The sequence below is a fragment of the Brachyistius frenatus genome, unplaced genomic scaffold (genome assembly GCF_029030835.1).
Source record: "Brachyistius frenatus isolate BFR_SWC_R1_liver_20210118 unplaced genomic scaffold, ASM2903083v1 Contig_56, whole genome shotgun sequence".
In the NCBI taxonomy this organism is placed as follows: Eukaryota; Metazoa; Chordata; class Actinopteri; family Embiotocidae; genus Brachyistius; species Brachyistius frenatus.
In genome coordinates, this window is record NW_027210655.1 from 2209309 (window position 1) to 2497666 (window position 288358).

General features: G+C 41.0%; 2 protein-coding genes across 2 annotated transcripts; one reads left to right on the forward strand and one right to left on the reverse strand.

The window, feature by feature from the left end:
- Window positions 1-393: 393 nt before the first annotated feature.
- Window positions 394-20370, reverse strand: lingo1b (leucine rich repeat and Ig domain containing 1b). The gene is made up of 2 exons (XM_069705443.1): window positions 20084-20370; window positions 394-4693 (listed from the first exon to the last, which is right to left on the reverse strand). Exons 1-2 carry the CDS (start codon window positions 20093-20095, stop codon window positions 2834-2836), a joined length of 1872 nt encoding a protein of 623 aa, XP_069561544.1. The 5' UTR covers window positions 20096-20370; the 3' UTR covers window positions 394-2833.
- A 25059-nt stretch (window positions 20371-45429) lies between these two features.
- On the forward strand, window positions 45430-190266 carry luzp2 (leucine zipper protein 2). Its single transcript, XM_069705453.1, has 12 exons — window positions 45430-45763; window positions 117192-117309; window positions 121578-121648; window positions 124842-124923; window positions 129592-129654; window positions 152537-152599; window positions 162953-163015; window positions 167584-167658; window positions 168400-168567; window positions 178656-178760; window positions 182657-182731; window positions 189373-190266. Exons 1-12 carry the CDS (start codon window positions 45702-45704, stop codon window positions 189478-189480), a joined length of 1053 nt encoding a protein of 350 aa, XP_069561554.1. The 5' UTR covers window positions 45430-45701; the 3' UTR covers window positions 189481-190266.
- Window positions 190267-288358: the final 98092 nt, after the last annotated feature.

Here is a 288358-nt window from a genome sequence, read left to right on the forward strand (position 1 = left end):
ACTCTAGTTTCAGGCTTTTAGTTCAAATGACAGCTTGACGAGTGAAATACGCAGTTTGCAATGGTGACAATAATTGGACACCGTGGTCGTATCAACATAACCTGACTTTGGCCTGCTGTCCTGGTTCACGGTGAACGAATACTGTTTACAGACAGTACGTCGCTGGTAATTGGACAAGTACATCATGCAACATTACCACCAGGTCTGAATGCACTGCGATTTTATGGCCTTACTGACCGTATTTAAAAGGTATTCTAAAAGTGCGCTTCGCTACGTGCCTCCTTAGTAAAGCAATTAGCTCTGTAAAGACGACTTGCTTGCGCAGGAGATCATTCATTCACGTTAATTTGTATAGTAGATTAACATAAAATAAACACCCCATAGTATAAAATGTTCTTTATTTTTATAGAATTTCCATCTGCCCGTCCCTTTCTAAACAAGTATTTTAAGAGTTAATGAACACATTATCTTCAGAGCAGACCTTGACTGTGAAATTAATTAGACAACATAAAATCCTTACGAGGCATAAAACTCCATTTTTACACAAACATTGGGTATTGCTCAGCTGAAAGCTGAAAAAGGGGTACTTAAGGCAACAAATTAATAATGTCACCAGTTTTGAGATGTACGGTGACGGTATAACCTCGGGACTTGGACAGAGTGCTTACGCTTATTGAGCTGCCAAACAGGTAAACAAAATTGCTTTGTGACATTTGACGATTAATTGTTAATCTGATGATTTTTAAGGGTGCTGTCATGCACTCTGAAAAGCTCGTTCGCTTTAGTAACATCAAAAACAATGTTTACTGGATATTTAATCTGCTCTTTAGATTGGAATATGTTCACAACCCACAGCCATCAAAAGCATCACCATTGTGCCATCGCGTAATGTACAAGGAAGAATAAAATACAGGAAAAAATATGTATAGCGCAACATGTCAATACATTTAATGACAAACTTCCTTTCGTTGGCTGAAGGGAGCACAAACTGTGGCTTGTTTTTCTTATTCAGTGTGTTAACATGCACACTTTTAATTGGACCGTCACCATGTTCAGAAAACACTCCTGGTATTATAACTGATGGACACAGTAAAGTTGAAAGTCGGTCGACAAGTCGGCTGGACTTGCCTGTGACTACTAATGGAGACGCAGGCTACCATGTGGAGTTCATACACGTGGTTTCTTCAGGACAGCTTGCACCCACGAATCCGGATAAAAGCTTCAATACACAATTTAATGTTGTTGGAAAATAGTTAAAAGGCCACTGCTCACTGACGAACGCCGGGCGGTGAGGTACTGTACACTTAGGGCTCTATTTTAAAGTGCAGGGAGAAAGTGCATTTAGAAATCCACTTTTTCAAATTTAGTGGCGGACAATCTGAGCACAAAGTAAGATTCAAGGATCCAAGGGGCCGTTCTCTTAATTACGCATAGGTTTACTTATTGTGTAACGACGTGTCATTTCCCTTTAAGAGCAGGTTTGCCAAGTAGTAGGAAGGAACATTTCTCTGCAGAAGGAAACACATCTGCTTATGAGCAGATTGATGTGCACAGTAATATTCTCCCACGTTGTACCCTTTCGATGCAGTTTTGTGACCAGCTTCATGTCCTTGTGGGTAGCAAGCAGATTGTACGTGCATTGTGCAATTGCCTATGTGGGTGGGTATTACTCTCTTAATAAGGCACCCTTAAAATAACGACAAAGTAGTACGCCACGTACTTCACATCGGGTTTTTGTTGGCCAATCACTTTCCGCTTCCTCAAGGTAGCAATGCACCAACAATGCACCGAAGCGAGGGTCCTCATTTTTTTTTTTTTTTTTTTAGAGACCAACCTATCTAATGGGTGCTCAGATGGGCGCAAGCACATCTGCTGCTTAAACATTGTGGGCGCTGGACGGGAAAATGGCAACTGCAGCAGTCCGAAACTTGCAAAGACACTTTCGTTGTGCTTGGCACCACTTTGCACTGGGTGTAAGACGGAGCGCTCACTCTTCTGTCTCTAACCCATCTAATAATTGGTAATACTGTTTAAATTACGGAGACATGAGATCCAAAAATGTTTCATTTTTTCTGATAATACTACAGCACTCTGAACATTACAACTTCTTTCTTTCTAATGTGTCTCAAAATTGAGTCTTGTAATATTGTGATTTAAACATTTATTTGTAATTGTATGACTTGTTTCTTAGTAAAATCCGTGGCTTTGTTTTTTCTATTTATCTAAAAGTAAAAACACTTAGGTCATACATTGCTTGTGATGGGATAAAGGAAAACGGCTTTCAGCTTAGCATTTCAGGTAACTGAACTTGGGCTCTGACAGTGGATTTTTGTGCTTTGTACATCCATCAAAGCAAAAAATAGCAAACGGAAACAAAAGCCTAACAACAACAATAACAACCACAACAACAATACCGTTCTCTGCTGATAGAAAGATTATACCTGCACATTAATATCCAAATCCTTCCCGACTGTAACCCACCCACCCTTCATGTAAACTGTAATGCATGTGCTTTATTCAAACTATTACCTTAATTTGGTTTTACACACTAATCAGGTTGTTGAGTGCATGTTAACATACTGATTCAGTATTGCCGATACAAATTTACAGAAATTTGAATATTTGAAATTCAACATTTGCTTCGAAAGATTCAGTCCCTGAAGTAAAAAAAAAAAAAAGAAAAAAGAAAAGGTCTAGGGTATAGTGGTGTAGTGTCAAGATGCGTTTGCTGCTGTGCAATTTCTATCGCTCATAAACTGAGTACATATTTGAAGCAGGGATAGTATGCATCCCGACCGCAGTTTTGTAAGCTTACATGACCTCCTTTTGTGGTTCACATGATTTTCATGTTGAATTGGACGGGTGCCTCAGCTGGACTGGCCTCCTCTGTTTCCTCTTTACGTGGCACATATTCAACCTCTATACTTGTCTTGGTGCTGTCCTTCCCTCTGCTCCAGAGGAATAAAATTACGAGACAGAAGAGGACCACTCCGAGGAAAGAGATAAATCCCATGGTGGTTGCAATGATAAGTGTCTTTACATCAAAGGGAAATGGAACTGTAGCCCGGGTCACATTAGCGCCTTCGTCGCTAGGCTGGTTGGAAATGAAGGCAAATGTCTTGTTTGGCTGGTGGGGCCAGTTCGGGGAGTAGCTATGCACAAAAAGGTGAGCAGCTTTGGTGTCGTTGCCAGCGGCGTTACTTGCAACGCACCAGTAAGTGCCATTGTCCTGGATTTGAGCGTAACGCACCTCCAGCGTACCCTCATTAGACACCGAAAGTCTCGACCCCGCAGTTTTGGTCGTGATGTAATCCTTCTTGGGGGATTGCCACATTATCACGGGAACTGGATCACCCTCGGCCTGGCAGGCAAAATGAACAGTAGTTCCTTCGTCGACGTGGCTCTCTTGAACCTTATAATCCGCGATCTTTGATTTCTGGCAGATGAAATAGTGCGGCGGGAGTGTGTCTGGGAAATCCTTGAACTCTTTTCCTCCCACAACCTCGGGTGAAGCACACATGGGCTGCTGTCTGTTGAAGTTGAGCCTCCAGCGCCGACGAAAGACCCAGAGCAAGCGACAGTCGCAGGCCAACGGGTTGTCATACAAAGCCAGCGTCTCCAGGTTTCCCACCGAGTGGAAAACGGACTCCTCCAGGGTGTTCAAACTATTGTGGGATACGTTGAGTACACGCAGGTGGTTGAGTCCTCGGAAAGAGTAGGGTTCAATGGCGGCTAATTTCCCACCAGCCAAGTGAAAAGCCTGGAGCTTCTGGAGGTTGAACAGTTGGTTCCCTTCCACCGTATGAATGGGATTGAAAGACAGATTGAGAAACCGGAGATATCTGAGGTGACTGATGGCTTGGTAGGGGATGACGGTGAGGTTACAGTTTGTGATGGACAACGATGTGAGGTTGAGCCCAAACAAGCATTTCGTGGTCATGGTGTCCAGAGCAGTCATATGGGAAATCTCCAGCACTCTGAGCCGATACAGCCTCTTAAAGGAGTAATCCCTTATGACAGTGACGTTGAGATAGCGTAATCGAAGTGACAACAGGTTATGCAGATGGCTAAGGGCGTCAGTGGGCACTGAGGCCAGATTGCATCCCTCAATGTTGAGGCTTTCGAGGTTGCTGAGACCATGAAATGATCGGGGTGAGATGAAAACCAGGTCATTGTCACCCACCTCCAAAGCCCTCAGGTTGTACAGCTCCTGGAACATATAGTCGAGCAGAATGACAATTTTGTTCTCACTTATATCCAGCTGGGTGAGGTTAGTCAGGCCTGTGAACACCCCGAGCTGAATGAGCTTCAGCTGGTTGTTGCGTAAACCGAGGGTCCGAAGGTTCATTAGGTTGCTAAACGCCCCGGGCTCGATGGACGAAATGGTGTTTTCGTTAAGCTGCAGCTCCTCGAGCTGAGGGTAATTAATGAACTCCTCGGGCCCCAGAGTTTTCAGACGGTTCTTGCTGAGGTCGAGCTGCCTCGTTTCAGTGGGGATGCCCTCAGGGAGAGTCGCCAGTCTCCGCCGGTGGCACACGACCGAGCGCTCCTGGCCGTTGCAGTCGCATCGGGAGGGGCAACCGGTGGTGGAGCCAGAGAGGACGGTGCCTAGCATCAGGATCAGGATGGGCTGCCAGCACGCCACCAAGTAGCTGTGCCCTCCTGCCTCCCCAGACACCATCCTACTGCTTACCTGTAGAGACATGGAAAAGGATCATGTTTTCATTTGAAAGGATTTTAGGAAGAAAGAGCTGTGTCCATTTACTTATGAGGTCTCTATATGTAGTCGGACATGGCTACATACAGTATGGTTAGTCAAATGTGGGCTGTAAAAATAACAAAGAATGCATCCTACATTTCATTAAAAGATAAGTAGAATTATTGAAATATTTTCCTGTAAAAAAAAAAAAAAAAAAGAAAGCATTTCTCAAAGTAGCAAACATACAGCCCGCCGAACCATTGTTTAGCAATTCACGAGGAAAATGCCACTGAAATGAAACATCCGTTACTAATGAGTCTTCCTATAGGCACATTGGCTCTTACCTCAATATAATAGTCTGTCAGGTCTCACATCATAAAACCTGCAAAAATCTATTTCCATCCCTTCTGCAAAGTCAGTGGAAATAACATTTCTGCTCATGAGATTTTATCTGCACACTTTCACAGAGATAGAAGCTGCCGTCCCCGTTTCCTTGCATACAATTTCATTATGGTGACTTTCCTCACAAGTAATGGAATCAGCCAATCAATAAAAGGACTTGGTCACCCGATGTAACCCCCAACCCCCCCCCCCATCTCCCCCCCCCCCCACTGTGCTTCTGACTTGTGAGTGTGCTGGAAACAATTACAGCCAATAACAGTCACAGGCCATTTTTTTTTTTTATTGCCGGCCAAAAATGCCATAGTACAACTTGAAATGGCTTCCCCAAAACATTTGCAAGCTTTAACACATCCCATGCCACTGCGAAGCTGTTGACCTTGGGCAGATATAAACCAGAGATTGCTGTCAAGTGGTGATAGATGGAGAACGGGAGATTGTCAGAGGACCTTAAACCCTTATTTGATTTGGACTCTGGGGCACTTTAACTTGGTAAAACATCCAAGCTCTACTTCTCACATCAATCATGCAATTTAAGCCGCAGCTAGATCCCTGTGATGAACTCCTAAAAGAGTCGCAGGCAGCGTGAACCAAAAAAAACGGGCCTCGCCGCTGCTTCGTTTACACGCGACATCCCGGACTGAAGGAGCAGCGCGGGCGATGTGGTGGCGTTTCGCGGTGAGGTTGCAGATTACAACTAAATGAATACCGTCTCTGTCTGCAGCCAGTGTTTGGTTTGTCCTTTCGGGGCTACTGTAGAAACACGACGACATAACAGGGGTGGCACCTGTGGAAAAAGGACATCCCTCCTTATGTAGATAGGTAATAAAAAAAACATTCAAGATTCTTCGGTTCAGAGACTGCAAGCAAATCAGATTCGGCCCTCAAATCAGATCTTCAGGATAGACAAGACAGCAGATCGGATTCGGCGTGTCCAGACATCGCCAGCCTGTCTCGATGGGTTGCTGTGGTAACCACGTACAAGCGCGCAGCTGCCGCCGGTGACGCGGCTTTCCGACGCGGAAGCTGCCGTCGCGGAAGTGGCAGCAGACGGTTTATGTCGGATTTGGAAAACTGGATTTGGATTGGCGGTCGAAACGTTGCCTTAGCATCAGGTGATATCGGGCAAAACATAATTCTGAACATTATATTCCATTTTGGGATATAAATCCCCTGAAAGCCTGCACGCTGAGCCTTCACTTGATGTTTTACCGAGACATTTACGTGTCAAAGTAAAGGGAAACACTTGCGTACGCGACGGTAAAATATCTATATTCTTTAAACGTACAAAATAAAAGTCCCCATTACCGTGAAATTATTTTAAAAAAATAACAGTGATGTAATGAAATGTACATTTCATCCCTCAAGAGTAAAATTCCATTATGAGAGGTTAATACAGTGTCTGTCCAAATAAACATCATCTTGTCATACGTGGGAGCTGAACTGGCACCGCAGATCCATCCAACCCCTAAAAAAAAAATACATTTGTTTTTAAGAGCGCTTCAAATTATAAGCGTAGTGCCTTTTAGAAGCTGTTCGGCTGTCCGTCTCGCGGTAACTATATTAGACTTAATAGTGACGATTAGAAGGATTCTGTTCTCGCTGCGGCAACACAAATGACACACTCTTAGTGAATTAAAGTCGCGCAAGAGGCCGAGGCGGCCCGGATCGTGGACTGAGTGGCTCCGATGGAACAGCAATTGCCGCTTTCCATTTTCACGTCGTCCAGAACTGTTCATTTTTATATATTTTTTTTGTCTTTGCCGGCATACGTCGAGACACTTTGCGCATCGGTCACAATAAGCAGAGGCTTCTGATTGGCTGCAGCTGCCTGAATTGGTGGATAAGGTGGTGGTTATGTGTGTGTGTGTGTGTGTGTGTGTGTGTGTGTGTGTGTGTGCGCGCGCGTGACATTGCGAAGGAAACCACACCGACGGAATGAAAGCTTAAATGTCTGTCGATCGCTCCTTTTTGTTGACTTCCCACTTCTGCCTCTCACTGATTACACACGTCAACGACAGCGTGAAGGATCGTCCGCCGGGGCGCCGCGATACGTTCTGAAAACGGACAAATCGCAGCTCGTATTAAAACACGCGAATCTCATCCGTACTACAAAGCGCGGAGCTGAACTTTGATCCGCCGTGACAGATCCGGAGCCTCCGATTGCGCTGAAATATTACCGAGATATTCAGAGCGGGGAAAAAAAAAAAAAAAACGGGTGACATGATTATCTGTTTGACACAGAATACGATTTTTATCTCGTCAAGTCGGGAATATGAATGAGGGTGAGGCACGCTGATGTCATCGCTAATCGAAAACAAGCAAACGTAGGGGTGATTTCTCTCTCTCTCTCTCTCTCTCTGTCTCTCTCTCTTTTTTTACTCTGATATCATGCATGATTTATGATTCAGTGTAGTAAGGGCAGGGGTACTATCGGTGTCCATTCACTGTGTCACCACTTTGTTTTTGACCTTGATCTCCACATTTTGAAAACAGTTGGAGAATAGCCTCTCGACTAAAATCCTTATATTTATATATATATATATATATATATATATATATATATATATATATATACACACACACACACACACGGTTTATCCTCTTTACAAGGTTTAAAGTGCCGCCTTCTTCTTAGAGCCTCGATTATATGGCTTCGCTCTTTGTCCCCAACCTGATTCTTCACATTGCTTTTTTTTTGTTTGTCTTGATAGTATTGTGTAAAAGGAAGAAGCCCCCCCCCCCCCCCCCCCAACTGCTGCCCATTTACACGACTGCTTGCGTTCTCTCTGCGGACCTCTCACTCTGTCACAGTCTACTCTCAAAAGCATGTCCGGGCTCGCCATTAGTCTCTTGTTGCCTTTGAGCCGCTTGCTTCTCTCCTCCTCCTCCGGTGCTGTGTGGTTTGATTCAGGGCGAACTGAGAGGAAGGTGTGCGCCGCTAATGGGTCACTGAATGTTCTGCAAGCAGCACGCAGACAAATGAGCTGTATGCGTCGGTGGACACGTGCCCTTCAGACGTTTTTAGTTTTTGTTAAGTACCTCTGGCGTGCACCATAATGTTTTGAAGGACTGTCATTTAGGATATTTACAGTCAAGCGGTAATTAAACCCGTCTGAAAAGCATCGTTGTTAAACCTTTTCTGCAGACAGGAGGCCGGCAAAATATTGTAAATAGTTTGTGACATAACTGTCAGGTGCCCAAATTCGCGTTGCACAATTAGGATTATTTATTAGTTTCCAATGATGGAATTATGATGCTAGTTTCTGCTGTCTTGAATCATCTATGCAGCTTGACTTCTTAGAGCATTTCTGTATTCAATCATTTCGCTTTTTGTTTTCATTGATCCACCTGCAGTATGTAGACGGACAAGTTGTCTATTTTTTTTTTCTTCTCCTTCACAGATGACAAGTGCTGCTTATTGATCCACCTTTGAAGCAACGTTTGTGATTGTGATGAAATTACATCAGAGTTAATGTCCTTTCGGCAAGAAGGCCACGTGCTATTTTCATCTTAACCCTGCACACGTGACCGTTAAAGGGATAGTTTTTGAAGTCAGGGCGTTTGAGGCGCTTCTCCATAGTCGGTGGATTATACGTCTCCAGTTCGGAGAAGCATGCTTACTATCTCTTTAAATCTTTGTGGAACCTCATTTAGTAAAAAGCCAGCGATGTTTTGGTTTAGTTTTTTTTTTATTTTACAGTTTGTATTACAAAAGTAATTTCCTTAAGTCAAACACAATCTACAGTTTCCCTTGTACACCTCACACGTTTTATTGACGTCTTTTCCTTTCGAGACCACATCGTACTCACTAGACTCTTTCCGGCTTTAGTTTTCTTCATTACTGCTGCGAACAGTGTGCTCATTAGCTCTCCCTCTTACACTTTTTTGCTCAGTGGCAAACATATCCCAAACAGTTTTGATTATTCCGCAACTGTTCAGAGAATAGCAAGGATGAAATGAAAAAAAAAAGGGAGCTGCAGCTGAAAAGTAAAAGAGTAAATATGGAGAGGATTTAAGAGATGAAAATTGCCTCCGCTGCCGTGTTTGTGTTCGAGCAACAAATATAAAGCAAACATTTAAAAGTCAAAAAGCAAACAAACAAGAAAATCTTTTGGGCTGCATTTGAAGTGCATGTGGCAGATAACGGTGGACAAGTCTGACAAGAATGGCTATACAGTTGTTGTTTTTTTTTTTTTATAGCTGACTCAACTACACCTGCAGGATATGACATTGTCTGTGCTCTCTGGTGTGTACTGTAATTATCAACACCGAAGCCTCCGTTCTCTGTCCGCTTATTTTCTAGGAGAATCAAAGCGAGGTTTTTACGTCGAGCCTACAGCAGATTGCGTCAAAATATTTCGACGGAAACCAAATCTCGAGCAGATATCATGTACAAATCTTAACATGCTCGGCATTCATACAGTAATGACGTGACAAATAATGGCCGGCAATAATGTCAGAAGACTGTATATGCTTGCTGAGCGAGCGCAGACGCTCGCAAAAGTGCACTGCAGCAACGGCAGCCGGCTATTCACCATCCTGATGAACGATGATGAGCCTTCAGACGTGAGAAATCCCATAAAAACAAATCTTCCATGGAAGTCAGAGTTAAAGGTAACAACCCCCGCAAACTTGAAAAGAAACTACATGGCCTGATGATCCACCATGCAAGGATCAAATGCTTAGGGAAAGAGAAACTGCTTCGCTGGATGGGAGCTGCCCCTGTTGAGATGCAGAAACACACCTGCACTAGGTCAGCAAACTCTCCATCTTTCCTCTTTTGACAGAAGTATCCTCTTGGCTCTCTGGCTCTCAGCCAGAAAGCCTTTTTGTCTCCGAAGACACCTCATGCTTCCAGTATTTTGGAAGGAGATCGTGTGAAGAGCAGTCTGGGATAATCGTTGTGGAGGACAAGCACATGAATGGAGGCTTCTTTTGGAAGCAACGGCTCAATGCAAAAATGAAGAGTGGTTAATTACCCGTGTCGGTTTCTATGTCTCCATAACGCACGGTAAATCCTCAAACTGCGGCTCTCCGATAGCCTACTTCAAAACAAAAGGGGCATGGCGGCGGTAGTTTAAAGAGTCAGAGGGACCAAAGTTACCCCAGATCTACTCACAACCCCATAATTCATCATTATAAATGATCGGAGCCCAAACAAATTGCTGAGTCCACAAGATCTTAACCTGTATTAGAACATTTTTTTCCAACTAAAATTAGCCCTCTGCAGTTTTAAAAAGGATTGTTTTTTTTAAAAAAAGCAGATCACAAAGCTTGCATGAAATGTGCATTGGCAAAACCATTTATCACTATAGAAACAATTATAGCAACACAATCTTAATATTGTACATAACATTATTTTGGCACAGAAGAAGGTATGGCCCAGGATTTAGACCAACTAGTATGCAAGCAAAAAACAAACAAACCCAACAGCAATAACAAACTTAGCCTTAGGGTGCTTCTGTAACAAATTCAGGCAGAGGACGCTTTAGCATTCACGCTGAATAGTTCTCAGATTGACAAGTGAGACTGTTGGTGAACGGCATCATGGATGGCAAGAGACACAAAATGATCATAGCAGCCTCATCTCTACCTGAACATCACCAGCAGCTGTGGTAAATGGAATAAGAAAAATAACAGCATTTATTTGGCTTTCCATTTAAATTGATCCATCTCGGTGCACAAATTACCTGCACTCTGACCAACACGGAATTGATCTATTAATCAGGACTCACGGCTGGTAGTGGTGGAGGGTTGTCAAGCAGGTGTTACATTTATTTAACCCCAAATCCCCAAATCTCCGTTGAACACAACCTGTTCAGTGTCCTCATTTTTAAAATTGCAGAAGTACATGCAACTAGAAACAAAAATGTTCTCTTCTATTTGTAGCACAACAAATCGATAATTAATGTGAGTTTTGAACAGGGAACACTGCAATCCATTTGTCTGCTCACCTTGCATGTGCTTTTATTTGTACAATGTTCAGGCTTTAATAGTGTTTGCCCCATCATACATACATACTGCATACTGTGTACACGCCTTCAAAGGACCGGCACATTCAAACGCACGCCAAGAGTGCTGACCAATAGCAATTCAGTAAGAATTGTATTGTCATATATTCCAACCCAGTATCACGGCAAAGCGTGAAATAGACACGCCGGTCCACTACAGCAAAATGTGAGATAGCCACGCTTTGGCCTTTTTAGGCGTGACAGTTTCACGTTCAGTAACAGTGAAATGTACACGCACGTAAAAGTAAGATAACGAAGGATCATGTGACCAAGTACAAAGGACATTCACGTTCTGCATATTCATCGTCTGTACTGCTGATCTAAAAATTGTCAGCTCAACATCAGAAGGCTTTTGTGTGACAAGCATCAGTTCACCATTCACATTTCCGTTGACATTTCTCGATGACAACCTCAAAATGATCCTTCAGGAATTGACCCTCTATCACAGAAGATATTTTGATATATCGCAGTCGAAAAAGCACGGAGGGATAACGACTCAAAGTCCAAATTCCATCTATTTCCATTTTAGAACTCGCAGTTTGGAGTTATGGGTTAGAGCCATGTGCAAAAAGACCAAAGGGAAATCCAAAGCACTCCGAGATCTGAGCTTACACCTACATGTCACGCCCTGAAGATGAATCTTGCTGAAACATGTGGGTGTCAGCTTGAATAAAAGCCTTTATTTTACTGCACACTAACTTTTACTGGCCTGGATTTCTCTTAACCCCCAGCTTTGAATAAACCTGTATGAAATGGCCCCAATGGCGCCAAGCTTATCCTTTTAAATAACACCGTTCGGCATCGCCCAAAAATGATCAAATCCGTCACACGAGGGCTTAAAATGGTTTGTTCCCAAAAATTGCACATACAACAAACATCACTCATAAATCCCCCAATTTGTTGACATTTACGTACACGCAAGCAAGGAACACGCCATCACCTGCTGTAATTACAGGACACACTCAAATTAGGGAGCCTGGGTGGTTACACCTGTGAGATCGGGATAGTTTTAATATCAAGACTCCTCATGGTCCCACTACGATCAAGATTTAGGGACAAAACTGAAAATAAAGTCTCTTGTCAACTTCGAACATTATATTCTTTGCCGCATTTTTGCAGAATTGTCAGTTTTGTGCGAAAAGTGAAGCAGCCAATACATTCAGACTGTAGGCCTGAAAACAAAGCCATCGCTTAAGAGCCTTCGAGTACTAGTGAGTAATGTAAACCAATAGAACGTGGCTCAAGGCTGACCCGAGGTTACTTACTCACTCGGTACACACATTTGGTTCAGAACTCTCTTCCGGACTCTTTGCCAGTTTGTGTGCGCAATTGTCCAGGAATTTGTTTGCTTTCAGAGCCGGTCTGTGTTTTTGTTTACTGTGTCTCTCTCTTCGGGTTCCTGTATGTTTGACTGTCTTCATCGGGCACTCGACTCGCCCAAAAGAAAGCGGCTCCTGCTCTGCTGTTTCACACTGGTCAGATAACGTGCGGTCGGTGTGTGGGAACGTCTGAGTTGAAAGCTTTTGAGCTGGGAGCTGCTGCCCACAGCTTTTTTTTTTTTTTTTATGGGGGGTCAGTGAGAACCAGAGGGACTCAACTAGACATGCTGGTGAACCAAAACAATTAACTGGAGGAGGCTGAAAGCTGCACTGAGCTGCAGACACGGCTATTCATTCTCCTATTACAGAGAGCTATTTGATTTGGTGCTGATATGGAAAATATTATTTAAGTAGGATTTAATTTGCTATCCGAAGATGTTTTTCTGAATGTTTTTATGTTATGTTGGATAAGTGAAATGCAATCTGTCTTCTCGACAAGTTTAATTGTTCATTCTCTTTTGGCCTTTACAACAGATTATCACACTGAGATCTAATTCAAGACGTGATACTGAGATAATTTCATCCTTTTGGACTTTCACTGTCTCAAAACCAACACGATTGGTCCGATCCAAGACTGGGGATGTTAAAACCTGCTCCAGTCCAGTGTACTTAACCTGTTATATAGTATTACCATGCGGATCTGTTTCTTGGTTCACCGACAGTCTAACAGTAATACTACAAAAGAGGGTCTTTGATTAACACCCATTCATCCTGAAAGTCAAGTAGGATAAGCTGGAAATTACACAAACCTTTATCCCCTGCTCACCATCAGGGAGTATAAGATGTTTTGAGCTGAAATAGAAAAGAAAAAGGGCTAAATGCCATTGTTACCTAGGCACTCCAGTAGAGGAGTCCTGCTCAGCCCGCACATTAAAGTGGAAAAGATTAGCCTGCTTTACTGAACACCAGAACAAGATTCTAATCAAACAGAGTATAGGCTGAGGCGAAGAAGATAAATCCAGCTACTGACTGTCATCTTCCCCTAGTCTATTGCTACAATTTCACTGGCCTGACCTCAGGATACCTCATGAAAACACTTTGGTTCCCGACAACTGCCTTCTAATTGTGACAGTTGTTATGATTGCTGGATATTATTCAAGCTGCGGATAAAGTTTTGCTGTTAAAGGGAAACGTTAAATTCAAAGTCCCGCATTGAAAAAAATGCGACCAATCCCTTCGTCTGTGGACCTGCGCTTGTCACGCGGTCTGTGCTTTTACATCACTGGGGAGATGCTACTAGTACTTTAAAGAAACTCTTATCTTAGGTACAATAAAGCTAAGAAATCTTTACGGTACAAAAATCTCAAAAATCATTGTTATCAGCTCTTGCAGATGTCATACAATGTCGAAAGCATCGTCAATTGCCCTTGAAGGCTCGCGGTTGAGGCCCTCCGGCCTGTCAGGGAGTCTTTGATTTTTCAGCCCGACTGAAGCCCTAAATTTTGTCTCTCCGGTGGTCGATTCTCTCCAAGAGTTTTTCCCCTCATTGAGACGCTTCGATTGTGGCGACACAGCGTTGTCGAGCAGTTGACGGACGCTCTGTTGCTTCTCTAAACCTCGAGCTTTTATATTGTTTTTTTTGGACTCTCCCTATATGCACATCCCACATTTGCGGTAACCATATGGAGGTGGAACTACGGATGGCGAGATTAGGGTCACGACTTGCATGGCCAAAACACTTCTCCGACTGCCGAACATTCCTCGGACATGTACCCAATTTTCAAGCCATTGCGACGACACACTCACGATCCTTCTGAATTGTTAATCTCGCACTTTATTTCAAATTCAGCTTCTTCCCATTTCTCCCAATCGGCCTCAACGCTCCACTTTGGTACTTTACATCGGAACTTCCTCATCTTCTCATTGCAGAGTCTCATAAGAATAAGATAACTACCATTCCAACAAACATGTAATCAATAACCGCTTTGGGAAATATTATATCTTTACTTGTGTTCTCTTTGCTCATTCTAATGTACACAAATACATTTTCATGGTTATATAATAAAATCGGTAGTTTCATATCTCTTACTTTTAGTTCCATTTTTCTGGTTAACCCCCAACTGTTGCACCCTCTGCGGTTTCCTTCCCCATTTGGCTTCGGATCTCTTTTTTGCAGTTGACAGGTGAGGTATTGGTGACACGCAGGCGGAATAGCGACAGCCACTTCTGGTTCTGTTTTATATTCAGGATTCTCGTGTCTGGGGCCTCCTCTCTCAGACTGTAATTACCCAGTTTCTCCATCTCGACGGGGCTTCGGCAAGGCTTTGTCCGTCCTACAGGTCTGTAAGGCCGCTGAAATCAATGTCCATTTTTCTGGTTGCTTTAACACGATATTAAAAGCAAAAGATTGAGAAGATTGACGAGATTTTCTGGTCTAATCACTTTGGCAGTAGTTAGTGGCTACAGTGAAAAATATGGAGTTAAAGGTGCCTTGGCATTTTTCACTGGTATGAAAAGAACTTAATCTATTCATCTCAGTAGTTCAAATTGCTTTCTCAAAGTTCTTCACCTCGTTTCTTTGGAGGAAAGTGTCACCCTCAGTTTTGAGTGAGAAATACGACGTAAAGATTCCAAAGACTTAATTGCTTATTGACCTGGTTCTTATAGTTTTAAGAATATAGAAACGTAGAGCAATAATTACTCCTGTCTTTTCACTCTAGTGTAGAAAGCAAACCACTGGGTTCATATATATTGTGAAAATCAGCCCCCCCCCCCCCCCCCCCAAAAAAAAAAGAGAGAGAACGGGACAGATGTATGGAAGGAGATGGTCTTAAGACTGTGATCAGTTTTATTTGATGTCATTGTGGGCCATGCTACGCCAGACCTTGAAGCTGCCCAGGAGCACAAACATGAGGCATCCTCGGTCCTCCATCCTCTTAGCCCCTGACTGTCTCGTATTTTGCATAAAGCTGTTGTTATCAAATTTAAATGAGGAAGGCTGCTGCAGAGCAGCAGGACTGTGACCTTCTGAATACATTTGTAGAACGCAAATTTGAGTATCCTGTGACAGATCTGCCTCCCTCTGTCACCTCTCCATCCACCAGACACCGTATAAACACAAAGCCTGGCAGGCTTCACCACTACCACTTTCACCATTTCCTTTTTTCACGGTAGCTGATGTTACCCCGTTATGTAGCAGCATCTTTATACAACACGGATCTTGTTTCAGAAAATGTTTCGATAGTAAACTCCCTGAATGTTTCCTGGCTCTTTGTTATATTTCTCCTTTCTGTTCCATCACAAATGAACATTTATGTGCTGTCATGCCCTGATTTTAGCTGTAAATAATATGCCTCATAATTAGAAGCCAATATCGAAGATGGGGAAAGATGAACCATTAGTGACCATGCAGAGGCTGCAAGGGAAAGTGACGTTTTTTTTTTTTTTTTAAGGGCAACCTTGTTACTCGTATACAGTGAACTCTAGAGTAAATGGAACTTCACAAAACGAGGCCACACGATTCTTTGATTTCAATGTACTTGTTTATGTCTTCTTTGAGTTTCCCCACAAATATTGCTGGTGGTAACTTCCTCCAACATTTGATTTGTCAGCTTCGCTCGTATTTCATTTTGAATGGGGAAAAAAAAACAACGTAAATCCTACTATAAGAAACATTCCCTTTGCTTTGATGATTCCATTTGATCACAGAATATTAAGCACATGACCGCATGGAACAAAGCACGGCGACTGAACATCGGCACTGCTTTGGCGTCTGGCTGTTTGTTTTGATTGAAATGGAATAGACTGGAGTATAGGTGCTGTAGCTTTGTATGCTATACCACAGAACCAAAGAAATGTGTTTTGAATTGCCTGATTCAAGAGCCTTTTTAAACTGCCTTCCTAACCTTCCCTCTCCTATAAATTATACAACTCATTTTGAAACAGCAAATATGTTTTGAAGAGAAAGAACGCTGACCAGATTAGGACTTTTATTGACGGTGGGGGAAATGTTTGTGTCTTTAGCACATTGTAAACAAAAGGGAATCACTATAATCTTCAAATGTTCTTCAAACTTGCCACGCAATATGTGCTCAGACATTGACAGCGGCGTTATTAAGCTTCTTAATACATAAAAGATGACTTAATCTGGTTTAATATGCAGGAGGTCAGCTGTGAATTGACTAAATCCACAATCTTTCCTGACTCTGATCAAAGTGCTCTTGTTGCTTAAACCTAATTCAAAATGTAACTGTGGACGCAAACCTTCGTCTCTACAGTCAAAGTGTTGCGCTCACCATCGACACTGACCAACTCCCCGTAAGTCCAGTATGGTGGATAAATGTAGTCCTTTGTTCACTCAGTGTAATATCGCCTCTTAAGATAATTCAGCCCCCTATTACTTTTGCCAATACAAAGTCAATTTGAAAAAGATTGAGTAATATAGAAGGATAAGGTCGAGGAGGCATTGTTGTTCTTTCCTGAAATGTCTCAGTGAAGCAAGTTCATACTCCATGTTTATTAATATGTCTTGTTTCAAGCATACTCCTTATAAAAGGCATAGTGACTGACTTTGCCGGTTTGAGGAGAAGAACCGTCTTCAGAATCCAACAGAACTCTCACAAAAACAAAAACAAAAAGATATCACAAAAACTCTCACCAAAAATATATATATTTTTAGCTTTAGTGTGTACGGATAATAATAAACATGTTAGCAGGGACGGTGGAGGGGGGGCATGGAGGCTGCTGCGTCTGAAATCAGCTCCCGATTTCCACTGGCTGACAATTGAAACACGCGTCGACTTGCTCATAGTTCAAAACGCAGACGCCGAGCTGTCACGTCCTCTCATTTTCCTGTTAACAAAGCTGTCATTGAGGCAATACTATCATGCGCACCGACTACGATCAACCAAATCTCACCCTAGGTAGACGCTCACTCAGTTAAGTGGTGGCTCGGTAGGTTCTCACTGGTCAATCGTCCACCTTAACTGGACGCAGTGCGTAAATGCTCAAAATGATTGGAAGTACGAAAAGCGTACGCCACACTACGCTCCTTCATGTAAAACATTAGTATTAGTAATTAGTATTTTTACTGTCAGCGTACGTTTCTGCCGGTCAGACGACGACAACTCGCGGTGAAAGGGTTGTTCGTGGTGAAGAACTCACCTGATCTCCCCTGCGTAGCCCTTTTAGGTTGTTTTTTTTTGGTTTGTTTCGGTTACGTCGCCTCAAAACTCATTTTCTTTCATTTGTTCTGCGTGCCTTTCACCGGTGGGATACACATGTGCAAGACCGGCAAAAAAAAGAAGAAAAGCCCCTGGAAAATGGCAGCGAGCGGGGCAGAGCCATCTCCACGAAGTACCCCTCGCTGGGTGGGACCAATTGTTTTCAGCGGCCTCGGTAAACGCAGGCTTTGCAACTGTGTAAAGGGTGTAGCGTAGCACGTCCTCTTGGATATAACATATTTCTTCCCTCCACCAGTACTTCTATCTTTTTATACCTGGAAAGTGAGGCTGCGGTTTTGGATGCTCAGCTTCCACATTGCTCCCATTCCTCTGCTTTCCCCGTTTTTTTTTTGTTTTTTTTTACTGCCGACACTTCTCCAAAAACAACGTTTTTTCATATCGCCGAAGTGATACGTCGGCCTTCCTTTGGTCCCATTATATTATAAAAAAAAAAAAGAAGAAGAAGAATTTGAATGGATCCTTAGTCTATAGCCTGACCCGGCACCCAACAACACATGGGAGGATTTAGCAGCTAAAGATCCACACGCACAGGTGTTAATGACCAAAACGGAGCTCAAACGGTCTACGTTAGATTTATGTTTATCAGGGGGGTAAAAATAAAACTACAATTAAAATCTAATTTTGCTTTCTATATGCTGAAGGCAAATAGGTGCCTGTTTGCTCACAAATGTGCCTTCAAATCTTCATAAAGTAATATACAAAAAAAAAAAAAAATGTAGGGATGCAGATTGAATTAACTACTTATTCAATTCTGGTCGTGGATAAATATTTAACATGAATTTGCATCTTATATCATCAAATAAATATAAAGCGTGATATAATAGCAGTCTGGCTATGAATCCAAAAATATAAGCATAAACATGTTGTGTAATTCGCAGCTTGCGCTGCATTCGCAATCACGCGCGCGCGCGCGCACGCTCGCAGATGAGCGAACCCGACAAAACAGAACAAACTCGTGCTGACAAGATGTAGATTGCTGAAACGATTGCGTCGTAGATTATTGAAAAATTACTGTTCGCTCAGTAACGATGATAGTTTCCGCCATTTAGTGGTTCACAAGCTGCGTTTAGAAATCCCAGTCATATAAACAGGCTTTGCTCATCTCACTTCAATGAATTTGTGTTGAGTACTTTGGAGCTGCAGACATGCACAGAGTGACATGCATATATAACTACCTAAATACCCACTCCAACACCCCCCCCCCAACCCCCCCCCCAACACCACCACCACCACCCCCCCCCCAAAAAGAAAAAAAGAGATTCCAATCAGCCATCGTAACCTGATTACAGGGGCTCAATTAAAAGCTTTGTTTAGCTCATGAAGCCTTGACTTGATGAGCAGAGACCCTTCACTCAGAGACCATCGGGGGGTGGTGGTGGTGGTGGTGGTGGTGGTGGTGGTGGTGGTGGTGATGATGGGATGGGGGGGGGTCTGTGGCTCGCAGAGGATCTTACTGCACTGTTTTAAAACAGGCACGAAGAGTCCCCTCAAAGCTGTCTGCCTGCTGGAGCGTCGCAGCCGTGATTATGAAAATGCAAATCTAACAGGCAGTAGAAATTAAACTATGACATGTCGTTCATTTGGCCTGCATAGATAATGAAACAGAGTCCTCGCTTCCCCCCCTCCCCCATTCCTCACCCCGCGCCCCCCTCTCCCCCCATCCTCACCCCACGCCCACCCTCTCCATCAACCCTACAGCCGTCCATCTGTCTAACCTGTGGCAAATCGAACACCTGCATAGGACCCCCTCCACGCCACTGGAAATTACCAACTGCTAAAAAAGGCTGCTGAGAATGTCTAAGTATCTAGATTAGTTTTTTTTGTTTGTTTGGTTTTTTTTTTTTTTTTTTTTTTGGGGGGGGGGGGCACCTGAATATTAATGAGCAGATTAGTAAGGAACAACAAGCCGCCCTGGCAAAACACACTTGGAGAGAAACACATAACACACACTCATGCTCAGCTTCACACCTTCTGCTGTGACATAAAAATGCAGGACATAGGAGGTGGTTTTTTTTTTTTTTTTTGCAAGGATGCATGCAAAAATCCACAGTATTTATACTGTGTACATAAATTTGACTGCACAGCATAGACAAAAAAAAAAAAAAAACTAACCACACTGGGTTCTCAGGTGTTACATGCACACATCCCATGAGACTGTTCCCTCACTTCAAACCCAGATTGCACAGCAGAAGAGCGAAATGAAACCCATCTGGATGACAATGCACAAATAAGATGTGGAGCTCTCCTCAGTGAGCAGTTCTCCTTCTCCACATCCCTTGCCATTGACACACAATTTTATTCCTGACATTAATTTGCTCCTTGGCGATCCCCCGGACCCACCACTGCACCATAATAAATCTGATCCAATGACTCAGTGCTCAAAGCCCACCATAGAGACAGAGTACTTACCAGGACTGTCATGCAGAGAATTCTAATTCAGGCAGCTCCATGTTGCCAAGGAAATTCAAAATGCCTCCGAAAGCATGGAGACGGGGGACGCAGGATTCAAGACGGGCTCGATTCAAATCGGGAAGAGGGATACGTGCAGAGATGAGAATCCCTTGTCTGAGGGGCATTTGAGAAATGCCTCCGTCCTCTCCAGATGCGCTAAATCCGGCGGCACTGATAGGCTGACATGTAAACACACGGGCGGCTCTGCTGGCTCACACACGCTCACATACATGCTGCACCTAGCAGAGACAGAGAGGACGAGGGAGGGGTAGCTGATGAGGGAGGTGGAAGGAGGAGCTGCAGTGCACTGGGAAAATGAGAGGCACAGAGCGCAGGCAAGTGAGGGGAGTTGAAAAGAGATGGAGAGGAATGTTCTCTGATTGCACTGGCAGCATATCCTTTTGATTTTTGTTTACTGTACTTTTTCCTATTTGTGGAGCGATAAGGGGGTGATCTGGTTAACTTGGGATACGGGCTGCGGCGTGGCGGTGGAGGGGAGGGTTCGGGGGGGGGGGGAGGTGAAAGGGGGGGGGGGGGTATCCGAGCGGTGGTGTCAGGAAAGGAGGTTAGAGAGGGAGAAGTGTGAAAATGTTTAAAAAAAAAAAAAAATAGAAAAGCAGAGGGATGAAAAATGAGCGGAAAGTGAGCTGGAGTTACGAAAGGGAGGAGCAGAACCTACAGGGATATAAAGCAATTGAAATTCAACCTCTGCAGCGTGCAGACCTTTTTTTTTTTTTTTTTTTTTGCTGTTAATGACTGGGCAACTTGAGGCTGTTGTGGATAGGGATGTATAAGTACACTTTGGGTTTTGCGAGATTCCTTACCAGAGTTAAGGATTATCGCCCCCCACGGTGCAAAGTGAGGCAATCATCAGACAAAGTCACCTTTGCTGTGAGGAGTGGGGATTGGTGGTGGTGGTGGTGGGCGGGGGAGGGGGGGGGGGCGTTGAGAAGCTGTGGCTTAACGGTGCTAATGGGTATATGGAGCTGGCACACACATGCTGGCAGTGCCAAGGAGGGCTCCACAGTCGGGGAGTGTTTACGGGAGATTAGAGGGCTGAGGATTTAGTGGAGTGGTGGTGGACATGAAGGGCTCCTGGCCACGGAGGGAACCGCGTGACAAACGCTGCAAGTGTCAGAAAAAGACATATATTTTGTTTTACAGTTTGATTTTTTTTTTTTTTTTATCGTATTTTTTTTGGGGGGGTATTGAAGACGTGTTTTCTTATTCTGTTTACTCTTATTTCGTTCTTTTTTTAAAAATTTTTTTGGGAGAATTCACAGCATATACCGCCTACAAGAAAGTCCACCCGACTTTTGCACTTAATCTTTTAGACAAACAGCAGAACACAGAGCCGAAGACAGCCAACGGTGGCACATCTCCGCCGTACAATAAAACATACAGAGGGGGGGAGAGAATTATTTAGACAGCTGGAAATGGCGACGCACTCTGCACCAATACAACATAAAATAAATTGATGGCTCATTTCACCAACTAGAAGCTAATCTAAAAGAAATGAGTTGTGCCCCGTGTAAGAAATAAAAACCAGATGAAACGTTGTGCTGAAGAAAATCGGGATGACGTCAAGGATAAGAAGCAGCCGACACGGTGGAGGGTAGAATTCATCTCAGTTTGTTTTTTTTTATTTTATTTTTATGTTTTGAACGGTGCTGCACCCACTACGGCCACTTAAAACAAGATCGGACAGCTGATTCATGACATCTGCATTTATATTCAATGGTGCTATGAATTGGCTCGCGGCCGATGATAAGTGTTTAGTTCCTGAGACAGTTAAAAAAAAGAAAGAACAAAAAAAAAAGTGTTTGCGCTCGTAGTACGTCGCCACAGAAATCAATTCCAACTGCCACAGACGGGATTTTAGAAGACCGACCACCTCCGTTAAGATACGAGCAATTTAGCCCTGCAATTAATGTCGTATGTAAGCAACAGCTTTCTAATTAGATGCGGTTTATTTATTTTGTATATCTAGCGGAGATATACGAGTTACTTTCTGGAGATGAGCCTGTCTGTTCGCAGCACATTCATTTCATTAGAAGAATTTTTATGACCAAAAAAAAAAAAAAAAAAAAAAGGTCTCTTGCTTTCCTTTGGCTGGCATGTGCATTAATGTCCATCTGCCCTACTTGGCAGACTGGTCCGTTCCCCAAGGAGGGCGGGGCTAAACCACTGGTCAGTTGGTTAAGCTCCGCCCTCCTTAGTTACTATTGCCATGGATGTCTTGCAGGCCTCCCATGCGGTTTACAGAGATAACGGCGGCAGATTTACCACTCGAAATTGCTTGTTTTTGTAAGAAACGCGTCCATTTGTTTTTCTTCAGATCGTCAGACAGGAGCAGGTTTCCAGCAAACCGTCTGAGCCAAATGTATGCGTTTGTTAAAAACAATTTCTCGAGCCGATTTGCTCCCGACTGTCTCCTTTTCGTATAAGGACACTGAAAATGTTCACTTCGACACGTGGAGAAGATACAAAGCGCGACAGGCCTGCTGTGCCTCTGGTTGCCGATTACACGGATGCCATTCAAAGGGAGAAGTTTACTGAACAGTCGGTCCAAACCGTAGTTTCTGAATGTGTGCGATGATCGGCAGTCAAGAGTGTCAGATGTTCAGTTCAGATATTGGCCACTATACAGAAAACTGCTGCACAACTCGGCTCTAGCTTTTTTTTTGGGGGGGGGGGCTTGTTGCCAAATGATGAGCTGTCGTTTTTTTTTTTTTTTTTAAACTCCGCATACTTAATTCACAAACTGTGTGAATGCGGCGTAGGAGCACAAAACTGCTGCGCTCGAAAGCTCGTCAACACCTGCGCTGGGCTTTTCAGCCGCTCGGGGAGGGGGGGAGGTGGGGGGTCAATATCTTGTAAGTAAGCAATACTAGTGGTAGTTGACTTAATGGTAAAAAATGTCACGGGAAGTAACAAAATGGTACGATGCATGAGGGAATCCACTGAAGAAATGATTGCATTCATACTTTCATGCAAATTCATTTCAGCCGTTCGCGTTGAAATAAAACGTAACCCTTTAAGCCTTTAAGGGTCAGGGAGAAGACTTAGCAAAACTATTATTAAAATATGGACATATATACCGATATTTCATCTGAACAAATCTCAGTGTTCCCTTTATTGTTAAAAATATATATATCTTTTGTTTAGAATTCTTTTATTGTGGTTGCAGAGATAAACTCTTTTTTTTTTTTTATTATGGGTATACAATTTTCGAGCAGAGGCCTAAAAAAAATAGGTGTGTTTTTAAAGGGTTAAACTTACCAATTAAACAACAGCGCATACAAAAATTCTGCCCTCAGAGAAACTCTTAAAAAAAAATTCCCAATATCATTTTGACGCACATTCATTTGAAAACATTCGTAACATGTGACTTTTGCTTGCCGATCCGGTCGTGGCGCCGCGCTACGTATGGACGCTCGTCCATCTACGGCGCTGCGAAGCTGCAGCCCGGAAGGCTCCTTCCACCTCTCAACCAAACACGACTCGGCCGCCTCCTTCCCGAGACAAAACAGTATATTTCCGGGGTCGCTGTTGACATTTCGAAAGGAATAGTTGAGTTTGGAAGCGTTGACATTTTGGCGTTGGTGACCGCTATTTGCTTACATACAGAGTTTTCTTTTCTTTTTTTTTTTTCCCAATCCTGCCCTGTGACTGCATATAGTTCACTATTTCATAGCAAACACTCCAAATAGGTCAGTGATTTAAATTAGCCTACATTTAGCCAGATATACATAGAAGAAGAAAAGGAAAAAAAGAAAAGAAAAACGTGACTCCACTTTTTAACTCCACAAAGCCTTAAAAAAAATAAAAATAAAAAGGATGTTATGGTCATGGACTGCTTGTTTGGTGTAGATTTTCCCATTAAGCCTGATCAGCGAGGATTTAAGGGCAAACTGTGTATTTTCAGACTCATATCTGGTGTTAAGTGTCTCTTAGGCTAAAGCCAACATGCGGCAGGTTTTTTTTTGTTTGTTTGTTGTTGTTGTTGTTGTTTTTTTACCCAAAATGCAAGCAGCGGCTTACCCTCCTGAGTCTTGTCCCCGCGGGGAAACTGCCACATCTCCAACGAAGCTTTCCCCCGTTCGCAGAGAGCACGAGTGGTCAGCCGTAAAGAGGCTTCTGCTGCTCGGCGCTACACGTGGAGGCTCGAATGCCTTTAAGAGTCATTTTGACTTGTTTGTGTCACGTTCAATCACGATGATGATGATGAGGAGGAGGAAGAAGAGGAGGAGGAGGAGGTAGCCCATGAGTTGAAGCCTTAGAGAACGAGAAGTTAAATGTAGGGCCTCAGAAAACAAGACTTTCTGTTTGTAGCTCTGAATCTGATTTGATTTTCTATCTGTAGGAATAGAGATAAAATTAATAAAAAAAAACACATTCATATGCAAAATGCATCCTAAAAAAATATATATATATATATATATATATATATATATAAATAAATAAAAATACACGCAGCATGAAGCCTATTGACATCTAATATTGACTTAAGGAACTGAGTCTCAAAACATCAAAGCCTTTTTCTCGAGCTTTAATGAGGGCAAGCTGGAGTTTGTCATATTTAGCCTCCGCCGGCTCCGTCGTCATGACCACTAAAAAGCCTTTTGCTCAAAAAACAGGAATATTCTTTGACCTTTTTTTTTTTTTTTTTTTTTTTTTTTACCTTTGATAAGCAAATTAACTCGGCAGGGTAGGTTAATTTTCACTCCTACCACCTGAGGACAACATCTAACATCTTTAACCCGAATTGAATGTTATGAGAGGGAGACTATCGAGTTTCCATTCACTCTAAATGAATGCTATTTCTGCTGCCGAGTGAAAACATTTCAGCCGCATTGTCATATCAACTTCATGAGGTTAAAAAAAAAAATGTCAACACTGCATCGACACCGGTTTGAAAGGCTTTCCTCGCTGCGAATACATGTAGTCTGGGAACTCGGTTTTGTGTCAGCGTTCGCTCAGCCGCTCTGGGGGACGGACCAATCAGCGGTGGCCGACCGCGTTTTCTCCCGCCCCCTCCTTCACTGTGATTGGACAGCTGGCGAAAGTGACGAACGCGGCGGTAATATTCGGGGGTGAAACTTCCACCTTCTGCCGACGGATCGCGTTCCGGTCCGGAGCGACAAGTCCGTCCGCTCGGACGGATGCGCTCGTCCCCCCGGTTGATCCGTCAAATTTAATATTTGATGAGAGTTGTCAGCGGCGTTGCCACAAAGTCCGGCGCGGTAAATTCTTTCATCACCCGGTGCCTTTGATCGGGGAAGTCGGTGACTGACGACTAAAAAAAAAAAAAATCAAATATATATTGTTCGGTGTGAATATGTTGGTACGCTGCTCCGTTTTAAAGCACTCAAACACACGGCTGTTGTGAATTTTCCCCGAGGAACCGCAGACCCATTATTCTCATGCTTCCGCTTTATCTTTATGGTTTATCGTCACAGTAAAATATACCGTTCCACGCTCGGGCATTTGCGCTGTATGTGAGGTACACCGCAGGCTAATATACAGTGGGTACGGAAAGTATTCAGACCCCTTTAAATTTTTCACTCTTTGTTTCATTGCAGCCATTTGCTAAAATCAAAAAAGTTCATTTTATTTCTCATTAATGTACACTCAGCAACCCATCTTGACAGAAAAAAACAGAAATGTAGAAATTTGTGCAAATTTATTAAAAAAGAAAAACTGAAATATCACATGGTCATAAGTATTCAGACCCTTTGCTGTGACACTCATATTTAACTCACATGCTGTCCATTTCTTCTGATCCTCCTTGAGATGGTTCTACTCCTTCATTGGAGTCCAGCTGTGTTTAATTAAACTGATTGGACTTGATTAGGAAAGGCACACACCTGTCTATATAAGACCTTACAGCTCACAGTGCATGTCAGAGCAAATGAGAGTCATGAGGTTGAAGGAACTGTCCAAGGAGCTCAGAGACAGAATTGTGGCAAGGCACAGATCTGGCCATGGTTACAAAATAATTTCTGCAGCACTCAAGGTTCCTCAGAGCACAGTGGCCTCCATAATCCTTAAATGGAAGAAGTTTGGGACGACCAGAACTCTTCCTAGACCTGGCCGTCCAGCCAAACTGAGCAATCGTGGGAGAAGAGCCTTGGTGAGAGCGGTAAAGAAGAACCCAAAGATCACTGTGGCTGAGCTCCAGAGATGCAGTAGGGAGATGGGAGAAAGTTCCACAAAGTCAACTATCACTGCAGCCCTCCACCAGTCGGGCCTTTATGGCAGAGTGGCCCGACGGAAGCCTCTCCTCAGTGCAAGACATATGAAAGCCTGCATAGAGTTTGCCAAAAAACACATGAAGGACTCCCAGACTATGAGAAATAAGATTCTCTGGTCTGATGAGACCAAGATTGAACTTTTTGGCATTAATTCTAAGCGGTATGTGTGGAGAAAACCAGGCACTGCTCATCACCTGCCCAATACAATCCCAACAGTGAAACATGGTGGTGGCAGCATCATGCTATGGGGGTGTTTTTCAGCTGCAGGGACAGGACGACTGGTTGCAATTGAAGGAAAGATGAATGCGGCCAAGTACAGAGATATCCTGGAAGAAAACCTCTTCCAGAGTGCTCTGGGCCGAAGGTTCACCTTCCAACAAGACAATGACCCTGAGCACACAGCTAAAATAACAAAGGAGTGGCTTCGGAACAACTCTGTGACCATTCTTGACCGGCCCAGCCAGAGCTCTGACCTAAACCCAATTGAGCATCTCTGGAGAGACCTGAAAATGGCTGTCCACCAACGTTCACCATCCAACCTGATGGAACTGGAGAGGATCTGCAAGGAAGAATGGCAGAGGATCCCCAAATCCAGGTGTGAAAAGCTTGTTGCATCATTCCCAAGAAGACTCATGGCTGTACTAGCTCAAAAGGGTGCTTCTACTCAATACTGAGCAAAGGGTCTGAATACTTATGACCATGTGATATTTCAGTTTTTCTTTTTTAATAAATTTGCACAAATTTCTACATTTCTGTTTTTTTCTGTCAAGATGGGGTGCTGAGTGTACATTAATGAGAAATAAAATGAACTTTTTTGATTTTAGCAAATGGCTGCAATGAAACAAAGAGTGAAACATTTTAAAGGGGTCTGAATACTTTCCGTACCCACTGTAGTTTTTATAGTCGTTCCCCTCATTGAGTTGGTGGTAATCAAGGAGCCATCTATATGAAGAAAGGAGTCAAATTACTTTTAATAAAAGGAAAAGCCCATGACGCAACATGTTTACTATATATATATATATATATTTATATATATATTTTTTTATCTGTGAAGAGTTTGTTTACACCTGTAATATTCATAAACACAAGAAGCCTTTTTTTTCAGTTATAGTCAGATTAGAAACCGTTTGTCTTTAAGTAAAAGCCTTATTGATACTAATTATGAATGTGAACATATCAATGATTTATGTCAAAGTTGGCTTGAGGTACAAAAAAAATACAATGTGTAGGGTCCATTTATTGAGAGAGGAAATAAGCTTTGACCAAACTTTATAGAAGAGCTCCACCCTGTGGATCAGAGCAGTAATGACAATTGTAGAACAGATCTTTTTTTTTTTGTATTTGTGGACTGTTGTGTTTTTTTGTTTTTTTTGTGCATATTATGATCTTTGCTTTTGTGACTACGTCAATTTACCGTATCTGCATCTGCCACAGAGCCGTCACATCTCAAGACAAATTTACCAGGACAGTGACAGGAGAAGAATCGCAAGATTTAATTTAAATGAGGTTTCTTTTTTTTATGACTTGTGTTGAAACAACCGTAGCAGCTGCACAGCCGGACACCTGAAAAAAATAAATAAATAAATAAATTAAAAAAAGCCACATCGCTGCCTATACGATCAGAGACGGAGACATTTTATTTCGCAGAGAATAACCCCTCAGAACAGCAAAAAAATAAAACCAGACCAATTCCTCTGGCGCGATGCTGACTACGCTGGGAGCGTGTCAAAGAACAGCCTATCCGTGCGCTACTCAAGCACGAGAGATCTGCTGATGACAGTTTTCTTTTCTTTTTTCTTTCTTTCTTTTTCGTTGTTGTTGTTGTTCTTCACTTTCTGCTGCGGTGAGGCAGCATGAAGAAGAAGAAGAACAAAGATTTTAAAGGATTTTTTTCCACAACGGGCAAATTGAAAAGTGTTCTTTTTGGTCAGAAAGTGCATCTTTTCCTTATTTGTAGGGAAGTTTGAGTAAGTTATGACAATTTTATATTGCGACCTTGTATTGTGTTACACTAACCGTGAGCACGTTTTCTGTTCTTGTAAATACAATTATATATATATATTTTTTTTTGTACATTATTCAATTTTCTTTTATATAAGAAATGACCAGATGACTCAAAAATAACAGATACAGTATATATATAAAAAAAAAAAAAAACACACTTTCCATCCACAAATAAAGGCAACACAGAAAAAAGGGCTGATATGAAGCAGAAAAATAATGGGTAAAGTATGAGCAGTGAAGAAAAAACAAATAAATAACACTTGTCAAGGAAAGCTTGAAAATCGATAGCTATAGGATTGCTGTGATATGACTTGGAACAGTTTACTGCTGTGTGTGTGAGCATTTTCTGCCTCAAGCGGCGGTTTTAGGCCCTAAAATTCTCCAAATTGATGACATTGAAATCATAGCGTTTTGTACTTTTTAAAGCTACCCCGTCTGCATATCAATAAATATTAAGAGCCTCCGGTGCAGCAGTGCTGCACTGAACTCTGCTTTACCCGGCTTCTCTCTGCTCCAAAACTTCCCACTGAGTTTCGTATCTTGGGATAGGAGAACAGCTTCCTAATGTTCTTACTTTGGCAGCTTTATTATCTATGAATATGGGAATATCACGAGGGAGCCGGCGAGGTGCTCGCGGGTTATGGAAAATGTGGCAGTTTTTAGACCGGTCTCCTTCCCTCGAAAGCTCCGGGAACGTGAGCGTAATCGTAAAATGTCCTGAAAGCCTCTGTGTCGTCCCTCAGAAGAAAAAAAAAATATATATATATCTTGCCATATATTCGTCTTTTCTTTTCGCTGCGAGCAAAAAATGTCAGAATTCTGCAACAGCTGACAGAAAAAATGACATTCAGGTAGCAGGTGAAGTTGGAATGACAGGGTGAGAGTGTCTGGCATGAAACGCTCTCGAGTGCCCCCCCCCAACCCAAGTCGGGGGCTTTTGAACGCACCCCTGGATCACGTCGGGCTGGTCAACACAAAATACTGATAGATCGTAACGCGAATGTTCAAATGGAGCCAGGAAACCCCCAAAAATGGAAACGAATTGATCCTTCGGATGGAAACATCAGTGCCTTTTAAACCTCTTTGCAAATGTAATGCTTCACTACTCGTTTTCACAATTAACATCGAGCTGACGTTAAGTTGGTCAGCGAGCTAAAATGATGTATTTAATTGTTACGATATGCTTGCGAGCTTGCTTTGCCTGCAGACGTTTCGGGTTTGTGATGTGAACGGTGTGTGTGTGTGTGTGTGTGTGTGTGCATTGTTATAGTAGTTAGTATTGTTATATAGTCAGTAAATGGGAGTGCAGACTGCCTATACATGTGCCAGTTTGTGCATCTTGTCCTTTAACTAAGGTGCGGTCCTCATGACGTTCATTGCGGGTGAACCTGTTAATCCGTAACGTGTGCAGTGATCAACAGGACTCATAATGCAGCATGTACAGTGTGTTTGTCTGCTGTTGCAGCTGAAAGCATCCGCGCCATTGCGGAAGTGAATTTGAAGGGAACTTCAGCATCATGTTTTTGACATTTGCATGTATGGAAATCAGAACGCATATAGTTGTTTTGTTTGTCAGTTAACTTCGTGCAAAGTGTCGTAAACAAACCAAAAAAGGCCTACGTTAAATTAATATTGGATGTGACGACTTTCTTTCATCAGTTTGACTGACAGGCCCGTGGTGCAGTCGGGTTACAGCGATCGGTGGGACACAGTATTGTAGGGTTTCCAATCAGGTCCACCGCTCGCTCCTCCCCCAGGTCGTCCAAATATGGTCACTTCCTGCTCCAAACCGCTCTCAACTGGCAAGATGGCGCCGGGGGGAAAAAAAATAAATCCGAACTCGAGGCTTCGTTACGTCCGTTCACAAACCAACGGGTGACGTCGCTGTTGGTTTCCGCTTGGTTGTTCGAAGCATCTTGGAGGAACATGCTCCAGTTTTTGCGTGTTTTTAGTCTTTCTCAGTGTCGTCTTTCTCCTCACGTAATCCCAGACTGACCGAGGACGCCTCTCCAACAGTAAAGCACGATGGATGAAGATCTGATCATCTGAAGTGGCTACATGCTTTGCAGAGTACTGCATGTTCTAAAGAGGACTTTCACATGGAGGGCACTTGGCAGTCTATGACATCATACCAACCTTATGTGACACAGAACGTCCTTGAAATCTATTACTCGCACAGATATTAATCCCAGAGCTGAGTTTGCGCCATACGGCGAGCGTGGCCCTTTTTAAATGTCTCTTCATTCTTTGGCTATTAGATGACCATTCAGAGTAATCAGTGAACCTAATGATTCCCATTAGTCTCCCTGACAGTGTGATCATAGTTTGAATGGGACATTATTACAGTTCTATCCCCTGGTGAGGGCTGCGGCAACCCACCAGGAATCACAAGTGAGCTGACAGCAAAATGTTTGTAAAAGTTTTAGAGGAAAAGAAAAGGTCCGCAGGAAACGGCAGAAACCGACAGATTCAAATATTAGAGAATATTGTTTGGTTTTCGACATAAATTAAACACGTTTCTTTCCATTTTTAGTGATATTGAAGCTTTTTTTTTTTTTTTTTTTTTTTTTGGACATAACATGTCATTATATTCTATTAAATTGAGGTAATTTGTCATTTATGGCCAGCTGCCACGTGCTATGCGGTCAGAATGTATAAGCGATTGTTGTGCGACACATCCTCAACCAAATAATTCAAGGACGCCAGAGGAAGTCTGGAGACTTCATCCTCCGTCACCAGGAGCACATTTACAGCATTTCTTCTGGTGATGCATTCTGTCGTTTGTTAGTTTTCGGCCCAAAGAACTCTGGGAAATTCTCTAGTACCCACCAACGACCTTGCAAAAAAAACAACAAAAACTGTGGACAGAAACCGCTGTTTTAAGAGCACACGGTAGTCATTTGCTGTAGCTTTTTTTTTTTTTTCCGGTTTACTGCTCCGTAGCAGGTAAAAGCAACTCACACACTTGGCAAAGCGGCGGCTGGCGATCCATGAGCAGAACGCAGATTTAACAAAGTTGAGCGTGTTGATGAAGTGGGCGAAGACTGCTGACTTCTTCTTTTCTGTCCATTTAGTTGGAACAAAATGTTTTTGTAATGCCTCGTCACTCTTTTGAAAAAGCATGGCTGAGCTAAAGCTCACAAACCACCATCAGTATTGCCAACTGAATTGTGTGACAACGGCTCTGGGTTACTTGACCCCCCCCCCCACACACACACACACACACACACCTTCTCTCTCTCTCTCACACACACACACACACACACACACACACACACACACACACACACACACACACACACACACACACACACACACACACACACACACACACACACACACACACACACATCAGAAAATGGGTCTGTGACTGCTCCAGAGAGGCATGGTAGGGACCTGCCTGCCTTCAGAACAGCTCAGGTATGCGGCACCCTGGAGGGCCGTGGCCAAATTGACTTGGACCTGTCACAACCGCACAGTGGTGGGTTGTCAGGACAGCCAGAGCCATGCCGGAGTGTCCTCCAACTTTCTTTAATAAGGAATTCGAGTTTCTTCCCTCTGGCACGACGTCCAGTCGAACAGTGTGAGGAAGTCGTTTTTCCCCCCCCCATTGCTCTGAATGTGCTTTACTCTGGTTATAAAATAATCAGGATTCTGTTGTCAAAATTGGTTATTTATAGCTTGTTGTACCGAGGCATGATGGTAGTTGTGGGTTATGCGTCACATGCTTGTTTTCTTCATGTTTCGCCTGAGCCTGCTCGCAAGAAATAACTCCTTCTTTTTCAGACGCGTTGAATGCAAATGATTGAATTGTGCTGCTGCAACACTTATTTGCATTTTTAAAATCAGCCTCATTCAGCTCACACACACACACACACACACACACAGCAGACATTGTCTAGTCACAACGGTATAAAGCATCCTGACAACACCTGAACGGCCTTTTAATTATACAGTATGTGGCGGTGCGTTTTGCTGTCAGTGGTGTCATTATTTGTTATCTTGGGGTGGAGTCCAAATGGCTCACGAAGGACCGGCTTAATCAGTTTCACATTTTTCACTTAGACTGCATTACAATGAGCTTTTGCTATAGATACTGTGGCTGGAATATAAAAGAAATCTGTAAATGTGAAGTGCCTTATTAAAGCAGTGGAAGAAGAAGTATGACTTTAATAAATAATTACTATAAGGTGCTATACGAGGAGAAATAAGAAGAAAATTACGATGGAATAAAAAAACAAGATTTAACAAGGAGAGAAAGTGAAATGAATTAATAAAACAGATAAAACGTTTTACAGATGTAAGAATAAAACTGAATCAGAATGATGAAAAGTCTTTTTAAATGAAATCTCCGGATCACCAGGCAGATAATTATAGTTTATTTAGACATTAATACCACCATATAAACATACTCCATTATATATCCATCCAGCTTTAGAATACATGGCTGGTTAGCTTAGCATGGCTGCAGAAAGCTGGAGCCCTGAGGCTGTCCTCGATGGGGTGGCCAGTCTATCACAGGGTTAACACAAAAAGACGCACACAAATTCATATCACTCAATTTTGAATAATTAACACGTCATTCAAAATTAAAGGCTAAAAAAAAAAAAAAAAATCTGCTTTAAATATCGGAAGTAAAAGTTCTCAGTATAATGAATGCTCTTTTTCACAGTGATAACGGTCCAGACGCCCGAGTCTAACGACTTAATATCATCATACTTTATGGGCTTCTCACGACACCGTTATAGTAACCGGTTCCGCTACCTCATCAGCTACAGTCAATAAACGGCCGTCTAAAGGACACGAGTTGCATAGAATTCAAAATTGTTGTAAAGCGGGAAGTACATACGGATAGTATTGGAACATTTGGACAAATATTTGTGGACAATGTTTCACAAATTACAGTGCATAATATCGTTCATTTTCAGAGCGTTAGAAGAGTAAGATTCAAACGCACGTGTAGCGATGGAGCCGCCACAGCGGCCGGCTGGTCATTTTGCACCCGCAGCCAAAGAGAATAGCATATTAGACCGGCAGCCACGTAAGAACGCAGCTTAGACTGTAGGAAAAGTTACTCCGAACGTCTCGGTCCCAGCGGCATTTGTTTCTTTCAGTTCGTCTTTGAAGAAATCTCCCAGTTGGCTCTGAAGCTTCTCTCTGCGCTGCCATCGACAGCAGAAATCTGACAAAGACGATCACCGGTTAAAATCGCTGCTGCGTATTAACTCGCCTCTGTTGCTTCTAACTGTTGGCTCCAGTCGGCGGAGTCTTTTATCTTCCCGACTGGCGGCGCAGCTGCACTTCGTCAGTCTTTCTCACTTTGTCAAGAGGTGCAGCTGGCCTAGGAGACGCGCAGACAGACCTGCGTGGGGACGTCCTCCTGCGGGTCTCGTCCTGTGGTCGACTGACTGGAGGCCTGCGTTTGTGTCGCAGCTACACCTGCAATTATTCGTGCGGCTCTCCTGGTAATTGGGACTTCAGCGGGTAACTGCTGCCGGGTTCCATTTTTTTTTGGATCCCTCTCACCCCATCCGGCCGCTCTACTGTTCGCTGCGTCAAAACTGCTGACAGCTGAAGTGAACAACATCGATTATCTCATTACGATGGCACCGTCGAAGGGGGTGGGATGTATGAGACAGCGAGTGAACAGTCGAGTTGATGAAGTTGATGTGATGGAAGCAGGGAAAAAAAATTGGCGAGTTAAAAGGATCTGAGTGACTTTGACTGGAGGCAAATTGTGATGGCGAGACAGCCGGGTCAGAGTAGCTCCTACGTGGGTGTGCGTGTGTGTGGGGAGAGGGGAGGGGGGGGGGATCGTGCGGGGCGTTTCTGGTGTGCAGGGGTTGGTGCTTTGCAAAAGTTGTCCAAGGTCGGACGACCGGTGATCAAGGTCATCGGCGCTCAAGGGTCACTGACGCACGCGGGGGAGTGAAGTTCTGGCCCGTGTGGTTCGATTTAACGTCCAATTTGCTAAAATTTGCTAAAAAATTTGCTAAAAAAACAAAAAAAAAAACCCGAATGCTGGCTGTGATAGAGAGGCGTCAGGCTAAACATGGTCAGGAACTATGTTTAGGAAGTTTGTTGCTGAGTCACAGACCGGTCGGAGCGGCCGTGTCGACCGCTGACCGGCACAACAACAAAAAAAACACCTACGATGAGCATGCGAGTATCAGAACCGGACCACGGAGCGGTGGAAGAAGGGTGGCCCGGTACAATGCATCACATTTCTTTCAAATCACGTGGACGGCTTGGCTGCGCGTCCGTCATTTACCTTTGGACGAGGTGGCAGCAGGACGCGCTGTAGGAGGAAGGCAAGCCAGCAAAGGCAGCACGACGCTCTGGGCAATGTTCTGCTTGGAAAACCTCCGGGTCCTGGCGTATACGCCGATTATCGGTTACCTACCAAGTACAACCTACCCAAACATCGCAGACTTCGTACGCTTTCTTCAGGGCAGAAGGTATTGATGGCGGTGGGCTCGATCGGCAGGATAATCACCCTGCCACACTGCAAAAAAAATATTCAGGAATAGTTTGAGGAGCGTGACAAAGATTTGAAGGTTAAATCTGATGGAGCCTCTTTTGGATGCGCTGGAAAAAAAAACACAAAAAAAACAAGCCTTATCCATTAAGAAATAACCTCACAACTTACAGGACTTAGAGGATCGACTGCTAACGTCTCGGTGCCTGATACCACAGGACACGTTTCGAGGTCTTGTCCATGTCTCGGCAGGTCAAAGCTTTCCCGAGTTTGTGCACAGAGGGAGGAAACGGGGGGGGGGGGAAAAAAATGCAATCTCCTTTAATATTGCGGCGTATTACATGTGATGTGATTCCACTGATATCTCAGTCCACTTCCTGACTTTGGATGTGCTACCCAATTTTGCATCAGTTTGCAGATAGATTTTTTTTTTTTAATAGGCAATAAGGATAATTAGAATTTTCCTGTTGTGGTTCTGAAGTGTCCTAATCTGCATTTAATGCTCGAATCATATGGTCGATTGATCTTAGAAGAATGTACCATGATATTTAAATAATGTTTTTTGAGGTTGAGGAGAAAGATTGTGTTTTCTAAAAAAAAAACTTTACTGGATAATTTTCCTAGATTTTACCACAAAGCTTGTACCCCTGGAGGTGAGTCTGATGTAACAGCAGCACTATGCGCTGAATACTGCTGTCTGCAGCTTTCTGTTTATCCAGGTCAAGCAGCAGCTGTGTAACAGAAGCATCTACGTGACGTCTTAAAGATGCCTACCTATTTGATAGGGTTCAGCATTTCCGCAAAAATATTAACAAAATACACACCACAATGCATTCTGGGAGCATTTTTTTTTTTGGGGGTGTGGAACAAAGGTTTTTTTTTTTTTTTTCTGTTAGGTTGTAGTTTTACTGCCTGTGGTTGTTGTATCCCACCATGGTGAAATACTGTTTTCTAAGGTTGTGGTCAGTGTCGACATTACTTGCAGTTTAGGTTACCGCCTGTAGGTGGCAGTAAAAATCCACCAGTGAGTTTAAAAAAAAAACAGCACGCCTCTGAAAACTGAGTATCGTTAATCCGCACGCCTCAGACAATTCAGTTTGTATTCCTGGAGCACTTCACTGTTTCCTCCCCTCTGGAGTAGCGTTTTAAGGACACTCACCCATGCGAGGGGCACAGCAGTGTGAAGATACTACAGCAATTACTTGGAAAGAATGATAAGTTCAGTTACTCCTTTTTTTTTTTCTTCTTTTTTTTCCAAGTTTTTAGGCACATACAATAGTTCTACCAAGAGGGGCGGCTCATTTCAGGGCAAAGAAGGTGTTTAAATCAATGTTATTCACAAATTCAATCTCACAAGTCTCCTTCTACGGAGTAATTACAATTTATATTTTGTGGTGACAGATGAGAATCACGGTGTCGGCCTGTTTTTTTTGTGTTTTTTTTTTTTGCACATTTTGAAATTGAAACTGCAAGTTGAGGTTATCGAACGCAAACAGAAAATCCGGTATCTGCGCAAGAACTGAACAAAAACAGGTTCATGTTTTGATGGATGTAAAGATTTAAATAAGTTTTCACGGTGAGCTTGTGCGATGATGATGATGATGATGATGATGACGATGGTGATGCTGCATAGTTCTTTTGCCAAAATGTTGCAAACAGTACTTACAACATACAACACAACTGCTTTAATGCTTTTGCAACCTTTTATGTTGGCTCTCGTAGGCATTTTGTCTTAATTGCAGAATGCGAACTACAAGCGTTTCAGATCAATGGTCTTCATGAAGAGTAATTCAATATCGCCCGGTGTTTGTACTGTGGGGTCTTCTGCAAAGGCCAGATCTATTTCCACCGAGAGCGAGAGCTGGTAAAATGGTGGAAATCAGTCCCAGAAATGGTAATCTAATGGTACGACACCAGTCGAACACGGAACACACAAATGGCTGATCATAAAAATAAAAAAAAACCTACGCAGGTGACGACAGGGCGAAGCTGCTGACATTACAGAACCCTGAAGTCTGTGTTTTATAGATCTGCAAATGAATAGATTTATTGCCTGGAGCCATGGTACATAAAGTACAGCTACAAATGAAGTTGCAAAAAGACTGTCTCTGTAGTCGTTTTGAGGCCAGAAGGCCTGACACATGGAATAAGTGAGCTCTGGAAAACTGCCAGTTTTTCTACCTCAGCAGAGCAATTCAGCCACACAAGCGTTTTTTTTTTTTTTTTTTAACCGTTCGCTCTTTGAGAACCGAAACATTCTCGTTGGTATTGACAATTTTAAAGTCTTTGTTGTTAACCTGTGACACTTTATTGCAAACCCATTTTGCGCATGTCTCACATCAGACGCATTTGACCTTCGACGTAGGTCGGTACACTGTTCTGTTTCAGGAAGTTGAATAAAAACAAGAGTGCTGCAACAGATCTATATTAGCCGCCAACCTCTCCTACGTTCCTCCTACGCCCGTAGAAACTCTCTCACCTGCAGGTTAAATATTCTGCTTGTTTATTTATTTATTTTTTCACTGCACTGCAAAATACCCTGACAGAGAAACCACATATCACATACATGTGCAAAACATCATATCATCAAATGTGACCACATGGCATATGATTGTGCGCGTGGAAATATGCGATCAAAATGTATTCATATTGTGGGGCAATTCGCTCTGAAAAAAAAAACCCCACCAAACGCAGCAACATGTGGTAAACGTGTGTCATACATGTGATTCACATGTTTCCCCGTGTGAAAAATGAAAGTCAGAATTTATGTCCACGTGACTGAGGTATAAAGTTGCACTGTTGGTCAACTTTCTGTGTCCATTTCAAATGAAAAGCTCTCGAGCATTTCATACAAGGTCGAGCCAGACACCAGACTCGAACCTAGTCTTGTCCATGTCCAGCCCTTCCTGGACAAAGTAAATCGTCCTTCACCACAGAAATATGAGTTGCCTGTTATCATTCCAGCCGCCCCGCTTCCACTCCTAAAAAATGAGATGCATGTAATGTTGCTGACGAAGGACTTCTTCTGCTGTAAGTTTCTTTACTATTGATAAAAAAAAGAAGAAAAAAAAAAAAGCTCTACAATCCAAAGTATAATCAGCACTAAATTATACTTAATTAACTTAATTAATAATAGTCTTCTTACAAAAAAAAAAAAAAATCACATGGGTGAATAAATTGGAGAAAATGCTGTATAGCAGTTTTTTTGCCTGCACTCAGAGGATGCAGGGTAAGTAGCTCATTGGCGGACAAAACCCACAGAATCACAATAAACTGAGCCACAATCCCCCGCAAATGCTTCTCTCCAGTGGCAGCATCACCACGGTTTAAGGCCAAGGCTCTGCTCCGGGGGTCTCGCTGGAACATTACAATGCACTGCAGTGAACAAAGCCGGACTACAACGACTGAGGTTTTCCTTATTGGTTTTGAATTGTGCAGCATTTCTATAAAAAAAAAAAAAAAAAAAATGTCCCCGTACTTCCCTCCTCTGCCTCTAAGCACGACTGTCCCTGTTGTGTTATTGCCTGAAGTGGGTGTCCTGGCATCTTGCTAGTTTCATGCGGATGTCCTGCCAGTTCACCAGCTTCAAATGTGTGTGGGTGTGTTGGCATCGTGCCTTTGATTGTGGGCGTCTTGCTACCAACTTTGGCTATTGTACGACTGTAGCCCTGCGGTCAGTTCGCTATGTTTACCAGTCCTGCAGTTATTAGCGCGGATGTGACGGGATGGGATGATTGTTTCCCAGTCAAAACTGAACAAATCTGCACTGATTTTAACTCCAGATTCAACGTGAAGATCACCATCGTTTGTATTTTTTTTTCTATGACTTTTAAAAATGAGATAATTCAACCTCGTGAACCCCGAATTTCTCCAGAAATACAGCTTCAGTACGGGTCCAAAGACAACACGTATTCCCTACAGTATGATTATCACATTATCGAAAGAGCAATCTGCAAAACTGGCCGTCTCGAGCTCTGCTACTTTCTCCTTGTTGAACAAAGAAAGTGTAGGATTTTAATGATTCAATTCAGCAGCCATTCTTTTTTTTTTTTACCACATGCTTTGTGTGCAGCACTGACTGATGACGACTGACTCTTTAACTTGTTTCATTGATTTGGGATATTTGGAATAATTTACGGACATAGTCTCCTATTTATGTTTTTCACCCTTTTATTGAATGTATTGTTATTATGCGCCTTTTAAACTGGTTTATTATTCAAATTGGGCTACTTTAGGATATTGAACGTACTTATGGACATTAGTTTTCATCCTTTACTGTTTCATTCTTTTGAAATGCTCTGCCGCCTCCTCCATGTTGCATTTTGCTTGTTCAACGGAGTACACTCCAGTTTTGTGCGTAGTGAACATTTGCATATGTCCCGGCATACTTCAGAGCGAAGCTTTGTGCAGTGCCTGTGGCCGACATCAGTTTTTCCTCAGAACAATAAAATAATCTTCATTTTTACCTGGATTAGCTATTTGTGCACTCAGGCAGCTGAAAATTGGGAAAGTTCCCATTTGGGAACGTCCCACTTCCGAGTTGAGAACGTTCTCGTGAGGACAACAAATAGGCAACACGGCGGGAAATGTGCTCTAATTCTGCTTTCAGAATACAGAAAAGCGACAAACAACCTCGTCGTTGTCTATATAAAATAGTACAGGGAGGAAATAGAGCTCAGGAAGTGAAGATCATTTGCCGCTCGTGAGATATTCAGTTCGATATTTGACAGGCGTTCAAGTGGATTCTCTCACTCAAAAGGTTGGAACCTTCCCACCTCCCACTCACTCACTGAATGCACCGTTAGCTCAGCTTACTTTCGCCTTATTTCAACACGTAACGGAATCTATATGAACCCTATATCGATGAAAGTATTGAAAGCAAAGATATACAACGCAGAGAGCACAGTCTGCATCAGCTGTGAAATGTGCGGAAGCGTGAACATCCTCGCTGGAATTCACCTCGACGTGTTTGGTATGTCAGCCTTGTCATCTTCAGCGGGTTTAAACGATACTCCAGACGTCTTTTCAGGAGGTTACAAAAGAGTTTTTGTGACATCACTGCAGGCTTACAGAGGTTAGTTCTCTCGGCTGTTTTGTTCACGTTTATTGCTTTCTTTTTTCCTGATTGAGTGTCTTTTCGTATTCCTTGTACGTGCAATTTCTCTTCTTCCTCTTCCCTCTTGCAATTCAATTCAACTTTATTTATATAGCGCCTCATCACAACATAGATTATTTCATGGCACTTAACACATTAAAGTCCTTACAGCAAGACTTTACAATATTACAATATTATACTTGCAGCAGCACGTAGAAATGAATTGCCATATTCCTTAAAGAGGCTAAAAGGATGTTGACATAATTAAATTGCTGTGACTGTTGCATTGAGTTACGTCGAGTTTTGCAAGCAGATTTTTTTTTTTAAATTTATTTTCGGCTTGTTGTTTAGAGGTTCCAATAAGGGGGCTGTAAATTGACATCAAGCTGTTGCTATGGTGACGAAATTGACTGATTCGCCCTGGACCTGGTTTTTGAGTTGGCTTGCGGAAGATGCTGCGGTCTTGGACTTTGAGGAGTCTCAGAGGAAATCCCAGAAGGTTTCCTGGAAAATAGAGACATTTTTACATGGCAATGTACCAACAACCATTTTGATTTCACCTTCTTTAAAAAAAAAAAGACAAGAGAAATACCTTTTTTTTTTATTATTTTCAAAAGGTTCTCCCTCTATCATGTAATATGTTCTATCATACCTAAAAACATACATTTACTTAAATTAAGAACTTGAGTGGAGAACTTCAAGCTCTGCTAATCTATGGTTCCATATTAAAGCCACCGTGAACGATTTAAAAGAAATTTGGGCACTAAAAGGTCAAAACGAGTTAAAAAGTCCTGTTCAATGTCACTTGGCAATATTCGATCTCCATGAGGTTTCCGCGTCGAAGAGTTGAACAGGAGCCCTTTTTGATCCGTGCTCTTGTTGGACGTGACTCACAGGAAGATTTTTTTTTTTTTTTTTAATCTCGTCTACTCTATTACCGCCTTCTAGTTCAGTGGCTAGTAGCTAACTACTAACCCACAATAGCTGAGCGGGGTCCCGTGTTTACCGAGATGAAGGCTGTTTTTCCGGCATCTCCGTTCTTTTGTTCTCAACATATGTTGACAAAGCAAACATTCCCGACACAATGTTCAGAGCTTATTTCAGCACGAGTTCTGTGAAAGCACATTTCCATACTCCTGCACCGAGAGAGCGAACTGACTGACAGTTAAGCTTCAGCTGTGCTGCCAGACTTTTTTTTGTTGTTGTTTTCTCCTTCCTTTCTCCACACAAAATGTTGAATGGCATTGTAGATGTCGAGAATGGAAATTTATGCAAGGGAACGGCAGATTTTGTTGTTGTTGTTGTTGTTGTTGTTTTTTGGTTTGTTTTAACTCTGTAAACGTACATAATAGACTACGGAGATTTCAGCACTTCCTAACTTATCTTCATGAGCTCGATATTCAAGTGGAGGAAACGCAGGGGAGGGGACGACGGGCCGCTCTTTCGGGAAAGCGGAGCAGTCGTCGGGAAAAGCGGCAACATTGCTGACAGGCCATTATTTTAGGCTGCTCGGAGTTCGGACATCTTAACTTACCCGGGCAACTGTCAGTCAATATTGTTGTCCTTGGATATGTTATTGCAAGACAAGTGGAAATGCTGCCTGCTGGCACTGTTGCAGGGCTGAAAATAAAGACTGGGGCTTGTGACCAGAAGGCAAAAAAAGACAAGACGTGTGGATAGGACACCGAATCATACCGTGCAATCCCTCAAGAGCCGATATCTACAGTAAGCACTCTTTTGTGAGGGATTTAACCCATTTTGCTCAGTGCAGCTACTTAGTGGAAAATAGTAGAGGTTTGATTTCTCACTTCCACTGGTGAATGTGCTTTTTAAACGTGAGGCATGGTTTTTCTAAACAGGAGAAGTCTGCTGCTGCTGCTGCAAAAAAAAACTTTTTCATGGATAGATAACGGGTTTACGAAAAAAACAAAACAAAGGATCGAGGCTCGCGTCCCTTTATGCTCGACGCAGTTAAAATATATATATATTTTCTAAGGCTCAAAGACTCCGCGGCCTTGCTTTCTATATTCTGACAGCTGCTGGGCAAGTGCTCGCCTTTTCTATAGTTTTATGAATTCTCACGAAGCCCTGCGAAAAAGACACACTTCTATTTCTGCTCTTGAAAGAACCCTTATATAATGTATTCTATATCCTCCCCAAACCAATGTTTAACTAAGAAAATTAGGCGTGGGATTGCTTTTTTTTTTTTTAATAAAGCACAATTCAAACTCGGTGTTTCGAGTACTTTTTTTGTGTGAAAACATTACACATTTAAATTAAACAATATTTCAATGCCTGACCTCACCGGTGACCCGAACCACCATCAGAACTGTAACTCTAATGTTGTGTTCTGACCGAACGCAAAGTGCATTTTTTTTTTGCATATGAATATGAATTTTTAGAGTTTCTCGCGCAATTAGGGCCGCTCAAGTTAAAAAAAAAAAAACTAAATAAATTCAACTCGCACGGATCCAAATTCACGTCCTTTCGCGTCGCCCGGTGCGAATTCGCGTCTTTGCGTCGACCTCGCGTGCAAATGGCTCTGCGGGAATCGATCGCCTCGCGTTGGGGTCTGAACGCACCACGGGAACAAATCCCTCCAAACCTTGTGCCCCAAACGCCCGTCGGACGAAGCGCGTGCCGGTTTCTTTCTGCAGAAATGTATGAAACTTTAAGTGGTCCTCAGAACGATAGAAGGACCAAGAGCATATCCACCAACCAAACACACGTACCGTCACGCTTCATACCAACCAATATTCAGCAATTCACATTTCAACGTGGCGTTTCGGGAAGCCGGTAATTCTGCAACTTTACATTTCTGTTCGATCATCTCGCACCTTAAGAATGATTGTGCTGCTTAAGTCCAATATTCATCATTTTTGCCACACTGACCACAGTGGGGAAGACAAAGCTGAGATATCTTCTTTTTTTTTTAATTTTCACTTAATAGCTCAAATTGTTAGAAAATTGGCCTGCATGAGATTCATATTGCATCACTCTACGGGTGTTTATGACTTTGACTTTGCTTATAGGCATAAAGAAATTATCGGCGGAAGTGCGACAAGAAAAATATCCACTTATAATATTTCTCGTGTGCCTCGCAGCGCTCCGCAGCAGCCTTTTACATTTTTTTTTTTTTCATTTAATACAACATACTCAGCTGGAATGATTCGAGGGAGCCCAGATCGTAGGAAAGCAGCTGAAACGGTTCGACGTCGGTCGTCATTTCGCGGTTTTTGGAAACGCAAGGAACCGACAGAAAGATGGGAAAACCTGCTTTAACGGCTGAAAACGTACAATGGACCGTTTCCTGATGTCATTGTGGCTGTATTCTACAAGCAAACTACGCGCTGACAAAAAAACAACAAAAAAAGTATTTAAGTCCGAGCAGAATTCATTAAAAAAACAAAAAAAAAAACATGAAACGGTGCTCGGCTCTGACTAAATCAAAGCGTCCCATTCAGGCGAAATTCAAAAATTCAAATGAAGCATTTGTAAACAAAATGGACAAATCAATTGATGTGACAATCAGGCTTAGCTATGGGGATTTATCCAAATGTAATCTTGCATAATATCAACAACTCGTGCTCATTTTATGCTTAATTATTCTCCATCGTGATAAGATGCTCAACAGGTCGGCCCAGAGCCGTGCGGCGACAAGTTTGGGTCCGGCGCGGTGCGTGATCGAGACGGGTCGCGGAGGTCCGCCGAGGACGCTCTCCCCCGGTAACCGGGGGCGAGCCCCGCGGCCCGGCGGGCTCGTTACGACCGGTCGCTACGGGTTTCCATGCGTGGGCTTCTAATTAGACCCAAACTAAATCGGCGGAAATCTTTCGGCGTGGAAAATGGGCTCCTGCCGGGAGGGGGAGGGGAGGGGAGGGGGAGGGGGGGGTTACAATGAACTCCAAACTCCATTAAACCTCTAATGGAAATCATTCATCATGCCCGCGGTGTGTGACCTCCACCTTTTGTACGGACTGCTTAATATTCCACTTGTATTACATCACGTCGGAGTCTTGACGTGGAACATCCTCTCGGCGCCGGGCATTTTTGTTCTCGAGCAGTTTTTTTTTTTTTTTTTTTTTTTTTTACTTTGCAAGGTGAACCTCGAATTTCAAAGCGGTTCGCCGGGCGAGCGGGGGGACGGGGGGGAGGAGGAGGAGGAGGAGGAGGAGGAGGCTTCGATTATTTCATCGCCACACATTTCTATTTTCCCATCGTCGTCCAGGGTTCGGTCGGTTTTGCAGAACCGATACGTTGCGACGCCGGGTTTCGCTCGCCACGAGGTCGTTTGGTAAGACCCGGCAGTAAAAATGGACTTTATTCTCACTTTGACGTTCGATAACGGTCGGTACCCCCCCCCGCCCCCCCGGTTATAAATAGCGCCGTAGCCAATAAACGACGAGCGCGCGTTGACAACGTTGTATTTTAGGATCGTTTCTGCATTCGCCAGCCGCAGCGATTCTTAATTTATCGGCTGTTCAATTCACCGAATTTAGACCAAAAGAAACATCGACGAGCCGGTTATTTTACCCATAAATAGTTCATAAATCCCATTACATTGCTGTACGAATTGAGCACGTGCTGAAACCCAGAACTCTTTCTACATGGCTCTTCTTTCCTTTTATCCCACGTGTCGAGATCGCAGCTGGAGTTTTCTTTTTTTTTTTTTTTTAAATAGGAAACTTGTCGGTCAGTTGTAATTCAGTTCAAAAAAAAGAAAAAAGAAGATGCACTCGTTCACTTCTACGTCGACGGACAATTATTTTCTATCGGACGCGGTGGAAAAATAGGTAAAGCCAATAAAAAAAACAATAATAATAATAATAAAAAAATTAAAAAAAAAAGCAGGGAGAGATCATTTTAAAAATGATCCTCGGCTTTGCGGTTTATTATTTCAATAAGTTCAGGATTTATTCCCCCCCTCCCCCCCCCCCACCGTGAAGGTAATTGGTTTTTTTTGGTTGGTTTTTTTCAAATTTCAGTGCTCCGCCATCTAAACACGACTTTTCTGTATTCGAGACCTTTATTAATACTCGAACTCTAAATCCGTCAAGACCCCCCCCCCCCCTCCCCAAAACTGTGTCGTCACCGACTATCCGGGTCTTCCCCCCTCCCCCCTCCCTCCTCTCCAACTTAAATGTTTCCGCTCAATCTCCGCCTATCAGGAGGAGGCCGGTAGTAAACAGGCAGAGCGAAAATGAATGGAGAGGTGTATTGTTGGAGGTACGGCCAGCTCCAAACAATGCACCCCCCCCCCCCACACACACACACACAAAAAAAAAAAAAAAAAAAATGCCTCTCACCAATAGCTGAAGCTGCACGGGCGCTGACATCATATCACTCCCCCCCCCCCCCCACCCACCCACCCCCGATCTCCCTCTCTTGATTTCAGCCCCACCCGCTCCTTTTCCATTACGGAGTCGGTCCGTGTCCCTGTGTTATTTAAAGCCAGAGATCCTCCCTCTCGCTGAGCCACTGTGTTGCATCTGTCTGCCTCGCTGCTCGTGTGTCTGGGCGCGCGCGTACGCGTGCGCGCGTGTGTGTGCGCGCGCGCGGCGCGGCGCGCGTGTATACGAGAGTGCGCTAAGAAAAACGCAGGCAGCCAGTGGGAGAGCTCGAGAGCGGTGGAGAGAGACGCGGGGGGGGAAAAAGGCACGAAAAAAAAAAAAAAAGAAAAGGAAAAAGGAAAAAGGAAAAAGCATCCGAGGAAGGGAGAAGGAACGGGAGTGTGAGACAGCTATGAAATTCATCCGAGCTATTTGCTTACTGCTTCTCTGTCCAGCTTTGAGCCTCAACACCAGGTAAGAGAAGGAATATCAAAGGACGGGGGGGGGGGGGGGGGGTTCCTCTTCTTTTATTTTTGTCAGTTTCACCCCGCCGGAGACTCTGAAACAAAACAAACAAACAAACAAACAAACCAAAAAAAAAATATATGTTTATTTTTGTTGTTGTTGTTGTTGTTGTTGAAAGCATTAGCGATTTTTTTTTTTTTTTAGATTACTAATCTGGAGGTCCGTTCAGTTCCTGCCAAGTGCTTGAAGCCTTTTAATTCGTCCCGGCAGTGGCTTTCTCTGCGTGCTTAAAAGCGTGTTGGGAGAGAGACTTAAAAAAAGAAAAAAAAAAAAAAGAGGAAGGGAAAAGGGGGGGGGGGGGGGCTTTATCTGTTGAACTGGGCTTATTATCTTTGTCGGTCCCGGGCAGGCTGAGAGACAGTTGTCCTTTTTGTGGTGCGAATTCATGTGAATTCTGCGTCCTCCTCCTCCTCCACCTCCTCCACCTCCTCCGATGCCTCCTCCGATGCCTCCTGAATAGCGGCGACGTTGCTCTTTTTTTGGGGGGGGGGGGGGGACTTTTTTTTTTTTTGCTGCCTGCTGGTGGGAGAAGGGAGCAAGTTGAAGTCAGGGGAACTGAGAGGGAGAAAGGACAAGGGACAAGGCTACTTGTGTTGCGGTGCCTTTTACCAAAAAAAAAAAAAAGGTGTGTGTGTGTGTGTGTGTGTGTGTGTGTGTGTGTGTGTGTGTGTGTGTGTGTGTGTGTGTGTGATCGCGTGTGCGTTTCTGTAAGATGTTACTTATCTGCAACGTAAAGCGGAAGCGGGAGTGACTGACGGGCGAGGAGAACGAAAACCTGGGGGTGGGGTGGGGGGGGCAGCAATGTGCAGAGAGGGACTTTTAATGATTAATTAAATCATTGATAAAAAAAAAAAAATCATCCTTCTTCTCTGTCGGAGCCTGATGACACCGCTGCCTTAATGAGGAGCCGTGAGAGGGAATTCAGGATGGTGGTGGTGGTGGTGGTGGTGGTGGGGGGGGGGGGGGGTGGCTTTGACTATACCGCCGGAGACATCACACGCAGGATACACATGCATTATAAAACTTGCCCCCCCTCCCCTCCCCCCCTCCCCACACACACACACACACACCCTCCCACAACCCCCCTCTCTCTCTCTCTCTCTCTTTTTGTTTTTGTTTTTGTTTCTCATCATTACCCCCCCCCCCAAAAAAAAAAAAAAAAAAAAACACAAACAAAACATTTCCAATACCGGTTCCATCTCCTGGCGGTGGGACGCAGCTGCTCCGGGGAGAGAGAACAATGGCTTTGAACTCTCGGTGCTTCTCGCTGTTGATTTTTTTTTTTTTTTTTAACCGAACAGACAAATGTTTTGGACGCCTACAATCTTGTCGGTGCGTTTTGCTAAACGCCAGAGAAAGGATACGGGGTAGGGGTGGTGGTGGTGGGGGTGGTGGTGGGGGGGAGAATAAAAATAAAGAAGAAGAAGAAGAAGAAGCGTATGTCGCCTCAGGAGTTGCAACAGTTCCGAGAGAATTGTGGAGTAAAAAGTCAAAGGTTACTGCCGACATCCAACACCGCGCCGAGGCGCGCCGACGGCGCGCGAGTCGTAGAACCTCGGGCACCCTCGGGCACCGACCTTCGAGAAGCGCCGTTTCGCCGCCCGGCCCTCGTGCCCCGGAGTTTGCGTACGGGACTCGCTCGTTTTAAGTTGCCATTTCATCGGACCCACGCCGCGCGGGGGCCGCCGTCCCGTCCCCGGGGACGCGCGCCGGGCGTCGTCCTCCGAGGCGACCTTTCGGGTTTCGCCGATTTGGAGGAGGGAGGCGTCGGACGGGCGGCGATCTGTAACCTGGCAGGTCAGCGCAGATTACAGATTACAGGAGGGGGTGGGGTGGGGGGTGGAGGGGGTGTTTCCAAGGCGGAGGTGACGCCTCGACTCTCACTTTCTGAACCTTTAAACAAAAACAAAAAACACCAAAAAAACAACAAAAAAAATAGGAAAACAGAACTCCCTCAGCAGATCTCGCTGCGCCAACGTCGCTGCGTTCGGGGAAGCGCGGGACACCAGCTGATCTTTGAAATTTGCTGTAATTGAAATAAATGACAAAAGGATTTCTGGGATTTTCAAAACGGCGATCGGCTCGGAGCTCCCCCCCCTCGACAGACGGAGCTTTGGCCCGGTCGCCGCCGTGTAACTTAAAAGTGAAGGACCGGCTCGTCGTTGGATTTATTTATTTATTTATTAATTTTATTTTTTTTGGTAGTTGTTGTCAAACAAGATGGAGAGTGAATTTTTGACACCGACGGAAGGACGCGTTCAGGGAAGTACGAGATGATCCTTTAAACGCCGTCATTGAAATAAATGACAACGATTTTGGGGGACTTTATAATCAACTCAAGTGTCCTCTTCTCGCCTTTTTTTTTTTTTTTTTTTGAACGGCGCTTCCTCCTCGGTAAATGGAGTTTTTTTTATTTTTATCATTGCAGACGCGGTCAGCCTTCATTAGAAGCAGATTTTAAGGGTTTTGAACCTTTTTTTTTTTTGGGGGGGGGGTGCGTTTGGCTTGTTTGTTTGTTGTTGTTTTGTTTTCCTCTCTCTCTCTCTCTCTCTCTCTCCTCTGTACAGATCAAACAGCTCCACCTTTTTTTTTTTTTTTACACTTTGAGATATTCTCTTTCAGCGCATTTCTTGAAACAGATTTGACACATTTTCTTGACACTTATCTTTTGATGTCTCTCACCTGAGCAAGACTTCTTCCTGGAAACGGCGATATCGGGCGGGATCTCCGCAAACATCAAATATTCGCCGGCGTTTTGGACGGCAATTAAAATGACTACAGAGAGCCTCGGATTGTACTTCTGCTATTTCGTTCGACCGGCGCTCCCCGAGCCTGAATTTTTCTCTCGCCTCGCTAGTTTAAAGCTGCGGAGTGCGCGCGGCACGCTGTTCGAGTTTGTTCGCGAGCGTCGCGGAATCGACCGGAGGTCGAGGGTGGAGCGGGCGCGGGCGCGGGCGCGGGGCGTCAGACCCTCGCCGTCGACCCGAGGGAGGACGGCCGTGTCGATCCGCGCGGTCCGACGGCGCCGCGAACGGTTCGCGGGCGGTGACGCGCGAGCCGGAAACGAGCCGGAAACGACCCGCCTCCGCTCCTCGGGCGTCGTTTACCGCTCGGGCGACGAAAAGAGCGACCGGGACGAGGCGGGGCGGTGTTCGCGCGACCCGCGGACGTCCTTCCGCGCCCGCCGATTAATTGAAATTCAAAGGACGCTGCGCGACGACCGCGCCGCGGCGACCGCATTCGGCCACATGACAGTAATGGAGTGGGCGGCGGTAAACAGGACCTCGGGTGGCTCCTACAAATGAGAAAGTAATTAAAAGGCCCGGGCTTGGGTGCGCGGGGAGGGGGGGGGGGGAGAGGGTGAAGAGCGGCCAGGCGTTTTATATTCAAGGCCAGCCTTTCAGGCTCCCTGTTCTCTGAAGACGTTTGTTTCTTCTTCAAACACTGAAAAGTGTGCGTCACGGATTACTTTTCATCACGACTCCTGGAACACAAACCTTTTTTTTTTTTTTTTTTCTTTTATCACGGACAACAGCGTCGTCCTCAATCGGCGGGCCGGTTCGAGAAGGCCGTCGGGCCGGAAACCTCCCGGGAGAGTTGAATAGAGTAAAAAAAAAAAAAAACGCAGGCCCGACTTGCAGTGAAACTACATCCGACCTGCTATTGAGTCCATCTTAAAAGGAATGATCATTCTCCTTGAGCAAACAAACGCGCCCGACGTGATTATCAGCCGGGGGAACGAGTGGCATCGCCGCGTTTAACTCCCGACAGATAAGCGCCCCTCAAACGAATAGCGGAAGCTAATTATCTGAAGCTGCGTGTTCATGGGAAGCGGGCGTGCCGCTGCTGTTTCGTCGGTGTTTTTCCTCAGTTAATGACGCGTTTTGTTCAAGTTTTCTGCCGCTGCAGTGTTATGTAACCATATTTCTGCTGGCAGGACATTTTCTGGAGCATTTTTTTTTTTTTTTTTTCCACACTGGATTACTGATACTGGAAAGTTTAATCTGTTAGTTTTTCAATTTGAATGCAAAGCGTTCTCTTTTACGGGTGATCAGAAGCACGATGTCGACGGAAGGAGGGATTTTCCAAAGAACCTGAACTCTGATACTCCTGATTTCATCTCGCAAAGCATCCTGCAAAACCTTTCTTCGAGACAAACCGCGGTCACGGACTGCTGGTACAACACTTTTCTGGTGTTGCATTATTTACTATCACCAAAAAAACAACAACAACAACAACAACTAAAACCAGCATTCGTTACTTGATTTCCAAAAGTAATGATTCCTATGTGAATGGATTTCACCCACCCCTCCATTATATCACAACTCCGTCAAGCGTTTGCATCCTGAGACTCTCGACTTTCGCTCTGTGTTACTGTTCAAACGTTTGTTTTTATATATTCATCGCTTCGCTGTCGACTCCGCGCACCTGTGATTTACCGCATTCGCCCCCTTTTGGCTCCGTGTTTGGTCTCTCCAAACTTCCCCTAAATGCTCCACTATCTTCAGCTGTTTGTTTCTGCGTCTGTCTGCCATTTGGTGCTGAGCAGGTAGTGGACTGTGGGTTTTAAAGTTTTTTTTTGTTTGTGTGTGTGTGTGTGCTGATAACAGCTGCCTACAGCACCCACAAAAAAAAACAAAAAAAAACAAACCCAAAAAAACAACTAAAAAGCCTCTGTTAAAGGGTGAAAGTGAACCAAAGGGAAATAGTTTTGGACTGAGCAGCGAAAAACAGCTTCAAAACTGGGGCTTCGCGCGATCGCACTCGGGTTCATCGCCACACGGGACCTCTTTTCACGTCGTTGTTTGATGCATTATCGTCGCAGAAACATCGACCGGATGTGAATCTTTACCGCTGCATCGTCCGGGCACTTGATTCCGTCAGCTGCAGGGGTATTAGTCGCTGTTGTAATTGGCGGCCACTTCGGCGCTCAGTCCCTGTAAACACGACGCTCGTGCACTCTCCGCGGCGACTCATTAGCGGGAGGGGCCCCGGCTTTTTGTTTTACAGCGAAGTGCAAGATGTATAACCGCAATAAACAAAAGCTGAGCACCGCCGTCCCTCGTCGCCACGGCGCCGCACGCGAAGCGCCGCCGCGTCGCTCCCAGAGGATCGTCGCCGACGAGCGAGCGAGCGGCCACGAGTCGAGGAAGAGGAGCGCGTGCGTGCGATCGTTTTGCTCCGGGGGACTCTCGTCTGATCTTTTAATGTAGATGTCAGTCATGCCGTTCGATTTAAGACGGTGTGTGTATATATATATATCTTATATCTTCTGCTCTTCACAAGACTTCATTCAGTTTCAATCTGACGTCTGTGTCAGTCCACTCAGACTCGCATAAGATTCCTGCTTTTTAGTTGTACTTTACCAGCTGTTCAGTTTTGGATTAAGGGCTGTAACTATAGTTATTATTGCCATTACTGATTAATGAATCAATTATTTACTCTAAAAAATGTCAGAAAATAGTGAGAGATCCTCTTCCATTTTTTCTTTTTCTTTTTCTAGAATCCTCAGTGACGCCTTGAAATGTTTTTACAATAATATCAAACTAAGAATAGCAGCAAATCTTCATATTAGAGTAGCTGCAATTTGAAAATATGTCATTTTATGCCAAAGAAATGATTAGTCAATTAAAACTTCAACCTTGGATGTTAATAAAGTAGCTGTTGATTAATTTTCTGTTGGCCAATCGGTCAATCACCGCAGCTCTAAGCTTGACAAGTGTTATTAGACGAAAATTGGAGTTTGGGAACTTCTATGTCGATTTAATTTTGACATCTTAACCTTCAATTTGCATACTCTTTCTTGTTTTTTGACCACATTCACACCCGTATTGTCGTAAATGAACACAAATAACCAAATGTAAAGTGTACAAGTAAGTTAAAGATACGAGTTGGGTATTTAAAAAGTGGGAAGTTTGATCACACATGGCCACTTAACAGTCCGGTTGCTTCGCCCTAAACAAAACCCCTCACAGCTTTACACCAACAACATGCTGTTGTTTTTCTGCCTCGAGCTGCGTTGCACCGTCTGCACTTGAATAACCCTGCACTTTTATTTACAAAGTTTTATTTACAGGTTCACCTCGCCCACCCTGATTTCCTGACTTCTTGTCTAATCATTAAGCTGACACCAGTAATCTCGCCCATCCCCTGATTTCAGTCTTCTCCAGTGTTTAATGGGCCATAATTGGTTCACTATGGAATGAACCAAAGCGCTCAGAGGCATTATTCACAGAAAATTAGAGAGATCAGAGAAAAAGTGGAGGTATTGGTTTTGGCGTGAACAAGAGAGGAAGATCATAAATTATACAGGTCGACACAAAAATGCTTACATCACATGAGAGGAACAGAGGGAGAGCTCTGTGGTTTGTCTTTTTTTTTAATTTATTTTTTATTAATATATTTATTGTGTTGCAGCGTTCGTCTCTGCTCTAGTTGTGCCGTTGCCTGTTGAGACTGCTCTGTTTTGTAAAAGCTGTCGTTCATTTCCATCAGACTGTGTCCTGGTTTATCCACGTTTAAAGGTCCCTTATTTGAAACTTTTCTTGATGTCAATAAGAGGATATTTTTTTTGTGGTTTGAAGTACCAGAAGCCATCTCTAAACATTTTTGAAATCCCCTCTCTAAAGATTTTTCTCTTCTGCTCTACCGAGAACAGGCTGTTTTGTGTCTTGTGTCTTAAAGGTGCATTTGTGTCAGCGTTCCTTCTCTTCTGATTGGCTGACTCTTTTCTTGGCGACGCACGCTCGGTCCAATCACAAGCTCTCCTTCGGTCTTGCGGCGTCGTAGCTCCGCAACAGAATCACCGCTCTGTGTTTTGTATAAAAGGTGAGACGGTGGCCGAAGTCCGACATATGACATCAGCGGGAATTTATGACATCATCATAAATCATAAAAACATCACGACAAAACTTACGCAAGTCCAAGGGACATATTTGCCGGATAGGGGGTGTGCGCATTTCTCCAAGGACTGAGCATTTTGACAGTTTTACAGTCGTTTATATAGCACGTGGACCCGCTTTAAAGTTCTGAATTATAAAGTATAAATCTGAATTTACACAAAATGGGACCTTTAAAAGACAACGTATTGAAATGTTTGTCATTCATTGAAGCCTCATTTTCATCTCTGAAACAAATCTTTTATACTTGTTTGGTAGATTTTGGCATACAATATAGTCCCCCCCCCCCCAAAAGAAATAACAACCCAAGGCTCCGAGATAAAGGGTATTGTAACTTTAATGTTCAACCACGGCTTCGAAATGAGCTGATTAGCCCCTTGATGGTTCACTTTGAGCAAACAACAACAACAACAAAAAATCTCAACAGTTACTAACAACAAAAGCTGCCCGGAGACTGGAAAACCTTATGAATAATTAGAAAATCTCAATTGGAATAAGTGGTAAATAAACAAAGGGAGACGGGGACAAGAAATCGGTTCCAGCCGAAGCGCCGGGGACACCTGTGCAAAAATGATGTAGTCCAGTCGAGCAGCTGCTGCGCTGCGAATTCAGGGTCACAGCCTTCAAAGAATTTCTCTTTTTTTTGGTATTTTTTTTTTACTTCTTAAGAACAGAAATACACCGACGCCCCGCAGAGACCACCGCAGTAAACCGTGCCCTAGGTCGGCTCATCCTAAGCGTGATGCAAAAATATATCTTCTGTATCCTGTAATATCCTGTTTCCCGCAGAGTTACGAAGCGCACGCTCCGCTCGGGCGCCACGGGGTGAAACGGGCGCGCCGTCTTCCTCGGCGTGGCTTCGGTCTTTATCTCTTCGCAGAACCGGAGGCTTAAGACAAAAAACAAAAAACAAAAAAAAGACTGCAGTCCGTGTTAAATTTATAGCGCACGCCCATTAAATGCAAACCTGTTGTGCAACTCTTCCCTGTGTGCCGCAGTTTTGTACTCAATACATGTTCACCTATGTTTCCCTATTCATCGTTCAGTCAAGTGAAATCACCAAAAATACAAAACACGAGAGACACCTTTATTTTATTTATTTTTGGAATCAAACTTTTTTTTTTTTTAAATCAAATTTGATCTTTAACGGCCAGTGCGTAAAGTTTGATAGTCTGATTTACAAAAACAGTATATCAGACATTGTAAACACATGATGCGGAGACTTAAGTACCACCAGCCGAAGGCAATAGACACGAGCATTAACAAATTACACCACAGAAGTATGTTATGATTGACAGCGTTGTAATGATTTACTTAGTTGGTATTTTATTCATCGGTTTTGAGCAAAAATGGGGAATAATAACTCATGAAATGTTCCTTAATTTTGTATTGTGACATCAAAATGTAAAAGTCAATTTTCCTGTACATTTGTGGATATCTGGTTTTGTTTGTTTGATCCAGTTAAATCAACAGCTGACACTTCAAGACGCTGAATGAAAAACGTTGTAAATCCAGAAATAGCCCAACATTTTTTTTTTTTTAGGTATAAACAATAATTATAACTTGTTATAAACAGATAGTAAAGTTTAGGCGGTCGACAGCTTCTCTTTTGTTTAATTGTAAACGACGTAATTCCACCCAGGTGACGTAAACACGCAGCCGTTGTCTTCAGCGTCGTGTGAACACGGCACGACATTTAGAGGCGGGGATTTTCTTTCTTGCATCTTTCGGTGTGTGTGGGGGGGAGGAAGAGGGGGGGCGGGGGATTCGTGTCTTCATCGCCCCTCCTCCTGTAGGAATCATTGCTGAGCAGGCTGTTTTCAAACAAACAACATCAGCTCTCAGATCCATCTCTGCCGGGTCCGTCCCGTTTGGTTTCCAAAGTGTTTGCGGGCCACTTCACATTCTTCTGGGATTCTTCTGCCCCTTAATAGGTTCCTGCAGTTTCGAGACTGAAACAAATGTGAAATTAATTTGCCGCGGTACGGGGGTGAGGGTGATGGGGGTGGTGGGGGGTGTAAGGCTTCTCGTAGGTACCACGTCGCTGAGTAATTGAGGTCTGATCAGCGTTGAACGTGGGGATTGGACGAGTGTCTTGAGCTGCCAGAATTTACTCCGCGGCTGTCAGCGGGTCTTGAGCGTAACGCTGCAAAACATCTTTGACGCGAGACTTGCCCACTTGATTACTAAGCCCTCTCCTCCGATGTACACAAAGCGGCCGCAGGATCTGCAAAGAGAATCGGCGCGCTCGCCGACGGAGACGCGAAACAAAACAAACTCATGTTCAAGAGTTGAAATTGATTTCCGAAGAGATCGCGTAAAGCTGCCAAACAGGCGCTGCGTTTTTTTTTTTTTTTTTTTCTTTCATTTCCTGTCTTTTATTAACTCCGCCATATTTGCTCCTTGCTCTCTGCTCGGTATACTGTACATCTCGGCCGCGCGCTCCCGCGTACCCATCTTTTCTTCTTTTTTTTTTTCCCAAGAAACATAATATCTGCTTCTTTTGGCGAAAGCTACATAAATCTGAATCCTTTATCAGCCGCCAGCACACCTCCTCCAAAGACGCCCGGGCGGACTCTGTTATTTATTTATTTTTTTATATCTAATCGCTTCCTGAGCATATTCTGGTGTCAGGATCCATCTCGGTTGACAAGTGCCGGTTCCATTCGAGTCCCCCCTACCGTGCTGTGTTTCCAGTGTTTTGCCACGACACCTTGAATGATAAGTGTGCCGCTCGGCGCGTACGTGGACGGGGTTGGACTTCAGCCCGTGGCGTTCGGCGCCGGGGAGCCGTTTCGGTGTCGCGCCCCGCGGCGGCGGCGGTTCATCTCCTGAATGTTTTTGTTTCACATTTCGTTGGAGGATTTTTATGCCCGCAGACCTCGGCGTTCGACGGCGCTTCGGAGACTCGTGCTTATTCAGTGTAAAAAGAAAAGAACAACAAAAAAAAAATGGCCTCTGGAAGCGGGAGGTCTCAGAGACGTCATTAATCCTCAGGCTTCTGGTCAAAGGAGCCACAGTTTGCGTTAATTTGCGGCCTCTGTGAAACCAAAGGCAGATTTTTAGATTAGAGCTGTGTATGTCTGCCTTTTGCTCTATTGTGCGTTTATGGCTTTGAATTAGCGGTTTGCCATTTTTAAATAAGATTGGAAATCGTCCAAACATTCTGAAAATGTTTTTCCCCTTTATGAGCCGGGCATTACGGGGAGAGCAGAACTGTAAACATCCTGCAGCACACATCCTGCAGCACACCTTCCTTGACCCCTGAAACAAGTGATCTTCACATGATCCTTCCAGGATTAAGGAGGTCTTGTCACTTGCCAATCAATTTCTTCTGCTCGGTTTATTATTTGGCCACAAATGGAAACCCGCTCATGCAATTCACTCCCCTGCTGATTGCATCTCTCTGATCAATGTGAGTCTGTCTCGCTTTTAACATTTTTTTTTTTTTTCATCATTCTTATATTTCTGACTGAGCCGACCGCAAACGGAGGAAGTCCGTATTCTAAAACGTGGACCTTTCTCCTTCCGCTCGTACGTGTGTGTGCATTGAACCTCGCCGCCGGGCAGCGAGAGGGCAGCGGGAAGGTGTTATGTTGCTGAAGTCCACCACTCCCATTTGCCTGTCTGTCAGATGTCTTGCTTGGCTGAGCTCCACACAGTGATGGCGTTGACAAAATGACAGGAGAGAGGAGAGGGAGGGAGGGTGGTGGGGGGGGGGTAGGGGTGGGGGCGTAGAGGAGGGCCGGGGGAGGGAGGGAGGGAGGGAGGGAGGGCACACTCCAGTGAATGTCAATTTGGCTGCAAAGCAAGCTTCCCCCAGGAGCACCAAAAGAAGCACTCGCGCACCAAAAACAGAAGGAGAGAGAGAGAGAGAGAAGAGCCCCAGAGAATATTTACAGGGAACAGACCGGGTCACGTACATTGCCGATCCCACGCTCGCACGTGAGGCGGGCACGACGCGGACGGACGGACCCGCGGGTCGGCGACGACGCCCCGGCAGCTGCGATTGGCCGGGCCCGCACGTCGACTCGCCCCGTCGTAGGTGCTGCCGGGACGCGACTGCCAGCTCGTCTGAAGCGCCCGAGTCGCCGTCGTCCCTTCACGTCCCGGGTCCTCCTCCCGGACTCGCTCGCTGTCCCGACTTGACTGGTGGGATTAAAAAAAAAAAATAAAAAAAAAAGCCTCCTGATGCGTTTTCTGATCTTCTAATCTGTCTAACAGGAGGCGCAGTAACACAGCCGCCCTGTAATGTGTAAACGGGGTGGTGGTGGTGGTGGTGAGGGGGGGAGGTGGGTTCGGAGGTTACCGGGGACGTTTTACGCAGATGTGAATCTGTAAACCGCACATTAGAATGCAAGAGTATTCCTGCTCGTGGCGCCGTTAACCGTCTGGAGCCGCTTTCGCGAAAACTCACCTCGGATGTGTAAATAAGTTATACCGAGCGAGCTCCCCTGCCGTGTTTTTGCAAATTAGCATTTGATGACAGGTGTTTGGATTAACACTGATTTAATGAGCTTTATGAAAGTCCCCGGAGGATGAATGCGGGGTTTTTGGGATTACCTACTTCCAGGATACCGTTAAGTACGGGCAAATGGAAAAAAAAAAAAAAAAAAAAAAAATCTCTTTTTCAAACCCATTAAAATGTGTCCACGTCCTTATCTGCACAAATTCCCAACCAGGAACACATCACGACATCACTCCGGCAACGCTTTCACCGACGCGCAGCTGGAAGCAGATGTCTTCATTGCGCAGATGCGAACCTCGCAGCGTGTGCAGCGAAACGTTTACCGTCCTTCGGATTGCAAATCGATTGCCGCGGTGTCGCTCTTTATGGTGACGGCACTCTCAAACTGGGAACGCGAATGGCCTCCCTCCCCTCCCCGAGGCGGCGGTCTCCGAGGCAGGTGCGACCTTTTGAATATTTTGGGAAGCTCGACGCCGGAGTGGATTCTCTCTTGCCGTCGTCTTGAAAAGGAAAGAAAACGCACTCGCGGAACTGCAGCTGCGTCCAGTAACTGCTCACTGAGCGTCGAGCCGACCGGTGCGTTTCCGTCGCGCGTCTTTGGGGGTAACAAAAACACAGCTTCAGGGGTTCGCAGTTTTTCCTGAAGGTCTCAACTTAACATACACCTTGAGTTCAGCCCACGCCGGCTACAACACCGGAGCGTCGAAAACAGCGCACCCGCGCGTGTCGTGACGTCACGTTTCCTTTGAGATGCGGCTCGTAAAAAAACGGTTTCTTTCCTTCAAGCAAAAAAAAAAAAAAAAAAAAAAAAAACGGCGGCACGGCTGTCGGTCGGCATCGCTTATTTTTATTTATTTACAAGTGACAGGTGGATTAAAAACGCGCCACGCGGGACCACGGGTCGTCACGTCGCCGCATTCAAACGTATCGGGATTAAATCTTAAACGTGCATTCGCCATTCAAAACAACTGGCTTTTTTGGGGGGGGGGGGGTTTGGTTTTGTTTATACGGCAGATGGAATAGGCAACGCTCGTAGACAATATTTGATCGGCAAAAAAACAAAACCTTGAAGCAGTTGATAAGCTTCCGCTGTCTACTTTAACTCCTCGTAGGTGAGGAGAATATTCTACCGTCTCTCCCGCAGAGCGTCGACCCGGAGCACGCTTCAGTAAACAAACGGAAGTTCCTACAGTATGTAGGGTGTTGCATTATCTTATGTTCAGGGAGTATTTCACCTGAAGACCCTAATGAGACTCATCAAACAGTCGTGTGTGTGTGTGTGTGTGTGTGTGTGTGTGTGTGTGTGTGTGTGGGGCTGCAGTTAGTGAGAATCTGCACTACAAAGCGCATTGTGTCTTCCCACCTGCAGGCGTTGTGAATAATTTTCTCTCTTGCTCTGAGGGTTTTAATGTGTTCATTCTCGTGAGCACATCATGCATACGAGTTGTGCGAATCCCAAACTGCCAGATGAGGTTGGAGTCTTGAATAAACAAAGGAATGCAGATTTTTTAATTTTAATTTTTTTTTTTTTTTATTGCGAAGCGTCCACTTTCGGGATTGGTTGATGAATAGATTTATTATTCGATCGGAGCCGGAAATTACCGGGCAAAAAAAAACAAAAAACAAAGTGCGGTTTTATCAGTGTGCTGTGGTGTTCTTACGGTAACTTCGACATGATTGGGTTTCGGGACTGTTGGTCTTCCCTTCCTCGCGGTTTTTCTTTCCTTTGACTCCCATTAGCAAAATCTAAAACTCACTCATCCCTTTGGACATTTGTCAACTTTACTTATTGACAAAAAAGGTGCCGCGAGCTGAAAAAAAACATACACATTTTGGTTTGAATTTATTTTGGTTTGTGTACCCTGTTTATTAAATGTTTAGTGTTTATGTCCTTTTTGTTGTTATCCAATGTTACACAACCAGTTGTTTCTCGGGGTGGGAGGGGAGGGGAGGGGGGCGAATGAAGTGATTGATTTGTCAGACCAAGCTAGATGTCTGCAGATGTCACCCTGAGTTCTTTGACACATGACAGCACTTATTAATATTTCTGATATCGCCGATGTATATTTGAAATGCTAGATGATGAATTGATAATTAGTGGCGGCGCAATGTCCGATTTTCCAAAACTACTGGAAACTAGTAAACAATTCTGCGGGGATTTCTTAAGTAATTAACACTTAATGATAAAACGCCATCGTCTAGCTTTTTTTTTTTTTTCTTTTTCTTTGTTGCTCCAATACTTTCGTACTCCGTCACACCAATAAAACCATTAGAAAAGAGAATCAGAGGCCCCCTGCAGGGTCTCGCGCACACTGCAGTGGCTGAGACGACGTCACACTACGGTATCAAGCCGGAAACCTGACAGCTTTAAAAAGACATGAGCAGCGGTCACCTGTGGGAGTTAAAAAAAAAAAAAAAATCCACCCTCCCCCTCTCCCCCCGTTGAACACGACCTTGTCAATCTTTTCCTTATCAGCCTGCATCCAGACAAAGGGTCCGTGGTGCCCACCTGCTGTGGGCATCGACCGCCGCTCGGTGGGAGCGACTCTCGCGAAGCGAGTCTGTCCTTGAATTTGTGAAGATATATCGAGGCCCGGTCCTTCGCACCCGCCCGCTGCGTCCAGACGCGCTTCATGGATATATACGTCGAAAAGTAGTCGCAAAAGCGTGAAAAGAACTTCGGTGCTCGGACGGCTGAAACTCTCACAGAACATTTTTAGTGTTTACTGTAAAAAAAAAAAAGGAAATGCTTGACGCCAGTAAAAGTAAACGGTTTGTTTTGAGTCCTCTGTCATCCACATCCCATACCGCCGACTGTTCGGAGTCCCTCCAATCGTGTGTAATAGGTTATACAATTTACATTAATCCAACAGCTCCCAACCTGTGTTAACAACAGGTTCCTCTGAATATAGTGCTCGGCTGCATAGCGAGCAGAATCCCATTACTTAAATGGATAGGACTAATAATAAAATATTACTTCCAACCTAACTGGATTAACAATGATCTTGTGCTCTTGGGAATTTGTCGAGCTGCCTTTTCTACATAAACACTTTTTTTTTATATACAAAGCTTTTAAGCAAGTTCATTTCACTTCTGCTGCTTTGTGTTCATGGATTGGAGGAGGGATAATAAATACGTGCCGGACAAACAAGCAGTGGAAGAAATAAAAAAAAATAAAAAAAGGCAGGGCTCCTTTTCAATAGTCTGTTTATGTGCTTACTGCTGCAGCGCACTGTATAGCTGAATTAATGCCAAGCGCACACAAGTTAGGTCGGCGGGGGAATGCGAGGCATCGGGAAAATACAGGCAGTTTGTAAGACTCCACGCCACAGAAAATGCAGATGAAAGGAAAGAGAAAGACACTCTGAATCAGCAACCGGGAGTCAATAGCGAGGCGCGATGCGCGAAGGACTCCGGTCTCCGTTACGCCGATCGGTATCTCTGGATCTTCTTCGACGTTCACGTCCTGTGGGTTTGAATCCTTTTATGATTTGATTTTTAGCTGCTGAGCACCGAATGAGTTGGCTTTGAAAAAAAAAAAAAGGTCAAATGAATCTACAAATTAGGTCATCGTTAAGCTCTGAAGCCGGATTCCACCGGAACGTCGGCGCTTTGTGTCCGATCCGTCAGTGAACGTCGTTCACCGACACGTGTACTCAACATGCGTATTATCAACTTGATGAAATCTTCACCGCGACTTGCGTTTCATGACTTTGCTTCCGTGCAGTCCCAGGTCCGACAGGGAGCTCGATCGCCGCCGGGCTCGACGGCGTGATTCAGTGACCGTCGGCACTGCGGCATCGTGATCGTGACCGGCTCGCTGAAAAGTACGCTCCCAGTTTATTTTTGACAGAAGCCGGGCGGAAGATGCGTAAAGCCGAACAGGGCGCGGATCGGCAAAGGCGGGAAGACGATCGGAGGGATTTCGGAGATTGCGGCCAATTTTCAAAATAAAACGAGCCTCCCGGTAGTGCGTCGCACCGCGTCGGCGTTCGTCCCTCCGGTGTCTCAAGTAGGACAAGAAATGTGTTCTCATGCTACAGGCGCTATACAATAGTTATGTGAAATCGTATGTGCAGTAGTTTATGAATTATGAAATGAAACCACAGCCAACTGTATTAACTTTGTCCGTAGGCTACAAAAAGAAAAGTAGGAAGTAACACAAAACAGACTACAAAAGAAACGACACAACCGCGTAGCCTACTTTCTGACGCCGGAAGCATAAAAAAATCAAGGAGAAATTAAGAATTCAACAAAATCCCGCAGACGAAACACTTTACTTCTGGAACGTTCCCTGCGGGGAATGAAGTCGTGCCGTCACCTTTTGAAATGGACCCGAGGCACGCTAGCGCTTGCAGTGCCCAGATAATCCACCAGGGGGCAGATAACAGGTTTTTCAGGAAAGCATTGATCCTTTGGATAATTTAGAAGTATCAAATACGATCCAAATGGCTTTAGTTTATTAGCTATACCTCCACCATAGAGTGTGTCTGCAGTTTGTACATAACACTGAAGTATGTTAATTTAAACCGGTGAAATAAAGGACGCAATTTGTGCTCTTGTCTAAAGTTACCAGCTGGATTCTGAAGTCGCCAATAAGTGGAACCACTAAATTGGACTCCCAAGGCAAACTAGATAAAACCTTAGATTTTGATCTCATAATTAGCAGATGAAATACGGCCGCAGTGACAGAATTACGGTCACATACTTGTATGAGAATAATTACATCGACACCACACGTTCACCGCGTAGTACAGACACGATAAGTGTGATTCGTGCCCGTATAGATATTAATGCGGGTAATTCAGGGATGTTGTAACTCTTCTTCTGGGGCAGATCCTGAGCCTAATTCAATAAAACCTCTAAGAGTCGACTACTTTATAATAATAATACCGACGCTCTCGTTCTCACCCGTCTTTACCCCCTGCACTCGAGCCGCATATCACATTTAATTTGCCTTTTACGCTCGGTTTCATGGCACACGTGAAGTTGCATCAGAACCTCTGTATTAATTACAGCATATAAGCCCACCGAGCTCTCGGTGGTTATATGTCGTGACGGGGCCGAGCGTGTTTTTTGACAGGCAAAAGGCGATTGTATTTGCACTGCAGATTCGTAGCTGGGGGTTCCTGCTGCAGAGATCCATATTTGGCATTCCAGTCACAGCCCTCCAGTTGGCCAACATTTGAGATGGAGCGATAAGCAAGAAGTGCAGTAAATGTGGCTGAAGAGTGACCTCCTCAACACGCATGTTTGAATTTTGCAGGTTATAACCAGTGTGTGTGTGCGTGAGGGGGACGACGACTCTATATAATGGTGCCCAATTGGAGGATCCGAATTTTCAGATAAACTGAAACGGTTGAACTGTTCCTCCACTGTAATTGTATATTGATTTTCATCACGAGTTAAGACAGTTAAAATGATATGGATATTATTAATCAACAGCAGTTTAGACTCCAGTCAGAGCTTCACACCATCAGCTGCCACTGTAGTGTGAGGGAAGGTAGTGATGGGAAAAGACGGCCGTGCTCAAGATGTGCGCCCGCTCATTACGAGGGATTTCAGCTGTCTTGATCAATAACGACTCGCAAAAAAAGTAGAGACAGAAATGACAGTTGCAAATTGTTTGCTAAAAACACAATTAATGATTTTCGCCGGCACTCTCTGTTCCTCTGTGTCGGAGTCGGATATATCGGAGCTGTTCGAGCCGTTTGACTTGCCAGTTGAACTTTTGACACGGGTGTTGACATACATGCCGCTTACAAGAGGAAAACTGGTAATTAAAGTAACTCCAATATGGCATGACCGTGTTGGCATTAACTTACTTGAAAAACAAAATATGCTGCGGTTCAGATTCACCGAGTTTAATTATTATTGGGAAATGATGAATTACATACAGTGATTTGAGAAGCTGAGCAGATTATGCAGCATAAAGTCTCTTTGCTCAGAGGTCAGTTCCTGCTTAGGTGAACCCAAAGCTCAAATACACAAAAGTAGTCAGAACTGATTAAAGCCAAATTCATGGTGTAGTTTTGAACACTGTAATCGAACCATTTGATTAATCTGCTGGAACTTTTTTATCATGCAAATATGATATTGTAATCAGCATTCACTACATGTAAACATTACAATAATGTAAATGAATAAATTGTTGATCAAATAAATCAGTGAAAAAAGTTTGAAAGTCACCAAAATCAATCAAAACAATAAAAGCATAAAGTGCCAAAATGGATACAGTATAAACGCATCGCACATAAAGAGACACACTTTCATTTCGAGATGTAAGTAAAGTCTTGAAATCACTATTACAACATACTACATAATGGATCATTTCAGAGCACTTTCCTTTATGAATATGTTATCGTTCTTGAGTGGAGTCTCCCGTTGGTGACTATATTTATCCGACACATTCACAGAATGTGTTTTTATTTGTTCATTTCATTTTGAGAATAATTCACTTTAATCAGTACTTGTGATCATTTCTCCAATTGCACCCCGTATTTAAAAAACCCACAACTGCCAACAGCCATCCACCCAAATGCATTTCTTTATCTCCGGGAATGTATATATCTGTTTCCAGTCATGTATCATGCGCTACTTATTATATTTCAGAAGAAGATCTCAGTTGAGGCTTTGAGTGACAGTATAGTAGCTTCGGTACAGAATCCTGAATCTTTAATATTAGGAAATATAGGCTAGAAGACGGTTTGAAACATCACTATCACCCATCTCGGCACACAATAAGTCACTCCGCCGCAGCCTATGTTTTCAGTGGTGACATTCTTCCGTGGATCCTTCCAAGTAACCGAAAGATCTAACCCACTATATTTAGGAATGACATTAATTTATGTACCGCAAACAATTATAGATGGCTGACAGTTGATAGCTCGGAAAGCCGTTCAAGGACAGAGAGACAGTTTGAGGGGAATGCAGATGACGAGATGCTGAGCCCCTGGACTATGAAACATATTTAAACAAGGAAGAGGAAAATAAATGAAAGGACGGGGTAAGTTTAAGTCTATCAAAGATTTATCCGGCAGAAAGCACAGGAATGTCTAAAGTAGCTGAAAGGAGAGAACTTAGTGGGAAGACAGGAAGAAAAAAAAAAAAAAAAAAGAGATTTTTTGGGCGAGCTTTGAAGATGGCGGAGACGGTGAAGGCAGCTCAGACAGACCCACCAGTAAGAGGTGCTGGAGCTGCAACAGGGACAAAGTACAACAACCATCAGACGCTACTTTGTGCCTGACGTGTCAATCAATAGTTTCAACAAAGCTGTAGAAAAACAGCCCTCTCCTGTAACTCTCTGAGGGTAGAACGCTTTACAGTGAGGCAAGTTTTCAAAAATAAACACTGAAATATACAACAACTGATGATATTCATGCTGCACATCCTTAAACTTCTGTAAAATGTCTCGGTCGAGTCCATGATTTAGTCTATTAGGCTCTTTAGTGAAACATAATGAAAATGGCAGATGGAATGAGTGGTTAACTTCAATCCTTTCAAAAACAAAAGGCAGATTTTTTCCCTCAGGCACCTGCAGCATTCTCCGTGTTGATGTCACTTTTTTTTTTTCCTCTGGCACATTTCCACTAATTGGGGTTCCCCATTATCGAGATGAGATGTCTGACAGCTCTGCTGTCCCCATGACACCAAGTACATGTTCAGCCACGTGCCTCCGAAGAGTTAACCTTTTCTGTGGGTTCATTTCTCTTTTTTTCCATTTCTATTTTAATAAAGGGACAGACGCTCAGAAGTGGCAGCGTAATATATTATAATATACGTAGTGGTACGAGAAATAATATAATCAGGTAATGCATCATGCTTCCCCTTCACATTAGCACTTTTGTTGTATATTGCGCTCGTACTTTATCAGTTTAAGAGACCAAAAGAATAACTGAGTTTAAAAGTTCATTAACATGCACATGGATATTCATGAAGGACACTTCATTAACCACTTGTGGAAGTTAATGGAGCATCATGTGAGGCAAATTGCTGCGAGCAAAATTATATTTTGTCTGGCAATAATGAAGAAACTCTTTTATAAATGTCTATATATGCATATTAATTCAATTTAGGGGGACATTTTTTTTTCATTTTTTTATTTTTTTTATTTAAACATGTTTTAAATGAAGGATTATCCTCAAAAATAAAATGCAATTGTGGCTAGGCTTGCAATTCTAGCAGTCTATAGACATAAATCGAATTTATTTTAATTCAAAAATATTCAAAACAAGAGAATTTCTAAAGCATTTACATGTACTGGCCTATGAAATTATTGTTATGGCATACACTACAGATTGTACACTACAGATACGCTACAGACACCACTGCTGTGCAAAAACTAGATTTAAGTTTCAATTTGTGTTGGTCATCGTAGATTGTTTGCAATGATTACCAAACTGTACATTCGCCCGGGTAATAGTTACTTTAAAATTGCTTTTAATATTGAAAAATCATAAAAAATAATGTCGGCAGCTCCATAAAATTCACTATAAAAATCATGGCCCCTTTGAACGACTGCTGTATTTTATCTCCGTCTACTGTTTCTTTATTGTTTAATTTACCAAACCAATAACAAGCATCTCTGGTGTTTTGCTTCGGTGCTCCGAGGTATTCCTGCCTGAAACAGGGCCGGCCGGCCGGCCGGCTGGCCGGGTGGGTGTGTGGGTGTGGGTGTGTGGGTGGGTTTGCCCTATAACAAACAAAAGCAGTGAAGCCTGCTGCATAGCGTTGCAATCCTCTGTGATTTCCGTTTTTTGCAAACGCGGTGTCCAGGAATAATATTTGACGCGACGGGACGGTTATAGCGGACGTCGTGAAATCCGGGACGGCGGCGCCGACTTTTTGATAACACAATAAAAAAAAAAAAAAAGTTATGAGTTATGGGACCTTTTGACTCGTAAGAAAACGCACACCGGCAGAAAGGAGCGGTTGGGTATCGGTCACGAAGGGCATGCGGCCGTAACGGCCCGCCGGTGGTCAAGCCGAAGGGTGTACACGCGTTGCATCAGCAGGCGGTTTTATCCCATCTCCGACCAGAGTACGGCGCTCCTCTCTGTACGGACCACAGTCAACCAAAGTCTGCTGTCCAACTGCTTTCATCACATCTTCCATCGGGGGCGTGAAAACTTCATTGACCGATCTGATGTACTATTTATGAGGCTGCGGGATGCCTTTCTAATTGCATTTTTACAGGGACCGTGTTGAACAGTATGCTCCGCAGCGCGCAAACAGAAGATGTCACGGTTCATGAATGTTTGCATGCCGGGATGTGATCTGCGTCTGCTGTGCAGCTTTTTTTTTTTTTTTTTTCGATCTACAAATCACGTCCAGATCCGTTAAACTGACAAAATATCCGATTCTACCAGATCTTCAAAAGACACGTATTGTCGCGAATTTTGACAGCGAGCCGACACAATCTAGCTATAAAGTGCATATATTGTTACACCCCGGAGAGATATGCGCGGGGCTTTGATATCGTAGACCATTTCATGTGCAATTGCATTGGAAACGGTGGGGACTTTAAGCTAACAATGAAATGTCCGCATAACCCGAAAAAAAACAAAAAAGAAGAAAAAAAAAAAAGAAAAAGGGGGAGACATATGTGCGCCTCCCAGGGATGCGGAAGGATTTCTTTTGAGCCAGTTTCCAGCTCACCGGGGCCCAAACTCTTCAGAGGATATAAAGGACTGCAGGACAGTGCCTGGCGCTGCCAGTAAATGATGGAATAATCTGGAAACACAGCAGCCAATACTCTGGTCTGATGAGTATTTACCTACAGGGGGTACGCTCATCCCTTCCGTTTTATCTCAGCTAGCACATATGGTGCCCTGTTGCAGGCGCCTCCAACAGGAACGTCTGTTTTCCAGAGGATGCCTGCAGTTTATTTATTATTATTTTTGTGCACTTGTTGTGTGGCTGTGTGGCGTCAAGACTAAAAAAGACCTCTTGTCAGAATAAAGGTGGTGGTGGTGGCGGTGGTGGTGGTGGAGGGGGGCGGGGAGGGGGAGGTGTGTGTTTCCTTCTTCTTGCTTATCCGGTCAAGGAGTGTCACGCTTGTGATATTTTGCAACGCGCACGTTCCGGCCACAGCGACACGAACAAGGTGTCCCCAATAAAAAAGAACGTTTTGGACGCGCTGCGCCGGCGGCAGCCGTCCCGCCCGTCCTCCCTCCTCTTTCAAGACAACCCCTGTTGAGCCGACGTGAGCCACTCCGCTCCATCCGCTCCATCCGCTCCATTCGCTCCGGCGTGCTTTTACCACCGGCGTCTAACGTGACAGCCGGTCCTCAAGAGGGGGGACATCGATTGCAGTGACCGCTGCGGGAGTAAGTAAGGGGGAGGAGGGGGGGATATTTACGTTGCAATGAGACAGGCGTGCTTCAGACGTAATGTAACGGAAGGCCACGGACAGCGGCGGCGAACGGCGGTCCCGCCAGAGGCTTTGAACCGCCCGCGTCACCGTCTCCAAAGGACATGCCGATTCGCTGCGAATTGGTTTCTCAGCACGACCTCGTCGTCCGCCGCCGCCGGTTTTCGAGCGCGCCCCCCCCCCAATCAATCATATTTGCATAATGAGATCTACAATGTCAGAGACAACTGTTCCAAAGTGCCTTCCCGGAGGCAACCGAGGTGAAGGGCGGACGCGTCAGATTTTCTGGAAAGAGTTCAGCACCTCGTAGAATCGTAACCGCATTAAAGATGACAAATAATACGCCGTGCCCTTTGCTTGTCTCTTTAGGGGACATATTTCAAGACAGCGCATTTGTTGCGAGGAGGTGGTGCCAGATAGATCGACGAGAGATGTTAAATGAATGGAAATCAAAAGAACACGTGTAGAAATTCAAGGTGTCGCCGTTCGATGGCACCCAACAGAAAAGCATTTTGGTCTCGAAACGTGCTTTTGCTGCAAAATGAAAGCGAGCGATGTAACCTCTTGCCAACCGCAGTTCATTTTGAAACAACGCCAAATAAGCTGACATTTTAGCAGATGGAAAGCAGACACGTGTTTTTTTTAATTTTTTTTATTTCAGCTGACCACAAAAAAAAAAAAAAAAAAAAACCTACATTTCCTCCGTATTGCTGTGGCATTTATAATGAATTGGCCTCTCCTCTTCACTATAAAATGCCTCGGGGCTAAAAAAAAAAAAAAAAGGTCACAAGTGAGCTGAGAAAATCACATATGTTTGAGAGCACGCTGAATCGTGCTCCTCACATTCACGCACACGTATTGAGAAGATTAAAACGCAAAATTTAAAAAAAAAAAATCAACTGGATCGTTCCAGATGCAAAAAAAAAATCGTTGCTCTAACGACTCCAGTTTGTCGTCTGCAGTCCCATATTTCTCTTAAGGAGTCAAGTGACGCGCTCCTTCCAGCTCTACTGTTGTTGCTGTTTTTGTTTTTTTTTTGGTCTCATTTCCAGAGTTTTCTTCTTTGTCGCTGCGCGCCGGACGTGCTTTAAAATCATTTCCCATAAAAGGGTCGCCGCTGCGCGGCGGAGCTCAGCAACCACTTAACCGCCGTCTTGTAGCAACGACGTGACGGGGGGGGGGGGGGGGGAGGCGTGCTGTTTGTCCCGGAGGATTTATTTTGAACCGTGCGAACGCGACTAAATTTGCCTCTGAAGTTGCAATTAATCACATGAAATTACTTGGAAGGAGTTGATACTGATAGCCAACACCCCCTTTCGTGATTTAAATATATTCATTTGTTGGTGAAGAGGATTTGTTGGGTAAAATATGGCTCTTTTTTTTTTTTAATGATCAACAGGGTCATTTTTTTCTATATTGTCGGTGACCGAGCGATGAACAAGAGCAGCTTGAGAGCCAAAACACTTGTCTGCAAAGCTTTCCGGTTTTTGTTGTCGTAGAGGTTTTAAAGTTTCTCCACGCTTCTCTAGTCATTGATCAGATCGGTAATAAAGCTGAAAGAAACGCTCACCGCTGACGTGCCAGCGCCAATCGGTGCTTGTTTTCAGTCTGGGTGACGTCACCTTTCAGCTGGCAGGAGGTTTCAAATGCACACGTGAATGGTTGTAAAACTGGATTATAAAATGGTGCCTCGTTTATTCAAATGCGCTTATTCAAATGAGGGGGAGGGGGGAGGGATGCTCTCAGGGGGAGGGGGGGAGGGCACCGCGCAGCACACGTTTTTATTACCGCGGCATGGACACTTAGCCAAAACTGCCCAACAGGTGCTGTTCCCGGGGACTTCGTTATCGCTGGCCCCCTGCGGTCCATGGAAATTGGACATTTTGAGTTGAGGCGACAATTATGACCCAGCAACCAAAATCTTTTCTTTCTTTTTTTTTTTTTTTTATTCTTTCAGTAAAACGACAAGTGCAATATGAAAGTAGAGTTCCCGGGAAAAGTTCCTACGATAGAAAAAGGGCCAAATACCGATCCCATTACAGATAGCAGCAAAACGTTGTATCGTATCCATTTAATTTCATTGGACCCACGACGCTACAGACGAACACCACAGCGCTGAACTACTGTCTCAGTCTGAAAGGAAAAACGGCTGAATTCATCAAGTTTATTATGTATTGATTTCAGGTTTTTTTTTCCCGCACGAGAGGTGAACAGATAAATATCTGCTATTTGGGAAAAAGAAAACTATATTTAGTTGAAATATTACCGATCTGAACGCGTGCCTCGGCTTTGTTGCGGTCCTTGAAAATAGAATGCGGAGGTCGTTTGTAACTGTAAAACTTACAGGAACTTTATTCATATTTTTTTCAGCACCATGCGGCATTTGTCAGCAACACTTATATTTTCCAGACATTTAACAGACTCAACAAGCGCTGAATACGTACCTATAAATACGTCTCTCTCTCTCTCTCTCTCTCTCTCTCCGTCTATTCTCCTCCTGTAATATTTCTCAGCTCTGATGTGTTTTCCGACGTCTGCAGCACAGCGATCAAGTGCTTTCAGAATTAGACTTTTCATTTTTTAATGATGGACGACGACGCCCTGTGAATGAGGTGGCGGATGATTTGCACTGTCAACTGAAAAAGTGGGACTTAGAGACACTGACAGGCTGTCAGCGAACACCAAAACCCTCCGGCTGATAGATTTTATTTATTTTTTATTTTTTTTACTGCCGTTCTCAGGCTCTCTGGCTGTCATGGAGCACCCTGCTATTCTCTGACCTTCTGCTTCTTGGTAGGACTCCACCAAAAAAAGATTTACTCGCTTCGTAGAAGGTCTGGTGGCGTACTGTAATCAAACATTAAATAATTATGCAGGTGGTAATGAATTCCATTTTTATTAGCTTCTACCATACTTGTTCCTTAACCTCTTTGTTCCCGATCAATTTAAAAATGATCGTGAAAAGACGTTTTTTTTCTTGTTTTCTTTCTTCTACTCAATGAGACAATTCTTTGAAGTACTCATCATAAAAACTCCAGTTTTTATTTTTTTTTTTTTTTATTTTTGCCCCAATTTGATCTACAATTTTCTTTGCTTGTTTTATTGATTTTATAAAATCAGGTTTTCTCCAGATTGGAAAAAAAAAATCCAACTATATCTGTAGTGTTGAGAGACTCTTTAACAGCTCTTAGTTAGCCTAACAGTTGTTGACTTGTAAGTGTATGTTGTCAAATTAATTTGTATTTATGACTCTCTTGAAGAGACTCTTGCCTTTAGCTTCTGTCACTGGATGTTTATATGATGATAAATAACCATAAATACATGAGTCAGTGTCGTAAAACGAAGCCAACAACAGCTCCAGGTAAATTCATAATTTAGGGCTTCAGCACTTTACCCAGATTTTGAGAGCACGTCTCTGTGTTGTTGTTATTGTCCTTGAAGCCACGTGCTTCACCACATTCAGTCTGGATATAATAGCAGACACAACATTGACGAGCTGAGCCCTGAAATGCGCTCGCAGTCTGGAGTGGATGTCTTTCATTTAGATTTTGTTTACGTACTGATTTGTTCATTTGTGTCCAGGCTTTATTTCACAGAATGCTTTTCAGATGTTAAACAGTTAAAATGGCAAATGTCCATTTTTCCATGCCAGGCTCATACTCACCGCCAGGAGATCAGTAATTGTGCAGAAACCAAGACCGCAGTGTGTAACGTGATTGGACCAGTATGAATCCTGTTCAGCATATTCTTTTGCTTTGAATTCGTCCTTGCACCACACGGGACTGGATTTGTTTGATATCTTGCTGAGGAGAAGAAAAGAGCTTCGGCAAAACTACGCCAAATGTTTTTATTCCCTCGGCGTGCGGTTTCCCTCTGGAAGCTTAGCAGCAGCTAACAAACAGACGTGACCACAGGTGAACCTTCTCGGGGAAATCATGACACCAGATAAAAGCTGATAGTGATGCGAAACTGCAATGGTAACGACAGGAAGCAAAGAAACTGGTTTAACAATGTTATTAGCGATGCTTCAAACAATTTCAACGTCCTGAAACTCAGATGGAAACCCCACCAGGGTTTTTACTCTGCTATAAAAACAGGAAATCTATTGTTGTTTGTTTGTTTATTTTTGTGCACACCACACCACTTTTATTGATTTTTTTTAAATACGTTTTCTCGTGGCTATTTTTTTTTTTTTAATCCATTACGCAGCCCCTCCAGGAAATTGCAATCACAATAATTCACACGAATTCGAGCAATCTCTGCAATAATTGCAAGAGCTTGCAATTCAGCAAATTCTGCATTTCCGTGAAAAATGTTGTCAACAAAGGTTTTGGTGAAAGGATTACGGTATAAAGAAGTCTTAATAATGTTTTTTTTGTTTTATTAACCAAAATAACTTTTTTTTTTTAATTTTCAACCATTATTGTTATTAAGTAAACAGCATCTGAAGCTCTTATTTTGACAGCAGATGCAGTTTTTGTATATTACACTCACAGACGTTCTGTTTTGTAAAGCTGCATCACTTCTATGACTTTTTTTTGTAACTTTGAGCACCGTGGTTTTCTTAGGTAAATGAATAAATAAAAAAAAGATTTGAACTAAAATATTTCTCTGATGATGAATATGAATATTATCAAAGGAAATTATTTATTCCTTTGTCGGGTAGTGTTTAAAAAAAAAGAAAAAAAGAAGAGATTTCCTTTCCCTCAGCTCCCAATTCACAGCTCGCAATTTTTGAGCCTCAAAATCAAACATTTGTGATCGCAATAAACACAACAAAACTCAGCCAAATCCTGGAGGGTTTTGTTATAGCAAAGTAAAAGCCATATACAATGAGTGATGCTGCCGGGTTACATTTAGTGGTCTACAGAGTTCACTTAGTTAAACTGATTGAAAACCCTCCATCCTCAGTAGGACAATACATTTCAGCAGGTTTTAAACTTACCGGAGAAAATGTATTTTCTGTCCATTTTGCGATCCCAACTGTAACTGAAATACATTATAAATATGTCAAACTTTAATTCTAACTAATTTGTCACATGTCTTGTATCCCAATGCAATGATAACATGCAGGAGAATTGATCATAACTGCACAAAAATGATAAATCGCTTACTGAAATAGGCGCACGCCATCAATCCCATATTGCGTTATTTGATTGTGTGTTTAGCATTAGCCTGTCTGCTTCCTCCTCATTATTTATCTGTCTGCCTGTCCCTGTCCTCCTCCCATACTGATGCTTGAGTATTTATCCGCTTCCTACTTGTATCCTCAGCGGATTGCTTTGTCCTAATTGGAAAGCTGAGTTAATTATCCCCTAGCCTGTACTTGGCACATCATCTAGACCTCCCCAGAGAGACTGTTAGGTTTGGCTCATAACCCTGAGAAGAAAAAAAGAAAAGAAAAGAAATGAAACTTGCACTGGGTGGAAGAAGGGAGCTCTCTGACCTGATTTACCCCCCTTGATTGATTGATATGGATTGAGAATGGAGAAATCAAGAGCGTCCATCATATGTTTCAGCTGTCAGTATTCACAGAGATTTCATACAGCTAATTGGAAAGGCCTGCATTGGATTGCAGTTTTTCCATTTTTCATTTTGCTTTCCTCAGGGCCCCCCCCCCCCCCCAAAAAAGCTCGTCTTCTGTTTATTTGGTGTTACTGAACGTCAGGTCGCAGAGTGCCACCGCATGAGAGGACGTGAACCTCAGTTATTATACTGCAGTAGTTATCTATATTGTGCCGTACATCTAACTCTTCAGGCGTAGATGCTCTTCCATAGGACGACGTTTGGGATGAAAAAAAAATGTCTTAATAACCTCAACATGTTGGGAGTTTTCAATGTTTAAGCAGACTGTAATTAGTGGCTGCATCTTTCTGCATAACCCCTGGGCGAGGAAACATTCGGCTGAGAAGGCTTACTTGGCTCTTCGCAGGCAATTTAGTGACGCTTTCATTTTAGTTCATCACAAAAAGTCAATACATAAAGAGCAAATTAGGTGGCATCCAAATGTCTAGTGACATAATTGCTACCTAATTAGAGCAAGTCAATGCTGACGGTGTTGAAAAACTGAGAAGGAAAAGCATAATGTTTGGTACGGTGCCCGGCTCACTGCTGCTTTGGAAGAAAGTCACAAGGCAACACACTGTATTCAGGCATAATGAACAAATCTACCTTTTTCTACCACTTAGTATTACATTTACTTTGTCTTAGCAAAGTGGTTTGAAGTTGGTTCAGTTCTTGAATGGCATTGAGGTGATTGCCACAACACACCCACTCGCCTTGTGGGCTTTGTAGTTCGGTGCATTTGTAGAACAAAATAACACTTTCAGTGACACGAAAACATGAAGAGCAGAGCATCATTGGATTGATCGTGGCACCGTCCCACATGGGACGAATTGTATTCAATTTTCCGAAAAGACCTGACGTTGTACATTTTATATTGTAGATGACAGATCCCGGGGCAACCCCCTGAAAGGCTCGTGTGAATTGACAAGACTGCATAAAGCATAGCTCGCAGATGCTTTTCTCTACCAAGTCCTCTGCAGTCTGTGTGCCATTAGTCGTCTTCGCTCCTAAATGAATGATATCTAAGAGTCATTCTAAAAAAATGAATGACATCTCAGACTTATTATAATTTAATAGCGTTTCGAGATCCTTTCCTCTTACGATTAAACACAAGTTGAATTCAATTTTTATTATCGCCGCACTCTGAATAAAATATCAAGAGCCAAAGAGGCCGTTTCAAATCTCTCGCTTGAAAGACTATCTTGTTTATAAGTGTCGGCAGCGTATTATTGCTGAAGCTGTTTGTCACAATATGGCCGACATTCTCAGCTAAAACAAATAGCAGCTAAATACCTCTTAGACTGATTTTATTTCATATAATCTATGCAGGAAGAGGTTTCAGTTAAACACAAAGTTGAGCCAAGTTCTACTGGCTCGGTATAAACACGAGGTATAATCATGTTTAACCTGCTGGTTTCTGGTGGCAGCGAAACGTATTGATATTTTAAGTACCTTTAAATGTCACCAAAGAAAAATGTATTGATTAGTAAATATCCCTCACGAAAGGAGACTTCTAATATTAGTCTGGGGCTGCAAATAACAATTAATATCATCATGGATTGATGTGAAACACTCAGTTCCCCAGGGCCCGCGGTGATGGCTGCACGTTGTTTATATTGGCAGACTATTGGTCTAAAATCCAAATCCAATGTTTATTCTTACAGGAGACTAAGGAAAACATATTTGGAAACTGAAATGGATATTTTTTGGGGGGTCATTTTTACTTAGAAATAAATCAATTAACAAAGAAATTAACATAAAAAAAAAATACTTGCAAATGAATTTTGTGCATTGATGACTCAATTTGTAGTTTTAGCTCTAACTTAATTAACATTCCCCGTGGTTAGAAATGTTTTGTGTTTGTCTATCTGGGGCTTCTGATTAAACTCACCAGACCAAACAATAACAACAAAATGAGATAGAAAGAAATACAACAAAGTACAAAATAGCAAAGTGCAAAACCTTTTTTGCCTTTCTAGCCGAAGAGGAAACTTTAACTCCAGTAAAAACACTGAGTTTGAAGAAAATATTGCTATAAAGGAAACATTAAAAAAAAAAAAAAAAAAAAAAAAAAAAAAAAAAAAGGTCGTTGAAGAAAAGATAGTAATTGGATATGTGAGAATGAAAATTAAAAAAAAAACAGTTGGGCAGCAAATACGTTTATTGCCCCTCTAGATTTAAAATCACAGCCTCCGTGGTTTCTTTTCAGGGAAACGCTTTCCCGGCAGTAAGTCGAGGTTTTGACGTTACACACTTCAGATAACTGTGATCAGATGCTCAGCGCCGTTCAAAATGCGTATCGACTATCTGATAGCGTGTTGACTATCTCCCGGGCTCCTATGAAATCACATGCTTCAGCCTAGTTAAGAAGCCTGGAGTGGCCATCTCCTAATAGAGGAGTTCAGTTCAAGGAGCCGCAGAGATGCAGCGGAGGAGATACTTGATAGAGTGTCCGTGTTGGAAAACTGATGAGAAAGACGAGATGCCTCGAATGTGATCAAAATACCAATACCGGCTCAAGTCTCCTGGTCATAGGCAGATTTGTGTGAAAATTGAAAAGCTTGTAAAGCCGCCCGGCCAAGTGAGTGAGGTCTTAAACGAGTGCTGCTTCACATCGGTGGCTCGTGCACACTCGTCACGTTATCATGCATGGCGATGCGGCTGGCTGTGAATACCAAGTCTGATCCACTATAAACCAAAACGCTCACCTAAGAACTGCATTACCGAGGTGAAATGTTCACTGTCCTGACCCAACCAATCCCTCAAATCAATCTGACACACGAGGCAAAGGATTTTCCACCTTGGGGGGGGGGGATGGAACCAACGCTGTGCTGCTTACCTGCCTTCTGTAGAGGACTGGAGTCTATTCGAATAGCTTCTTTACAGCTAAGATCATGTATTTATCAAACTGCCATTTTGCAGATACGTTTTAAAAAAAATTTTTTTTTAGATATTTCATATCTTTCAACCTTGGGTTTTTTTTAATTTATTTTTTTTAAGACAATTGTGATGCAGTAAGGGCTTGATTTCAATCTAAACTTATAAAACGTAACCTCTCTGTTTATGAGTCATCTCTTATGTAAAGTGCATTGTTCTCAACCTCTCAAAATATAATTAAGTCATTTAATATTGTTGTAAAAGCGCACCAATAAATGGTGAAGGTCCCGGTTTGTCAAGCAGTTTTTAAATGATACTGGAAAAGCGCCAAAAGCTGACGCTGCATTCTAATCATTCATTTTTGTACCATCCTATAATCAGCTCATAGAAACATGTCAGTGTCAAAGTTGAAAACTATCGCGACGCAGCGACTGATCATGCTTCCAACTTTTCTAATTTTAGCCCCCCCCAAATAACAATGAAATATATGTATAATGGAGTAAGTCTAGAAATGCAAAACTTTATAGCAGTATTACAATTTTCAAGGCACATTTACAGTTTACGGTTACTTAAAGGTAACCGATCAACTCTTGTATTAACACGTAAAGCCATTAAAAAAAAAAAAATGTTACAGCAGTTTATAAACATCAGATTCATCTCTGAGTTCATCCAGTTTGAGGTTGTATTTGGTTTGTTTTTGTTATATTGTTCCTAAAACATGAATTACTGCAAAATTAGTCACATCAAAAAAAAAAAAAATTCTGTTTAGTAAACTCCACATCCAGTATCTCAAGTTGTTTAAATTTTTACCCCCGGCTATCTTTCCTTGTATCCAGCCTTCACGCCCCGAGCCTCTTTGACAAATTGTGATTAAGTTACATGGATGTAACATAAATTCCAGCGCGGCAACATGACTGCAGTTTATGACAGGATGGACGTGATTGATGGTGCCGGTAGCCGGAGGGCATCTGTACACGGCAGTCGACCTGATTAATAAATACCGTGAGCTGCTTTAAACACGGGAATATTAGCGGAACCTATTTAATCCGTGCGTTTACACGTACCTCTATGAAATTTGCATTTAAAAGTAAGCATGGTGAGGATACTGCAAATGTGCTGGAAATGTTGTCCTCTCTTTTGTGTGAAAATACATTTTTCAAAGTGGCTTTTTGTAAGGTTAACTGCATGCATTACTTCGAGATTATTAGCAACCAAGAAGCTTCAGGAGGCCCCAAATGTTCCTATAATGTATAATGTGTAAGGCAAACATTGATAAACCAGACAATTAATGGAATTATACTTAACATTCTGCCCCAATTTAACAGGTTGGCCACAAATCCTGAGCGCCTTTCTTCCGACATAATTTGGTTTTGAACCCTGGCTAACATTCCTTGATTAGATTTCTTTGTTGATTCTGCTGGAGCCGTGAAGGTCAGACTATTACTTGACTCGCGGAGACTGACCTTCAGAGGAACTCTGGCACAGACAGTTGTCTCATTTGACTGGGAGCATTTTCAGGGATTGATATTTCAGGATAGTGGGCATGTGATTTTGTTAAAAAAAAACAACATTGTTTGGAAACATGTAAGCGCATATTAAATGGCCACTGCGACGTCTACCTCTTTTTAATCTGTGAAAATATTAGCTTAACGTGCTGTGTGGCTCCAAATGGAGCTCTACAGTGTGCTGGAAAACAACTTTGATAATCTTATTAAAGTTATTTCGAAATTGGGGTTGTGATTTTTTTCATTTTAAACTTTAATAGAAAAATGTTGTTATATAATAGAGGTGTGGAGGAAAGACACACAGTCCTCATAATGCAGCTCAATACCAAGTTGCATAATGAGGACTGTAGAATCCAGTGTTTTTGGAACTTTACACATACTGGGGACTAAAAACTCTGCTGCTTCAAGTTTAACTGTAATCAAATAGTCTCTCAACTTCATGAAAATGCCCTTTTAAAGCAAGACAATGTTAAATCAGGTGGAACAGCAGCTACTGTAGCCAACAAGTGGCCATTACAGAATAGTGGGACTGAGTTGTATGGTTCTTTTTTTGTTCCACTTTGGTAATGAAGCCGGTTGAATAGTTGCGACACGGTAGCGTAATAGTGGCACAACCGGAGAGGACTGAGCCAACTCGAGACTCAGGAATGTCTGAAACACAACTATAAAGTTCACATATGAGCCACCACGCCTGGTCGCAGCAGACTGACCATCTACCGAAGTGTGTTGGGGTGCGTTTATCACCGACGATCTGTTGCGCGAGTCGATTTTTAGGACTCAGTGAAGTGACCTGCGGCAGTCGCATAAAGAGAAGTAAAAAAATAAAATAATAATAATAATTCTTGTGAGGAAGAGGAGGGTTGGTTGAACGGTTCGATGGCAACGGCGGAGAAGATTCGCTCTTCGCTTCCCATTTCAAACCACGAGTCGAGACAAAACGCAGTTACTGTTGCCGTCACGGCAACGGTCGCGTACCTTTAACTACGCGTCACAGTTGCTGCTAAGAAAGTAACGTATCATCATCTGAACCCACGCCATTATCTTTCCCTGACCAAGTGGGTTTTATGCCTGAGCCTAACCGGGGGCCGCCAAATTAGGGAACACTCCTGTGGGTCGTATTTGAGGGGAAGCAACAAATTACATGCGGGTTGGAGAACTTGAGAAAGACCGTTACTTCTCAAAAGATTCACAGTTTTGCTTTAATGTTCAGCTCATAGGAGTTGTTCTGATGCAGGCAATTTGTATCCCCGTTTTAAACAAACTAAATTCATTTGGAATAATGATTCCAATCATTACAGCATCCATGATAACGAGTTGAAAGTGTCCTTTGAACTAATAATCAGATTCATGCATTTCTCATATCTAACATTTGTTCTCGCGTCCTGACAAATGTAGGACTCTGGGCCATACGTTTTCTCATCAAACAGCAAGCGTGAAAAATTGCTCCGAGCTTCCACTGTCATCCAAGGAAAGTCAGGCACCATTTCAAGGTTAATGACGAATCTCTTTGAGGGATTTTGGGCAACGGGGGTGGAATTTGTGCAATGTCACTCTAGCTGTTATATAAAAAAAATTAAAAAAATACTGCCCAGAGACAACAGACATTAAAAAAAAAAAGAAGAAGAAGAAGAAAAAAAAAAGCCCTTGGGTTCCAGAAACTACAATGAACACACACACGAGCTCAATCTGTTGGTCCACCAGAAGGTTTATTGACCTTCTATGAAAGACTATAGTCACCCTCGGATTTAATTTAGTGGAATGTGACAGGGCTGTGAGCCTTCAGCCTGTCAGTGACATAAAAACATCATTTGCACTTTGCGCTCAGAGTGCGAGCCTCATTTAGTTAATGAATATCTTGTCGGTTGAACCAAAGTGTGCATTTGTTGTATTAAAATAATGGAAATGTGGTCAAACACGAGCATCGTTGCGTCACTGCGATCGCATCACATCCCTTGTTCGGTCATTGAAGGAGTGCGTACCGTAACAAGCAGCAGTCTTATGTTATATAAATCGAAAAACACACGTCCCTCCTTTATTTCCAGACGTGACCATATGACAGCTGTTGAGTAAGGCTGTCAGAGCGTGAATACATGATATTCAGTGCAATGAGTGGGAGGAATCAGCAGTACAGACTCGGAAATGGAATCTTCGAGCGGATCAGGTTACAGGCAGGATTACAGTAGGGTGGCGGGTTGATAAAACACAGTAAGCACAACAGATAAGGAAAGAGATGGAAGCAAAGAGCAGGATGGAAAATAGAAAAGCAGGGACGCTATGACAGCTCAGACAGTCCGATAAAGGGAAAGGCAAAAACTGCCATACTGCACGACAAATGAGCTCACGCAAAGCAGCTCTGTAGACAGGCGGTGGATCACAGGAGGAGTCGGAAGAGAAACCGTCTGAGGGCATCTAATGGACAGGTGTGGCATGACATGGTGTAAAATAATCGGTATAAAACAACAAGCCGAGGCTGTGCGAGTGGCGCTTTAGTGCATTCCCACTGTCAAGTATGGACACATGCAGAATGAGCACTCGGATCGTGGAGTCCCACTGGTCCAGGATGGAACGCTCGACCCTTTTACCAAGCAATCGTAGCTACGCAGCTGTTGTGCGACGTCGCACGAGACTAGCCCGTCTTCGCCAGACTACCACTTACACCTTCAGTTTTCCTTTGCTGGTAAATCCGGAAAACCCATGTTCACATTGACATCCGCGGCACCGCTCTGAAAGGCGTACCCGTTCAGCGACCAGCGGGGTCGGCTGAGTGATGAAATTGATGGCAGGCCTCTTCCTTCAAAAAGTAGCTGCAGCGGTGGTAAAGTGTTGGTGCATTTGGCGGTCAATGCCGATTGGTTAAAGGCTTCTCCAACAGATTCAGAATGAACCCCTGCGGCCATTAGGGTGCAAGGACTCTAAATAATTCCCTATGGAGGCGTCCAGACGTATATATTGACACGGTAAATTTCGGTCTGGTTCCACCAGGCTTTGACTCTACTGCTATAGAATCTAATCCATCAGTACGTTTATTGTGTGCATGAAACAGAAAGCATGAAAACACAAAACAGAGCTGGCAGATATGTTGGTAGGTGATTCATTCATACGAAATTCATACGCGACACAATAAGTGTGCTAACATGTAAGTGTACCAACGGAAGTGTACGATTTGAGACAGAGCTTGAGGATACAATACACTGAAACAGACTCGGGAATCAGAGACCGAGGCAACACGTAAGTTATCAGTATCTAACCTCAACCTGCCATTTTAATGCATCAATAATTTTAATTAATATTTTCATTTCAGTTGAATTTTACTCATTTCATTCAATTTCACAGTCTAATCTGACTTTTCATGGTCATGTTGGCAGCCCTTCTGTCAAGCTTCATAATGTCATAGTACAGTGAATAACATCAAATTAAGCCTTCTACTAAACCGTAGTATATTAAATGGTTTGGATTTCATATTGCGCAGAACCCTCTAACCTGCCTGAGGCACAACTTTCAAAATGACTGCTACTGCTAATAAATGCATAAATGAATGAATAAACAGCTTAATGGTCAAAGCTGTGCTCTGTCGTCAGCTACAACAATGTTTAAACAGCATGATTACCACAGACTGAATATAAAACTGGACGAAACTTCTGGTGAAGCGCCTTAAGCTGCAATGCCGCTGAGTGCCACTCGAGGTTGGCTCCAAAAAGCCTCCGGCTCCATAGACTCACATTCAACTTCTCCATGAGATTCGAAGTCAATAAATTTTTTTCCACGAGTTATTTTGTGTTTTGCTCGCTAAAAGTCACTCCGTCTTCTTAGTTTTGTGGCAGTCCATCTGAAAATAAACCCGTCGTTAATTTGAAAATAAACGTTCAAAAGCCGTGTTTTTGGGGGCGTGTCTGTTTGATTGACAGGCTATCGGCGGGCGGGATGTAGTATCATCGGGTTTCCAATCAGATCGAGTCAGATCCGCCGCTTACTCCCCCTGAGCTCGTCCAAATATGGTCATTTCTGGCTCCAAACTGTGTCAAACTAGTAAGATGTCGGCGAGCCAACAGACAAACTCGTGGCTTCATGACGGCTGTTCACAAACTCAATGGATGATGTCACTGTTGGTTGCTGTTTGATGATTACAGAAAAAAAAAAAAAAATTACAAATGGACAAAACCTAATTTAGCTGACACACAACCCAACCAATGACGGTGCTCCGGTTACTCTGCAGATTGTCCATCCATCGCTGGTTTACCCTCTTTCGGCGTCCTCCTGGTCTCTCGTCAGCTATAGTGTGTTTTTAATTTAATTTTGAGTTGTTGATGGATGTACTTTAAGGCTGTTTTGGAAGAGGTCTGATTTTAGAGGAAGAAAAGCGCCGGTTTAGTCTGGGCAACGGGTTCAAGAAATGTAATGTAATGTGGACGTCTTATTTAGTTTTTACTTTGATAAATTAATATCTTTGAGATTTGTAGTGTTGGTGAACAAAACGTTTGAAGATATAAACTTCAGCATTGCTTTTGCAAAAATTGGCACATTTCATCCTTTTTACAGACGTGGCAGATTAATCAAAGTAATTGTTAGTTTAGTTGCTAAACAGGTGGCATTAAGTTGGTGGTGTTTCATTTGCTCTCTTGTACACTGTTAATAATAATTTAAAAAAATGGACCAATGATTGACAGCGGCACACTGACACCTGAAAAGATAGAAATAATGAGGCAATAGCCAGCTGAATTATCATTTAAAGGTAGAAGTTGGTCAATAGTGTGTGTGTGTGTGTGTGTGTGTGTGTATGTCCGCGCGTGTGTTTATGGGGGTAAAGCCAACAGTCTTATCTTATGAGTGTTTTTTGATGGAAGTGGACAGATACATAACTCAGTGCCTCTCTTCATGAGTTCCCCATGATGTCTCATCTCAGGGTGAAAGCCTCCGTTTTAAATCAGCTTTGTGAACAGGCGTGCGCTGCGTCTCTCCACCCCCCCCCCCCTCATGTAGCCATCTGCTCCCCGACGATACAGTAGACGGTCGGAAACCACCCAAAGGCCAGTGGCTCAAACGGAAAGCGAAGGGCATCAGCAGCGTGCACGCAGGCACAGAGCTGGAAAATCAATACACACTGCATCGCAGATATGCCGTGGAATCTTCTTTGCCACACCGCAGGTGATGCTTTCATGGATAACCCGCTGCTTTTCTGGAATAACTCCAGTGTCACGCAGAGTTATTGACCACTGAGGGCTGTCTGCAAATACTTCGTGTAATTCGTATTTCACCCCCAAACACTTTCCACGCACGCCGCGTATTTTTTTTTTTTAACGGTGTCACGGCTCGAGACAAAAAAAATCGGTCCGATGGCGAGTTCGCCTCTTTGGTCCGGCTCGCAATATTGGATAGGTAACATTTATGTTCCCCAGAGGTTGCATCCTAATGACTTGGCTGATTTACAGCCATTAGCAGGTCGGAATTTCACTTATCCTGCAAAATAACTCCACATCTCCATATTGGACATTAATGGTTTCCAGTCAATGGGCGCTATTGATTTTGCTGATTCCCTGACTTTTCATCCAGCGCTACGATGAGGTGTACATTTGTAACTTTTGCGTGATGTATCTTGACAACTACTGAAGGGATTTCTGTGACATTTGGTGCAGACACTCATTTCGCCCTCAGGAGGAATTGTAGTATCCCTCAACTTTTCATCAAGCGGCAAAAGGTCAAAATTGTATTTTTTCCAGCTAATGAAAAAAAAAAAAAAAATCCACAAAATCAGCAGTGCTTTGTTTGGTTCTATTTACCATGCTAGAATCCTGCATGGTAAAGATGATATCCACTAATTGCTACCTGCAAGTTGTGTTTACACTGTCATTACAATTGTTTGTGATGTGGAGTCCGCAGCTGTCCGTCTTCTTGTTGGCCTGTCAATCACCTGCGAAGCAATTTGAACTGCACTAACCTGTATAAAAGGTGCTGTATAGATAAAGTTTGATTGATTGATCAACGTGAGCATGTTAACACTGTCGCTGTGGCCATGTTGGTTTTCTGATGTTGTCGTTTACTTCGAATCATCGCTGTGCAGAGCAGCCCCACCGAGCTGTTAGCATGTTAGTCTTGTTTCAACATTTTGTTGTTCTGTTTTTTGTTTGTCTGTCTTCCAAATGACTTTGCAGTGTCAAACACAGCTTGAAATTTGGGCCTTTAACAACAACAACAAAAAAAAGCCAGATTTTTCATTTGGCCTGGTGATACGCTTTGGACAAATAAACACCTTCATGTGCAGCACAATGCAGTTTAACAGCTCCACAAACTGCAGCTTTCAAAATGACCATAAACATGATTCACTGCCTCTTCAAAGCAGTTGGCAAAACTATTTTACAACAGGGTCTATTAGTCCTTGCTCCATGGCTTTCAATCATATCACACAATCATCCTCAGTAAATTAGGTTTGTCCACTCATCATGGAACAGTAGATTTTTTTTTTTTAAATGTTCTGTGTGTTCATGGCCTTTTTTTCTCGTCAGTGTCGGCTCAGAAGTTGAGACTGAGGTCATGAACAAACTTTCAATGTGAACGCTTCACAACATTTTCCGTAAAACCGAACATTATAAGGTTCGAGACAGGAGGGAGGATCGATTGCAGGGCTGTTACAGTAGCCTTAGATGGATGTCCCTAATAAACTGGCAACTGAACTTATTTCTTCTCAGCCGCCATGTCTTTCTGTGGATGTCACTTATAAGCAGAGCGTCACTCAGGCGAACCGAGGGACTCCAAAATAAAGCCAATTAGGGCTTTATGTTTACTGCAGTAGATTATCTTACTTGGGCAACTTTAAAGTCTTGGAGGTTGTTTTTTCTATCTGAGAGAATGACTGACAGGAAACGGCTTCTTCTAAGAGGAGGAAAATGAGCCCTGATATCCAGCTACTCTGTGCAGAAGCGAGCAGGATTACAGAAGAGGGCACCAATTTCATTCTCCCAATTTTAAAAGAAGCAAACTGTATTATTCTTTTAACCCTGTCCTGTAATAAGAACGGTAATGAGACCAGTAAAAAAAAAAAAAAGGCTTCCTGTCTATCATGAGTGACTTCTTTTTTTTTTTTTGACCTGTCAGTATTATGCAGATTATAAACAGGAAATGCAACGCAGCAGGTGTGCGGTTCAAAGACGGCTGGTAATCAGCCAAAATAATAGCAGCATGCCCAATTTTTGGCAGGGCCCTCAGTAATTTAAGAAACCAGGCCAGCCTTCATTACCTGTGTCACAAGAACCTGTTCTGTTGATCTGTTGGTTTCCTGTCGGCCTCCTTTTTTTTTTTTTTTTTTTCATCTGTCACTTATTGTCTTTAATGCTTCATTAGTCCGCGAGTCAACCGACAATTTTCGATTTCTCAGCAAATGACACGACTTTTAGCTTTTCTTGTTTGGTGTGTTTTCAACTGCTCGTCTGCTGAACCAAGACATTTGGACAAGTTCACCTTGGACAACTTGGGAAATTGCGGTGGCCCTTTTCAACGCGTAGACCGGCGTGTCTATTTCAACGCAAAACGTGAAATAGCTACGCCTCGGCCTAGCTCGGCGTGACAGTAACACGTTTGCCTGCAGTGAATGCAAATCAAAACCGTGTGAAGCCATGGGATTTACAGGAAAATTAAATTTAGAGCTAAAGCATGTGGTTGGGGTTACTAAATAAGCAGAAAACAAAATATAACAACGCAACAAAAACCTCCTGGATTTGGACCTCATCGTTCCACATGGCGGTCTGTGACTAATGCCAGCAAGCCACCCCTCCAACCACGAAAATATCTTGTATTGCCTCTGTTGTGGGACCTTGGTCACATGACATTTATGTGTGTGTAACTTTGAAGCTGACAAAACGTGTAACTGTCACGCCAAGACAGGCCAGAGCATTGCTATTCCACATTTTGCTGTGGTGAACCGGCCTTTCTATTTTACGCCGTGATACTAGGTTCCCCCTTTTTCAGGATTTTTACACTCCCTGGACCCAATGCCTTATCGATTCAATTTAAATTCAATTTGTAGGTTAACTGATAATAATCATGAGTCACAATCCTATTGCATTACTTGTATTATTAGTGATAGACCGCATACTGTAAGCTGTTTTGTGATTAATAAGAAACAAATTCTCCAACCTGCATGACCTTTTGATTTTCCTAAATCAACGCCCCGCTTAGAAAACCTCTCGGTCAGGATCAGGGAAGGATAACGTTTGGGTTTTGAAATGACGATTCGAACTGCGTTGAACGTTAAAATGACCGCGCCCCTGAAGTTATGCTGCCTGTTGTCATCGTGGCAACGGTAAACCGCGTTTAAAAAAAAAGAAAAAAAAACAAAAGCGGTCCCGATTCATGTTTGGAAACAGGAAGTGAACGCCATCCTGCAGCAAAGTCCACCGTCACAATCGAACCACACGCTCCTCCTCCTCGCAAGCAATACTCGCGCCATACGGACGTCCTCTGAACAGCTTCACTTCTCCGGGACACCAGGGCCGCCGTTATTTATACCACCACCAGACGTAGCTTAACTTTAATTGATAGCTGCGGGTGGTAACGAGCTGCTTGCACAAAAGACCTATGGGGTCAGTTTTTGGGTGGAGGACAGCGTCATAAAACGAGTCTGCCACTCTTCTGGGTTTTTTTTTTGTTTTTTTTTTTGCCTGTTGACATTCAGGTGGAGTTTGCGGGCCTCTGTATTTACCGGTACGCTCTTGTCAGTCTTAATGTTTCCTTACTTGCCGCGATGCCACACATGTGAGCCAAGTCGGGGCAGGACTGTACCTGGGATCTCACTTGAGATAGCGTTCCCAGACTTACATGCTTCTCTGAGTGTCTCCCTGTCACCTGTAGTTTTCTTTATCCAGATGGATAAAAGCACACTCCCTCCGGCCACTTCTCGCCTTTGCCTCTCTTGCTTTTTACACCTCGCAGCAGCAGTCTCTTTCAGTAGGGGAATCGCTAACAGGATGCGTTAAGGTTGTAAAACTATAGCAATGAATTATTTTGTGGCTTGTGATAAGGTATATTTGCCTTTTTTTTTTTTCTTCTTCTCTCTCTCGTGTTATCCTGCATTGGAAATGAAGAGGGAGTCACCTTCGTGTATTTTCAGGTTGTTGTTTTTTTGGGGGCTAAATCTTTTCTGTTTTAAGCGGGAGCGGTATTTGTTGTGTGTTTGCTTCTCTGAATATTCTTGTTGTTCGCTATCTGTAAACATGAAGTCCATTGTTGGATGGCGTGTCAGTGTAGTAACAACAGGTTTTTGCCTATTTTTGGGTGGGGACATTAATGTCCTACCGCTGATGAGTCCTAACCTTTCAAAAATCGGAGTCACCCACGCTGAGCACCTTTCTACCCCAAATGTTTTGTCATCTCAATATCAAATCTTTTGAATCTAAAAAAAAGAAACATCTTTTCCCAAATTCAAGCACTGCGATGCACACAGCTGACAGTCATATAACTGGCAATAATCTAGGTCTCGCTTGTCTTTACTTTGAGGGCAGTTTACAGTTGGTCTGCTGCTGCTTGGCAGCCAGTTGAAGGACACAGTGGATGTTTATTTTATTGTCTTATTTAAATGAACTCCTAAGTAGCAGGAAAGGCCTAATCCTGGCCGTGAGCATGAGATTAAAACGGCAGGTTAACTAGTCGGCGTGAAACCAATAATTACACGGTGGGTATTTAACTCTATTTACAGTTTTTTAAATTCTTAAAAATATAAACATCTAAAGATAAACATTTGAAGTTGTGACCCTGGGAGAGGAGACAACTTTGACAAAATGTGGCTATTTTTTTTTTTTTTTAATTTTTTTCCCCCAAGGCTGCATTGCAGTCAGTCAATTGAATTTGCACGGTTGTCGTGGTGATGTCTCGGTCAATAAAAGGGGAACTTCGGTCACGTCCTGACGACTGAAATTTGACCATCTCCATGGCAACGGACCAAATTCGGTTTCTTACTTTGTCAATTTTTTTAATCCGAAATATGTTTGGATTAAGAGATATACCTCGATATTGCATTATTTAAACGTGGTGAACAGTTCTAGAACAATAGCTAAACACAAACACAGCTAGTTTACCAATCACTGATGAATACATATTTAAATAAACCATAGATAATTTTAAATAAAGTCAAGTATATCAAACATTTAGATGTTTGAAACATTTTAAAGGGATTATATTAATACCCCAAAAAATTGTTTTCATCATCTATTGAAGAATGCTTAAGTCACCATAAGCACTATTTACCAGAGGTGTTTGTGTGCGGAGGGCAATCAAGCAGTTCAGTTATTAATATTAATAGAAGATTAAAAATGACACAGACACACCTACTTAAACAGGATGAGATTTTCACCGGGAGGGGAGGGGAGGGGGGGGGGGCTGAGGCAAAATAATAAATAGATTAAATTAATCAACACAGATATCAAATAATGACTTTTTTTTTTAAAGTCTAATGACAAGTTGCTCGTGGTAATTACAAAAAAAAGGGCAGGGAGTGGTTCAACTTTTTCCACTACCATTTAAACCAAAAAAAAAAAAGAAAGAAAGAAGAATCAAGCACCAACCTCTTTAGCGAATGACAAATGATGTAGAAACGTGCAGACAACAGAGCCCCTCTACATGCGGTCGGTCAACAGCGGCGTGGCGGGGGTATCTGCTTGATTAATGTATACATACCGGCCCGTTCAACCTCTCACACGGAGGGACAACGTATTCAATCACGATCGGCATTTTCAACCGGTGCCCGTTTTAGTTATCAGCCGTTGCATTAAGAGTCAGGCCAGTCATTTCTGAGCAGGAATTGCAATATTAATACTTTTTGTGACGCGGAAAAGTTGCCCGACAACGCCGAAGGGCAGTGCATCGTAGCCGCGGCAACATTCGAGATTTATTTTCAGCATGAAAAGAAAAAGAGAAAAAGCCTGCCTTGGGTCTATATGCATACCCCCCTTTTCATCAGCTCCCTGGAGGTTACAAACGCGCAAGACTGCGTGGTGCAGACCTCATTGTAGGCCATTAATATAACAAATGAACACGGCTCCATGCGTGTTGTTTATCATGCGCGTTCCAGTTCGCACAAGAGGCTGCGATCCAGCTGAGCAAACCTTTCCAGCCTTCCCCGGTAGAGTCAAATTATCTTTTCGAGGAGTTTTTTTTTTTTTCTTCTTTTTTTTTTTTTCTTCTTCTTCTTTTTTTGTTTCCAGTAATAAAGAGTAAAGGGCGGCACTTCGCGTTTACAGTAACGCCGGGGCGCTGAGCGCGGCGTCGTGTTAAAGACCCCGTCGCCGGAATTAGCCGCGAAATCCGTCTCCTGACGTATTTAAATATGATTTCATGAAAAATTCAACAGCGGAGATCGCCAGCTGCATTTATCCTATACCAACCGGCCCTGATTAACGTCTTTTTTTTTTTTTTTTTTTTTCAATCGGATGTGGTTTCGGAGCGACGACGTGCAATCCGCCCTCCCCTCGCTCTCCGTGGGAAGATGCACGGCGCATTCTCACAAGTGATTACGACACTGGAAACGGATCGCTCGGTGAGGTGGATTTGCCTGAACGATTGCGACGGAGAAGGAAAATGGTCAAGCTGTGTGTGTGTGTGTGTGTGTGTGTGTGCGTGCGTGTGAAGGTCAAACACAAAGTTGCCCGTGTGAATTATGCATCTGACACACGCGTGGAAATAGTTAATCTGGCGAAGCCGCTGTCACGTACCGAAGGAGGCTCCTCTCAGACGGCCTCATGGGGCCCAATCACTCGGTTCGTGTCTGATTCGGGCGGGCTGCTGCATTGTTTGGATGTCTGGTATTTAATTAATAAAATGGATATGAACACCCGTGCGAGCATTCATTAGCGAAGGGCTCTGTAAAAAAAAAAAAAAAAAAAAAAAAAATCATCAGGTATCGAAAGCGGCAAATCACACCGTGCGACGAGCTGAATCGGCCGCCGAAGCGTGCGGCCGCCCGGCCGGGCGTCGAAAGAGCCGTTTGAGTTGGAGCCTATGTTTTTTTTTTTGGGGGGGGGGTCTGCTTTGCCCCCCCGTCCCCCCGTTCTCCCCCCTCCCGTATAACTTGGTGTCCTTGTGAATCAACAGACATTCGGGGATAGATTAGAAAAAAAAACAACAACATCACAAATAGCTACAAAGTAATATTTTGCCATCGTGACAGGAGGCTGTTGAAAAAGCTGGCGTCTTCCATTAAGTAAAGCTTTGCCTTTCAAAGAGAAGCCGTAGAGAAGAAGCTGAGAACAAGTATGAATCCTGTCCTCCACACGCTCACTTTTCCAAATAAGGTAATGGACGTAGTGCTGCGCAAAAACAACAGCTGATGGGCCGATTATTTTTGTTGTCTTGATCTCAGCCCCCCTCCCCCCGAACGTGTTTGATTGACAGCAGCCGGCAGGCCGCCGGGGTGCCGCTGTTGCGCGCCGGCGGCCGAGAGAGACAAAACAGACACGCTCGCGCCGGAACTGCGAGCCGCGGGCCGACAGCGTGCCATTAGCGGTTTTTTTTTTTTTTGGAGGACTAAGGGCCACACGGGCGACTGGCTGCGACCGAAGTGACATTCGCAGGTGTGTTTACACGCCGTTGAACGCGCCGCAGCCGAGCAGCTAATTAGTCATCGCCCGCCAACCGATGGCGGCGGTGCACTTTCCCGCGGCGGATGTTTTGTCTGGGCGCTCGTTCGACAGGCGCTGCCGTGGGACGGGGTGCGTGTTCGCGTCAATTAGATGCGGTGAAGACTTGAGCAGGAAAGCTAACGTGGCTCTTGTTCAAGCTGGCAGGATGCTGATTGGCTGAGGGTGACCTGCGGTACAATGCCGACGGCAGACTTTTGTTAAAGGCGCGATTCTGATTGGCTGCTGTGAAAGTAGTTTTCCATCTACAAAGCTCGGCAATACGTTGGATGTTATATATATATATATATATATATATACGAGACTAGGTTTTGGATACTGTGATATCATTATATCATATTGTGGCATGAGTGTTGTCTTTTCCTGGTTTTAAAGGCTCCATTTCATGAAAGTGATGATATTTTCTGTTCTGGCCGTTCTATTATATTCACAAAAATGATGATTATTTATCAAAAATCGAATTGTGTAGATATTTCTGTAAAAGCACCAGTCGTCATCCCTACAATATCAATATCCAGGTATTTGGTAAAAACTATTATGTTATTAGATTTAATCCATCTTGCCCCGCTCTATTCAGGGACCCCACTTGTCAGGGAATTTCAGGTAATATCAGGGAATTTAAAAATGATTTCCCAGTCAGGGACAGTCAGGGATTTTTATATTTTTTTTGGGGAGGGCTGTCATGGAATATCAAGAAATTTTGTTTGCATGTTTAAATTTTAGTTGTCATTTTTTGTCCAAATGTAATCTTTCCAAATGTATGCAGCTACAACGTTAGTTCATAATTTAACTCTTATGTTACAGATTTTTTTTGTCAAAAAAGCAAAAATGACACAAAAAAACACCCCACAATATGAACTTAATTTCACATTTTTGTGACTTTTCTCAATGACGTGAGATTATTCACGACTAAATGAGCAACACTACTCCAGAAGATTAAGACCCGTTGGCCGGCAGACTTATTTCTTGGCTGCCGTGGAGCTCGCTGTGGACTCTGTCGTGTGTGGCAACTCTTATCTCATCACAGTCATCTGATCGGTGTTGTTACATCCTTCCAGTGAGCCTGTCTCATGTCCCAAATCCTCCTGCCAATCACCCCTTTAACTTGGATTTACAGTGTGTCGGAGCACACGTTCTGCTACACTTACAGCATGCCGGGCTGGATTATCACAAGACCGCACGCGACGGCCGATTACGGACTTGGACACTTCCCACTCGAGCAACTCTTTTCCTCGTGTCGCTCGATGTTTTCCTCTTATATTCCTGGTAAACATTACCACCAGATGAACCCGACAATGTAATTTTAAATAAGGATTAATCGCGAATGTTGTTTTGTTCTCCGTCTCTCTATTTGCCGCCGTCCGCCGGGGCTCCTTTACAAATTGCAACGCCGGTGAGCCGGCGACGTACTGCTCTCGCTCTCGGGAGGGATGTCGATCGGCTGAGCACAAAAAAAACACAAAAAAGGAAATCGGTTTTTTTTGTTGTTTAGTCCTCTTGGAAAATGACTTCACTTCAAGTTTATTTGTGATGCTTTTAAAAGACACGGTGGAACGTTCCCTATGTAGTGTTCTTAAGATGTGTCCCCCTCCCCCTCCCCAATGCATCATCACTATGTCTATTTTCATTACCAGTGCTGGCAGTGGTTTTTCAAGCTCTTTGAGCAGAGAGCACAGAAAGACATATGCCTCAGTGGCTGTCATTTATTCATGTAGAATGCAGAGCTATTTCCAGCCATTTAAAACACTATTATCTGAGTCGTTTGATGTGAAAAATACGTACAGAATGCATTACGTTTTTTTTTCGCGTACGCGAGTGTTGGGTAAAGGAGTTATTGTTTACACGACATTATGAAAATAGTGTTTGATGACGTGAAATCTATCAAACGAGGAATAATTTTCCAACATTTATTTTTCATCAACGCTAACTTCAAGGAAAGGCCCTACAGAAAGTAAACCAAAACATTCCCCATGAAACAGAAAGAGAGAAATAAAAGCATCAACAATTAAAAGCAGCTTCATAAGAACAACAATAACAAATACCAATAAATCTTTGATGACAAAGGAAAGTAAACTAAAAGTATGAATTCAAGTTTTTTTTTTTAACTGTTACACCTGGTAATTTCAGTTTGAAATATTTACATATTGCTCATGTAGCATTTATTCACTGTGAGTGGCACTATCGCCATAATTCAGTGCAGTGACATCAAATCATATTTAGTATGCTGCTCAACTACGTGGAGGTTTTTCGGCTGGACGGGGGATTACTGTACACAAGCAAGCCTGTAGGCATAAGAGCGTCAAGTCTTGGCAGCGTAAAGACAGAGCGAGTGGGGAAACGCTTTTTTTTTTTAATTTATAAGTCTTACAAACTGGCCATGTGTCAATTAAATAGAGGACATTAATTGAGATGCCAAGCACAACGAATTAGATGAATAAAGGCATTCCAAAGTGTTGTCACGCAACCAACAATAGAAGTATTTAATTCGTGGCCTGTGTTTGTATTTTCAGCCTACTTTATAGGATGGATGTGAAACCTTTTATCGTAGCAAAATATCAAAACGCACAATTTAGAACAAAATATTTATATATATGTAAAATTGAGGGGGCGGATTGACAGAAATGTGCACGAGCTACTCTCACACTGAGCTGAAATGAACACGCAGGAGCAACTAACGCCCAAATAAAACGTAGTTACTGGACGTAACTGCAGTTCTATGAGTACGCTGGTACGAGTACGATCCTCCCAAGACGACGGTCGGTGAGCAGAATGTTAGAAAGTACTTTTTGGGCAGCCAACTTTCCCCTCAACAGAACGTCACTCTAAACTTTGACGTTTTGCCCGTGAAAGATTCAATTCTATTTATTGCAATACTTCAAAATAAACATAGCCATGCCTAAAGTTTTCCACAGTGCATGCAGCAGCCGAGGTGCATTTCGTATTGATGGATTCAACCTGATTTGTTTCTGACTGCAAAGAGAAACATTTGAAAGTCTCTGGAGTAAAAGTCAAATTGATTTTTCTCCACGTACGGTTGAATTTTGGCGTTCCAGCGGGGGTTACTTTTTATTAACGGGTGAATAATAGCTGGCCGTCGGTGTCGCTGGTTACACTGACGAGAGCTTTGTTGTTGTTTAATTGTGAAAAGCTGGTGGGAATGACACATTTATGCTTAATTACTCAACAAATCAACAACAACAACGAATCTGCTTTTGTCTTGCCAATGGGGAATATGCCATCCTGTATTTTTTTTTATCCGTCCATCACAGCCTTTCGCAAAAGCCAGCCCTTATTCTATTCTTCGCACCTATTTCCCAGGATTGAGTTATCAGCGCACAATGCTTCATTTGCACATCAGCCCACTTTGAAGCCCCTTGAAACAAAGATTCTAAATATTTAATCAAAAACCAACCAACAGAAAATGAGGAACCGGAGACTGGCAAAATGAAGCTAACACTTTGTGGCTTATCTTTAATCTTAAAGGTCATGAATGAACTGAGGACCCAAAGCAACCAGAATGAGAGATTTCTCTGACTTTGACGCTCACATAAAGAGACATAAGAGCCAAGAGGGAGGGTTGAGCCTCAGCCCGCTCCCCATGCTCTGCCTTTGTTGGGAAGTGGAGACGCTGCGAGGAGCTTACAGCGCCGAGTCGTGCTGAGAGAAGAATGCAAAATTGGGAGCGACAAACGGGGCATCCTGACCCCGGACGTGGTGCGAGCTTTAGCCATTATCTGTCTCGCTTTATCACGGGCATCGAGCTTGTGATCGTGTGCTCTTCAGTCCCTCAGCAGAATTTATCCAAATGTTAATGTGCTTGGCTGCGTGGCAGCAGCAAAAGAGCCTCAGTGTTGTCACTGGCTCAGCCAATATCTCAAGTGGAAGGCCGAGCCCCAGCTTTTAGTAGGGGAGACGGCTCCTCGGGGAAAGTAACACTATCTGTGCCCACGGTGGATAAAAAAAAAAAACCCGCTCGAGAGATATTTAAATAACACGCGCGTGTTACGCTGATCGGATGCAGCAACAGGCCATGCCCTTGGAATTTGAATCTTCATTTTGAGTCAGCATTAATATTGTATAATGAGCGTGTAGTAATTCAATATTTACAATTTAAAACATTTTGACTTTGTGGTGTCAAGTCAAGTCTGATTTATATTGTCGTCGCTGCGCGTGCAAGGCGCAAACAGAGGGCGACGAGACTGCATTTCACAAGGGACCACAGAGTAGATAACGGGCAAATAAATATATATTCTAAAGGGAAGAGTAAGTAGCTGGAGAAAATACGCAAAGTTCAACACATTATACAGCAAATTCGTCAACACTTAACTTTATGGTGAACGAATTGCCAAGGATCCCTCCGTGATTTCAGCATTACTTCCTGCTTTAATACCTCAGTAAAATCATCAGGAAGTAACACAAGTTCAAAGGTTTTCAATCATTATCTCAGGCATGAACTACATTTAAAGCATTCAATGATTATGAATTATTAAGTATTATCATGATGACTTCTTTGCAAAAAAAAATGTTGGACTACTGAACCAAACTCTGCAGCACCGAACACATCTGAAATCATCGCGAACTAAGTATTAGTCTGAGTTATTATATTTACGTCATCTTCACAATAACCTGAAGGTAAATAGACGGGACACAAAAATTGCCTCACATTTTTCTTCTTTTTTTTTTTTTTTTGTTGCAAAGAATTCATCACGATCGCGCTTCGTAATGAATCAATTAAATCACAATCATCGACGAGGCACTCGCCTTAGTTTAATGCGTTATCTAATGTGTTGTTCATGCATGAGATCATAACTCGTGCTGCTTCCTGATGATTCATGACGTATTAATGCATGAATTCACGATGATTCACACTGTGCGCATCAAACGTTGTACTCACAAACATAAACGAGCAAACTTGACCCTGTGTGTGAGCGCTGGTTCGAGCAGCACGACTTGTGCGACACTTCAGCAACAGCTAAGCAATCGTTGAGGTACTCGTGTGTGTCTGTGTGTGTGTGTGTGTGTGTGTGTGTGTGTGTGTGTGTGTGTGTGTGTGTGTGTGTGTGTGTGTGTGTGTGTGTGTGTGTCAATTGGATAAAAAGTAACAGTGCAGTTTATTGTGTAAAAAGAGGAAGGTCAAAGGTCACGCAGGAGTGGTGTGCTCCCGGCAGCTTCTGTTCGGTGTTTCTTCCACATGTAAACATACAGTTCGGCACATTCAGATACAGTCTAACACAGTTAATGAGAATATTTCGCGTGAACAGCGTTGTTAACATCATGAAATCTTTGTTTATTCAAGAATGCGATTGTTTATCTTTAATATTGATCAATTCTTGTTTTAATTGCTCTATTAGATAAATAAAGAGGCAAACACCTTCAGTCTTTTTATTAGGACTGTACCTTTTGGCCGGGACAAAATGTCGGGACAAGATGTCACAACCACTTCTTCCTCCAGGTGGTGGGACAGCAGTGATGGCTAGTCACTGCCCATCTTGTCCTGGCTTCCAGTTCGACTCCTCCCGCCCCGTTCTAGAGCCAACATGAGCCCCCCCAACCCCCCCCCTCCCCGCCTCCCACCCCCCTCCACCAACATCCCCCCAACCTGAGAGCAGCTGCCCTCCTCTCCCCTCCTGCCATTCCCAGGGCTGTGAGCGTCTTCCACACAGACTGCGCCAGGAAACCTCCATTGGAAACAACCAGGCCTGCCACCCTTTTGTCCCCGCATTGTTGGACCAGGTCCTGGGACATGGCGGCTTTCCTGTCCGAGGCCTCTTATGCCTCGGTCTTCCCACGGGACTGTCACTTCACTCAGGATTAGCCCCTTCACCTCCTCGGACCGTGTGACCGTGTCAGGCCTCGGGGACGTTTGGACGCCCTGTGGAAATATAGTTTCCTTCCCAGGTCCACTCTCATCTCCCACACAATGGTGCCGCCTCTCGGTCTCTTTGGAGGAGGCCTCTCCCCCTCCCTGATGAACTGGCTGGACGGAGCTGGTCTCACGTGGGTCTGATGCTTTTCCCAGCTCTCCTGCTCTAAGATGTCCGCCAGTGCTCTGAGGACAGGAAATCTGTATCTTCCCTGGCTAAGTGCACTCTTGAACTTCACCAGTCGGGTGCTTTGGTTGGTCCCACTTTGTCCAGGCTCCTTTTATTCAAACCCCCGTGGCCCTTGACCTCATCCAGGTGTCGGACCTTGACTTGGATCATGCCGTCTCTACCTCTGGTCTGCTGGAAGTGAGCGGTTCCTGAGTCCCTGTCTCCTCATGCACGGGTTCCTGATGATGTCCTTCAACTTCAGTCTGCTCTCTAATTGTGCCACTGATGCATCATCTCCCCGCTTGTGTCCTGATCTTGTAATGACACCTTCATCAAAGACCTTTTCATGGCCGGAGTCTCAGTACATCATCACAGCCATCTCTTTAACCACTGATTATGGGGGCAGCTATAACGGTCCATACCTAATATATAGCTCCACTGATGTAGTCTAACTGATATGTATTAACTATTTAGTGCACATAATGTATGACAATTGTACAAAGAATATGCCCAAAATAACATCGGAGCTTTTTTTTTTTTGTCTGATCAAAAGTCTAAAATATTAAAATATTCAATTTAAAATTAATATATACTGAGAAAAATAGCAAATCTTCATATTTAAGAAGCTTGAATATTTTATTTTATATTTTATTTATTCCTGATAAATGATATTACTAATCTATCGTCACGGTTATCTTCATGTACCTGTTATTTACTTGTATGATTACTGTTGTTAATTTCTAAACGGTAATAATGATTGTTTTAATAATTGTAATGATTCTAATTAGTGGTCTTATTAGAAAAGCTCTCGCTGCTACTGCCATCAAAACAAACAAATAAACACCTTCCTCTCCCTCCATAAGAAATACAACACAAACCAACTCCTTAGATAGTATTTATTTTGTTCAACAGAAAAATCAGCACTCATCAACATCACAATCAGTGTTTAATTATAACTCTGGTTTTGGTAAACATAGAAATGAGAGATTGGTAAAGAAGCCACGTAAGCTTTAGATACGTGATTGCCTCACTGCTATCCATTTAACGTGACTCATTTTCAACAAGGCCCGGCCACTGATCTATTTTTGGCCCCATTCAAATTGAAAAATGCAGATGAGGCATCATTAAATACTTGTCTGAGATGAAATTGTCTCTCATGCCCAGCGTTCACTTCTTCCTCCATTTGTCCAATTTGAGAGGAAAAATGGGGCTCATCAAGCACATGTCAAATTTAGTACTGTTCGCAGTAGAAGCACATTGTCCGGGTCTCCGAAGTAAGATGACAGTTCAAATCAATACCACAGTGGTAAAAGTCACGACCACTGATTCACAGGCTTCCTGTGTGACAACCGGTATGTGTGTTCATTGTACAGCACGGAGAGCAGGTTAAAGACATTTTTTTTTAAGCGAGAATTCGTTGAAGGCTCTTCTGGTGATGAACTGTTGAAACAAAACTTTCTTTAAATAGTACTAGATTGAGCACCGTGAAGAATAAATACAACTATGTTTGTGATTCAACTGGACCTTTAATAATGGCACTGACTGAAAACCTTTAAAGTGAAACCTTGAACCTTCCATTACTGTTTTGTTTTTTTAAATTTTCCACCTTGGATGCTGCTTACATCCACATTTTACACCCAGCTATTGTAGATAATGTAGAGCCACATTATTCTATATTCAGAATCATTTCTCCTGCCACCATGGTGATTGAAACTCCAACTCTTACGGTCTCTGCTAACCCCCAAAGGAAATACGTGTACGGCTCTTCAGCTGCTAAATGCTCCACTATAACCAACTATTTACTTTGATCTCATATTTGGTGCTAAGACGTACAGTTTGTTTTTTTTAGTTTTTTTTTACGCGCTTATTTGGATAACACTGTAATTTGTTGGAAGTTCATCACTGGCTGTGAACCCTCTTACATTGTTTTTACATTGTCGTTTGCACTTGTTATTATAACAAAATATCACGGGGTGAATAAAATGGGCAAAATTTGATTTAATCATCCACGGCTTCGTCAGAGTATGAGCGTTTGTCTCAAAGCCAGCGGTCTGTTTAACTGACTGTGGAACATGGAGTTCGAGGATGCCAGGAATCTTGCAAAATGTCATGTGCAATGGCGACATTACCATTCATGAATGTTAAACCGAGCTGAAATCACTCGTCTTTTGCATATGCAAACCTTATATCAGCCTTCACGACATGCTCGTGCAACATGCTAACCAAACAGAGGGGTTGTTTCAATGTCAAGATAAATGTTCTCCTGTCATATTGTTTCCTTACGAAGAGTAAAAATAAAAGAAAACCACATCTCTTGGGATTATCCATGAAAACAAGTGCTGCGAACCTGTTTACTAGACATTGTCTGTTGGCTGTTTGTTAAATGCACGGCGACCTCTTTTTTTCTTTTTTTTTTTATCAGAAAGTCTTTCATGTTCCTCTCCTTTTATTTTATTAACTTGTGTTCACAATGGAAGTACAATGGATTAGCTACTGCCAGTCCTTGCTCAGTTAATTCATGTCATTGAAGACGATGGATAAGCTCTGAACAAAGCAGTGACAGCACCGAGTGTGGAAACAGACTTGCTTCGTTCAAATTTGATGATACTTCTGGCTGTTTTTTTTTTTATAGATGAAGAAAAAAATATGTTGGAAGATCTTTTCTAGCGATTTGCAGAGGTTGTTTTATAATTTGGTGTGTGCTCGGTTGAATATGAGGCAAACGTGCATCGTGTGAGACGCTGCAGCCACGATCGTGGTCGCGGGCAGAGCAGCGCCGCACCTGCCGCACTGCTGATGGTATGAGGAAGTCCTGCTCTCACTGGGGGGGGCAAAGCTCGCAGGCTGGATGCTGACTGCCCTGCGGCATGAAGTGATATTCTTACCTGGAGCACCGAGGAGCTGAGAGTCCATTAAATGGCGGAGGGATGCGGTGAAGGTTCAAATTGGTTGCAAGCGCTGGAGGCAAAAACTCCGCGACCGATATTTGTTTCAGACGTTTTTATGTTATGTGCATATATTGTATATTTAGGGTTATTGAATGTTACCGTTTTTGGTGTTTTTAAGGCGAAGTTGAGGCGGAAATTCTCTTAAAACACAAAGAACCTGCTTTTAGGGGTATACGAGTGTTGAGTTGTAATCCGACTTAAAAGTCCTAGCGAATGCTAACTTGTGACTACAAGAACACTATCTGGAGTTACGGTACAAACAAATGGCGTAAACTAAATGGCAAATGCAAGAAAACTACACAATGTGTGAAGGAAACTCCATTTATTTAGCTAAATACTTGAGGAAATAAGCTTGTAACAGCAGTGTGTCATCAGCAAATCATTGATCAACTTCATAATTCTGCTAAACGGCAAAAAGTCTTGGGAAGGAGGTCAAGGTGGAACTTAAAAGTAATCCTAAAGAAACTTTAAAGGATAGGGTCAGAGTTTTTCAAGTGCACATGGATACTAAAATGTATTTTGCTCACTTCAGTTATTCTACTGTTAAAGTTGTATTACAATTTGGACAATTTGAGTGAACGTGAGGTAGAAAAACATCCAGTCTTTTGTTTTGTTCCAAAATGATTTCAAACATTTATCCAAAGCTAAAACACTCTGTCATCTGAGTTGTTCAAATGAAGTGGATATCTTCCAAAGTTCTGTCTTTTCAGTATAAAATGCACTTGTTCCGTTTCCCTGTACAGCGTTTCCCTGTTGAGCTGCAGCGGAGGAGTTATGCTAAAAAGGCTTCAGCTGTGACAGACATCAACTTGATGAAACTAATTTGGATGGCTGAAAAACTGCCTGCGTAATCCTCCTGATCATCTCCACAGGATCATATCAACAGGTTAAACCTCAGTACCCATTTCATTAATCACTGAGATATGTTCTTGAGAGACGTCGTAACATTAAAAAGAGATCTACGGTAGAAAAAGGCCACAGGATAAATCTCTAGAAAACTAAGCAGTGACATTATACCGTGTGTAGGGTGTTCATACTCTGTGCACTTTACTGCATTTGTAAGAGGTGAGCATTTGAGGGACAGCAGAAAGATTTCATCTTCTTAGTAAATTGAAAGGACATTTGCTTTCCTTGTTCGCCTACTAAGACAACGGTCACCTAACTGTTCACCGAATCCAGAGTCATAGAAGATGCTGCTGAAGGGTCACGTTTGTTGTTAAAAGTTTAGTACAATGTCGCACTTCACTTATTTCTTGAACATTTTTGATAGACACAACTCCTTTTAAACTCTACCTGCATGCCGTCTTTCAAGAAAAAAAAAAAAGAAAAGCAGAATGGCAAGAAAGGTTTCACTGGGGCAGATTCATGTCCGCAGACTCCCCTGGCATTTCTGGGAAAGTGCCCTTTTTAAAGACCATTTTTATGGCATTTCGGCTCTATTATACAGTTCACAGGGAACAGAGACAAAAAGATGGCGACAGCAGGGCGCAGTTCCTCGACAGGATTTAAATTGAAGATTTTATTACCGTTCACGGCCAGAACTGTGGGCAACTGATCTGCCAAGAACGTCAAGAAGGGACCTCTTAATCCAAATTTACCCCGTGCCCTGTTCACAGCTTGTGCACCACACTGCCAAATCCCATGTTTACTCAGACAGTTACATGAATTATTCATCTTGTCTATTATTTTGTAATCCTCTAATGATTTTGTGTTCATGCTATCAACAAACTAACTTTGCCTTAGTGTCAGTTTGAGGCTTTTAACATGGCAACAGTTTTAACCATTTTATTTGATTCTCAAACTTTCTGTTGTGACAGCCGAAACATCAACCTGTGATGTATCCCTTAAAGTACATCTACTGGAGTACTGTAGTCAAATAAAGCTTTGAGGTCACACAGCAGTTGGAGATATAGAGCTCTTTGCCTGGCTTTGTTTACAACCCTTGAATTAGAGTTTGTGTAAATGTGTACACATGGGATTATGGTATAACCTTTAATATACTTTATAAATACCACTGAGATTCTAGTAATACAGATTCAATTCCCCAACAGCATTTTTCTTTTTATAATAATGTCTTTCCTTACGAAAACAATACCAATACTAATAAAACATTTTCTTTTAAAAGTCCATCCAGAAAAAAAAACTAATATAATATAAAATAATAATAAAAGTCAATTTTAACATACGGAGGGAAGGCCATCCTCCGAAATGTAGAAATCACAATGAAGGGTCCAAAAGTTAGACCAACTTATAAATCTATGCAGCGATATACTGCGTCTAAAGTTGTCAAGACGCTGAGATGATTCTCGCATGGAACCAATGTCACCTTCACCAGTTCCAGGCTGAAAAGTGGCTGCATCCATCCTGGCATTTAAGGAAAAACAAGTTTTATTCTTACAATAAAAATTGAATCTCCACTACGGCATCAAAATGAGGCTTAAAAGAAAGACAGTCATCTATTGAAATGCCAAGATATTTAAAAGCGGAAACCAAATCCGTTTGTTCCCCAACGGGCGTCTGAATGTGGCTCCTATGTTGAACGTTTTTCTTATTCCCTGAAACAACATTCATTTGGTTTTTCCTGCGTTAAGAGACAGATGAACCACCCAGATGTGACTGGACTACGTCAAAAAAAAAAAAAAAAAAAAAAAAAACTGCCTGCAGCTGAGACAGAAACTCAGTCGCATTAAAGGACAAGGAGTTCAACACTGCCGCAAAAGTGTCACTGCCCACAACACAAAAAGAAACAGTGAACAGAACGCGGACCCAGTACGGAACCCTTAAGGTCCACTGCAAGAGACATGAGGGCATTTTGAAAGAAAACAATTTGCTTTTGTGATTGAAAAGAAGAATGATGATGAATTGCCGGGAATTGCAAAAACAATATGAGGCAGTTTGACTTGACCAGCTTCGACAATGAAATGCTGTGCACACCTAAACACACAAATAACTCTTTAGAATACGGATTTTCCACTTTAAAGTACCCCGCGGAGTCTTTAGACATTAGTAGGACCGTGGAGTGAGTCTTGTGTTTTGTTTGTATGCCCTGCACATGCGTGCAGGCAACGCGATGCGCATTCCCGGTCTAATGCCCCTTCACAGGCTGAACGGTTGGTTGCGGTTGGCCATCAAGACACGCAGCAATGAGAACTGACCGAGGAAAAGAAGATTAATAGGTCGCTAACACGGATTTAGATGCAGGATTGGAAAACCTTCGAAGAATCACTCCTGTAAATATTTTATGAGGAACACACACACGCTGCATTTAGCTTTGTTTACAAGGCAAAAACGGACTAGTGGTAGATGTTCAAGTGAACATTAGAACATCTCAAGTAATCATATACAATGTGTGGGTTTATACTGTTAAATCTAATCCAGCAAATAAGTGTGACCATAATCTTTCCATTTAGAAATAAATCTGTATAATCCCGTTTCATGCCCAATTAAAGACAGCAAATGATGCCCATATCTTACCTCAATGTTATGCAAATAGCACCAAAACTGTATTTTCATCAGCGCCTCGCTGCAAGATATGACAATTTTTTTTTTTTTTTTTTTTTATGCGATTAATATTCATGAACAACTATTGCAGGAGATTTGAAAAATGAATGATGAACCCATTTCAAAATGTCCCACGCCTGAGGGTAAAGTGGCTTCCCCCAGCCCCAAAAAAGAATCAAGTAGTAGTTTATTTTTCAGATAAGCCTTTTGAGAAAACGTCCACTGCAGTTTACGTCGGTGGAAAAAAAAAAAAGAGACTGAGCCAGCAGAGTATAAACACATAGAGGTGGCTGCTTGTTCAATGCAGAAATGTGCTTTTGAGACAGGGTCAAGATGAAGGAGGATGTAGGACATTAAGCATGTGAACAGATGGCAAAGCTTGAGAGGCCAGGTAGCAGGGAGCATAGCAGCACCGCTTGATTGACGGTTTCACTTAAGCAGCACAATAAATAGGAGCTGAATTGTGCCCATACAACTGGCAAGCTGAAATGCGCCCCGCGTGACCGGCGGATTTGTATTTCAAAGTATACTTCAATTTTTGTTGTTGTTGTTGTTCCTGCTCTACACACAGATTTCTTTCAGTACTATTTCATCAAATGTTGGGGAGTCTCATCCAGGAAGAAAAATTAAAAAAAATTAAAAAAAATCCTACAATATGGATAGTGTAACGGAGAAGGATTCACATAAACAAAAAAACACAACCCTGGGTTTTCATTTAGTCTGAAACAATGTTGTTTGATCCAAATGGCTAATTTTTGATGACATTTAGGTCCGATAAATTGTCTATATTTCATTCTGGATGCCACATAAAAATGCTATTACGTACCTCTGTGATATGCTGCTTGAAGTATGTCCTCAAATGATTTTTGTTTAAAACCGGACTGTTAAAGGATGATCAGCCATGTGTTCTTATTCCTCTGCTCATAAAATAATCGATTTAGAGAAGCCTAATTTTCTTCTGAGCTCGTGTTTTCTGTAAATAGCCCTGCTCCAGTACGCGGCTATTAGCGCCGAGCTCGCAGCACCAGCAGCTATTAGACAAGGCAATGACGGCACCGTCTCATGAAGGAACGTATCAAATATGGTAACCGGATAATTATCTAAGTAGGGCCGGAATGAAATGGCATACTTTTAAAATGGTCTTCCTGACACTCTTGAGCAAGGCCACATCGACCCACATTCATCCTTATCAACCGAGGGTGAAGACCTCCATTAACCTTGGTTCCTTTCAGCCCTTTTTCTGATTGGTGGTGTTTGTGGGCACGATAGATAATTCCCCTTTCAATGCAGCGTAACGTGGCCGCAGTTCATGAAAGGCAATGCAAATGGGCCGCAGATTAGGGTTGAATTTTGCACTTAATATGCTAATTAGCGTAATTATAAAATTTGATATGAAACCCGGGCAGATCAAAGAGAGAATCGTCGCCCCTTCCACGCGACACGTCGACGCTTTCAACGCGTCTTGTTTCGCTGCGAGCTCGTCACTTTCGACGGAATTCCTTTTGCCGTGACGCTCGCGGCAGCGTTCGTTCACAGCCAACGGGGATTCGTATTCAGAGTGACACCGCGTCGCCCGCCGCGACTTCACAGGTTGAGGACGGCTAAAAGCTTGTCGGACCGGTGCGACTGAATCAATGCACTAATGAAACAAAATGTCCCCCCTTGTTAACAACGACGCTTTGATAATGCGGCCCTTTGGCGTTAATATGTTTGAACGCAGCACTCCCTTTTGAGTCCGTAATGTAAAAAGGACATACGGGCGGCTGTGCGTTAAAGGCACTTTAAACGCCCGGGCAGTCTGTCATCACTCTTCCCACCACCTGAAATCTGCTCGATCGCACGACTGGAATGATTAGTAGGAGAGATAGTTCAGCTGGAAGGTTACTTACACTTTGGATATCGGTTTCTCTGTAGCATTTTTCACACCGTGGCCGATTGCAACCAAAATGTGTTTTTTGCCACGTGGAAAACCTGGTAGGAAATTGTGTAATTTTTATTTTTTTCCAGTAGGCAAATATCTGATCGACACTTTCAATGTACTAATCTTGTCGCAGTTCTACTTGTAGCCTTGTTTTAATTGCTTCTTTACACATTTTCCATTCATTATTCATTGAAGCAGTAGTATAATAAAAGCGTTGGAATGCAAATCGTGATCAGTATTATTCCTAATTGGGTATATTAATATCATAAACTGCTAGCTGTTTATTTCAGATGGCTTGTAAATATACCGTATACAGTATTACCTGAAAACGGGTGGTTTCTTACTGCCTGGTTAAATGTGCCTGACTAACTTGCCCAGTTCAAAGATTTGATTGGTTTGTAAGAAACCAACAAGTGTCCTCAGTGAAGCGTCAATACATTCTGCTTCAGCGGTTAATTGAGTGGTCTGTGTCAAATCTGCTGCCGAGGTCGTACAAAAACAACAAAAAAAAGAAGCTGTTTGCAGCTTGTAACCGTGCAGAAAAATCACAGTCCTGCAACTCTTGTGTGGGTTGGTTCTTTGCCTGAGGATGATATGTGGAAAACTAGCAACAACATCAGAGACAAAATACCCAAACAAATAACCACCAGAGACAGTGGTGCTTTCCTGAGCTTATACACTGCACTTTTAATAAGATTTGCAGAAGAGGAGAAATGAAAATGCACAACTTGCATTGGCAGGTAGATTTCTTTGGGGGGGAAGTGGGAGGCATGAGGTTCAAACATCACACAATTATTATCATTATTATTATTATTATTTTAATATAATAGTGAGCTCCAAACCCATCCAGGGTTGTATGCATGTGGGTGTTTCAGACTGTGGCTCAGTCCCAACTCAGTAAAGTGCAATATGTTTGGTGGAACTGGCAGATATGTACTTGTTGTGTGTTTTAAGTCTCCTGACAGTAAATGGGTATCTAAACAGTATATAGAAATACATTTTTCAAAAATATCTCCACAAAGTGAGTTCTCTGGCAAAAAGAGGCATAATGTTGTTTTTAGCCTTGGTCTGTGTCTCAAATGTACGATATAACGCACTACATTTATTGCCTTGTTCTTTGGTTCTTAGAATTTCCACTGTAAAACTAATATATCATATAGTGCCGTTTGCCATTAATGCAAATTTATGGAAATTGTAATTAGAACCACTTTAGCTAACAATTCGGCAGTACAGTGAACTACAAATATTATGGGTGCAGAAATGTAACGAAGGTGTGTTTTTCAAATATATGTAGAAATATGAAATTAGTTTCAGGCTAAGTAGCTGTTTAAATTTAGACACTATTGAGACCTTCTATCCAGCTAATTTCCTAAACGTAGCACTTGGCTTCAGATGAGAGGTGCTCCAATGAAAAAGTATCTCATGGCGTCAAATCTGATTTATTACAACAACAACAACAACAAAAATCCTCTTATCTTTATATGTCCAGCCTACAATTGGTGGGTAACCTCGTCGTGTCAAGCAGTGAAAGTATAGATATTTTTGTTACTTTTTCACACATACATGAATTTGGAGTTATTCTCCCTCCGTACTACAACGTTTTATTGTTTAAAATATATGCTCTTTAATAATCTCTCTTTGATTCTACTCTTTAAACTTAAAAAAAAATAATCCTTGATACGTATATTGCTGCAGCTATACCAGAAAACACACGTCAGTTTCTACCTTCCACGCTGCTCGCGGTTCACAGGATACACCAAACCAAAACGGAGCCGGGGTCTCGTTAGCATTCGGCGTGCAAGTTTGTGAATTTCAAGCTGATCAAAATCTCTTTGTGTGTCGTTCTCATTCTTTTCTACGATGCTCTTAAGTTGTGGGACTGTATTGTGAGACGAGACTCCCTTCTCTCTGCTGTGTGAGACTTGACTTTGCATTTCATCACGTTTTGTCGCCATCAGGTTAGTGCGAGAACCTGGAGCGTTGTGTCAGGCGCAGGTGCTCCAATACACCGAGCCTAACACGAATGAATTTGACGAAAAAGCTTGATAGGGGAATTTTATTAAAGAGGCCGGTGAGCGGTTGCAAATCTCCGAGGCAAGTCGAATCCGGGGAGCCAACTTCTGGGTTCAGTCAAAGGCAGTAAGTGTCGGTACGCCCCGGAGTGAAACAATAGATTCAAATAGAGTCTCCAAAGTGATAGTCCAGCCGCCAGCGGTTTCTCATCCAGATCGGAGTGCTGCACCAGCAGGGTAGTTAACCAGTAATCAAGTCACATCCGTCATCCAATTCCAAATTCTCCACCTCACACTCCCCCCTCTCTACCCCCGCCCCCCCCCCACACCTTTCCCCACCTCCCTCCCTCCCCCTCTGCCCGGCTTAACTCGTCCTCCTGTGTTTTCGCTGAGTGACACTTGGAAGTTGGGAAGAGGCTTCACTGATTGCCCTTGATGTGAATCAGATGCATATGCCTGCTTGTTGCCAGCTCCCAGCTCCTCAGCCATTGGTCAGACGAAAAGAAAGGAGACACAGAGCAGCAACACTAGAAAGAGAGAGAGAGAGAGAGAGAGAGAGAGCTATTCTTTTCGATAAGTGCCAATTTTCTGTTACAAATGTTTACGTTGTGTAGATTATACCCGTGTTACAAAGTCTATAAGTGAAAACATCCTGCTGTGTATTTTTAGACCAAACAAACAGTATATTTGTCAAGAAAAACTTGCGAAGGTGCTACATCACACAACAAATATCACTTACTCAGAACGCGAGTTAACTGTTAAATCTACTTGCTGCACTGTAAACAAAACAAGACGCAGTTTTGAAGTGATAATTGGGAAAAGTAGAAACGAACACAGCTCAGTCAGTCACAGTCTGGTGGGGGATGTTTGAGCTACACGACGTTACTTTTGATCACCGTCTGCTTTGGTGCATGTTTTACCCGACAGGATGTGTGCATCATGTTGAATCGTGTTCTAAAGAGGTGCTTTGAGGTCGTCCTGTGGCTGAAATCCTCCATTAAGCACTTACCATCGCTCTTTTATTTGCTGAAAGTGTTTTAACTTGTCAAATCTTCCCCCCTGAAATGCATATAAATGTGGTTAGATGGGGGGGGTTTGTGGATTTTGGCGTTGTGTCGCTCCCCCTGACAAATGAAGTCAGGAGCATTCAGGATTTTTTTTTTTTTTTTTTTGAGTTAATGTCCCGAGGATGTTGCCTCTGGTGTAAATCAACTTGTCTCTTGTAGCATTCTCACAAATAAACACAGGAAACAAAGCTGGATTAGAGGTTGTCATAAAATGTCTCTGAGGGAAAAGGTGATGCTCTCCCACACACAGAGGGAGCGCTTTAGCGTTCGCAATAGCAGCAAGCATTGATGTCTGGCGGAGTGTGCCTTTCAGAGTAAACAAAAAAAAAAGTCCAAGCTCAACCCAGCTTGATTATAGCACAACAATTACTGAAGCTGGAATCGCAGTGTTGCACAGCTTTGAAAAACAAGGAAGGGCGGAATTGCATTAGATACACTTAAATCCCAGATTTAATTGAAGCTGGCAACCGTAAGAGGTTCCTTGGATGCTTTTAAAGCCGTAATTTGTGTGATATAGGTCCCCAGATGAGAGATTCTGCCATAGGAAGACTGAATGAGTCACGTCAACATCATACATCAAGCCGCAGAAACGGAACATCAGCAACTCTGTAATGCCAGATATATGTATTATGTGAAATACTGGAGGAGAAAAGTATATAAAAACAAACAGTATGAATATGTAATTAGCCAGAAAACAAGGGTTTGGCTTTGACCCGGTTAAATTTAAAACGAATGCAGCTTCAGGAGGCATGTGCCTGGTTTGACTGAGTGGGTTTCATGTCACTGTGGACATGATTTGGATTGTACATAACTATGGAGGGAGCAGAGTAGATTGTCTGATGAGCTCAACCCAAGCAGAAAATGGAAAAATACTCTCAGGATTTAAATTTCACTTTACGTATGGCTGAAGGTAAAACTGAGCAGGAGGGAGGGATGCAAAATATTCTTTAGGTCAACTTTAAATTCAGTGGAGGACAGTCAAGAATATACACAATGAAAGTTTCATACTCCATATGTCCGTTTTTGTACAGTTATTATTATATTTTTATTGTAGGTGTCAAATTTCTGTGGAGTATTATGTCTCATTTGTGGGTTTTTTGTGACAGCAGCATTTCATTTTGGTGTAAAGTACCTCATATCTACAACCAGTATTGTTTCTAAGTACATGCAGAGAGTGATAGAGTGTTAAACGTCGAGGGAAAGTAATTGGCATCTACTTATGCATGAAAATGCCTGCGAGTAATCATTGAATTATTCATCTAATATGCTAAGTATTTCTATTTCAATGTCTTAAACCTCCCTTGGTGGAAAATTACATAACTTAAGTAATGAGCAAATTAGAAGGGCTCACTTTTCAAGGATGAGAAAATGGAGGGATCTTATATCATTTATATATCACAATTTGCAGCAACTTTAATATCAACACCTCAAACACAGCCTAAAAAGAATAATATTTTTTTTTTTTTTTAAAGTCCGTCTATGTGTTTGGTGGACAGTTTAAATGATTCATCACATCTCAGGATTCTCTCAAGTGGTCTTTATATCCACATGCAAATAGAGGGCAGTAAACTTGGCACCCTATAATAAAAAATAAAAAACAAGGTCCAAAGTTATAGCTTGAACCATCTTCAAAATAGAAGAGGGCTTTAAATGTGAAACATGGGCTTTTATTTTGAAATGGATACAGGAAGTTGTGAAATACAGCTGACCAAATGGTCTCAGCTTTAACCAGATATGTACCATTCTTATTTTAGCTATTGCTACATAACACTTCATAGATTCATTTGTTCAGTAAAATGTAAAAAAAAAAAAAAAAAAAAAAAAAAGTTCTCTTTTTGACACCTGTTATTATATCCTCAACAAAAGCCCAAAATGAGATGTTAAAAGTCTTAAAAGTTAATATACACTGTCTTATCCAGTCCTATCTTTTATTCCCCGTCAAGGCCACCGATTTTTATTATCAAAGGTTTTTGTGTGTGACTTTTGCAAAAACTGGCAGAACCTTGTGCGAAAGTCATACGTGCACCTTGAATTCAGTTTTTGTTATTATTGGTTCATTCATCCATTCATTGAGATGATTAATAATGGTATTATCAGGAATTACTGTCGTAAATTGGGAAGTACTGATAAAATAGGTGATACGTGTCATTAAATGTATCCACATAGTGAATAAACTCCGACCTTAGTTGTCTCCACAGATTTTCACTGACACTGTTCAAACGTTTGCCACTAAGATGATGATAGAAATAAAAATGTAAAATATCATGAAAAGTCTTAAATTGAACTCGGTGAAGCCTGTAGAGTCCCAGAGTTGGGCTGTAAAGAGACAACAGTTCTTAACGACTGTAGTGTCAGTGACATTATGTAAAGAGGGCAAACGCTCGTCTAAAAAGAAAAAAAAAACAGAATTAGTCATAAGAATTACCGTCAGCAACACATGAAAAGAAAAGGAAAAATACATAATTATGTAGCCGAAGCCACAGAATAACAACAGCAAGCTGCATGGGGGATCATTTTAGAGATTTTGGGGACATTTTCGGGTGCTACGAGAAAATAAATAGTTTGATCTTTGATGCTCAACAGGCTGGAATGCCAAACGAAAGAAGGATAATCATCGTGTATTTGCACAGATGATAGATGTCCTGAAACGCCGAGGCGTTCAAGGTCTCTTCGTCGCTTTGACCTTCACTGACGGAGCAAAATTGGCTTCCTCATCACCAATTGTTTCATCACACCCCTTCACTAAGCAATTAAAGGAGATTTAGTGTCAGACACCCTCTGACATATGCAATTAATATTCCCTGCTGTCTGCGTTGTTTATACAACAGTTGGTAAACATGACTGACTTTTGTTGCAGATGTTGGATGGTTGTCATGCTCTGCTAGAGGAATATATTAATTCACTGACAGGCCTTGGGCAGTCTCCCTTATTAAAACTATTTATTTACCCCGTCCTAATGGCATAATTAATCCAGCCTGAAATTGGAAGTACCACACACTCTGCCCGTAATCTGCATGACGGCAAATAAACTCCTTTTATGCTGTTGGTTTCTGTGGCTGCTGCCTTGTAAAATATGAAATATTTAACTTCGATCCTACAATCAGGGACATGGTATATTTGCATGCGTAACACTGCCACTACGCTCTCTGTTGGAATGTATTTTTTATTTTCCAATCTAAGACCTGGAAGCAATAGTCACCCATGAACACTGACTTAATCTTTTATATCCACTTTCATCAGATTTTCATGTAATACGTTCATCACGTGTGACAGTTAGTACAGTAACGATATCTTACAGTTCAGATTCAGCTCTCACCACTCCGAGCTAACGTTCCGCTCGTTACACTGGAAAAGTAAAAACCAAACCAAACGCACTGCTGCAACTTCATCTCAACTCATCCACAAAATTACAAAATATTAGGGTAAGTTCAGTTCATTGTAAACATGGAAACTCATTTAAAAATGATGACTTTGCTTGCTGATAAACAAGGCTTTTGCAAAAAGGGCCGGCTTATCGTAATAAGATTTCTGTCAAAACTGATGGGTAATTACAGCATGGTTTTTTTTTTTTTTTTTTTTTGTAAGTGTGCTGTATTATAAGGCTCTGGTAGATAAACTGACAGACCAGCATGCAGAGTTCAGCACAACACCTGGGTAGAAATGTGGACTGAAGGGCATCATAAGGCATCTTTGGGGACTAAACTTCAAAGGGAAAGCTTGTTAAAGAGACTTTCTTGACCTGAATTGACCTGGTCGTGTTGTGCATTTGGCCTAAATACGCTATATAACGTGTTATTGTGTTTGATTCACATTTTTTAAGTGAGGCAGAAATTTGCCGCTGATAAAAAAAACAGAACAAGGGAAACCCGGTATGACGGCAAAACGTGAAAGGGACACGCTTTGGCCTCTCCGGGCGTGACAGTTTCACGTTTCCCTGTAGTTGATGAAAATGAAACCTACTGCATGCGTACAGCCACGAGATTTACAGAAAAACACAAGGTTGGGGTTAGGAAATCACCGCATGGTTGGGGTTAGGAAATCGCCGCATGGTTGGGGTTTGTCACATTAAACATGGTTGGAGTTGGGAAACAAAGAACAACTCAAGAACAATGTTGTCACCTCCTGGATTCGAACCGCTGCCTCCTGCAAGGCAGTCTCTTGAATAATTCGCTTCATTTGGTAAAGGAATTACAGTACATAATCACTTTAGTTTGGGTGGTTTAAACTCTTTTGAGTGTTACATCTTTCAGTAATAATTCTTAAAAGAAGACAGAGAAGTAAGCGAGACGGCATCTTTCTCAGGTTGGAAGGCAACTTGTTTTTGTTTCCAGGAAACCATGCAGTAATGTAAAAATGACAGGTTGCTGGCTGAGTATTTATTATCGTCATTGAATTATGTGCATAGCTGACATGTGAAATGAGTGATTGATGGAGCGCAGACCCGGCTGTGTGTGGGGGTATTCAAATAACAGGTCTGGAAGTGGAGAGGCCTCCAAAGACACTGAGCCCAGGGGGAATCCTTTAATGTGTCCTTGTCTGAACTACTGACTGTCTCCTGCAAATCTTACAAAAATAGCACAGTGTATATTTGGGGAGGGGCAGACATGAGGTTACTCAACCTGTACAGGCCGAGCTCCTCCATGATTGTTTCCTGCGGCTAATTGCAAAGCAGACAACGCTGGATAATACCCTCAATGTCACTGTATGCAGTTTTACTGGCCTCTACAAATGTGGAGCCATTTTCTTTTAATTTTTTTAAAATTTATTTTTGGGGGATTATTATCAACTCATTTTTTTTCCTGCACAGGCAAAGGAATTATTCCCCAGTTCCACCCACTCTCAGACAAAAATATAACAAAGCACAAGAAAGACAGAGGAAGAAAATAAATAGATAAAGATGAAAACAGATGCAGGTACAGCAACACAACCAGTTTACAACAGGGTACAGCAGACAATATGTCCTTGAGTGTTAAAATAGACGTATGCAGAGAGACGTTACCATCAAGTCTGAGCACCGAGGATACTGGGAATAGACTGAACATTAACGTCATGCCTTCTCACATCGTCATAAAATTCAGTGTTGTGTTTGTTCGTTTTCCTCCGTGCACCTTCAGCTTCAAGCCATTAGTTTTGTTCCTGGATTGTTATTGTTTATCTATTCATGTATTCCAGTTTTCATTTTGAGTAATATACACTGATGAGCAAAACATAATGACCACTCCTGCTTGATATACTGTTGGACGCTCACTGCAGATCTAACTCACTGAGACATGGACCCCGAAGGTTTCCATCTGGCACCAAGACGTTAACAGCTGAGCCTTTAAGTCCTGTAAGGTTCTAGCTGGAGCCGATTTCTAATTCCAACACTTCCCCTAACACCCTGTCTCAAATTCATGATTAGTTCATCCTCAGACCACTGGACGCATCTGGACCAAACAGTTCTAAGAACTTTCCTGAGAGGAGCTACCTCCCAGAGAGTTACACCTAAACCAAAATAGCTTCTAAAGTCTTTTTTAGGTTGGATTCGCACCGCCAGCAGCAACTCTGAAATGACGTCAACAAACTTTTGATATTTTTTTTCTTCACCGAATCCAAGTCACGGCGTATTTCCTCCGATGTGTATAGGCTTATTAAAGCCTGGACTTTGTTGTCGGCCCATCTCTCAGTATTCTGGGCCTCCGTTGGAAACTCTTTCCTCTGCTGTTGTAAATGTCTTCGTTCGTAGCTGTAGTTTACCGGGCTGACTGTTTATATGGCGTTTCGAACATGCTAGTTGCCTGAGCTCCTGCGTTCGACCAATCAATGTCCACTTGCCTCACCTCAGTTGCTATTGTAAAGGGGAAGGTACCTACCCAGGGGTAGAAGCTAAAAAAAAAAAAAAAAAGTAACCCAAAATACAGTCATAGGAACTTAAAAGGTTCAAAGTTCCCTCTGTGTAGACACACAAGAAAAGGGGAACGCCCTCCTCGCGGTTCTTAGAACTGTGAAATAGCAGGTACTTAATACTCCTGACAGCGAGCAACTCACAAGCCTGTTGTTATGCGATAATAAACTTTTGCTCACAGGGGTTTTGGTTTCGTTGGTGTATCCCAGCTGATATAACTGGTGGCTGTCTGTAGCAAAATTGTGTGGGCACAAAAAAAGAACTTGCTGGCACAAATTTTGCTCATGTAACAGCGTGTCATCGCAGTATGTTCCTAGCTTCAGTGTGTGCAGAGAGGCTCCACTTCACATGCAAATTACCGGCGATGTGTTGGTCTGTCGTGGCAAGTGAAAACATAAGAGTAGGTCATAATTTGTCCAGAAAAGCTGCACTCAGCGTCGTATTGCGTCTGTCATTAAAGGTATTTACGGGCCAGCTCTCGTCAACCTCGCTCTTGTCTTGTCAGCTCCCTTTGTGAGCTCGCAATACCTCAACCTCGGCCTCCTTTATTGAACCATTGCGTGGATGTTGACTGCAGCGTTCGGGGGCGTTTCCTTTAGCCTCAGCAGTTCTATTTCCCACTGCAGGGTCAACCTCATATAACTCAGAAACCTGCTAAGACACCAAGGGTAAAGAAATATTTGTCCTCAATAACTGGATCCCATAAACGAGCCCCCCCGCCCCCAGTCTCAGGAGTTTGATGAGTTTTGTGAAGACTGCCAGGGTGTGATTTCAATTTGCAGATGTCTGAGAAGAAAGATTTCATTATCTCATCCCCGTTGCTTTATGGCCGCGTGCCTGGTGGTGCCATTTTCTGATCATAAGCCTTTTCTTGTCGAGCGTTCGGGTCGTCATTATTGTAATTAACGTCACCGCCTTTGGGGGGAGGGGGCGCGAAAAAAGAGCATCTTTGTTTGGGAGGAGCCCTGCGAGAACGTTGAACTCTTGAGGAGGTCATGGTACAATGACGCAGCTGTCACCATTTGTTTGTTGTAATGAGCAATTTAGAGAAGATTGCGTAGAAACTAAATCCAGACTTTATCGAAGAACCTTAAGATACGCATGTTTCTGTGTCAGTGGGCACCAAATTATGGGCCTTCTTCACACCACAGACACCCAAGGGCCTATTCCATTGGGTAATGAATAATATGGCAGACAGGGAGGACTCTCTCACCCTATCTTCCCCCGTTGCTTGAACCTGTAATACATTTCCTGCCAATGCCATATGGTAGCAAGTCATGTGTGGGACTCAGTATGCCGTGTTATTTATTTATTTCCCAGGTGTTGCTTTTCTATTAGTGATTTATGTGTTATTGTGTATGATCTGCTGCTGGGATCTATGACATGGGGTGTGTGGTTTTTTTTTGGAAGACGGCCCGGGCTGAAATGAAGCCATGGATTCAGAATAATGTGGCAGCGGTCGGCTCCGTCCACGAGCATTTCCTATTTTATTTTTTTCCCTATTTTTTTCTTTGGACCTAGCAGGAGAGAAATGGTCAGCCAGATTCCATTATAGTGATTCATGTAAAAAGAGGGAGATAAGTGAGAGGTTTTTGTGAGCTACCAGCAAGTATTTAGCAAAGAGTTATTCAGCCACATCGACCGCATATGTTTTGCTTGAAGCTATTGCTGGCATTTGGAGTGTCTGATTACATAATCAAAACTCTTATCTTTTGAATTTATTGTTGTGGAGAACAAGTAAACATCTGTTTATATCATCTTTTAACAAGCCGTGTTGTTGCGCGCTGGGGTTGTGATGGTTTCTCGATCTATTGGCCGCTGTGGTTTACTTTTAATCAACCCTATCTTGGAAAATTACATGTATATATTACTAATTTACAAATACATCGTCAAAGCAGCATGGTGCCATGCACATTTTCTGTCAGTGCAATAAAAAAAACATACAGTTTTTAAATCTCCACTGACAACTATTTTATTTAGCCTGGTGTGAACCAGACCAGATGTCAGTGTGAATCGGTCTGGCGACTCTCCGTAGTGAATTGTTTGCAGTCGCTCCATCCTGCTGGGCGTAGACCTCTCAGTTTGTCCAATCAGCTGTCCAATGTTTGACCAGTCAGCTACTAGCCGACACTCTGCCACTGCTGAAACTACCCGTCTCCACCAAAGCAATTTTTTTTCCTTATTACAGCATATTTTTAAAATAATTTTATTGAACGCCAGACGCTTGACGAGGTGCTGAACGTTTATTCCGCTCTGAACATTCGCTGTTCCCCCCCCCCCAATCACAGAGTTTAAAAATGTTAATGCCGCGCTCATCACTGTCACCAGCCGTCCAATCACAGTGAAGGAGGGGTGGGACGCTCCTTCGAGTTCCCAGACTGTGTTCACAGCAAAGAAAACTGATACTGTGATCGATCCAGCCAGGTTATATTTAATTAACCTAAATCATAATTTTGATGCTGTTAGAGTCAAGTGAAAATAATTACATTCTTTGTGTCACTCTTTAGATGTTTTGTCAACCTCAGGATGCAATTTTGTTCTTAAATTAGTTTTGTTCACAAAAGGAATTGGCCAAAGTAAATTAGGGCAAAGTGAGGTGGCAGGGCCATTTTACTCACTGACCTCCTGATAAAAATACACCTTGTCCAGGAAAAGAAAAAACAACAACAGTGATTTCAGCTCCATTATTAACTTTACATGATGGCATTCACACACAACCCCCTTCTTTTTACGTGTCAACCACCTGCTATCGGCAGACGAGACAGGTGGATGGGCTCGTTTGAGGCCGCTATTATAAATCATTACAATTTGATTCAAGGCGTCATCAAAGTAATCAAATCTGTGGCTTCAGGGGAAATTTAGGGTCCTTTATGAGCAGGGTAACTACATTTAGACATACTCAATTTTAGACACCTCCCAGAGGAGTTGTTGCTGTCCTTGAGTCATTAAACAAGGATGTTATATTAAATGAAAATTGTATTTTTTTGTTATTAGATTGGTGCCAGACAATGAAAGGGAACATACGGTAAATCGTAACTCTTTTATCTCTGATGATGTATATTAACCGAGTATAAAGGAAATCAGGTTTTTAACTTGCTGAACGTGTGAGGTCATCGTTTCAGCAACTCTGTGTTTGTTCACCACATTGCTTAGATGCTGATTTTTACCAAGTTCTTCAGAAAATCACTCAGTGGGAGTTACAGTATTTCCCTTAGAGAGAAAAATACAATTTTTGTTATGTCTATAGTTCACGCAAACATGCTGTTCAGTAATATTTGCTTCTCTGGGAGCACGGCATTAAATACCATGCAACGCCTCTGCAGTGTCATTCAAAAGGAGTTCAGTTTTGCGAAGAGTAAAACAGGATTTGACAAATGTGCCCTGTAGAATTTCTCCTTAATAATTGGATGGAATATTTAAATGGAAATGCATGGGTATACCTCTGGTCAAACGACCTATCTCTGTAAAACGAGCCTTTACTAAATTGGTTGATTGAAAGGAATATCATATTTTTTTTTCTGTCTTTTATTCATCCAGACTGTGCTGAGAAGATATTAGTTTTCTCCCCTATTGCTCTACCCTTTAGCTTTAACGACGGTGCTTTTAATCCAGTTTAAAACACCTCTTTCTCCCAAGGGTGCCAATAAAGAGTAAATTTTCTCTGCTTGTGGCAGACATTTAATAGTGAAATCTCTCATTCTCTCACCAGACAAAGCTATGATGGGCTGGAACAGAAGCTAAAGGAAGTCTTCAGTGAACGAAGCAGCATCCTGCACCAGCTCTCCAAGACATCAAAGGAACTGGACAGCATAAAAGGCAACCTTCAGGTTGGAATTTCACTCTTTCTCTTTGCAATACAGCGATTTTCTGGGCCGCGGGTAATTTTCCCGGCATCTGTTTTCATCCATGTGAAGACTGGGAAACCCCTGACTCCGCTCACTTATTGTTTCAATCAATCAGGTTACAACAGGATACAATCAAATATTAATGTGGAAATGTTTTTCAATTCTTCGAGCCCACCCATCGCTACATATGTAATTTGTTGCTGGAAAAGCAGCTGCTGAATGATGGAAATACAGATCACTTAGGGAGTGAGTAAGCATTTTATAGGAGTGACAAGCAGCTCGACTGAGGCAGAGAAACAGAAAAGAAGAGAAGACTTCTCAAAGCCTTTAACTGTAATCGTAAATACTCCGCTTAAAGAAACACTACATTATTAGAAATGCAGCTCTATCAGCTATGGGAACACAGTGCTCAACAAAAGACAGAAGCTGAAATATGGGAACCTGGCAACATCACTAAAAATAGGTCTAACAGGGAAACAAGCCCTTCCAATCAGACGATCATACACAAGAGGAACTCGAGGCCAGTCACATCATTTTAAGAGAAAAAATAGAAGCCACAGGTAGAATTAAAACCCCCAAATATCCATTGTAAACATCTATCACAGAGTTCATTCCCTCTGTGTTCGTTCACCAGGTCGCTTAGACTTAGTCTTTGTACCCAGTTCTTTAGAAAAATCACTCAGTATGGTGGTTACAGTATTTCACTTAGAGGGAAAAATAACATTTTTGTTCTGGCTATAGTTCAGGCAAACATGCTGTTCAGTAAAATTTGCCTCTCTGGGAGCGCAGCATTAAATGTCATGTAACGCCTCTGCAGATGTCTATCACAGTTCACCGGCTAACTTTTCATCTGTGATTCATAGTTGGGTGCACTCCAATTTTACCTTCGTGATGAAGCATAATTAGTGGCATTTCGGGGGGTCAACTCGCTTTCACTTTTACGTCGATGTTACATAATCTAGCAAAAGTGCCACCTTGTTTACAACCATTAAATGCTCTGACAGCCTGTGTTTCTTGCCCTGTCGGCTCTGGGGTTTTTTTTTTAGTTTTTTTTTTTTTTTTTTTTAGCTATGTCGCCTCGGAGAAAATACTGTTATTGTCTTGGGTCAGAGATACAAAAATGAAACCTCAGACATAACCTGTATTTTCCTTTAATTGTGTCCTTTATTAAAATATTGAGATATGATTATCTTGAAAGAATGTCATGTTTTCTTTGATAGCAGACAAAGATAGCTCTCACGAGATGTCCACACAGGTTTCTGATGTTTTTTTGTCGTGTTTTGAAATTTAAAAAAAAAATGCAACATATTGTCCTGTCCATATGTGGAAAGTTTTGAAGATGTCTGCCCTAGTTAAATTCAGCCTAAAAAAAAAAAAAAAACCGAGGCTGTAAAAATACGTATCCCAGCTCCTTCAGTGAAGGAGATTTTTGCATAAAGTAAGAATAAAAATGGCCTCATAAGACAACTTTAGATAGATGATTGTGAGGATTATTATCCCTGTTGCAAAGGGCTCTGCCAAATATTGGTCTTGGACATTTCATCAAGTAATGCACCTTATTATACTGTAGATATTATAATGCTGTGAGAATTTGACAAAATACCATTATCTCGCTGTGCTGGATACCGCACATCACTCCCTACGTGTCAGTTTAGGTCAACTTCATTAGGGGTCTTGGCAATAAGAAGAAATGAACAGAAACTCAATTATAGATTGTTTTTTTTTATTAATCATTTAGTATTTTTCATTCACATCAGTGTATGCAACAGTGGTCTTTTAAAACGGACATTTAAATCCTGGGTGCCGCACGCCGTATACAGGTTTCCGTGCAGCGCTCCCAAAGTCAGACTGACTGATAGTTTCCTCTCTGCACCATGTTGATGTTTTTCAGCTTCAGGCGAACCTGTGGTCCACTCAAATTGTGTGAAAATCGATAATCGAATAAATGATAGGCACACTTCCCGGGTGTGTGCGTGTGCGGGAGATGTCCCGTGTGTCTGGGGGAAAAAAAAAAAAAAAAAAGAGGCTTGTGTCGTCTGGCTACCATCATCCCCGGGGCGGGCTTTGATGTCTATTCACTCCAGGCTAGCTAGGTTGGCATCTATCTTGTCCCTGGGCCCCGCGCCAGCACGCTGGGCAGGGCAGAGGTTGGGTTAGATTTGAAATAACGTGCCGTGGAACTCATTCTATTCCTGAGGGGTGGAAAAGAAAAAAAAAGAAAAAAAAACAGCATCTACATAAACATCAGCAACTTTTAAAAAAAAGAGAATTGAGGCGACGGGGAGCAGCGTTTAGCGTCTCCGGAAGGAAATGATGGAGCAAGTGTTCATGATTTTAACGAGTTGCCCTCTAGGTGCAGGTCAGCAGCCCTAATAATTAAACTTTGTGTGATGGGGAATTTATTCTTGGCGGCAGCTCCCGGGATGTTGTGAAGCAGTTAACTGTGGGCTTATAGTAGCTTTTTTTTTGTGTGTTGTTATTTAAATTCAATGTCACGATCCCATAACCTGAGGGGATTTGCACAAAAAAAAAAAGGATTGGAGACGTACTCTGTAGATACAACAGGCTTGGCAGTGATTTTATACAGTAGATTATTGTATACTACTTATTCCTTTCTTATAAAATGAAATCACTAGTACAATAAAAACATGATTTATCTGTAGGACGATCCCTTACATGATCCGATCAACATTTCGTTTGCTTAGTTATGACCTCAATTATCACCGCATCAGCGTTCGGGACATTTGTATAAGAACAGAAACCTCGACACTTTTACTTTACAATTTTGGAACGCTGTGCTAAGTTTGGTGTGAAATTGCTTCATGGTACGAAGTAATTGAGTTACAGTGGAGAATTAAGTCACCGAAAAATGTTGAGTTTCTCACAACTGTGCTCGAACTTTGCTTTAGTTTTGTCTTAGATTAATTAATACATTTCATATTTGTCACACCGAACCTCCTTTAAGCACTTGAAGAAGAGATTTTCACTCCGTCCCCTAATTCGCAATCAAGTTATTAAAACAAACAGAAAACAATTAGTGTGATAGATTACATTTTTCAAGGCCGTTTCAACCGAGACGGGAATTTAATGTCACACCGTAATGAATGAGCTCTCTGTCAGTGTGTTGAATGCATGTCTGTACCTACCAGTCCTTGGTCTTCTTTTGGGAAACGGCCAGAATGTGTATTTGAAGACTCGAGCATCTAAACATTAAACTGGAAGTGCAGCCACACTGTAAAAAATATATTAACTTTTTTTTTTTTGCAACAGTGAACCTGCTTTCAGATGACAAAACAAGGCTTGTAAAAATTTGTAGCCGGAGCTTTTATCATCCATTTGTGTGAACAACGATGCAGGGAGAGGAAGAAATGTGCCCATTTGACTCGTGGCTTTATGACAGATGACACAAATCACTGAATTCACTAGAGAAAGAGAGTCGTTCCAATTGTACAGTTTCAACTCGACATTAGCTTATTATCTAGAGTGAATACATTCTCAATTGTCAACAGAAGCTCGGGTTTTTCTCGTTCTTCGTCTTCAGCGTAGATTTAAATGAAGTGAAGTCGGTGCGGTGGGGAAGGCTGGGAGGGGCGGGAGGAGCCTGTTTCAGGCGTTATTGGAAATGTGGCGCTAATTGCTACAGATATCACCTTCAAGCGCAATTTGAGGAGAAACCACGTCTCCCCCTCCCTTTCCGAGTCCACGTTTTCTTAGAAGTCTGGAAAATGTCTGTTCGACTCGTAACAAATAAAAAGAACTCGGAGGGGCTTGTAGGGCAACTGGAGACCTGACTAATTCATAATTACCCATCAGGCAGGTGTTCGGGCGCCAGTGGAGCCCAATCTGTGCGCCTGCATGTACCCTCATTAGGACATTCATCAGTAGCTATATAATTTGTGCGGGTGGGGAGGGGAGCGGGTGGGCATCAAGCAACATTTTACATCTGCTGCGTCACTTTATAATACTCACCTCAATTATTTAACGTCTCTGGTGCTTCTCTTGCGTTGCGATATTCCGCATGCAGGACTCACTTAGTTAACGGTGGGGCTTCGGCTTAACTGGGGACCTCATGAAACATTTACCACGCAGTCCGAGGACTGTGCATGCCGTAAATATTTGTGTGCTCCCCCGCCCCTCCCTCCCCCCCTCCATTTGTCTGTTGTGGGTGCTTTGAACTAATTTTGGAGTTTGTGCCAAACTGCGCCTTTGCTGAAAAAAAAAACAGAGTGTCTTCTGTTCTTCTCTTTTAGTCTCTGAAAAACGATGACTCAGTAGCCAAGAAGGACGTGCAGAGGATTCTGGAGCTCAGCCACAAACAGAGGTAAAGTGGGGCATCACGCGTGACTTTCGACGGGATTTACCAACAGTGTCGTGCTGCTCACAAATACCATCAAAAATGTCGGTCAGCGGTCGCTAGTAACGGATGATGATTAATAAAATGTAAACCTTCTCATGTGTTTTCTGCATATGTAAGGATTAAATTATAATTCATTACGATGAAGATGGTAAACGTTTGCTTTAAACCAGCATTTCTTTATAAAGTTGAAAAGTTGGAGGGGATATTTCTTTTTTTTTTTTCCCATATATATTGTTATAGTGGAATTCTCCACATTACGGTCACTTATTGGTATATAAGTGCGCTATAAACGATCTGGTTTGTTGATTAGAAAGCATGCATACAAACTAACTGTTAGTATACTAACGTTAGCTACTAGTTCTTCAACACACAGCCACTATAAATGTTAACGTGCGCTTGTAGCTTATAGCTGACAAGACAATCTGCAACTTCAACCAATTAACGTTTAGATTTTCACTTAGTTTTATAACTACGTTGGTGTGTTTTGAGCACAGTTTCAATCATAAAAAGTCTTAAATCGTTTGTCTGACTGTCTTCTTCGCCATAGCAACAGCAGCAAACGCTTCTTATTTTTGTCATCTTTTGAACCGGTTGCCGTGCGAAATGACAGCTGGAACATTTTCTTTTACTCTGTTGAACTAATTCAAACTGATGGTTATAAAATCAACCTATAGAATTGTTACATTAGTCCCACATTTCCAACATTAACTTGTCTGACGAAAAAACTTAAATGTGAGTACAAAATACAAAAAATAATAACATTTTTATTGACCTTGGTGTCACATTTTCAGATTCAAATGTTTAACTCTTGATCGGTGAACACAAGTTAAAAAAAGAAAAACTGAAATTTCAAATAGTGTCTTTGTGTTGGATCCAATCACTTTCAGCAGGACGCTGCTCTGAGAGCCTTCGAATCATAACTTATTCACTATTGATGCTGCTTATTCTCAGGTGGTGTCCAGTTTGTTTATACTGTACATATATAAGCAGGTGGCTGATGCATAATTCAACCACGATTCCTTCTTGTATGCTTGACAATAAAGTGCCTGTCTATGTTTTGAGGGGGGGAAAAAAGGCACATCAAGCATCTGAGATTTAAGAGCTTAATTTTATTTGCGAGCCAGCTAAAACAAAAGTCTTTACTCTAAAGTGCTTTACCATTTAAAATGGCCTTATTAATGTTGTATGTAATGAGACTGGTAATGATTAGGAGTCATTTGTGGCCTCCAATGCTCTCTGAAATGTCAAGGCTGATTGAGTTCCAGCCTCCTGTGTGCAATATCTTGAGAGCCAATCAATAGCCTATCACTGGCCCATGGCAGCTCTCACATGTCATCAAGCGAAAAAAAACAAAAAAAACAACAACCATGAAGCTGCAACCATGGCTCCACGTTGCCTACCTAGCATTTGTAGGTTATTGTGGGGTGCTGGTTGTTGTTAATCCACCTTTGGAGTTCCATGTCTGCCGAGTGTGATTACTGGCCGACTCCATCACGGCAGAAGCAGACAGATGATTCATTGCAAGTCATTTATTTTTGACAACTCTTAACAGAGATTTGATTGCTTTCTGAAAATAATTTTTGCCACAAGCTGCAATGCAACAAAAATGTTTACCAACAGAGCCGCAGCACAGACAGGAAACACGTTACATTTTTGAAAATAGCAACAATTAATTGGGCTGCGGTTGAACCTGCCGTTGACCTATTTGTGCTCATTTGCCGTACGCTCACTACTCCTGATCCTTCAAGGTATGCGTCAATCTCACATTCGCTGTCAGTTTGGATACTTCTGATCTTGTTTGTACAAAAATGTTTCCAAGTCTCGGCTGGGGGAGATGGGATTATAAATGAAATGCCAAAGTGGTGGTTGGCTGGTCGCCGTGAAGAGAAATGTTTGCTAGGCTGAACTTATGCAAAGAGACAAGACCACCGGCATATCAAATATAGGAGTTTTACGGCTGTTGAGCAGTGAGATCCTTTCCACACTAACACTGCTGTGCTGCCTTTAAAAAATTTTAAAAATAAAATACCACCGCCTGACTGCGACCTACGTCATACCCTTTGCAGCCACACTTGGAAACAGTAAACAAACTGTTACTTTTAATTTCACTAGTCTGCCTTGTGATGTGATTTCTACAAGTGTTTTTTTTTAAACCGCTGACCCACATCACTTGCCTACTTGATTCATAATTCATTGTGCGTTGCTGTAATCTGCGTGCAGGAGCATCAAACGGTCGCTGAAATACCCATCGCATTCTAATGCATAACATTTAACATTTATGTTAAACCTATAACGAATGCAGCACCAGTCTTCATACAGCATGCAGAAAATCAGCATGGAGCGTTCAAGTACTACATAATACATCATAAGCACGATGTCTTCTTTATGCGTTTTATTCACCTACAGCAGAATCTTAATAGCTTTTTGCATCTATGATATCGGTGCTACGTTAACTGCACTATGTGAGAGATAAACAAATAACAGAAAGTGACTGCAGTTGAACCTTTTAAACGCAAACAGGTAAACAAACAACAAAAGTTGTCGAGTTTGCTGTAAAACTATATAAAAAGAAATACATGTATTTTGACATCAAAGAATAAAAAGACTCGGTCCATAATTAACAAATCTGAATGCGTGAAAGTGTAAATAATTCCAGAGAAAATAAACAAAAGCACTGAACAGTACTGTTGGCTGTCCGTTCAGCGACGGATATTCAACAAATACCCCCTCATTCACCTCATCATGGCTCAATCAACAAGTTAGTGTTTGTATTATTGTGTCAATCATTCCTAAGGTGAAATGGTCAAATCTAATTTTGATGGATGTGTCAAAATAAATGCGTGCTTCGGGATTGCTGAATATGTAAAACATGAAATTATAGTATTTCGTCAACAAACCTCTTTGCATGACTGAACAAACGATCGTGAAAACATTCGTCAAGTGTTTTGAGTTAATCCAATCGAAGAGATGACAACAGCAGAACTTTTCCCAAAGACGACAGAGCGAAAATTGCTTCGCACAAATTCGTTTCCGTGCAGAAGGAGCCTCCACAGCGGTATATTCAAGAAAGCCACTTTGCGACGGGGCGGAGCGGGCCGCTCGGAGCTCGGGCGGGATGTGCTAACAGAGTGTTTCTCACTTTCCTCCCACTTGACAGAGAGGAGATGAAGTCCCTCCAGGCAGCCTTGCAGAAGCAGCTGGATGAGGCAAATGAGAAAGCGGAGAAGCAGCAGGCCACGGTAAGACCGAGCCGACCTGACCATCAACATCCGGTCTCCTCTAACCAGCCCCGTCACCTGTCACACCGGCCCCTCAGTGATCCACACTCGTTACCCAGCAGCCAGCTCTCGCCTCCATCTCTCACCACCTAATTGACCCCCCCCCCCCCGCACCCCTCTTATTTTGTTTGACCAAAGATCAAGAACCCAAAGATATTGAGTTTACGATCACAGGAAATAAATAAAAACAGCAAATCGTCAAATTCAAGGAGCTGAAACGAGTAAATTAATTTTGTGATGATCAAACAGTCAATTATTTCAAGTCATTTCAAATGTAATGATTTCCAAAAGCACTCTGCTTATATTCAACACACTTAACAAAGATGCAAAATGAGTGCAACTGAAACAATAACAACTTAAATACGTGTAAATCCAATAAGTGGCAATTTAGACTAAGATGCTTTCAAAATGTGTGTTTGGATCTGGAAATCAATAATCAGACAGCTATATCCTGCTGTCAATATGCCGCATTCTCATGGCGGCAGCACATTGACACTTATATTTGGAAGAGGCGTTCAGTGTCAACAGAGAGGACTACCTTTGTTCCCTCGACTTATTACGACCAAAATATTTTAATTAGAGAACAAATTGAAAGGAATTGAATCGCTCATTAACTCAAATAAAGCTGCTGCACAGGTCCTTTTTTTTCTACCACACAATATGAGGTATAATAAGTACGTGTACAAATGAGATTAATATTTTCTAATCGTTCTCACGTGTCTAAGAAAGGTTTTTGTTTCTGGTTTTTTTACACATTTAAAAAAAAAAGACAAAAAAGAAAGCCGGGTAATCGGATTTTATTGCCAAAAATATTAAGGTTTAAATTAGATTATTTTACTGTGTGCAGCCCAAGGAAGACCAGTAGCTGCGGATGAAAATGCAAATAAATACAAATAAACTTGAAGCTGCTCTCTGGTGTCAGCCCGAGTTCGCTAGTACAATTTAAACACAAATGTACATTAGTGTTTAGTCAATGGAGGGGTGCTATTGGAAGCTGTGTTAATGCATGCGCTCCATCTCACTGTATTGTCCCATATTTATATCCTCTCTTGTTCCGCCACCAAACTCCTTATCAACAAATCAGCACCAAGCCTGTCCGGCCGCTCTGACTGTTACAGCCCTGCAGGATTTTCAATATGCTGATGAAAAAGCTTGTCCTGTCATAGTTCCGGCTTCTCATGCGCAGTCACGACAGCTAATGTGCACCGTGACTTTACAATCGACAATCAAATCATCAGAGCTGTGAGATAAACAATAGTACGGTAACATTTCACGTGGCATTTCTGGCATTTTCCTTAGACCAGTGACAAATCCCAGCGTCTGAGTTTTATGGTTTGACTTTGACATTTATGTTCCGCTAAATGGTATTTATCTCCCCCACTGAGATTCAAGATTAAGAAGAACACCTCAGCAGCATGCAAATTCCCCACGAGTTCAACAAAACAATTAAATACTGTTTATGGTCTTTGATCTTCATTTAATTTCATCGGAAAACAAGGGATTCCAAAAATGCAAGAGAAAACTGGCATCAAGAATGTTATTTCTTTCAAAAAGATTTACCGCTACTTCTGGTGTGCAGAAATCACATCATATTTCGAGAGTTGGAGGCAATACGATTTGAGCCAATCTCTATTTTAGGCAGTCTTCTGCATGAGGAAACTTTTTTATAAATATTTTTGCAAGCAAGACACCTCTCTAACTTCTTTCTTTAGAATCCTCCTGAAAATATAGAGATGTTGTGTAAAGCATAATAACCATGCTGCAATTTACAATTATCTTGAATAGCTTGTTTATTCAATAATATAATAATAAAATATTTCTAACTTGTCATTGGATATCTTCATAATATATATATATATATATATATTTTTTTTTTTACAATGAACAGTAAAAATATAGACATTGAATTTCAGGCTCTGTGGACATCAGTCTGTTGTTCAGTCCACCACTTTGATCCAGACTGAAATATCTCAACAACTACACTGTCAATGGACTCGCTGGGAATATACAGATGTTCATGGTGCCCTGAGGATTCACCACTGTTACATTAGTGCCACTGTGAGTTCAGCTTTTGTAGGTTTGAGTAAAATGTCTATTACTATGAGATTAATAGATCTAAAATGTTGTACAGACATTCGTGTCCCTTTCAAGGCACCGAACTTTGTTCTTTGACTACATCAACGGCATTCCCATCAGCCTCAGATGAACTCTGTTTACGTTACAACTGTCAGCAGGCTAATATGCTCAATTAAGATGGTGAGCATGGTAAACATTGAGAGCATGTTAGCGAACTGACATTAGTATTTAGCTCAAAGCACCATCGCGACTGTCTTTACTCTCACAAAGCCACTGGCATGGCTGAAGACTCTTCATTTTTCACTCTGAATTGTAGAGCATCTTTTTTTTTTTTTTTTTTTTTTTTTTTTTTTTATGCATTTCCAATAAGTTCATAAACTAATTATTTTATCACTGCAGGGTCAGTTTTGATCAAATGTTTCATTTAGTCGTCCTGCTCGGCAGTCCAACTGAACCGCTTAATTGTTTGATCACATATTAAAATCCATATACGGTAGAGCTAGAGCTAGCTGATTTGTGTGGCTAAAAACACATGAGGTAATGAAAACCATATCTTTCAGCTATGTGGCATTCAACGCGCTAAACTGCTACTCGAAGCCTAAGCGCTGCGGCCGGGATTTATTTATTTATTTATTTTGTTTGTTTGTTTGTTTTGCTTCTTTTTTTTTTTTTTTTAACCATTCCCCTGGGCTGTGGCGGTGACTGAAAGGCTCAAACATGAACCTTGATGTTATCATGCCCTGCTTGGGGATGGGAGTCAACTGTTGAGGCTTGGTTTACTGTTCCCCGGGGTGTATACCTGGCATCAGGTCACCAGCCCATGAATCTTTTCCTCTTTGTCCTCGGGACTATCTCGATGACCTCTCTCAAGGACACGCAACGTTTAAAAAGCCCTTTTTTTAAATTTTTTTTTTAGAGCAGAAAAAAAACAGAGAGAGACGAAACCTTGACCTATCTATCTCACACACACACACACACACACACAGGGATTTCTTTGGTTTAGATAATGTGGCAGCCCATGGCAGCAGTTTTCCATCTGCAGTTGGTGTTTGAACCTCTGTCTGGCTGCTACAGAGCGCACAAACACACGCCACAGGCCCGAGCCGGCAAGACATGCTGAGCTCATGATAAAAGGATTGCGATAAACAAAGATATCATTGTAACCCGTGATAAGCATATGGGCTATTAAATCAGGCACGCAGTGGAAAATAGTCAGCCGCTCTCTGCAGGTATAAATGCCTCGGCGCTTCGCATGTTCCCGCAATCAGAGAGTCTCCCATGAAACATTTCAGGTCCCTTGTTATGCTAAACTAACTTTTGTAAGACGTGAGAGAAATATTATATGTGACAGAAGTAAAAAAAAGCTTTTCAGTCGTGACGGGTGGCCGGCTGGAAAAGTGAGAAACTGCGGTTTAAAATTTCACGACAGCGAAGGGCCTCCGTGCTGCCGTCAGTTTATAAGGAACTTCAGTTATTGCCTGAAAGTAAACTTTACCAACACTGCTCATACTGGTTTCATTAAAAACACTAAATCAGACGCTGACAGTTATTTTCCTTAAACATTCAGTACACTTAACTGTCGCATAAAAGCAGTCTCGACCGGCCTTTTTTTTTTTTAATTTATTTTTTTATGCGATGACTAACAACCCGACTAAAGGTTGAACAAGGATGCTCTTCCTTTCTCTGTTGTATAGCTTTATTTTTCTTTATTTTCTCAGGGGCAGTGACAATGATTGAATCTGACCTTTGATGTTATCATGGTCTGCTTGGGGATGTGAGTCAACTGATGTGGTCTAGTTTCCAGTTCTCTGGGGTACCTCGCTACAAAGTGGGGAAAGAAATGTGACTTTGAATTTGACAAAAGGAAATATTTTGTCAATATATGAGCGATAACATTAGCTTCATGATAATACCCTGAAATATAAAATATGAATCAAGATCAGCAATAGAGGTTTAAGGGTGAGAAAGGCCACATTTTATATTTGTATTAATGTCAACAAATCCACTACAAAGTACACCACCAACTATTGATTCTACCATTAAGTCCTGCCTGTGGAGCAAAACCTGATTTGTAATTTATTCTACTGAGTCATAGAGCTCCATTGTTGTTCAAAAACCATCAAAAAAAAAAAACACATCAGCGGCCACACTGTTGCAGTGACATGTTCTTTCATTACCATTGAATGTGTGATATTGCAAATGTGTAGTCATCCGTGGGTGAAATTGCTCCCCCTCTAGAATTACTTTTCAATCCGCTTTGCCAAAATGTACATTTTCCCATTAGTTTGAGGAGATTATTTAGCATTTATTTTAATAAAGGTGTACATTTGTGACCCATTTTTAAAAGATTTATGGAGTCGGTAGGAACAAACGAGCTTGCGGCTGCGATTCAGACACCGAATCGCCCTCGTTCAATGCAATTAATGACATGTATACTGCTTAAATGGGCACACTTAACAGCCACAGCCTTCATTAAATGATTAACAAATACACATGCATGCTGGGCTTTCAGTTTGATCGTCTTTCTGTTGTCCTTTTTTTTTTTGTCTTCAGATTAAATTTCTGAAAGTGGAGATGGAGAAAAAGACCAAAATCATCAAGGATTTACAGCAAGAGGTGAGTCATCAAAATATCATGCGAGGCTGGTTTGAGTCACACTTATAGATTCAGGAGCTATATGTAACCACGGAGGTATAAATTCAGTCTAATTTACTCGTCAGGAAACCACTTCCCCGGCCTTGTCTCCCTCCGATTCCTTTAATGATCTGTGTTTGGCAAATGCCTCCTGACAATCCCACGGGGAGAGCTTGTTGCTCTCAATCAAACGTGGACATACGCTGGCATGAATATGTCTATTTCACCGAGTACTTTGTAAACACTGCAATGTGTCTTTGATCACGACTTGCGATCAGGACTGCCTCGGCTCGCGCTGGTTGGGAAATTGGTCTCTCTTCTTCCGCGATGGGTTTTTCTCCCTGCATGGTTGTTTAACATCAGTGAAAAATAGTTCATCTAAAAAGAAGCTTTTTTTTTTCATTTTGATTCTGAGGGTCTGACACCAAACTCTGACGTTTACGGCTGATGCCTCAGACAGCTGGGAAAAAAAAAAAAAAAAGTTCTGCTAGCAAACACAATTGTAGCTGTACTGAAAATATGTGGCACCACATTATCTGCCGTTTGTCTTGTTATCTGTAGGAAATCAAAACCATACAGAAACTACATCTACAAATAGGATCAAAACAACACGGGCCCATTATATGTTACAGCTACATAGGCAACAGCTGCCTTTAAAGGTGTTTGTGCCTCGTGAGTTGGATGGTGACATTATTATTTTTTACCCATAGTTGTCTGTCAACTATGTAACACGAAAGAAAAAAAAAATAGCGGGAAGAAAATGTCCAAATAAAACTAGTCAATGGAGGACCAGAACGGTGACAAATGAAAAGACATCATGTAATGCCAGACACTAAATTGATTTCACTGAATTTTATAGATATGGATGACCTTCAACTCCATACAGTGTGTGATATTGGAAAAGGTCTGCTCCCGAACGACATATTTTATACCATTTTTGACTCAGATTGGAATCCAGAACTAAATTTAAACTCATCGTTAGTGGTTAAGCCTTTGAGATGATTCTCTCGTCATCTGAAACTTTAATGACAAAACTTAATAATTAACTTCCAAGCAACATACATGTCTTTGTGACAAGAGATCATAATATGTTGCGTCTTGTACACAGCAGCTATTAAAATGTTCCGTTTACAGTTAAAAAGGTTGTATAGGCACATAATGCTCTGTAATGGCACCTATGAGCTCAGTGCTGTCGTTTTCCTTTTCTCCTTTTTGGTCTGCCGGCAGCCATTTAATCACATCACGAGATCATGAGAAAGGATGATGAAGAGATACTGAAAATTACAACGCCATATTGCTCACTGGTGCAATGGGGAATGTGTTTTTTCGCCAGATGTTCAAATTAATTTGAGACCAATTTTGACTGAACTCTGCTTTGGTAGCACGAGCAAGTGCTTCAAATAAAGAACCAAACATTGACATAATGACATCAATTTACTGCCATCCAGCTGGTTAGAGACGTACCTGCCAGAGCGCGACTTTCTGTGGATTTTTCAGACGTGCATGTAGACAACACAGTGGACAACAAAAGAATTTGATTCATTATTTTGTTATACTGGCCTGCCTCGGGATGCAAAAATGTTCATAGTTTTAAATTTCTCAATCTTAAATTGTGTCTAAACCACCACATGTTCCAATCATAACATGTAGTGTGCTGCTCCTAAATGTGGGATGTTTGACCTGGAGCTTTTGTGTATGTGTGTGTGTGTGTGTGTGTGTGTGTGTGTGTGTGTGTGTGTGTGTGTGTGTGTGTGTGTGTGTGTGTGTGTGTCACACACGAACGTGATGGATAATATTTGAACGAATCAGACACACACACTGAATCTCAAGTGCATTCAGGTCGTGTCCGAATCCACCTCTGCTAGTTTAACAGCGGCGAATCTGAACACAAAGTAAGATGCACGGTTCAGAGGGGTTGTACTCCGTCTATTCATTAATCAAAGTTTTTTTGGGGGGGTGGGGCAAAACATGAAATAAACGAATCAGAGTGTCAACTCCCATTTCCTTTAAGAGCCAGGTGCAGTTTAATCTTGACAGATTGTGATTATAACGGCTCATTTTCCAAGTTGTAGAAACGAACGCTCGAATCCTTTTGCATGTTTGTTCGTTTAATCACATTATGAAATTATAACACTTGGTCATTTTATAAGTTCCTACTGGGTTCTGTGAAGTTTTTGACTCTGAACATACTCCCTGCTTTCCTGACCAAACATTTAGATCTGGTTTACTGACCTGATTCTTCCCAAAATATAATAAGCGGAGTCCATTTAAAAGCAATGGAGGTTCTTATATTTCAGCGATACTGTATGGGAGGCAAAATCTGGAACCAAATGCCTTGATTTGTGCTTGCAATGTTACCAAAATGCATCTTCACCGTCACCCACCCGTTGTGACATTTATCCTTTCTAATATCTCATTCTGTTGCACAGTCACTTCCCCGGTGAGCCGACATGACAGCGACATATCCCGGGATCTGTTATCCTCGTCCACTACAGAAACAGACATAACATCTAAAGTAGATAAGACTTCAAACATTGTGTCGTAGGTGCTTTAAGAAGGCAATTTCTGAGGTAGCAGGACATTTCAATGAATGTTATCTATTGAGTTTGTTCTCACCTGCTAGACTCCATGCGGGGCTAATCGGCAGTAAATGAGACACTTCTATAATCAGTCAAGTGATTTTCACTGCAGGGGCTCGCGCAAGTCGGCAAAATTGTGCAGCAGATACATTTTAACTGACTAAATGACCCATGAAGACGGCCACGGTTTGACTTTGTGTTGAACAATTAGAGAAGCCTTTACTCTTAAACAACATCTTTATTTGGAAATAAATCCAAGGCACTGACGCCGAGGCATGAAAATGATCCAACGTTGGTTTACAATTGGTGCAGCTTCCGTAGGAGTTCATGTTATTACATGTTATGATCCCGGGCCTCCTGCTAAACCGCATTACCATAAGCCAATCACCAACGTACACACTAATCTTGCCAAAACAAAGAGCTAGCAAAACAGCTTTGCCAACTGTTAGACTGGAATTGGAGTTAACTGAACTGCATTGAAGAGACTCAAAAAAATAAGCAGCACTTTTCTTTCGGTGGAATTTCCGTGTAAATGCTTTTTCACACCAGCTGAAGCAGCGTTAAGGTTATTTACTCAGATTTACACTGCAGGCAGGAGGACGAGGCAGCGGCAAAAACTATTTTACATCGACCCTGTTGCTCCGCTACGAGTGTCTCGTTGTTGACATTTTGAGGTTTGCCTTTTTCCTCTTCCCGATCTACATGTCCTAGAAAATATCTCCGTAGGTTTCGAGAGCCTTTTATAATAAGATACAGTAGGGGTCACTTGAGGTCAATAGAAGTCTGGGAACTCCACTGACATCTGTGCCACTGTGACATTTAGGTCATGACTGCATGTGGGGAATCATGAGAAACATTTCCCTGCATCTAATACGCTTGTGTGTAAATTCTGCGTGCAGAAACCCAAAGGTCAAAATGTTCAAGCATTATCATTTTTCTACCACTCTCCTCGGTGACAGACCAACCTCAATTTGTAACTAATGTATGCTACTATAGCCTCCAGCATGTTTTTTTTCTGGAAGTTACTGTTTCATTAATATTGTGATTTGACCTTGAGTTCTTTGTTTTTATACAAGTCGTTACTCATTTGTGGGGTTTTTTTTTTTAGTTACCATATTAAGGAGATCAATGATTTCCACCAGAAGCAGATAGAAGATACAACGCACTCCGTGTAAGCAGCTCAAACTTAAAGTATTATTTTCTCTTTTGAGAAATAAACTTTTAATGAGTGACTGCATGGATTACATCACCATGTGCCTACTATTTTATGTTGATCATTAGTCTAGGAATAATTTACCCTGAGTTTCCAGTTTATCAGGTGCTCCAATTTAAAACTAATGCAGTCTAATGTAGCAACCCCGGAATAAATTCTAGCTTCTAACGTATTTCAATTCGTCAAACTTTTTTCAACCATGTACGTGGTCAACAACCTGTTTACGAGTGAGATCTAGCCATGACAGCAGCTTCTCATCTTCAGATGAAGTAATACAACATCAGGCATCAGGCACTCTGATAAAACAACACTAAAAACAAGCTGAGAGAACGTGTGAAGGTTCAAGGAAAACACAAGGTACAGAACAATTGTCAGTTTTAAAGAAGCTAAAATGAGCTAAAAAAAAAAAACAGAAACAATTCACAAAGGATTGGCTTTGAGTTCTTTAATTTCTTTCTGCAAACTATTCCAAGTGACTTAAGCAGAAAACATGAAAGCCTTTCCCATCTCCGCTCGTATGCCACGAAGCGACAGCAGATGTGTGTTTAGTGATCTATCATTGCGATTGGAGGATGCTCTGTTTGTGCTTTGGAGAGGTTGATTGTGGCGTGTCATGAAAACCTCCTACAACATGAATCACTTGCCGGCTGTTGATTGAGTGAATCGTACACTGTGGAGACAATCAGCAAACATTTCTCTCAGAGACCTCAAAGTAGAAAACAGAAACACTGTTTGGTTTTTTTTTATAGTTAAATGGAGAACAAATTAACACATTTCTATTGGTCAGTATTAGCCATTAATATTTATTTGAAAACATGTCACAAGATACTAAACATACAGCTATTCTAAGGATCTGGAGCCTCTTTGACGACTTATACCAGGCTGACACTATGTTAGTCACGCTACTAGAAGCAATGGCTAAGTTATAAATAAGACAAAAAATATCTGCATCTAATTCCTAAAGGATCAATCAATATGTGAGCAATATGCTAAGAAATAAATCCAACAACGCACAGTGATATCTCTGCTGTTGTGTTTTTGACTGCTCTTACGATAAAATGTCCAGTCCTCTTAATTTGAGGCCCAGACGACCGAGCAGAAATTGTGTCCAAGACAACGCAGAACCTTCGTAAAGTGATCTTGGGACCAAGACCACTCTTTATTACTACAAAAATAATAAAGGGGAATACAATTTTCATGACAAGGCTGACGGTAATATATGTAAAGTCAATAAGTTCCATTGTTTATACCAGTATTAGGTTTTAAAATGTGTTTTCGTGTCGCATATCCCTGTGAGTCGGGTTGTGGCGTCAGTGGGGAAGCTTTACGGCTGCAATGACTGTGAAGTCATTATCAGTGATTTGCTTCCAGGGCTTATTATGAGCATTTTGAGGGAAAATGATTTACAGGCCGACTTGGATCCCGCTGGGATTCATCAGGTTCTCACGGAGCATTATAATAGACTTCTTTTGCCACACACTCGGCTCCTTGCTGCTGATGCTGATGTTTTTTTTTATTTTAAAATGGCTTCCCGTCATTGTCTTCTTCCTTTCATGTCATCCCGATGTAATTTCACCGGCTAAATGGCAGGAAGAAGAAGAAGAAAAAAAAATCACACACCAGGACATTTACTGGATCTCTCTGATACTTTTACCTGAAAAAAAAAGAAGTGACAAGAAACTGAAGTAGGCAGAAAATGGAAATTGCATCATTATGTGTGTTGAACGGGACGAAGACAAAGCAGATGAAACCACTGAAGTTCATAGAGGCTTAATGTTATGGTCCAGCAAACTATGCAGCTCTCGTTTTAGAAGAACTTCAGATTGATACCATATGCTCTCCTGTTATGAGCATCAAAAAGAGATAAAGGGAAAATATTAAAAGTCACTTGTATTGCACTTTAACGTGATTTAGGCACAGCAGAATACATAGAGCTAACTGTTGTGAGCATTTTTCTTAATATTCAGACTTTAAATGCCCACATGTTTCAGCCTCATGCAAAATAAACTTTAATAATTACCCATTTTTTTTTGGTTACTTCTCCACACAACAGCTGCGTGTCATTACTGCCTCCTCGCTGATCCACCTGAACACTATTCAACCGCTGAATAGCCACTGCATTAACACAAAGAGGCTCTCAACGCCATCCAGACTCTATTAGAGCTAATTTCACACATGCCGTCGCTGATACGCATTAAGAGCCAAAGTCTGCTGATAAAAATGGAGTTTTAAGTGAAATGGGGTGAGACGGAAGATGACATGCGTTGTCACTTTTTGCACTGAACAGACAGGCGAAATGGAGCCTGATCGATTGCACCCACATATCTGAGACAGCAGACCTGACTTGTTACGCAAGAGCGATGATTGACTTGTCATCCAGCAAGAATAACAGTGTTTTTGTCGTAAATGGAAGGGGCCCAGTTTGATGGCAGGAATAGATTAAAGTGCAGTAAAATGTAATGAAAGTACACAGTTACCTAAGTGTGTACGTTGATGGCAATCTCTCACAAATTGCACACACAAATGTGTGATGGTGTGTTATGCTTTAAAATAAGTGGAAAATAATGATCATTACTTACCTGACCTCATCATGACCTTGAATGAATATTGAGTTTTGGGTTTCTTTTAGCAATTTTGGACATGATTAAACGCTGGAGTCCAGTTTTTCCAGGTTGCGACCCCTTAAAACAGAATAATGCCTGTTTTCCCTCGAGGGAGCAGGTTGCATATTTCTAGAAAATGGAAAGCGTTGACCCCCAAAGTAATTTCTCATTCCCCAAATAATCTATTTAAATAATGTTTGGAGACATGAGGACTTGAAGCTCCTGTATTTTATACTTTTACAATGTTTTATTTGCAGTGTTGATATTAATAAGATATTTGAGTAATTTTCCCTACCAAAAACCATCTTTATATAGTTTTACATCTCTCCGAAGCTTCTCTTTGGAGCTCTACCAAAAACGTACTGTTTTGTTTTTCCACACTATATATCGATATAGTGTACACATGATTTACTTTGAAAGCACTAATGCAAAGTAACAACTAAAAACTACCATATTGTATTAAGACTTTTCCAAAGGGGCCCAGATGCCAGGATGGTATGAGCATTTTGATAAGATGCAAATTAAATCAAAACAGCAGATCCATGTGTCTTAGGTTGCCATGGCAATATGCAAATGTGGCAGACAGTCCAAAAGTAACATTAGGATGTCACAGCAATAAAACAATATGTTTGAGCCAGTTGAGCCCCTTTTCAACCCTGATCCCAAAATAGAGCAGCAGCCATGTTCAGCCCAACAAGAAGCCAAATGAGATGTTTGACTAATAACTGTCAATCACTCATCAAAGGTGTCACGACGTGAGAGCAGGTGTCTCTATTCTGATGGTTTTAAACGAGATTTTAAAAAAAAAATCTAACGTTTGCATGTCGGTAAATATGATCAAATTTTTCGGAAAAACAACAACAAATGAGCAGTCAGCAGCGATTGATGATATTTCTACGAGCTGATGTAAGACAACCCCCCACAATCAGCAACTATTGAGTAACAGACTCCTTATTTAGAGTTGCCCTTAACTTGAAGATAAATAAAATGAATGAGGCTTTGATTTGAAAACTTCAGCCAGGTATGAAAATGTATCTAAACACAAACCTGGGCAAATTAAATTTGAGGGCAGATGTGTATATCCACCCCGCTAAGTTCACTGTCAGACTTTCTTGTTTTCTCTTTCGCATAATTGTCCTTTTTCATGCAGAGACCGAACTCATACTTTCAATTTATGTCAACGTGTTTATTTCACACACAGTTTTTTTTCGGGGTTACAGATATGAAAGAGGAAACATAAAGTCTACAGGATTTTGATACCACCGAGCAGCACGTTTATTACCTGCAGTGAATTTAAAACACAACGTCTGTGATCCATTTTAGGCTGCAGACTTTATCATCAGTAGCAGAGGCTGCTGTGCTGAAGATGTGTTCTGACACTGATGTTTGTCCATTCATTATCGGCAGGGCCGCTTACGCAATGGATGACGTCAGGATGAGTAATTTCGTGATCCACTCTGCACTCACTTTTCTAATCCTGTGTTGTTTTTTTTTAATTAGAACTGATAACCCACAGCTGGGGAATTTGCAAAGATAGTTGAGACTTATTAAAAGCCTGGGTGAGGACTTCTTTTTTTTCTTCCGTGCATTGAATTTGTCCATAACACAATGAGCAAATCTAGCAGAGTCGGTGAGAAGAAAAGGGTTATTTAGACAACCTTCAAATCAGGAAGTACAGTAATTCTGCCCTCGCTTGTCTGTAATGAAATCTGAAGCGGGAAGTAAACCGGAAAAGCACAATGTGTAAGCTCGGTCTCTCATACTAACAGGAGGGCGTGTTCCTTCTGGGACACAGAGGGCGGTATGTATTAAATCTGCATTTCCTCCCAATACTGCCAAAGTGCTGTAATATGCAGAAAGATAAATTGCGGTTACTGTCTGTGAAATAGCAAGTACAGCTATTTTGTTTTATCTACAGGTGATATTTCTCATTTCCAGACTCCCCCATGTATCATTCTTATAGCCTGAGATTGTGCAATTAGTTTGAAACCGTAAACCATTTTCAAACTACGTTAGAAATCACAGACACAAGTCTCTAATCTATTGTCGTACAAGTGCAGCAGAGGGTTGCTACCTCCATAATGAATTGTGTCCAAAATATTTCCACATTTAGCAGCACCCGCTGTTCCAAAATGTATGCTGCTATAAAACCACGTGGGATGCTGTCACTGTCAGCTTTTCAATCTTTTGCCATTCGTTTCCATTGTGTGACAGTCAGAAGGGACATAAACAAGAACTCCTTTTTATTTTTCTGTCTGTGGCAGCTAACAGTAAACCATCACAACCAGAAATATCCTAAAACCAACAGACACAGAGTTCTTCGATGAAAGTTAGTGTGACTCCCCGTCTGTACAGCTGTTCAATATATATATTAGACTACAGTAGCTAAAAATGAACAGGGATGTTCATATGTGCTACTTGCAGCAAACCTTAAATATTTGGTGATAACCTGGCCAGTCGACATAAATTCTGGTTAAAAGATGGTGAAAGAGCTTCGGTTTTTAGGTGTCTGGATTACATATAAGGTGGTTACACATCAGCAGCCTGTATCTGGAATGCGTTCTTATTCCCAGTGTGTCAAATAATGACGTTCAAAGGTGCTTTACATTTAGCTACCCAACATGACATAGTTGTGGTGAGGAAAAGCTCATGGTTGAGGTTAAATGTGACCGTCACCTTTTGGTTGGGGTGAGGCCATAGGCTGTATATAAAAGTGGACGTAGCTTCCGGGTCTGAAGAATTAGGCCGATGCGGAAGTGCCTGAAGTTGCAATACCACAAAGTGCCACTAGAGGTTGGCCCCAAAAAGCCTTGGACCCCATAGACTCCCATTCAACTTCTCTCAGAAAATTCGAAGTCAATAACAATTTTTCCACAAGTTATTTTGGTTTTGCCATCTAAAGTCACTCCTTCTTATTAGTTTTTATTGCAGTCCATCTGAAAATTATCCCGTCATTAATTCAAAAATAAGCTTCAAAAAGCCGTGTCTGTTTGACAGGCCTGTGGTGCAGTCAGGTTCCAAATGTGGTCACTTTCAGCTGCGAACAGCTCGGGACTAGCAAGATGACGCCGGCCAAAATCTGAACTCGAGGCTTCGTAACGGCCGTTCCCAAACCAACGGGTGACGTCAGTGTTGGTTCCCGTTTGGGCTCGGCGCGAAAACTACTTGGTTAGAGTTTGGAAAAGATCCTCACACCATACCATGTCTCAGACGCCAAAGGGCTCCTGCTGCGTATCTCTGACGCGAACGGCTGTGAAAAAAACATCAGTATGTGACGCCCTAGGCATGAGAACAGGCTGGTATTTCTATATTTAGCACATCAACAGGCGTTAAGTGCTGTTGAAATGATGAATGCTGCCTATTTATACAAAGACTGATCGAGTGTAGTTTAACCACTTCTTTCGACCGGTTAAATCACCGCTTCAGTATTTGTTGACACGTTTCGTCGGATGTCCACATTTACACAGCAGGATCTCTGATTGAACCAATGCGCTGCCTAGGAGCCTGATTTGTTGAGGGCTTTGATGATCCAAAATCTATAGAGAATATACAGCTGTATTTTATGAGTCATTGGAAAATTCATAGCAGTGAATCATTGCAACCCTCCAGCTCGGCAGTGAAAGCGGAGTAACACTCACCCACAAACACCATCAAGGAGATACTTCTAACTGAGCTTTTGCGTCAGCTCCAAGTGAAAAATCATACTTCCTCATTTCCAGTGTGTGGGATGTCGGGGTAACTCAGCCACCTGCTGGCAACTCCTACATTTATGCATAAGTCCTAGACTTTCTTCTACAAGAGGGATTAAATTTGTGTCACTCTCCTCATTGTTTTTTGCACTTACTGCTGAATTTGGGCTCAGTGTGGCTTTGCGGGCACTGGTGCTGAACTCAAATCATAGAAACTTGTTGGCGAGAGGTAAAGACAGGCTGCATGTGTTCGGAGGGTTGGTGTCACGCTGTCACTTAGCAGCTTTGCTTTATTCCTCACAGCCTGCCATGGATATTGATTTCTGGCCCTCTGCTTCCAGACAAGTGACCAGTTTTCTGTGGTATTCGGCTGTGACACTATAAAGTGGACGGTCCAATTTTTTTTTTTTTTTTTTTTTTTTTTACAGAAATACATCCAAGTGTTTCAAGACTGATGAAGGCTGTGACTGCAGATATTTCTGAGATGTTCAGAAAATTACATTTTATGGCTGCTTTTTTTTCTCACTTTATTGTCGCTGGAGGCTGTTTAAACAAACACCGTGGCTTCACAGGACTTTCAATCTCAAACTGTCTTCACACCCCCGAGACAATGTCAAGACATCTGAGAATAGTTTCAGACCAGAAGAACAGTATTCCTATATCATTATGCCGATGGAAAGTTTTACCCAAGAAAGTTCTGTAGGGGGAATGATAATATACTTCTTTGATTTTTAATCTTATCAGAATGTTCCAAGTCATTTTTACTTGACTGAAAAAACGATTAATGCGATCACCCTAATCCCACATATATATATATATTATATATATATATATATATATATATATATATATATATATTTATATATATATATATATGTCATTAAGATTACATTAAGATTACTTTAGATGACTGTGGTGCAGATTGACAGCTAAACCAGGGTATTAAATAAAGATTCAGAGGCTGGTATGTGCTCACGTTTTGCAGAATGGCAAAACATAAACAGATGTTCAAGTATACAGATTATATGACTTTGTTACCTATTTTAATTGATGTGTTTATGGAAAGAACCTTCTGTTATGAACTGACAAAGTATTTTAAGCTTTTGCTTTTTTACTACAATCATCAACCAAAAGAAAAATGTTAGTTCAGTGTGATTTTTTTTTTTCTTCTAAACTTTTTAATGTATAAAACCTTCCAGGTAATTATCACAGTTGTTTTGTTTCGATGTTCTTGTGGATTCCCGGGAGATGCGGGTGATAAAATATCAGCCACGCTTCGCTCTGCCAAGATGCATCTAAATCTGCAAATCTATCACGTCTATGATGTGTTAAGTAAAAAAGAATTCACAGCAAATTACCTGAGAAAACATCACTGAAGACAGAGGTCATCGAATTACCCTCCTCTCATTTGACGATATTTGAAGCTCTGTGAAAAGTGTTAATGGCTTTGGTGGTATGTTGCACACAGCTCGTCTCCCTACTCAGCGTGGAAACGTCTCGCTTCTTCTGTATAAATTCATCGCCTTAATGATAGATGTAGGTGTGAATACTTTAATTTCATGAAGTCCTCAAGTAGTAATCTGGTGTGTGTAGAGCTTAAAGTGACTTTAATCAATATTTGTGTAAGAGCCCGACTGATGCAGGGATTTTAAAGCCTTCACTGGATTAAGTCATTGAAGGTTTAAAGAACTGGAAAAACAATATTTTTCATTTGTTTTAAAACTGAAACATATAACAAAGATTTTTGACGAGAACACCCTGCATTTAGATACTCAAGAGTTCTGAGCAGGACGTTGTGAACTTGAAAAACAGACTTTAAATGTCACACTGACACTAACTGTAATGCATTAATTTACCCAGTTTGTCCATTTAGCGTCTTTCTTGTTCTGGTTTTTACAGAAAGTATTTTCCAACTACTTTTTAATGTCACCCACCGCAGAAACAGCGAGATTTATCTGTCATTTACTTCTCTCAGTGTGCACTCATGTACATGTTTTTTCTGCTGGTCCAAATAATCCCTCTGATGTTACTGATTTTAGCCGGCTGTTTTGAAATATAATGGTCAGACGTTAGCTGATGCGGTTTGTGGTAATTCTGAAAAAGCCATTGTGACTTTTGAGAAAAAAAAACAACTGGTATAATGTCTTTAGTGAAAATCAGGACTGTTTTGAGGGTCTGTAACTGTTGTCATTCCACTTGAACTGCTTTGAGTCTGTAAAAACCAACGGTACCCTACTGGCGGTGAATTTTCTTCTGGTATTTTGGTAACTTAAACATGTCCTTAAATATTGTTAACTTAAACAGTGATTGCAACACAGTGGAAGCACAACAACTGCAACTGTGATGTAATAAGAAATAACCCATCATCTTTAACAGTTAAAGCTGACGATATTAAGCAGCAAACTGACAACTTAATAAGATTCTGTTGATATTATTGATGAGGATTTCTTTATTTTCTCCTTGCAGGTGTTTATTATAACTCATGAACAAACTTCTTAGTTCTCAATTGGATGCTGTAGAATTTACATAATGAGAACAGCTACAGAAAATATTGTCACATCTCTAACACTGTTAGAATAAGACTTCGAGCCGCCATGTGTTTCCATTAGTAAGTTAAATTAGTTTACTCACATCCTTGCAAGCAAACACATTAAACTGTTAATCAAAACTATTGGACCTTCCTACTGTACAGTATGAGCCAAATACATAACGATGTAACAACTAAACTATACCTCACGAATCAACCCTGGATGTTACTGTTCTTCATGCAGGTAATCTAAATGACACCAAATAAACAGAAAAGATCTTTTGCATCTCTTTGATAAGTTAAAATAGGCGAATAAATGCACACACAAAAAAACGTAGTTCTCCCTAAACGTCCTAACAAGTCATGAAACCAGCTAACTTTGGCTATTTTTAACTATTTTAATCATTTAATCAATAAGCTTCCCCTACCTACAGTTTTAATGGATGCTTTTGTCCCACTGAACTTCTTTTTTTTCCCCCTACACACTGGGAGCAGTTTCTGTTTCTGTATCAAACTATCACACCCGTCATTAATGGGTAACTTGCTCTTCCACTTGATCTGCAATCATATCCTTCCCTCACCTCAGATAAACCTCTGTGTAACAGTGGCCATTCATTTTAGTAATAATCAGTCAGAAAATATGATTACATTATCATCTAATATCTGTGCTCTTTTTTTGTTGTTTTTAAAGTATCCTTATTGCTATTTTGAAACTTCAATGAGGGAAATTCAAGACTCTAAGTCCTGGAACACACTGCCTGTGTGGCGCGTGCGTTACCTCTCTCTGCGTCTTTTCACTTCGGCGTCCACATTAACAGATTAGAGCAGCCGCTGTGTGCGGTGCGTCATTTATAAAATAGAACTGATGCCTATTTTTCAAGCGTGTGCCGCGCAGTTTCCAGCTAAAATATAAAGGGAAACGATCTGTGAACATATTTGTACTGTATAATCACAGCAAAAACCCAGTGTTGGCTCCAATTATATCATGACGACACTTTAGGGGGCAGAGTTTTACCCTCTCTGTACCGCTCCTCTGTCTCGGTGGGAGTGCCTGTGTGTCTCGCTATGAACGTGGGTGAACAAAAATTATGTGCCTGGTTTTTGATTACGGCTCATCACTTCTCAGATCTTAAATATTCTATTATAATGGTCTTTATTAAAAAGGAACTCATTGATTCAGTGGAAGGATCAATGTTCACAGACTAACAATAATCAGTTAAAACTATCAGTTGCGGAGGAAACGTGGGACTTAACTTACTTTGATCGCATGCATTTTGTTCCACCTTAACACTTCAGCTCAGAGAGTGGAGATCTGGGTTTGGTTTATTCAGTTTGACGTAATATCAATTTGTCCAGGGATTCCTCACGTTGTCCAGTTGCGCCACTTGAATTAATCTCTCAGATAGTTCACTCTCATCGTTAGAGGCTTCGCTGTCACTATTCCCATCTGATTTATCAGATTGTTCAAGTCGTTTTCGGCGTGAACAAATACACGGAACGGCAATGAATTAAGTGACCAGGAAAGATTAGTGTTCAGGTGGGTGGGTCAGCGCGGCAACGGGCTCCAGCTCTATTATTACGCTGATAGTAATTCCGGCTACTTCACATTGAATATTTCAGCTCTCCTTTGAAACGCCAAGCCTTCCCAATTTCCCCGAGAGGATCAATAGAGTTCATCTTATCTCTTTTCTTCGAATAGCCCGAAGCCTTGTCAAGCATCTTATGCTGCGGCTCAACAGCTATTTGATGAGAAATGCAGAGAGGCAATATCTATACAGAAACCCTGAACTGGAGCACGCGGTCGGGTCAAATGAAGACGTCGACGCTCTTTCCATCAGAGCAGATTCTAATGCATGATCATAATGCAGTTGTGCATCTGGACCGACAACAAACACCTGAAAAAGTACCCCCCAAAAAAATATTGTGCTGATGCATTGACAATTTCAAAACATATTATAGCTGGTTATGATTTTGTTGTATGACGCTGTAACTCCCATTTCTTTTCTTACCTTCTTCTGGGGGCACTGCGTCTGTCAGATAAGTCAACACAGCAGACGGGGAAAACACAACCTGTTTTCAAAAGCACGGCATGCTTATGATTGTGTGTCAGAACAATGGAAACAGTGAAAGCAGCTTTTTGACTTTTGCATAATCCCCCCCGTTTGACCTCAAGAGTCCTTAATAAACTGCCAAGATGAGTTCAACTCAAGCTGCCAAACACCCTGTAAGATTTCTCGGGGTATGTCATATTTAATAGCTTATCCACAGTGAACATTTGCGTTGCTAATGCCAGCAATTTATATGAGCTGTGTTCAACAGCGGCATAGTTACTCGTGCAGGCCCCGCCTCAATTTTTGTTGCAGTGCGTGTTTCTTATTCTTTTCTTTTTTTTCCATGCTTTGAGAGACCGTTGGAGTACACTGACAGAGATTGTAATTGGTTATGTTATGTTACGAGTCTGGTCATTAATATATGACAGAGGCTGTCAAACAGGCAGGCCCGAGAATATGTTTTTACTTTATGATATACATGCATTTTTTAAACTTGTGAGCAAGGCTGAGATCCAAGGAACAAAAAACAACAAAAAAAAGAAGTCAGATGAATAAGAATATGGTTAAAACTGATATTTATAAGCAACCGTGTTTAATGGTCAGAAAAAAAACAGAAAAGAAAGTTAATTATTCATTATCATTATTTTTACAACTGATCTGACAATAAACAATAAGCCAAGTGTCTGTTTCTTTTCTATTTCAGTTGATCAACAGACCTTTTTTTGATGTTCATCTAACAGATCAAAATTTACATAGCTGAAAAGCTGAGCAGAAAATATTTCCTGCATTATCCAAATTTTTCTGTACATTACCAATAGATGGGTTATATAGATTCAGATAGTTTCTTTTAAGCTGTGCCACAAGAGCTTTTGTTATGGCTGATCCTTATGACTCATTCTTCATAAACTGAATGCAGAACTCTGACATGGGGAAACAAGCATACTGCTTTCAAAATTTGGTGTCTAAAAGGCTTTTGTGCATAATTAATTCCAATACTTTGACAATTGAACATTTTCCACTTCATTATTTTGAAAATTATGCTGCGGGAGCCAACCATAACCACATGGGACACATGAATGAGAATGCATAACAAATGACTTTGTTGCTCGCTTAAAACCATAATGATTTGAATGGTCCATAATGCCATGATTCCCCTCCTCCGGCCCCGCTGGCTCACAGTCTTTGAAGGTTCATCTGTAGTGAAGTCTAGGATGCAAGAACGAGACTTTTCTGTGGCAACTTATTATCTAACAGCGCTCCTAGCTCTGACCCAACAAAGGCCTCGTTCGTAAATGCAGGTAGTAGTAGCCAGTTTTTTTGCTCCTATAAGACTTTTTTTGTTTTGTTTTGTTTGTTTTTTGGATGATCTGCACAAATCATATGGAATCTGATCTTTTCAATTTGGATTCAGGACCGTTTTTTTGTATGATCCTAAATCAGATGCAAGTCTGTGCAACCTCAGTGTTAGCAGTTATATGACAATGCAAGGGATAGTTTTCAGTTTTTGAAGTGGGGTTGTATGAGGTGCTTATCTATAGTCAGTGTACCTTCAGTAGATGGTGTTCGGCACGTCCCCAGTTGAGAGAAGCAGGCAGCTGTTCCGTCATGGAAGCGAAGCCACATGCTGCTGTGGACAGGAACAATGAGAAAATGTATTTTAGAAAATAAATATTAGTTCAAGAGCCTACGAGAGTAGTAGTAGAAACTAAACAGAACTACTACACGTCCACCAGGGAGTACAGACAGACCCTTAATTCTTTTGGTCTACTTCAATGTATCAGTCATGCTGTAGCTATCTTCTCTACAAGAAGTATAAACATTAAACATCATGCATTAAGGAAGGTAAAATGCTTCTTAAAAGTTTATTAAAAGCTTGACTGAACCCTGAGCGACCACATTTCAGAGAGAAAATATATATATATATTTTTAAGCATTTTATTACCTCTGGCTTTTTTCTCTCTCTACCAGAAACAGTGATTGCAGTTCGCCTCCGTGGGCACAGTTCACTGTGGCCTTTAATTGACAGGAATAATGAAGTTATATTTTCATAATCAACTCTTTACAGCAGTGATGCAACAAAAACATGTTGTCATTTTGAGTTTTTTTTTTTTTTTTTTTACTTTTATTGACCTTTTAAGATGAAATATGTTGTGACAACAGCGCCTCGCTTGCACCACCTCTAAGTGGTGTCAGGCAACGTGAACAACATGGCTAGTGTGAAATAGAAATGTCAACACAAAATTGCAGTGTACTTTTGATGGTTTATGTAAACTTGGTTGGACTGTGTGGGAGGTTTTTGATACATGAATATGAGGCTTATTATGCATACTAAATCCACACTTCATGATGTAAATGTGGGAACAACTTGACTGGGATTAAAAAAAAACATTTTTTTTAAAAATCCCCGGAAGAGTTGGTCGGTGCCTCTTCCCACTACGGCTAAAAGGATGCTGCACTGATGGGTGTTCAGCGGTGTGAAAGTTGACCTAGATGGGCAGTAAATATCAACACTCAGGGGCTGCCAGCATATCAGCACTTCATAATGTGTGGAAATAACTTTGGTGAGTCGACGCAGATAGGCAGTGCTGAACTGCTTTAAATGGTTAGCGATTGCCCATTCGTGTCTATGGCTGTAAATTAAGGTTTTGTTTTGTTGATTTTATATTTCATTTGATTTGATTTCACTTAATTTGTCAGTCTAGGAAATATGATTGTGGATCAAAACAGAGAAGCCATCCTTTATTTTAATTGAGTTATTTGTGGCCACAGTGGAACTTCACAATAGTACTGATAAAGGCTCTGCAACAATCTGCGAGAGATTTCATACAACTGATTTGTGTGCTGATGGAAAATATGAGCAACATGTAAAATGCCCCTTTATTTCCAGGTCTGTAGAATGACAGTGCTGCAAGGAAATAACACGTTACGAAATAGGCAGCTCAGTGTATCTGATTTTGCATAATGCACTGTGACACAGAAGCTCCAGAGGATCTTATTTTCACTCCGAGTATGTCCTGGGGCTAAACTACATCACATCTTATGATGGCTGCCAGTTCTGCATGTCCTCAAGTGGTGGTCCCTCTGTTGGGGTGGGAGGAGGTGCAACTGTGTGGAATTGATACTCGGCCAGTTCCTCCCTCACCGAATCACAAAACAACTGGCATCTCAGCTCATTACCTCGGCTCAGCGTGCGTGCACAGTAATGGTTGGAGGGTCCTGTAAACTGGACAGGTGTGGGTGTGAGAATTGCATTGCAAAGGGAAGACAGAGTCCAGAATGTACAGTATGGTGAATGCTGCCTGTAAAGCTGAACCTCGCTTCAGCACCGTGTTAGCACAGTTCCTGCTTTTATACTTTTAATTATCCAATGCAGAAGCAAACATAGTTTCTGAACAAAGTACATAATGATCTTTAGTTTGATTGTGAAATATTGCCCCCGTTAATCAGCGGTACCCTGGAACTATCAGTTTGGATGTTGGAGATTACCATCAGTCAGCACAAACAACGTTTGATGGCACCAGACGCAGTCATATAATTACAGATAATTTGAGGACAAACTCTTCATTGTGATAATATTAGCCGAAACTGACCTTGATATATATCCACTAAGTGGAAACAAGATTAACAGTCCACTTCTATGTTTAGTGGCTCTGTGTGGTTGTACTTCGGCACAGCGTTTTGAGCTTAACGCTAATGTCAGCTTGCTCACACGATGTTTATCATTCATAATGTTCACAATGTTCACTGCCTTAATTTAGCTTGTTAGCTTTCTAAAATTAGCTAACTGGCAAAATGCGACTACTGGGAAGCATTACTAATTGCTGTTTCATGCAGATGCCGCTGTGTTGTCAGCGATTGTCATAAAACATAAGCATAGTGTATGCAACTGTATGACTTCTGTGCCCAAACCGTTCCTGTGGCTCACAACCAATTTGTCAACTTAAAACCATTAAGCTGTCTCCAACATCAATCAGAAAATCTATTATCTGAAGCAAAACAACACATCCGAGTGTGTCATCTTTACCCTATATTCATTTGATGTACAAGCTATAAGCCATAATTGTTTGTGGTAATAGAACTTTAAAAAAAAAAATTCGCACTGCAGACGGTGCTACTTGGGGATAAACAAATTGCCCCACTTGCACTGGAGCCAAAAGCGCAACAGCTGAGGCTGCTTCTGAAGGGCAGACAGACGGACAGATGTTCATTTTATATCAAATCAGTCAGTTTTGTGAGGATGAAAACATATCTCTGTGACAAAGTAATTGATTTATGCTATTTAGCACCTAAGGTGTGAAAGCCCTAGAATCATAATATTCAAAAACTCCTGAAAGTTGGTACGCCCGTCTCTCCCGGCGAAAAATGTCCTATTTTACTGGAGTCACGAGTGGGCGTGGCCAAATGGCTCGCTAGCGCCCCCTAAACAGATGCCCCGGCGGCTACATGCACGGAATTCGGTGGACATGTTTATCACACCGAGATGTACAAAAAAAGTTACATTGCACCGTTACGTCAACTCAACAGAAAGTCCACCATTTTTAATTTAGTCGCCATTTTTGGCATGTTGTTCAAAAAATGACCGGCATCTTCAAAGTCAAAACTGACTTACAATTTTATTTAAAGTCTTGACAAAGAGGGGAAGGGAGGGGGGAGGGTGGAATTGAACCCCAAACCTTCTAGTTGAGAGGCAGCAGTGCTAACCACTGTAAGGGTAAGCCACGTGGTTCAAGGAGGGTGAGTCCTTCTAAGGGTAAGCCAAATGGTTCACAGAGGGCGAGACCTCCTAAGGCAAGTCCCTCTAAGGGTAAGCCACACAGGTGTGGGTTTGTCTGTGCAGTCATATTACTACCAAACCAAAGGTCAACAACAATACAAAACTCAAACAAAATAAATAGTCCAAGAGACTCTTTTTTTCATTGTGCACTGGTTAGAGCAGTTGCCTCCTCACAGAGAAGTAACTTGATGTCAGTTCAGAAAAAGGTCATACTCCAAAAAGTAATAAAAAAAAGTCATCCAAAATATCCAAAGTATGTGGTCCAAAAAGTGACCCAAAATTCATTATGTATATAGTATGTAGTATAGAATGTATTGTATAGAGTATATAGTATAGAATATATAGAGTATATAGTATATTTTTTATTTTATTTTTTTAATTTTATACACTTTATTAATCCCCGAGGGGAAATTTCTTCACTACAGCAGGGGGGCTCTCAGGGGGGAGATGCTGCAGCAGGCTGCCACTAGCGCGGCGCCAGGTAACCTGACCTGAGGTGCATGTTTTTGGATGATGGGAGGAACCCGGAGAGAACCCGGAGAGAACCCACGCAAGCACAGGGAGAACATGCAAACTCTGCACAGAAAGGCCCAGGACCGGATTCGAACCCGGAACCTTTTTTGAAGTGAGGTGACAGTGCTAACCACTGCACCACCGTGCTGCCCCAATATATATATATATATTATATATATAGTACAGAGTATATAGTATAGAATATACAGTATATATAGTATAGAATATATAGTATAGAGTATAGAGTATATAGTATAGAATATATCGTATAGAGTATATAGTATAGAATATATAGTATGGAATATATAGTATAGAGTATATAGTATAGAATATACAGTATAAAGTATATATTATAGAGTATAGAATATATATTATAGAGTATAGAGCATGTAGTATATAGTATAGCCAGTTCGATGCAGCTACATTTGATGTTTCACCGTGACACAGGAAGTTGATGTTTAAGGTCAAACGATGCTCCAAACCTCATGAAACATGCGTCAGGCACCAACTTTCATGAGTTTTTGAAAATGTTAAAGCCGCCAAAAAAAGGAATTTGTTTTTGAGGAAGAAGAATAAGGGACGAGATCAAGAAATAAATTAAAACTGCAAGGGGGAATATGCGGACCTCGGCGTGCTGCACGACGTTCGAGGGCCGCATATCACTGCCTGCAGTTTTAATTAAGATTTATCATTTTAATGACGGACACTGTGACTTCCAAACCCGGCTGTTATACACAACGATCAGTACGTGATATTGACTGTCGAACTGTCTTGGCTAAGGTATTATACTGTTTCAAAGTCTGTCAGATTACTCTCTAAGTCCATACACTGTGATCCGTTCACATGCAAAACAAGTGGGGAAAAGGAGTTCCTGTTGGTTGCACTTTGTGTTTACAGTATGTGGGGCTTAGTGTTTTGATCATTGAGTTTACTTGACTTATAGCTGGTAGAATATTAATTGCTCTCGCTTGAGTTCTATTTGAAGAATAGACCCTCGACTACAGGTAATAGCCTCATTGATAAAGTCATTAAGAATGTTAAATGTGATGTTGACTCAAGGAAAAGAGCTAATATATCTACATTATGATGATTATTATGAAGATGTGTATAACTACATTAGCTTCCTTTGACAAAATGAACATGGTACAAGCTTTGATACTAAACAGCAGTAATTTTGTTGGTATCAAATGTTATAGCATCCCCTTCAGCTTACCTCAGCCATCTGGATAATTTTAGATTCCATTATTCCTCAACATATTTAAGGCTGTGACGAGTTTAATTAATATTTTCCCAGTTCCTTCGCGCATCTTTAAATGCCACTTTATCAAACTGCATATGGCGGCATAAATCTAGCGCCTGAGATTTGCATACAGCATGCTGCAATACAAAACAATCAACAAAAAAAAAACATCTACACATGACATGAATTATATTGTTCTGTTTTGTTTTTTTTCTAATTTCTGAAGATGTCACACATAATCCTCATATATGATATGGATAATTTTGTATACATTATGTTGCAGAGTGCAGTATGTTCTGTTCTGTGAATAATACTGCTTCAATTAAGTTGCTTTCTTTTAAAACACGCAAGAGACCGTCTGAATAACTGTCTCCTCAGTGCATGTGCTGGAATCGGTCCCATTTGACTTCCTCTTGTAGACCTTACTGAAGCTTTTGTCATGGTCGATTGTGCTGTTTGATTGGTTATCCTGAGATCTGAATGGGTACTTTGGGTTAAGCATTAAGTTGGTTTAGGACCAATCTTACTAACAGATCATTGCCCATTAAAAAAGGAAATTCCCTCCCGTTCAAATGCTGTTATCACTTCCAGGCTCCATTCTCCTTTGTCTTTACTTGCTCTCTTTTGACCGTGTCATTTGTAGAGTACCTTTTAAACATCTAGTAGTGCTTTTTACTCTGACTCATTTCCGAGAGAAAGATCTTGGCATTGTGGCCACAATCCTTTGTGTGATCGTTTGTCGAAGCAAGGGCTGCACTATTGATACTTGATTAACAATGCAGTGTTTTCGTACCAGTATCTTGGGAGGGAGGGCTGCACCGCCAGCAGGACCTGCCGCCCACCCTGAAAGAAACTAAATGCGAACGTACTCATAGAACTGTAGTTATGTTTAGTAACTACTATTTATTTAATTACTTCCTGTGCACCCATCCCATCCAACCTATTCACCTCTGCCAAGGCTGAGTGGCTAGGGGGAAACACTGGAATGGATGTTTTTAAAACTAAGACATGAAATATATACAAACACAAGAAGAATCACATTTTGTATTAAGTTGATTATATTACTTTTTGATATATGCTGCACTTTGTCTGGAGAGTTGTGCAATGCAACAGCTTCTTTTTTGTATGAAATAATAGTTAACATTTTCTGGAACTGGAAAAGATAATTAATGTAAAATACTGTATTGCCTTCGAAGTCAAAAACCTCACTCATGCCTCCGGATTATTTCTAAAACTGCAGCAAAGATTTTAACTGGCACCAAACAACGATACCCCATGACCCATACTTTGGCATCTTTCCACTAATTGCCAGCCAAATGATTTTAAGGCTTTACTGATCACGTTTAAAGTTTTAACCCTTTTTTTGGGGGGGGGGGGGGGGACTGGCCCTGGCCCTGGCCCTGAGCTTCATTTCTGACCTTCAAGATGGAACCTGAGTGCACCCTCGGATCCTCAGACGGAGCACTCCTGACAGCTCCTCACTCTGGTTTGAAATCGAGAGCACTTGCTGCCACAGCTCCTGCACAGCCAAACACCCTGCCGGAGAAACCGAGGCCCACTAAGTCAATAGTGCTTTTTTTTTTATGAAGCAGCAAAAATGTTAAGGGAACATGCAGTGCGGAATACCGGGCAGACAAGAATGTCATTATTTCTTCCTTTCTTTTCTCTTTTTCAGAACAAGAGCTTGAAAAATAAGCTACTCTCGGGAAACAAACTTTGTGACACCTATGCTGAAGAGGTAAGAACAGTACATCCCGTTTCACCACATAATGCAATTAATTCCCAGCTCCAGCTACTTCATTGTTCATGTAATAAGGGCATTCATTGCAGACATTTTTTGTTTTCCTTTGAGTAAGCGCTGCTAACAAAATACAAACAATGCAACATCTGATTGCAATGTGATTATTAGTGCCAATGTATTTATAATCAAAATAATTAAATTTGCTTTCTGTTTTGTAAAATTCAGTTCTTGAGAATCATTTTCCTGCTATAATTATAATTAGCTATAATTAGGAAGCTTTTCCTGCTAATGTTTATGTTGAAAGATTGACAAAAGACCAGCTCAAGGTTAGAAATGATTCATTGCTGTCTTCCTCTCTCTTTCTCACGCACGCACATAGACGAACACACGAACTTGGTTTTGGCTGTCCGGTAAATCAGAGAACAACTTGTCTCTAACAGCGACCTTTTTGATGGCTGTACAGTTGCAACCTGAGGAGCTCGGGTTGTAGTGATAGCAGCTTCGAGTGCATTTCGTCTGTGCCATTTTCGCTGTCACTTTTCTTCTTTTTCTGCTTTAGCTGGGCGGCCCTTTGTTATGGTCAGCGGCGACCAACAGGTTTCCCATCCTCAGTGAAGCTTTGAGCTGAGCTTTGAACTACCACTTTTGCCTTCCTGCTGACCAACGCTCATGCTGTAATTTAGCTATGCAGCATCGAACAAGGCAGCGGGTCCTGCGGGCATACTGATGACATGCTCAAGTCAGTGCAGCTGGTTATGTGTAATCGTGGGCTTTATAGTTATGCAGTCATGCAGTTGGTGATTCCAAGCTTTTGCCAATATCCAGGCTACAGTATTTGGAGTAACTTCAGATTTCTTTTACAACATAGTGTAGTGTGGTGATGCAGACAGCTTGATGGATGGCAACCTTGGTGTGGAGATGGAGATTTTACTTTAGAAAGACCCGGAGCTACACCTCCCCAACGGCAACCTTGGTTTGTTTGATCAATGCCAGCGATGATATTTTCAAGGTTTTCAAATGACAGAACAAGTGTGCATTTTACAGTAAAGACCGGCAGTTATCAGTATGGACGCTGTGATAATTTAGTCCCTCAAATTAGTAATCTTTACCCTGAAAAAAAACATTTGTGCCCTTGAATTTCTGAGCCATGTTCTCAAATTACTTTCCGACACAAATGAAAAATGCACTCCATTTATATCAATAAGGGTATCCTAAATAACAGAAACACCTTTCTGTATAATACAAAATAGTTCGAGCTCCACAAGCTGCATCCTAAAAAATAATGTTGTATCAACGGCTCTCTAACAGTTTCAACAAAAACTGAACATTGCATCAACAACAACAACTGCATTAGTTTTTGGTTGGAATAATTGGCTACTGATTCTGTGGACTTAGACAAATAGTAGTACAACACATTTTAGCTTGAAAAGGAGGCTCTATTTTGGGCATCAAGTGCTCTAGGATCATAAAACATTGTCCATGCCAGTTATATTTACAATATTTTAAGTCCATTTTTATTACAATAACTGAACTATATCATATTGACTTAATGAATTAAGTACTAAGAGGACATAAACTATTGATTTGAGGTTACGCATTAGCGTTAACATGAGAATAAACAGATTGCGATATAAACAGCACAGCAGATGGTAGTTTTCTTCCCAAATCACCTCTGTCTTGAACAGCATCAGCAATAGTTGACTACAGCTTTGTACTGACCACAGTTACATGAACACCACGTCTCAGCTCCACAAAGAGAATTGAGTGTTCGGAAGCTCTTTCTGTTGAAGAGCTGTTCATCGACCCTGAAGTCTGCTCCAACTCTGAGGTTATTCTTGAGCTCCTACTGAGACACAGGAAATTGGTGTTGAAAATTACAGGCCTCTTTCCTCCTACGAATCCTCCAGCTGAACATGCCTGACATTTTACCAGCTAAGCTTCTCCAAGCCATCATCTCGTATTCCAACTCTGAGATGATGATGGCGGCTTTGACTGCAGCTTCTGATTATAACACTTCAGGAAAGAGTTGGAGGGAGTACAAAGGCGATGAAAAGGTCCTGATTGAAGTTGTGTGTAACTCTAGAGTGAGCCAGAACGTTCCCAGCAACAGCAAAGGAGATAATCAAAATGGTGATAAAATATGGTTGGCTGACTGTGCTTGTATTTAATATAGCTGAACATAATATCTCATCCTCAATGCCCCTTAATACTGAGCTGTGTTCTGTGTCTACCTCATTGTTTCTGAAGAACTGTTATCAATTCAGTTCAATTACATTTCAGAGGGAAACTCAACAATTCCCACTGGGTAACAGGAAAGAGGAAAAACTTCCTTTTAACAGGAAGAAACCTTTGACAGTACCAGATTCAGAGGTCGGTCGCCATTTGCCTCAAGCGGTAGGGATGAAGGGAGAGCTCAGAGAGAAAAGAACACCATAGAGAACAACAGGCAATAACCACTGTCCAGTAACCTGCAGAAAGCTACAGGGACACCAAGAACAGAGAGGAAAAAAGCACTTACTGCAGGAAAGAGAACACAAAGTTAATGACGGTAGCGGCACATAACTGCATGGAGACTGAAAGGGAGAGTAGAGGAGGAGTTATCAGGGCCGGTAGACTTTGAGATCTTTCGGGAGCAAACAGCTACCAGACTTTTCTTGAACACAGGTAGATGGAGGTCACTGTCTTCAATTCCATTGGGAGACTTAGACTGTTGAAGGTAATCAGCGAGAGGAACATTGTTCCATGTCCCTACTTTCATCCCAGAAAGTTATTTACGTTTAAAGGGGAAGGGTTACAGACTGAACTTTTAATCACACTGTAATTACAGTAGAGTAGCAGAAAGAGAGGCCCTAAAGCTGTGAAACAATTGTCTCCGGAGATAGCAATCAACATTACTCCATCAAAAGTTTGTCTGTTCAGAGGGCAGTAAATGTTGCTTACTCCACTCTTGGGAACCATCGACTACGGTCTGACAGACATATTTCGGGGGTTTCCGTTGTAGCCAGCAGATATTGGGGTCAAGACTTCCTCTTCCATGTGTCGATTGTTGAGTTGAGAGATGACTAATCTCTGTAAACAGATATCTGCTCATGAGTGCAGATACATTTAACAACTATAGCCAATAGAAGGCTAAATCATTATCAGACGAAAGCTGATGGCAGTCAGTATTGCATTTTGGCCGATGCCTTTGCCTTTTTTTGCTCAACACATGGACTGTTGATCTGCATGCAAGCAAAGCCAGCTCAAACCTGATTGGTCAAAAGTACTTGGGCAACAAATGGAAACCCACCTATTTCTTTATTTAAAAGCAGATATCTGTTTGTAAGGTTATGCTGACTGAAACGCACTCATCATAAAACCATGATGTAAGAGTAGTTTTTGTTGAATATTTGGCTTGATTATTGCCTTTTCACTGGATTTTATACAAGTCACAAAAATGGTTACACATCCAAAAACATCAGAAGTTGAATGCAGAATAACCCTTGAGAACATTCACCCTTGAACTTGTACTTAATTGTTGTCATGTAATCATGTTTCCATGCTTCAAAGATCTTATAAGATAAGATTTCCTCAAAGCATTGAGTGAGTCAGAGTGTGTTGGAAAAAAAAAGCTTGTGATAAAATCTTTTAATCGAAAATCAGGGCTTTGAAATCATGTCCAAAGAACTGAGATTAAGCAAGCTCTTTTTCAGCTGGCCTCGGATAAACTTTCTCAGTACAGGCGCCTTTTGTTGCACATGATACATTTGAAGATTTTGTATGCGTAAACAGTAGCTTGACTTTGTGTTATTTGCGTTCCCATCTTGTGAAAATTGGCTTTGGGAATTCCTGTATTGTATATTGGGATACATGCCATTTGGTGTGGTAATCGGTTTTGGAAGGCTGATTTAACTTGTGCATGGCTTTTGCTTGCTATGTGAGGTGGAGGATCAAGCTTTGTGCTCTTAATCCGTGTGTAGTTGTGAAAACGACTCGGCTACAAGGACTTAAAAACGACACGTTAGCAACACTATAAAGGTTGTATAGTTGCAGCAGTTATGTGCAGCTGATCTTGTATCCTCTCTTGAAAACGGATGACTTGCTAGGTTTGCCTAGGCTATTATTTGGAGAAAACAAAAATAAATTGAAAAATAAATGTTATGCTAGTAGCATAGAATGAGAACATGCTTGATAAACAACAGGCCTTTGGTTAAAGTATCATGTCTTTAGCACGACCAAAGTTTTGTAGTTAATCTAATGAGGAGAACTTTAAATGTGATAGAGCTGCAACTAATGATCATTTTGAAGTTATAATTATTATGATTGATATGTTATTTTGCCTTTATTAGATGGACAATAGTATGCAGCTAGTCCAGCTGGCTACCAGTCAAACCAAAGACTCTCTACCATTTATTTTTTTAATAACTGATTACTCGTGTTTTCTATAAAAAGCCCTGAAAATGGCAAAAATTACATCTCACAATTTTCTAAAACCCTGACATTTTCAAATTGCTTATTTCGTCTGTCTAGTCCAAAATTAACACTTATTTAAGTTTACAAACATTAAGATAAAACCAGGGAATATTTAGCTTTTTTTTTTTTCAAAGACTAATTGATTAACTGTGTCAGCTGTAATGTATAAATAATCACTTTCCTTAACTCACAGAACCATATTATCGATATAGTGTTGTAAAACCATTAATTGTAGACATCAGCGTTCCCACACAAAAGCAGCAAAATGCTTACACTGCTTTGGAGTTATGACTGTAGAACTTAAAACCACCTGTATATAGTAAATGATGTGTTTATAACATTCATATAATGCTGTATCATATGTTTACTTTCAATAAATAATAACTATGCTCCATGTTTAAATGCTGTTCTACTTCATAACAGCGGTTGTAGTAATCATGAGTCAGTGTTGCCGAGTCATTTGCTCATTTGGTTCAAACTCCTTTCATTCATTTGAGCGTGAGCTGCAGTCCGGACTCCATTAGATGCTTTTTGGGTTAATGGGGCTAATAAGACTCTTGGCCTTTTTGCTCCATTTGCTCTCAAATGATTTAGAATCTTTCAAAAACACTCTGACAAGACAAAAGTGGAACTGTTGATGTAGAAACACAGTCACAGAAATGCAGTGAGGTCACTGAGAAAAATGGATTCAAGGGTTAGAGAGTTCAGTCAGGAAACCCACTAGCAGGCAGCCACTGACCTGGCTCGGCTCTGTCTTTGTTCACTTCACCAATCACAAAGACAGTCTCTGCTGATGGCGAAGCCGCCTGCTATACATATCTGGCTATATTTCGCTGCTTATCCGGTTCACTGGTAAAATGTCATGCAACCTCTCAGCTCCAGACGGCGATGTCCTCGGGGGGGGAGGGGCATCTGATAGCTTAGAAAACTGCCGTCAATGTCAAGGTTAAGACCATTCCGTAAAGGAGAGACACGAGGCATTACAGATGCCATTTAATCTGTTGCACATCTTTTCCTCAACAGCATGAATTTATCGCCTATTTCCCAGTCTTGTCAAATTTATGGTGTCGCCTGCAAAGCCATGACTCAGATGAAGGATGTTGTTACAGTTCAGTATTTTCAGCCCTGTTATCACTGGCGTTACATTTCATTCTTGCGATCGCGATTTAATGGAAACATCTCGTAAACTGAACCCCACAGTATGTATGCAGATTAAATATGAAACGCTGGATTTGGACGGATTCCTGTAGTGATGGATTTCAAGGTGAATGGCCTCATGTAATTAATTCTGCGGGGCGTTTTTGAATGGAGCAGCGTGCTATCATCATCTTGCGTATTTTGGGGGAGATCAATGAGCTAGGAGACAGATCTCACTAGTCTTCACCAACCAAGCGTCGCTTACTCTCATAAATGTTCTTTGTTTCCATTTATTAATGGCCTTTGGGTTCGTGTGTTTATGTGTGAGAGAGTTATAAGTTCTGTGCTCGAACACTATATCTACCAGTTTAAACTCGCAGAGGCAAAAGAGTTTTAGATTTGAAAGACTGAGATTGCACGCACGTGGTTTCCACATTTAGATTTAACTTGAATATTAGTTGTTTATAAATCAACAATAAAATGTGTCACTAGTTTGTTTACAGTATATAGGAGAATGGAGAGGGTACAATTAGGTGTGGGTTTGACATGAGAACCAGAAAAGATGTTTAACCACTGACATATTGGTCAGCTGTCGATCACATGGTTCTCATCGTTTATGTCCCAGTTGTCTTAACACTATCATGGTTTTCTTTTTCTGACAGGAAGCAGCAAGGAGATGATATAGGTTGTTAAATGTCATGTAATATTAGAATGCCTCGGGTTTCATCCAGGAGTTGGAAATCAAAGCAGCTTCTTCACCAATGTTTGATGTTTGGCTCCTTTGATAATACGTTGTTCCGGGAAATGTTGTGTGTTCCCAGCTTTAGTAATATCTCCCACAATACAATTAACTTGTGCAAAGGGAGCGTACAAGAGCAGAATCTTTGAATAAAACAAATGTATTACTACACCGGTTTACTTCATTCACGATCCGTATTAAATAAATCAGATTACCCTGACTGAAATGATTGAAATGAAGTATATACTTCAAGTTTCTGGGCTGTCTGCCAGTCACTAGTCTGCCGTCGCTAGCATTCTTCAGCCGATCAGACGCACTTCACAAATAGAGCAATCTGTTTGAGACGTAGAGGGGGGGGTGTGATGCTGCTGTGCTCCCGCTGCGATTGCGCATACAAATCTACGCTGTGGATGTCTGGACACTTTAACACGCCGAGCGCCACCCATTTGTGTCACGTCACCTTTGCGTCTGCCTTAATGTAAAGTGGAGCAGCTTGTGTTGTTCTCTTACAGGGAGCATTCATAGTACACTCACTTACAGCCACAGTCTGCACATACACAACAGATTAATTCTCTGCTGAAGGTTAATATTTTGTCTTCTTTGTATTTCAGTAACAACATGACCCGATTGTTAGCTGGCCTTCCTGAAATAATGGTTTAACTACTATGCAAAGATAAAGATAAATTTAGAAAAGCATCAGCATACTGACACACATATAATAAAAGAGTTTCCTCATCCACCTGACAGAAACATTATTTATAGCTGCAGTATTAAGTACTTTGTGTTATTGGAGATCAAATGACTGTGTAATGTGAGAATTACTGCTCATACTAATGAACCCATAGATAGTTATCACCCAACTCTGCACTTCCGCTCACAGGATGTTCATGGAGCCTTAAAATGTCTGCAAATTCAAAGTTTTAATTTATTCATGCAAAATTAAGACCTTAATTGTCCTAAAAATAACCACTGCATCCTCAAATCCATCTCTCAAAAGTCTTAAAGTAATACAAATGTGGCAAATGAGATTTCAGTGTTATATTAATGCGGAATAACGCTGGGTAGCTCCACCTTACGCTGGTTGTAGCTCACCTTGGAAGAAAATAAGATAAATCTGAACACTTCTGAAAAGTACACTACAAAATCTGCTTGATTGCAGATTTGACCTCAAAAGTGCGTTCAATAAAATATTAAATTAATATTTGTGTCCATTAATTGTATCAGTTCAAATGTTTTGTGCACGGCTAATAACTTTATGACATTCATCCAGGTTGTTTCCTGCTCCGATAAACCGACTGTACGCTACCAGACCAGCACTAAAGACAGACGAAGTTGAAGACTAGCATTTATATATTTTTCATGTCTGGAAATTAATGCTTGGGCATCTGTTTGCTAACATAAACACCATATATCTGTTTGTTATTGACAGCTTGTTGTGTCCCAGTTGAGTTGGACAACAGATAGGTCAGAGAATTTTTCATGAATTTTAAAATAGTATGAAGCTAGAAAATACTGTAGCAATTGGCAACACTGTCACCTGGAGTTGGTTCAAATGCCACAAAACCATAGTGAATGTATCACAGAAACAACAACCTAAATATGTGATGATCTCAGAAGATCAAATCCCTCCAGAATCTGGCAGACTGTAGCATCCTCTATTTGTCTGATCTTGTCATTAATAATAAATAAATAATAAACCTAGCACGGCCTTAAATGCCAGAGACATATTGTGCACATGGCGTGTAGAAATCCAACGGTCCCGTCCTTGTTTCTCACCAGAACGATGACTCAGATTTCCTCGAATGTGAGCCATCAATTAGGGAAAGATGTTAAATAACACCGAGCTCGCAAAACGCTGCGTCACTGTGTGTTGTATAGTTTTGTAAGCGTTTGAAACGCGGGGCACTTCCTTACAGGACTTAAACCAACGGGAAGAACAAGAGAGAGAAGCTGCAGTGATTCTCTTGGGCAGAGTAGACAGCTCACATAACTTATTCTGAGTAAATAGCAGACCGATGCTTTGGCAGTACAGAGAACTCAGTATATTCAGATGTTTGCATTTCTAAAGTTACAACTCCACAGCCTATGACTCTGTAGCCTCTTAATATGATTAATTCTATTACCAGTGGACATCTCAAAAGCTCCACTTAACTGGGACAAATAAAATTAATTTGGTCACATTTTATTTTATGACCTGGACCACAGAAAAAAAACAGACTTAACGATCCCGAATCAAATATACCGCTCGCCATCTCTGAGTTGCAGTTTTAAGGTTTGCTCTGTGTTTATTTAACCTTAACATTGTTTTACGAGGAGCCCCCAGGATGCAGTTTTTGAATCCAGTTACACGAGACAGAGATGGGTGTCTTGGGACATGGAATACCCCGTTGGAAAAGAAATAACAAGATGAAGAGTGTCATAAAAAACAAAAGGCACAGGTGCTTGTCAAGTACACAAAACCCTGTGAAGTGAATTTGTCCCTCAGCGTCGTGTTCTGTGTACTTTGGTTAAAAGATCAGACCTCATGTCATATTTTAAGTGTCTGTGTCAAAAAAGATAGACAGTCAGATAGAAAGACAGAAGACGTACGTTGGCTGGATAAAAAGATATATAGACAGACAATGTTTTAGTTCAGCAATATTACACGAGAGGGTGTGTTTTAACGCCACTATCGACACGACTGTGATGCGGTCGTAAGCATCACTCGAGTGTAATATTGCGATTATACAACAAGTTACCGACTAAATGAGATATGTATTCAAAATGTCTTCATATTGTGGGGCAATCCGCTCTCAAAATATAAAACCTTTTGTTAGTCTGATCTCCGTTTCCATGGAAGTACATGGGGTATGACTAAGATTTCAGGATCAATGGAGTCATGTATTTTTTTTTAAAGATTTTAGCACCGTGTCATGTGTCAAACGAAACTGGTCAAGCTGGCCGCCGCTAGGATTTTAAGTGCCCGACTACATTACGGTACGGGTGCTCGGAGCGACAACGAAGGACCAATAAAGACCCGATTTTGCGGAAGAGTTCACATTTAATAGACCTTTAACCAGGCAAAACAACATTATATTGCATAGCATATTTAATTCTGTTCTAATTATGTATTGACAATGAAGAGGCAGAGTGACATTTTCTAGTGATGAGCAGGGTGTGATGTGCTGATCTGAGCACGTTCGAAATGTACAATTGACCAATCAGGTCTCTGGGTCGGAACTACTTGTTGTATAATCTGGACTATTCACTCATATGAACTCCAGTAAACTCTACTGACGTCTGACATGTCATGCGCGGACTCATCGAGCTCTTATTTTTTAAAGCTTTGACTTGTTTGGGTTTCAAGCTTCATCAAAGCAATTTTATTTGTATAATATTCACCTCCTGACTTGTAAGTCTTCACAATAGCCGCAGTACAAAACAAATTCTACGAAAACATCTTTTAGCCTCGCGGAGGATTCAAAGAGAAACCCTCTGAAATGTGGCTCAGTCCCATGTGGAGGCTTTCAGTGTTCATGCTCACATCATGAGCAGCTTTGAGGATGGCCGTGTATCAAACTATCGAGGAGCCAAGCCTCTGCGTTTGATGTGCCCACTGATGTGGAGCGGCGGAGTGAATGTCAGGCAAAGCCGTTCACCGTGCATGTTTTGGGGCGCCGGCAAAGAGCCGCTCTGTTTGTGTGTGCCGCTTGACGGGCGAGAGAGCCTGTCATAACCTGGGAACCTGCATGCGTGTGGTGATTGTGGCAATAATGTGTGTAGTGGGAGTGAGAATTCAAGGTTTAGACAGTGGGCAAGAAGCCAGTGCATGACTGCATCATTGTGTGGACTATGCAGTTCAGTGAAGGGTAGATTTGATATTTTCTTCCTCTCAGTAGGGCCTTCCTTTAAGCCAGAGCTTTGCCCGGGGAACACTTACAAAGGAGTCTTCTGCTGCAGCTGGCAGAATCCTGCTACATGATCTAAAACCAATTTCGCTATTTGAATAAGCTAACACTTATTTCCTTATCTTTCCCTTGCAGTCCAAAAAAATCCAGGCTCAACTGAAAGAACTGCGGTACGGGAAAAAGGATTTAATTTTTAAGGTAAGCTCAAACTGAAGGTGGGTGGCTTTATGGTAGCTCCAGACCAGGAGTAAACAGGTAGGCTACTTCAGACCACCTTGAAAGGATGATCCGATCATAGAAGGTGCTCCAATTAATTCAGGCTGCAATTACAAAGTACCTTCCAGCAAGGCAGCAGCCTGCAAAGTCAACCGGCCGGCGTTTATTCCACATGCTGCTGAAGTCTTGTCCTCTGTTTTCCCCTCTGCAAGATCCAACCCATCCTTTTCAATCACGGGACGTATGCGGATAAATGATGTGGACAGCGGTGGATGAAGTTGATACAGAATTATGCATTAGATCATATAAGGGAATCCTCAAGACACAAATCACAGATGACACCGTGGGTAGCACATATTTTAGGGCATCAGAAATCTGTCTGCTGCTCACATACCTCCTCTGCAAGCACAATGGAAACAGCGGGAAACAGAAAACGGTCCTGTATTGTTGTCCACCCGTACATACTCCGCTGCCCCTTGTATTGCAAGGACTAAATGTTCTTAGATCTGAGCGCTCACGCAATATTTATTGGCATTTACTGGTACATGGACTGACCTTTCTGGCCTTGTTTGCGGTGGTAAAATGTCAGTCGACATTTCTGCCACGATGCCTTGTAATGTCATTTCCTAAATGTATGTTGTGATCCTTTAAACCCATCACTCCTAAAGCCGCGTGAGACATAAATGAATAAAAAAGACTCAGTTCTGATAAACTGAATTTTATTCTCCCACAGCCCAACACCTGAATATATTGTCCCTGGATGTCCTGTTGCTTGTTCTATTTCTAGCCGGTGAATGATGGATGCATTGACTTGTTTGCTCTGTGTCACCGGCTCGTAAATCGTTGTCTCCAAATTGCATCAGTCACTCACACAAAGCAGCGTTATTGCTCAATGTCACCAAACATTTCATGCGGACGTCTTAAACATTATGGTCTTCGGTGATTTGCCGTTACAGAAGCGTGAGGCTAATTTGATCGTTCTCTTTGTCTTGAAAAAACAAGTCATCTTTGGGGGATGGCATACACTGCTTTCTGTTTTCCTTTTCTTTTCTTTTTTCCCAAACCGAGCGAAAGGTCAGAGGAAAATGTGACCCCCTGATCCCTCTGGCTATTCCTGAAAACTCATCTGTATTCCCCACGTGCGGTGATCAAAAGCCCAGCAGGGGACGGAGGGGCAGGAAGTGGGGAAGAGTCACCCAAGATATAGAAATGTCATCAGCCTCACAGAGGGGATGTCAGTCAAGGCACCTTGACTGGGAGGCAATTGAATTGGTTATGACAGCTGTTGTACCATATCAAAGTGCATTTTTGCAGCACAGTGTCACGATACACAAAAACAATCTCACGAGGCCAGAGACAGAGCAAAATCAAGGAACCTCTCAACCTAATTATTTTGTCTCGAGAACCTTTCAATCTGACAATTGACAGGTATGGCCATGAAAGAAAATGAATTGTGAAACCATGGAAACAAAAATGTTATTTTTTTTGGACAACAGGAGAAAACACTGACTCATACAATGGGGATATTTTGCACTTAGAGTACCAGAAAAGATGGCGGTATTATCAGTATTTTTCTTCAGTGGATAAGTTTTCATTATAGCACAGAAAAAAGGAGACCCACCTCTGAATCGAAATCATCTCCATCTCAGCACTAAACCGTAAATACAGAGACATCTTTTGCATTTACCTTTACTCCCTCAGCTGTAACATTAAAAACTCAAGGTGGTCCCTGCCTGTGTTTGCCTGCAACACGAAAGGAGCCGCATCGAAGCGTCCACGTCTTCGTCTCACCGTCGGTCCACTTTTACATTTACTCCAAAACTCTTTCTCCACAAGCTTAACAAAAGCAGAAAAGGAAAAAAAAAAGATGACGGTTTGATGTAGTTGCATGCTTCAACTAGCAGAGTGCCTAGTGCCCCACTGATCCCACACCTCTATAATGGACTCGGCACGGAAGTTTGGAGCTTTAGCCTTTGGAGGCACTAACCCTGAGAGTGTGCATTTCTGGGTCAGCGGCCATGCTGCCCGCAGCCATCAGAGGACTCTCCGCTGATGATACTCGTCATAATGGAAGTAATGGCTCTCTACTGTAATGCTGCACACATACGAACACACATCCTTTACAAGACCAACCGATAGTCGAGGGCCGCACTTCTGTTTGCTTGTGAGCCAATTGAGTCTGAGCTCACGATTATACACGACGCCGCACGTTATTAAACCCAGCGGTTGGTGTTGTTTGACAATATTTCCTCTGAACCCAGAACATAAACATACAGTGTGTAGAAACATCAAGGGAATCTCAAAGGGAAGCTTTTCGAACTGTACATTATTCATTATCTACATTAATATCATATTATAATGTTCACTGCTCGTAATTTAATGGTAAATATCTATTAATATGTTACCAGCCTCCAGAAAGTAAACTGGGTTTTTTTTCAGTATCCCTCAAATTCAATGTGTCAGTAAATACTTTCACTTGGCACAAATAGATTATATATGCCTTCATCTCCATTATTTAAAAAAAAAAAAAAAAAAATCCTCAAACTTTATCGCTTTTGGATACCCTCTTGAGCACAGCCCAACACCGACAATGGCCTTTGTGCAATTGGTTCAAACTCCCTCCATATAAAAAAAATTAATAAATCACGCGGAAGAGTGTAATACACGCATCAGTCCACTAGAGGATGCCGTGTCAGTGTCACGTTTTACCTCACCTCGGCGTGAAAAGTAAGGCACCTTATGTTTAGGCACCAAAGACCACGTGGTTAGGTTTAGGAAAAGATCACGGTTCGGGTTAAGATGAATACATTTGGATTTAAAGTGACGTTATAAGCTAAATACGCTACAGTATGTAAGTAACTTTTTACGTTACTTATAAGAAATCCAGTTTGACTTTTGTTTCTCACAGACTTGAACACGAGTCATCGGATGTCCTGCATTTGTTCCATCCAACTATCTACGTCCACCTTTCTACTTGGGATGGGCATTTTAAGCATCATCATTTATGTTTTGAAGGAGTTTTTTAACAACTATTCGATTCATCGAACGTCATGTCCCGTGCCTACTTTTTGCTATAACTTTATCACTTTTTCACGCACATGATGCTCTGGAAATGAGAACGAGCTGTTCATGCATGCATGTACTTTTCACACCTCGGCGAGGCAAAAGGGGACTGACGGGTATATTTCCCGCCTTGGCTTAATACCAGGCTGAAAAAAAACAAAAACACCTTCTGATAGAAAGATGTGATTCTTTGGCTTCTTTGAAAACCCACAGTGGTAAATGTTGCTCTGTCCTTGAGTGTCACTGCATGACTCGTCCATCAGAGAAAACTTTTAACACCTTTTCAGCGGCCCTGTTGAGAGGTACAAGTGACAGACGTGTTCATCGTGAGAATTACCATTTGACTGACAGAAATAGAGATGAAACTAGAGGAAATCGGTGAACATGCCAAGTGTCCCCCACTGTGTCACAGAACTCATCGAGGACCAACATTATGCCTATAAAACTCACTGAAAACCATCAATTAGCCTCATTCCCACTCTCTAACATTTCATACACTTTGCAGAGGTTGCGGTCGCTGTTTGTTGGGGTTACCTGACCTTGGCTGACTCAGAACGTAAGCCTATGCAGTTTACCTTTTTAAGAGGCCGGTAAAAGACACCTAATAAAAGTTCATGGCTCAAAGTCCATAACCGAGGCTAGTTTTACACAGACGGCATGCAAATGATCCCGATAAGAGTTTCTTTTCTTCTTGCAGATGGGTTTATCAATAATAAAACACTCCTCAGAGGGAGGTCTGTTGATCCTCATATGGAGTCATATTAGCTCATTTACCAAAAAAACATCCCTTTTGTGTGTGTGTGTGTGTGTGTGTGTGTGTGTGTGTGTGTGTGTGTGTGTGTGTGTGTGTGTGTGTGTGTGCGCGCGCGCGCGCGGGGTTCGGTCCAGGGATTAAAGTCTAGAAAAAAAGATGCTCATTAAGGGAGTTGATGGTTTCAAGAGGTCTGTTCTTACAACTGTCAAGATTAAACTTTTTTTCTGTGTAAGGGGCCGATGCTTTTCAATGTGCCACTGAATGAACTTCTACTTATCAGGTTCCTCATGCCCTCTGGATTCCCCTAATTTCTGTACTCAATGAAACACAACAGGGATTTGATTCACCGAAGAATTTAGAGATAAAGTCAAACTAAAAATTAATTCATATTATGTAGCTATAATTGTAAAGGTTTTTGAGATTTTCGGGATCCACTGTTCAAACAAAAATCCCAAGAGATTCTTTGAGTGCTAAAGCCACATGATGTGCATTTGGGTTTGGGTGCATCTCTATACATGTGAGGAGTCATAATTCCGATTTAAAAAAAAAAAAAAAAAAAAAAAGCCAGATCAAAAGTGATGATCTGAAAAATATTAAAGAGGAACCTTGGTCCTTTGTGCTATAGATTTTTCGTATGAATACTGCTTTAGAGATGAGGTGGGGAATGGAGAAGTGCTCTGGTTGCACGGAACAAAGAGGGTTCAGCTAATTCAAAAGTCTTGTCTTTCTACAGGGGCAGCAGCTAATGGACTTGGAGCACAAGTTAACTATAGCCAAGGAAGAGCTGGAGAAGACTGCGCTGGATAAGGTGAGTAATACTTTTTTTTTTAATTATTTTTTTATCCAGTTGAAATTATAGTACTTTTGTAACATATCTGTATTTGTACAGTAGGTTTTAACTTTGAGCTTATCTCGTCTCTCTGCTGAGCGGTTTAAACCCTGCAATGTCAAACATAAATTAAAGAAACAGCATCTTAATTATTCAAATGAATAAATCATGTGTACTAATGTTAGTCGGTATAACGCCCTGTGTTAGAGTTTTGAGGATGGGGATTAAATGTTGCAGTAAAATGTGATTTTTCTCCTTACTTTGCATGTGTTTTCACAATGTTTAGCTTCAGCACGTTGAGCACAGGCTCCGGCTTTAATGTGTGAGGTATAATGTTATTTGTACATGTGCTTATTGACACAGTGTTGCTGGCGCTCAGTTAGACAAGTTAAAATTGCATGGGGAGAAAAGCGGTGATTAACAAAAGAGGTAGTTGTGGTGCTCATCTCCGAAGCATTGACATCAGAGGCTGTTGTAAAATAATTAAACCAATAATTCTGTCTGTCATTATTGATGAAATGTGAATTATTTTTTCAAACATTCCTCCTTTTTTATTGCTTTTGAGTTGCGCTTCATGTCTTGCCTAATGATGCCTTCTAGCACTTCTAAAGCTTGGCCCGTCATGGCTTTAATGCTTAAGTACATTTTCTTTTATGGATGAAAGGAGGTATGGAGGGACTCAGAAATCTTCTTGTGTATGTAATCTTGTTTTGGGGACAGGAGTCTCAGTTGAAGGCGCTGAAGGACACAGTTCACATCTGCTTCTCAGCTGTCCTGCACAACCAGCCCAGCAGCAGTCACAGATTCCCCACCTCCTCCACCCACTTGTTCAGATACTCATCGCTCATCAACAGCTCCAGAGTCACCTTTCAACAGCCACACGCCAAGGTAATTCAGTATTCCATGCATTTCACTCTGATATAATGGTTTTTTTTCCCAGAAGACGGCCCGGGGAGTTGCAGAAATCAAACCTGTTTATATTTAATGAATCGGTCGAATGATCCACTGCTGACTTTAGTGCATAATCTACTGTAGACGAGGTCTGACTGTCCTTGAACTAACAGAATGTTTCACTGTAGGTCAATATGTGCTCTGCCAAGACGTCTCAAATTGCACTGTTTATAGTGTTTATCTTGGAGCACAGGGATCTTTTCGACTCCTGAAATCTCCTTTATTTTTATTGACTTCGAAGTAGCTCAAAAAACACTAAAAGCATATTTATACAGGTTAAAAGTACCGCTCCCTTTATTTGTTGTAATCTCGTACAGATTACCAAGCCAATAAATAGCTTTAATAATCAACATAGGGATGAAGTGACGGCACCATCTAATAAGTACAAAAAAAAAAATAGGCTGCACATTTCTAAGGTCAAAGATTCATAAACATCTCAGCTTTTTATTCATTTTACTTTGCATCAGCGGTAACTAAAACATGACTTCTGCTAATTTCATTGTGATCATTAGTTGTTGTTTTTTAATCACTGTTGTAACTTGACTTTGAAATGATCAAATACAAACACTAAACATTTAAAAAAGCACCAAAAAAAACAAAACACAGACAACAAAGATCCACTTTATAAAAATCCCATTATAGAAGTAAACAGCTACACTTCTGCTTGGTGTTTAGCCAGATATTTGGATTTGTGCAACTTCATCCAAAATTGTCAACATTTGTTACTCTTCTAATTATCAAACTAAATATTAAACTTACAGTTCAACTAACAACCCTGTTACCTAATTTAGTAATAATGTTAGCAGTGAACATCTACTGCAGCTGTAATAAAAAACAAAAACAGTGAACCCACGTCATTGGGCTAATCACAGCTGATTGCAGTGATTCATTCATAGCGGCACTGAATAAATAAATGATGCAGGCTGACGACAGAAGGTGATTCTTGCAGCCCTCTCATGTTACCAGAAGCATGACCAACGGGCCTTTTGTCACAGCAGACACTTTGACTTGTCGTAGAAAAGGAAAAATGCAGGTGTAATTAAAAACATTAACAATGGCTCTATTCCATTTAAGTCAGAGAGCCAGCGTGCAAAACATCAGTGTCCTAAAACTTGTAGAGCTCAAGGGAGGGCAAATCTTCTTATTCTCATTAATTACGTTTGTGATTTTTCTGCTGAGACGTGCCGAAGCATTTGCCATCAAGAGGCCTGTCGTGACTCACAATGTCTGGTCAATTTGATTGTAATTGACCCCAGTCTTTCATAGCAGTTACTATATCTCAGGATGAAAATAATAGAAGAGGTTTTCTAGCACAGTGAAAAAGAAAAGTAATTTACATTTAGGATTTGCCTCTGTAACGGTGGAGTATAATTTTCCCTCTTGACTTTTCTCAATAAGATAAAAACCCCGCCTGCTGCTCTTTGCCTCTCCTCGTTGTGTAAACACGTTCAAATTGAAAAAAAAAATCATTTCACACTCAAACTCCCACCGTGGTGACTTCACGGAATATAACTCTGCCAAAATATTCACCTCGGCGCACATCAGATCACACACAATGCGCCGTCTGCGATATGAATTTAAGCGTTCGCCAATTATTACCTCCTTTTCAAGGGGCTATTTTTCAAACTGATGCCCCGAGTATGACTCTCCAGTGAGAAACAGCCCCGGAAATAATTACTACCAAATATAACAGTTGGGCAAAAAGGATTACAGAATAATAACGTGTCGAAATCAAGCGGCAATCCAAGTAATTTATGTCGGTCTTTGTGTTTATATGGTGCCGTGGCTTTGGAAGTAAAGCAAAATTCCTTTCGAGCATTATGGGAGTTTTGATATGTTGGACTTAAAATTTGTTCTCCATTAAAATTATTAGCTCAATGTGACACAGTCTTTGTTTAGAGCCTTTCGCAGTCAAGGTCACAGTAGACTCAACTAAAGGCTCAGGATTTAATCCCTTTTAGAAGTAAAGCAAGGTGACTGCCAAGAGGATTCATTGTAAAACCAGGATTATGTATTCAGTGTAGATATTGCTTCTTGTTTTCCTCGTAAAACACATTCAGGAATAATGTCAAAGTGTCAAGGGTTCTACCCAGTAAATACTATTTTCTTCTTCAAAAAAATAACCAAAGCTGAATGATTCAAAAAGACATTTCTACAAATGTTTCTGTGACTCTGGATCTTAAAAAAAAGACACAAAAACGACAGAACTCAAATGTAATGCACACATCACATTTGTTTTATTGAGAGCTCCGTAGTACCTATATGGTTACTTTTTTTTTTTTCCTGCTACCAAGCAGCCGTGTCAACCACAATCAGAGACGGTGTTAGTTGTGATTTCTGACAAGCGGGCGGTCACTTTGAAATCATCAAGTCGGCCACAGCGCCGCGGTGTCTTATCTTGCCACGATCCTGGTGAGCAATTCTAGATTTAAGAGGCTTTTCTCTCCTCGAAGCAGTCACACAGTTTACTCTGCGTCTCCTTCCAGTGTGCCTAAGAGATTTGACATGCCACTTAGTGGATTTTTTTTTTCTTCTTTATTTCTTATCATGCTTCAATACCACCATCTACAACAGTGCCACCACGGGCCTCGTACGGAACAATATTTATATAACAGACACTTCCTGTCTACGTCTACACTCAGCTGCGGTCCGTGTTGTTTGCGGCAAAACGGGATGATCCCATTGTACGAAGTGTGTATTTCCCCATCTTCTTCCTTTCAGTGCCGCAGCCAAATACACGAGCATCTTGCGAAAGAAAATAGAAGTAAAAGAAACTCAAGCTAGGTGTGGGTGGACTTTTTTTTTTTCTATGCTAATGAAGTTATTACTTCCCACTTCATTAGCATACAAATAGCAGCACTTCACTTGTGAGCAGTTGCTTGCTCCATTATCTCCTGAAACTGCCGTACCCTTTGACGGGCTGTCTGATAAATCTGAGCGCGGCCCTCACTGTAAAAATGACTGGGGCGCTCCATCTGTCCAGTCTGCCTGTGCAAGTGGAGGTGGGTCACATCTCATTTAAATCACTGCCAAAATTATCTCGATTTAAGTAGTAGAGAAAAAAAAAAACAACAACACACAATTGCACTTACTGGGCATGAAAGAGCCAAACAGCCCACAGCTGAGGAGACAAATGTCAAGAACTTGGCTCTTTGATGACCACATGGTACTCCTCATTATGCTTATTAACAGCATGAAAGCACCCGACAGTGCTATTATTACATCCTTCAGCACCGTTTCTGCTCAGTAGTTTTAAACTTATTATTAGTGACTCGTAGCTTCATGCGTCTCGTTAGAAACGCTAACGGATACGGCTAATTGTATGCAAATGTTTTATGAGTAATCAAAAGGCAATTTTGCAAACAGCACTACCACCAATGTAAGAAAGAAAAAAAAAAATGTCTCCAAACCTTTTAACATACGGTCTTTATCCACTAACTGCGTGATGAAACATACATTTGACTTTCAGGAGTACACTTAGACTAAAATCCGCTTTGTGTTTGAAAATCCAAAGTGGTTAAGTGCAGGGATGTTTGTTCAAGCACTCGATGACACCCCTTTGAGCTTCACGCTCGGAGTTTGAGTTAACATAATGGGCCTTAAGCTCTGGTAGACGCCATAGATAAGACTCTCACCCCACACACACACACACATACACGAGCACACACAGAGCTCCTCTTGCTGGTGAAAGATTCATTAGCGTGAGGATGCAGAGATCAGCAAGATTGGAGTGGAAGTTGCTTCATATTTAACAGTCTTGGGGAGGGAGCCAAGTCTTGTGGTCCTATAGTATGCAATTTTCATCAAAGTAATGGCAGATGATGTCTTCGATGCTCAGAGCACTGTGCCGGAGGAGAAATCAGGCATTTCATTGCCCTGCTCTCAGCACTTACTATTTGCTTTTATGATTGTTTCCTTGTCTTCATAAATCAACGGGATATTCGTCTCTGCCAAGCAAGGAAGAGATAGTAGGTGGTTGACAGTGCAGAGAAGTGGTCGAAGATATTCATCATCTGAATTTGAGTAACGTTCGTATCGCGCAGCAAACGTGAGAAACCTTACTTAAAGATATGATTTCTATTAAAGGAGTTTATTTAATTCTTAATTGATATCAACGGGCAGCCTGGGTGAGTTTAAGATGCAGTTCAGGTCTTTGTATTGTAAAATATGGAAATTCAAATTTGTGATTTTTATTTTATTTTTTTTAAATCCTTGTTTTCCAGTTTCAGTCCAATTCCAATTCACTAATTTGGATATCTGCCAAAAGATAACGATACCAGAGCTCTTTTCTATTCAATATTATTATGATTATTATTATTTGTTGTTGTTATGGTTGCTGTTTTTGTGTGTAAGGTTACATGAGGCTGTACATAGCACTTCTTTTTGAAAGAGCAAAATAACATACAAAAATGCGTTAAATATAAATGTATTCAAAAACAATTTAATTGAACTATAATAGGTTGCACATTGGAGTGCAAATCGCTATCCTTTAATGTTCAAAAAAACTTGAACAAATCAGCATTTTGGCTATGGACTTAAAATTGCATTATCAAATACCAACAGTTAAGACAAGTAACTTTATTGTCATTTTACAGCTGTGAAAGACAACAACATAACGAAATTACAGTGTCACCCTCTCATATTAAAAAAATATATAAAAAGAACCACAACATGAATAAGTAAATAAAAAACATTGTTTCCTCTGTAATTTTAATGTAGCCGTGGCGCTTTGGGAAATAACTCTGTTGCTGTTTTGGTCCAAGTTATGTTTAAAGTCGAGGCTCTAGTGTTAAAAATCGTACTGAATCTTAACTCAATCTTAACTTTTATTTAGCATTTTCTCTTGCAGCAGTGGTGCTTACGTTTCTACGGAGTCACACCACTGTTAAATGAATACAGAGGAAACACTGGAACAATTAGCAGCATGAAAATATAGCAGCAGCAAAAGATGGAAGCAAATATCAGTGAGAGCAGCAGAGGATTCCTCGGATGTGTGGAAGAGGCCTGAATCTCAGCAGGATCTATTCCAGACCGGGCGTACAAAGTCTGTCCGTGACAGTTGTTTCCATGCAGAGAGCATTATTTATATACATGCATAGTTCTCGCCTCCTGTCTTCTCGGCGGCATCAGATGTCCTGCGTGCCCGGTGCAGCGAGCAGCCTGCGAGTTCCACAGCAGCATCGGGAATCAGATGGAGTCAGAATTAGCATTCAACAGTTCTCGATGCCTCGCTGCGATGTTACTCAGTCTCAGCTTCCCCTACTTCTGTTCTGCCACCGCCAGCGTCAGGAGTCCGAGCTGATCCCCGTGATCTGACAATCTCCGCCGGGATCCGCTCGCTGTCGGACACGAGGTGATTGCGTGTCGCCTGAATACGCCTCGACCTTTTACAGTCCAAAACAAGCAAATAGTAAAAGCAGCACTGCTTCCGTGCGCACCGCCATCTTTATAAGCAATACATTAAAAAAAAAAAAAAAAAAAAAACATCAGACTATGGAATCTGGATCAGTACGTGAATCAGAGACATCGGTCCGCTGTCAGATGCGGGCATTACACCAGTATCGATACCTGATGCAGATATCTGATTGGATTTTCAGTAGACTCCAATTAAAAGAAAACTCCCCGAATATGAATGTTCTCGATCTAAACATCAGTTTTATCCGGAAAAATCTTAAGGGGACAGAAAAAGCATGCGAAATGCCTCCCTTCTTCCTTTGCTCCGCTGTCAAATGTTGCTGTTTCTGACAGATGCTGTCAAAAGTTTGGGAAATTATATGCATGGCCTGTTAACTCAAAAAGCGGTCACTTCCTCCCGTAAAGCCAATCCCAGTCAACCTGCCGAAAAAGATGTTTCTTCAGCTGACACAGTAAGAATGGGGTATGACAGTGACAGGTTAAGATTGCTTGTGTTCATCTTGCTACTATCTCGCGTTATGCTCTCAAGAGACCACTTTTGACCCAGTTAAAGTGTACGAGCTTTGCGCAGACGAGCGGCTGCAGCAGACAGATACTTTTGCAGGAACATCTGCTCCTTTTTTGTTTTAGTTTCCAGTTATTACCATATTATTCTGTCTTGAAATTGTTAAAACAGAAAAAAGAAAAAGAAAAAAGTTGATGTTTAGTGAAAGGGAAAATGTCAATGCATGATATAAAAATAATAATAATACCATTTTTTTTTTTTTTTAAACGATTACAGGGATTGCTCTATATTTTCTACACTGTGTGAATGTTGAGATATTTCGGAGTCAATTGGCAGGTCGGTCTCTCTATGATCGATTTCTTGCCACAACGCCTACGTGAGCCACCGGCCTATAGATCATCAGTACAGTTACATACAGTACGGTCAAACACACAGTGTGAGTAGTCTGGGCAGTGATGTGCTCAGATCTTCAGGTCCTCAGTCATTTCCCCACAACTGGAGTCTTCTGATCCCGGCTTCCCCTCCCAGGGATTTCATTAGTTTTCTATTTAATTCTGTGTGAACTATTTTTTTATTTTATTTTTTAAATGACCTAAAGACAGCAGCTTGAGCTGCCCCTGATGCAAACATTCTCTGTGCAAGAAGGTCAAACAGAATAAACTTGCTGTACTCAAGGCCTTTAACAGTTTGAAAACATTCTCCTCCACATATAGTAAAGTTAAGAGAATCTGAAGGTTAGAAATGTATTCTAACTTTTTTTTTGCACCTAACATCTGGTTACGCCAATCACACATTATGGTACAAATCTTTAACTTTCATGCAGTTTAGAGGGGGGAGAGTGCAACCCAGGTCATTTTCTGTAGCTACAATTAACAGATGTCCCCTTAACACCTCACATTGAAGCTATCGCAATACAATACAATTTACTAATGTTCCCTTACCGCCTCACGCAGAAGCTTTGACTTGATGCTACAAATAACAGATGTTTCCAAAAAGCCTCAGATGCTATTGCTAGGTGCTACAGTTTAGCAACGTTGAATAAACGCTCCCACGCTATCAGTAAATGCTAGCTGGCCAGCTGCACCTAAAGAAGCCTCTAGTTACTGAAGTTCATGCAACTCAGACAGGTGCGTGGCCAAAAAGTAAGTGAAATAAGGCGTCCTAATGAGAGATTTACAAAAAGTAAAAGAGATTTTATATTTGCGAGCGGGCCGCCCAAATAGAGGTTACCTAATGGTAAATAATTTGTGGCTCACTGACACAGATGACATTTAATTCTGCGTTAACAGAGCACAAATATATGTATTTTAAAATGAAAAGCTGTTAGTGTGGATGTAGCCTATGTATCAAATGTTGGTACTGAATGACGAGACACGTTAGTAGATAGTGCCGGAGCATTTCGGTTGGTATCGAAATTTGATTCTCAGCCCTAAATCTGGCGATTCTCAGAAACATTTCTTATCTATAGACCAAATGTGTTTATCACTCTTTGTAAAAGGAGAGGCCAGAGACATGTAGTTCTCAATGATGCCTATTTTCATGACGACCACTGTTTCCTGAAAATAATCGAAACTACATAACGACAGCACAACAATTGTCACTGGATGAGTGTGTAATTTAAGAATATATTCTCACTGATTATATCTGACTGCAAGCAGGTAAACATGAATGTTAAAATGCTCATACCATAATTCTGAAAGCAGCACAAATAGACTGCAGAGCTGTTTTGTCCCAGCTGCCATTGGCCTTTTAATTTACTGAAATAACTCAATGGGATTTTTATGCTGTATTTATTGTCTGTGGGCTTTTTTATTTAATGTTGTATTTGTCGTCCTTTTTATTAATGTTTTCCTGATGGTTGCGTTGTTACTGCTGACTGTGCAACAAATTGCCCGCTAGGGAGAATAAAGACATCCTTGAATCTTTGAAATATTACGCAAAACAGGCTATGAATTAGATTCCACACCATGTAAAGAGATAAGTGAGACAATGAGAAAAGTGAATATTTTCATACTCTGGGTTCTTCGAGGAATTGTACCTTTTCCCTATGAGGGTGGAGAGTTTACAGTTTGGTTCAGTACGGCTGTATCACAACTCATCAGTATTCGAATGATGTCTTCTGTTCAATGTAAAAGAAAAGTTGACTGAAGCCTTTCATGTAAACTCCAGAAATCTATAGCTTTTGTTTACATTTTTTTTTGGCCTCCAGCATAGAGCGTTTCTCGCACCACTGATTCAAGGTACATCAACATCGCAAGAGCTATGTGTTTTTTTATGCGGACACCATTTCGGCTATAGATTGATGTACCACCTCCGGAGAGAACCTTTTTCATCTCTGACTGTCCATCTCGTTTTCCTCCCACTTTCTCAGCATTGCTTTGATTGTATTTGAGGTTGGTCACTTCACTGACACATCACTGTCCATCATATGCAGGTCTCGCAGTAATAAATCCCAAATCTAGCTTCCAGAATTACTATTCACTCAGAGCTGATCTGTGTGTGTTTAAATACAGACATCAGTTTTATCCCAACCAACAGCTGGCACCTCAGTGAGTTGGCAGCAAACTGTGTAGCTATATTTCATGTCATAACAAAATCATACCCACTCATCTCTTAACAAATATGATGGAATGCAGTTTTTTTTTTTTTGCCTTTAATACCAAGATAACTCGAAATCCAGCAACTGTCTAGTTAGCTGTTCTCTTAGTGACAATTTAACAAAGAAATATTTCTACATTCAACCTTTATGGAAAGGTTATTAACAAATACGGCCGATGCGATGTGATGCGATGCAATACGATACGATACGATACGATACGATACGATACGATACGATACGATACGATACGATACGATACGATACGATATACTTTATTGTCTCGATGGGAAAATTGTTGCTACGTTGATAGAATTCTGCATTTTCAACGTAACCTAACATTTTCTTTTAAAAAAAACAACAACATACGTTTGTGTGCCATAAATAGCGAGAACAGTATTTTCATAATGTAGACAGAGGCACGTGGCAAACATTTACAACTTACTTATTGACTTTTGAGGCACATCCCGCTCAGGGCTGGGTAGCTATTGTAGAGGCCGCTGGTAGAGGCTACTTATGGGAGTTTGGCTCACTGACACAACGGAATAAGATTCATCAGAGCAAAAGTTATGCATTTGAGGAACAAAAACGTATTAAAGCCTAAATTTCAAAATTTGACACCGAACAGCAAGGCTTATTGTGTTGCTAGATTGTATTGTAGTAATTCAGTCCGTGCCAAAAAGAAAGAATCAAAGTTTGGTAACCAAATAAATACATTGCACCGTGGTTCTATGGATGGCAGTGTTGGTCTGTCTGTGGTTTGGTCCACCACTTTGGTCCAGACTGAAATCTTTCACCAACTATTGCCATGAAATTATGAAGAGACATTCATGTCCCAGCTTTCAGGATGTGTTGTATCCAGCTTGGTTCGCCCCTGACTTTTACCACCATTAATTTGTCCGGTACTTTGCTTTATGATCAAACATCTGACAAACTAAAGACATTCTCATCAGCGTCAGCCGTACTTTGTGTTTACTGCAATAAGCACGACTGTACCAACATACAGCCTCAGAGCTATTACCATTTACCGTTGACTCTTGTTTCAAAGCTGCATAAAAACAAGCTTTGCGTTTCAAACGGTAATTTTTTCACTTTGTTCAAACCTACTTTGTAAAGCAGACTTCAGAAACAGCTGGTGAGGTTGTCGAGTCTGGATTCCAACTTCAGAGTATTTTTTTTAAACACTTGATAAAATATAAGCAGAAATGTCAATTACTTCAGAGAAGTTTTTCGGTATTACAAGGTTCACCTCCAAGTAAGTCTTTTTATATCTTCTCAGCCCTCCATTTGTTTTGCCCTAACTCCTGCCTGCGATGAAACAGTCATTCCGGCAATAATTTATTTACGATACATAAATAAGCTGAATTACTTTAAATGAACAAGTATAAATTAAACCGTTATGAACCTCTTAATCAGAACTGTTTACATATTGTGAAGCCCGGAGCTGCTGATGCATCAACATTTTATTTTTTTACCCCAAGTTCAAAATGTTTTCTGTTTTCTCTGCAGGATATCTCCAAAGTTCAGAGAATTGTCACAGCCAGTAAATCACCCGTGAACATCGGAGTAATGAGGAGAGAGAGCAGTGGAGTTAAAGAGTGCCAGATGGAAAAGGTGAGCCTTCAGAGTAATTAAACCGTAATGACCAATGTGACCTGCGGGCCCGCATCCATGATGTTCATCTGTTCATGAAATTCATGCTCAAGTCCCCCATCAGAAATCAAACCTGCCAGTTTTACTCCAAGTGTCTTTGTTAGTTTCATTAATTGGGAAACTTCCTATCTGCAACAAGTTTCAACTTAATGTTAAAAAATTTTTTTTAGTTTTGGTCTAGTTCAGTTCTACGTGAACAGATTATGTTGTTGAATTTTATGCAAATTACAAATAATTATAATCTCACAGGTGCTGAAACAATATATTAACTAATTACTGTCAATTAAATCACAGAGTTTCATTAGTCATAAATCATTTATAAAGTGGATATATAAAGTTTCAACCTGTGAGTATTAGCTGCCACTCTCCTTTCAGTACTGTTGGGCTTTAGACCCAGTATTACATAATCGCCAGATCGCAATTATTTCAACTAATCGCTATTATTTTTCATAATCGTTAAAATCGTTTCCATTCATCTGTATAAAAACTAACAGAAATGTCATATTTCCAAGTCCAACCACCCATTTGAGGTTTGACTGGCACTCTTTGAATGATCTCATTTCGTTGCCCCCTCTGCTTCTGCTGCCGTCTAACTGCAGCACCATACTACACAGTTCATTTTGATCATTGGTACCTCTCGCAATTAGTAGTTTCTTTGTATATTTCAGTAATAGGCTTTGTATAATTGAGTTGTTATTTCTATAATATCTGCCCTGTGCACTTTTTATTTACATAGCCTGAAACAGAAATGTAATGTTTAATTATGTAATCCAATTTTTTTCAACACCAATAAACATGCCTCTTCTTCTTTATAAGGTTTTTTTTTTAATTAAACTATAATTAATTTTGATAACTAGAAGTTAAATTAGGCATTAAATGAACGGAAAATGAAAATTGTTAATCGCAATTATTTGTATGACAATAATAGTCAACTAAAATGTCATGATCGTGACCGGCCTTCTGACAGCCACTATAAACCAACGTGATTGTTACGTAGTCTTGATATGTCAAACATTGACTATAAACAGGTTATGGTAACCACTCCGGCCAAAACAAACAGAAAAATAATATTGGATTAGATACTGTATAATAATGATTGCAACTGTTGGTCAGACAAAAAAAGGTACCTGAACTCATCAACTTGACTACTGCAACACTGCGGAGGCTGCTGCCCATACGTTATAAATGATGAATTGGTTCTTCAAAATTAATCATCAACAGACTATTCCAAAAATGAAAAACAACCAAGTGGCAGCCTTAATGTAAAAAAGTTGCAAACGTTAATGTCATGTGACCTCAGTGAAATATATTTCCTGCACGAATGCCAAAGCACAGCAGATTATGTATTGTTCTTGACAGTGCATGGATCCTGGAGGTCGCCACACGGAATAATTATGCACTTTGCCAGTGTTTTAAAGCTTAATGAGTTAGTCGATCAACAGATGAGTAATTGGCATTCTTGATTTGCTGCTTTTCCTTTTTGTTCATCACTGTTAATTGAATATCTTTGGGTGCTTACCTGGTGATCAGAGAAAACATCATCGGGGGCAGTGAGACCTTGTGTGCATTTTTCATGATTATCTGACATGTGAATACCAAAGCTGACGATGAGAATATATTTCGTAGCAGACTTAAATTTCCCTAACAATGATTGTCAGCTTCGCATTTGAACTGCAACTCCATGGGAGATCACTGTAGTTGCAGTGAAGATAAAAATTTGCATTCACACCCACGTCAAAGAGCTCTTCGCTCGGTGCCTTGCTGACACGTTGAAAGCGGTTATAGAGGGGAAGGAGAGCGAGAAGCAGCAACTGACCTTTCCTTTTTCGCGACGGACTTCGGTACCTTACAGTCGCAGACCTGCTTCTCCGAGATCGAGGCGACCGTAAGCCGTCTGTTATCAATCCGAAAGAAGATCTCCAACCCTGTCGAAACCAGGAGGATCTAAAGGAAGCAGAGGAAGTGGACAGGGTGCATAAAGATTTTTGACAAGTGGCTATCAAGAGCTATTACAGATATAAGTTGATAGAAGACGGGAGGCAGTGCAGTACAGAAGGGATGCTGCCCAGAGGAAATTGCCCTGTGTGGGATCTGTGTCAGAGAGATTGTTCCTTAATGAAATTGTGCCAAAAACAATGTTCCCTGGCATTCAGTAATTGATTATACAATTTTGGCAGAGATGTAAAAATCCTGCAGGAAGAAGGAGAAACATGCTGATACAGATAAGAAGAGACATATTTGAAACAGAGACTCGAGATATTGTGTTTGCTGGAGAACGCCGTCACATCTCCCCCCTGTTCTCCTCTCTCTGTAGGTGGGGAGGAAATCAGGAAAGACAGGTTTCTATGAGCATGTAGAGCTCACAGTCTGCTGCGGTTTGAAAATGAAATATGATAGGTTTACTGAAATCTAATGCAGGATTTGCTTTTTATAGACAGGATTCATACTTAGCTATTACTAAACGCATTAGGCTTGAGATTGTCTAACGGAGGCGTTACTTCAATGCCATTAACTGTATATAAAAGTGTTCGCAAGCTTCCAGGTCTGAAAAATGAGGAAGAAGCGGAAGTGCCTTAAGCTGCAATACCACCGAGGTCCACTAGAGGTCGGCTCCAAAAAGCCTCCGACTCCATAGACTGCCATTCAACTAGTGTCGTAAAATTGTCAGTCAGTAAAATTGCTCCATAAGTTATTTCGGTTTTGCTAGCTAAAGCCTTTCCTTCTTATTAGTTTTCTGGCCGTCCATCTGAAAATAATCCCGTCACTGATTAAAAAATAAGCTCCAAAAAAAAAAAGCAGTGTTTTGGGGGGGTGTCTGTTTGATTGACAGGTCTGTGGTGCAGTCAGGTTACAGCTATCGGTTGGCGGGATGTAGTAATGCCGGGGTTTCCAATGAGATCAAATTATATCCCCTGCTCGCTCCTCCCCCAACTCGTCCAAATATGGTCACTTCTGGCTCCAAACCACTCGGAACTGGCGAGACGGCGCCGGCCCAAATCAGAACACGAGGCCTCATTACGGCCGTTCACAAACCAACGGGTGACGTCACTGCTGGTTGCCGCTTATTCAATTCGTCACTCGTTCTCCGTGTGGTTCGACGCCTCCGAGTGTTTATTGTGTACAGCAGGTGCTTCAAGCAAGTAATTCACTATTTACTATTCTAATGAAATTTTGTGTAATTTTGCTTTGTTTGTTTTGGCAAAATATTGCCGTGGCTGCCAAACTGGGTTTAGGTTTGATACAGCAGAGAAATGATTGACGTTGCCTGCAGCCATATGCTCAATTCTGTAAAAGAAACACATCCCATGCCGCCTGCAATGCTTATTTTCAGCGCTGATTATAGATTGAAACAATCAATTATGAAATAAGCAGTCAGAAAGTGGTAAAAAAAAAAAAAAAAAAGCCCATCTTAAATTCTCACCAAGGTGTAGTCTTAATTGGTTGTTTTTTTCCAACCAACGGCCAAAACCTTGATACTGTAAAAAAAACACAAAAAAAAACACGGAAATGCAGGTAGGTTGTTTTTTTTTGCTCAGTAAATTACTCATACAGTTATTAGTTATTTCCTTATCAGTTTTTCTGTCAATTAATTCATAGTTAACTGAAAAAATGTTTCATCACTCCATCATTTTTGTCCAGTAAACATGTAAACAGTTTATCTTAATTGCCGTCATCAGCATTATGAGGAAGGTAATTGGGCAAATCTACAGTTGCAGAAACTCCTCGTAGCTTCTTTGAGAAAAATCAAAAGGCATATTAATGACACTGACGTGAGTCTATTCATCTCATGAGTTTGAATCCACACAGCATGGACTCTCTGTGCCGCACTAAGATGTTTTTCCCTTCTCCTCCTACAGACCGGGGGGGACTGCTTCCAGAATCAGACGGAGGAATCAGCTCCAGACAGTAAAAAGCTACCAGACACACAGCAGGTGCGCTTCGCTTAGCTTCATATTGAAATAATAACAGATGCAGGCATTTCACTCATTAGTGCAGTGAACTCTTGTTCTTTGCTGACCTCACAAGAAGTCATTATTCTGTTAATCAGGGGAACGGTCTTTTTCTACGATCGTCTTATTTTCAATAAATCCCATGAAAAGACTGCACACTTTCGACCTTGCTACGCTGTCACCCTCAGTCCCAAGTCCGTCTGTTAACACTGCACGTGTTGTAAATGTGTCACGGACGTGTACAAAGTACGATCAGAAAGTTCCGACGCCGTTCCCGTTGTGCACGGACGGTCAGCAGCGCAGCGATGTGCACGGAGCAGTGGGAAGCAATAACTTTCACGAGTAAGTGTTCCAAGTTACGTCGGCCGATCGCCACGAGCTCCTGTGTTGCATGTGTTTTTGTGACCGCCGCAATTTTGTGCGCCTTTGCAATTTGTGCGACGGACCTGAAAATTTGAGCTGAAAGTGGAAATCAGATTTTGTATCAAACTCTGGAAATCAGCAGCAGAGACCGGTGCCACGATTCGGGAAAGCCTCTAAGTAAAGAAGCAACGAGCTCCGCGACGTGGTTTAAGTGGCGTTCGTGTTTAAAGAGGGGCAGGAAGTCAGTTCAAGGCTAAAGGAGGAGCATCAGGTCGGGAAGAGCAGCCAGGAACGCGCTGGCATTTTCTGTGACATCCGTGAGGTTGCGCGCTGTGATTTTTGTTCCCCGCAGTCAGATTATTAACACTTAGTTCGTATGAGGCGTCTGAGGCGGAGCTGGGTGATGTGGACTAAATCAAATACCCCGATATTTTAGAGCAAACACCTCAATATTGATATCGTACAGATTTGGGCAAAATGACTATTGGTGCTTTGCAGTATATTTACAGAATACAAATGTTTTGAAAATAATGACTAAGTGGGTTCAGGCCAATAATAGTACAGCTAGAACAATGTGGTTATTTTAGAAAATCACAGCACTTTGCTGTTATGCAGCCTTTAAAACCAGATTCGCGGATGTACATTTGTCATAACACAATATTTGAATAGCCAAAATAGAAGAAAGATATCTAGCCTCATATCACGATACGCAATAATATCAATATATCACCAATGCCCCAGTCTGAGGGGGAAAACATTCGGTGTAAATGACCTCAAATGTGGCACGACGGCAGTTGGGTTCTCCAACGTGACAATGCGGCTGCTCACCGTGTGTTGAAAACATGTGCAACAAAACTAAATCTCACTCCCCCACAACACCCGACGGTTTCCCTGCAACTTCTTTCTCTTCCCCGAAATGAAGTTCAAATTGGACGAGATCCAGCGTGAACCACAGATGGTGCTCGATGGCGCTTGCAGAACCCGGCTTCCAGGTTGCGTTCCAAGTGTGGCGGGAGCGGTGGGGGCGGTGTGTCGCTGCGCTGGGGGACTACTTTGAAGAGGATGGCAGCCAGATTTAAATTAGGCAGGTTTTTGTCTGTTAAAGGCGCCGTGTCGGAACTTCTTGATCGCACCTTATAGTTTCATTATTGACAAATTTAGCTTAAGCATCTGGACAATGGGGATTTTAGCAAGAGCGCGTTTGTTGGATTCCACTATTGATTCATTTGTTGCATGACTGTATGCTGAGTATTTACAGCTCTGTGTATGAAAGTCACACATCGAAAACGTGACATTTTATTGGATTTAGTGACAAAAAAACATGTCATGAGCCTCGTCCTTCAAGTAGCTCCGCTGACGCCGTGGAACAGCAAAGATCATGACTAATACTACCCCCCCCCCAAAAAAAAAAATTATTCAACTCTGTATCACAAACTACATCACAAAGAAGTCAAGGGAAGCCAATGATAACCCAAAGATACAAGCGAGACACACAACGCCCGCACCGGGATCCTACAAGAAGGCATCCTATCTGTGGAAATCTAATATTCAACGTGCCAATGTCACCTACAAATGTGATATTCAGTGCCCTGCCAAAGCCGATGCATAACTGCCTCCCTCATCATATCATTGAATTGAGTCACACCTGTTTGGCGGTGGCAGATGGTACAGCAAAACAATGCATCTCATTTCAATGCAGTGCAATACTGTGTAACTGAGCAACTGTCCTGCATTGCAAGTGGCAGCGATCCATTCGCAGAGGAATCTGAGAATATTACAAAAGAGGTCTCGATAAATTGGGCACGTTTGACTTCGCAGGTTTGTTTTGTGTCAGACGTACATTAATACAACAGTAGGCTGTGCCACTGATTCAAAGCGCTACAAGATATAATGATACTCTAAATTCAGATTCAAGACTAACAAAAATACAATCCTCGATGGAAATCTGTGTTAGTGAACTATATCATTTTTAAATCTAAAATTATTGGATTTTTTTTTTTTTTTTTTTTAATCTCAAACAGGATTTATTTTGATTTCTTACTATTGTTTTTTTCAGGAAAAGTATCAATGCTGACTAGTAACATCTCAGTTGGGCTAATGACTTTTTTTTTTTTTTTTTTTTTTTTAGACCTTCTTCAGTTTTATTTTTCTTATCTCTTTAATTGGCAAATTTCCCCATAGTTTCGCAGCACCAAATCAACAATCGTCTCTCTTTTTCCCGTTGTCTGTTGGTGTCTCTCCCGCACAGAACTTGCCATTCATGTCGTAGTAAACAATTTGATTAGCAACGATTTGCATTCGGGTCTCTGTGGATCAATCTGCATTAAGGTGCTCCGTGTTTCCGTCGCTACTCTGCCTTCATTATGTGTTCTCATGTTTGATTCGTGAGACTGACAACCCGAGTGGCATCTCATCTTGTGTTTCAAATGTTTTATGGGGGGGGAGAAAAGCTTTTGTGGTCGTGCACCTGTTGTACATTTTGTAGAGTTTAAAAAGGAAAACAGACAAACATCACAATACGGCCTCACCTGTTCACTGTGACGAGACAAAGAGGCTCTCATCGATGTGGCCTGAACATCGACAGCGTGACGAACCAGCAGCACACGAACACCGAGGAGTTTTCAATCGGTCCGTCTGTCATGTCAACAACGTAGAGGAAACTAACATTTATCCAGTTTGAGAAATATACTGTGTAGGCTGTAAAGACACTGTATGAAATCGACCTCAGATGTTAGGTGTATCTGCTGAAGTTCATCATTAAGTTTCGGTGACGGTAAAGTTTCTTTTGTTTTTCTTTCTGTGTCTTCTTAAGTCAAAAATATAACTGCGTGACATTTTAGCACTCCCTGACATCCTTAAACAACAGAGCACATCTCAGAAGCACAGTGGCATCACTATTGTTTGTTTCTGACATTCCTGAATTCATTAAAAATGTGCAAGTGGAAGCGCACCAGCTGGAATACAAAAATCACAAAGGGCGACTGAGGAAAAGCTCAAACTCAACTGAGAGCTCCAAATATGCAGTTGTTTCAAAATCATCAATTATTAATTATTATTCAAAATAATGTCAGTATTGTGGCAACAAAACAAGTTTAAAGCTTCCTGGAAATGGTTGAATTCTGCCTGCTTTTCAAATGATGATAATATTTGGTGCCAAATGTGTATAATCTTATATTGTACTATAAGGAGGGCTCAATATCCAAGGAAACTTAAACGTGACAATGGTGACCAATGTATACAGGAGATGACATTTGCTTACATTTTCCAAGCGATAAAAACACACCATTCATCTACTGTACAATCAGTTCGTTAATTAGTTGGTGAGCACCAATGTTTAAAGAATCTCTTTGTATTTTTATGGAATATCGACAGAGATATAAAGTCACGTGGAAAACTTAAGTACATCCCATGGAGATTGTTTCCCTTTTCAACATATTTCAGCATGCAAACATTTGAACTTTGAAACAGTGCCTGCAGATCAAAGCGATATACTCAAACAGGTGACACATGAAATCGACATTTTGTAGTCTAAAAAAAAATATAAAGACAAGAAAAGATCAGTCACATGGAAAAAAGTAAGTTCCACATGACGTACCAACGACTAGAACCTCCTCAGAAGAGAAACCTGTTTTCTTTAAACCTCTGAGATCAGTGTGTGGTGTTTTCTTTGGAAGTGAAGTGTGTCATCATACCAAGATGTAAAGAGCTCTCTAAGACCTTCAGAAAAAAGGTTTGAATTCACCTATGAGTCTGGCAAGGAATTTAAAGAGATCTCCAAATTATCTGAAATAAATTTCTCTGCTGGGACTCAAATCATCTGCAAGCAGCGTACTTTTCAATCGACTGCATGTTGAAACGTTGAGGCGGAATTTGAAACGAGCAGTACATGCCTCAAAACCCTCAAACATCTGAGCAGCTAAAGGAATTTGTCACGGACGAGCGGTCAAAAAAATTTCAGCAGGCTGATGTCAGAGACTGGTGGACCCATTTTGCAAAGTTATTTCTCCTAAAGGGGGTAATACTGGCTCCTGAGGCCAAGGCTGTACTTACCTTCTACAGGGAAGAATATTACATCTTAATAAATATTGGAAAAAAAAAAAAAAAAAAAAAAAAGGGCTCATTTTCCTTGAGGTTGCTGTAAAATATATTGCTTTTATTTGCACTATTTCAAAGAGGATCAAATGTTTTGTCCGAAAAAAATAAAAAGCAAAAAATGTCCAAGAGATGTACTTTTTCGCGTGACTGTAAAAGCCTCTCTAAATGCAGGGCGAACATTTCCTGTAGCACTAAAAACAATGTATTTCAAGAGTTTTCTTTCCATCTCTAACATCCCCTGGCAGGACAGCCGGGATGGGTCCCCCCCTCCCCCCACCACCCCCCCACATGCACGACTCCCACACTGTGCTGAAATGAAACGGATGCACAAGTACATAAATAGTAGTTACTGGACATAACTGCAGTTCTACGAGTACGTTCGTATTTTGTTTCTTTCCCTAAATAATGGAAGGGGAAACGCCATATAAAATACATGAGTCTCAATAACTTCACGATTGCATCGAGGCAGCGGCTTGTTAAAGCCTGAAAATGATTGTTCTGTTGCACATCTTCTGCGCGTACTTTTAATTCAGCCTTGACTGCTGACATTGGTTGTGCAGCTAGGAACAAAGCTGTTTAAAAAAAAAAAAGTATTTATTTTTTTACAAAAACCGACCCTCGCACAGAAACTTCTGGATGTCCTTAAGGGTGTTGTTGCTGCTGATAAATAAGATATACACTGAGAATAGAAAAAGCCCAAACCCACTTCAAAGTGGGCGGCAACTGAGGCTGGCAAGAAGCCACACAAGAGTGTATTAAGTGAGAGATCAGGTTTGCCTGCAGATGAAAGTGAGACTCGTTGAATCGGATACAGCACGTTCAAAAAAAATGTTAAATGCATTTCGAAGCATTTTATAATTTCACCGTTAACTGTCCAACGCACGCGTCCCTGAAAGTGATGGGATGAATGTGCAGTAAAGGTGCATTTGCCTGTTGTTGTTGTTTTTTTTTTGTTCATTTAGCTTCAGACCAGGTGACAGACCAGCCATGCAGAGTGATGTGTAACTCAATAATTTGCAGGCAGCTATCAGGCCTTAAGGCGTTCTCCACAGTGACATTGGTGAACACAAAACAGATGCCTTGCCTGGAGAATCGGTTTCTAGCGTCTTGAGTGCGATGCTTAAAGAAGTCGTTGGCAAAAACGACCTAAATGATTCAAAATGCCCGAGAAAATTACATCGTAGGCCGCTGCTTGTCTTTAAAACGTTTAGAAGGAAATCGTTGTTAAATTGCACCGTGTCAGTGGGCCGTGGATTGAGCGTAAACACATCCGCATTACGAGGAAGCATGTTGAACTCCACCGCACAAAATGTCTTTTTAAAGTTGCGATTATGTTAAAACAAGGTGTTCATTACTGTCACAATCCACACCGGGAACTTCGCAGTCAATTCATTTGGTGTTTCGACCACAAGTTCTGCAGTGCGGTGGTGTTTTATAGGAGTGTTTCCGCTTTTTGTCCGCGAGCACGACGAAGCACAAGTACGAGTGAGCAGGACGTGCAATTAAAATCAATCAATAACAAGTGACGGTGGAAAAAAAGAAAAAAAAAAAAGCTCTGTGAACAATGTAGGCTTTAAAAAAAAATTCTAATCTGTTTTGCAAATATTCCCAGAAGATAGAAAGGTTGTCTTTATACCGATATGTTTGTTTGACCTCAAGGTAGCTAAATGTAAGATAACAAGAAAAAAACGGTTTGGTTTTTAATAGTATTTTAGTTTCTGGCCAACAATTTGCCCAAATGCTCTGGTGTCAGTTTGGCTGCAGGAGATGAAAACTGGCAACCGCACTTTGGTGAATTATCCTGTTTTTAGGAGGATGAGGAGGTGCAGATCAATAGCATTCAGTCTTTCAGAGGAAACATCTTCATTAACTGAAGTAGCAGCTTATAAATCAAACAGAAGTTAAATGTTGAAAACGAGGACAAAGAAGGAATCCGTCTGCTAAAACGCCCGGCAGCGATGGTAATAGAGTCCCAAAACATTATCTTTGAATAACAAAAATAGGTTTTCATGCTTTCTTTTCCCCCCCCCTCCTCCTCCTCCCTTCCCCCCAAACCAGCGTTTAGGAACATTTCCTGCTTAGAATACAGGCCACCTCACGTCTACTGTGGAGTACCGTCGCGCCAGTCTTTCTCATTACCAATCTTTATCTTCTGAACCTAGCAGCAAAGGAGCCAAGTGCAGACTGGAAAATCCGACACAAAGACGGCAGACGACAGCGAGAAGGCAGAGGGAGGCGGCAGCAAAAAGACAAAGCCACATGAATACAACTGAGCGGACGGCATATCATCGTGAATGCAGAGCTCCTGCATCGCCTGAAGGATCTTTCTAAGAGCACACACTTGCGCACTCTCACAAAGAACATGTGCGCCCACACACACACACACACACACAGCTACACATACGCATATCAGCATTGTTAGCAAGAGCTGAGACACTGGAATTGTCAACAGATTTTGACCTGTCATCTGAAAACCTCCATAGTAAAATGGCATGCGTTTAGAAATTCTTTTCAAAACAGGTAGCGATGGCACTGGTAACTTGTTTCATGATTGTTATTTTGTTGTTTACTTATCCGAGTTTTATTCTGAGTGAGGACACTGCTTTCTAAATGTGTGATCTTTCTAGAAAAATCCCTTTGCACTGGTGAGGTCTGACACTGTATCCTGTGATAAGTATATCAAATTGACAAATAAAAAAAAAGTACTCCTACTACTACTACTTCTACTACTACTATTACTACTACTACCCAGCTTAGAAATATTGTTTGTCACTCATTGTAGCAAGGTTAATTTACTCCTCCACATTTTGAAATATAGAGGCTCAAGTTGGCTGGCCAACTGTTCAACATTTAATATTTCAGCACTCTTTCTGCCTTTAACACTCCAGAGGCAAAAGAGCCAAAGACTCACAATGGGTCGTCTCCCGAGAATGTGCCATGCACTGAGTAGTAACTCCTAGCTACATGTATCTGTGTTATCTGACCTTTCTGTGTCCTTTCAATAAACTGTAATTTTCAGTAAATGTGTGACGAATAAATGGTTATTTGTGGGAAAGAAATGAGTGAGTATGTTTGTGATCAACAGAAGGAAAAAGGGTCCGGGTGCACACGGAGGGATCAGGATTTTACGCCTGCTGAATATTAACGGCACAGCTAGAGGAGGTTGTTGGGGAGGCACTGACACATCGAAGATCAGAACAAAAATTTGGATTAGTCAGAAGAGAAATTATTCATAATCAGACATCGTTTCAAAAGCTGACTACAAACGTCCTCGTGGCCCAAACTGCAAATCCAGCTTCTTTTTCCCCCGAGTGCTTCTAGATACTCGGTGACCTGGATGACTGCAAGTTATAGAAATCATTCCAGGGATGTATTTGTAAGAATACTATCTTTATTTAAGTTTTTTTTGTTTGTTTGTTTTTGTATCATTAAAAGCCACATCTAAATTTGCTGCCTCTGTAAATTAGCACATAAAGTTGTCACATGCAGCCGTGTCATTTCCATGTCGTGCATGTGCAATCATGAAGTGTGATTATTTTCATGATTGATTAAACTGCTGATTAGTTGTGTGATCAGCTCATGAATTGCTTGTTTTGGAAACGTTCCAAAATTTGCACACAAATATATATATATATATATATATATATATATATATATATGTCCCAGAATCCAAAGTGATCTGGTCATTTGGTGTTTTGTTTCAGTCCAAATTCTCACCTTTGTGAAGGTGACAAAAACAGATGTTCATTATTTTGACTTGAAAATTGACTTAAATCAAAAATACATTGTTTAAATAGTTGATTTTGTATTGACTAATAGATGAAATGACTAAAATACTGCAACTCTAGTGTCCATATTTTTCCACTTTTAGGATTGTAATTGTTAACAAACGATTACTAAACAATTAATTGAGGACGTTTGTACAAAAACAAAAAGAAAATATATTATTAAGCGATCATGATCACAAATACGGCTCTAGGTTGTGTTCAGACATAGCAGTGTGGGTGTGAAATCACCACGGGTGCAGTCACAATCAGGTACAGCACAAAAGATCTAAATTCCAAAGGTTTTTTTCTGATGTCGAGGCTGAATAAATTCACTTCGTGAATGTACAACAGAGAGAGAAAAATAAAAAAAAAGAATGGGGAGAGGAGGAAACAGAAACAACTGGAGTTCTCGGGGAGATCAGATGGAGTCGGAGCAGACGCAATGAACAGATTGGTAAAAGCACAATTTAAAAAGGGTTCTCCTGTCAAATTCTCTTGTAAACACGGGGTGGAAAGCACTAAATAATAAAATATGTGCCCTGTGAGCCACTTCCGTCTCAACCTCGCTGCCTCCAGCTGCACTGTACAGGTGTGTCATCAGTGTCATCCTTCAATGTCGTCTCGCTGTTGTCAAAAACGTCCAAATCTTGACAAACAGCGCTGATATGTTTATAGTCCATTATTGTGTGAAAGATTGCTGCGGCTTTTCTTCTGAGCTCTGAAAAGCTACCGACTGCTTTAAGCCGCTTTGTGGCCACAGCAATCCTCTTCATGTGACATTTGGATGCGGTCACTGGATTCGACTGTGTCCGTGCTGGAAAATGTTCAGCGACAGGTGCGCCGCTCTATTTTAAGGCCTATAATCCGTCTTCTTTGTGAGTTTTGAGAGATTTCTCCAGGTCTTGCTGAGAAGAAAACAAAAAGGCCTGTCGCCAGGATTTGGAGACCCATGGCGGATCCTGCAAATGGTGCCATTAAGCCTCGGAGCCAGCAGTGGCCAAAGCGAGCTTCCCATCAAAACAGGCGGGGCTTGGGATTGGATCAAAGTGACAGTGTGGTTTTCATATGTCATCTTCATTTTACTGCCTCCTCCCGCCTGGTTGATAATGATGTATTTTTTTGGAGGACAATTTCAAGCTGAGCTACACAAGGAGCCTATTTTCAAATACATCCAGCCAACGGGAAATGGTTCGTGTTCAGTGCGAATGCAAAACACCGCCTTTTGTACAGTTAATTCACTTCATTTTAGCCTAATTTGCTGCACTGCTTAGGAGCGACAGGTCACAAGAACCTTGACTGAGCAAATCAGTGCAAAAACAAATGTGCTTCTCTTTCCACAATACAAAATAGGTTTTGAAAAAGAAGGTAGTGGACTCCCGCATAGTGTCAGCATTCAGCAGTGCGCTTCAGGACGCTGAATTCTTGTTCGTTTCTGAAGCTTCATTTTGTCAAAAATGGTCACACAGACCTGGAAACAACATCCCATCAAAGCAAAAGACAAGTCGGTCAAGCACACCGGGGGACGTCAAGGTACCAAAGCGCAGCAGTCGGCAGCAACGCCACTGAAAGCCCACGATTCTTGATACCGAGCTTGATACCCAAAAATAGAATGAATGGATTTCAACACAAACTCTTATTTAAAAGGGCAGAACGCACCTTTTATTTTTGATGCAGTGCTACTGTTGTAGTGGACTGATGGGTGCGTTACACACTTTGGCATTATTGCCAGTGGCAATAATGTGACCAAATAAGATATCCTCCTGTGAATTGTAATATAATTAGTCTGTTTTCAAAGGGAGAACTAATCTCCTGTATTTAAGAAATTAATTAAAAAAATTTGTTTATGATTCATGATGAATTCCCCTAACTAATAACTTTTTATAATTCTGTGCTGAGTCAGTTAAACCGAGCGCATGGGGGGGGGCGTTTTATTTCTCATACGCAAACCTGTCTCCCCAGTTTCAAGTTAAAGGGTGATATTCATCTACAATTAAAAATGGCAAAAATAGGTCTGTGGCTAAGTTCCAAGACAGCAAAGGTCGGCCGTATTATGACAGTGAATAGCCTTCACCACTTAAGCACACACACCTAATTAAACACTCACTCTAATTACACCGCCTGCAGCCGCCTCTTCTTTTTCAACTTCTGCTTTCGGGGGGGGGGGGGGGGGGGGGGTGATACCGTATTCAGACGCACATGAACGACTGCAAAATCTTTATAGAGCGTGCACAAGTGTGTCAAGATTGCCCACTTCATCTGCTCCTTTATCCACAGCTCGTAGAGCTCAGCTTTGCTAATGTGCTGAGAGAGTAAATGATTTTAATGAGGTGGAGGGTTGTGATGGAAGAGCTGCTTTACACACCCATCAATTCGGAGCGGCGCGGAAGGCAAACCCGGGTCAAAAATTTGCCACGGATAATTTTCTTAAGCAGTTATTCTGAATCTGTTTTGAGTGCCAGACTAAGGAGCACATGAAACACAAGGCCAGTGGTTACAGATAAGCGTTGACTTTTAATATTCCGCGATGATTATCGAGCTCTCGTAACCACCAGGACTCCCATTTGGCAAACACCACCCACTTGGCAGCTAATTAGACTACAGCAGTAGGAAACTACTTGCAAATACAGATGTCTCGTACCTCCTTGTAGCCCCAGGTGTTTAAAATGTGTTCATTTCCTTGATTTTCTTCAATTTATCAACAGCTAACCAATTAGTCAGTATAATCACTAGGAATATGGGTTGTGTGAACAAAACAGGATATTACACGAGGTTCATTCTTAATTTATGAAGCTGCTGATTGTTACAAATGCCTGAACTTAACCATCATCAGTCTGACTATTTGTGGGATATTTTCTCTGTCATCTCAACCGAAAACCGTATGTTCCTCAAAATGTCGTCCAGGGTTGGGCGATAAACTGGCATATGAACATGAACTACACATGTCTACATGAACCATCGCAATGGACGATGACGTCAGCAGCGGGGGAAGATATGGAGGGGGGGGGGGATGTCTCTCACTTTTCTGTAGTCGACAGTTCATTCAGTAAACACAGGCTTTCAACCTTCTTTTTTTTTTTTATTTTTTATTTAATTTTCATCGTCTTTCATTTCTGACACACATCGGACATCAGCCGTGGAAGAGCCCCGCCCCCTCGCACTGTTCATTTATCCACCACAGTGCAAAGCTCAACCCTCTCAAACCCGCTGGAATAATTAAATAATCACAAACCAGCATGATTGTGGAAGGCCTGACGGCTCAGGTTGTGAATTACAAATTCACTGAACCGCGTTTAGACATTTATAAATGTGAAATCAATTTGTAATTGACGGCTCATTAAAACGAGGCCAGAGTGAACAAGCGTGCTTCCGCGTGAAATGTCTGTAGTTTTGGCTCTTCCTCCCGCATGTTTACGTATGTGCTGACCCGTTTATGTACATGGTATAAGAGCTTATTTGCATATAGAGCGGCTACGCGATCCGATCAAAAGTGGTCGCTCCAGACGCATATGTCTGCTCATAAATTCACGGCACTAAAATGCCCCAAAACGGTGAACTTGGTGTTGATTCACTTGACTCAAATATTGCTGCGTTCAAGTGTTATCCATCAGCTAATATAGTCGGCGCAAATTTGATTCGTAAGACCCAGCTGGAATATCCTGTAATTTACTATCAACTTCAGTTTCTTTGCTCTGACATTTATGTAATCCATTTAAAGAGAAAATACTGACACATTAAAAAAAAAAAAGTCAGTTACATTCAGCGTAATCCATTTTACTACACATGCATTTTCATTCATATTACATTTTGATTTTAAAATATAGGGGAAAAATTACGTTTTCAAAGACAGCTAGTTGCTGACCAGACGTTTTTTTGATCCCGTCCCATATCTGTCTGAGGTATGATGTCATTTTAATCCATCTCTACTACCCCGTTTTTTTTTGCACATCTCAGCAGTTCCCCACATTCCCTGCACTCGCCTCCTGATCATCTCTAAAACGTCTTTTTAACGCCCGCCTTTAATGTCAAGGAGAATCTGGTAAAGAGATTTTCAGGGTCGATCACTGTTCACCTTAACGGAACGCTGAAGACTTTCCTTTCCGCTCGGATTTGACAAGCATTTTAAGCGACACGTCAGACGAGACGTTTTGCTGATCAGAATCCATTTTTTTTTATCTCGCATTGAAATTCAGGGAAACGTTGCTGCCACTCGAGGCAAGTTCTGCTCCAGCGTCACGGAAAGAACCAGGGGAAAAAAAAAAAAAAGGTAATTTAAGAATCGCCCAGGACAAACAATCGAGCCTTTTTAATGACGCAGGTAGTGTATTCCCGTTTCTACGCCGTTGCTTTAGTGGACAACAACACATGTTCCTGTTTTACCAGACAACAACGTGCAGCTACAAGTGGAGGAACAGGGATATGCATGCGCACGGTCCCTCTGGTCTACAGGACATCTGCGGCACAGCAGCTGCTGGCCTCGGTGCTTCCTCCTTCATCTTGTCACATAATACTTCATTTTCACCTACAGCTGACGCAAACTCTGGCATACTTTCAACAGAGCCGGGCACCTTTACTTCATCACTGTCAGCAAAAGATGAAACACGCGGCTCAATCGTCCTCCATAATAAGCAATTAGTCCGGTTTTCAGCGCTGGAGAGAAAACGGAGTTTTTTTTTTTTTTTTTATCGTGTCGATGAAAAAGTAACGCGGTCAGAGAAAAAGTACAGATCAACAAAATATGATCAACAGAGCGCGAAGGTTACAGCAATGAGAAAAAAAAGAGACAAAACTAAGTTTACAGCTCTCTAATTTTGTCAAAATAAACGTTTTAATAGTTTTTTATTTCGTTGCATTACATGCATAATAGCTCACACACTTCAATGCTCTAAGGGCTGCCATGTAAATATATATGTTTTAGAGGCTAACCTGATATGTTTATCCCCTGAGTCACTTTTGCTAAGAAACATACGCTGGTTGTTATTATCAAGATACTGGACCACGAAAAGTTAAAGATCTGAATGTAATTTGATGAACTGACTGATTCGGTTTTACTTCCTCCATTCTCAATACGGAATTTATCGTTTATTTGATCAACATTTTTGTGAGCTGATAATTTGTGATGTTTGAGAAATGTTTTGCTCACTTCAGTGTTTCTGGGCATGCAGGTTTCCTGCGGGAGGATTTTTACTCCCCGACCTCTGACCGTCTAAGGAATGTATTTTTCCTTTTTTAAGATTCCCTTGTAAGTGAACTTGTTTGCTGACGTTGTATTGTGAGTCATTTCCAGTGACATTTTTTTTTACTCGCAATGTTTGATTGCGCCTTTTTGGTGGGTAAATTGAACTAATGTCCTTGTTCAAAAAAAAAAAGAAAAAAAAGTGGCGCTGCAGTGGTTGATGACGGATGGATTCCACCTGGGTCTAAGTGGAACTAATTCCAGGGAACCTCCCTGATTGGCTGCAGACAGGAAGTGACAGGGTATAAAAAAGGTATTGAATGTTTTCTTTTTTTTTCTTCGGTTTCTGCGGGCAGGTGGAGGAGTGCGTCCTCTGACGGGTGCGCTATGACGTGAGATTAGTGGGTTGGCGAGATATGTTGAGACTGAAGCCGGGGTTTTCAGTGTCACGAAGCTGGCTTTCTTTTAAGCTCGCTAGATCACCATGGTAACTGAAGCTGCAAACCTAACTCGGCCCTGTTCTGGCAGGTTCTGTTGGAGGTGTCGGCTCAAAACGTAAGAAAGCACCGCCCACTGACCGATCAAGTCTCTCTGAAAATTTTCACCGGTCCTCTGCAGGGAGTTCAGAGACCGACCAACCTCCGTGTCTCTCCCCCGGTGATTTTTATGAGCTCTAGATTAATTTCATTTGATTTTTTTTTTTCGCTGATATCTGGGACTGATTGATGCACTAAAGCTTTGCACTTGTTGCCGACTTATAAGATCTGACAGTAAACCAACCTCTCGCTTCCAATTATGATTTTATATTTATTTCTTATTTGCTCCTCCGGAGCTGCAGGTGAAATGATGAGACTAAAACGTTTATGCACGTCATGAGAATACATCTGATAATAAATTAATGTAATGAAATATGCACATGTAACTCGTCCGATCTTCCTGTGCACTTATGGTAAGGTGATACTTTGGCTACATTCACACAGGCGGAGATTTATTTGATTTAAAAAAAAAAAAAAAATGTCCACATCCTTCCATCATTTAGCAGCTGTGCTGCTTTCAGTGTGGATTATGTGTTTGAAATTGTTTGAAATTATAGTTTGCTCCTCGTTTTTTTTTTTTTTTTTAAATATGTGGCTCTGCTGTCAGTACACTTGTCGATGTTTGTGATTGGTCAGATACGGCAAACTCCTCCTCCTTTTATGTGAACGTGTTTAGAGGCGAAGGCGGAAAGCCGGAGTTACCAGAGAAACCACCGTCGTAGTACCGATTGTCTCTGACTGAGTTTCTGCTTTGTTGAGCCAGTTTAGGCAAAGCAAGCATCTGTATGTTGAGCTTGCTTCGTCGTAAACCCTCCTGGTGTGCTTTGTTTTTCTTCTTTGCTGCTTTAAATAAATATCATTTATATTTTTGGAAAAACCCTGCTTGCATGCTCGTCTGTTCTTCCCACTGACACTACGACTATGGTCATCCACCGCAGTGTTAATTTAGATTTTAAACATTAGTATCATGTGGGGATGGGTCATTATTTTTGAATAGTTGGATCAAAATCTTATTATTTACGCAACTATTGATTTATTTCCATTGTTTATAATCAACACATCACTTCTGCCAGAAGGAGGCAGTAATGCACCTAAAAGCTGTTTGCTAACTGCTATTAAACAACAAAAGGAGAAGAACAGCATCGCACTCTGGTAAAACGGTACAAACACAACCAGCTCTGTTTGCTTTGTGACCAGACGAAGTCGGTTCTATTCCAGCCGTGGAGAGGAAACACCGACCCTCATTGCTTGTATTTTCATGGAGTCAAATAGTTCTCGACAAATATGGGATTGTTTTTTTTTTTCTAAAATATCCATCCCTAATATGTATATGATTTTAAATAATGAGAGGAAGTTTGAAATCCAGGACCAGCGGAAAGTAGACCAACTAACCGGCCAGGTTGATAGATTACATATTATACAGGCCGACATATTTGTATGCATTGGTATATACTGATACGTTAACTAAAATGTCCCGCTGGTCCCGATGTTTGTAATTATTTAAAGAAAATCGGAGATCAATATCAAAAATGTCGTTTTTGTCACGCACTAATGTTTTCCCTGCATCGGGGGGGGGGGGGGGGGGGGGGGGGGGGGGGGGGGGGGGGGGGGGGGGGGGGGGGGGGGGGGGGGGGGGGGGGGGGGGGGGGGGGGGGGGGGGGGGGGGGGGGGGGGGGGGGGGGGGGGGGGGGGGGGGGGGGGGGGGGGGGGGGGGGGGGGGGGGGTTTGGTTGGGCCATAATGAGTGTGGCCGACTGCCCTTTTGTGAAACCTTTATTTAACCGTGAGGTTTTCGTGCCCTAACGAGATGCTGTCTAAATGTCACAGCAGAGGACCACCTGTGCTGCCCTGAGAACCTCCAATCAGCCCGTGGTCATTTAAAAAAAAAAAAAAAAAAAACTGTGGTCAGTTCAAATAAGCTTTAAATCAACATCTGGTTTGTGTCTTTGAACAAAAATCAACAGAGAACCCAGTTTCTTTTTTCATCTTTGTACCTTCCCCTTTGGACCAGAGAGTCTTTGACCATTACTATCCTATAATTATTATTATTATTATTATTATTATTATTATTATTATTATTATTATCCCATAAACCCTTACAGAACATTATGATTCACTGCTCTAAAGTATACGTCCTGCCAGCACAGTAAAGCAAGTGTACTGCCGACGTTAGTGCCTTCCACTCCGGGCTGGAAAAACAATTTTAATCAAGTCTCCCTCACGGCTCTCCAAAGTGAATCTAATCTGATCCTTTCCATTCACTCTGCCTCAAAATTCATCCTCGCTGTGTTTTATCAGCGCCTGATGTGATCATTTTGAGGTCAGAAAAATAAAACGCGAAAGCCCTCAACCCTTCTCTTTTCAACGTATTAAACTTTGGCAATGATACAATTTACTTTTGAGTGTTTTTGCACTTGTGGGTCAAGATTATATCGTTTCAGCTAAAAAGAAAGGCACAATACAAATAAAAATCAAGTGGGCACACTGAAAACCAGCCACTTATTACAGATATTAATACGAGATTAAAACAAAAATATTTTTTTTCCATTGTAAGATACACCAAGAAGACTCCCACCCACATGTCCTTTTAATTCCAATAGCTTTATAACCACACCGCCCATATTTTGGTTACATAAATTTGAAATTCAAAGCCAACCATCAGGCACGGTCTGCTGTTTTTGCAGCCTTGACAAGTTCTGAGGAAACAATGACAAACATTTTCCTCAATTAATGCAAATGGACACTGTCACAGTAAAATAAAGCTGTAACGGTGGTTTGAATATATTTATATAAACACATTTGCTTCATTTATTGAGTTATCTGGAGACAGCAGTGGGATGTATTACAGAAGATCAGCACCTCAGATTATGTATTTATACTGCCGCATTTGTACCACTTTTACAAATTACGAGATGACTAAAAATAAACACGTAAAGTCATGAATAATGAACTGATGACATGATTTTCTACAGTAAACCCAATGAAAAATAAAGCAATAAATATCCAAAGCAGACTGAGTAATAAAAGGACGAATTCTGAAGAAGTCTCTCTGTGATTAAACACTTTAAAAGCAAAGTCAAACAATGATCAACTCAATTGATTGACCAAAAGAATTGCAACAACATTTACCGATTTCTGCCACAACTTATTTGAAATAGGCTTTTTCAAGCTTTTACTTCCTCAAAGCACCAAATGACCTTTATTATATCTGCCGAGGGTGAATAGGCTTGTTGATCAATACGAGAGAACGTGTGAGATTTCTGGCTGACAAAATATATTTTCCGGTCTTTACACTGCCGCTCAAGGTCTTCCTCTCTCTCTCTCTCTCTTTCTTAGCATTATGCTCTTTATTATTTATTTATTATCTTTTATCTAGATAAAGTATTGTAAAATAGCACAAAAAAGAGAATCACCATTGCCCATAGCTGAAGGTGATGTTTCCCAAATTTTGTGTTTTGTCTGAACAACAACCTAAAACTCGGTCTGCACAATTAATCGCATTAAAAACATAATCTTAATTAATACATCTATGTAATCTCACTTAGAAGTTAGTAATTCTGCCAGATTCTCATTAGGAACATCAGCTGCATCAAAATAACCGCTCACACTTCCTCCCTCAACACAGCGTTACATCACGTGATGCAGAGCAGCAGAAACCAGCAGCCAAGAAAATTAACTCGGTAGGGCACGAGTGAGGGAAAGAAACCGCACAGAAAAATACTTTTTCAGGTTGTTGTTTTTTTAAGACAAGAGACTGAAGCTGATTCATTTTATGTTCAATGTCTGTTTCATCTGCTGCAGTGAAAGTAAAAACTAGAACTTGCTGCCCAAAGTTGATGTTTTGGTGCTATATTAGGCTCAATCATGTCTTTTTCTGCCACTTCCTTCTGTGAATGGTAAATAAGTGAATAACATGTTTTATTGGGGAAAAAAAAAATTGTGAGAGATTTGTAATCCCAAGTTTGAGAAAGTGAGAAAATTTAGATTCTCATTATATCCAGAATCGTGCACTTCCACCTGACACCCCCAAAATTACATACATAACATCATACATGACAATGAAACACATCAAATCGTGATTTTGGAGAAGTTTGAACCAGCAGATATTTTTCACTTTTGCTTGAAAAAGGATTGTAAATGTTAATTATTCATAAAAATAGGTGCGCATACGTTTTCTGTTGATGTACTCATGAAATATTCAACTAATTATTTCAGCTCTATGAGACGCAGTATGATTATTACAGTTTTTGCACACACAATGTACCTAATCCCTTGTTCTCCTGCTCTTTGATTAGCCGCCATCACTTTTAGACTTTTGAGAAGGAACTGCAGTTACGTTTCCTTTTATGAAGAGGGACCGACTGCTGCATAGTGCTCTCAAAAGGCCACGAAGGGTCAACTCTCAGTAAAAATGTTCTGCAGTCAGGCGTTCGCTGATAGCAGTCGGAATATTTTTTTGTAAACAGCTGGGCGCCATTCAAGTTTGAATGAATACCACATTTCTTCAAATAACAGCCTTTCTCCCAAGACTGCCTTTAGAAATGGGCAGAAACACCACTTTTTGAATAATTTACAAATAACACCGAGACGCCTTTGTTGAAAATTGCGCACCTTTATCTTAGATGCTGTGGAAATGCTCATTAGAGCCCACAGCCGTGCCAAACTTATGACTGTCGACTCGCTCATTAATGCCAACGCCTTAAAAATACTCTGCTCTGGGCAAACCTCGCTGGCTGAATGCAGAGCAAAACACTGTAATGGTCAAATGCATATTTTTCCTGCTCTCGAGCCCGTTAGCACTTACTAAGAAAAATGAATTCCACACTAATGTTCCAATAGTTGAAGTGCTGATGGGGCTAAACTCCTCAGTGAGGATGCACACATTGATTTTAACATCATTTCAAGGCAAGGACTTGAATTTTACTTTAAGGGGTTATGTACTAACTGCATTATGGTCACAGAAAAGTGAACTATTATTTTAATATTTCAGTAGTTTGCCCCAATCAAAATCCGTACACCCACCCCCCACCCCCCACCCCCAACACTGCATTTCTTCTGTAAACTGAACTCTCCACACCAAGCAGCTGCAGCAGGCATTTGCATTTTTTTGCTAGATCATAAAATGGTATTTGTTAGTTAAAAAAAATCGAGAAAACGGGGCAGTTTTTTTTTTTTTTTTTTTTTTTTTTTTTAATTTTAAGGCTAAATTTATGCTGCTGTAGGATTTTTGATATTTTGCAAGTCAGCAAAACTCTCCAATTAAAAAGTTGATAATATCGTGTCAAGACAAACCTAACTTAACACAGAACTGAAGGAAGAGATCCGAAAGAGCATTAAACGCTTGCAGCAGTGGAAACGTTTGATTATACAGAGATAGAAATTCAGTGGCTGAAGTTTCTGCATGTCAGGTGATTTTGTACAGTTGTTCTGCAGAGAGTCTGGATGTGAAGACCATATTCGATAGACACGTGCTTTTTTTGCTTCGTCGGAATTGGGTCCAAAGTTATCTTTCCTGTAGACCTTTATCACGGCATAAACTTTGAATTGTCATGAGAGGAAAAGTGACAGTGAGACAAATTTTGTGAACGAAGACTTTGTTCCATCATGTTCACGGTAAACTATGACTGTGAGCCCGACTTCACAAGAATCCCAGTACGAGTTAACCTAAATAAATGTAATTTTAAAAACTATTCGGTACAGGTGTGCTTTTCCTGCTATGTGACAATTTCTCCTCTAAAAAATGGGTATTGGTTTAGATTGGTGTCATGTAATTTCAGCTCGCCTCCATCCGTTTGTTAACTCCAAAATTCCTAAATTTTTCAGCTCTGGTTTGGTATCCAGTAACACCTGGGGAAAAAAAGCATCTGGATATTTAGCTGCTAGCTGTTTGACTTTCTTTATACTGTAGGTGATACCACTCGTTTGCTGTAAAGAGCTGCATGCTGCTGCCCAAACACGGCTGATAAGACTGACCCATAGAGTAAATGTGCCATAAAACCAAAGCAATGAGGAAATGAGAGGCTGAAAAGCTGCGTAGGCACTGGGGATGATAATTCTCTCTTTTGATGGAATGATATTATGAAAATTTGAATCAGTGCACCTTTAATGCTGTTGATGTGAAAGTGTTTTAACCTGAAACTTTAACCTGTAGGACCAAATCATAACAAATCCACCTGCTGCATTTAATTTGAATATTGGGCATAGTAACATGTTTTCAGTTCAGTATAGTGTTCTGACTCTGACAGAAAAACCTGCATAATTATGCCACGCATCTGCTTTTGTTTTGCTGGAATTGGAGCTGTGAATTAAAAAAAATGTTAAATAGTCTCTGATACTTTAGACCTGCACATATTTCATGGAAGTGACCCAATGAACTGAAATACAAATGTGCTCCGTGCACAAAAAACAGGAGAAATTCTGCGTATGTTTTGACACTATTAAAGAAATTGCAGAAATACAGGTCAGGAAATAGTGGGATAACAACAGCGAGTACGGCAGGTCAGAAGCATCAATTCTATAATTGTAAATTGTCCTCAGTGGAGAAGTCCGCCCGGCCTCACAATCACTTCAGACAAACGTTGCACTCTCCGATAGGTTTTCGATCGTAAGTGATGTTGTGCGGTGAGCAGATCAGCCAAGTTATCGCAATGTTTCTGGCCGACCTTGTGTTCACAGTTAAAAATGGGCATGTGCTCGAAGCAGGAGACCTGAAGAAACTGTATAAAATGAATTATTCTCAAGCAGATGTTAAGATAAGAGAAAGATCTGAAAAATGTAAGCTTATTACACCTTTAACTTGTGAAGTGAGTTTTTAAATGCCATCTCGGCATCTTTTCATTTGGTGGGAAGAGTACCTTCCTCCATGAAAATGTCCAAGTGCGTCTTTTTTTTTCGCCCGACTTCCTCAGGTTCATAGAGAGAGGAAGTCTGGCCTGCCGTGGCAGGACCATCTGGACTCACTAGGACATGTATGTCTGAATAAATGACACAGATGACTGTTGTCGTCTTTATCTAACGATTTCAATTACACAAACGGGAAGGAAAATGGCTGCACGGTGTGACAGGCAGAGAGGAAGGGGAGCAAAGGAGTGGAGTAAATAAGAAGCAGAAGGAAGGACAAGGGGACACAGCACAAGTTGTTCTTGTTAACTGGCTGACTACCACCAGTCTAGAGATATTTCCACAGAAGTGCCAAGGTGAAGCAGGCAAAGTTTTACCTAATAATACCGCATCGTCATAAAGATCCAGTTCATGCTACATTTTCGCAAAACGTAATGACCGGTCAAGGAACATTAGGTATAATGTCAAAAATGCATGAGATGTGATTGCAGCTATTCAAATTATTGTTGCCAATTGACTGTCAGGGATCAACAAATCCTCTAATGTAAACAACAAAACTGAACCTTTATCATTGCCTTTTAAAAGTAGGAGTGTTATCTGATCTGGCATCGCTGCAGGTCAGCAGAGCAAAACTGTTTGTTAGTGTTTCTACCAATGTTACAAGCGCCTTTTAAAAAATGATTTATAGAGTTGTTTTAGTTATATATTAGACCCGGATTTAGTGCGTGAGCAGGTGGTTGCGGCCGAGCTCCACTAAAAGGACTGTTTCCAGTCGTTGTATCCTAATGGACGCAGACGTCGGATTAATTGTAAAATTTATTAAAGCAGCTTTTAACCAATCGACACTGACCGCCACGCGACGTATGTTGCAACTCATAAAGCTATAAACGACCGATATCCCGGCACCGTAGATTCTCTTACGGTTCTTGGGTGAAGCCAGTGAAGCCCATCACAGATATTGCATTATTGTCTTTTCGTACTTTTTGGAGCCGGCAGCAAGCATTTAGCATAATTTTTGAAAGCGGTTGTATTCATCTGTATCAAAAAAAAAAAAAAAAAAAAGCTGGATGAAACTACCTGAAATGTCACATTTCCATCACTATCTCCTTGTCATACTTTCACTAATTGAAGTTTGACTGTTATCATCTCGACCTTCAATTTGTCTTTCCTTTGCTGCGGTTTAATGGTACGACGGGTCGATTTAAAAAGTTCCGATTTCTACTCCTGTTACACGCGAACAGTGTTCAGCAGCACGACGAGCACAGGGCAAAGAGAAGCCATGACCTTTTGTGACTAAGTACTCCAAGTTTGGTCAGCTAATCTAAATCAGCAGCTGAGTTACACGTGCCCAATGACCCGTGCGCACCGGTAATGCTTCACACACCTGAAACTTGAGCAAATTATTGGAGGAACAGCAAGAAGTAGCAGAGAGCCAAATCCGGTCAGTAAGGCTGGGAAGCGATGATTGTTTTATTGTGGGCAAGAAGTTTTTTGCGTTTTCTGCTATGAGCAGGTGCGTTGTCATGTCACTGACCTGTAGCGCCGTCTTCGGTTCAGGAGAGGGACGTTCTGCCCCCTTGGAAGCACGAATGTCATTTAAAACGCCTCGCCCCGGCTCATTGCTTCATTGCTGCATGTTTCCCGAAGCCTTTCAAGGGTCTCCGTTGCCGATTTCCAGAATTTGATGTGTGACTAAAATTGATGTGAGCTCCCCGCTCAAGTTTCAGGTGTGTGAAGAATCGCCGACGCGCACGAACCCGCTGTTCACAAAAGCACGAGTCACTCGGGGTGATTTTTGATCAGGCGACAAAACCTTCAGTCTCTACATTTTTTGTTTTGATCCACCCTCGTACATCAGTGCAGAATAGTGCCACCGACTGTGTCTTCTAATATTTAACCGACTGCATTTTCATGAGCGTCTGTGAACATTAACACCATGGGCTTAGTTGCAAAGTCAAACACAGCAGCCAATAAATGGCTTGAAAAACGGGAATTATGTGGTGAGGCCGTGAGAACAATATGGACATATACTGCACAGAAAAAAAAAAAAAAAAAAAAAAAGACTAATACTGTAATGTTTTCAACACTTTTATTACTCCGCAGTCTGACGCATTTAAAAAAAAAAAAACGTTAGAATGTACTGTATGTTAATTTGTGCTCATTCTGCTGAATTAATCCTCATTTGCTGTATGTTACAGAGCATTTCCAAAACAAACAGAAACCTGGCAGCCCATTAATTCTGGCATTCCCACTCACTCTGCAGGAGGAATACTGTGGACATATATTGCAGCTCATGTTGATAAAGGGTTGCAATTTAAATTAAATGTGTATTTAATGTATTTAAATGTATGTAAACGATTAATTACCAGCAGGTGAGATTTGCATTTATTAAGGGTTCACGCATCCAGTGAGGAAATTATCACGGTTTATTAGGAGCCGGTCATAACATCATGTGAATGAGATTCATGTGTTGGAGTTCCAGTGCTTCTGCAAGCGTGCCTTTCCACAACTGGCAGCCACAGAACGAGCCTGAGCAAACGGCAGGTAGAAAAACCAATATGAACAGAGCTTTCTCCACCTCAGTTCTAAGCTTTAAGTGCCAAAACACACACGCAACTGTCAGGTCTCCAGATATGGTTGGAGCCCATTTGTAATCAGTGTAAACAAAAAGGAAAAAAAATAAATAAAATATTCAGTGTCCCTGGAAAATTAAGGTAAAAAAAACAACAACAACCACAGTCATTAACACACAATGGCATCTGGAACATTGTGAATCAGGCTTATTGTCACCTTGTGTTTTTCAGGTTTGTCATTGTACAAGATAATAACACATTTCCCTGTGTTGCAGCTGAATTACGAGCGCCACCGCTGAAATTTCACAGGGTTCATTAATATTCACGATGCAACATAACCACCATAACTTGCGACTTTAACGCCGTGCAAAGCTGAGCACTGTGAAAACGTCAGGGAGCTCAGACCTGTAATGAGACTCCCTTATTACAGAAGGACCTAATAATGGAAGAGAGGACACTAAAAATAAAACAGGGCTGTTGCTATATTTACTGCTGACCTGTCCAGCTTGAATTTTAATCTCACACACAACACAGGGAGAGAAGAAAGTTCAAATTGACCAGCAAATTCAGTTATTTCGTTTTTGTTGAGTGAGTGTTATTTTGATGTTTTGAGACTGGCAGTAATATACCAAAAATGTACGTGCCAATCGAGATTCAACAAAAAAGAAGCAAATATTGAACACTATTTGCGCTCGAAACACCCATGGCTACTTCATAAAGGTGCAAACTTGGATCATACTGGTGCAACTTTGTCCTTAAACTACTACAGCTATCTTCAAATGTGTGAGTCTCGGGTAGGTTTTATGGAATTATGGAATTAATTATCTTGGCACCATGGTCCTAAGAAACGTACTTGTTTCACTGTATGTGTATTAATATGGATATGGTCAGAATGACAAATAAATTAACCTTGAACCTTGATCTGGGCATCAGGAGCCCTTCACGTGTCAGTAAATGAACACACATGATGAGGTGAACATGAATAACCAAATCTATAAAAATTTCTATCATTGTTAACTATTCCTACACACACACACACACACACATTGCATCAGCACAATACTGCATACAGCCAATTTAATATGTGACAACCCAACATAAAATGCCCTTTAATTCCTTGGGGTTAACCATGTTTGCATATTCTGCATAACGCTCCACTTATACTTCACAACTTCAGTGCTGTCATTTCACTCGACTCTCTACAAGGTCAGTTTTGAAATGGGGGCTACTTTGTACTGCCTGTGTAACACGCTGAATTTATAGAAAACCTAAATTTACTCTGTTTACCCTGACGCTCAAAATACCCCCTGCATATTTATTGTACTATGACTCAGCGTTCTGCTTCGAGAGGATGAATTGTTGTTGTAAATAACCGACGTCTCTTTTTTGTCCCCTGACACCGTTTTTTAAACTTGTTTTCCCCCCACCTCTGACGGATTATTAAACCCTCGACCGATGGCACATCCCGTCTTTATCAACAGGAAGCTGCATCGCATCGTCTGAAAGGGAAAGACAAAACTTGCACATTTCATTTCAGATGGTAAGCAGCCATGAATCCACACAAAGAACAGTGAGCAGAAAGTTCACGTTTTAACCTTTAACGCTACTACGGGGGGGAATTACATTTGAAATGTCGTTTTTATTAGTTGTGTGAGAGCCATTGGCACCGCACCGTAGGTCAGGAGTAGATTTTATGATCTTCCTGGTCACAAGCCACTGACATTTTTATTCAGTCTTGTAACAACTCCCAACTCAGGAATCTCAAAGATCCTCTGATATAATGCTCAAAATGTCAAAATAAATCTGATTTTGTTGCATCTTGCATGTTGGATTCAAAGTGAGAATCCGTTTATCAAAGATTTTTTAAGATACAGTCTGTAGCTGCTCAATAGACATTTGAAAATATGGAAATAACTGAGGTGGAAAAGCCTCAATGAAAGTGTGTGTGGCTCCGTGATAGTGGCGTTCACCTCATTCCCGTTACAGCTTACTACTCGCATGTTAAGCCAATATGCTATACAGTCTCAGTGTGCTTTCAGTAGTGAGGGGGTCATTGAAGGTGGAGGACTTCTCTCCGCCATAATCTCTCATATCTGATATTGAAGTAGACAACCGAAAATGTCTGTTAGCTCCACCTCGAACCCTGAGGGTGATGGCTGAGCTTTTAGAGGATGACATTACAGGGTGTAGGAGTGCACAGGAGTAGTGTCGGAGTGGGATGACAGTGCAGATTATAAAATGACTCTCTATTCACTGGACCTACGAACTGTGTCTGGACCATGTTAAAAATACAAAAATCCTACAGACATAATTTTTTTAGATCAAACTTCATGCTTTTTTTTTGTTGTCATTTTTTATTATTTTTTAAAGCATGTCCTTTCCACCTCAGAACAAATGCACATTAGGGCTGGTTGACTTTTATATGTTTTATATTATGCCATTTAAGCTACAGGTATCTTTATATTTCATATTCATATAAATATATGCTAAGTCACAAGAAATGAGAACCCATCATACATCTACCTATCATACAGGAAGTAGTGAATTAATAAATGAGGTAGTGATTTCAAACACAGTCAAATGCTTAACTGGTTTTGGTTTATTTATAGTTTGCTGGAAAACTTTTGTTTTGACAACAAAAATGTGTTAAAAGATTCAAATATATATATATATATATATTTCTGCACGGCACTAATGGACAGACAGCACTTAAAGCCATGCCAGTCAAAGAATGAGCACTCACGTCCATGTGAGTTCAAAGAAGCCAGAGGCTGTAAAACCAGATCCAACAACCGTCAGTCAGGACATGAGTTCTCTTCCAACACTAAGATAAAAAAAAAAAAAAAAAAACAGTACAGGGTAATCCTATTATTTAAATATAGTTAAATATAACACCATTACAAATTACTAGAAAAAAAATTAAGGATGGATAGTGATAAGAGTACCAATAAGTATCGATTTAAGTATTGAACCAACTTGGACTGGGGAGGAGGGAGCGGTGGATCTGACTCAGAACACCGAGGACACTGGTGAGCCATGTGAAAATAATCCCGTCATTAATTAGATATAAGGCCTCAAAAAGTGATATGTTTGGGAGCGTGTTGGTTTGATTGGAAAGTATGTGGTGAGTTCAGGTTTCTGCTTTAAATAGGCGGGGCTTAGAAAACTAATAAGAAAAAGAGACTTTAGTGAATGACACCGCGATGACTTTTGGAAAGAATTTGTTGAGTTTGTAATTCATGGGAGAAGATGAATGTGAGTCTATGGAGCCAGAGCCTTTTTGAAGACAAGCCCTATATTTTTACAAATATATACATATTTAATATAAACAATTAATGATCACATTTGCATTAATGATCATAGTTGCAGCTTTTAAAATGTGAGGATTTCTGCTTTTCTTTGTCATATGTAACTGTGAACTGAACTTTTGAGTTCTGAATTGCACTGTGGAAAACTATAGCAATCATTTTACTATTTGCTGAGTTCAATAATTAGAGTAACCATTAGTAGCGCTAATTCATATTTATTGTATGTCAGACAATTTCTGAAAGAAAAGGGATCTATAACAAAGTCACAAAAGTACCATTATAGAAGAATAAATAGAATGTGGTTTGATTGAGCCACTGACTCAAAATTTCAACACAAACTTATAATATCACCAGCTGCAAGAATTTTACAAATCACTAAAAATCATTTGAGATTTTACAGTGTGATACTAAACCTTTAAAAATATATATATATATATATATAATTTGGGGAAAGGATTTATCGACCGGTGTGGTATTTTCATGTATTTGATTTATATTTTCATTAAAAACAACTATTCAGTTCACAACTATAGCAAAAGCATCTCACAACCTTGTACCCCTGAGTTACTTGAAAACCTAAAATCTTCTGTAAGCCCATGAGCCCAATCACAAGCTGTCTCTATGCTTCAGAAGAGGTCGTGAATAGCCTTTATTAGCTGGTCTCACAATAACAAAACCTATAATGATGTATTGAAACTGACTGAAACAACTGAAAGAGAACTGGAGGATTATAAAATACCTCCCACACACACACACACACACACACACACACACACACACACACACACACACACACACACACACACACACACACACACACACACACACACACACACACACACACACACACACACACAGGATTCTCTGCCATCCACTGTGACACTATTTTTGGCAATAATTGGATAACAATACAAAGAGAGACTGTCCTTTACTAGGCAGAAATGTTCTGTAATTGGACTAATAATCTTTAGAAGAATATATTATGATACCTACAGAAAATCCCTCACGACTGACGAGATGAAATGATTTTTAAATCAACGGTAAGTCATCTGCAACAATTTTTAAATCATGTTAATTCTTTAAACAAAACTGACAAGCTTCACTCTGTATTCTCAGTTGTGACAATCTGCTGTTTATTTTAAGATCAATATAATCTCAAAACACATCAATGGATTTTAGATATATCCTAAAAGGGAAGTAATTTCAGGACATCAAATGGGGCTCTTTCAAAATTCTTTTTTGAAATAGTTTTTTGACATTTTAAAGACCAGACTGTTAAGCAAGAAATTAATCTGCATATGATTTGATGATAAAAGATAAGTGAAGGTAGTCCTGGTGCTGCCTAAAGATTCACAACGTCCTCAGTTCGAGAGACAAGCTTAGGCCCTTTGTTGAATTTTAATTGCATACATACATTAAAAGAATAATCAATTATAGCTCTGCTTTCTTTTGTGTAAATTCAGTAGTAAACATGAGGCCTACTCAGTACAGGGTTAAGTGTTTTAAAACAATCTGACAATGGAAAAAATGTGGGTGGGAAGAACATTGTTTCATATGAAACCTTTGTGTGTTGGCTCTATTTACTTACATTAACAAATAATGAAGGACAACTGCTTCTTGTGAAAGTTCTTTGTTGGTTTCACTGATTTAATTAATGCATGTCGAGATGAAAATAGACTCTAGTGGCTGACTAGAAAGGGAAAATGGGTTTTACAAAGTGTCGAGAAGTGTTTGTATTGTTCTGGATTTTCACCTTTTACCTATAATTTTAGAAAAATAAACTTTTTCAAAAGCAGAACTGCCCATGTTTTCTGTCCTCTACATATCTAAATGTCTGTGTACTGCTGCTGGAATCAGTCAGGAGACTTACAGAATATAATTCATATATCCTTGGAACAATGGTAAATGTTTTCCATATTATTAAACGCTTCTAATCCCAAGTGCTCAGCTGCCCCTGACTCCTCCTTCCCTGCCTCTGATGGCCCAGTATTTAAGGAGGTGTTTGTATTTTCTCCTTTAAATTTCCCCGGTTTTCAAACACAAAGTCATGAAAAATGGAATCTAACGATTTTATTTCAAAACAAAAAACAAACCTGTGTATTTGTGAGTTTCTTTTCAGTGATTACAAAGAGAGTCAAAGTTATTGCACACAAACTGGTTCAATATATTCTCAGCTTTGTTCAACAAAAGCTGTTATTTTACTCTGTTGCATGACAAAAAATATCATCTTTCAACAACACAAAAGTTTGACGCCAGTGAGCAACTTTGAAGTGTCCTTGAATGGTTTCTGAGAATTTTGTAGCCTGATTTGAAAATATGTTGTTATCCATGTATTTCATTCTACAAGTATACATGCGTTTTGTATAATGTTTCATGTGGTGTACATACACCCATCCCTCAGAAATAAGAAATTAAAAAACTCAAAAGAGCGACTTTTGCCAAATCATCACTGGTCGATACTTCATAACACAAGAAAAATGTATCTCTGATCTTCCTACACTGAATATTCACATTCATATGAGCCACCCTGAGGACTTCAACATCTGAGTCAGCTGAACTTGTGTTGAATAATGATCATTAATGAGTTTTGCAAATATATAACCAGCTCAGTTAAGCTACCTGAACCTGAAAAGACAAATTTGCTCTTTTACATTCTTTCAGTTTGATGATTCCACTCTTCTTTTGACGTTAATAGCTTTCAGCTCCGTACCAGAGTCACAATGTTAGCAGAGCATCACCTGCAGCGTGTGTTAACTACGTGTCTACACAGGAGGCCTTCAGGTGTGAAATGGGTTAAGCCTCCCACTTCTGGAAATGCTCCAAGCCCAAAACACAATGAGATAGGTGTAAGACAAAGAAAAATAAACTTGAAGCCTAAAAATACACTTCATGTTGCCGTGATGCCGTCGGTTTCGCCAGCAGTATCGATTAACACAGAAACCCTTTGTTCAGTCAGACGCATGTGAAACAGGCAACACAAAAACACGGCTGAAACGCTGTGTGTCTCGACAACGAAAACAAAGATATGTAGGGACTGAATTCAATATGACCTTCAGCACAGTTAGCGCTGTTTTCATCAAGACACGGACATGACAGACACACAACAAGTCTCCATCATCAATATTTACTTCAAACTACAAAACAGACGGGTTTCTGTAGAAACTTTCATTTAAGGAGTGGAATGAACTCTCAGCAGTACATTGACTCAACTCACAATATCATGTCAAAGGACTTTAAGTTCTGAAGTGGTCGGAAAATTAAAATGAAACATTTAAAGTTTATTTAAGAACATGAACATTTCACTGAGTCCCTTCATGTTGGTTTCCAACATTCACCTGCTGCAGCTCACCTTTTGCTCTCAGCCTTTTTGCTGAAACCTTTCAACTCCCCAGTTCACACCGCCTCCACTCACCCCGCTAACAGGCCACCTTCGACAACCAGCTGTTTGTGTGTGAAGATCCTCCGTCACTCAGGTCATGGTCTATCTAAGTGTTATCAACTGGACTGGCCTCTTCAGAAGTGAAGACACCTTTCAGATGAGAAGTGAAACCTCTTTCAAGAACCTTAAAAAGGTCCAGTTGCCCTCAAATAACAGTCAGATCCACGGGCCGTTCTTTGAATTATGATTAAAGGTCCCAATATCAGCGGGGATCGTGTGCACTCGAGATGGAAGAATAAAATGTGCGCAGAACTTGACTATTACAGTGTGTGAATAAAAAGGGCTGTCGGGAGGCACTCTGCTGTCTTTGAGTCTTTCTCGACTGCTCAATAGGTGTCCTCTGATAAATATGTTTTCAGATACCTGAAATAATGAGATTGGGCATGTGTGACTCAGTCAGCACATCTATATGTGATGCACGGCATGTCTTCGTTTTTGCACAGATGACTCAAGCCATTACAAAAAAGAAGGCTTTTATTTTTTATCTGAAAACCTCAGCTTTGCACCTGCTCTTTAGAGGAGACATGAACACACCGAGGCAGCTACAGTCATGCAGCAGGACGTTTAATGAAACACCTTTTCATACTTTTGCCTTTGTATTTCTGTGATTATCTGTCAAACGCCTGGCTTTGACATGGCAGACTGTGAGACAACACAAACACAGTTTCTGGCCCCTTGCACCTTGAAGTTGATCGCTATACATATTTTTTGCAGGCAGAAAGCAGAAATAGGCAATAATATGGTACTGTATTCTTGATTTGTACAGTCTTATTTTCAAATACTGTGCAAGGCCAAACTCTTTCTCACTCTATTGTTAATATATAAATGTTCTAAAAGTAATTTTTCAAATAAGAAATGCATCGTAGTAGGCGAGATAACTTTGTGTTTTGTACTGTTGGTTAAAAACAGTAGAAATGAAGATGTTTCCTGTTGATGTTTTCATGGCCATTTTTCATTGTTTTCTGATGTTATGATTTTGTACATTGACTTCAGCCCCACCTTTCTTTAGCCCCCCCCCCAAAAAAAAATCCTCTCAATGTGATGTTACAAAGTGTGTGTGCTTGAATAGGCTCTCAAATCCACCCTTCGTGTACCTGCATGTCCCGTGTGTACTATTTCTCCTGCCTCTTGAACACATGTAACACTCCAAATACAAAGTCATGAAGAGCTACTTCATTTGCAGAAGAGGATTTCTCCACCTCTGAGTCAAACAAAATGAGAAGTGTATGGTCTAGACTGCAGAGACGGGGATTATCCAAATCAAGGCCGAAATGCTGTTGTGTTATTTATCTTCAAGTTCACTTAGTGTTTGTTGTCAGTGCAGTGGACAAAACAAAAAATAGCTTTCATAAGACGGACCTATATAGCCTCAAGTATAAAATAAAAATGCAACTGTCATGTCTCATTCAGCCTGTTCAGTTACCTGTGTTTATTTCTGTTTTAGTCTATTTCCATTTCCTATTTTATTTTGAAATATTGACATCTCTCGTTTCAGACACCTTCACTTCCAGTGACTCGTGTTTCCCGCCTTTGTGATTGTTTGCTCCGCCCTGATTGTCTCCACCTGCGTCCAATTGTCTCCCCGCCTCTTCTGTGTGTATATATATATATATATATATATATACAATGCATATAAGAAGTATGGATGTTTCACCCTTTTGTTGCTTTTATACATGAAATCGTGGTCAATATAATTTGGCTTTTTTGACAACAATTTGCAAATAAAAGCTTCTTTCATGTCAAAGTGAAAACAGATTTTTACAAACTAATGTCAATTAATTAAAAATATATCGTGTAAAATAAGTGTTTGAATAAATATTCACCCCCTTTAAAGTGACTGACCTAATTCAACAGAAGTCCAGCAAGTTGATGCCACAAAGTGTCACAATTAGTGAAATGGAGATCACCTGAGTGCAGTTGATGTGTGTCAAGTGATTGTAGTATAAAAACACCTGTCTGGGAGGTCCAGTCTCTGGTGCATCAGTATTCCTGCTGCAATTGCAACATGAAGCCAAAAGAACACTCCAATGACTCAGAGAAAAGATCATTGGAAAGTATAAGTCAGGAGATGGCAACAAAAAGATTTCCAACTCACTGGACATCCCACAGAGTTCAGTTAAATCCATCATTAAGAAATGGAGGAAGTATGGCACTTTAAAAAAAAATCTGCCTAGAGCTGGCCGTCCTCACAAACTGAGTGACCGGGCAAGAAGAAGACTGGTGAGGGAGGCCACCAAGACACCTACGACCACTCTGAAGGAGTTAAAAGCTTCAATGGCTCAGATGGGAGAGACTGTACATACAACAACTGTTGCCCGGGTTCTTCACCAGTCGAAGCTGTATGGGAGAGCGGCAAAGAGAAAGCCACTGTTGAAAAAAGCTCATCAAATCTCACCTGGAATTTTCCCAAAGGCATGTGGGAGACTCCAAGGTCAATTGGAAGAAGGTTCTTTGGTCTGATGAGACATAAATTGAGTTTTTCGGCCATCAGACTAGACGCTATGTTTGACGAACACCGCACATCACTGCACCATCTCAACCGTGAAGCATGGTGGTGGCAGCATCATGCTCTGGGGATGCTTCTCAGCAGCAGGCCCTGGAAGGCTTGTAAAGGTAGAGGGGAACATGAATGCAGAAAATATCGCCAAATCCTGGAGGATAATCTGACTCGGTCTGCAAGAGAACTACGACTTGGGAGAAGATTGATTTTCCAGCAAGACAACGACCCCAAGTATACAGCAAAAGCTACACAGAAATGTTTCAAAGACAACAAGGTGAATGTTCTGAAGCGGCCAAGTCAAAGCCCAGATCTCAATCCAATCAAGAATTTGTGGCTGGACTTGAAAAGAGCTGTTCACGCCCGATCCCCGAGCAACCTGACAGAGCTTGAGCTGTTTTGCAAGGAAGAATGGAGAAAAATGTCAGAGTCCAGATGTGCCAGCCTGATTGAGACATATCCACACAGACTCAGTGCTGTGATTGCAGCCAAAGGTGCATCTACTAAATACTGACCTGAAGGGGGTGAATATTTATGCAATCATTTCCTTTACCTTATATATTTTTAATTAACTGATATTATTTTGTAAAAATCTGTTTTCACTTTGATATTAAAGAGTCTTATTTTGTGCAAATTCTTGTCAAAAAAAAGCCAAATTATATTGACCATGATTTCATGTATAAAAGCAACAAAAGGGTGAAACATCCAAGGGGGGGTGAATACTTTTTTATAGGCATTGTACCTGTGCAATTCCACCTGTCTTTCCCAGTTTGCTGTAGTTTCAATGCTCTTCGTTGCAGCGTTCTTCCGAGTGAGTGTTTCTGTGTATGACCTGTGTTTTTGCCTCCTTGATCTTTGCATCTGGCCTGCCCCTTTTGTACCTCTGGCTGGTTGGACTGATCGTTCTGGTATTGAACATTGGACTGTTAACCTGCTTACGTCCAGTGTCAGCTAAACATTGGTGGACGCTTGACTGACCCGTAAAGTGCTAGCAGAGAAATCACAGGCAGGCCAATTAAAACGTGGTGTGAGGTAACGACTGATGATTGTGCAAGATGAATAAAAAAATTTAAAACGCATTTATAACCGAATTTAAGTCAAATTCTAGCATGCTATAGCTGAACAACAAACAACTGCTGCACTGTAAAAACATTTCTGGTGGATCTCAAGTTTAGAATTTTCTGTTTCTGGATGTAAATTAACTTGTGATTGTGTCTTGTGTTGAACTGAACATGGACCATTACAACCCTATTATATATATATATGCTTACTGATAGGAATAAATGTGAGGTTCACATTGTATGAAATTAGATTTCTGGGCTGCTCCACACATTTAATACATCCCGCTGTTTCTGGACCTCTTATTTTCTTACATTTCATGTAACTAAAAGTATAAGTTGATGACGTCCAGTTTCAGCATCTTCAGATGAAAATACTGGTGACTATTAATCACATTTTGACTTGAAAGAAGATCAGAACGTCTGGACCCTTAATTATTTAATAATGGATTCTCCAATGATATAGCGAGAGGGAGAGAGGAAAAGCCTCTTCAATGTCAGAATTAGCTCAAAAGGAGCCAGTGTGTTATGTGCACTGCTGAATCAATGAAATCCTCAGAAAATACAGGTGTTTATTACTGTTGAGGATGATTCAAAACATCTGCAAATGGATCCTTTTCATTTCCCTCTTCAAGGCCACAGCAATGTCAAAGTAAATTATATTTAGCTGGAAAAAGAGGCTGAATATCGGGCTACTTTGAGGATTGTATGGCACACGGAAGTGGGTGATTTTACAAGGTGTGGCAACTCTGAGTATAAAAGAATGAAGAGCAGGAAAATGTAATTTACAGAAAGCAGAAATTACCCAAATAAATTAATAAAAGTACATGTAAATTCATGTTAAACTAAAAATGATGATATAAAATAACTTGCCAACCTTAAATTCATTCTTTCCCTTTGATCATTTTTTTTCTTTTAGTGGCGGCAATTCAATTTCCTTCATTTTCTTCGTTTCTTTCCTCCATACTGTACAGCATTTTACTATTAAAGCTCGAATAAAGTGGAAAAGCATAAATAAACACTCTCTTATACTTATTTAAACCGCTCTCTCTTCAAACCTAAACTTTCTTGAATTCCTGGAAGCATTTCTAACATTTCATTTCCTTGCAGAACCGATGACTTCTCAGATCAAACAGAATACCAAAGAAACGTCTCGCACCGATGGGAGAGACATCCAAATTTGATATATTGATCCTAATGAAACCAGCACGCAATTACGGCATATCGAGATACATCAGCAGCTTCTGAATCAAGTCACGGCTGCACTTAGACCAACAAGCAGCAAAAAAATGCATTATGTTCAGCTGCAGCCACAGCAAAAATCATTAATGTGTCAAAGACAAAGTTGACTTATCTGTAAAGTGACAATGACGTTTGGTGCAAAAGCGGCGAAGTTCTGATGGAGGTTAATGCGTAAGGAAATGGCAGGCTCGATGTAATGAAGGCTGGGCCGCCGAAGTAGAGCCCCCTCCCACCCTCTCCAGTATTTGCCATCCACACTGTGATAATTATCTGCTTGTGTTGGCATAAGCAGCACAGTGTACTGTAATCAGACGTGAGATGAAACTAAACAACACGGTGAGAAGAGTTTCTAGAGGAGATTACAATCAAACGCTCGGTGAGAGGAGACTCCACGGTACAACATATACTGTCAATAACATGCAAGAACAAAAACATCTTGACTGTTGTATTAGAGGCCAAGGACAACATGGAAGGACAAAGCGAGCCTTCAGCAACTAACTAATTTAAGGGATGAGGTCTCATCTGAATTATCACGCTATTATCTCAGGAGCCTTGGAGTAGCAGTTTGCCCCATAATGAGGCCAGGAAGGAGTAGTTGTTGCAGAGTTGCTTGAGGGGGAAATGTTTGTTTCCAGCTCAGAACAATGCGTCTGTTTATTGGTCACGGGAGCAATAAAATCACACTGCAAAAATCCATAATCGGTTTTAAAAATGTCTCGAAAACGTATACCACTGGTTTGTCCTTGCCACGATCCAGAATAAAAACTAAAAGAAAACTCTACAGCCTGCCTACCTACCAACAACAACAACCCCTTTGATAAAATGTCTGCAGCTCATACTAGTGCTGTTTGGTCCTGTGGGTGCACGTTAGCAGGAACTCCGAGTAGGATTTTTGTGTTGGATGGTGTGTGTGTGTGTGTGTGTGTGTGTGTGTGTGTGTGTGTGTGTGTGTGCGCGCGCGCTATATGGCCAGCAGCTACAGAATTAAACGTCAACAGCAGCATAACACACATCTCGTATTGGGAGTGGGTGGGAGTGCGAGGAGGCAAACTATATTCCTGTTACTTGAGGGAGAACAAAGACAATAAAATAGGCATTATTTTTACCCTTTCATATCTACTGTCCCTAATTCATGTTACATTTTCCTCCTGCTGGGTGTCCATCTTCTACAAACCCAGCTCATTTGTTTGTCTCTATCTCTTTGATCTCAAAACAATAATCATTTCAGAAGAAGGGCCCCGTTGATAGCTCAATCTGGCGGAATAGCATTCATATGTAAATTCGGCTGCAAAAACATTATCATCTGCTATATTTGTCTCCAGATGGACTTCTGAAGTACTTTGGTGTCTTTCCAGCAGCAAATCTAGAAGCTTTTCAAGACATCTCCATCCCCACAGGCTGCTAGTGTAGCATCAAGCCGTCCATTTATGTCTAGAAAGCAGGTTTTATTGCTCTCAATAGGTGCAGTCAATGGTGCCAAATGCGCACGGACATTTGTTGTACAGTGCACGAGCAACGGCAACAACAGGAGTGGACACAACAGCAAACTCAATTCACCGTGCTCTAATTTTTAAGTGAAGGCACAGCTAAATTACTCTCCAGAAGAAAAAGAGGATGAAGCAGCTGTACTTCAGAGAACTTTGAAGGTCGAGTCGTCAGTGTCTGACAGCTGATTGGCAGGAGGGTCATTCTCTGGTGGTTTTCAAGCTTTTTAGTTTGTAACCCCTAAATTAAACAAAGAGGACTATTTATTCATTTTCCTTTCAATTTTCTTTTAACAAATTCGAAAGCACAAAACAGAAAAGAAAATGTTTAACCATTAAAAGTGCGATTTGGTTTTGATAAATTTGTTTAAAAAATAAATATTCAGGAGGCGATCCCTAATCATTGTGCTTATTTGTATTTAAATCTAGGTTTGAATTTCACCACTTTTTAGAAATTTTCATAATTTGTGAACTCATCATATTTCATGAAACATCATTTTTGGATCTGTATCATGGTTTAAATAGTGAGTTCGGCCTTTTCTGCTGTTGCTCAACCCCTGGTTTTTTAACCTCATCTACGAAAAGGCTCTAAGAAAAAACATTTTATGTGTAAATATCTCAGAAATAGTACATTTACCTCAAATTTGCAGAAGCAAACAAATTAACTGCATTTTTCTTCACATTTCAAACATGAAAGAAATGTACTTGACAGCTTAAATTCAATGTTAAGTACAACACAAATTGTTCTATGTACTTGTCTCAGAAGCAAAATGTGCCATGTACCATGTTCACATTTACAACTTCCTTTTTCACCCTTTGATCTGTTTAAAGTTGACATATGTTGTGTCACAAATCCGCAAAATATGGGATGACCGTGTTAGTTTTATAGGGGTCATAGGAAATAATTCAAGTTTCTAAGGAGGTCTTTGGAGATTCGGAAGCTACTGTAAGTTTAAACATATTATGCATCATATGCACACTTCTCAACTCTCTGGAGGCTTTTTCTCACAGATCAAAGCACTTCCTCTTTCTGAAATAATGAGAGAGGGAAAAAAAAAGTGAAGATATCCTCATCAGACATGTCAGTCTCCCACCTTGAACATACCATCACCATCTTTCAGCCGCAGGAATGGTTTCGGGGAGAAAACTACCGTAAGTGTGGGCCACATGTGGAAATACAAAATACAAAAACAACAGGGGGGGCTCGGTGAGGACATCCGAGAGGCGAAACACCAGCCTGACTATTAAGGAGAGAATATTACCTGGTCAAATCATTTTGCATCATGAACCCACCTCAAGCATCTTTGCCGTGGTGCCCTCCTTCTCGCTCACACACTCGTGCGGTTACCATGGAAACAAGGAGTCTACTGTTCTAGCCTCCTCACAAAGTGCTGCAGCCTCACAGCAGCCCAAAACCCGGCCCTGTTACAGCAATCCAAGAATTGCGGCATTGTCCTAACCAGCTGGAAGTTCATGCTTTCGTAGAAATCTAGTTGACATATTTCTGGTGTATAATAAATGTAATTACTTTTTTTTTTTTAAATAAAAAAAAGAAATTCCTCAATCCCGCTCATGACTCAAAAGTGACTGTTTACATTCCCTGAAGAAAAACCCTTTTAAAACTAGACTGCGACTGTGCTGCTTTCTTCCTTTGATGTCTGAGAAGGCCGCACAAAGGGACTATTAACAGGATGTTAGTGGCAATTACATTGAGGAACTAGTCAATAAAATGTTTTTTCTAAAACTCATTTTGAAACACCTTTGTGAAATGATATGAAAAATATGCAGATGAATATGTTTTTGTTGAGTCTCAGACATTCACTTGGTATTTACATACACTTGAAAGAGCACTTTAGGGCTTCATTCTTCCTTAGTCATACTTACTGTTGAACCAAGTCTTAGATATTGTAAACAGTAGTTTGGATGATAGTAACTTTATTGTTATACATACAGAGGACTATTATATATAATAATAATATATATGACTGGCATATCTATCGTTTATGCTCTATAATATTTAATATGAAGAAAACAAAACGTTATATCTTGATAATGGCAATATTCTGACTTGGTGATGTAATGACGCCATATCTTATGTGGCATACTTACTTATGACATGTTACATGCATAACAATAACAAGCGGCTCCACAGTGTTGGAGTTGGTTCCAAAAAAGGAAGTGACTCAATGGTTTGGTTACAACAAACCACAGTAATATGTTCGTTTTTCAAAACTGTCATGTTTATGTAGCAATATAAAACTTAAAAGCTTATTTTGTTGGAGTTGTACGTTCTTAAAACGACTGATAAAATATTTGTCAGTATTTTGTCAAGAATACAGTGAACCCTCGCTATAACGCGGTTCACCTTTCACGGTCTCGCTGCTTCACGGATTTGCATCGTGCATTGAAATCACATTACGACTATATGTAACGTAGATATATTTAATGTCCAGTTCTATCTATTTGAATTGTAAAATAAAGGTTACTACTTCACGGATTTCGCCTATCACGGTTTCTATTTGGAACGTAACCCCCGCGAAAAACGAGGGTTCACTGTATTGTAATTGCAGAAATACACTGAAATACAGCGATATCATTTAAGGCCCATTTTGCCCCAACTCTACTTCTGTACTCAAGCATAATGTTGGCTGGAGTGTAAACAGAGAAGGCTCATTTTTCAATATCAAATCTGAGGTGTGTCACCTGTAAATCACAAAAATGGTTGATGAGATTAATCAAACCTCTCCGACTGCGTGATTTAGTAAGATGCTGTTTGGCACTCATTATTTAAGGCCCTGTGAAAGCAGTTTTCTGAACCCACCCATAGTTGCAAATTGCATGCTCTGTATCACTGCAGTGTATGGAGATACGGAGAGATCAAGAATGAAACAGAAGAGGATCAATATATATGGTAATAATGTTTTTATGGCTATTTTGCTTTGAGTAAACTTGAAATAAAAACAAAATGCAGGAGAACAGCAAAATCTCTGGATTTATTATTAGTCTGATGGTAACTCGGACAACATGTCCATATATGGGCATTCCAGTAGCTACAGCATTAATGAAACATACCGGCGTGGGAGTCCATTAATGATCCTCCAGGCCTATTTTATGTTTAAGTCTAAATAGAAATGACATACATTTAGCACTTCGGTGAAACGAATGTGATTTTATATTTCACCACTTTACAGTGTATCAGTTACAAAATGGCTTGTGCATTAGAGTAAAAAGTAAAGCTATTCTCTTCCTGACGAAAAACATGAGCGATTAAACAAATCCCACAATGTTCTTGTGTAGTCGACTTATGTGTTTTGCCTTTCTGTGTCATCGTGTTAAACACAGGCTGCGATCGGCTTCCCGCCTGTGTTCAGGGGCTGTATGTTTTACAGGAATATCACTGCTGAAGCGAGAGGTTGCGGCTGAACATGATTTCCATAAAAGTATGCAATTAAACAAAGCGCTGCAGTCACTGTGAACTCATTCTCATGCAACTATGCAACTATGCAACCACCGAGTGGAATTTACATTTAAACTGGTGACCGAATAAGCACTGATCATCTAGCATAAGTAAGTGACCACATTTAGGAACTCACAGCCCACAATAGTACCCAGAACAAAACAAAAAAAGGAAACAACATGCGTTTCTTTTGATTTCCTTTTTAAAGCTGAAGTAGGCGGATTACATTTTTCTTTTCTTTTTTTGAAAACCAGACTTCTGAGCACCTCTTCTTTACATTTAGGCCCGTGATGAAGACTTTGGGCCAATCACGGGTCATTTCAGAGAGAGGGCGTTCCTGTTGGCTGTTCTACTAACGCAGCTGCACAAGCATGTCTCCTCAGATATTAAGCCCAATTCAGTGGTGGAAATTACTGGAGAAAAAGTTGCTATTTCAGTACTGGCAACAACAAGGACACAGCGAACCCCTCAGTTCAACTCACCTCCCTCGAAGGCTCACAGAGGGCGACCGGGACAAAGCAGCTGCATCGCGCTGAGGTTAAAGTGATGAGTGTTGGGCCGGGACCAAGTGTGCTCGGATCGTCACCCCGACATCAAGTCCTTCGGGGGGACGGGGACAGGGACATCCAGGGGAGAGTGTGCTCGGATCGTCACCCTGACATCAAGTCCATCGGAGGAGGGGGGGGGACAGGGACATCCAGGAGAGAGTGAGGTTTTCTGCACAGAAGCCACAGGGAGAGCAATGGAAGTGGAAACTGCCGAAAGCGGACTGGGAGGATTTTTTTTTTTTTTTTTTTTCCCAGGAAACTTTTACTTTTTTTTTGCTAAACATTCATGCTTTAAAAAAGATTTAGATTTTTTGGCTTTTCAAACCCATTATTGCCACATAGGCTCATCAACATGCTAGACCTCAAGTTTTTCTTTCATCCAGAAAGTTTGATTGTAATGATTTCTCTAGATTTAAAGATAGCTTATTAATTAATTTTATTCATTAATTGCTGATGTGGATTCTGTGGAATAAGTGAAGGCACCTGATAAAAAAAAAAAAAAGAGGGGCTACAGATGATGCTCTGATTACTCATTGAAGCATGATTGACTGCCAAAGTAAAGCTCTAACTTTTTACTTTTGGTACACAGCTACAGCGAAGTGTCAGCAAAAAACCTTGGTCTTTGATAACTGTAACTTGCATAACTGTTTTCACTGAAAAGGAGAATATAGAAAGAGTCAAGCCTCTGTGCACTCCTCCTCAGCCTGTTTGTTGACTTGAAAGGCCACCAGTGAAGTACAAATGCATTCTGACGAAGAGGTTTCTTTATGCTGCTAACAAAAAGAAGCCTTCCTCTTAAAATCACAAACCAACATGTCCTGTTAAATGAATGTATCAGAGCATCTGAAAGAGTTTGCTCTATCCAGTTATTCTGTTTGTGGCGAAAGGAAAGGAGATAGAGGCACAACAAAAAACTGTATGAAAACATTCTAAGAAAATTTGTGCTGCAGAGCAACATAACCTTAAAAGTGAGGCAGAGCACTTGGAAAAAACTTTGGTTTTTATTCCAAATGTTGTCAAAAGCCTTCAGACTGTTATACTTTATAGAAAATTATATGATAATTTAAAGGCAGAAGCATTAAATTATACCCTCTCCATACGTTATTTGTATAAATAATAATAATGAACCAGCAGATACTTTTCTATTAAACACATCATCTATTTATTTTTTGGGATTCACCATTATTTTTGTCAAAAGTACCTGTTTTAATTTCAACCTGCAATGTGGAACCATTAAACTGTACTCATTTCATATTTCCACCTTCACTATGCAAATAGTGGCATCTGCTGTTAATCCAACAACAGACGTAGATTTTGATCACACAGCACTCCCAGCACATAACCCAATCTCCAAACAGTCATCTAAACTCCAGAGCACACTACACCACTACACTGACGCTGCACCTTATCCTGTGTTCACACCCTGACCCGTAGCATGAAGGAAAAATAATTTCCAATTGCTACATCAATCTGGGTAACAATGGGCTTTGTACCAGCAATCAAACACTAATAGAACAACTGAATTTGTTGCCTTGAAGAGCCCATTCAGCATTTAGTGAACCCAGCTGTATGCGAAAACAATAGCTCCAATTATGTAAAATAAATAAGTGCACCAGGACCTGTGGACACCGAGTGGCTACCTAATTCAGCTTTTGCAACGGTACCTACAAGAGATAAATTGAAATATCTATCTTGGTTATTATTAGATAGATCTTCATAGCGTCTCCAGATGGAGCCACCAGCTGCTTTTTTTTTTTTTTTTTCCCCTTCCTGTTGCCTCGGATAAGGCTTGACAAAACCCCTGCTCACCAATGTCTGATTTACTCGGTATGTTGTTAGTGGGTGGGGATACACAGCACCAAACATCCACTGGGGATTTTCCCAGTATTCCAGAGTTGTTGTGAGCCTCAATTGCTGACAGGGTTCATGTAAGCTGATACTTCTTAGACAAGCGTTTCCCATTAGAGAAGCACGGTGAGCATCGATCGGTTCCGAGATACAAAACACGGCTCCCAAAAACAGGGGAACCGTCATTATTACTTACTGGTGCATTGTCATGCATTCACTTAAAACAATACTCTGTCACTTTTTATGAGCCGGAGCAACAGCAGCCATCGTGGAAAAAAAACCCAACAGTACTGTATTTACTTCTGTAGCTTCGGTTTTATGAGTATGTGTGCAGTCTGTTCAGGGGGTTACGCACTTATAAAAATGGAGTCATAATTTCAATACAAACCCGCCGCCTCGCTGCACACTCATGTTAAGTCAGAATATAAGGGATTTTAACAGGCGAAACACAAGATAGTCAACTAAACTAACCTTAACTATCTTGGATTCCCCAGACCAAACCTGATGCATTTGTAACCCAGGTAATGTTCAGTGGCCCAATTTTTTTGTTGTTGTTGTTTTTTTTGTTGCAGACGTTCCCTAAACGTCTCACCAAGCGAGCTTCGGTGGTCTGAACGGTCCTGCCGGTTGCGCGTGGCGGGGCCCTTCGCCTCCCCTCACCTACCGGGGACCCCCGCAGCTAAGACGGGTGCGGGAGGCAAAGTGACGTAAGGCTTTTTGAGAATCCCAAGAGATATCGAGCGAATTTGCAAGCGAGTTACATGCTGAGCCGCAGCGGAGAGCTTGTCGAGGGAGAAGTTACCACCGAGGCCAACTCCGTGGGGCGTTTCTTCCCAATTAAGTGGATTATCCAGGTGAGTCGCTTACCTGAGGTTAGTTTGTTCAAACTAAGTTTTGTGTCGGAGAATTGTGAGCAATTTACCTTGAAGAACATAGCTAAGCAAAAACCAGTCAGGATAACAACATTTTGTGTGATGTGAATTAATTATGGTCATTGTTGGGAGATGTTTAGTCATCCACCGCTGGCGGCTAATGAAGCGCGAGGGAAGCACATAACGGTGTGTGTGTGTGCGCGCGCAGCACGTTGAATTTGTGTTAAAAGTTACTGTATATGTTGTAAAAGTATGTTCATTGCCAAGTGTATTGTTTGAAATTGAGGCAAAATGAATTCATTTTTAATTTTTTTTTTTTGTGAAGAGCTGAAGTTGAGTTAATTTGAGATTTAAAGGTATTGTTCAAGTGAGATGGTTTAAATAATTCTGTAAAATATACTCCCTCATTAAGACTTGAATCATTGGTTGTGTGTGTGCTGGAGGTCTCATTGCTCTTGTATAGAGTTGCTACCGCCAATCTCCTTACTGAACCTAGTAATTGAAATTAAGTGAACTGTAACCAAGGTAACCTGACAAATCTTGGTCTGAATTGTCAAAGAACCTCAGATGCTGATATTACATAGGTGGTAGGGCCGGGGTTAGCGTCATAGATTAATTACCCTTTAGTAAAAAGATTACGTGCTACAACAGCAAGGGTTACACTATTAGTGCGTTTACAGAATTTCATTAGGAAAAGACAACACGTACGCCATTTCACAATATAAGACGGTATTAATACATGGTGGGTTTACATGTAGTGGAAACTTTTGGGGGTAATGAAGGTAAAATTACATTCTGTTTTGGGGATATCATTTAAATCCCAGAACATGTAACTCAAACTAAACTCAATTTGAGCATTTTTCTGACCAGCCAAAATAATCTACTTGAAGTTAGGTTCGTCTAAAATAACTTTTTTTTTTAGTATTCACCAAACTTATGTGAACTTCCTGGCAAACTTTAAAGAACAAAAGCTGGGAGATCAGTGAGTTAGTGAGAAAAGTCATTGTTCTCAATCCCTTGCCAATGTGAGAGATCTTCCATTTTACTTTTGATCATTATGAGAAGGCCAAGCATCAAAGATAAAGTAACACTCTATTGTTCCTGAAGGTGTTTTTCCTTTTTCTTTAGTTCCTGGTAGTCTATGCCAACTGACCTGTTCACAGAAGACATGACATGGGGTGGAAACGAGGAGCACATTCAATGAAGGTGCTGTAGTTTAATTGCCCCTGCTATGATACTTGCCTTGCACTGGCATGACTTACTGGTGCACTTTAAAAGGGCAGAGAGCCATCATTCTTAATAATTGACGACTAAGGTAAAAAAAAAAAAAAAAAAAAAAGGTGCAATCTAAATGGAGACCTTTTAGTGGAGTCCATGTTCTTAAAACAGGTCCGTTTGTGGGCATTGATAGATATTTGGGGATCAAAATAACTATCAACACTGTTATTTGACATTTCAGTCATATGCGTTAATAAATACCAGGAATTACTTAGTAATTCTGTTTCTTTTATCATTTATATCAAGACAATATTTTTTCAAAAAAGAAAATTTGTCCCATAAATATAATAATCACAAAACTTAAGTAAAACTGGGCTTATAGTGAATCGATTCGATTTGACTGTGATTGTATCCCATCCATACTCTTATCAGTTCTTTATTAAAAACTCTTATGTTTTTTTTTTTTTTTTTTTTACATTATCATTCACAGAAAATAATAAATTCAGAGCAGGTTTCATATTTTAAATGTGACAGAGAATTGGTTCAACGGCAGCAACAGTAATATTTACATCAGGAAAGTCACCGTAATTTCAATTTAAGAAAAAAAACTGTTGGAAAGAAATCTAAAAATGTCAATGAAATATATTCCTCACATCAGTTTAAAGAGACCGAAGAAAGCCGTCTGAGTCCTTCCTCCTGTCCTCTGTCCTCCTCCTTCTGCTAGTTTGGAAAGCTGCCATCTCAGCCTGCAGCTAACTTTAAAAGAGTTTGACTGGTTTTCTAGTTTTAATAAATGCGTCAAACTAAGCTGAACTTTGCAGCCGCACTTTCCTCCATTCCCGGTTTCCAGGGGGCTGGCATCATCGCTAAAAGGAGAACAGTGGCTCCACCTCAAAGGCCGGTCCACCTTAAGGGAGCCGAGTTCGGTAAGGCTGATGCATTGTGGCTGACTTCAGGGCTAACCCCCTTCACTTGAATCCGGCATGGCTCCGGAGAAGTTTTTACAGTAGCATTTATTTACTGACAAACAGCCTTAACTGTAGATACACTGCACCGGTTCGCACGGCTATACTGCGAACTTTATACTCTGCTCCGGTCGTCAACCTCGCAGTCACACTCTCTCTGTGCTGAGTGTGCTTAGGCGCTGTGAAAAAGCACTAAAGCGGTGCATCCAAGTGTTATAATGGAAAAACACGTATCACTTTACTGTTAATGGTATGAACTAGTTAAATTTGTGCTGTTTCTGACCAAATGTGTATTGCATTACATTTCACACATTCTGTTTCAGTTAAATTACCACAAACACGACGTGTCGTATTTCCTTATATTATTTTGAGATGTAATAGAGACTTCCCTGTTTTTGTATTTGAACAGAAGAATAGCTTTTGCAATCCAGGTATTCTTACGAGAGCTAATTTAGAAATAAAGTGTTTAAGATTCTCTAAATCGAAGAAACTCGAAACCAAAGACCAAAACAAAATGCCTCTATCATTAAAACTTTTTTGCAGAGGGCCAATAAATAAAAGATCATTTTAAGGGCGCTGGGGATACGTCTGCACACAACTGACAGCACTGTGAAGAAATTAAGCTCATTCAAGGGTAAACTTTCAAATAAATGCTCCATCGTTCACCGATTCTGCCTCCTGCACAGTGAAGCAGAGCACCATCCCATCATTGTGACGGAGACTCTTAATTTCCTGACTGTTTTGTGGTTTTCTCAGTGCTCAAGTTCACATATCAACTGCGAGAAGAGAGATCGCGTTTTAGGGGAACTTTTTAGTTTCATTTCCGAGGTTTGCCGAATATCCAGGAATTTATATCACTTATCCAAAGAAAACAATCCTCCTTCCGACAATTGTACATGTTTCAGAGATATGCGTGTGCAAGCGGAGGGGCTTGCTGTCAGTGTTTCACACACGGTTTGTGAAAACTGGGTCAGAATACGGCAAATGAGTTGAAAGTGGAAAATGTTCACCTATGCTTATTGAAGCATGTCAGGCATCTGGTTTGATTGAACGACACGGGGCGTCTGTCTCGGGGCAAAGAACATTTATTTTTTTGAGATAGAGATTTCAGTGAGCATTACACCGATTGCTCTCGGAGAACAGCAGTCGTCGAGATGCGACAGATTACAGATGTCAAGACATTTTTTACCAAATATTTCTCATTCACAGCGCCCGACCGCACGGCTTTTATCACTATTTCCCCATTTATTGTTAGGCGGGTTCGATAGAAAATTAGTTCCACGCCGCTGAGGTTAGCATGACTCCGATTTCCTTTTGAAACTGCGACTTGTACGCTGCAGCGGCGTGAATGCATGAGGGAGAAGGGTGAGACCACTTGAGCATGTCTGCTTTTACCTCCCGGTCGTGTCATCCGTGAGGTAAAAGCAGAGACATCCTCTTCTTTTGTCATCAAATTATCTTCATACAGTGTCCTCTGCGCTCCTCTCTTTTCTTTCCCTCATTGTTGTGAGGTGATGTCACCTTGACATGAAGGTAGAAACATCTTGCATTCCCGCCGCCGTTCTATCTGCGGGCTGACCTGCGGGTCGAGGGAAATCCTCCACGGAGATGGGCTCGCAGCAGAGCGTCTACCTTTATCTAATTTTATGACAGCTTCAAGGGAGGGGGGGGAGAGCTGCAGCTCCACCATCGCTTCATGGTGCCTGATATCCCATTCCTTTTCATATTGAATCTTTTTGTTCAAAGCAGCCTTTTAATGTCTCGCCGCACCCTCATCACCCAGGCGCTGCGAGAGAGCGAGGAGGCACAAGCACGTGCCTTCAAGCACGGAAAAGAGTGAATAGTTAGCTTCTCCAATCACACCTATTGGAGGATGTGTCGGATAAATTGCATCACTTCATATTGAGGCCTTCCCTTCAATTTTTTTTTTTTACCTGTGTGAGGCCCTCTGTGGCTCCAAGCATCAGATGAAATGCAGGATTTGTGTGCATGCTGAGAGTTTGTGTCTCTGTGTGCGTAAGAAATAGATACAGGGTTTTGATGTCTTTGATCTTTATCTAAAAGCCCAGTTAGATTTACATCAGAAAATCAGAATTTGGTTCATGCATGCCACATTACTACAGTGAGAGAGTAATAAGTAATGAGAGCGGGTTCATCTTTACTGAAAAGCCTTTGTGTCAGTGTCGCATCTTTTCTGAATGAGGATTTTGGAGGATATTTGGACTCGCGTCTACTTTACTTTGCGTTTTAAATGTTATCAGGACCGATTCGTTTCCTCCTCACTTCTCACTTTCTTTCGCGTTTGTTCAGTTGTGTAAAATCAGAAATGCTCACTTACCGATACAGACTCAGCGGACCCACTATCTGAACAATTATTTCACGTTTTGCACTCAATCGGTTTGTTTGTTTTGATGCACATTGAATTTAAATAAATGAGAGGGGAAAAAAAAAAGGGCACTTTGTTTATTTATAGCAGCTGCATTAATGTATTCTGTCAGGAATAAATAAATATCAACAGTATTTTTCCTGACTGTTAACTTTCAGTGAGCTCTTAAAGCAATTCATCGAACTAGTAAATCATTGATGACTCCTCCTTAATCCAAATTTGTACACGAGGAATGTACATTTGTACTTGAGGAGTGATGGACATGAACAGTATTGAGGTCTATTACATCTGCAGCCAGTTCTACTTCAGCAGTGATAAAAGAAGTGAGGAAAAATAGTGGCGAACAAAATCGGAACACATCAAAGCAAAATTCCTCCTGAACTGCAAACTGTAGCTTTGAAGACCCAAATCCACATTTTGATTGTGACACAATGGTACAATGTGTGTTTCATTTTTTAAAACAACTGAAAAATGTGTTTTGCTTGTATCTTTTTCAGAAATACTAATTTCAACTCAATCTAACTCCAACAGTTGCTTTGATTTGTTGTGCATCTTGCACCACCGTATTTATGATGTACAGGAGTGGCCTGTGAAAAAGACTATTTTTCTGAGTTGCCCTTAAAAATTGTATGTGCAACTTTGACATAAGGGTGTATGGGTTAGTGGCGGCAGTAGAGTTGGTGTACAGCTGCATTAAGAACTCTTCATTCAGTCACTTGGAGATCCAAGCTAACAAATACGTAGGTGAAAAAATGTCAACACTTTTAATAGATTTTTCAAAACTGGACTACTGGACACTCAAGTCTTAAATAATACTTTAAATCACATTTATGAGTCGGAAAAACTGTCAGATGACACTGATGTTACCAAAGCGCTAGGATATTGGGACATCCACCAATCAATCTAATTTAAATCAATCATGTTCCTAACTAAACCATAGCTAAACCATATAAGCCATTTCAAACTCACAGCAAGATGTAGGTCTACTTTAGCTCAGCTTGTGAGAAATTATATATTTATAGTCTGTGTTGATTGATTGATCACAAGTGCAACAATACAACAGCAAAAAAGGAACATTCTTCCCAGCAGATTAAACTCGGACTCAGTTATAGATTAGACATACGCCCCATGCATGTTTAAACTCACAAACTTCTCTATTTCATCTCTGCGGTGTCCTGCTCCAAGCGATATAACAAATGGGGCTGCCATCAATCACTGATTCAGGACAGAGGCCTGTGAGCCTGTGCACAGCAGAGGCCACCCTCACTTTAACCTAATACTGGTGGTCTGAGAAAGTCACGCTGTTTGCCAACAAAACACGCACACACACACACATCAAAGATGTGGTACAAAAACACATACTGTAGTATTAGATGGATTTAGGGCATTCATAAGAACCCGCAGTCTGCTGTACACTGATGCAAGACTTCATATAATCAAATGAAATCAGCAGCAAAACAAACATAAGAGCAGACACAGCAACCCGGTTTAAACACACCCCAAGTTCTCTTTATGAAAATCCATCAGGCTGTTAAACCTGCCAACCGCTCGGAGCTCTTGATTCTGTTTTATGCACCTCTTAATGCTTTAAAAGCATCTTAGACATTTCAGATAAAACCTGAACTATGTCCGAAAACCACTTTCAAATCTGTGAAACCTTTACTCTATTTCTGTAAAAATGCAGTTTCGGGAAATTTTTTTCACATCTAGACCATGTTAAAAATATATATATATATATATATATATATATATTATTCCCCTTGTGGGATTATTTAAGTATCTATCTATTAGACCTGACCCAGATAGTGGTTTTAAATCAGGACCAGGACCAATATGGACTACATGTTCAAAAAAGCAGAGACATTTTTTGGTTTTCACAAACTAAAGGTTTCACATATCCAAAAACTGTGTTTTAACGACTCTTCAGCCTCAATTTGATAATCTAATCCAGGTTTGACCTGTCTAATTATAGTGGTTTTAGATCTGGACCAGGTCTCGTGGTTTAGATGAGGGAAAAAAAAGCAGTGAAATGTCAGTTTTTTCCATTTTCATTATTAGAAAATTAGTTCCAGACAAAGTTCAGGCTTTATCTAAAATGTCAAAGCATGAATTTACAGCATTAAGAGCGGCAAAGAAAAAAAGGACAATCTGCAGCTCGGAGCTGCGAGTCAGGTTTCCCTTAACTTTCCCCTTAAGGTTCGAATCCGAAGCTGTGAATAGGAAACCGACTTCGGGGTCGACTGTCACGACAGGCTTGTCAACCATAGACTGTCAATTTATCCACACTGACTGGCACCTCCACGTCACGCACTGGCACTTTACACGCAGCACAGGGCCTCTCCAGCCAGACCAGCGGCGCATCTGTCGGAGAGGCAGAGAAACTGCAGCACTGCTCATAGAACCGGCCGTAAACATGAACGAAGCAGCGACAGAGCCGGTTGTCCCACCTTCAACCGGGCAGCTGCCCTTTGCTTTACCGGGTGAAGAAGAAGAAGAATCCGCCGGGAGAGTATGATCCTAATGAAGAAGACCTGGTTCATCTTGGATTTAATTCCTCGACAGGCCGCAGGCAGAGCTGTGCAGCAGCAGAAGGGCAAGAGAGCTGTTCATCCAGCTTCAGTCCTGCTGATCACATTAGGCCCTATATTTAACTTGCTAACAAAACTAAAACGACTCCACAAGAAGACATTCATCAGATGTGCTTTCCCCATCCGTGTTGTTAGTTTTAGTTGTGTTGCTAAACTTTGGCGTCTTTTTTTTTTCTTTTTTCATTCAATTAGTGAATTCTGTCAGCTGTTTCCCGCTGAAACTTTCTGTCAACCCGCCTGAAATCTGAAATGATATGCTGCGTTCAGGGATAGACCGTAATTATAATGCGCCGCAGCAATTAACGTCACTCTCCTCGGTGTGATTCAGAGTAGGAAATAACGAAAACTTCTGAAAGCTAGAGTCTCTAGTTTTTTTTTTCTATGTTTTTTCTATGTTTGGCTTATTACATATAGCCCAACACAAACAAACAACAACAAACCCCCCCCCTAGAATTCACTGTAACTGAATCAATTAGCTTTGCATTCATACTTTATGGCTTTTTATATCTCTTTTCATGGTTACTGTGTCAGATTTGGAGATCTCGATTCTGCCGTGACCTTAGAGACATGTCAGACTACATGTTGAACCTTGACCAGAGTTTTTAACGGCCTCCCTTCACATCCTGCATGACCTGCTGGAGACCAGCCAGAAGGGTCAAGAATGTTTTTTGTGTTTTTATCTCGCTTGAGGCTTTGATTTTATGCCTGGCATCATGTTTGTGATGCATGTTTTTTTTTTTTTTTTTTTTTTTTATAGTTTGCTTTATTGTAAGTCCTGTGCTGCAAATAGGCTTTGTGGTTTTTATGTTGTATTTAATTTGGTTTATGACAGAATCAAATGTAATCCGTGTGTTATATCCCTCTATGACACAGCAATTTAGGAAAAAAAACTTGTCACACCAAATGCTTATTTTTTTCGTCTACCTTGCGATATGGCTCAATTCACAATTTCATTAAATCACACAAGAATCCAGCTGGTCAGGTTTCATGTTATGCACAGTGGTTCGGACCAATCAAGGTCTTGCGAGAAACTTTTGGCTGCTGTGGTTGTGGTTCGGGTGTGATGACAGCGAGAAGCAACTGTTTGTTTGAAAGCAACTGTGGCAGCTCCTAAACACGTTAGACAGCATCACTTACATAAGAAACCTTCGCCCTATAAAAGAATCATACGTTTCCTCTTTGCCTTACTGCGTCGTATGGTTTTGTTGATCCTATTGGTTGAAGATAGCCCCTGACAGAAATGGTTCCGTGCTGATCTTACGCTGATCCGGTACCATTTTCAGGCTGATGCTGGCAGTCAGATTCCAGTATTACAGGTGAAAAGGAGTTTTCCAGGTGCCCTCCTTTTACTGCCTGTGTTTAAGTTTAAGGATAAAGTTTGAGAAATCCACTTTACTTTGTGGTGGCACAAAAGTTAAGGGTGCAGGATGCAGCTCAGCAGGATCAACTGTACCACGGTGGAGTGGGACAGGTAGCGGCATCGGAAAGAACTTAACAGCTTCCCAACTATTCACTTTATTATCTGGATGAAAGGCAAACTGACATTGAGTAGAGGAGGTTCTTCAAGCGGGTAGTGAAGGATGAAAGAGACACTATCTGCAAGCGGGGGAGCGGAGCAGGGGGAAAGCTGCTGCCTCAGCCAAGAATACCAATGTTGTATCTTAAGTTAACCTAAGAAAGCAGCGCAAATTCCCCCCCCCCAAAAAAAACCCCACTGTAGCGACAATGCCTGTGCCGGCCGGACATTTTACAGCTGTCTTCACACTTGAGAGCCGGTTGTTCTCGGAGAAGCGGCGTGGTAGACGCGACAATGGGGTGGAGAGCCGAGAAAGAGAGCTGAAGGCAGTCATGACGGCAGACAGTTGACAGCCCGACAGCCATCTTCAGTACCGAAGTGAGGAGCCGTCAAATGCTGCAGAGTGGTTTTAATGATCAGGAGGGGTGATCTGTGGACAAAGCGTGTAACTCAGACACAAGCTAGTTGAGCTCAAGGGAATTTCTGATGGTTTTTTTTTTTTTTTTCTATCTAGGACAGCGGAGCGCCTGGCAGTAAAAACACAAGTGATTACAGAAGAAGACGTATCGTAGTTTTCGGTGTCTGATCTGGTCTGAGAAGTTGTGATTTGCAACTTCGTCGAATGTGCTCAGGTCTTAAGAGAGCTCACAATTCTCCAGCGTTCTTCGCCTCTGTCCCTATTTTTAGCTCTCCGGACGGACATTGTGTGTGGCTGCTGCGGCTGTGACAGGAACGAGGCCATCCGAATGCGTGGAACGAACCTGTGCCAACTGCCAAGAGTCTCACCCCCTCCACCCTTCCCCCCTCTGCATATTCATTGTCCAGAACATAACATCTGGGACATTTCCCTGTCAGCCTGATTTCCACACTCACTGTAATGCCCCACTTTAATCAAATGATTTGCTCGTCTCCCTGTCCCTGCGAAGCATTATTTGAAAGGGCCAAGTGACAAATCAGAGGAATGCCAGACGGGCGAAGGGTACACGACAGAGACCTGGCCGAAGTATGTGCGTGCGCCCGTGCTCTGAAAATGAAGCGAACGCCGTCGTCGCAGTTGAGGTTTCGTTGGATTTCCACACCACTGTGAACGCGTGTGTCTGTGACCTGGAGATGGGCCCGCGGCGATCCACAATCTGGTGGGGATTGGTCATCATGTCGTCCCCGGCCCCCTTTGCGTCTTGCTTTGTGTGCAACGATGCGATCCGTCTCTTCTCAACTTCTGTATAACAGCTCATGCGGGGGGGTTGCTTGATTGACTGAAGGGTTGCCTATTCATTGTATAACAGGATTGTTCTTTTCTGGCAGCTAAACTAACCCTGTCAGTCGGTAGACGGTGTATCTTACAGTGTGCTGCATTTATCAGACTTCATATTAGGCTATAGTATCACTGGTAAAAAATAAAAAATAAAAAACCCAAAAAACAGACTGTACAAACAAACACGCACAAAGATTTTAGGAAACACACTTATTCGCTTTCTTACCTCTAGTTAGATGAGAAAATTAGCGCTGATAGTTCCAGAACCAGGTTATGTGTTTCTCTTTTTCCGGTCTCTATGCAAAGCTGCGTTACCTGCCTGTTGATGGTAGCGTCATATTTGCCACACACATGCGTTGATTTTTAAATTATACATACAGTATGTTTTGAACACTCCTGGTTTTGTCAAAGTATATTTAAATGTAAAACCGGTCCCCTAGACTGCAAGATTGTCTATAGCCAGGATGAATTGAAGACGCTGTATTGAGAATGAACAGAGCAAACATGGTGCTGTCCATGCGTAATGTTCGTGTGCTGAATAAATGTGCTGAAAAAGTAGAAGAAGCTTGTGCACCAAGTTTGATAGAGGAATACCTCCTGAATTTGTCACACCCCGTTTGGACTCTGTGTCATCACTTCCTGTTTTATTTTGGAATCTTCCACCTTTCGGGCCCTTGTGAGCTTTAAATGTCCTGCCATGTTTAATTTCTCGCCAGTTTCTGTACCTGCATGCACCTTTTTTGTCTCATCAGGCCGTGGTGTGTAGCCCAGCCTCTTCACCGCCCAGCTGCTAGAGCACGTTGAATTGTGTTTGCAGGAGTCTACCTGATATCTTTGTTTGTGGTTGTTTTTGGATTCTGCTCCAGCCTGCCTCCTGTGTTGGTTGGCCTGCCTTAATTCTTGTGAACCATTTTTTTTTTTTTTTTTACAGTAACAAAATTGTATTATTCGTAATTGATTTGCCCCGACTGACAACGTAATTATGTTGGTCCAGATTTGGAGACAACAATGCTGTGATTCACAGGTGATTCGTTTATTTCTTCTTGGGGTGTTTATAAGTCTCAAATAAGATGTTTTTGTTGAGCATTTTTATTTAATAACTTCACCTGTGCCTGGTTCTGTGAGCCATCTGTGTGTCATTATTGAACAATTTTAACGTTTATATGCTTCACCCAATTAAAATGGAAGTGAATTTCATTAGCCATTTAATCCATTTTATTTCCATTACATCAAACTACATCTGCACAGGTGGATTACAACTATATTTGGTTACTGGTTTTAATTGCTACGAAAAAGTCACATAAAAAAAAGTCGTAGGTTCAGTGCTGATGTTTTAAAGCTCGGTCTCAAAATGAAGCTGCAGATAAACCGACATTATTGAATACTGGTTTATCTGCAGATCTGCAGATCTGCAGAAAAGTTAGATTCCTGAGAAACTTTACAACCAAAAAGGGTTTTCACTGCCACATGTGCCAAGTCTGTAGCAATTTTCTCCCGAGAGGCTGTATCCTGTGATTAGCTCCACTGCTGTAAGTATTTCTTCTACTATTTCTGTGGCTTTTTGGTTGAATGTCACAGTGAATTTATCCGACGCTTCTCTTTTTTTCATGGTTGCCTGCTGTGCGGGATTGGTAAAGTTCAGCCACTGTACATTTACATCTGTGGTGCCAAGACGTTCTCCTTAAAGGAGAAAGTGCAGTGAATTTCATCTTTACTACGTGTTTGTGGTGGTGGGTTGAATACTTTAATGTTATGTCCTGACCTGGATCCCTTTAAGTGACCTTTTAGGTGTGTCACATTTCAACCAGAAAATGTGTTGATCAGGAGGTCGAACCCCTTAACACGATCCCAGAGTCTGTTTAAACACATGAATGAGAGCTCATTATTCAAAGTTATGCAACAATGCTGGAGCGCAGTGTGTGTGACAACAGCTGAGATGCAAAGTAAGCATCTGGCCGAGTTGAACTAGTGAGATATACATCGCCCAATACAGTCGGTAAATGAGGATTGATGCTTTAATTGCAAAATACTATTAACCTCCAGAACAATGCTGTAAGGTAATAGAAATATTAATATATCCATTAGTGGGAATTCACTTGGAAAATTGAAGCATGAATCTTTGTTGGAGAGGGTGGGGGGCACAGCAGACCAGTGCAGACCTGATGGGTTTTCCAGGAACCATTTTTAGTTGCACTGACTGTAAGCTACCCCCAGGAAAAAAAATCCAGAGATTGCCAGCATCTAAGCAGCCCATCTTAAAAAGGGGAGCTGCAAGCTGATAGCCGCCCATCAAATACATAGTGACAGTTTTCTGCTCAAATCGGATCTGTCACCGCACGCTGACAGTTCTTTCCCGGCAGCAACTGACTGTATGAAATGTGACATGACTGTACTGCACATGAACCAGTTCACCGACGTGGCCCCCGCTGCCCTGTTTGTTTTAGTAACTCACAAATCCATCTCGTTAACCACTCCGTCATGCTCCCACTAGTTCTCTGCCATTTCTTTCCACCGTGGTATTTGACCTTTGTCACCGTCTTGTCGTCATTCTGTCAGAAGGACGCCGACGGCCTCCGCGGAGTTGTAGTGAAGGGTTGCCGGTTGAGCATCAGATGAAGGCAGGATGGGGAAGAGACTCGATTGTGTTTTGTCAAACCTTTTAAAGGGATGTTTCTGTTGCCTGTTTGATTCTGCCTCATTTGGATGGTGCATTAATAAAATCAGCTCCTCTGATGTGCACTTACTTTTCAAAGCAACTAATTGTACTACCTCCCACTCTCGGGGAAAAATACTGTGTACCTCTGCAAGTCTGTCTTCCGCTGACTCTTATAAACATTTCTTCTTTTTCATTCTGCCTTCAAATGTCTTTTGCCTGCTGCAACCCTCAACCTTTTTTTTTTATTTTTTTTTTATTTTTTAGCTTGAATTATGCTGATCCCCGAAGTGGGATTAGGTAAATGGTCTCATCCTTCTCATGGCCACTCTTCTAAAAAGGGTCTTCTAAAAATTATTAATATTGACTCTGCCTTAATATATGCAATAAAAGCCACGTTTTGTTTTTTTGCTTTGTTGGAAATGAAGTTGCAACAAAACACAGTTACAGAAAGTGGGTTTTGATAAAATAGTGTGACGTATTACTGTGAAACAAAATATGTGCGAACATCGCCAAAAGGTGCTTACTTGAAGATTTACTGATTCATTCAGAAGTATGCCAGCCAGTTCCCCCAAATCACATTTTATTAGATATATTTCTGTGTCAATCAAAATTTTAAAAAAGGTGATTTTAATCACAAGAAATCAATTTTGAAACTATATTCTGCATACACCAAATGTTGTGTTTGAAATCACATTCCTCTTCACTTATTCCCAATCCCTCCATTTTAAGATATGCATAATAGTTTACTCAATAATACTAAAGTACAATTTTGGAAAGTCGGTTACTATCATAATTTTGTGTCATTGTAACGTCTATAAAATGTGCTGCGTTGTTAGCAGAAAGGAGTGTTCGTGTCATAGATAATGCTTTAGTGGATAAATTTAAACACTCCGAATTCAGACACTCAAATAAAACTGCGAAAAGTAAATGTAGACTACGCAGTAAAAAGGGAGGGATTTCACACTGCTCAAGAGATAACGGAACAATTGACACTGTAGCAGAGTGAGGCAGAAACTTGAAAAAGATTTGTGCCAGTATCATAGCATATTCATCCGGCACACTGAGGACTTTTTTTTTTTTTTTTTCTTCTTTTTTTTAATCTCGTCTGAACCTGATTTGAATTTATAAGTCCTCTTGAACAGAAGTGTGCCAGAGTGGGAGGAAAGGCGCAGGCAGGTGATTCAGTGTAGTGGTCAAGCAGCACAGTGCATTGGTGGTACGTTATTGTGCTGCACTTCATCTTCCTGCTGAAATGACGTCAAAGGCACAAACCGTGTTCTGTACTATTATAGTGTGTGTGTGTGTGTGTGTGTGTGTGTGTGTGTGTGTGTGTGTGTGTGTGTGTGTGTGTGTGTGTGTGTGTGTGTGTGTGTGTGTGTGTGTGAGAGGGGGGTGTTTCCAGGCACCCCCCCCCCACACACACACACACACACACTTTCTGTTGATTTAAATTCACTATGATTTATTTTAATGTTTTTCTTCTTTGTACTTTTGGAATAAAAAGTCATAAATAGACGGTTTTCAAGGGTTGTGATACAAATGACAGCATAGCATTGTATAGCATTAAAGAACACATAAATTCAAATTGAAAACATGATTAAATTAACAGGGAAAGTGTCACGGCTTTCCCAGCATACTAAATCAAACTACAGCCAACGATAATGGAGTCTTAATCCCACTCAATCGCCAACGCTGCTGTAGTTGTAGGAGGAACACCTGGAGTGTTTGCACAGCAAATGATTACATGTGCTTGTATCCATATGCCATGCAGGAAGTCAGTGAGGGATTAAATGTTTCCGTTTTACATTCCTGTATGGTCTTCACTTTTGTAAGAGTATAAATAAATGAAAAAGAAAGAGCTCCGTGGTGGTCTAGAGCTCTCGGTAAAGGGAGAGAAGGAGAAAGAGGAAATCAGACAAAGGGTGTCAGAGAAGCAGTGATAGAGCGGTGGAGGTTCGGCAGACGAGTTGTAACAGTGACAGAGAAGCATCTCGAGGGTGGCAGACAGGCTCCTTCTGCTAGTCTGAAACAAGGAAGTGGAGCAAGGTGCTTCTGTGTTCACTGTATTTTCTCTCGTTTTTGCAGTGCTGCCTGAGCCGATGGGGTATTTTTTAAATGATTTATACAGAGTGTTTCTGAGAGATGATAATCAAGAGGTGGGGTTTTTTACCCGCAACAGGGTCTGATTTAGCGGTAAATGTTGAATGACTGTGAGGAAACGATAGGAACGTTGTGTCAAGGATGAGTTCGTTGAAACGGCACTGTAACCTTTTACCTCAAGCTTTCAAAAATGTCCTAAAGGTACCCTGTGGAGCTTTAGCAGGCAACACTTTTATGAGAGGAAACCTACTTTGTTTATTCTGATGTACAGGATTGTGGATGATGCAAAACACTTTCCTGACAAAGGTGCCAACACTACTCCACTGATCTACAGGTGGCAGGAGCCAGGGAATGTAAAAGAAAATAGTGCCAGCAAAGGCTGTGAGGAAGACGACGGCTGGCACATAAATATGGATATAAACAATGCTGGGGTTTTTTTTCTCCAAATTTTCAGAAAGAAAATCTGCTTTGCAAATGTTTTGTGAGGAGGAAAATTTATTCCAAACAGTTTCTAGGTTTCAAGGATGCTACAAGGACACTGAGAGTAAGCAAGAACTTCGTTTACAGGAAAAAGTGAGTGACTAAAAAAAAACAAAAGTGAAAGAGCCACGCCTTTACACTGGATGACATGTTTTGCTTTTTTTTTTTGCATCGTGTTTCCTGGGCAATTATTTAGATTGGACAATTTCCCTTTTTAACAATTTAAAGACCCCTCTGAAGTTTTTAACTTTGTTATATCCATGTGCTGTTTTTTTTATATGCTTGAAGAGATTTCATGAGCAAATTACACAGTCAGCACTCCGGCTGAGTGATTCTGTTTTTGAACAGCAGTGTAATAGTCGTACTCACCAGATGTTCAATGTTAGCAACTAAACATTCTTCTCTGCTTCAGTTTTCTGTGTGTTACTGTTTTCAAAATCCACTTTGCAATGAGGAAAAACCAAGAACAATCTCCAAACTAGCAACATATTCGCTCAAAATGCACATTTTGAGGAAGATTTGGATCAGTCACTAAGGCAGGACTGCCGAGTTCTTTTTGGTGTCAGCTCAAAACATATCTTTTTACATTAGCCTTTAACTAGCTACTCTTGAAGCTCTCTTGCACTTGCTTGCACTTGAACTACTGCACCTTTAAAATGTTTATTGCTTTATTTTATATTTTAACTCTATTTTTGTTCATTTTATGCATTTCATCTGTTCTTATGCATCTTATTTGTTTTCTATATTTTCAAATGTTCCTGTATGTTTTTTTTATGTAATTATCTTGCTGTAAAACACTTTGAGCTGCATTTCTTGTATGAAAGGTGCTGTACAAATAAAGTCAATTATTATTATAATAATAATACCAGGGCTCACCTCCACGCCTGCAAATGTCCCACCAAAACAAGTTCCTGCACAACTCAAATTTGCAAGGTCACCGTCGGTGCATCCTGGGCTTAACGCTGTCTAGGATGACTGTAAAAGAAATAGAAACAAGCCATAGTGTTATGTTACTTACTCAGAATGATTTATGGGTGCAGCCAGATCATTCTCCAGTAGTGGCACGGCATGGTGGGGATAGGTCCGGTTATGCGAGACTAACAGGGTGCAGACACGGATCAAAAACACAGATTCCGAACACCAGGGTTTCATACGGGACATATCCAAGCAACCAATCACATCGGCTTGCAGGGTGGGGCTTCTCATATCATCGAGCTGCCAGCTTGAGCTGCAGGTGAGCCGCAGATGGGTGGGTGGATACAGAAGCAGAGACTCTTTGCATATTCATAGAGCTGCGTGTACTGAATGAAAGCGAAGGTGTAGAGTTACATCTAAGCCCCTTAAGGCTTTAGGGGATCTTTTCCTTGGAAAAAAAACGTATCAATATGTAATTTTGATGAACAGAGATGAGTTTTTAGGAGTTTAATCAATGCTGGGAGAGGGACTTTAAAGGAGAATTACAGTGTTTCAGCCCCAGCCCTGCTGGAGTAGACATTATTGATAACTGTACAGGGACAGTTTACCTTCATTTGTAAGGTTATGATAGTTGTGTGTTTTAATTTCATTGTTTTGGTTAAAAAAAAAAAAGAAGAAAAAAAGGGGACTGAAGAATATGCTCCAACTATCGAGGTATCAAACTACTTAGCCTCCCGGGCAAAGCTTATGCAAGGGTGCTGGAAAGGATGCTCCGACCGTTTGTCGAACCTCGGATTCAAGAGGAGCAGTGCGGACTCCATCCCGGTCGTGGAACAGCGGACCAGCTCTTTACCCTCGCAAGACTACTGGAGGGGTCCTGGGAGTTTGCCCATCCAGTCTACATGTGCTTTGTGGGCATGGAAAAGGCTTTCAACCGGGTACGGCTTTTGTGGGGGGTGCTGCGGGAGTACGGGGTACCGGAAGCCGTTGCAACGGGCCATCCGGTCTCTATAAACCCGCAGTAGAAGCTGTGTTTGTATTCTTGGCAATAAGTCAGACACGTTTCCGGTGGATGTTGGCCTCCGCCAGGGCTGTCCTTTGTCACCGATCCTGTTCGTGACCTTCACGGACAGGATATCTAGGCGCAGCCTGGGGGAAGAGAACGTTAGGTTTGGGGGTCTCCGGATCGCATCTCTGCTGTTTGCAGATGATGTGGTCCTGTTGGCCTCTTCGGACCGCGACCTCCAGCACTCACTGGGGCGGTGTACAGTCGAGTGTGAAGCGGCGGGGGTGAGAGTTAGCGCCTCCAAATCCGAGGCCATGGTGCTCTGCCGGAAACTGGTGGATTGCTCCCTCCCGGTGGGGACGGAGTGCCTGCCTCAAGCGAAGGAGTTTAAGTATCTCGGGGTCTTGTTCACGAGTGAGGGGAGGATGGAGCGGGAGATCGACAGGCGGATCAGGGCAGCCACAGCAGTAAAACAGGTGCCAGGCGTTCCGACCCTCACCTGTGGTCATGAGCTCTGGGTCGTGACCGAAAGAACGAGGTCGCGGCTACAAGCGGCTGAAATGAGTTTCCTCCATAGGGTGGCCGGGCTCAGCCTTAGAGATGGTAGAGAGGGTAAGGCGCTCGGACATCAGGAAGGAACTCGGAGTAGAGCCGTTACTCCTTCACGTTGAAAGGAGTCAGCTGAGGTGGTTTGGGTACCTGATCAGGATCCTCCTGGGCACCTCCCGCTGGAGGTTTTCTGGGCACGCCCAACTGGCAGGAGACCCAGGGAAAGCCCCAGAACACACTGGAGGGATTATATATCCCATCTGGCCTGGGAACGCCTTGGGACCCCCCAGGATGAGCTGGGAAATGTTGCAAGGGAGAGGATGGATGTTTTGGTGAACTACAACACAATGTAAGAACATATCACACAAATGGAGCAGCGTTTTCACAGCTTCTCCTAACAATGGATTTGTGTGGCACAAAAGCTAAATCAAACTGACAATAGAGACAATCCTTTTTTGGAAAGCTAAATTCGTTGGTTTTAGTCTCTTTGGGGGAATTGTTGTTAATAATGAAAAGAAACTGTAACACCAGCCTCATCCTTTTTAAAAGTAGCTTTGCATATTTAAAGAGGTGCTTGTAAAATCCTGTCATAACTTGTTTTTTTTTCATTTCCCTCAAAGACTCTCGTCAGTTCTATCAAATGGTTCTTTGTTGACTTCCAGTGTATTGACACTTCCATTGTGATACATCTGATCCTCCTTTCTCATGCCTTCTCAGCTGTCTCTCTTCCACACTACATCTGTTTGCTGTCACTTACACCACTTTGGGTCTGCTGTCTGGTTGATGCTGCCTCTGTCTTTCTCACGTTTCTTCTCCCGAGTCATATACTCAATGACATCCTCCTACATGCTCCCATCTTTTCTATTCTGCTCTCAGCTTTTTCTTTTAGCCCATCTAGTGCCGTTTTTCGAGCTAGTTTCACTATTCCCTTTTGTGTGTACTGTAGCCCTTGGCCATTTCACTACGGCTGTATCTGCCTGCTGGTCTTTTCCTAGTTGGCTGCTTGAACTTTTGACCCTTCCAAACCCAAAAGGCTTAACTCTTATGACTACAGTGTGGTTTGATATCGTGTTACCTGATTTGAAAGGCCTTCATCTTTAACTTCGTTGAATGTGCTGTGATGTGAAGTCCTGGTTTTTCTTTTATCAAGCACATTTTTTTCTTGTCGTTTAGCTCTGGGCATTTCAAGTTGTTATTTTCCACCCACCTTAAAGGCAGAACATTTTCCCCTCCTAGTCCTGTTTTCGAGCCATGCGTGTGTGCTCATACTGTACTCGCGCCGTTTGGAGTCCCGTAAGTCACCACAAAACTCAGAGCAGAAGTTCTTCATTTGCAACTGTTTCATAGTGTTCACAGGATGTAAGCCGTATGTTGAACTGGCCATGAATACAGCTCTCATGGGTTGCAAACCCATTACATCCTCAGTTGGGTCTTTTCCCCTCCCATCAGCTATTACCATTGTTATTGTTTATGCCAGGTCTTTCAACAGCTGTCAGCAGTAATGTTCACAGCAGCCATTAGATGAATCTCACTGAGACAATTATACACCGGATCTGAATTGAAAAAACTACACACTATACACTCTGGGACAGAACAATGGGTTGGATGTTAGAAAATTGAGATGAGGTCATCAGTTAAGTTGTTGACTGACTTCCCATGAATGAACTGCTGACGGTAACTTTTTTGCCAAACTGATAAAGTGTCACATTAAGTACGAAATTAAAGATGATTTAGAGACATCACTGAACTGATGACAGTGACAAAGAGAGGCAAACTGCTGAGTAAAACCAATAAACTTAGTGGGACAAAAGGGGAATAGAAAATAGAGCACCATCAGGTTTTCCTTTAAATAGATATAAAATCTACACCCAGGGCAAATAATGGTAGAATTTAACTGGGTGTTGGGCTGCTTTCTTTTGAACTAATCATACAAGTATTTCAAATGTTGAGAATCTGAGTTCAGTCCAAAGAAAACATTCCACAGGACTTTTGTTATGACAGATGAGATATTTCGCTATTTATCCCACTGGCTTCCTTCTAATGGCAGGCAGGAGCATCTTCAGCTTTTGTCCATCTGGGATAAAGTCGCTTTTTCTCAGTGCAGTGCTTCCCTGTGGACGCATACAATTGATGGTGCCTGGGACTCCACCTTATGGTACACACACAAGTCTTACTCAAATGTCTAAAAATTGCGCTCCAATTGGCCGAAGAGCAAAAAAAAAAAAGTCAATTAATCTTGTTTTATTTTGCAGAAACTAGTTATTAATCGTTTAAAGATTTTACAAATAATTTCTTTGGAACTTAGCCACGTACGGTGATGTCCGGTAACATCCAAGATGGCATAGAGTGGTGCAGAATGAGTGGAAGTTTGAAATGTCCATGAGCTCAAGAAAAAACATTGAGACGCAAGTGACAGCGCTGAACCTGACAGGTCAGACAAATCTTTTAGTGCTAAGGAGTCAGAGTTTGCAGTTAAGCTGCCGAGTGGTGCCACTTCTGGCAAGAAATATAAATGTAATTTTGATTTATAAACGGTAGCCTTTTTGTTGTTTTGAGCTTTTCTGGCTCTATTGCATGGTTAAATCAGCTAATTCTATTTTATAAAAAAAAAGATGCGTTGGTATGTGCAGTGGGAAGTGGTAAATAGGAATTTGGTACATGGTCTGAAAAGTTTAGGAGCCTCTGTCCTTGTGGATGAAAACCTAATTGATGCCAACTGTTCAGAGGGCACCAAAAGTGGAGCACGCTTCTTGCTGCAATGCTCCCTCTCCAGGTGATACTCCCACCCCTCCCCACCAAGACTGATTGATGTGTTGACAAACTCATAAAGATTTAATGGCAGCAGCATGAGCCAAAATATGCACATGTTCGGATGGTGGGTGTTTGTGAAAGAAGAAACCCCGAACTAAATAGCAGAGGAGGACGGAAACAACACTTGTCTACCCTTTACGCATATGAGTTGTATATGTCTTAGTAATATGGCACAGAAATGGCTCAAGGGGACAATGAGGAAACTATCCGTGTAGCACTCGCACATGTTTTTAGGCGAGGTAAGTTCACTGTCATCCTGATCAGAGGTGTCACCTCTGTAAATTAGAGCAGGGCTTTATTGTCCTTCCTTGTAGAAACATGACCTATAACGTTCCCAGTGCTTTTGGTCATGCTGCAACATCATCATAATTTGCGACCACAAATACATTTTAAAGACAAATGGCAAAACAAATTAGTACATAGCATAAAGACTGAGTCACCGGACTGATTTGACTGACTTGGGAAAGTTACAAGGCCAAAGATTCCATCGTACTTTATGAGAAAGTATTTCTCGCCGCTGTTGCATTGAGAATGGACTTTCAGGGACCCAAGTAGATTGAGATGGGACCTTGCAGTGTTAGATGAAGGTTATTTAGGAGAGGGGATTTGAAAGCAATAAGAATTTTTTTTTTTCCTGACTTTGTTTGGAAGAGTATGATTTTGTTAAGGCCAGAAGTAAAATCACCCAGGGACAAAAAAAATGATTTGATTTGTTGAATAGGAGCGGTTGTGATGGTCAGACTGATCAAATGCGCTCTGTAGGTTATTTAATAAGACAAATGTTTCATGCTGATGAATCCTGAATAAAACAAGGCCAGGGGTATGTAATTGCAACTGACATAATTATGTAAAGTTCAATGATTCTGCAGTGTTAAATTCAACACTGCTTTGTTCAACATGCAAAATGTGGAGTGAAACTGAAATTGACGACACATGTATGTAGTAGGTAGAGGTTAAGAGGAATAGGTTTGAACAACATTATAATAAAGCATTAAACAAAAGCAGTGTTCCAAGGAAATTACAGAGATGTATTTATGGAAAAATTCTACTTGCAGTTTCCTTCCCTTTTGAGATTGCAAAACTAAAATCTTCCTTCAGGCATAATACACAAAATACTGGTTAGAAATAGTCAAACTAGTGTGTTATGAGCATTCCAGTGTGATCAGTGACAGAAAAAAAAACCATTCAGCACACTGATGGAAATAAAATATAATTTATATTGCACATCTGAAACTTCATTTATTATGTTATTCACATGAGGAAGTGTAGTTGCCTTTAGCTACACTTTCGAATTCAATCAAATGACTTTAAAGACCTAAAACATCTGAGCTTTTTTTTCAATTGTGTGTCATGTATCCTGTTTAACGTTTTAATTATAGTTTGGCAGAGTGTTGTGAAGTTGAGTAAAAAGACGAATATGGTGCAACCAAAGAATCCATAATTTTCCAGATTTATCACTCACATTGGTTTAGCTAATTCAAAAAAAAATACTGTGTCCAAGTGATGGACTCAAAACCTTTTACAAAGAACAGCCCTTCCGAATAAAACCCCAATCCATCTGGACCCCTGTTAAGGCACTTGTTATGCCAGTTGATAAATCCCATAATCCCCAACAAAATTACAATTAATCAAATACCCCTTGGGGGATGTGGGTAACTTCCATTCTGGTCTTCTTCCATCTTCACATCTCCTCTTCAGCATCAAATCCTCCAAATTAAACACGTCCATTCCCTCTTAATCTTCATGTAGAAATGTGCCAGTGTTGACAAATAAATCTGATTTAAAATGTGGCAACGCCATGGTGAAGGTTTGGTTAGGTTTAGGGTAGCATCATGGTTAGGATTAAAATAATGGCTTTGTTAAGGTTTGGGGGACATTCGATATCGTGGTCAAACAAATGGTTAAGGCTGAGGAACCAAAAACATGGGATGTTGCTTTGAAACAGGAAATGATCAACAGATTCTGGTTCCAAAGTCAACAAGTTTTGTGGGCCCTTCTGTCGTGCTCAAATACTGGATTTTGGCACTGTATAATAATGTCAGCTGACTTTCTCCTTTGCCCCGGTCCTGATTTCTGTGGCCACTAACTGTGTATATTTCTTGAGTGTAAATACTGTATGCCATTTTAGGGGCAATTCTTGAATTGACTGATACTGTCATTCTTCTTGAGAGGACAGCTTCTCATTAATGGCTCTGTGTTGTGGGAAATCAGTCCAAGCAGTGGTGTGACTAAAGAAAAATCGAAGTTACATGACTCATGAGCCAATGGAGTGGGACCACCCAGCAGTCGGACAATGGGCTTGAAGTCCAGGACACTGTACGAGTGCACTACAGCGAGCATATCAGATGAGTGGCTCCTTTTGCCCCTCCGACACTTATGGATAATTTTACTTTGGAAAAGCAGGTTTAACAATAAAGTAAGCCTTAAACTTTGAATGGTCTTTTGCCCATTTTAAACTCATGTTCATGAAATCTCTTACTTTTACTCTATTAAATGACACCAAAGAGGTCATTTAGTGGCTGAAGGTTCCTGATCCCTGAATTTGAGGTAATAATTCTTATTCGCAATTATATTTAGCACTAAATTAAACACCATCCTAATTTTTTCCATCTGGTCTGTGTCAAATTATTCCTAAGGGCAGCAGCCATTTCTCTTTATGCTCACTCATGTACTGCTATTTCTTTCATTCAACAGCCAATACACATCATAGGCACACTGTGTGCTCTCACATCTTTAATGAACATCCCACAGAATTGTCTCTTTTTTTTTTTTTTTTTTTTTGGACAGTTTGAGTACAAACGACTCGGTCTCCCCAATCAACAATTAGATTGTCTGGATTTAAATTAAATTTCTCTAAACTTAGCTCTCCAGGTTTTTATTCACTGCTGTTGATCACCTTGTAATCGCTGCCCTGACAGCTGTGCCTGTGGCTCATAGAAATTATTAACTTGGTACACCAATTCACTGATTATTTACTTGCGAGCTGATTAAAGACACTTTGCTTAAATGTAACTGAAAGAACTCAAATAGGCTTTAAGATACACAGGCGTATGTTGTGTTCAAGGCTGTGGGAAGTAGAGGTGTGCAGGGTGCTGCAGCATTCCCTGGCAGATAGTAGAGGACCTGCACGTTTACAGCTATAAATAAAACAATAAAATGCCCCTAAAGAACAGTTTTAGATCTTTTTTTTGTCACACTCATATTCTATTGATTGTTTTATTTCAGTGAGTGGTTAATTGTGTATCTGAGGTTCCCAACTTTCAGTCCGGTTGGAGATCAAATTTAAGGTTAGACCGTAAGGTCAAAGGTCGAAGATGACGTGACCACAAACAGAAGCAATAGCTGAAGAAAATGGCGACGCAAAAGCGAATTTCAAATGTATTTTTGAAGCCATCAAAAACTGATCACAGCACTTTCACCAGCATACATGATAATAGACAAAGATCTCTGCAAATATTTTGGCCTGTAAGAAAGCAGGGAGCTAATGTTCATCAAGCAAGAGGAGAGGAGGAAGCCAGTGGCTGACAGCACCGGCGTGCAACAAGGAGAGGATGACAATATCGCTAACAAGGCATGGTTAGTTTAATTGTATAGCACATTGCACACACAACTGCAAGTCAAGGTGTTTTACTTCAGGAGGAAAACAACTTTTTAAAGCCAAAGATGCTGGTATATTAAACCAGAAAGATGCATTGGTACCAACGAGGTCATGCTGGCTTGTCAGTAAGTGAGCTAAATAGCTGGACGCAGTGCTGACCTGCATCTCAAATCGATATTCAGGTTCTCAGCATATGTTGTTTACATCTACTTTCTGCGTGGTACATGATGATGATGATCCCCTCTTAAAGAGCCACTGCCTCCATAAACAGAATAGAAAAGTAAGAAAGTAAACTACGTGGAGGATGCCACCACATTCGACCTAAATGCATATGTCTATTATTAACTCTTATTTCATTGATCCGATGCCCTTGCTTTGTCTGTGACGCTCTTATCATCAAGATATTCTGTAAATCGGGCTCTCATAGCAGCCGGTGCGTAGCTGCAGTTGTATCATGTTTATGTATACTTTCTGTGCGCTTGTTATCAGATTATCGTCCGCTTTGTGTGTAAATAACAGACGGCGGTCGCTGTTTTATCTTCGTTTATTGTGTAAATCTGTCTTTCCTACAAGCCAGTGTTCAAACACCGTTTTAAATGTGTTTGTGTGTAGCCTAGGTTTTTTTTTTTTTTTTTTTTAACATGATTATAATTGCTTTTAGAGACAAATATTGAATGTCCATGAAAGTAATTGAACATGTGTAGATTCTGAGGCCACATTTTCCTTATTTCAGTCATTTTGAGTAGATCTTAAAAAAAAATAAAAAAAAAAAAATAAAAAAAAGCCAAGTGTAAATACACTCTAGAAACAGTCATTGATTAGAAATCTGTCCTCCATGATAACGACAGCTGCAGTTGCATTTAAAACTACACTGTCCATCTCGCTCCATCATTAAAGGGATAAATGTTGTGGCATTTACCTGTTCCCAGATCACGGCATCCGCTAGATGATCTTCGTGGGTGAGGGAATGGCTTGACTGAGAGACTGTAAACTTTTGTCTTGCTCATAATTCATAAATGTGCTTTATTTGTGCTTTTGTTAGTTTCTGAATAGTTATTTTTGTCTTGCGAAAAAAGTTACTAAACAACTTTAGGTGCATTATCTTCACCATCCTCTGAACCGGAGTAATATTTGTATGTAGCCTGTGAAAATCAAGACAGACTGCAATAACAATTTGTCATTAAACCAATTGAGACACGTTTGCGTGTGTAAACAAAATGTCACCCAGATTATATCAAGACACTTGAAAGTGTAAAGAAGGCCTCTGCATTTATTAGAAATGTTCCAAAATTTGAAAAGTCGTGGCATCGAAGGTGGAGGCTCATGCAAAACCCCCACGAGCGCTGAGAACCCCATTCTTTGGGTTATTAATTATCATCTGATAAATATATACTCCAGTAGGTGCTCAGCGTTAGCGCTGCGTGACCTGAGCGCAGCCTCAGACGTGATTAATCATATCATTGTAATTGATAGACCGGGGAATAAGTTTGGTATTTCGAGGGTTATGAAGGGCTGGCTCTTCTTCTACCCATCAAACAGAAAATGTTTAGTCTCCAGTGGTGATTATGCGTCTTCATGCTCTGTTCTGGGGCCAAAACTGTTTTATTTAACCTTCGGCTTGTAGTATTTGTCAGCAGGCATTTCCTTTTACTGCCATGCCAGCAGTACTCAGAGCCAACTTGTGGCTGCAAGTTGCCAGTACTGGATGAGTGTCTGGCTAATGTCAAGAGATAATTTCTCTAAAACTGAGAATCTTGTTAGTGGCTCCAAAGATATCTCTAGAAAAATTTAATGGCCTTTTAAAACCCTTTAAATCCATTTATCAAAATGATATTGAAGAATTATTTGATACATGTTTCAACTGTGAGCAGCAGACGTTGAATCTATTTCAGACATGGATTTACCGTCTTAGACTGATTACTCAGGCTTTGTCTCTAATAACATGGAGATCCGTATGTATTTTTAAGCACTATTTTACATTTTCTCTGCTCGTCTCATACAATTTCTACAGTCTCAATAAAGAAAATGTGTTACGGCTTCCAAGTGTGCACAGATCCACCTTGATGTTAAGACTAATCCCATGGAGTAGTGCGAAACTTATTTTAGCTTCTCTGCAGGGATTTATTCAGTGTAACTGACTCAGTATGTTCTGATGTTGCCTGTGCTTTCATTTGTATTGTAATTTAATCTTACTATTGTTATCTCACTTATTATGTACTACTAAAATTATGCTATCATCCCTCCACATCTTATAGCGCTACCACACAGTTGTCAATGATAATATTATCATTACTATCATCAGGGGTGTCACAATCTTAAAATCGTTATTGATGATTTATTGTCATACAGATAATTGTCTTTTTTCTATTTGTTTTATTTTGACTGCCATCACTTTGTGGCAAATCCGACATATCACCTCCTCAAAGTTATTAGTCTCCCCTTTTTTGCATCTAAGTCCATGATGTTAATGTCAAACAGTAGAAGTTTAGTGCTTCAAGAGAAACAGCTGGTGGCGCTAATTCTCCTTTCATAGCCGAAGAAAGGGGCGCAACAAGATGACATCATACAAAGAGCACCAGTCAAAACTCAGATGGGGGAAATCGACGTGGAAATAGTAATGGAAATATGACATTTTTGTAAGATTCATCATTCAATGAAAATTATTCTAATTATTATGCAAAGTGATTCCCATCAGGCTATTATGTGTTGATTTGTGACAGGCCTAACCATCCCTTTTACTTTTTAATAATGCTGCTATAATTACTACTCTGGATATCACCACGTTAAGTACACACATATGGATTTAAAAATCAACATTTTAATGACCAAACATATTATCATCTATATTACAAAACAAAATACACCACCCGTTATGTTGAAATATATGGATTTTCTGCTCTATATGAATATATTGCTGTATTGTGCAGAGTAGTACCATTGAAAACCATCATCAAATGTATCCGAGGGGACAACATCAGATCACTGGTGTGAGTTCAAGTCATGACCACCACTCTTCTTACCGTTACACTGAATGTCGAGCTACTGTAGCTTCTCCACTTAACAAAACTGCCAGACGGTGCCCGGTTTGCTCGAACTTTATTTTGAACGATACTCGGGCTACTGTGGGCCGTAGTCACCACCACAACGGCCAATTCTTACAGGTCTCTCTCGGAATACTGCACACTCTCAAGCTAAACCTCTTCTTTGAAAAGTCGAGAAGAACAACAACACACCCACATACACACACCTCCCGCCGCCCCTTGGCTCTCGGCCAATCACGGACGGGCTGTCCCGCACAGATCACCGTCATAGGTAACAGAAATGACTGACAGGCTTCACAGCTTCTACAGTTATGTTCAATGACATTTAGTAAATCTCATTAACCACAACAATAGATTTTTTTTATTTTTTTTATTTTTTTTTAAATCCTCTCTGAACAGTTGATCTGAGTACAGTGATATTAAGTACGTACACAGTGACATTTCTAACATGTCGCCCAGGCCATTACAATACAGTGGCCAGCTTTCACTTGAATTTCGGGGCCATTTTTGTAACAATCTCTTCTAGATTTCAGGAGGAAGAAGACAAAAGCAAGATTTTCATATATTTTTTAATTTGTCTGGTCAAATCAACATATTTATTAGATGTATTCAGCTAGCTATTCAATGTTAAATCCATGTATTGGTTAGAAATTCTACTCCTAGTTCTATCACTGCCTTCACTATTGCTGCTGCTACTGATATAACTGTGCAGACGTCTGACACTATTATTGCCGACACCTAAATGTGCGAATTAATTGATGCACATTTTGCAGTGCAGTAAAAGAAAGGGAGAAATGTTGGAAATATAAAATACCAGAACTGTTATAATGCTGCGATTGTGAGCCGATGAGACCGTATGAAGCTCTAAATATAATCTGGCATCTTTTAAACTCAATGCTCTTAATACACAGAGGCTCACACACTGGATCAATACTCTATAACAAGGGATCAAGGCATTGGGATGTTGTTACCAAGCCCTGAAGTGCTCCTGTCTCCCTGGTATGTCAAAAGCTAAGTCATTATATTCATTTCACCTGTATGAAGTTCCTCCACCCTGCTCCTCAAGAGCTACACTACTCGGCTGCTTTCACTAGAATGCCCCGAGGCGGTGCTGATGCGGTGAAATGTGCTGTGAAAATGCTTGGGAGAATCCCCACAACTCTCGATCAATAGGTTTTGTTTTTTTCCCCCACTTAGAAGTCGAGACTGTGGGGAGTTAACGTAGGTGAATTTCATCATAATGAAATGCAACTGAGTAGTTTAAAATCTGCAACAAGGATATCGGCTCTGACCTTTACTTTTAACTACCCATCCTTCCACAAGAACAGTCTCTCTCTGAGTGATCTGCATCTTGAGAATTTGTTGGATAAAGGTCATGTTTGTTAGCTTCGCATGAATGTGACATTTTCCATGATCATGGATTAAACAAAAGACAAAGTAAAGAAGTAAGCATATATTAGGTGACCCAGACAGAAGTTCTGGATGGCGAGACATTTGAATCTGTCGACTTACAACCGGGGAAAGTGGAAAGTCATCAAGTTTTTAATATTCAAGTGCAGGTTGTGCACTTTAATTGTAAGGTTTTTCGGGGTATTTTAAATGAGAACAAGTAATGAAGGGTACAGACTGCCATTTCAGCCTTTAATTGTAATGCGTATTGCGCACAGCTCTGAGATAGGCATGAGTGAATTTAGACTTTTTTTCTGCCTGCTCATTTTCCTACAGTATCAGGGAGAATTGATAAGGGGGAAAATGCCAAGGAAGTCAGTCAAGCTTTTCTTGAAGCTCATTTCCAATCGATGTGCTCTATACTAAAAGGGGACATACAAAGTTTTGACAATGTTTAACTGCCTTAGAGTCACTTCAGTCAGTACCAAGTAGCAACAAGAAAAAGGTTTTTTTTCACATTCCGGGTCACATATTTTTACTTTATAAGAAATAAATAATCTACATTGCATAAGAAATATCAATAGAAAAACTGTCACTGTGGTTGTGTGAGCCACACTATTTTACATAGTTACATTGGCTAGTATGTTTTGTTATTTTAGTAAACATAGACACTGAAGCAGATTTTGAGTCAAAACCCTACATACAATATAATATTTTTGTAAGTCCTTGACAAGACCACCAAATTCTTCATATTGAAATAGTCTAAAAAAATATTTTACTATTTACTCCTGCTTGAGTAGTGTCCAGTAAAAGCTGGCTGTTTTTTTTTTTTAAGGTTATAGTGAAGTATTAGTTTTTATTTGTGTACTTATTTGGTGAAAACTGTACTTGTAAAAAAGAGGACATTCAAGTTTTATGTACTTTTATGCAAAATTGTTAGGAGGTCATCACTGACACTGCACTGAAAATAACTGAAGTTACAGATTTAAAAAAAACATTTTTAATTCATTAATATTATGAAGAAGCCCATTCTTCCGGTCCAAGTGTAGTTGTATGACCAACTGGACATCGTGTATGAAATCATTTTGGTGACACCTGGTGAAAATTAGTTTGTAGCTCATTGTCTACCTTCCTGCAGTATAAAGGAAATTCAAGTTTGACTCTTCTAATATCTTTCCAACTTTACTGAAGTTGTGCTTCCTTTTCCTCCTAAATGAGTGTGCTGGCTGCAACGTTACAGTGCGACACTTGGGTGAAGTTGCAGGACCTTTTTTTCTCCTTTGTCTCAATATAAAACTGAAAACACAGTAACCTTTGCCTGCTTAGTTGTTGACATCTGCCTGGTCCTCGTTGATACAATTGCTGTGTTCTCAGTATTAGCTTAGTGCAAAGCTTCGGTAATGCAAAATAATATAACATTTGTTTCTAAGTAAATAGGACGGAGCGCTCTCCTCCAAAAGAAAATTCGGCAGCGGCAGTCCTATTTCAGCAATGCATATAGGACAAACACTATTATTTGGTAAAAAAAAATATGCACAGGTGTTGTATGTGTTTTTTTTTTTAAAAGGATCAGCGTGTAAGATTTAGTGGCATCTAGCAATGAGGTAGCAGACTGTAACCACCTGAATACCCTCCCAAGCATGTAGAAGAATCTATGGTGGCCACGAAAAACTTGGAATTTCCTTTCAAGTGCAAATGTTTGGTTTGTTGGTTCTGTACTGTAGAAACATGGCAGTGTAGATATGAAAGCCTTACTCTAAGGTAATGAAAAAAAGTGATAAGACACTAATGAAAACATAATTCTGAATATTTCCTTCTGCCAATAGATCACCTAAAATCTTCCACACCGAACCTTTAAAGCACAAAGTATAAAACCAAATCGAACCATGTATATTTGCTGAAAAAGGGGGAAAAAAATTTTGAATCAACATTCATGGGACTTACAGGGGGTAACGTGCTCCAGTTACCACAAAAGTTGACGGCACATCGCTGGCCTTCAAATGTCAGTCAACCGCCGCCATGGGAAACGTCCACAGAGAGTCTTGAAGCTTTGACGCTATTTCCACAAACATGCCCTCAATAGCTGCAGCAGAGCATCCGAGTGGATATTTCCTCACACATTCAAATTCCGGCTCAACTTTAGGAAATGAAATGAAACATTTAAGTGGCAGAGTTTTCTGACATTTTCAGATCTTTTCACAATCTGTTGACAGTGGGGAAAAAGATAAAATACATGGAGCCTTGTGCTACTGTATATCTGCAGTGTGATCAAGATTTCCACAAGTTCATCTTCCAGAGCAAAAGCAGTGCTCCTTGATCTTTCTAAAAGGGTTGCTTTGTACTGGTTAAAAGCGCAGCGGGTCAACAGACATGTTCGTAATACACGAACCTTTGATGTTACGACATCCGTAATTAACGAGCTACATATCTGCTAATTTTATTCATATCAGACTCACAATCAGAAAACAATCTCCACAGATTGTACGAAGCTCCACTGCCAGAGAAGTGCTCTCCTGTTGGTAATTATAGTGCATTAGATGCAGCATCTCGAGTGAGAGCAACTTAACCCGGCAGAAGCAGAACACATGAATGAACTCTGCGTACTGATATTGAAAACAGATCTGGGCATAATTTGAAAAAGTGTGCACCGATGCTGACGTTAAAAAAAGACCTGTAGTCTCCGTTCCTCAGTAATTTCTCTTTTATTAGAAAGCGTTGGATTTGTAATGAATAAGATCTGCTTGCATTAGGAGTTGCCAGGTAATCCTGGGAAATGTATCACCCCACAGCTTTTCATTAGCCAAAGGTCTTTCTCACATCTAGGTGACAGAGGAGCTGCAATTTCTTTAGAAGCTCTCACAATGTAACTTGACTGTAAATCTCGATGGGAACGCTTCTTAAGGTGAAATAAGCAAAATAAAACATATGCCTTATCAATCTGTTCCTGTCTGTCACTTTGCATTCCATGTAGCATGAAACTTGTGCTCTGGATGGAGCAAGCAGTGAGTCTGAGAAAAATGAATAGCAACAATAACAACAGCTTAAAGCATCAAGGAACACAAGAAGAGCAAAGAAAAGATTCAGTTGTAACGAAAATGCAAAAGAAGCTATGCTTACATGTGTAATGTATCTGTCTGTAGTGCATCGAAACATACTGTGACCTTAGAGAACTCAAATCCCTTTTGCTTTGAGTAAAAACAGGCCACTATGTCATCCAAGGCTGTAATACTTCCAGTGTATATTTCATACTCATGATTTTGGTATGAACTTAACCAATTATGAGTAGGCAGGACTCTGCTTCTTTTGAGACAGACTCTCATGCTGTAAACTTTGGCTCAACAAATGCCATCAAACTTCGTCTGGTGATAAAAACCATTGATTGTTGACCTGCCGTCTATTCAGTGCTTTGCTCTCAAATATGGGGAAATTAGCTAAAGAGACCAAATCTATCTTTTGGTCGTTAAATCATTAACAACTCTCGTTTGGAGCGACCCTCCAGCGGCCATTCGAGGGACTGTAGGTTTTGGATCTTCCGCATTGTCTTCCTTTTGAATCCCCGGAGGTTGCCGCTTGGGCTAACCAAGGCGGGACAAATAAAAAGTAACGTCAGACGGGCAGATATTCGTACTGGCTGAAGGTCAGGAGGCTGTAAAGCAAAAGTACAAAGCAACACTGACCATCTGGCACAGAGCTGGTGGAAGTGACTGGTACAAGTGGTAAAGGGGTGTTTGAGAAATGAGGAACAGGTGGTTTGGACCAGTGGGAAAGTCAGAGAGCTTCTAGTAGTCAGTTGGTGAACCGCAAGAAAGAAGGAGGAGGATCTGTAGAAATATAGTGAGAACATGGCTGGAGGAAGAGGCAGAGGCAGACAGAACCAGAGAAACAATCCTCAATTCACACAGCTGTTATTCATTATTTTCATTCATGTGTATGAATATGCAGCATTGTAATTCTCCAGATGAAATCATTGCATTGGCGGCCAGCCTTGTATTCCAGGGCTGTACTGCGGTCCCTGGTGGGTCGCACACCTTGTTGAAACAAATGAAGGAGTAGAGTCGTTGCCTTCACTACAGTGGAAAACAATAACCCCCTTCAGTACTTTTTTTTTTTTTTTTTTACAGCTGAATCTCAAATGAAGTTCGACCAGTCTGTTTCCCGGTGCAGCGTACTAATAACAACTAGAGATGTGCATCATTAATTCATGAGTGGTGGGGGTGGCAGCTGAGATGTGTCGACGCCTCAGAGGAGGGTAATTAAACAGATAGAGCTGTTTCCATGGAGTAAAGTACGCTTGCACTGCGGCGGCGTGGGAAAACGAGATGCATCTGTTGATGGTCACGAGAGCCCCTGTGATTTAATACAACCCTGAAACCCACATACATGTTGACTCAATGTGCTCGGAGCTTCAAAGAGTACACGAGGTGGAGGGGAGGGGGGGAGGGGGGGGGAGTCAAACATGACTTCCTCTTGGGTGTTTTGACAGAAAACCTGCTCTGGTCTCCCGTTATCGCACGCGATCCCCCAGACGATCCTCGGCTAGCTCAACACCAAAGAGTATATTTGGCCAACTGTTCATTTCATGGTATATTGGGTTATGTTTGAAGCATGTAAAGATATTAGCAGATGTGTAAAATATAAATATATTAACGACACTGCCGCACCACATTACAAAAGGCAATTTCGTACCAAACCGTTCTGAGAACTCCCAGAGAGGAACTACCCACTGGGGAGCTCCCCGGAGAATTAAATACCTTCATGGGCTTTTTATCTGTTCTTCACTCCACATAAAGGAACACTGAAATGAAGAAAGCGGCCCAGCAGTTGGCAACATTTATGCAAGACTTAAAACGACGACGACGACAACAACAATGGTCCACTTTTCTATATTTTGTTACATTTTTAAGGCTGATGATAGAGGGATGGTTTAGATGGTTTGAACTGGGGTTGAGTGAGCTATTACCTACAGTACATGGTGGTTGGTACGTCCCCATTTTGTAGAAGCAGCTAGTTGTACTGGTACAAAAGACCTTACTGATGGTGAACTGTGCCTCTCAGAATTTGGGACTTAGTGGTCTAACGTTGCCTCACTCAGTTAGTTAGTTTGTGTTATTTTTTTTTTTACTGTGCAGGATACTGAAGCAGCGTTTCTGGTCACAACACATAACTGTATTTTAATCATTGGTAATCTTAGCTTTAATAATTGCCCTGAACACAGACTGTCTGTAGCTGGGCCATCGTTACTGTGTTCGTAAACCGACTCCACCCTTTGCTTTTCTTGGTATATACAGTATAGTGCCTCGAGAAGATACCTCTTCAAGTGATGTTGAACGCTGTTTTACTGGTGTTCCTGGTCGACAGCCTGGAATCCCCCCAAAAAATCCAAAAGAAATCCAAAAATCCTAATCACATACATTGTTGTTATTCTCACATGATTTTCTGATGGAGTATGTTGTTTACCATTACTGGCAATAATAGTGGCTTGACAAACTTAACAATATATAGTCTACAAGACATTATTTTTAAACCCTTTAAACAGTTATGCTACCTGTCTAGCTACAGAGTGTCCACATGCTGTGTGCCATTCAGCGGTGTAATTTTGTAAATGTATATTTATTAGTGTAAAAAAAAGTTGTTAATGTGTCACAAAATGTAGTGTGCCATGGGGTTATATCCTGTTAGAGAGCTACTTGTTTTCTGAAGTATTAACCTTCAATAAGCAGAGTGTACGCTTAATAGGGATCCCTTCATACACTCCACACAGCGTTGTGTAGTGCTATGCATCAGAATATGGTTAGTTACCTGGATATAACTTCAGTCCTATGAGTTGGAATATTTTGCTGCCCAACAGTGAGTTACAGCAATTGCTTCAATCATTCCTATTATATGTGAAATGAATACCAGCATATCATTTCATTTGACAGCACTATGTAATACATTTTTTTCTGTGTAAATAATAATTAGAACAGTATTATGATGAATCTTTTCAATACAACAATGAATCAAATGTCTTTCTTTTCTTTTCAAGGAATGTATTTCTGCTTCAAGTGCATTCCAGAGACAAAGGTGACTCAAATGTAATGGACTTAGGATGATGCGGGTTCGACTAGTTTTACAGTATTTTTAGGGACAAAAAAAATTCTTAGAAGATGGTATAAATATATGAGAATAAGCAAAGAATAAGAGAAATATCCTTATTTCAATGAGCTTTCCCATGGTTCAATTTGGTTTGCTGCATTAACTTTGGATATGCAGTAAATGTAACATTTCATTGCACTCTGTCAGTTTGCTTCTTTGACAATTTCTTGATTATTTTGTGAAGAAGTTTAAGGACCATTTATTGATGTTAAGAATGTTTTGGAGAATCTGAAGGCTTTTGGCCCAGTTGAGTGTTTTTCCAAGAAAGCTACTCAACTGTAAGAACATTATACAAGAGCACTTCCATTATAAAAACAGCAGTTAAAGGGTCAAATCATTTCATAAAAAGTCAAATGATTACGTGCAATGGGGCATTTAAATGGTGGTGATGATTAGGATTTTGGGCGCTGAGAGCTGGGTGGGAGCATGCACGATATTGTATGAATATTTGTTGTGTTAGAGCTGTTGCCAAGGTGTTTTCAAGGCTGCACAATTTCTTGTGGCTGGCTTTATTGGCTTCAAGCTTTATTTCCAACAAATTTGTACAGCTACTGAATTTAATGATGGGCTCCTACCACCAGGCTTAAGGTGCGTTAAATAGTGGACTCGTGTAGCAATTGGCTTGGATAAAAAAAACGTTCAGACTCTTTGACTGCCACAGGACACTGTTAACAGGCACAGTAGGAGCAGACGCTGTAAACTCTGATGAGTTACTGGCATGAAGTGTAGTTAAGGAGTGGAGGGTGCTCTCACTGCAGTCAGGAGGAAAGGTATTGTTGTTCAGAATGAGTGGTCATGTGGGTCAAGAGCAGCGTGGCATTTAGGTGTAAAGTCCTCTGCTGGCTGAAATTATGAAGATACATTTGCAGTGATTCATTTGAAGCCTAAGTGTCACTAATAAGTTGAGGTGAAAGATAATCGACTGGGTCATATTTTTGAGAGTTTCTGCTCTTCTGCAGATTGATTCTTGCAGAGGCAACCTGGAGAAAAAAAAAAAGCATCACCATTGAAGCTATAAAATAGGGGGTGTGGAGGTGCATTGATGAATTAGATGTGCCACAAAGCATTATTTTTCTCTGATGTGTTTCAAAGCAATAGGTTCAGAGGCACTTTGTCATCGCTGTCTTGGACCAGAAGTTCAGAGAAAAATATTTCCTCAGCATGACTCCAAATTTGATGGAGAATAAACTAAAACAAGGTGCCAAAGTCCACGCAATTTTCATCAGACTTCAGAATGAATTGCCTTGCGCTTTTTCTTTTTTTTTCACCGTAGATTTCTAAATTACTTTCATTTAAAGCAGCTTATAAATGAAAGAGGTCATTTATCCTCGGACAATTCTGCTTCTCTGAGCTGTCATACAAAACAAATTAAAAAAAAAAAAAAAAAAAAAAAACATTTCAAAGGATGATTTAATGGGAAGTACAGTACATGTCCTTGGAACTTTGCAAACATTACATCAGGATCAGTAGCTTTAGATTTGTGACTGAATATGGTTCAGATGCTCAGGTGTAACAGAAACAAGAATTACTCATACATATATGGAGGGAATAGCTTTATGTCAGTACCCCCTGACAAAAGAAAATACAGCCAAAACAACAGTTTTTTTTCTGACCTGCCATCTCTTTGCTGAAGGTCTGTTGAAGTTTATACAACTAAACCTTCTTATTAAAGACAAGATAATGCTTGAAAAACATTTTATATAACCAATCATGCATGCGTCCTTCTAAAGACATTTTGTGGTCAAAATGTCACACTACACAAAGGTTATTTTAACTTTTTCAACAAATAACCAATGCTATTGTTCCTCTGGTGGGGACAGAATTAAAGAATTGGGCTAAAACACACTCTTGTGTCTTCACGGATGTACTGTGGGGCCTAAAATAAGTAACCAAAAAAAAACTGTCAGAAATATCCATTGTTAAACACCAGTGAATAAAAAAGGAGTACCTTCAATACACTACAACTTGCCAACTAGTATCCCCAAGAACTGCATATATGTTTAATTCTACACATGATCCACTGTTTGGTGTCAGTGCAATTAGTACTGTAGTGTGCCTGTATGCAATGAAACATTTCTGTAGGCAGTTTCTATATCAAAGCTGTTTGGTTTCAAAACATACTTTTGATCAAATCACTCTTTTTCTAACCAAAAGATCCAAAAGTGCTAATTATCAAATCATCAAACCAAGTATACACATAGATGGACATATGGGAAACGTTACATTTACCATAGCTGACAACATATCAATCATTTCTTTTCAGCAACAGAAGAATCAGTGAGCCAACTTATCCACAACCAGCAATCATCAGAGAAATGTGAATTAATTATGAATCTGAAAGATTTGTACTGACTTACACAATAGAGAGTCTTTCCAAATGTTGTTCCTTCTCAGCTGGTGATTTCTTATAATTGGTTTCCCATTGTGACTGGGTTTAAGAAGTCTGATTACGGGGGGGACTGGGTCAATAGTTTGAATAAACCAGAGACTGATTGTGCCTCTACATATGACTACAGCTCTGGAAATATAATCCATCTCAGCCGTATTAATAAAAGTGCTTTTACAGTATATAAACGAGTATAAAATGAATGACATTTATGATCTCTCCTTGTTCCACAATTCTTCATTTAAGGAGATCCTCTGCATTTCTGCCACGCAAGGGTCACATGAGAGATGGAGACAGCCGAGAGCGTCGTTAGGAAGATTCCTGGTGGCTCTGCTAACTAGGTTAATGTTACTTATTCTGTAAGAACTGCCAGAAATCTGTGTCAGTGGAGAGGTTTGCTTGCGCCCTTGCCACTGTAGCTCAGTAACCGCTGATGGTCATGAGGCCCTCTTCTTGCATATCTTAGCAGTCTCTCGAGATCTACTTATTTTTGCTTTGCTGTGGTCGTGCGCGTCTTTTTGTATGGCTTGCTTGAGATAAAGGGAAGAGGCGGAGTGTCAACATAGTTGGAGTATTTAGTCCGGTCCTTTCAGTCACATTCTGCAGGTTTTTCGATTTCACAGTAGAAAGTATTGATTTGCAAGCGGAGGTTTTCAATTCGCAGCCAAAAAGTCGAGTTTCATAAGCAAAATTCTTAATTCCGTTCCCAAAACAAACAAAAAACAAAAAAATGTGTTTGCTATGCAAATAATTTTATTCACCGTTTAGATTTGTTTTTACTTTCAAACTAAATTTTGCTTGCAGTGCAAGAAATTTGCATTCAAAACTATTTTTATTTTTTTGCTTGCATAATAAAGACACAAAAATACCTTCATAGAGATGTAAGATTTCTTATTCGTACGAGGTGTAAATAATTCCAGAATGGCAGATTAAATCATGATCAATTCTGACGACAGGATAGCGACGAAGTTTGCAGCTAAAGCGTAGACTGCCTTTGCCCCTTGTGTATCTCCGTTACAGCGTCATCTAATCTTTGTTCCATCCAGACCTGAAACTTTTTTAATCGAGTGAACTGTTCCACTCTCCAGAACTATAGGTAAGATACTCTCTTACTCTAATTCCTCATGGAGGAAGTGTGATGGGAGTTGGTGCGCGGAGCACGGCGAGGCCCGATTAGGTGGCATTAATGGGCTTTTAATTTAAGTCTGGGCTTATTAGATGTCAAACACAAAAGGGCTGAATGGGTTTTAGAGATGAGTTGAGTTAACCTGCTGTCAGGCGGGCATGACACCTGATCCATTGCTATTCCCATCCGCTGAGGTGCTGCAGATTATACGAGAACACGCACTCAGATCAAAAAGAAACACAAAGCCTTGGCTCGTTCGGAGAGTGAATCTCTTGTTGATCCCGGAATAAAAAGTGAATCGCTGCCGCATGACACATGTGCCTCCACTACTTTGAAGTCCTCGCTATCTATTAAAGCTGAAGGTTGTTGGTCAGTTCGTAGCTTCCCGCATATACTTTTATTCATTCAAGCCCCATATTTGCTGCCGCAGCTCTCAAATCACAAACGCACTTTGAACTCAATTTGACACCAGTGTGATGCATATTTAAAGTGCATTGTATGAGACAATGTCATGGCAGCCTGACAGTGAATATAGAGAATAAAAGATAGCTGAGAAAGAGCATGTCTGATGGCAGTCACGAAGGAGTAAAGTGTGTGTGTGTGTGTGTGTGTGTGTGTGTGTGTGTGTGTGTGTGTGTGTGTGTGTGTGTGTGTGTGTGTGTGTGTGTGTGTGTGTGTGTGTGTGTGTGTGTGTGTGTGTGTGTGTGTGCGTGCGCGTGTGTGTGTGCGCATGCATGTACATAGGAGAAGAGAAGGAGTAAGGCACAGACATGAACTATGAAACAGAATGAGTGATGAACAGGTTCTTCCTGCCTGCTTCACTTCTCAGAAATGCAGATGTTCTGTATTTGTCTGCACTGACGATTTGTAATCATAATAATAACGTCTCCAAACTGCTGTCATCAGTGACAATTAGTGATGACATTACTGCAATGCAACGAAGGTAAATTTACATCTCATAGATAGGTACTGACATAAGGGGAGAAAGTACCAACCTATCTACAATATGTCTCCGACTGAATATAAAAATAGGTTTCATCAGAGAAATTCTTCATTTTAATGTTTGTACTTTGCAGAAACCAGTGAGGGGATTAGGTTTTAGGTTTTTTTGTTTTGTTTTTTGTTTATTCATGTTAAAATTATTCTATATATTGTTTTAAGAAACCTGGATCAACACTTGTCTTGGCAGAGCGCCTTCAAAACAAACAAAAAACAGGATACTGTGGGATGTCAACACCTTTTCTGACCATTCTCCTCTGTGTGTTTGGCAGCATGAGAACAATTGGCAGCATGTTCTAAAATCTCACTGTTATCAGAAAGTTTTCTCTTTTCGATATATGTATGTATCCTCACGGAAAGAATACAAGTTTGACATGTTTTCCATATGGCACACGTGATCACATGTATGACACATGTTTACCACAATGTATGATAACGGGGAAAATATGTGAAAATGTTTTCACATGGGTTTCACACATGACACCATGATATATGCCAAAACCAAATTTTTTCCAATGGCAAAATACATGTTTAACATGTGCATAATAACATGTGTCACGTGGTCCCGTGTGATCACATGAGTTTTGGCAAATGTGAATTTGCTGTGGTGGTTAGTACGTGTAGATTCCCTGTTGTTTGTTGTATTGTGTGTCCTTCTTTTACATTTTTTTATATTTACATGTAATTACCTGGAATCTAATAGGAATTCTGTTGGATTAAATGTATTGTGGCTAAAGCCAGTAGAGGGGGGGACAAGCAGAGACCAAAGTGGGCTCATCCTCAGCTGTTGCAGAAACTCATTCTGTAGAGACATGACAGTTTTTCCGGATGCGGGGGAGTCAAAGAGAAGCCTGTACAGATGATCAGAAACCTGAATAATATTAGACTCACATTTACAGGGATATGAATAACCACATTTCTCTGTGCTCCATGTGAAGCGTTCCCCCAAAGATGATCAAAACCTGGAAACTAGTGTGCATGTGAAAGCACTCCCCCTGTTAAATATACCTCCATGTGCTGCACAGCATTAATGGCACTGTACGTCTGCATATACTGTATGAGCAGTGAAATGCTGAATTAATTAGTTGACCCCCGCACAATTATTTTTGATTTATTGCTTAATTGGATTGAGAAAACATGTCGTTTGTTCACACCTCTACAGACCTGTTCTGTGCAAATTATGATTTTACACTAAATAAATGCTACTCCAAGTGCTTGACGCACATAAAAAAGGACAGACTGCAAAAATATTAAAATATAATGATTTTACGTAGCTTGTAATACATAAAAAAGTTGAATGTGTTAGTGTTTTAATTTGCTGGATGTCACTTGGCACTGACAGTTTTGTTTTTTTTTAAATATAGCACATTGATATGTAAATATTAGTTGATAAATTGGAAACAGTTGTGGCAGATTGACCCATAATGAAAGGCGTGACAGTCCGAGTATGAGGTGTGATCAAAAAGTTCAGAGACTGTACCTACAACAACCAAAGACCTTACCTGATTGAAATTTGGCAGCCGCCCCCTTCAAAGTAACACCATTTGCGAGAAAGCCATATCTGACAATATAGAGAGGGTGGATAGTGACAATTATGTTGTTGCAGGCAAGAAGCTGTGAGCAGGAGCATTGTCATGTTGGAGAACCCACTCACCATCGAGCCACAGTTCAGATCATTTGTGCAGAATGTTTTCCCTGTTACGGCCCGGCTCTTGAGACCACAGCAAATGAGGAAGCACATTTACCAAAGATAACTGGAAGCCAATATTCTAACAAAAGAAACTAAATAGAAAAAACATGCCGTCCAGAAAATCAAAGCAATGCTAAAATGAAGTGAAAGCTCTGGCACAGCATGATATGTTGCCAAGGGAACACAAGTCCACAGACTCTGGGAGGTCAGCGCTATCAAACAACCTAGATTCAGTGGCCAGCTGCCTATGGTTGCCTTCATGAACTCCCAGCTTCAACCAACCAGGAACCAGCAGCACTGAAAGGCACAAACACAACACAGCACAGCGCGCACAAACCCAGGTAGAGGCCCCCTGGGGCCGTCACATCTCTCAGACACTTCAGAACTTCACAGTAGATCTCGGTGATGACAGTGTAGCCCTGAGGGACAAATTCATATTGCACAACCCCACACGTCAAAGAAAATCACCAGCAGGCTCTTGACTGCATTCCAGACCTGATGTTGCTACTTTGGTTTTGGACATTGACGTTCTGCCCCTCTTGAAACACAAATGCCACTCAAAGCAGCTGTCCCGGCTCATTACTTTATTGCTGTAGATTTTCTGAAGCATTTTGAGGGTCTCTGTTGCTGATTTCCTTGAGTTTGACAAATAATTGAATGTTCGTTCTTTGCTAAAGTCTATGGTGAAGGCAGGTGTAGCAGGCTGGGCTGAAGCGTGGATGAAAGCTTGGCTGGCAGTCAAGATGAGGAACACTCAGGCTCGTATCCTGAGGCACAGGGGGAGGGACGGGAGGGGGGGCAAAGATCAGATCTACATCGTACAAAAAACACAGGAGAATCAGTCATTGAATTCACTATTCAATGCGGCCGAATGAGATGGGTACCGCTCCGGCTGAGGCAACGATTTGGCAAAGAGTGGGTGAAAAGCTGGGGTTGACATACTGCTGCGCGGATGGATTACAGGTGTGGGAGATGATGCAACCAGGGGAGTCAACGGAGTAAGGGAAGAGCGCACACACACACACACACACACACACACACACACACACACACACACACACACACACACACACACACACACACACACACACACTCACACACACACACACTCACACGCACACACACACACACACACACACACACACACACACACACACACACACACACACACACACACACACACACACACACACACACACAGAGGGAGAGACGAACAGGGAAGCTGTAACACTGGAAAGACAGGAGAAGACAGACAGGAATCCCAGACGAGCCCCCGACAAGTGATGGGAAAAAAAACAACCTTCAAATTTCCTGTCATGTTTGATGAGCCTCTTCTACTTTTTTTTTTTTTTTTAATGTATTAAAGCAGTTGTAGAGTAAACTGCTGCAAATTGCAGTTCTAAACAGAAGCCCAGTGGACATCTTTGCTACAATAAAAGCCCCTCGCAGGAGCACGAGCCCTGGAATGGACTGGACAGTAAAATGTGTGGAGGGGGAAAATGTGAATTTATCGATTGCCTCTGCACACTACAATAATAAAGTGGCCATATATTATTCCCAAGAGGCTTGGACGTGTAGGAAGAGGAGTTTGAAGTATGTTTTAGATGAAATAATCAGCTAAAGTCAGCCTCTGTTTCTTTACATAATTCACATCAGTCAGATGCAGGGAAAGACAATCAACGAAACAAAGACTCAGCACTCTGTTTGCTCTCACATCACACGCAGGATTACTGGGAATTCAATAACCTTCTGCTTTATTATGGATCGTTCAGGTATTATAGCTCTAAAAATTCTCAACTCATCGAAAATAGTGTCCTGTCAGTTTTAAAGCACTGCCTCACAGCTGAAAGAGAGTTGGCGTTTTTAAAATGCTTGGCCTCTGTATGCTAATGCTGCTCTGTGTTTTTCTTAGCTCCTTTGTCATTTTTTTTTAATATGCAATATGTCTTTTTTAAGTATTGATAGCAGTAATGAAAAAAACTCAACACCGTTTTTAGTTGCGACTGTGGATTCCCAGAGAAGACGACTTTTTTAAAGTGATGATGTGTGGAGGCCACGGAGGTCAAGACAACTTATCTGAATGGAGCCGTCTGTCTGAATTTAAATGGCTCTTTACAGTCTGATCCTCCTCATATTTCTAAATGTATTTGCTCTTTTATTAGAGCACGTGTTTTGAAATGTGATTTTTTTTTTTTTTTGGTCACTTGTCCACAGTTTGGCAACAGTCAGGGTGGAATCATGAGGCTCAATGGGGAATCAGAGGTTTTGATCGTTGGAGCAGGGGTCATAACTCATTCTGTGGATCTTTGTACGGTCTCACAAGTCAAGTTCCCAGGCTGCAGATGTCAGATGAGCAACACACAACCAAAGCCTTCTGTGACGGCAAAGAAATGAAAAATACATTCAACTTTCCACATGAAATGACCAGTTTTAACGCATCTTCGATGAAAATGATGTGTCAATCAATACAAGTTCTATGTTGGACAGCAAGGCAGTAGTGTTTCTGACCTGTTTACAACATGCTCACTTCTAGAAAGTTTGTGAACAACCAGCTGCCGTTACAGTATACGTAGACTGCTTTTATAAAATTCACCTTGCAAGTCGTTGTATTTTGTGTTATTGTTACCAACATTGAATCAAAGTAGAATTAATGTAGCGGTTTTGAAACTAATCTCCAAAAAAAAACAACTTTATTGACCAAATGAAAACAGGTCTCTACAAGGTGATATAAATTGATGCGTGTTTTGCATGAGTATGCATGACAGGACATGCCTAAAGCATCACTGGTACAAGCATTTGGTATTATGGATCAAGCTTGTTTACACCGGAGAGTGGCACAAAAAAAAAACAATCAATCCACACATTTTGAAAAATTATATCGGAGAAGCTTTTAACAGTTTACTCCCAGGGTAGTTGTTGGACTGCTGGATGTGTTGAGCTAATCACAAACATGCCAGTCAACCAGGCTCATGCCAGTCAGTTACAAATTATCCCAAAGTGTCCTTGGTTTTTTTCTCTCTACACTTTTCCATTTACATCCGGATGTCATTTTCATCACGGTTGTTCACCATTTAATTCTGTGAAGTAAAGAGTTCATAAAAAAAAATAAAAAAAAAAAAAATAGGGGGAAAGTTAGATTGTTGCTGATTGTTGCTCAACACCTTAGCCTGGATGGTCATGCTGACAATAGGTTTACGCATTGCCCAGAGAACGTACGCCATCAATTTCTGTCTGCAAACCAATGCGCTTGTGTGGGGAGGTTAAATAAAATTGGATTGTGCAACACCGCTTGTAAGCTACAACAGCTTCATCTACTTCGGCCTCTCAATTCCCTCAAAGGTCCTGACAGCGCTGACAGCACTGTCAGTTTATACGGGTAAACTGTTAATTTGTGGGTCAAAGTTCACCAGAGTTGAACATAATAACATAAAACCGTGGCGTAATCCACTAATCACCGCGGTTTGTCTCGTTGATCGGGACAGGAAGATGAAGATATTGTCAGTATTGATTGATTGGGGATGGACATTTCAAGCAAAAACACTGTTTGAAATTCCCTGGAGAGTATTTGACTGTTCGCACACACACACACACACACACACACACACACACACACACACACACACACACACACACACACACACACAAAAAGAAAGAGCGACACATTAACATCCTTAACTCGGGCTAAACAAATGACAATAAACCATCAACTTTTGCTTTATCTTTTAGATGAGGGCCGCTATTTGCTCTGCACGTCACACATCAAACTTCGTCTGGTGACAAAGCTAGTTTTTGATTGTTGATGTCTGCTCGGTGCTTTGCTCTCAAAAGACACAAATCTTTTGACGGTTGTAATCATCTTTGCATGTTGCTCCTGTTTGTAATGTTGAATTGATATCTCAGCGCAACACATTTAATTGCATTCTTTTAGGCTTTTAGTTGCAGTAATGCCACCTTCTGGCGGTAACAATGTGTCACTACCAGGCACTGAGAAAAATAAGAGTGAATGTAAATTTTAGGACAAGGTGATAGTCACATAATCAAATCCATTTTCTTATGATTTACTGATTATTAATAAAATGTGAAAATCCTCCCCTATCACTGGTTACCATGAAGTGCTGTTTTTTGAAGTGCTGATGGTCCATTATTATCAAATGTATAAAAGTAAAATGTATCCTTCACTTTTACTCCTATTAAGAAATGTTGGAAAAAAAAAACACTATCACATTTTTTTTATTATTGAAGAGAGTTACAAAGATCAAGTTAGTTGAGATTAGACTTTCAATTATTTTTCTTCTCAGGTAATTTACTCGCAATCACACGCAATGAAATATGTTTCAATGACTTGGTTTCATTCAACTGAAATTCCAACATCCATTGAACTCACCGAACATATTGAACTCCTCAACTTTTTTTTTAGCATTAAAAGTTAATCTAACAAGAATAGCTTCAACTTGAAGGCAAAATATTCAAAGGCTTGCTCAAGAGTATTGAGATGGAAAAATGACAAACCTAAAGTGAGAATCAGGTGTTTTAATGTCGGCTTGTGCGTGAACCGTTGTGGCATTTTAATGGTGCTGTTTTGTTTAAGTCGTGTTCTCTGCAGTGTCGTGCACTTGTGCTCTGGGCGAAAATATCACTTTTTCAAATATTATTAATTCATAAACTACAGTTTGTTCCATGGTTTTGACATTTAAACATGGATAACAGAAGATCCCAAACTGCAATTTGATGTTGCTCATGCGTCATTAATGCTCTCCAAGCTATAAGACCTGGGAAGTCGCTTACCTTTAGTTACTGTTATATTAAAGATGACACATCTAAGGCCTTAACACTGCCTGTTCAGTTAAAGTAGCAAAAAGTTTGCTCAGGACAAAAAGAAAATCAACCAAGTAATGCTTTCTATCTGTACTTAATGCATTTTTTTATAGAGCTGCTCTCGTCTCTCATTTCCGCCTTAAGATTGAGACTGTTTTCACATTGACTTAAAAGTATTCCCGAAACGAAGGTAGTGAGTGATTATCTCGAGTTGCCGACCTTGTCACATACAGTCGCCAAATTTCCTTCAAGTCCATTAATGTGTGTTCTGTGAAAAGCGGAAGCTGTCTCTGCATCGCTGAATCTTAGTGTCTGGTTTATTTCAGTCGGCGTTTAGCTTCAGTGTCAGCAGGATATTTAATTATGTTACACCCACAGTGTGTTGAAGTATTAAAGGTTTGTAAGGGCCAACACAATGATCGGGCTCAGAAGTGTCTTTACTTCATGTGTAAAGGTCACACCAGAGGAGCATTAATTTTGGCGGGCTGCGAACTGTATATATTTACTGCCGATGCTGCAGGATGTATTTAAAACTGAGAGACTGCGGGAATCCATTGTGAGTTGTGACAATGAATTACAATAGCAGCTAACAGGGAGTTGCAGAGGACATGACATTAAGGTCTCTTGGCTGCATCTAAAGTTGCATGTTACATGTCATCACAGAGACTGACCACATCTTCACTCAAACTGGACTCAACAGAAAATGTCAGCTGTGGGATTGTGTTTCTGAATTAGCTGAATAAAAACCACCTCAGTACTAAACTGATGTTTCAAAACCCAGTTCGGTGTACAAAAGTGGCCCACTCGACCAGTAGGTGGTTTGTATGTAATACAAATAACAGTGAAGTTCCCTTTAGATTTTGTTTGTTAATGATATAAGAGCAGAAGATCTTTTTTGCACATTTCTCATTATTATAATGATTGTACACAATGTAGCCCATGTGATCATTGCTATAGTGCAGCACAATGCTGTCAGAAGTAGTCTTTTTATTCTGTTGTCATGTTGGATTTGATGAGCCTTTTTTTTGTTTTTTTGTTTTTTTGTCTGGGCGGTGCTGTTGTGACATTTCCCTCATAATTTATACAGTTCTTTTATTATCTCATAGATTTTCTTGAAACGTCTCGCATGCAGGTTATTGGTACACGCTAGCGTGGCGGCTGCACACACTCCACCTCAGTTACGGCATTAGTTTGAAAAGAGCGAAACGTGTCGCTCTAAGACCGAGCTGGCCGTCCGAGTAGAGCCATGTGTGAGAAACACCGAGTGCACTGATAGAAAAAAAACGTCATGGTATTTGTGTGCACTCTTGAATCCAAGGAGAAAACGATGCACCCTGCATATATCGATTTAAAAAAAAAAAAAGTTCTCCCTCTCTGCCCTTGAGATTGAGAAAAACCCAACTTTGCATCGTACCATTTTTTACTTCTTGTGTTAATAGTTGCTCAAATCTGAGTATTGATGAGATGGTTCGAGCCAAGGACTGCCCTCCTCTCTAAATCTCCATCCATTCTCCCTGGAGGATCCTGTTTTACATACAAAGCTGACTTCCAATCCCCCAGATATCCCTCCTTCCTAACACGTCTGAGACATTATGTGGATTTGGGACGTTGGCTACCCCCTTGTTGTGAATAGGTCTCTTTAATTTAAGCTTCAGACTGTTTCCAAATTACAAAATGTCAGTCTCTCCTCGTCCGTAAAACGTATTTGCTTCGGTCTTTTTAGTCTTATTTTGTGTCCTTGTCTCGAACAGGAAACGGACAGCGTCCTTGAAGTGCATCTGAATCATAACACACACTGCTCCCACATGTCATTATGTCAAAGTGCCTGCTAGTAACAGCAGAATCTACAGTAGATGCACACAATTAACCCCCAAACTAATTATCCAAGAATACCTGAGAGAGCTTTATAGGGAGGTGCTGCTGACACATCGCTGCACCTTCAGCACATCATAAAATTTTTGTTAGCAAATGCACTTCTTCTTTGTTCCATGTCAGCAGCACAATAAGCTGTCAACATAACATTTATTCTTCTTCGTATTAATATTTGCTTTAATATTAATAGTGATACCGCATTCAATCGGTTACAAACCACTCCGATAACGTCTTATTTTATCGGCCTGTGATTTCCAAATAAATTTTATAATAATTACCAAGAAGGTTCCTAAAGAGAAGTTTGTAATTTGGTACGAATTTATTATTAAGGGATTAAATGGAACTAGAACTCAGTTTGTACAATTCTAATTCACTTTGTTATCATTTTGACTGGTGGATGCCAAAATGGCCAGCAAGACCTCACAAGAGGTTTAAATTAAACCTAAAGGGTCATCAGATTATTAACAAAATGACAGAAAAATAAGAATTTCATTGAATTTCTACAAAATTATGCAGATATTTTTTTTTCCAAAAGTCTCCTAATGTTTACTTTTTCTGTTGGGGAGTTACCGGATAATTTGGGGAAATTTAAATCTTTAAAAAATTGCTCAATCAAAAAAAGTGTGCTAAAACTACTATATGCGAGTAAAACATGCAAAATATGACATTTTTCTTCATTAAATCATTTGTTTTCACACATTTTCATTCAGCAGTGTGTATCTATGTTGTAATACTCCCTGCAAACATTTGTTAAAAATGTGTTAAATACTGTTGACCTTGTCCCTTACAGGAAATATAATTTTCTGCGTGACCCTGGTCTTTATTTGACAGCTGAGTTTTTCTAATCATGGAAATATTCCATCTCTTAACAGATAGACCAGTGAAATAAGCAAGTCAAGGATTGTGTGAAGGTGAACTGATAATGGTGTCGGTGTGTTGATGAAACAATTTATTTCAGTAAAGCACAGCTGGAAATTCATTCAGGGGGCTTTTATGGATTCAAAACAATCAGTGGCTCGAACTGATATTGAGTCTGAACACGTCATGTGGTGACCCCCGCCGAGTGACGTTCGTTGTTTCGCAAAACACACCTACTGTACACCTCTGATTCATTCCATCTAAGTCTAAGATGCTTTTTGGGTCTACTGTCCAAACCTCTTAGCCATAAAAGTGATAAAAGCAGAATTTATATTGCAGCATTTCAGACTTTTTAGCAGTTTTTCTCTTCCGTATTATCCTGCCCACTTTATTCACTTTGTTAATTTCATTTCATCAAGGTAAAATCAGGATCAGAACTGTATCCTTAAGTTTTCCACACAGCACTAAAAGCACTGTATATATATATATATATATATATATATAAAAAATAGTAATTTTCATATGTTGCTAGGTTACAGGTGTCTGATATTTCTGACAATATACACAAAGGTTTTTTGCAGTGAATGCGTTGCTAGGTTACAAGCGCCACCGTCGTGAGGTTTTGTCAGTCAGTGGAAAGCCTTCCAGCAGATCGTGTTGCTCATATGGAACCACCGGATGCATAAAATGTGGAGCATTTTGTCGCTGGAGGTATAACTTTTACAGTATGTTGACCATAAGCAAAAACAGGTTGCCACGACATACAAAACAGGTGTTAATCTTCTGTTGAAGTTCAACTCTTTAAAAGTGCACTGCATATTACAGTATTTCATTTATCACCACTGATCTGCTTTAAAGTCGGTCTCCAAACTTTTTGAAAAGATGTTAAAACCAACATAGAACAAACATGACATGTAATGGTAGGAAAAGCAAAAATAAAAAGTGCAAATGATAAAAATGAATGGTGTTGAAATTCCATTTAGCTGCTGGGATTGTGCATCCCGGGTCGCTGTCCTACTGTCATGACTCAGCAGCAGATTTGTTTGGTATTTTGGAGCAACTTGGACAAAATAATGGAAACTTAACCCCTTAACATTCACTTTTCCCTTTCGCTTTTAAAATCATCTTATTACTCGCCGACTGACAGTTTCAGGTTGTTCTAACTCTTCATTAAATCTACATGATGTTTGCAGAGAGAAGCTGAACAAGGTTTGGATGCACAGCATATGTTTGTAATGACCAGCCCACTGGTTGTTTTGCTTGTTCAGACATCAGTTCCATGAAAACTGATACTGAGTATCTCGTTAGGAAATTTATTTAGTATGTTTTGTATGTTTCTTATAGGTAAACAAAAAAAAGTGTTTTATGTTTACTTGATTGATTTTTTAGCCATGTCTCAAAGAAAAACAATCATCCATTCTCAAACTGGGAAATTTACCGTGTTCTCTCCATGACTGGTTCACCATATTGACCTTCTCTCGTACCACAATCAGGACAAAAAATAACCCCACTGCAAAAGTTTCTCGACAACTTTCCCCACCACAGCAAATAATTCTTATGTGGTATTGCTGATTTGCTAATATCTAATGTTCATGTATGATCATTTTTCTCTGATTATATACTACTTGTATGTTTAAGGGAAGATTAGTTTATCCAATGTACTTGGAGCAGATAAAGGCCTAGCCTGTTCTTTCAAATATAACCACTGTTCAGTTACTTAAACCATTTTTTTATTCTAAAATATGAATTACATCTTACTTCCCTCCAGTCCAATTTGTTTGTACCGTGAACTCCCTGTTTTTTCACCTTCAAAAACATGATGTCATCTGAAGGAGGCTCACCTCCTAGGCAGCAGCCTTGGGAGGAAATAATTGCACACTTCCACTACAGAGACGGCCTAGTTTTATGACATAATTTGCTTTCCAGCTGTGAGATTCCTCTTGAAGTGCCTGACTGAATCAGTAATATGGCTATAATGCTAACAACGCGGCCTTCCTCTGGCACCACCCCTTTTCTTGCTCCACAAATTGTAAATAATGTTCAATTTTGCATTCCTCTGAAAGTGTTTTGCTCTGTTGTGTAATGAGGATTAAAACTTCACAGGGCTGGCAGCTGTTTTTTAAGGTCTTTACATCTGTAGTTGCTCCCTTCCAGGTCAATAGCCAGCATTTTAAAATATGAGGTCACAAGTACCCTCAATCCCTTTACTGAAGTCTTGATTTATTTAGTGAGTCTAACCATTTAAACATAATGTGGTCAGTCAGCTTTAAAATATCCAGCATGTGTAGAAGAAGAGCGTAAACTCCAACCAGTTTGATAAAAAATAAAATAACAGCTCAGTATCACAGCAGGGTGTGTAATACACATGCTCGTCCACTAAAGCAAAATGTGCGGGACCTATGCCCGGTGTTGTCCAGGCGTGACAATAGCATGTCAATATAGGCATGTCAAGTGAGGGTGGTCATGTGACCGTCCATGCACGATGGATGTCTTGAGACAAAGTAAAACGGGCATTTTTTTCGTGGCGTAAGAAGGCAGACGATGAGGTTTAAAGTGTTTCTGGTTTATTTTTTGGTTTGTATTTGTTCCTAACCTCAACCATGTTGAAAAATAAATACAGAGGACACAACCACAGTGTCAGCAATGGTAGATACCCTTCTGTGCTAGTACATTACGATACAATATGATATACTTTATTGTCCCCATGGGGACATTTTTCTAGTGAAAGTGTTGCTGCATTTAATAGAATTCAGCATTTTGGACAAAACATTATTGTCCATCTCTGATTATCACTCTTTAAAGGAGCTTTAATAATTTCAAATTATGGAATTGGAAATCTAACTATTAAACCAACCCTGTGCACACTTCACAGAAAAATCTGGCTCTTTCTCCCTGTAATTGTTTAGCCTGTCATTTTCTGTCTCACAAACACCCTCTTGCCAGTGAGGCCCCTTTTTAATATATATTTATTTCCCTTGTCATTTGGTGCATTGTACAGATGGTCTTCATTGGATTTGCTCATCCATTATAAAATAACTGCCTTTTTAAAAAAAAAAAAAAAAAAAAAAAATGCTGCTGCTTTGTAAAAGGCACCCACCTGATAATTTTGCACATTCAGCTTGAGGGATAAATTGAGGTGAGGGAAGCTTGGCTATAGTGTCCTCCATTAACAGTCACAAAGACGTGTATGGTGAGCCATGAACAGATATAAAAAAAAAAAAAGAGCAGAGAACATACATGCAGCCGAATATAAAGTGTCACTTTCGTTTCAGTCACAGTTTATTGAGCTGACGAAGCGTCCGTATTCAAGCGGCAGAGTGAACAATACTGTGAATTTATGAAGAACGGTTAAGACTTGTCCAACAGAGAAAAAGAAAGACAAAAATGGATACGATACATTTGTCCTTTTCTCTTTGTGTTTGTGTGTGTGTGTGTGTGCTGTACTTAATCCTCCACATGAAGAAGCGGATCTAACTCCCTTCAGAGAAGCAGGTCACGGGGTTAAAGACAACTGGATGTTTTTGATTAGATGTTCGGAGAGTGTGATGCAGCTGTAGGCCTGCGCTGTTACGATGTCTCCTAAACCCATTACAGGCTGAAACGCACTTCGTGCAATCACAAGAGCAGGTTCACTTTACTGCCAGGTAAAGGAGACGCAGAGCCCGCAGCAGGTTTGTAGATAATAAATAGAAAGTCACATTTTATTTTAGCTCTGTGAAGAAAAGACTTCGGACTAAGTCTTCGAACTACATAAGAACCACTGGCAAAATCCAAAGGAACGCTCAACTATAAATGACACTCGATTTAGTACACTTGGGGGGACAAAGTAAAGTATCATCCAAAAAGGGTATTATCTAAAGTTTTGGAAAAGCATGCAAAATACTCAGTTAACAAAAATGTCTAGCGTCGGAAATGTTTTCATTAACCCTACTTAAGAATATTACGACTACTACTAAGCTGTTTTTAATCTACTTCTACCAAAAGTCTAGAACACCATTATTAATATAAAATAACTTAATCAAATTGATGCTGTATATATTTTTTTTAAATAATCTTAAAGATTATTGTTCCCCATTTTCTTCCATGACACTATTCTAATCAAACAATTAAAAAAAAAAAATTCTGTTTTACATTACTTTTCTCCACCGATCTTTATTTAAAACATGTTTGTCTGTCTCTGCCTTCTTATGTTGACTAAAGAATGGTAGGATTGACATTTCATTGCAGGTCACTCAGGTTTAGATCCTACTGTTGTGCAAATGTTAAAACAAACATAAATACATTCAAATCTTGACAAATGATATTGTTTGTATGTGATCCAAATTAAAACAGCCATAATGATAATCATGATTAAATATAAAAAGGGCATTTTACTATCCTTTCCACAAATGTGAGAAACTTCAACTGGAGAATAACATTTAATTCTTGGTTTTTACATTTCAGTTCATCACTAATGAAAATGAAATGGAAAAGGATTTTTAATGGGCATTGTAATGATGACATTATTCTTGCTGCACCTGTTAGTAAAATCTGAATGTCAGCCATCAAATCCAGCAAATGGGTTGTCATGTCTGCTTTGTTAAAGTCTTCATTCTTTCATTTGGTTCCTTAGTAACCAAGTAATTTGGGCTTGTGTGTGAACATGATAATACCCAGGCAAAGACAAACAAAATTAAACATTTCTGTTTGATTAAATTATTTAATTTTAATACTGACATAAGTAGACCTCCATACTCCATTAATATTGGTTTTAAAAATATCATTAAGATTTCAGGAACTGATGTTTGTCAGATGGCGTACAGTCCACTCTTCTGCGGTAATGTTGTGCATTTGAAGGCCGAGGAATAAAAAAAAAAAGAAAAAGACAAGAAAAATATATGACAGTACACCAGCAAGCAGGGAAGTGTTTGTTTGACTAGTCTATGATTTAAATGTTTCACAGCTGACAAGATGCACGATCGATCAATGATGCAAAAAAAAATTAAAGTTTCCTCGCGGGCGGCCGTAAAAGATTGAAGCAATTATTTTACGGTTGCCACCTCTGCTGACACAGACACATGGCAAAATACATCCTTATAAAATCAGCTCTGCGTCAACTCAGCTGAATCAGCAATGAAAATCAGTCATTTTTCTCCAATGCGGAAACGTGTCTTGTCTCCGTGCCGCCTATCGAATGATTTACTCCACATCATTCAGGGTGCGTCGTGTGGAATCAGAGGAAAAATTTCAGTTGAAAACGACATAATTTAGGTGAATTTTTCATTAAAGCACAGATAGATTTAATACTCCAGTGTCCCCCAGTGCTTATTAATTCAGGCCAGTTTGAGATAATGGATCTTTAAAATTCTACAAGCAGCTTGAGTAATCTCTTCCCACCTCCTCCCTCTCCTCCCGCTGGACTCTGTTCCCTCACACCATATTTATTACAGGATGACTCAAGTTTGGGGAAAGAGGCAGTGAGAGGAAGAGCGTGTGAAAGAGATTTCCTTTCGATAACATGTTTATAATATTACCAAAGAACCCCGTAGCCGAAGGAAAAGGAGCTGCAGGTGCTAGAAATGCTGCTGATTTCAAAGAGCAGAAAAGAGTGAAGATTAGTGAAAGAATAGAAATTCCATTTCAAACTGAGCCGACACAGTCGATAATGTCTTACTGGGGTAAAGCACCATAGAGGAAAGTAAGGCAACTGCACTGAAGTCAACTTTCTTCTTTGAGAACCAGGCGAAGTTGTTAAATCTATAGCTGTCACATTTGATGTCAGTATTGATTTATGAGGTTGGCACACTGAAAAGACTGGCGGCTTCAAGGGATCTCACTGTTTAGCTATGCAAAGCTTGCTTTTAATCCCACAGCAGGTTTAGGCGCTTCCTGCTTTGTGTGCAGTCCTGGCTCGGCACAGCAGAGTAGCATAATGTCTAATGATTGGAATATTGAACTACACATGACTAGAAATAACAACAAAGTTTCTCCCTCTGAAGGAGCCTCTCCGGAGTTGCATTTTTCTCACACGCAGTGGGAATAAAATATGTTTTAGCAAGAAGCAAATCACGTCCATATTTGTTGTTCAAATGAGTTGCTTTTGAAGAAGCATGTTTGTGCTGCAGCTAAATGAAAAATAAAGGCGGTGGCTGCCAGCCACAATTGGAAAAGACCAAAGATAGAACGTACTTCAGGGGGGAAAATATATAATGTGGTTTGTTATAATGAGATCTTATCTAAAAGAAAGAGAAAAATTTAGGTACTGCTTCAGGTCATTTCTCCCCATTTTGTCACACATGGTTCCAAAATCATCTCTAAAATGGCTGCAGGCTGTTTATTTTCCCTTATATGCCTCCATTAATGTATCTGCCCGGTCCATGATAGTCTTATTACAGCTTTAGCATCTGCCTTCAATGTGAGCTTTCCCTTTCCCGTCATTCCAAACTTCAGGCCTTGGAGTAAAAAAAGCTCAGTCATCGGAGAGATGGGCCCACTGGCCAACATTATGTGCAGCAGTGTGTGATAAACACCCACTTCTACCCAGCAGCATAATTTTACCTTCAAAATAGAAAGCACACAGCTCTTGTCACTGTCGCCAGATGAGACCTCTACATATTAAGACTCGCTGCTGTGAACAGACCGTTTTTTTCCTTCTTTTGTTTCGTGACAGCTTTCTTAGCTCAGATGGACACTTTGGCACCATGATGGCCACCCTGCTGGGTTGATTATGAGTCTCTGTGCTTTCTGTATATTCTTCATGTTTCAACAGTAATTTATTTGAGCAACTGCAAATTTAGTCTCTCCTTTAAGATGAGACTCAATTTAGACTGTTGTGGTGTTTCTGTTATTTACGGTAGACCACACTTCTTGATATAAACAACGGTGGACAAATTATTAGAAATATGTCTGCAATGCAATGTAACGCAATACAATGGCTGTTAACATTGAATCACTACCTCTTTAAACAACCAACATTTTTAAGGTTAAGGTTATTTTTATTTATTTATTTATTTTTTTATGTATCAAGATTACGGACAAACCACAGGCCCATTTTTCATGAAACTTGGTGAAGGGGGCAAGCACGGGGCGAGGAAGAAAAGTGTCAATTTTGGAGTGAATCCGAATCACGAGATCGATCCACCAAATGTTTGTAATTTCATTAAGAGATATATGACATGCATCTTAAAATCCAATAGATGGCTGTAAAGTTTAATTGTGACAAAAATTGATCAGTTTTATCAGTGCAAATACTCCATATCACATTCCACCTTCACGGGTACCAGTAATCCTCCAGGATATACATCTAACAGCTTAAAACTCAATACAGCAAGCAGTCGTTATGGACATTGGTTTCATCAGGGAGAACCTGAACTGGTACAATTGTAACCACAGTTGTTGTTGTTGTTGTATATCCCAGATGAAGGGACTAATGGCTTTGGCTGAAGTCAGCGTTCTTTGACTGCCCTTCTAGTATTAGACTGCATTGATTGTGGCTCGGTGTACCTAATTAATTGGCAGCTGAGCATGTTTATAGATGCATACATTGATGATACAATAGGTGGGTTTTTTTTATGCGTCACTCAGTACCTACAGAACACCTGAAAAAAATGAGGAAAACGTCCAGTACCAGACGAGTCAGAGGATGCTAATTTGAAAATGATTTGTCAGCTGCTGTTTCCAAGTTTAAGAATGAGATGTCGAGCTCAGCTTCATAACCAACGTGGATAACAAGTCCCTGAATCACATCATATTCATTAAATATATTTGGTTCTACGACAAATGATCTGTCATTTTGCCTTTGCATTTCCTGCATGACATTACTCACCTGCTAGTTTGCTAAATTATTATCCTCTGTGGCTTCTAGATGCTGTACATGTTGCTGTTGCCTAGCAGCAGTGTTGTCACAACTTAACCCCTTGAACGCTGAGCATATCGTGCACCCAACCTCACATGTTGTAATAATGAACTCATCAGGTCCATTTGAAGGCAGCATCTGTCTTTGTATGCCACTTAGACACTGTGACGAAAGCTTAATTGCTTTTGCTGAAGCCATGTAATGTTAAAGGCTCACAGTGCGTTGGCTTTTTCTCTTGTTTGCATTCGTCATGGACATTGACTCGAAACAGAACCTTTGTTTGCAACTTTTTGTTCAAAAAGTAGTTTTACGTTTCTTTCCAGTTTTCCCACTCAAAAAAAAAAAAAAAAAAACACCCATCAGCATTCATTAGGTTTTTTTACTGTTTGAAAATCAGCTTGCAAAGATATTGCTGCAGATAGGTAATCAGTCAGGGGAATTCAATTCCGATGGCCGTGCACTCGTGAGAGCAAATGGATTCTGGAAATCTGCGCTGCATTACAACACAACAAAAACTCGTAAAATAATAAAAGCAGATGTGATTTTAACTCGAATGGATTATGCACAGTTATTCCAGCGAGTTTCAAAGCTGTGCGAGTTGGTTTTCACATCTTATAGACATGTGAATGCAGTGCACAGCAGTGGCTGCCTTGAAGCTGCAGTAAAAAAAAAAAAAAAAAAAAAAAAAAAAAAAAAAAAATCCCAAATCTATACACTATGGATTGTTGTGGAAAGAGGTCAGCAGTAATGTAAAGCATATCTGACTTGTAGTAAATGGACTAAAACATGCAAAACCACTGATATGGTCCTCTATAACAATATAGGATAACTTTACTCTACAAAGACTGGACCCCACACATGCTTAATTTGCCACAGGGCAGGTACTGAGCCGCAAAAACTAAGATGAAATAGCAGTTTATTACGGCCTAGTGCCTATACTGTTGCCAACCTCGCAAGGGACAAAGAATCAGTGTATTGTGTATAGTCACATCCCTCGTCTCAAGAGGAAGAAAACAATAAGAGTCATACCACGCCCTGCGATGAAGTTTATGCTTCATTTCATGCGCTAGCAGTTTTTTCCAAAGCAGCTGGAGTGCTTTAAAATCAATAAATTGTGAATAGACCATAACAATAAAACGCAAAATGGAGCAACTCATAAGTACCAGAGAGCAACACTCAAAACAGGAAAACACCGGGACACAAGCAAAAAAAAAAGTAAACTCAGAAAAGAGTGGGTGGCGTAACAGCAGTCAGGAAAATCAAAAAGAAAATTAACCAAAGACAGGAATGATATCATAGTTGATAGAATGAAAATGAGAAATAAGACATCACCTGAGAGGATGACACATCAATACCTCTGTACCTGCATAGACTGTCGGTCTGTGTGCAGGTTAAACAAACTTAAACACATAATCATTACTTGAGTTGTTTTAATCTGTTATCCTGATTTACAGCTGTTAGTGCGTCTTTATTTGTCTTTGTATCGCCTACACTGTTGGATGCGATACGTACTCATCAATTGATGAACCTGAAAGGAAAAGACAATGAAAACAACAGAAAGGATTTCAAGCATTGTTTTTTTTCATCATTAAATGCAATTTATGTTCTACTGTAGTTTGAAAATCTCCCCGACATCCAAATCCTTTTAATATGCCGGATCAATAGCACCATTTGTTTTGCTTGATTACCTTTTTGTTTTTGAATTTACTTCAGTAAATGAACTGTATATGCTTTCAAATCTTTTCCTCCGATCAACCAAACAAAACAACAACGAAAATCCTATACAATTTATGCAGTTTGTGGTAGACAAACGAACTGTATAATATTTATATGCACATGCCGTGTGGCCTCATAGGAAATTTGTAATTAGGTGTACTGATGCACTGTGGCAGTCCTCTATAGAAACAATGCACAAAAATAACACTATGTACATGCCGGGGGGGCTGCAGATATCGCACGTGTTTTCCCCGCCTTTCATCTTCTAACTAATTTAAATCAGTGAAAGCCGAGCATGTTTCCTGCTACTGACGTGGCCACAATCATTCTTACACCAATTATAGAATAATTCCTTGTCAAGAATGCAACAGCAAGCGCAAGCCAGAGGGGCAGATATGCTACAGTCCCGGAAAAAAATTCATATTTTGTAGACAGCTGGGCTGCTTCACTGTTTGATGCATTGGCTCTAAAGGTAAACTAATGGGACATCAGTTAGGGCAGCCCAGTATCTTTTCACGCACACTGCCAGTGTTTGGTGCCAGAGCTGCATGTGTGTCCTTTATCTAACAAAGCAGAAAATAATGGTGTGGAGGTCGGGTGGAGGGGGGAGGGGGCTTGCTGGCTGACTGGCCGGGCAGCACGTCTGCCTGTGTATTAATATGGGAGACTGGACTTTGCATCCTGTAATAGCCCTGCCTGCTATCATTGCTGCTTTTAAAACTGTTTAAAACCACAACTTTCCCCCCTCATACCTTGCCATAACCACAATCTTAAGAAACCCTAACCACACATCGGTTGCCATGCGTTAAAGATATTGGCACTCGATATATATTTAAAAAAAAATCCTCGCCACTAAACTCGATCCAGGCTTTCACAGAACCATCTGATAGCAGCTTTGAGTGTCGTGATAGCGTCGGTTAGGGGAACAGAGATTCCTCGAGGAGAGTTGCAGGATGGTTTAAAAATCCATTCATGTTTTATTGGATGGTAATTTATACCCACAGACACACTTTAAGGTAAACATGAAAGACAAATAAATTCCCCCTAAAGGAAAACTAACAGAGTTTAAAAAGTCATTAGATGCACAATTAACTGTCGAATATTAAACACAGTGGGAGCAGCAGCATCAAAATGCAAGATTAGATTCTGTTACGTAGTTGATTTACAGGTCTTTTAAAGGTACCATGTGGAGCTTTTGAACACCAGTAGCACATTGCATTGTTTTTGTTTTTTTTACGAAACTGACAGTTTTTGTTTTTATTGAATACGTATTTGTAGTACATTTTCACGCCTCTGTTTTATAGTAACGAACCAGAAAAAGTAAAAACGCAGACAACTGCGAGCTTACATACAAGGATTTAAACACTGATATGTTCACAACATTCAAAAACTGGATGAGCAAATGTAGTATGAATAAGGAAATGCAATCAGCATGCACGACAAAAATACATGGAAGAGCACGTGGTTGGGATTAGGGATAAAAGCATGTGGTTAGATGTAGTGGAAGAAAACACAGAACATATACTCAAATTACACTGTATATACTGTGCATTTTATATTTTATATTTATATTTAATATTTTTTTTACTGCTATTTTATTGCTTTTCTATTATTCTATTATTATCTTTTTGCTTCTGTATGCTGCTGTAGCGAAAAAAATTCCCCTCGGGGATTAATAAAGTAACTACCTAACCTACACCTGGATTCAAACCAAGGCATTCTGTATCACGCCGTTTTGTGTATTATGTATAATACCTCGGGATTGTATGATGAATTCATTTGTATTTGTCCGACATGGTAGTTTTTTTTTCTTCATTTGTAGAATATGCCACTCTGCTGCGAGTAGCTCGTGACAGCTGGATTGTGAAACCCCGGGTTGACTTAGCACGTTAATAACCAGCGTTGTGTGACCTCTCAGTGTGACTACGGTTAGCAGTGTTAGTGAAGCTGGATGACAAAAAGATATCTTGGTGAGGTTGAACTTGCTTCACAGAGGATGCCCCAGGCCTCGAGGATACGCCATCCGTGTTTCGATAAGGAAAAACTGAAAGTAAACACGTGTTTGAACTCCACAAGGGTCCTTTAATACATGGACTAACACTCGACTACAACTAGATCTCGGTTGGTGATGTTTTCTATTTTAAGATGATTATGATAAAAGGTTCAATAATGTTTGTAAACACAGTTGATGAAAAGCCGCATATTTTCCATAACAATTTTGTTTTCATCAGAAGTCAAAGTTTTCATGTAATGATTATATATTACAGACTGGGGGATTTTATGGAGAGAGAGAAAAAAAAAAAAAAGAGATCAGAGCGGTCAAAAGTCCTTGTTCTTCAATCAATCTTCACTTCAATAGTAGGGAAACACAACATAATCAAAAGCAGTGCGTGCTTTGCAACACTTACTGCACATTCTTCTTGATGGTTTCAAATAAAGGCCATGAGTCAACAAGAGTCTCATGGAGGCCTACTGCTCTCTCCATGTAAGCCCAGCTGACATTCAGTGCATATGTTGTGTTTGTGTTTTGATGTGCCGGTTGCTATGGAAATAAAGACTCCTGGATCTTGGAGAAAGTGTGCACAATCCAGCAGGAGCAGGCTTTGTCTTGACAGCAGCGTACCACCGGCTGATTTCAGCACAGCACACGAAGAGCTGGATACAGATTTTGAATGGAAAGCTTGTGTTTCTGCTGCGCTGGCGTGCAAAATGTGCACGGGAGATGTTGTCGCCTCTACTCTGTTTCTCCGAGACAAACACGGGAGAGCACAGCGCATATTTGTCCGAGACCAGCGACTAAGGGGACACATATCTCAATGATAAGGGATATCCAGTCAGAGGGAAACAACATTTTTTTTTCCCCCGCATTTAACGGTTCAACTGACATGTTTGGTATATTTAAAAATGTATGGCTACAACGCTCTTTTCCGTTCGGTGATGTGCAATAGTTTGACGTTGTTGTGATGTTATAAACTATGATTATACATCATCGCCACCGTATGAGGATTAAATATAGACTTTTATTTTGGGTAGCACGTTGACATTTCTGTTGTGATTGATCTGTTTTTCTAATATTCTTTTAAATATATTGTGGATATGTTTTTATAGCAGGGGTTTCCCTGGATTTCTGCAGGGCTTATGTGCTATAGTTGCAGGTGGTTGACTAAATAATATGCATGTTTGCATAATTTTGGACTATTATTATGACCAAATTTATTTAGAAAATGTACCGCGTGCCATAAAAGTAATAATCACAAAGCATGAATAGATAGATTTGAACTACGATCTTCTCATCCTCCCGTAGTCAGTCTGTATCCAGCAGCCAGCTTCAGGGACAGCAATGGATACAATTTTAATTTCCATTTTTATCAATACTCTTCTTGTTTCTTTTCCATTACTGAAGAATTGGAACTTTTCCCATTTTACATTTAGGAAAAGATCAAATTCAAAAACAGGATAACATTTTAGAGATGACAAAATATTGTCTCAACAGCATGTTTACAACAGCAATACTGTAAACTATAATATGTCATTATCATTACTGACAAGAAAATACTGAGTGAAGTTTAGACAGAATGAAGAATGCAGATATCACTCCTCCCGTCCTCTGTCTACCTCCCTCTATGGGGCCGGTTTGGGAAGCAAGCAGCAAACTTTACAGGAATTCGACAAATTTAATAAATGTTACAAAACGAAGGTGACTCAGCAGCCAGACATTTCTCTGTTCTCTGTTGAGAAGCAGCCGAGATATTCTTTATATTGAGAATAGTTGGTCCACCTTAAAGGTCAAGCCAGGTACAGTGAACCTGATCAGGTTAACGTCTGGTCTAACTCCCTTCACTTGAATCAGCAGGTTCTCTCTCTTGTGGTCTCTCTCCTTCACTCGGGGTCTTGCTCGCTCCGGTTTTGCTCCGCACTCAGAAGAGTTTTAGTGTTTTTTTGTGTTCATTCTGCTCAAGTGTGGTAAACTAGCACGTGTGTGCTACACCTAATTGTTATACTGATAGTGAAAACCCTGATTGTGGTAAATGTGATTTCATGTAAAGATCGGACATCCATGTTCGGTGCAACTCCAGGAAAAATCACAATTTCCCTATTTACTGAACTATATGTGTCACACTTACCTTCCCATTAAATTACCCTCGTGTGCTTCATATATCTGTTTTCTTTGTGGACTTTACCCCCAAAATGCACAGAGAGCATTAATGCAGAATCATCCTCGTCAACTTTCGATTTCTTCACAGCTACAGTTCTCGTTGCTTTTGTTTGGCAATAAATTGCTCAAAGACGGGCCTGAAAAGTGTTGTCCTTTCCTTCTGCACGACACAAACCCAAGTCAGACCCATTACATTTGGCTACACAACATGGGTTTGCAGTGACTTAACCAATGTTGGTACAATAGTCCATTAAACTCTAGACCCGAAGCCTTTTATGCTCTTTTGGTTTATTGTTGTTTTTTTTCGGCTTAGAAAACTCCAACCTCATCACACTCATTTCTAGTTGCAGCAGGCATAAAAGCTCGTATAAATCCACTTTACACTAACTCCCTATCACCAAAAAGCGGACTACAGTGAACATAATGGAGTATTTGGGAGATGAAATGCCA

What these genes read in the sequence shown, in the direction of transcription:
- luzp2 (XM_069705453.1), top strand. Translation starts at nt 45,702, where the DNA reads ATGAAATTCATCCGAGCTATTTGCTTACTGCTTCTCTGTCCAGCTTTG. An exon ending in GCTTTGAGCCTCAACACCAG is followed by an intron (nt 45,764 to 117,191) that starts GTAAGAGAAGGA and finishes TTCTCTCACCAG; the next exon opens with ACAAAGCTATGATGGGCTGG. An exon ending in AGAAGACTGCGCTGGATAAG is followed by an intron (nt 167,659 to 168,399) that starts GTGAGTAATACT and finishes TTTTGGGGACAG; the next exon opens with GAGTCTCAGTTGAAGGCGCT.